This window comes from Mchenga conophoros, linkage group LG7, assembly GCF_057382185.1.
Source record: "Mchenga conophoros isolate Kocher_MC1m ecotype Shallow Benthic linkage group LG7, M_conophoros_male_GT1.1, whole genome shotgun sequence".
NCBI lineage: Eukaryota > Metazoa > Chordata > Actinopteri > Cichliformes > Cichlidae > Mchenga > Mchenga conophoros.
In genome coordinates, this window is record NC_140532.1 from 64398399 (window position 1) to 64632992 (window position 234594).

Here is a 234594-nt window from a genome sequence, read left to right on the forward strand (position 1 = left end):
GGAAAAAGTAGCTCATGCTATAAGGTGTAAACAGATTTTAGGTTTCCTGTCACAAATGTGGGCACGTCTAACATTCAGACCGATAAACACACTCAGAGAGCAACTGTGAGTTCAGCATATTTCCCGAGGAAACTTTGGCATGCAGCCTGGAGCAGCCAGGGACCTGTTTGTCTCTGAGATACAGACAGGTAAACCCAACTGTTTAATAAATGGATCAGTGGTACCAGCAGTCTGCATGCCTACATGATTTATTGTGGGCCGATCTGACAGTTCTCAATGAGATGGTTTTTCTTCGGCCCCCCCGTTTCAGCACATCCTATTCCTCCTTTACTGCCTCTTTAATACAAAAACGAATGCAGTGGTGTCCAAACCCAGGCCTGAAGGGCCGGTATCCTGCAGGTTTTAGATGTGTCCTTGATCCAAAACAGCTGATTTAAATGGGTAAATTACCTTCTCAACATGTCTTGAAGTTCTCCAGAGGCCTGCTAATGAACTAATCATTTGGTTCAGGTGCGCTGACCCAGGGTGAAATTTAAAACCTGCAGGACACTGGCCATTGAAGCCTGGAGTTGGCCAAGCCTGCACTGTTTGCCACAGTAATGTGTTATCCTCCACAGTGAAGCTGTAACTCCTCTATTAACAGAAAAATATGTGAATGAAGTCAGGATATTTATTTTATTTTTTGCACCAATTTCATTTTTTGAGTTTACAATCATAATATCAGTTTGATAACTTGGGTATAATGTTGAATGAAAAATTTCAGTAGTAATCCATCCATTCGTTCTCTTCTGTTTATCTATTCAGTGCTGGGGGGAGGGGCTGCCTTTAGTTATTATGGACAAAAGTATTGGGACATACTGGTCCTCTATGATTAATACTTCAAAAGAAATCCATACACACGATTAGAGTTCTAGCATAACTTTTTCAACTTTAATTTTAACCATGTACAGTTAGAGACAGAACACATGAGGAAACAAAGAGGAGAAGCAGAAAACTGTTTGTATATGTAAATATATATAAAGAAAATATTACAAAACATAAGAAGAAAAAAGTATCTAACATGTTGTTATTGGATGGGTGAGTCGTTCCCAAGCATTTCAAAGTAAAATTCCATCACTTTCTTGAACTTGTAGGACCAGAGAATTCAACAGAAGGGCCCTGAGAAGGCGCGCTCATTGGCAAAGATGCAAACAGTTTATATGCGATCATATAGATGTATGGAAATGTTTCTAGGGCGAGTTTTACGCTCCAAGTTCTGTTCTAAGTACAAATTGTGGTTCATTCCAGACATATATTTATATATAAAAAAGAATAACCAAATACAAACAAAGAGGAAAAAACAGCCACCGAGCAGCCTCCAGTATGTACACAATATATAAGCATTACCATCATAAACAAATCAATATGGTAATATGAAATATGCTTAAGTATAAGCTTCGTCCCTTTTGCTCTAAATGCAGTTGGAGAAACTACCATATTTTTCGGACCAAAAGGTGAACTGTCGACGAACGGTAAGGCGCACCGGATTATAAGGCGCTTCTTCTCCTGACTGAAGTTTGGTCTGTTTACAGCATCCTGCCATGCCATTGCATTTATTCCTAACCATCGGGAACCCTCAAGTTAACTTATCGAGTGGAAAAAAGTTAACGTTCATCCTCCAGCTTCACTGTTTATGTTACGCTAACATAGCTCACTAGCAATCACGTAGCACATCATTATATACCAGCTAGTCCAACTTCAGTAACCCTACAAACGTCACTGCTGTTTAGTTTTCTCTCTTTGTTTATGTTGGGAGTGTAAGCAGAGCTGTAGGTTTTAATTTCCTCAGAAATCTCTGTCAGAACATGGTTCCTGCTAACATCTAACTACGGTAAATTTAATAAATTGTTTTCATGGATGCCTGGATGCTAAACTTAATTGTTACACGTGGTAAAGCAACAACGCTGATCATTAATTTATTAAAGATGAAATAATTTAGGCTGTTTTAACTCTCAGTGATCTCGCAGTGTTCGTTTGACTTTGGGACCTGAAGTGGACGGCGTTTAGGACCCAGATTACTCCGTGAGGCTCCTGATTATGGTAGCTGTAATGCTCTGACAATCCATTAAAGGTGCGGGTTCCTAGCTTACCACAGTCGTACTAAAACATATTTTGACAGATATTTGAGCGCCGTCTACCACATAAAATCAGCTCGAGGTCAGTGAGCACAACCAGAATTCACCGGATTATAAGGTGCATTGTTGATTTTTGATCAAAATTAAACATTAAAGGATTTTAAGTGTGCCTTATAGTGCGAAAAATACGGTAATCTAAATGTAGATGACCACGGCAATACCGACGACATGAACATGCTTTGCAGCATACTTTATTTTATTACTTCTCAAACGCATGGTTGCTGTTACAAAGACACAGCTGCAGCTCTCCTGCTGCCAGATCAACATACCAACAACCCCAATCACAGGAACCAGTACAGATTTTAAGTGGACGGGGAATGACTGCGGATGCCGTGCAGGTGTCCACCCTCCCTGCACGGCACCGCAAACCACGCCTAGCCACACTAAAACATTTAAGAAAACTACAAGGGAATTAAAGAGTCTTTCTTCAACCGTATATAGAGTATTAATATAATCGTCATATGAAAATAAAACATGACAACTCTGGGAAAGCTCCTGAACATGTCATTTATATAACCTGTTTAACAGAGGGCTGGCGTTTTGTTGCGTGCACAAGCTGTTTGGAACATATACATATATAATAATCTAAAATAAAGCCAAACACAAAGTTTTGGCTGTTTTTGGCAAACGTCTTCGTAAAAGGAAGGTGAAAGGAAGATTTCAGCTTTCTGATGAGTCGTCCCTTTGGTGGTTGGACCCAAAAGGAAAAATGTCACAGAATCGTGAACATCAGGGTTTCGGGTCTAAGACAACATCCATCACTCACGTTACAATATAAAACATCTTTATTAGCACTGTAACCTGTAAAGTTTTCAGACACCGATCAGGCTTTTTGCATATTGTCGTTTATTCAAAAATAGTTAACACACACTGCAATGACGATATCTTGGCTGCTGTGACACACATGACTTCCTCCCCTCCAGACTGCAAGCTTTAGATCCGAACACGTCCTCAGACAAAACATTTAGTAAAGAAACTCCTGCAGCATGATCCAATCTGAAGGCCCGGTCCACCGACAGCCACAAATCTGGCAAATCTTTCAAAATAAATCTCTGTATTTGTACCTGGACACTAAAATTTTGAAGGTACAGAGTCCAAAATAGAGAGTAGTTTTTGCTAGGAAGCTGTTAACAGATATTTAAGTTTTCTGTCACAAAGGAGAGCGGCCTTTATGTTTGTAGATCACTGAATATATAATAACACTGCTAAATGACCTCAAAATGACTTTTTTTGGGTGACTTAAAAGAAAACAAGAAGTATTAAAAGATGCATTTGGAACAGGAGAAAAGTGTATTTACTAATAAAGCTATTCAAAGTACAGGAGGCAAATTTTAATAGATTCGTTTTAATTTGTAATTTCTATATTACTCAGATGCATTTGCTCATGTTAAAAATGTGTTTTGCTTGTTTTGTGTGTCTGACGAGATAAAGTTCTTTAACTTAAAACATGTAATTGCTAACACGTGAACGAGCTCTGGAATGTAAACCAACTCTGCATCGTTTTATTTTTACTTAAAAGCTAAAAAAACTACACTTTTATTCTAAGATTTTTTTTAATTGGACAAAGTAATTTTATTGCAGGGCTGAATTTGCTAATGAGAAAAGTCTGAGAAGCACTTTTACTAAAACATTATTTAAAACATGTATTTAGTGATGGGAGATGTGTTGTGATCACGCTCCATTTCAAACAGCTCCTAATGTTAACAGGTACCTAACAATCACAGTTCACCTTCACACTGTCTTTATTGAACGGCACACGGGAACGAGCCAGTATTTCAGTAAAATGCTGCCGGGACGTTTTCAGGCAGTCAAGCATGTTAGCTTGAACGCTATGCTAGCGCGACCAGTTTAGTTTTTGGCAGTTTGCGGTGAGACCGGGCCTCCGCTCCACCTGACCTCTCTCCTCAGACCCAGAATCATTCAGTTGCCTTCCCTCACGTACACTTTACCTTCTCCTCACAGCTTTAGTGTGCACATGCCTGTTAAATCTTTAGAACAGTAAAAGAAAGAGTTGGTATATCTGCAGATCTATGAATACTTAGCGAACATACAACTACTACTTGTGAACGATGGCTATGCATGGTCCCTGCCATGTGTTAACGCCGCACTGAAAACTCAGAGGAACTCAAACTTCTCCTTGTCAGGAAATATAGGAAAATAGAATTTCACAAACACATGCATTCCCCATGGAAACAGACAGGTTTAAAGAGATACAGTAAAACCCTGCAGAGAGACGAGCGTGTGAGCTGTTTTGTGTGTGTGTGTGTGTGTGTGTGTGTACATATATATGTGTGTGTGTAAATGGCTTCCACAGAGAGTTGTTATGCCATGTGTTATGTTCTGTTGTGTGTTCTGAGGACCACGTTACAATGTGAACTTCAGACAGGATCAAAGGAAACAAGTTTGGAGCGAGCAGTCGCGTCTCTCTTCAGAAGATCTTTCCTTTCTTCTTGTTCTTCTCCATCGTCCTGTGAGCAGAGAGCGAGAACACGAGATCAAGTCAGCGGAAACAAAAACGCAGGCTTCAGACTTTATTAGTGAAATGTGGATATGCCATATTTAATTATTATTTCTCTCCATTTTCCATTTTGTTTGATTTTTATTTTAAATGTCTGAATAATGAAGAGGCCTAAAACTAGTAAAACTAACTCCACATTTGTTCTAATGAATTTGTCTGTGTCCAGCATTAAAAAAAATTAAAAGCCTCAATACTTTTATATAACACTGAACTAAAAAACTTGAGCTTTAAAGTTCAAGTGCTGCTTTTTTCAAGTAAGAATCCATAAATTAAATAAGCAAGATTTCAAGTGTGGTTCAATAATCAAATACACAATCTGTAATGTTGCAAGACCAGAACACATGATCTGTGATCGCTGGACTAAAAAGACGTGGCTCAGAGCGTTAACCTTCGGTGACAGTGTCGGGTCAGATGTGAGTGTTACTCACTTGGATGCGTCCAGCTTCTGCTGCTCGAGGATTCTCTGCTGAGCCTCCCAGTTGGCCTTCTCCTCCTCAAACACTCGCCTCTTCTCCTCCAGCTCTTTGTACTGCGCCTCCAGGTTCCTCTTCATCTGTTCGTGGCGTCGCTCCAGCTGAAGGTCGAAACATTTGACAGAGACGGGAAAGGAAAATGAGCGACGGTAGCTTCTAAAGCTCCAGGATGGAAAGAGTCGATCACAGCTGTCACAGGAGGCTCAAGTAAAAGATCCAAGTGAGCTGCAGAGCACTGAGCTCTCAGCACTAGTGTAGTAAACACCCCGGTAATAACAATTTACAACGGTCAGCTAATCGCAATCAAGAATGCTAATTGGTCATGTTATAAATAAAAATATAAACCTACTAGAAAGTTTTAAGAATACAAGTAATAATAATATTACAATTATGTAGTTATGTGTACATGGTTTCTCAAACTAACCTCAGCCTCTGAGTCCTTCAGTTTCTGCTTCTTCTCCTTAACCTTCATCTCAAACACCTGTTCCATTTCTGCCTCCATCTTCTTCATTTTCATCACATGCTCCCTGCGCTCCTCCTCCATCTGAGCCAGGGGACTCCTGCAGAAACAGAAAGAGGTTAGAGGCTTGATGTTGTTTAATGTTGTTCCTCAGCCCTTAGAGCGGTAAACTCCTCCACTCGCAGAGAAGCTGCTGCACTTCTGTGCATGACTAATGAATTTTTATGAAACAAAGAGCAAAGACAAATGAAGCCAATTTAGTTTCTCTTGAGTTGTTAGCCTGAGACTCTTTTTATGCTGGAGTAATAATGATAAAGGTAAAGATATACTTTCTTTCTGTTCCTATCATATACAGAATTACTGTGACAACAGCTGCTTCCACATCTGTAGCAGTTTGCTCTGTGCCCTTACCAGTGTTGGGTAAGTTACTTTAAATTAGTAACTTAGTTACATTACTAGTTACTTCTATCAAAAGTAACTCAGTTAATTCAAGTTACTCGTTACTTTCAAAGTAACTAGTTACTAGGGAAAGTAACTTTGGTTTTACTCAGAATTCTCTTGTTAATGTGTTGCTTCCATAACTTTGTCAGTCTTCTAGCTTGCTTACTTGCCACAAGTGCACTGTGCCACCTACCAATAGCAAGGAAAAGATAATGTGCATATTTCCACGAGGCAAATCAGCCCGGGCATTTTGACTAGAGACCGGCCCACCATTATAGTAAAAATCATAAAGCCTTTGAATGAAAATAAACGCTGTTGTGACAGTGATGTACACTGTTCTGATGGTATATATGTATCAATCTATCAATCATTTGTTGTAAGACTCAGATAATTATTTTTTAAAAGCTAGATATTTTAAATGAGAATAAGAAAGAAAAGCATTTCTTTGTGCCCCCCTCTCCCTGTTAATGCCCTACATGCCCCCCTGGCAACACTTTGCTAGACCCGCCCCTGCACAGTTACCAGCTGTCAGCTACATAAAAAAGGATCCTGGTGTTATTTGTCTCTCAGAAACAGTTCATAACTTCCCTTCAACTCATTCATGTCACCTAAAAGGTAAACCTGTTTCTCAATCACCTGTTCAGCTCTGATGAACAGCTGTATAGAAACTCCGTCATGGTAGCTAGTACGCAGTACGAAAAAGTCAGCATAACGAAAATAAACTCCACCTATATCTGACCCATATAGACTGCAGGTCATAACTTTTTACCTGAAGTTCAGTTCACCTGACACTCGGGTCTCTCCTCCACTTGCTAATGTTACTGAATCTGTGGAAGCTCTGCGATAGCCACCAATCTAAATCCCAGTAACAACGTGTTCCTGATTTTGGCATAATAACTAGTTACCGTGCTCGTTACCACAATAATAACGTAGTTACTGTAACGCGTTACTTAATAAAGCGTTAGTCCCAACACTGGCCCTTACAGACTGATGGTCTATTTCTGGCTGGGCCTTACTTGGTGAGCTGTCCCTTGGTCTTGGAGGTGTCCACACCATTACACGTGACAGCAGCAAGTTTCTTACTGCGGTAGTTCTCGTAGTGGACATTGTTGGTGACGTCCTTCAGATCCTGCATATGGGTCCTATGGAAGGGGGAGAAAAGAAGAAGAGACGTCTTAAATATAAAGAGATCAAACTGAAAAAACTTTTTCACAGGACTATATCATCCTGTGCTTTGAACCACTATAGCATTCTGTTGTAGATTTGCTGCTGTACTTGGGATCATTTCCTGATATATGACTCAATTTAGGCCAAGCTTCAGCTGTCAGGCAGACTCTGGAACACTTTGGTATACAAATCATCGACAACTCGATGAAGCCCAAATCATCAGCCCTCCACCACCGTGCTGACGGTTGTATGAGGCGTTTGGGCCGACACACCGTTTGGTTTTTGCTAAAGGTGTCGCTGTGAATTATACAGAAGTCTAAGCCGTACTGCCACGCTCTTTCTAGAGCAAAAAGGTTGTCTCCTGACAACCCTTAGACACAAATCGTACTTGTTCGGTCTTTTCCCCAATTGTACTGTAATGAACTTTAATGTTTAACTTTCTAACTGAGGCCTGTATATTGAGATAGCACTCCTGTTTCTCTAGTTTCTCTGAGTATTGCACAGTCTGAGCTTGGGCTGAATTTGCTGGGACATCGACTCGCGAGAAGACCGTGGCATTATTCAGTACACGCGAATTCTCAAGACCAGCAACCTACCAAAACTTCTGCTTTTATAGAGGTGCTCACACTTGCTGATGACTTAATTAAGTGCATTTGAGTACCAGCACCTGGCTGTAAAAAACTTTTTATTTTTTATTTTAAATGGCTTTAAATTTGACATGTACATACTCTGGTTAAGGTGTAATGAAAAATTAGATCACCGAATAAGTTTCAAATTTACACAAACTGCAGATCTCTTCATTCACACACCAGGAGGAGCTGCAGAAAGATATTTAAACAGTTGCTACATCCACACAGCTGATCCAGTCTATATCCAGTCTAAAGTAGAGTCAGAGGATAATTCTGGCTTCTAGTGGCCACTGTGGATCTTACAAACTCTATATAACATTGCATTTGTCAAAGTGAATCTGGGGAGTAAATTGTGCACCTGATCAGCATGTTGCGCAGCACAGTGAAGTCGCAGTGTTCCCCATTCTCGACTGAAACACACAGGAAGTGAGAGGAAAACAGAGGGAGAGAGAGACAAAGATCAGAATCATTACAAATGAAGAGTTCTCACTGTAACAATCACAGTAATTATCACTATGTCTTAAGCTAGAAATGAATCTCAAGCATCATTATCTACATATTTTTACACTCCATGGCTGTCTAACTGCTGAGTAACTGAGTAATCAGCTGTCACCCTGATATGATGATACAGAAGCAGTCCCAGCAGAATGTCATCAAATTAAGTGTGTTATTATATCAAACATATTCAGTACAGTGATACAGTGAAAAAAAGATTAAAACTATTAATACAAATACACACAAACAGATGCAACATGTTGTAAAGTTCATTCACCCAGCGGTTACAGAGGGAGGGGTACACGGACAGCGAGGCATTTTTCAGGCGTACTCGGTTTAAAAGGGGGAGAAATAAAGGTGTGGTAAAGTATCAGTAGAAGTGGCAGACTGATTTAAAAAAACAAAACAAAACAAAAAACAAAGGGTGGGAAGATATCAGGCCATGATCACATAGGATGTAGATGCTCCAACTACAGATACTTCCACATCACATACTCTGTATTGCAAATTTAATGCCTGAAAATTTTGCTTTTACATTTTTTCCCACTATTAACTACCTAGCAGTGGGTAGGTGCTACCGCCTCGTACTGACTGCTACTTTGTCCCTTTCTGCTCCGTACTGAAGACGGCAAGCACGGAGGATGGAAAGTGTGGAGAAACCTCTGAACGTTATGAGCCCACCATCCTGGGACCTGTAGTGGGCTTTATCTGAGACACAGACACTCTGTTTAACCCTAAAGTCTTACATCTAAGTGATTAGCAAATCATCAGCACTCAAAGCTTCATCTCTGCTGCTGCGGCTGGAAGTGAGATGGGCTATGAGAGCGAACTGCAAGAGTAATCCTGCAAACCAAAGAAATAATCTGAAAGACGCCAAATATGCAGGATTTAGTGTTAACTCTCTGTGGGTACATCACTACGAACAGGCATCTTCACATTTAGTCTGCCTCCTATCTGACCACAGCCTTTTACAAACGGACCCAGAGACACCACGCAGCTAGAACAAACTACAGCTCCTGGTCAAAAACAGCAAACATAAGTGATGTCATTTCGACATGGTACAGTTAGATGACTGTGAGTTTCAGCTCAACAACAAAAGACAAGGTTACGAGGTCAGATGGGATTCTGGAAAAGAACTGCAGATAAACTGCTGCTGAAGATGTATATGGTAGATCTCCAAGCCTCCTCTTCATCAAACGTGCTGCTCCTTTATTGGCTCGCCTTCACCCCACTTCGCAGTCAATCATCATCAGGGGAGTGAACAAGGAGGACACCTTACCATTGATGAAACTTAAGCAGTCCCGCCTCTTGGCCTCCCAAGCCAGCCATTGACCTCCTGTCTCTTCTAGAGGAGGGAGCTCTGACGGAGGGGAGGGGTACGGTTTTTCAGTTACTGTCTGCGCCCAGCAGGGGGCTAAATCTGGGTCTGGAGCAGCTGGGTTTACGGCTCACACTTGGCCCATAACAGGCCTGCATTTTGGCCCAGATTCAGCCCAGATTTGGCCCTGATCAACACCAAAACCTGCATGTGTCCAAGCTGACTGGCTAAAGAGCGCAGGGCTTGTAGAGGGAGTGTGGCGGTTGAAAGGAGCAGGGTGTTATATGAAGTTCTCTGCATGACCAATTGGGGGCGAAAGTCTCAGAGAGGGGACAAGTAGAGGAGCTACGTGGGATCAAAGGTCATAGGAAAAAAATAAAACAATTGCAATTGATTCGTTTTATTATTGATGAATGGCAGAAAACACCTGATGCATATTGTAGATTTTTATGATAATTCGTGTGATTTTTGTTCTTTATTAGTCAATCAGAATATGATGGATGTTAACAGTGCATCAGGTATTTTGAGCCTGAGTGCTCTGTCTAATTGGAGTGTTTATTTAGGCCATGATGATGAACTGCGTTGGCTTAATGAAACAAGAGCAAACAACCTTTAATCTCCAACATGCATTAAGTGTGTGTGCAAACACGTTCACAGCCTTAGATTAAAATTCCAAGTACGCTAATGAGTGAGAGTTCATGATACCAAGCCACATGTTACCTTAATGACTTAAATAAGCTGCTACATGCCCTTCTGCAAATTTCTAACTCTCTATTATCTGCTCATGAACCTATAAGCAATGTGTTATAATGGTGGCTCCCAGTCCTTGTTCCGATGATACAATAAGGCCTGCAGACAATCCTCAGCCCACACCAGCCATTTCATCTCTTAGTGAAAGGAACCTTGTGGTGAAGACTCAGCAGTTTGTTTGACACCATCGGAGCAAAGACGGAAACCACAGTGTTAGAGTGATGTTTCGATTACAGCTGGAGCTTCAGCACCAAACAGCCTCTAGTTTTCTCCATGATTATTCACAGCATCAGACCTGGGACAAAGCTTTACATCTGCTGGTAGATTTGAAAGGAAATTGAGAGGAAATATCTTTAAATGCATCATAAAGTAGGTTGTGGTTACTTTGACCAATAGACTGGTCAATATTTAGAGTAGAGTGGGATCTGGGAACATATGAGTATCTTTAAAAAAAGGAACTTGGTGTCATAAGAAACACAAGCAGTCAGTCATATGAGCTTTAAACCTGTGGTTTCTAACATTTACTTCTAGCAGAGTGTTTTCAATATAACGTTTAGCTTGTATGAGAACTTGTCTCATACAAGGAGAAAGAAAAATGCCCTGCTTGCATTATACTGAACCTAAAAATGCTTTTCATTGACTTAATGAACAATGTCCTTAGCATGGAGCTGAAGCTGCTTTGGAATGAATCTGTGTGTTACCATTGCTGGTTACCACACGATTTACACTGACATTAATTGACGATAAGATAACCTTAACAGTTCCAAGGAAGCTGACTCCAATACTTAACCATAGTTTCGGTTTAGAATTCACACCTTTACCACAGCAGAAAGTCCTGGACTTTGTCTGCTTGGTTTCAGAATTCATTTGGAACCAGACCTTAATCATATCTTCACATTTTTTAAAGGCTCAGGGTTTGAGATTTCAGAAATCTGTAAGTTTATTGCAAACCAAACTGTACAGTATAGGTCCACCAGACCTAGGTTCACTAGAGTGTCAATTATGTAGCCTATACAATTATAATACCTAGTAAATCATAGGCTTTGATGCCATTCATCCATTTTCCACCACTTTTCCAGTTCAGGATTACACTTGGACTGGAGTCCATCTCAGATTTCATAGGGTGAGAGAGGGGGTACATATTGGAGAAGTTGCCAGTCTGTCGCAGGCTAATACACAGAGACAGACAAGCATTCATACTTAAAAGTCACACCCAAAGGTGATTTATGCTGTCTCTGGACTATGCGAGGAAGCTGAGGCACTCACACAGACCCCATTAAGGCATGAGGAGAACATGCAAACTATACAGGAAGGCCTCAGCCAGCTGGTGGATTTGAATCCAGGACATTTTTGCTGTGAAGTGACAGTGCTAAGCACTGCAGCCCCATGCTGCCAGGCCACGACGGCTGGAGGGTGCAGAAAACCGAAAACGTCTGCTAACTCAACTAAAGTTGGCATCCCAGACATTTGGTTTTGCACGTGTTGCTCCATCTGTTCTGTCTGGGTTGGTTATGTTTTCCCCACAACAGTCTTACTAATTAGCATCTCATTTAATGCTTCTTTGTTATGGATGTAAATAGGTTATGCCAGCAGCCAAACTGTGATATGGCAATCTTAAAAATTAAACACTGTCGGATTTGCTAGGCCAAGGGCCCAAGGCCATCACATCGCACAATGCAGGACTATCACTTCTGAGCCACGACCAAAGACCTTGTTGTGCAGCCTTTAAGCAGGTCATCTTTTGCCTTCATAGTGCATACCCGACTTTGGTTCAGCATATTTTAAAGTCAGGTATACTTATTTGAGCCTGATTGCAAATAAAGTGGTTTAGAGAACCTGGGTAAGCATAATCTTTTCAAAATGAGCCCAATCATCTCACCGTTTGTGTTTCTTAACTTGCTAAATGTCACACTGTTCCCAGATTTTAGTAATTATGTTGGGGCAACAACAACTGATTAATGGATACAATATATATAGTCAAAAATATCACAATGATTTAAGTAGTAATTAATTTAAATTATGTTCCATTTTTAAAGTTGGATTTCAAATTCTGAGATCAGATAACATAAATAATCAGTCATGCGACTCCCTGGTAGATCACTAGACCTCTTGCCCCATGTTAATAACTAGCATACAGCATGATTATGAACACTCAAAGTGACATAATAAGGCTTATGTAGCCTTGCTCATCTGACTTAAGTCAGTCTGGATCAAGAATTTCAAAATCATTTAAATTGTGGGCCACATGCAGCCAACTTTGGGCTTCTGTTGACCGGACCAATGAAACTCCAGTTTCTGTGTTTTGTTAGTGGCCATTGGGGAGACTGTTATCAATAGAAAAAGGTGCAAGACTTGTGAAAATGCAGATACGTCCAACATTTAAGTCTTTCTTTACATTTTCCAAAGCCATCCAATTGGTGGGAATGGAGTCTTTGCCAGGCTGATTCTGGCCCCCAAGCCTTATATTTGATGCCCCCGGTCTCAATTATTTTGTGTTTAAAGCAATCTGCTTGCTGGCCATTATTTTGCTAGTGGACATTCTAGATTGCAGGTGCTTGTATAACCCTCTTGTAGATTTCCCACTCAAAATGTTTGAGTGAAACAAGCACTGTTGGTGTCATCTTTCTCCTTCATTACACTGCCCTGAAGTTAACATTAGAAACATTCCTGATCTGTTGAATGATAAGGTGAGTGAGTGAGTGAGATATTTAGTTTTAATTCTTTCCTCGACAATGTTCTCAGATTTTTGGGGGGGTTCCAAATACCAAAAAACCCTAAAACTGTAAATGTGTTAGTTCATATAACTGGCTCACTGTAGGGTCTGATATGAATGTCTTACAGATTCTTTAAGTGGGTATCTCTAAGTTTCTATCAAGAACCAGGTTGCTTTTTCTAGAGGCTAATTCAGACTAAGTATTAACAAAGAGCGTAGGGGCGAGAGTCTACCAGGAACACATGAATGTGTTTGGTGGGTGTTTCAAAATAATTGTCAACATTTCTTTTTGTGCTTTCAAAATAAGGTGAGTGTTTGGAAGATATTAAGAAAGCCCAAGTCTGATTAGAGAATTGGTTTGACCATCAGCCTAATGATGAGAGAGCACAGCAACAGAAAAGTGGAAGGAAAGGAGGAATGGGCAGATACTGGCAGGAGGGAGGAGGGGATATACTTTAGGGAAGGAAGAGTGGGGGAGAAAAATGAGGCTGAAATAAAGTGAAAGATGGCTTTGTTTACCAAAAATGCCCTCTGTCAGTCATGGAACAGAATAGACAAAGAAAAAAAAAAAGAAAAGAAAAAAAGAGAGAAAAGAATGAAATAGTGAAAGACTGATAAACGGTCAACCACAGAGAATAAAACTGTATATTACTTTATATATAAATATATATAGTGAGAAAGATATATGTACAGCAAATTACCTTCCAGAACACAAATCAAAGTGAACAAGCCAGTAAGAGCAAGAAGAGTTCATTGCGGCTATCGGTGACACCCCAAATTACACCTATTCCTCCTTTTCCAGAATCCCTATGGGGTCTAACACTAGCAAAAGGAGTTGTGGTTTTGTGTGTGTACTGAAGGGAGGAGAGGTAGGTGTACAAGGTAAGAATGTAGAAACAACCAACCAGATAACCTTTTACTTGTCAAAATGTAATTGGGATCCCAACAGATTCAAGTACATTCACACAGTCCTGGCAGTATGTGTGACTTCATGTATATGCAGTTCTGGGGGTAGTGTACAAAGTCTTGTATTAACAATGTATTAATCAGAGTTTAAAACCCTGCAAAACCAAATTATAATTGATGTATTAAAGACAGCCCAAACCTTCACTTCTACATAAATGCTTAACAGGACCTGGACTTCATTGCCGTTCAATCTACAGGAGTTGTTTGCAATGACAGAGAATATAAAAGTCCCAGTTTTATCCCTAGGGTTTTGGAAAGTACAACTCTAAGAACAATTAGACTCTAGTGGGGAAAAAAACAACAAACTGGTTCCTCTGGTGGAAAAACAAGTAGAAAAAGTTCTTAGACTCCAGAGCAACGTGTGGTCAGAATGTGGCTATATGTGGACTTGTTGTTGTGTCTGATGAAGCAAAGCCGTGGTTTGAGCAAGGTCCAAGGGTTGGCAGTGAACACACTTTTTGCTGATCTCCCAGGCACTTCCCATTGGTAGGTTAATTGATGATATAATGTCTTCTATGAATGGTGAAAAATCTTCATTAGAGCTAGTTGATACTGCTGTTGACAAACAGGTCTCATCTTATTGGAGGCGTTTTGGCTACTCAATGGCCCCCAACTTAGTGGATGAAGTTGGTCCTAGAGGTTAAGTCTGAGTCTTGAAGATTCCAGTTGATACTCAGGTACAAAAGACCCAAACCTGACTAGGTCTCAAGTCTACTCTAACTGGGTTGGGAGGGATCTTGTTTGTGTGTCAGTTTGATCAATGCCACAGGGTTCCTTTCAGCTCACAAAAGGTACTATTCTTTTATTTATAGTTTGCAGGAGGTGGAAACAAGAGCTTTAGTGATTAGCAAAGTTCTTAGAAAGGCAAAGGCTTTTAAGAAAGACCTCTCTAAGAAATTTTCACATTACACAACGTGATATTTTGTCTTTTATGGGTTGCATTTGATCATTTATGAACAGATTTCCTTGTTTACATTTTGACAAGTCGTTGTGTTAGCTGGTAGTTAACACACTGAGTAGGTACAGGGGGTTGTTGTGGAGAACATGCACCGTGTTCCACACTCAGAAATATCATGCTTCATCCATTCCAAAAATAGAGAACACTGTTATTGCTGGACGCTCTCAAACACCATCAACCTTCAAACACCATGCTCCAGCCTTCTTTCTCACATCAGTCATTGTCTGACCAAAGTGCAGTGACATACAGCAACTCTTAAAACCAGATGAGAGATGAAAATAATCGTCATTGCTGCAAATCATAAAAGGTTTCAAGGGCCTACATTTGTTTTCTAGGTCATTTTACAGATTTCCGGTTTGGCTACGGAATGAAAACTTGCTTTCCAGCACAGGATCCGAGTCAACCTACCTTCTGCCACACCCCATGGGTACTGACGACCTCTGACCTTCTTGCCATTCACTTCAATAACGACATTGCTGCCAACCACTGCCAGCGGCATTTTTTCCTGGAGAACAAACAAGTTGAGCATTATTTTAGTTCAGGGCCCTTTCTCAATTCTAAGTAGGCAAGTACGTACTTGCGTTCTCGGCGAGACCGGACTTGCCGAGACCGCACGGGAGTACGGACTTGCCGAGAACGCGAGCACGGACTCGCGATTTGTACAATTGGAACACCAGCGTACTTGATGATGTCACAAGTCCGGAGTTTTTACTGCCGTCCCCTCTTAATTTAACTGTGATTAATATGTTATGAAGCTTAACTTTAATCACAGCCAAACCAATTTACTCAGGAACAAATAAAACACTGAAATAAACCAAACACTAACATTTAGAAGTGATCTAAGTGACTTATATATCATGTTTAACCTCAGTAGCGAAATCTCTATTAATAAAAATAGTGTACATGTATGTCTTAATACAATAGACAGCTGCTGGGGTTTGTTTAACCCGAGTAGCAAAAAGACCGTGGGGGGTTTGAAAACGATGTGCCGGGTAGGGATGGGTATTGATAAGATTTTCACGATTCAGATTCCATTTTCGATTCTTTTTAACGATTCGATTCATTATTGATTCTCTTATCGATTCTTATTTTTAAAAAGGAGAACACTAAGGTCGATTAGCTTAGAACTTTGTTTTATATCTTCTCTTTGAACATCCTCCATCCTCTAGCTTCACTGTCCTAATGTTATGCTAACATAGCTGTGTCGCTAGCAATCACGTAACACAACATTATATACACCAGGTAGTCCAACTTCAGTAACCCTACAAACGTCACTGCTGTTTAGTTTTCTGTCTTCATTTATGTTGGAAGTGGTAGCAGTTAGAATTAGTTTCAAAAATCTCTCAATCAGAACATGGCATGTCATGTTTAGGTGGAAACTAGCGAGCTAACTTCCTGTTAACTTCTAACTCCGTTAAATTGAATAACTTCTTTTCATGGATGCATGGATGTTAAACTTAATTGTTACACCTGCTAAAGCAGCAACGCTGATGATTTTATTAAAGATGAAAGAATTTAGACCGTTTTTAACTCTTAGTGTTCGTTTGACTTTGGGACCTGAAGAAGACGGAGTTTTGGACCCAGATTACTCTGCGAAGTTCCTCACTACGGCAGCCGTAATACTGTGACAATCCATCAAAACATTATTTAAACAGATTTCTGCACGCCAAAATGGTTTGAGGTCAGTAAGCACAACCAGAATTCATACATAAGGCACACTCTTGATTTTTGAGAAAATTAAAGGATTTTAAGTGTGCCTTATAGTGTGGAAAATACGTTATACAGAAGCAAAGAATATATCGCGATATATATCGTTACCGCACATGCTTCAAATTATATCGCGATATGGATTTTAGGCCATATCGCCCAGCCCTACTACAAATAAAGAGAATAAATTTGCCATAAAGGAATATAAGTGAAATTTAGCTTTAAAGCTGGTGTGACTTCACATCTAACTGTTGTAACGAGTCAGGTGCGTTTCCCGCCGAACAGCAAGCATCAACACTCACTGAAGCTTTAGTGGTCACCTTCATCACATTCATACTTCTGTCAAGTTTTCATTCTTTTTCACTGTGATCATTATATCATCTCATTTTGTCAAAGTCATCAGTCAAAAGTGGAGAAATGATCAGCAAAACCATAAGGACCTATTTTCTAACATTTACATAATTAATATGCATTTTCTGTTGACACGTTTTCCCAAAAGTCAGCTAGCGTATCTCAAAACTGTAATGAAAATCTAAAAGCCAATGCAGGAACCGGCTAGCTATCATCTGCTGATGTGTCAGAATTTGTCTGGAGGCAATGGTCAGTGTTTCCAGACTTGCTGGCAAAGGTTTATAATGCAAATATAAAGCCAAACTGTTTCCAGACAAACTGTTGGTGTCAAAATTGCATTTTAGCAAACTCTTTTGTCGATTTGCTTTCCACATGGACCATTTGACGCTTAGAAACAAAAGTCTGCTCAAACACAACAGTTTTTGGATGACAAATGGAAACCAGGAAGCATCCGGTACCAGAAATCTCACTTCTTATTTACCTTTTCTGTATATTCATATATGCATGACAACAGTGACTGCGTCAGGGAGTTATGTGCATGACAGTCACCAAAGTTCATCAGTCTGTCTTTAAATCTGATGAGCAGTTATTCAATCAGCCTTATAAGTGAGATAGCAGCAGCTATATGTGGACCTTGAACAAAGGACACACCGATCTTTGGTTGTCCCTGCGGAGATCAATCGGAAAACCCTGAGTCAAGCTTGAAAAGAACTGCATCCTTCATTACCTTGATCTTCCGGACCAGCTTATTGTCCTCATCCTCGTCTACATCTGGAAACTCGTATATTTTAATCTTGTGCTCTTGAATCTCTTTCATAATCTGAAGAGAGAAAGTGATCAGTTACCAACAGATCTGCATACACAGAGCTAAGATATCACATTAGCTTCACTTGTATTGGGTGTACGATACACAATGTTGCTTAGTTTAACATTACTGAATGGAAGGAGGCCCAAATGTGTGCATGCCACTGTATGTGCTGCTTGTAGAAAGTAAAGATGATGGCACATATGCAACAGCTCAGTTTCTCAGTATGCCTTAGTTAGCACCTTTAATGTGACACAAATGTGCAGAAATACCTGTTTTTTAAAAAGATGGCACTCCTCAGGCGTCAGTGTGTCAGCCTTTGCGATGAGAGGTATGACATTGACTTTATCATGGAGCCTTTTCATAAATTCTATATCAAGAGGTTTTAGGCTGAAGAGGAGACAGAGAAGGAAAAGCATGAGGAGGACAGATAGCTACTGGCCGAGGATGCTCATCATGTGCTGAGTGAATAAACCATTTTCCTTTGAAGACTGAGTTAGAGAAATATTTGCTTCGTCCCTTTGCATGCTGGATTTCTCTTTACTCTCAGAGGCTGAATATCTACAGACTAAGACAGGGGTAGGCAACTCCAGGCCTCGAGAGCCGGTGTCCTGCAGGTTTTATATGTGTCCTTGATCCAACACAGCTCATTTAAATGGCTAAATTAGCTCCTCAACATGTCTTGAAGTTCTCCAGAGGTCTGGTAATGAACTAATCATTTGATTCAGGTGTGGTGACCCAGGGTGAGATCTAAAACCTGCAGGACACTGGCTCTCGAGGACTAATGTTCCCTATCCCTGGACTAAGACTAGAGGATGGAAAAAAAAATGCTAAAATACAGCATCCATGAAACTGTACAGGGAGTGCAGAATTATTAGGCAAATGAGTATTTTGTCCACATCATCCTCTTCATGCATGTTGTCTTACTCCAAGCTGTATAGGCTCGAAAGCCTACTACCAATTAAGCATATTAGGTGATGTGCATCTCTGTAATGAGAAGGGGTGTGGTCTAATGACATCAACACATTATATCAGGTGTGCATAATTATTAGGCAACGTCCTTTCCTTTGGCAAAATGGGTCAAAAGAAGGACTTGACAGGCTCAGAAAAGTCAAAAATAGTGAGATATCTTGCAGAGGGATGCAGCAGTCTCAAAATTGCAAAGCTTCTGAAGCGTGATCATCGAACAATCAAGTGTTTCATTCAAAATAATCAACAGGGTCACAAGAAGCGTGTGGAAAAACCAAGGCGCAAAATAACTGCCCATGAACTGAGAAAAGTCAAGCGTGCAGCTGCCAAGATGCCACTTGCCACCAGTTTGGCCATATTTCAAAGCTGCAACATCACTGGAGTGCCCAAAAGCACAAGGTGTGCAATACTCAGAGACATGGCCAAGGTAAGAAAGGCTGAAAGACGACCACCACTGAACAAGACACATAAGCTGAAACGTCAAGACTGGGCCAAGAAATATCTCAAGACTGGTTTTTCTAAGGTTTTATGGACTGATGAAATGAGAGTGAGTCTTGATGGGCCAGATGGATGGGCCCGTGGCTGGATTGGTAAAGGGCAGAGAGCTCCAGTCCGACTCAGACGCCAGCAAGGTGGAGGTGCAGTACTGGTTTGGGCTGGTATCATCAAAGATGAGCTTGTGGGGCCTTTTCGGGTTGAGGATGGAGTCAAGCTCAACTCCCAGTCCTACTGCCAGTTTCTGGAAGACACCTTCTTCAAGCAGTGGTACAGGAAGAAGTCTGCATCCTTCAAGAAAAACATGATTTTCATGCAGGACAATGCTCCATCACACGCGTCCAAGTACTCCACAGCGTGGCTGGCAAGAAAGGGTATAAAAGAAGAAAAACTAATGACATGGCCTCCTTGTTCACCTGATCTGAACCCCATTGAGAACCTGTGGTCCATCATCAAATGTGAGATTTACAAGGAGGGAAAACAGTACACCTCTCTGAACAGTGTCTGGGAGGCTGTGGTTGCTGCTGCACGCAATGTTGATGGTGAACAGATCAGAACACTGACAGAATCCATGGATGGCAGGCTTTTGAGTGTCCTTGCAAAGAAAGGTGGCTATATTGGTCGCTGATTTGTTTTTGTTTTGTTTTTGAATGTCAGAAATGTATATTTGTGAATGTGGAGATGTTATATTGGTTTCACTGGTAAAAATAAATAATTGAAATGGGTATATATTTGTTTTAGTATTTTAGTATTTAGTATTTATTTATCTATTTATTGTCATTGTCAAGAACAATGAAATTGCGTTTGGGGCTTCCATACAACCCAAAAAAAAGAAGAAAATAATAAATACCCCTTAAAACCCAAGTGTACATATTTAACCCAGTGTGACTCCAATGCAATAAGACAATCCTTAGCAATAATGTTCGTAGAAATTCAGACAAAGACCTGAGAAACATGACAAAATACAACAATGCAACCCATTCAATATTATTGTACTGTGAGATATGATATCAGATATGATAGTTATCTATTTAAGAAAGAGGGGGGGGGGGCAGGAGGGGGAAGAGAATAAAGATATGATGCACCAATGCAGACCAGTTCATTGCTATTAAGAAGTTGGATATGGTTATTGTCCGTGAGAGGGGGGCAGAGAGTTCAGGAGCCTCACAGCCTGTGGATACAGGCTGTTGGCCAGTCTGGATGTTCTGGCCTGTATAGACCTGTACCTTCTCCCTGAGGGCAGCAGATGGAAAAGGTGGCGCGCAGGGTGATGTTGGTCCCGCAGGATACTGTGCACCCTCCTCAGACAGCGAGTGGGGAAGATATTACTGATCTCTGGCAGACTTGTTCCAATAATTCTGCCAGCTTCTTTCACCACCCGCTGGAGTGCTTGCTGATCGGCCTTGGTGCAGCTGGGGAACCACACTAGAAATCCATACGCCAGAACGCTGCTGATGGCACAGTTGTAGAAGTTCAACATCAGAGATCTGGGAATGTGTGCGCTCCGCAGTCTCCTCAGGTAGTAGAGGCGCTGTTGGGCCTTCCGTACAACTGAGGTGATATGGTTGCCCCAGGACAGGTCCTCGGTCACAGTTACCCCCAAGAATTTAAAACTGCTCACCCTCTCCACCGCCTCACTGCCAATGAAGAGAGGCAGATGGTTGTTATGACCCCTCTTCCGGAAATCTACAATGATCTCCTTGGTCTTTTTGGTGTTTAAGACCAAGTTATTGTCGTGGCACCATGACTCTAGTTGTTGCACCTCTGTCCTATAGTTTGTCTCATCATTGTTGGATATAAGTCCGAGCACTGTAGTGTCATCTGCAAACTTAACAATGAGATTGGACGCGCAGGAGGAAATACAGTCATGGGTGAAGAGAGTGTATAGCAGAGGGCTCAGAACACACCCCTGAGGGGCACCGGTGTTGACCACAAGGGTGGAAGAGGTGTTCTTACCCACTCTGACACTCTGTCTACGGTTAGTGAGGAAGTCCACAATCCAGTTGCACAGAGAGGAGTTAAGTCCCAGTTGGTGGAGTTTGGGACGGAGTTTGTATGGCCGGATGGTATTAAAAGCCAAGCTGTAGTCTACAAAGAGGAGCCGTGCATAGGTGTTCCTGTGTTCCAAGTGCTTCAGTAATGTGTGCAGCACTGTGGCGATCGCATCCTCGGTTGACCGGTTCTCCCTGTATGCAAACTGGTGCGAGTCCAGGGATGGTGGAAAAGCAGCTCTGATGTGTTTAATGACCAGTCTCTCCAGGCATTTGGCGGGAATGGGGGTGAGTGCCACAGGTCTGAAATCGTTCAGACATGTGACATTTGACTGTTTTGGGATGGGAACGATGGTTGCTGCTTTGAAACAGGATGGTACCAGTGAACAGGACAACGAGGTGTTATATATAGAGGTGAAGACGTCCGCCAGGTCCGCAGCACAGTCTTTTAGCACCCGGCCCAGCACTCCATCCGGCCCGGCCGCCTTCCTGGTGTTAATGCTCCGGAACACACGCCTCAGCTCATGAGTGCTCAGGACCGGAGCAGGGTCGGTTGAGGGGAGAGGGGACAGGACAGGGTCGGTGTTCTCCCTGTCAAAACGGGCATAAAAGAGATTTAGATCCTCAGCCAGAGTAGAACTGTCGGCTGAGGGTGATGGTGTTCTTCTTTTGTAGTCCGTGATAGCCCTGATGCCCTCCCAGACCTGCCTTGGGTTTGTGTTGTTCTCAAACCTGGCCTCGATACGCCTCCTGTGCTGCTGCTTGGCAGTCTTGATGCCTCTTCTCAGGTTGGCCCTGGCAGCACTGTATGCCTCCTGGTCCCCGGATTTGAAAGCGTTGTTCCTTGTTCGAATAAGTTGTTGAACTCCGTGTGTCATCCAGGGTGGATTATTAGGGAACACACGGAATCGTTTCCAAGTTGTTACATTGTCCACACAGAAACAGATGTAGTCCAAGACAGTGGAGGTGTAACTGTCCAATGCGACACGATTGTCAGTGTCCTGCACCTTGAATACATCCCAGTCTGTGCAGTGGAAACAGTCCTGAAGCATCGGAATAGCATCCTGCGGCCATGTTCTCACGGTTTTGGTTGTAATCCCAGTGCTCTTGATCTTTTGTGTGTATATTGGGTGTAGCAGAAGGGAGAGATGGTCTGACAGACCCAGGTGGGGATAAGCCTGGGCTCTGTACGCATTCGCCATGTTGGTGTACACCTGGTCCAACGTTCTATCTCCTCTGGTAGCACACTTCACATTACGGTGGAAATTGTGAAGTACAGATTTCAGGTCCGCGTGGTTAAAATCCCCAGCCGCAATAAAGACACTGTCCGGGTGTGCTACCAGGCTGTTATTGATGCTGCTGCTCAATTGTGCTAACGCTAGCTTAGCATTAGCATCTGGTGGAATGTAAACAGCGCAGATGTAAACGGCAGAAAATTCCCGAGGGAGATAGAATGGTTTTTTGTTAAGTTGCCTAATAATTATGCACAGTAATAGTCACCTGCACACACAGATATCCCCCTAAAATAGCTAAAACTAAAAACTACTTCCAAAAACATTCAGCTTTGATATTAATGAGTTTTTTGGGTTCATTGAGAACATGGTTGTTGTTCAATAATAAAATTATTCCTCAAAAATACAACTTGCCTAATAATTCTGCACTCCCTGTAAATTATATACAGTTCATTGGGGCTGATGTGTCAGTTCATGAAGCTGTGGTTGAATAGCATTACATTATTTTAAGTGGGTCAGCAGCTGTATTTGGCTGCGTGACTCACCACATGAATGAGGAATCAACTCACAAGACTGAATCTAAAGAAAATACCACAGTGTGCCTCTTTAGTTCAGAGCAGTTCAGTGGGTCACCAGCAGAGGGCCACACAAAACTGTACAATACATGTAGCCCACAGCAAGTGACTGTCAGGGAGCCACAGGGTCTTCACCTCTGAATGCCAAGCTGTGCGGGCACACAGTCAGTCCTAACAGAACAAACCACATTTGTATTATCAGCTGTTGGAGTGGAAGATTTTCTTGTTTTTTTGCCATTTTCTGAATGTAAATTCAAAATGGCGACCGTCCTCGACACTCTCAGTTGCCGGTGCAGTGACTTGTGTTAGAGATGTTGGACAAATTTTCAGCCAAAATCCTAAAGGATGTGCACTTGTCCTCTCTGCTGCAGCCTCTACTCTTCCTCAGTGAGCAACACCAGAAAACACTTACTTAGAAAGCAAGTCCACTACTCAGTACTGCCAACAACTGACCGGAACAACAGAGTCCAATACAATCCTCTCATGAGGACAACAAAACAAACACTGCGATGGCTTCAGAGTCTACTTTGTTGTCATTTTACATTTAAGTATACAATATAAACACTGTTGTAATAGTTCTTGTACAATGTACATGACATACAATAGAAGTCAGATTAAAATAGAGAAGCCAAATGCTTCCAGGCTACCACAGTAGAAATGCATTCAAGGTGACCATTAGAATCCACTCCTCATGCTACAGAGTCCATAACCTTGATCCTTCTGAGGCCCCCTTTCCAAAATATAGCTGGGAAATACCTTATGTGAAATTCCTAATCACATCACAAACATTGAGGGTCTGTCGTGAATGCAGTAATCATTAATTTTTCCTTTTCTCTCTCAGTTTGTTTACAATGTTAGCTGTCAGCCCACTACATCAGTGTTCCAGTGGACTGATAGTAAATTAATGGAGTATAATACTAAATAGCCCCCTGTATAATGTGCAGGTTAAAGGCTCATTATGTAGTTTAACCTTTCTGGGGAAAACTATTCAACGTAAAATAGAATCGCACACAATAAGTTTAGCATTGCATTCAAAACTATAATACAGTTATTATTCTGCCAGCTCAATGGATTACCACTGTCTACATGAAAGCACTTTATATATCTGCAAATGCTTTTTGCTGCGTGTTGAGTTGAATTAGTTGTCCCATGAAAGAGGCCAGCAAAACAGCTGCTGGGCGGCTCAGCGAGTGAGGACAGCTTTGGATATAATGCTGCTGCACCAGAGGAGAGCTGGAGTGAAGGCAGCCCCAGATAACACTGGAGTCAGAGTGTCTGGTTAGAGCAGGAGACTCGAAGGGCATTTCTGTGAAGTCAAAATCCGAAATCTCCCACACACTGACACCGATTAATCAAACCAGCATGAGCGGCACTTTGTCTACAGAAAGCTGGACTCACTGTCAGAACTCTTGTAGTTACTCCGGGGAACTAAAACATCACAGAGAGGACAGGTCTGGAAATAAGTATGCAGTTTACTTCTAAAGCAGGATTTATAGGATTTCACATTTTACAGCCACATGTGAGTGACTTTTGGAGGCAGCAGTGTGGAAACGGGCTTTCTGGAGCTTGTTGCAGATCATTTAAAAGTGGTAAAGAGTCTGCTGGAAATGTAGGCAGATTCCTCTGGGGTGATAGTAAAAGCGTAATTAAGTGATGCATCTTCTCAGTGAAGTGGACAATTTACTGACTTGTCTCTGACTTTAAACTTAGAACACTGCTCAAAGAATACAAGAAGCTGTGGTGTGGCAGAACCATTTATGTTGTAAAATTCACATGTTAAAATCTGATCTGTTATTGATGATAAACAAACTGCAGCAGTTGTTTAACAAAGAAAACCAAAATGTGCGTCTCCAGTTGCAGGATGACCTGTCGTTTGCTCAACCATGTACTAATGCTTGTTTCTCGATGGTTAGGAGAAAAGCATAAAGCATCCACCGTTTTCTTTATGTTGGAGGCAGCAGGAACAGAATACCTGAACAGACCGTTTTGTGCATGATTACACTTTAAGGGGAGAGATAAGACCGGCTTATTTAACATTTAATGAACTTTTCAACTGCTTGTGTGCTTTTCTCATAATTCAAGAAAGATTGTCATTTCTGTCGGGAGTAAATTATACCTGGAACATGTGTTGTGGGGCCTCCATATCCTTCCTTCTGTATAACTGTAAAACCAAAGGATACAGTAGCAGGAAGGCCCCAGCACAGAATAGAGCTGGCATTAATGATAATAATATGACACTGATTTAGACAGAAACCATGTGAAATGTGGTCCTGAGGTGAAGTTGGGTTCTAAATTGCTTGCTGAACAACTAAAACAACAGGTAAAGCAGCCTCAACATAAAAACCCATGTGAGACTTGCCCACCTGATGTCTAGAAGGGAATCCGCTGAGCCTTCAGCTGATGTAGGATGGCACAAATTGCAGCTGATCTGACAAGTGAGCCCGACTTTGCTGGACGATCGATTGAAGACTGTTTATTTTCATAGACAGGTTTCCTGTCTTTGTCACTGCCTCAATGCAGTTAAGGTGCATCATGGAGGCACTTAAAGCTGAGCTAAAATGATCAGAAAATGTCAGAGTGTGTTTTGACATTCACAGACAGCAACATGTTTCACACATTTTATGCTTTGGGCTGCTGAAATATTTAACAAATTAGTGTTATTTTAAACACACTGCATGCCAATCAACTCTGCAGGTTTAGATCCATCGCCAAAGCCTGAGAGGTGCGCGCGCACACACGGACGCTAACGTAAGACAGTATGGCACGTCTGAGTTGAAAGCGCTGTTCCTGGGAGCTGCTGCGAGTCTCCACTCTGAGTGATTCAGTGATGGAGATCAGGAAACTCTACTGAGCATGAGCAGAACTGGTTTGTATGTGGGTCACAAATACTGGCTGGCAGGCTCCTCTTTTATGAGACAGACAGACACTCAAGTACATCCTTTCCAGTTATATGCAGACAGCATCACTGCCACCTTTCGAACATTTCATGTCTCTTAATTACATCTGCATCTTATTATATCATCTTATGCAGCACCCACCCGTGTCCAGATGGTGCTATAAAATATAGACAGCAGTGGACTCTGTTGTCCGGCATGGACCTGCGGTTGACCCTCGACTCAGCATTCAGGAAGTCCTCGCATTTGCTGTCAATGTAATTAATGACAGGCTGCCAGCTGGGAACATGGAAAGATGATGTCAGAGAGAGTGCACTGTACAACAAAGAGCATATGATTGCTTGGTAGAATCAAATTGTGCATGTCTTCGTGGGCAATCCTCACCAGTTGCTGTTGTCGACTGCATCGCCAAACCCTGGTGTGTCCACGATGGTTAGGGTTAGTTGGACTCCTCCCTCCTTTATCAAAACTTTACTCTGTTCCACCTGAAACACAAACATTCACACCCTTCAGAACTCTTGGGATCTCAGCCTTGCCTTACAGTATTTATAAAGTGTTTCCATTAGCTGCAATAACTTCACACTTTCAAAATATAATTTGACAGCATGTATCTGCCCACACATGTTGGACTACATACACTGCACAGCAGGTCCTCCCACACAGCCGAAACCGATCTGCTGGTTGAGTGTGTGTACAATACTAGAGATGGCACGATACCACTTTTTTATGTCCGATACCGATATCATAAATTTGGATATCTGCCGATACCGATATGAATCCGATATAGTGTTTTTTTAATCAACAAAACTGTTTTTTAAATATCTTGCTGCATTTTGTATAAGTTCATACTCAAGTTTAAAACAACAACTACACTAAAGCTATTCTGTTATACCTGTATGCAAAAAAAATGTTTCATAGTTCAGCAATACTGATCAATCTAATAAACTTAAACCTACACCATCCTCCCTATTCTGGTATTTTAAAGAGTACTTAGCATAAATATTAAGCAACCTAACTAATAGGGTTCCAACTCCCAGCAACAACAAAAATAAATAAATAAAAAATAGGGAACCACCCCTCACGCTCCACCTCATGATGCTTAATCGACGTAATCAACCTTAATTTGATGCAGTGTGAAAAAAATGCACAGAAATCAATTATTTTTCAAGAAATATTAAATAGATTCAACATCTTTCTTCAACAAAATTGCAGACTGCACAGATGGTACCTTCCCAAAGGAAAAAGTACTATAGCTTACTAGGGTATATATATTAGACTTAATAGTTACTATATACAGTAATGGACTTCTATTCATTTTGCATCAAATTAAAACTTTGGGTGTCAGATAATTATTTATTAAAAGCTAGACATTTTAAATGAGAATAAGAAAGAAAAGTATGTCTTTGTGCCCCCTTTTCCCTGTTAATGCCCTATCGGCCCCCCTGGCTAAACTTTGCTAGATCCGCCCCTGCACAGTTACCAGCGTCAGCTACGTAGAAAAAGATCCTGGAGTAGAAAGTAATATTAAATAAATTCTAACAACAGCTTATCAAGCTTAAACGTGCTGCTGTTGTTCAGCCGCTGGTTTCCTCTTTCTGGTGCAAAGTGGGCCAAAAGCAAACTAGAGAGACGGACTCGCGACAGAAAAGCTGATCAGCTGATCGTTAAGCAGTTTCATGATTGAAGTAGCAGCAAGAAGAGGCAGTCGCTCCATATATCGTTTGTTAAGCTTAACGCAGGAATGCTTTACAAACATTCAGAGATGGACTTACACACTTGCTTTACTTCTCTCGGGGATAACTTTGTCGGAGATGAAATGCCGGGTTGCTAGCGAAGCTCCAAATGCTATCCAGAGCACCCACCGACAGGTCCCGCATGCCACAGCCGCTCTATCATGTGAGGCATACTGCTCAGACGTGCTAACGTTCTGAGGTGAGTTACGGCGTGTTGCAAGTTTTGTGAGGTGCTTTCGTGATATTTAATGGATCGGATTACATTTTTTATTTTTCTCCGATATCCGATCCAGTAATTTAGGTCAGTATCGGACCGATACCGATACGTAATATCGGATCGGTCCATCTCTATACAATACGAGTGAAGTTCTTTTTCTTCCTCTCAGCACTGTGTGTGTGTGTGTGTGTGTGTGTGTGTGTGTGTGTGTGTGTGTGTGTGTGTGTGTGTGTGTGTGTGTGTGTGTGTGTCAACTTAAGTCAAAACCACTGTCTTCCAAAGAAGAGTTCGATTTCCATGGAGGCAATGAGAGCAGCTGCACGACCCAGCACAGAACAAAACAGACATCAGTGACAGCAGATTATGACAGTGGTTCAGCGAGATACGGCGTGAAAGGACCTGGGTGATGATGGGTTGTAAAGAGGCTTGCACATACGCAACAACTGCGGGCATGCTGAACATGAAGAGTAGTGTCAAAAGAATGTGTAAAAATGTACCATCTGAGCCTTCAGCTTCTATGTGCTGGCATCGAGATCAGCTGATTACAGCTAAACTGGTCCTTGAAGTGTGCCTGAACTTTACTACACTCAAATTCCTTACTGTGCATGGTATCAGTTCCATTGAAAACAGCACCTCAATGAAACTGCAACTCTAAGGTTTGCGCACAGTTTAAAGGGGAGCTCAGAGTTCGGCAACTGCCCAGCACACGTTGGCATTCTAAACCAACTTAAACAGAGCACCCAATGTGCGATTTGCCAATAGGCTGTGTGTGTCACTTACGTCAGCTGATCTGCCACTGAATGTGACTTAGTGAATCCTGTCAATAAATGTAAAGTAAAACAAATACAGCAGAGTTCCCATTTGTCTTAATAGTTAAACATGGTTAAAAATAGAGCATGGGGGTATTTTTAAGCTGAGCCAAAAGGTGATTTTATGATAGAAATAATATTTATTACACATACTGGAGAGTCCAGCAGATGATAAAGGCGTTTAGACTTTTCTTCTCCCATCTTTACATCCACTCTAGCATGCCATGAGTGCATATGTCACTGTATGAAAGCCTTTTTACACAACAGCCATGTATGCACACTGAGTTTGGGTGTTCACTCAATGCAGCTGATTTTAATTTAATGTTTAATTACATATGCCAAAAAGTGAAGCCATCACTGCAAACTGTTCATCATAGTCTGCAGTCACATACGTTCCCATTCAGTCCCAGAGATCCATCCATTTCCTGAAGCTCGCCAGCTGTTCCCCCACTTCGTCGCATAGTTTCACAGGACCATGTAGTTATTTTAGGATCGCCCCTTTAAGTCAAACTACAGCCCTCTCACTGTAACACAAACATTCTTTAGCTTCCACAAACCTTCAGATAATCTGTCTGGCTTTACAGCTGACCATATATACATAAATATATATATATTTTTTACACATCTGACCTTAATTGTGCAGCCAGGCATGTGTGTTAAATCTGTGTCTGTATTGTAAGTGTTTGCGCATGACATGTCAGCCCTTCTCAAAACCAAATCTGCCATTTCCACTGTTTCTGTGAAGAAAAACAGATTGGGAGAAAACCTCAAAAATGCCGTCGGCCTCAACACCATCATTTAAAAGAAATCTGATCTGTGGGGAATGTGAGCGAGCGACAAAACATGGGAGATTGTTCTGCAATATAAATACTCTGACCCGGTCTCTCCCCCTCAGCCTCAGACCACAGCGGCTCCTTTCCAACGTATGCACACTAACTGCTGCTTGGAGGAGAGCCTGCTTGCCCACGTTGCGCTCATGGGGCTCACATGAGGTATGATGAGCGCAATAGAGTGAGAGAAAGCTTGAAGCAAAAGGTTCTTAATGTTTTCAGTCTCATCAAAACAGAGTAAATTTAGCACCGCCTTGGTGCGTCGTCTGGATCACAACAGACCTGCACAAAGATGCAGAATCACAGCTGCCTGAGCGGCTCCTGTCATTTATAATTTAGGCCAAGTGTGCAGTACAATCGAACGTCACAAAATGAACAGGACTTTCAAATTGATGCAGTGGAGAAATTTAAACCTAATGAGGAAATGAAAAGAGTCTGCAAACTTTAAAGAAAAGAAGCTGAAAATACACAGCGCTTTGACTGAACGATTGTCAGTTTGTAAAGAATACAGGACAGATTTAGAAGTGTAGATACTGAGATTTTTACTTACTTTAATTTGAAATAGCAAACCATCTCAGAGTTTGTTCAGTTTCCCAGACTATAGTATGTATTATAGATGCATTGCAAACCCAAAATAGTGTTGATACTGGAACATACAGATTTCAGATCTGAAGTCTGTATCTTACTGCGAGTCTGCCTTTGACTTCATACATAAAATGCAGAGGTTTAAATGGGTTTACTCAAGAGACTGAGAGCTGACCCAAGGACTCACAGATCTCAGGTCTGTTTTCTAATAAGTGTAAAAAGTGACTGGATCATCCTGCCATATTTTATGAATAGCACCGTCTTGACTAAATTCGGTGTGACGTATCAGTGACTTCCTACAAAAAACTACTTCCTCTATAACAGGGGTGGGCAACTCCAGGCCTCGAGGGCCGGTGTCCCTGCAGGTTTTAGATGTGTCCCCCGAACCAACACAGCTGATTTAAATGGCTAAATTAGCTCCTCAACATGTCCTGAAGTTCTCCAGAGGCCTGGTAACGAACTAATCATGTGATTCAGGTGTGTTGACCCAAGGTGAGATCTAAAACCTGCAGAACACAGGCCCCTGGGGCCTGGAATTGCCCACCCCTGCTCTATAACATAAGGCACCTCTATGCACCTCGGTCTGAATGGAACAACATTGTTATTTTAGGTTCAGAGACATAAGTTTAACTTGAGATTATATTTGGACATCTTTGGCACTCAGTCATCTCCGTTTTGCCAGATAAATTTGGTTGGTTATCTCTAGCTGCACTCCATGCTGCATTGAACTTAAAAAAAGGAATGAGTAACTTGGCATTATAAAGCATTAAAATTTGCCAAAGGCTAAAAGTCAACATCAACTTAAGTCCAGTTTAATAATTATTGTTTAATGGTAAATGCACAAAAATCTATTTTCTGGTTCAGAGATTGTCTATACCCGTCCTGATCCACAGCCTTGACTTGCGTACCTCCTTGCATTTAGACAACATTTGACATAATGTGCTCATTTGTTACGAGTTTTGGAGAGCAAAACCTTCTGTGACCAGGACGACTATCAGAGTCAAAGTCAGATATAAAGATACCTTAGCCTTCTCCATCTTGGAATATATGGCTTACGGTTAGCTTACTGTGAGTTAACAGGTCCCTATTTTCCAAAATGCTGCCGAGTCTGTGCCTTTGGCAAAGTAAAACATCTGCTATCCAACTGTGTTTGCTTTTAATCCTGACTTTTCCAACCTTTTGCTTCATTCCTTCCCATGCACTTCCTGTCTGTCTTCACTTTCATCATCCACCAAAGGCTTCACACAACTACACCAACTGCCACTTCATGGGGACTTTTTCTTCTGCAGATGGTGCTAGCTAACGTACATTGGAATGATACAATAGTGTTCACCTACACTGATTTAAAAAAAAAAGTCCAAAGACGGTAAAGCGAAAACGGCGGTTAACTTGTCTCAATTAACATTTTAACCTCTCTCACCCACTCAGCTGCCAGCCACCCATTTAGAGTTGTAAATGTTAAGTTCACATTAATCCCAGTATATGGAATTTTCCCCTATGACATACCTATATGGAAATCTTAAGACTTCATAAGTAATATGGTAGTGGGAATCGAATTATAGTGCAAAGCGGCGTGTGGAGATGAATTCTCATCTTTTAAGTAGTGGTTGAGGGTGGGGTGGGAGGGTGTTACATTTCATGGGAACATTCCTGCCCTGCTATTGACCCTCTCAGACCCAAGGGGGAAATTCAGCCCTGATCCTCTGTTTTTCTTTGTCTCTCCCCTCATCACATCTACCCCATCACCCTCCTCGAGGTTTATATGCTCTTTAGTTTTACAAAGCTCCACCTTTTCCTCACTCATCGCCATGTTGCTTCTGTCCGTCTTCTCCTGCCACCACCATCTCATCTCTTTCCGTCTTAGTTCATCACACTGTCCCACATCTCCATCTTCTGCTTTTTCCTCTTTCCCAAACTGCTTCTCCTTTGCCCCTTTTACTCCAGACACAGTCTCCCTCCTCCACTTCAATTTGCCATTACCATAAAAGGACAAAACTAGGTCCAGTGGCGTTGTTGTTTGCCTCGTAGTTCCTCCATCCTGCATTCTCATTCTCCTTTTCCATTATACTCTCTTCCTCCCCAGCAGAATCCTGCTCCCCTCTTAGCCTTCCATCCCTACTAACATGTCAATTTTAACAAACCTGGCTGATAATGCAGGAGCAAGAAAAGCCTTCAGAATGACCAGACCAGATGTTCTCAATTAATTTGTCAGAAAACATGAAACTTCATCCCTTTCAGTGCCTGTGCTTATCTGTCATGTTTTTCTTTTCTTTTTTTACTGAAGACACCAGTTAAGACTTTGAACGTGCTGGTGCAAAAAAAAAAGTCAACTCTTGGATTTAATAACTGGTCTAACGTCTACATATACGGGATGTGTTTAAGCTCAGATTAGAGATTTGAGCTTTTCAACAACTCTTGAGGAAATTTCAACATCATCCAAAACGGCACAACTTTTACTTTGTAGGTGAACATTCAACCTGCATTCCATCAAGTTTAACTGTACCTGACTTTTTTTCTTTACACTTTATAGTTCAGGTTGGCCTCACACACAGAGGTCGAGTTTGCAAACACTGAGACCTAACCACGAGCTCCACAAGGGTCTTTGAACTGCTCACCAAAACAACTACCAAATTCAAATAGTTTCCCCCTCACGCTCAAGTACACTTTTTGTTGGCCAGAATGAATGAGATTACTTTCAGGGGCTCCTAACATATGGTGTGGTCACACTGATGCTTACTTTTAACACCCAGAAATCATAATTTTTCCGAGGGAATGAGTACTACGTGAAGAATTTGTTTTTAGATATTAGGAGATATCACTGACACTGGAATGTAAATGACAAAATGCCTTGAGCAACGGCTGTGGGAGGACTTAAAATGTCTCCATTAACAAGGTTATTTTCCTTCAAACTGGCTTGAGAAACAACACTTTCTTGTAAGACATCTGTTCATTTCATGGTTTCCTAATCCTCATCCCAGTATTTGCTGTCGCTGCTGGAATTTAGAACGTAGAAGAAATCGACATCAAGCATCAAACTCTTGCAGGAAAACGGTGAATGGTGATCTCACAGTCTTAGCACATATAGTGCCTTTGTTTATATGACTATCAACTATAAGAAGACATGGGGTTGTACAGAGACCATTAACAAAAACTCAAAACATCTCTACACTGGACCCGAAGCTAAAAATGAACTGATGGCAACTGAGGTCTGACCCATATAGGGTTAGGGTGAGAATTAACACTACCATGGGTTATTAGGTTATACCTAACCCTGTGTTTAAAAGAAAGTAAAGTACATTTAGTTAAAAAGTATTGTTTTAATGTGCTTTAGTTATAAAACAAAATTCAAAACCCAGAAATCACATGTGATGTAAAGTGTAAAGGAAACAGGGGTTAAGGTTAAGGATGGACCGATCCAATATTACGTATCGGTCCGATACGAACTTAAATTACTGGATCGGATATCTGAGAGAAATAAAAAATGTAATCCGATCCATTAAATATCACAAAAGCACCTCACAAAACTTGTGACATGGCGTAACTCCGCTCATAACTTTAGCACGTCGAGCAGTATGTGTCACATGATAGAGCGGCTGTGGCGTGTGAGACCTCTCAGCGATCTGGTTGAGCATTTGGAGCCTCGCTACCAACCCGGCATTTCATCTCCGAGAAAGTGATCCCAGAGAGAAGTAAAGCAAGTGTGTAAGTTCATCTCTGAATGTTTGTAAAGCATTCCAGCGTTAAGCTTAACAACCGATATATGGAGCGACTGCCTCTCTCCCTCCCTCTCCTGCTGCTACTTCGATCATGAAACTGATCAATGATCGGTTAAGTCTAATATACCCTAGTAAGCAATAGTACTTTTTCCTTTGGGAAGGTACCATCTGTGCAGTCTGCAATTCTGTTGAAGAAAGATGTTGAATCTATTTAATTATTGTAGAAAAATAATTGATTTCTGTGCATTTTTTTTAAATAACGCGTGCATTAAATTAAGGTTGATTACGCCGATAAAGCATCACAAGGCGGAGGGTGGTTCCCTGTTTTTATTTTTTTTGCTGGGAGTTTGCAACCCTATTAGTTAGGTTGTTTAATATTTCTGCTAAGTGCTCTTTAAAATACCAGAACAGGGAGGATGGAGGATTTAAGTTTATTAGATTGATCAGTGTTGCTGAACTATGAAATATTTGGGTGCAGTATATTTTTTGCATACAGGTATAACAGAATAGGTTTAGTGTTTTTGTTTTTTTAAAACTTGAGTATGAATTTATACAAAATGCAGCAAGATATTTAAAAAACTGTTTTATTGATTAAAAATACACTATATCGGATTCATAACGGTATCGGCAGATATCCAAATTTATAATATCGGTCATAAAAAAGTGGTGTTGTGCCATCTATAGTTAAGGTTACCGATCTTGTCATCAATGGTGACCTAGACTTCATAGGATTCATTTACTGGGCAAAAAGCTGAAAAAGCTCACTTGAACAGTCTTTTTAATCCTGTGGGAGGGGCCAGGGTAGTCCTTAGAGTAGAGGTCAGTCAGGAACAGGGAGTTGATGAGAGTCGATTTCCCGAGACCAGACTCACCTGAGGACAAAAGCACAAGTTAAGCAACGTTATATAATCTTACTGTTTTCTAAGTACAACCAGCTGAACACATGACAAAAAGGACTTTACATAACGCATGTATAAAAGCATGTGCATGCACTGAACACAATATTGAGATGGCCTGAAGAGACATGGATGCAGTGCAGATAATAAAGCAGATTCACTGTCTGTAAGGGGAAAGGTCAGAGACTGATCTGCCAGCATGAAAAGCTTTCAGATGGAGGGAATAAAACATTTCCTCTCCATCTCCTGCTGACTTTCTCTCTCACCCACCCCCCGTTTATCTACTCTTCCTCTGTCCTCCTCGCTCAGTGCGTCCTTCAAGTATAAATCTCTCTATTTCGGTCCTCACAGTGCCAACTTTCCATTCCCTTCTCCCATACTGACGGCACAGAAGCTGCACAAACATTTACTTGACAAAGAGCACAGTCAGTCCAAACATACACATTGCATATGCTCGCCCTCTCCATCACACAGGCCTATGATTAATAGCTGAGCATCTGGCTTGCGTCTCATGAAAAGGCACTGGAGGAGTGTTTGGTTGGAGGGAAGGAGGGCTGCCTGTCCCAGCAAGACCTCTGACCGACTCCCACGACACAATTTCAGGCTTTGAAAACTGGAGTAATCTGTGGCCAAACATCAATCTGGGCTGGGTACACAGTAGCTTGAGGGGGTTTCCAAAAAGGACACATCAGAAACAGACCAAGATTAGAGTACTGGACAAAAAAAGGTTACCGAGCAAAAATTAAAATTCTGAATCAGATCTATCAGGTAAGAGAATTTAAAGGTGCTACGAGAAAACCATAACACATCCAGTTTACAAAGAATGGCAAAAATGTGTCGACGCGTGTTATTATTTAGCCATCTGCAGATCATTTTCCAGATGTTTTGTTCATAGAGGTCAGAGGACGCTTGTAATCTTGCAACATCTATAAAATGTCTTTTTTAAGTTGTCCAACAATCTGAAACCCTTAAATTTCAGTTAGCAGACACGTGACTCACAGAATTTCCTCAAGTTGTCCTTTAAAAACATGCCACCAAATCAATTAACTCACTGATGTTTCAGCTCCAGCATTGTTGTCTTTATGTGATTCCAAGTAGGTGGAAACATGTCTATGACTTTTCTGTTACCCGGTGTTGACATTGATGTGTGTGCTTTTTCAGTGTTTCCTGCACATATACATACCAACGTCCAAGCATCCAAGTAAAGTATTCTATAATCCATTTTCCTCTATAAAAAACTCTTTACTCGAATTTAAAATTGCTAGCGGCTGCACAAAGAGGCCTTTTCTCATGTTTAATAAGCAGATGTTTACGCAGTTTTTACTTGACAAATCACAGAGTGGTCAACAATACTGATGTAATGTTATTAGTATAGAAATAGGTATTTTTCACACCATTTACATATTTTAAAAAATGCTTTGGGTAGAACTGAGAACTGATCCAAATGTATACCACGTTTCTGTGTCATTATATAGACTGACAGGTCTGAATTTTCAACTCCATTTAAAGACAAAATCAAATATCAATACTAGTTCTAAACAGACCAAACAGAATATCAACGTCACTATCAAAGCGTGCTGAATTACTGCCTCTGACTTTAAATCTGCGTTGAAAGGAGCAGCTGAGAAAACCGTGTATAGTGCAGTACAGTCCACTGAGCTCTTACATACAGCATCTGTGTGCAGCCTGAAAGCAGGAAGCTGGAGTATTTCCATTTTAATGTGAGTCAGATGTTGCTCCAGTAATTCTTGATTGATAAGCAATTTTCCAGTAACGTCCGCTAAAAGTAAAGTCTGCTGTAAAAAGTCTCAGGCTCCTGTGTCATTCAAATACTTTCTTTTTGCAAACCGTTGACAACAAACCAAGTGTTCATTACATGTCAGAAGCTTTAAAACCACAGACCCCAATGAAGGGTTTCAGCTCAAAGTTTTCCATCATTTTTTCCCCTCGTATGACTCCTTTCATCCTCTAAACAAACCACCTGCTGGGGGTTAAATCTGCATGGGTTCATTCTTACTGCTCATAGGACAGCTGTGCATATCATCAGGCTACGCCGAGAGGGTGTAATGCTTTGCTGGATTGCATTCTTTACCCCCTCTTAACCCCACGGTCGCCCCTGTGTGTATTTGCTCAGCTATGATTGACATTCTGACAATGACGCGAGTTGGGAATCCAGTTTGTCTGCTGCAGCTTCCTCTGCTACACCACGCCCAACTCACTCATTTGAAGAAACATTTTTTTAAGCTAGCAAGCATGCCATCACCAGCTGCACTTTAAGATGACAGCGCTGGAGTCTGTGCACTCACTGCGCTAACTGCTTTAATCATTCTCTGTGTTTATAGTTTTCGGTTAATAACTAAATAAAAAAATTGGTGTCCCTTTTTGTGTGTGCATCCCACCGCCACAGAGAAAGTGTTATTATGTGGAAAAGAATGCATGTCCTTTGGGAACTCAGCGCTGCCAGTCTGCAGCTCTGAATTCAGTTGAATCTTTATTGCATCAGTTGGTTTTGTTAGTCAGGCACTAATGTTTTGGTGCAAACAGCGTATCCAGAGCCTATTGTGTGACGGATGCACTTCATACAAGGAACTAAACAGTTATTGTTATGCATGACACTGAAATGACATCTTGATACTGATAAAGCAGTATTGCCATGTGTTTTGCACAATGAGACACTCCATTCAACTCATCCTGCCAGACAATGTGAGGCAGAATCACCGTACAGTAGTTGTTATAGGTAGACAAATATTTGACCCTCCGTATCACACAATCCGACTAATTTTTCTACAATTTTATCAGGCTGTTCAGCCTGTGTGAAAGCAGTGTCCTCTGGCATTTGTGGACAGAAAAAAGTCATAGGTCAGAGGTTTCAGTTTCTCTTCCTGGCAGCCTCCGTCTGTGGTCTGTCCAGCCTGAGGGGCAGACAATGAGGTGCGTCTCAAGCAAAGATGGAACTCTTCACACAGCTCACCTAAAATTGCTGAGACTCTGTGCTAACATTTCAGTGGGTCCTCAGCAAACATCACGCTGGCTCGACAAAACCAAACAGGCCTCACAAACACTTGAACGATGAGCGCAAACACTGCAGCGAGCTGCAAGTCAGCTGGGCTCAACTCACATTCAAGTTAAGGGCAACACCCATGTGTGTGGATCGAAGCTGCAGGGAATCAATATTTAGAGCCAAGAGTGAATATTTAGAGAGAATTTGCAATATTTGCTTCTTTTTTCTATTTTATTGTAGGAAACTCATCAAATAAAGCCAACACACTCCCAAATGACATGCAGAAATGTCAGCTGTACACAGCAGAAGTGAAAGACTAGCTGAAAATGACAGCTCCATTCTTCTGATTGTTTTAGTTACTGCCACAGCCTAAACCTCCCCTAAAGGCAGGTCCGTCCCAATTAGCCTTCCTCGTGCAGCTTTAATTAAATATTGGTTCCACATGACAAGTTGAAGTGCAGTGCCAGCTCTCTGTAAATAGATTAGTGACCTAAACTTCAGTGATGGATGGCTGACCCCCACAGCTCTTCCCTGCTGTTTCTCTTCCTCTCCATCTCTCTCCAGCCCAGCCTGTTGGCCCCATTTCTCCTCTCTGTCCTTGCTGTCATCTCGACCTCCATCATCATTTAAAGGTTGCTTATTTTTCAGTGATACCAGAATCTTTAACTCTCACATCTAAATGTAAATTATGTAAAGTACCCTACAATGCCAGTTGCTCAGTACTGGACTGCTACCTTGGCACTATCCTGCTACTGATTTTGGGGCCAGTTTTTGTAATGTTGCTGACTGAGACGGTCTGTGGGTCTATTTATGCCATAGGCCATACTTTGCCAAAGTACACCACAGTCATGAATTTAATACCTCCACTAGGGCTGGGCCATATTATACCGTTCACGGTAATACCGGTATAATGTTAGGCAACGATAGGAAAATGAAATATCGCGATAGAATGGGAGTAAAACGCGCATGCGCAGTGCCTTTGTTTTCATACGCACATGGCCGATTGTTGAGTGAAACAGATGAACCAGAATTGGTTTGTAAAAATGGTGCAACTTCAGTGATGTGGAACTGATTTGGTGTTTGTCCGTCAGATACACGACAAAGCACATTTTTTTGCAGAACATGCAAGCGGCCGTCGTTATTGTCGTATTTGTCGGACTAAGATGCTCTTAAATCTGGGAGTAATCTGGGTCCTAAACTCCGTATGCTTCAGGTCAAACAACACTGCAGCATCACTGAGCGTTAAAAACTGTCTAAATTCTTTCATCTTTAATAAAACGATCAGCATTGCTGCTTTACCAGGTGTAACTATAAAGTTTAACTTCCAGGCATCCATGAAAACAAAAGTTATTACATTTAACGGAGTTAGAAGTTAGCAGGAAGCTAGCGGAAGTTAGCTCGCTAGTTTTGCTAGTTACCTAAGCATGATATAGCACGTTCTGACTGAGAGATTTCTGAAAAAAAATCAAACGTACAGCTCTGCTATCACTTCCAACATAGATGAAGACAGGAAACTAAACAGCAGTGAAGTTTGTAGGGTTACTGAAGTTGGGCTAGCTGGTATATAATGATGTGCTACGTGATCGCTAGCGACACAGCTATGTTAGCATAACATAAACAGTGAAGCTGGAGGACGAACACTAACACTTTTCCACTTGTAAAAGTTAACGTTAAGGTTCTTCATGGTTAGAGACAAATGCAATCGCATGGCAGGATACTGTAAACAGACCAAACTTCAGTCAGGAGAACAACTGAGACAATCCATCCACAATACGAGGTTAGTCATTAATATACTGCAACATGGGAATAGAGCAGCTGCCAGAGAATTCAACATTAATGAATCAATGGTACAGAAGTGGAGGAAGCAAGAAGAATGAGTTTAATCAAGTTTGATTTATCTGACTGCTTTGTTTCGCTTAATGTGCCTTATAATCCTGTGCACCTTATGGTCCGAAAAATGCGTACTGCACACTGCAGTTTAATGTTGCAAAGCACCTCTTTTTAATTTCAGTGGATATTATACATGGTTATGCTCAGGATATGTCAGCCCATTTCTACTGGAAATGCCTTTTGGTTAAACTTTCAGCAAGGAATTTGCATTTGCACTGTTACATTTTTATAAAGCTTTAATGTACATAAAAACCAGCTTCTTGTTTAAGTGAAAATAAATGGAAGGTTGTCTTTTTGCGCTAGTAATGTTGTGGAGTTGTATTTTGTCTCGCATCAATTATATCGTCGGTTATATCGTTATCGCAAATTTTCAAATATATATCGTGATAAATATTTTTGGCCATATCGTCCTGCTCTAACCTCCACCACTGGTGAGTGGCTGTGCCTGATGATGCTGAATATCCAGCAATATCTAAGACTTCAAGGGGAGGCACCGGGACTCCAAAATCCTGAACTTATTTCCAGGTTTTTGGACTCATTCACGGGGTAATTTATTGACTGATGATTTGAACATTTATTGCCCAGGTACCACTGGCATACCTGCAGAGTGCACAGTAGCACTCTACAGGATTAATGTACTTACTAAAAGGCCTGCATATTAAACATGTGTTCACTGAGTTAAGGCAGGCTGGACTGCTAGAGAGACAAAAACAAACAAACACACAAATGGTCAGAGTGGCTTTCCCATGGGATTCCTGACATTCCTCCTCCTCTTTCTCTCTTTGGATCTCAGCTTCTCTCATTCTGCCCTGAGGCTGCAGCTGGCCTCCTAACATCCTGACAGGCCTGCTAACTAACACACAGCACAAACACGCATACACCTCTAACAGACATGTGCGAGGCCTCAACCAGAAAGTGTGAAAACGGGATATCTGGGAAACATAGTGGTGTAAAGGAAAGAACAGCCAGACAGACAGGCATATGAGGAGAGTTGGAAAACTGCAGTCACTCGTGAGGCTCAGCGGGACTAACTGTAACAGGGGGACAAACAGGGGAAAAGGTCAGTGTATTGGCAAATGATAAAGATCTGCAAGTTTAGCAGACTGAGAGATCCAGAGCCCAAACTAAACCGTGTCAGCACCCAGTCTGACTGCAGCGAATGGGCGCAGCACACTTTCTTCTGATTTCATCATTTTAAATTTAGAAAAGGGCGTGTAGCGCTGCGATCCACCAAGCCCAAGACTAAATCTGACAGAATCGGCACGTGCTGGGTCACAGCAGGCATGTGCGTCTCAAAATAGAGACGGAGGGAACGGGAGCACAGCAGAGGGGAAGAATGAGCAAAACGAGGCCTGCCTGCAGTGGTTTGACTGAGCATGCATGAACACGCACATGTGCACGACCCCAGCCAGTCGCACCAACACACATGCGTACGCAGAGTAGCAAGCAGTGAATGCACTGGGTGCTGCGCCCAGAGGCGCTGAGGCAGGTTTGTAAACAGACTGCCGTCCTGCTCTAACACGGTTGGCTAAATGCATATTACACTAACCACAGATCCAGGACAGAGATCAGGCTGGAAAAAAATGAACTTGAGAGTGTGACATCATTCTGCAACTTTCAGCCTGCTCAGAGAAACAACAGCAGAGTTTCAGGGAACCATCATGTACTCTTGAAACCGCAGGACCTTTCTCACTACATGTTTCTGTGTCCTCTGTGATGACCAGTAGAAGTACTGGTAAAAATCCAAGAGAAATGTAAACTGCACCGTGATATCCAAAATATATGACACTGTGACTTTAAGAAACGAACACCTGTGAGGCTGAAAAGCCAAACAGGAAACCTTGAAGCTTGAGGAATTTGCTGTTGAAGCTGTCGCCTGATGCTCCTCGAGTATGACCTATGAGAACCCATCAGTCCAGGGTGTCTCCTTTACAACCATGAAGCACAGCTGTGTGTAGCCTTGAATGCATTTTACATGATGTGCAGGCACAATAAAAGCAACACCTGTACAATTTAATCATCTATTTCAACTCCCTGTCTGGATTTGAACTATGAATGAAAAAAAGTAGCTCATATTTTATGTCTTTTTCCGCAGCCTCCAACTACAGGAAGAGACATTTCTGGACCAGATGGAGCACAAAATCCCCTTAATGTTTGTACTGAGTTTGCCAGCACTCTCTTTGGGAAAATGCCTAAGGAGCAACGCCCAAAACGACTTAGAGAAATGATTCCAAGTGCCTAAGTGCTTTAGACACTTATGTTACCATTACATAGGTGTCTGTAATGGTATTCTATGGCCAAAATGCAAACATCAAAATCCATCTACATACAGTCTCTGGCTCCAAATATTTTCAACAGCAGGATGTTTGAATATTATATACATTACTGCAATTATATGTTTAAATTAGAGCTGGGCGATATGAGATTTTTTCATATCACGATATGTTTTTTTCATTTCAGGCGATAACGATATCTATCACGATATAAGCCAAATAACTATATTTGTAAGATTTAAATGTGCCGTTGCTCACAAGTAAAATGTGAAATAATCAGCAGCTTGTTTTGATTTAAATATTTATTTCCCATAATAAGTTCAACAGGGTAGATGTACTTAAGGAACATGAGACTTTTTCAGATAAATAAAGGCAAATATTGCAAACTACACAAAAGGCAGCCGCTAAAGCGTTTAAGTTTCAAAATAGAACAAACGAAACAGACTAAATTGTCAATTCCACTTAGAAACAAAATATTAATTCTAAAAATAAATCTTAGTTTGTTTTACAGAAGAACAGACAAAACTGACTAACTTTTGTCAATATCAAATAAACTGAGAACTAAAAGGAAATTCTCAATCTCTCCTTGTTGTATAGCTTAGCTTTTCAAACAGTTTTAACAGTTACTTTAGTCTGACAAAAGCCGAATGACGAATTAGCGCTTCCAGTCAGAGACTGAGGCTACGTCCACACGTACACGGGTATTTTTGAAAACTGAGATTTTCCGTTTTCGTTTTAAAAAATAATCCCGTCCACACATAAAGGCAGAAATGAAGGAAAACGCTGCTATGAACATGCCAAAGCAGCAGGTGGCGCTAGATTCCTAACCGTGCAGAAATGTTGGCCAATCAGAAGTCTAGAAGCCTCGGTGGGAAATAGTAAACAAAGCTGGGACATAGAAGCAGAACCGAGTCGTATGTAGGGATGGGTATCGTTTAGGTTTTATCCGATACCGGTGCCAAATCGGTACTTTTGAAACGGTGCCGGTGCTCAAACGGTGCTCAAACCGGTGCTTAAAGAATAGAGAACACAAAATTGGTCCAAAAACCTCTCATGCTCAGCTGGTTTTTTGTAAAAAGATAACAATGTTAGCCTTTTCTGCAGCTATGGGGTATATATGGTATCACTCTTGGCTGGAAGCAGTGCTTAAACAATGGAAAAAACACAAACTTTGTCCAAAAACCTCTCATGTTTAACTGTTTTCCACTTTTTCTTTGGTCATTTTAGCCTTTTTGGCCAGGGTGAAGGGAGTATCTGCCATCAAACAAGAAGACAGCCGCATGTAGCTATGATGATGTTTGCTAGTTCACCTTACATGCATTAATGTAATAACGTGGTTAGCCTACTCAACGTAAATTACACACGAACAACATTTAGCTACTCACGCAGAGAAGAACGGCTGCTGCTGCCATCATCATCCGTCATCATTTATGCTACACTGGCAGGGCTAGGGGCCAGGACTCTCCTCTTCGTGTTTTTGGGGGATGTTGCATAACAGGCAACCCACCCGCAGTAGATGTGCTCGGTGTGAGGTCTCGCAGCAAGCTATCAAATACGGCGCATTTCTGGGCTTTTAAAAAAAACGCTATGCGTCGCCAGGTGTTTCATCGGATTTGAGGTGTTACCTCCTTTGACAGTATCACAGTATCAGCTTAAAGCACTTGTTGCAGGCTGCTGAGTTTGCTCTAAAAGAACGTACGTACCTGGGCCCGCCTACTATTCTCGGAAACGTAAAATGATTGGCTAGAAGTGTATCACAGCTCAGGAAAAAAAAAGCACCGAAGTGTGCGCTGCTTTTCGGTCTGGTTACTACCGTTTATGTCAGAACCGGTGCCATCATGGCACCGGACACCGGTACCCATCCCTAGTCGTATGTGTGGACGGACAGTAACTGTGTGTATATGTAAGCATTTAAACACTGCAGAGAGTAGAATTAACAGTAACAGTATTGTAGAAATTCATTTCACCGAAACAATAACGTGGCGCACAGTGTGACGCATGCACCAGTTTATTGTATTTCCAGACTTGCTTTCGGCACAATTTACAGTGCACGCTACTCTGTTTTTTGTCAGACTTGAAATAGCCGAAATACCTTCACACTACGGAACTTCTTTGGCTCTTCCGTTCGACAATCTCTCCGGCATTGGAACCATCATCTGTTTTCTCTTCGGTCACGCTCGGTTGATTTTTCTAGTCTGCACACTCATTTCCTCCATTACGCGCTGGCTCCATTACCTGCTGGCCGCTTCCCAAACAAACACACGTGCGGCTTGGCACGCGACGTGACGCTGCGGCTGTGATTGGTTCGGCTCTGCGCTACTTAATTTGGATTGGCTGACCTTTTTTTTTTTTTTTTTTTTTTAAGAGGACAAGAGCGGCGAGGTCTATCGCGATAGCTTAATTTCTCTATCGAGCAAAAGTCATATCGCGATACATATCGTTATCGTTCTATCGCCCAGCTCTAGTTTAAATCCAAGACATTTCAGAATAAATCTTTAGGTCAAAATTAAATAAGAAATAAGCCTCAACATCATAGTTCAGTCTTGCTTCTTCGTGTGGTGCTTTACAGGGTTTCCCAGCAATCACTTTGGCTTGTCAGAGCAGGAAAAGCACAGGTGTTACCACCAACGGTTGCTCACTTCCATTCTGCTGAGCCAATAAACAGTGGTGCAGCAAACCTGCATGCACTACAGTCAGATACACTGTGTGATGCAAGCATTGCTATAGTGATTAATTGTGCCTGTAGGAACATGTCAAAGGGACAACAGCTCAATTATACTTTTCCCATGAAAACATGACAGTGTTGGAACAAGTCCCATCTTTATCTACTGACTTCATCATTTTAATTTATTTACTTCTATTTAACTAAAGTGCTTCCCACATTATTTAAACTGTTTACATTTGATACTAGTCTCTATATTCTCAGTATCTCAATGTTTGGGAGAAATCCTCAACAACGAAATGATGAGAAAGTACTTTACAACAGTGGGGAAAAAAAACCCTTTTAGCAGGAAGAGACTTCAGCAGAACCAGGCTGAGGGTGGGGCAGCCATCTGCCGTGACTGGTTAGTGGGTGAGGGGAAAGAGGAATGGAAAAACAAAGGAGGACAACATAGTGATACAGTGGGTTTCCTATCAATAAACTCATACCTTTCTACTTCGGGCCACAGCGACCGCTGTGATTTTTTTTTGCTAATATTAGAGATTAGTTTGTAAAATATATCATTCTACTCCCAGGAGACTGGTCCATATTTGTAACTGGTCATATGCTGCAAACACTGGGCCTCTCCTATAAAGGTGCTTTGAGGTAGACTGGAAAACTTGGGTTGACCTATCAAGTTAATAATTACCTGCACATAACCACTTAGCTGGACTGCTGCCGTTTGGCTAGCAAAGCCATGTAAGCATGTTCAACCTGCTTCACATTACAGGCTTTTAGCAGTGTCAATAATAATAAAATTACCTCGGCTGACAGCCACAACCAAACCAAATGTTTGATTTGACTGACGGGAGCACAAACTGAAGCATGTGACCTGAACCTGCAGGACAGTGCATCATTTCCACATGACTGTCTTTTTGGTAAATTGCATGAATAAATGGGTTCTTAATAAGAGTTAACATCATTATTGTGTGAGTGAATGTGTGCGTGTTTAGTGTCTATCAATGCATCTGGTTAAGCCAGCAGATTAACTGGCCCAAAGCTGTCTTTCAACCACTGCCTTCTGCAAGGTCAGTAGGCAAGGCGGTCAATCCAAAGCCTGCAGACGGTCTTATCTGGACACGCGTACTGCACAGCGTTACTACACACACAGGCTTAGAGGAACACAACAACAAAGGCAGAGACAGCAGGACACACAGGCAAACAGTTTTACGATGCGGATCAGTGAGGCAGATACTGCTTTTGATCCGTTAAAGAGATTCAGGCTCATCCATCTGCTTCAGTCGCTGCCACTGACCACTAGTAACAAGTGACTTAATTTCCTTCATGGATTCCTATTATAAGCAGCTGAAACCATGCGAGAAAGCTGCGACCTGAGAATGTGGAGAACTTTGTTGTGGGAAGCTTTTAAACCCATCTACGTTAGCTCATATCAAACTTCGCCACTCCTGAGTTCAGACTCTTAAAGGGCTTTTGATGTGCTCTCCTCCTGAGCAGCTCTGGGAAAGCAGAGGAGCGATGCTGGTAAGTAGTGGCCTTGTTAGGCATCAGAAGCAGCGTGAAACAGGCATCGCTTCCCCTCTCCTCTGAGCTCTCCTCAGTTCGCGTCTGACTCCTAGCTCTGTTCAGCTCTCTGCACTGGCGCTGGATCTTGCTAAGCTTTCCAGGAGTTCCTATTCAATCTGCCAGCTGGACAAAAAGGCAGGAAGCACTCCCACCACCCACCCCCTCGGTGAGCAGCAGGACTGGGAAGGGAAAGACAGAGTTTGACAGAGAGCAGAAAGAACTGAGAGGACAGAAGAATTTTAAAAAAAAAAAAAAAAGAGAGAGAGAGAGAAGAGCAGTTTCTGGTGGCGTCCCTTCTCAGGGAGTGACTGACTGACAGCAGAACAAACAGAGCTGCTTCCTGGTAGAGCAGGGCGATATGGCCAAAAATATTTATCACGATATATATTTGAAAATTTGCGATAATGATATAACTGACGATATAATTGATGCGAGACAAAATACAACTCCACAACCTTCCATTTATTTTCACTTAAACAAGAAGCTGGTTTTTATGTACATTAAAGCTTTATAAAAATGTAACAGTGCAAATGCAAATTCCTTGCTGAAAGTTTAACCAAAAGGCATTTCCAGTAGAAATGGGCTGACATATCCTGAGCATAACCATGTATAATATCCACTGAAGTTAAAAAGAGGTGCTTTGCAACATTAAACTGCAGTGTGCAGTACGCATTTTTCGGACCATAAGGTGCACGGGATTATAAGGCACATTAAAGGAAACAAAGCAGTCAGATAAATCAAACTTTATTAAACTCATTCTTCTTGCTTCCTCCACTTCTGTACCATTGATTCATTAATGTTGAATTCTCTGGCAGCTGCTCTATTCCCATGTTGTTGCAGTATATTAATGACTAACCTCGTATTGTGGATGGATTATCTCAGTTGTTCTCCTGACTGAAGTTTGGTCCGTTTACAGCATCCTGCCATGCGATTGCATTTGTCTCTAACCATGAAGAACCTTCACGTTAACTTTTACAAGTGGAAAAGTGTTAGTGTTCGTCCTCCAGCTTCACTGTTTATGTTATGCTAACATAGCTGTGTCGCTAGCCATCACGTAGCACATCATTATATACCAGCTAGCCCAACTTCAGTAACCCTACAAACGTCACTGCTGTTTAGTTTCCTGTCTTCATTTATGTTGGAAGTGATAGCAGAGCTGTACGTTTGAATTTTTTCAGAAATCTCTCCGTCAGAACGTGCTATATCATGCTTAGGTAACTAGCGAAACTAGCGAGCTAACTTCCGCTAGCTTACTGCTAACTTCTAACTCCGTTAAATGTAATAAATTTTGTTTTCATGGATGCCTGGAAGTTAAACTTCATAGTTACACCTGGTAAAGCAGCAATGCTGATCGTTTTATTAAAGATGAAAGAATTTAGACAGTTTTTAACGCTCAGTGATGCTGCAGTGTTCTTTGACCTGAAGCATACGGAGTTTAGGACCCAGATTACTCCCAGATTTAAGAGCATCTTAGTCTGACAAATACGACAATAACGACAGCCGCTTGCATGTTCTGCAAAAAATGTGCTTTGTCGTGTATCTGACGGACAAACACCAAACCAGTTCCACATCACTGAGGTTGCACCATTTTTACAAACCAATTCTGGTTCATCTGTTTCACTCAACAATCGGCCATGTGCATATGAAAACAAAGGCACTGCACATGCGCGTTTTACTCATATTCTATCGCGATATTTCATTTTCCTATCGTTGCCTAACATTATACCGGTATTACCGTGAACGGTATAATATGCCCCAGCCCTACTTCCTGGCCTGACACGCACAAGACATGTAACACACAAATTAGTTTTTCGGGTTGGGTTGGGTCATTTAAAACTTGCCCATAAAGTGCTTATCTTCTGTGTCAGTCCTCCAACCATCAAATTTCTAAAGCAAGTCCAAACTAACACTTTACAAAAACTATTTTCAAAACACTGAAATCAATAGAATAGTGCTTTACTCCACTGTGGATTTACATTGACATTGTGGAAAAAGGTGACAGTGTCTTTGCCTGGTGTGAAAACTTTAACATTACTGTTCCAGAAGGAGCTTCTAATATCTCTTCACTCTTGCACTGTCACCAGTTTATCCTGACTTTGCATAGCTGGGGGTCTGTGATTTTAGACGGCTCAACATCAGGCTTTACACTTCAGACTTCTGTTATAATTCGCACGATTGCCATCTACAGAAGTTCTCAGATGATACAGCCATCATTGGATGCGTATCAGACGGGAATGATCAGGAATACAGGGGGGTCATCAGTGACTTTGTTGGCTGGTGTGAGACCAACGTACTCCAAATCAACGCCGGCAAGACAAAGGAGATGATCATAGACTTCAGGAGGAAGTCACTATCGCTAAATCTAAGTAAAACTAAAATTATCTTATTTGGGAATTCCCTTAGAAATGCACAAGTGCAGATTCATGTAGATGGTGTGGAAATTGAAAGAGTACTTGAACATAAGTTTCTTGGTGTGATTATAGATGATAAATTAAACTGGAAGTCTCATATAAATCATATACATAACAAAATTTCAAGAAGTGTCTCAATCTTGAGTAAAGTAAAACACATTCTGGACCACAAATCACTCCACATTCTCTATTGTTCCCTGATTGCACCGTATTTGAATTACTGTGCAGAGGTTTGGGGCAATACTTACAAATGTTCGCTATCATCAATCTTTATATTACAAAAAAGGGCCATAAGGATAATCCATAAAACTGGTTACAGAGATCATACAAATCCACTATTCTTAAAATCAAAAATTCTAAAATTCACAGATCTGGTTCATTTTCTCACAGCACAAATTATATATAAAGCAATAAATAACCTGCTTCTTGACAATATTCTAAAAATGTTTTCTAAAAGGGAACGGGGATACAATTTGAGGGGGGAATTAAATTTAAAACATCCTCGTATCCGTACAACATTAAAAAGTTTTTGCATCTCTGTGTGTGGAGTGAAGCTGTGGAACAGACTAAGTAAAGATATGAAGCAATGTCCAAGCATGGCGCAGTTTAAAAAGCGTTTAAGGATATGGTTTTTACAGGGTACAGGGAAAAGGTAGAGATTTGATAGGGTGTTCTTGTCTAATATTTTCATGTGTGTGCGCATGCACGGGTTTGTTGGTATGGGTATATATATATTAGGGGTGCAACGATACACAAAATTCACGGTTCGGTTCGATACTTTGGTGTCACGGTTCGATATTTTTTCGATACAAAAAAAATGTTCACGCATTTTTAATTTGTCATTTATTAAAATTATAAATATATATTTTAACTCAAAAGTACAGTTTTTAAATTTAACCCTAACCCTTGTGCGCGTTTTTTATTTTGACAGCGAATGCGCACCTGCGGACCACTTATGTGCAGCCCTGGTTATATAGCTCGTCATATTGCAGCCACAGAAATTCTTTTGTCCATGAAACCATAAAGCTGCACTTTCTTTTTGCCTTATAGTCTGATTTGTCATAACTTCTCCGTTTTGTGGTAAGCTTTTATTTGGCTGTCACTTCTTCACCCTGACCTGTCTTATTTGGCTCAGCAGAACTGAAATGCTTTTACACACGCACTCACATAAGCTCAGCGATTCTCTGCGCGATCAACCTCTCACATGTTTAAGCTTGCTGCGGGAGATTTCACTTGTCATGTTTGCATAGTAAGCTAACGATTAATAAGACGATGTCAGAGGAATTGGTGCACAAATTATCATCACTCACAGATCAGTGCTGTCGCTCTCTATACACAGTTCGCACGATTGCAAAGTGAAAGCAAAAAACAAGCGCAAATTCAAACGCGACTTCAATATGTCACATATTGACAGTGGCTCATCGATGCCAATGACATAATTACCCAGCTACATTTCTGAAAGAATGCAAAAGCATTGACATATATTTTTCCTACAATAGCCCGACGGGCAGGGAAGAGATAGATTTTGGTAGCCCGACTGAAAAAATCGCTAGCTCCGGGACGTCGGGCTAGCGATATTGCGAGCCCTGTATCTGATTGAGGAATCACTCATCTTTGGAAAAGAGAGTTTATTACAGAGAAATGGCTCTTTCCAAAATAAAAGCTATACTATCCGCTTCTTCTGGGCTATATTCTCAGCAGCATAAGGAGAATCATGTGCTAACAGCTGTCTAAATGACTCGGCTAAAGTTAGTAGCATGCTTGTTGTTTTTGTCTTTGCACTAGGATGATGTCGGTGTAAATGTGCAGTCATATTCGTTGTGTTCCCACTAGTGCTTTCAGGTTAATCTCGTTGAAATGACCTTAACGCCACAACACGGCAAATCTCCGTTAACGAGCTACCGCCGATCGCTCCGTGCATGGGGCTAGACGGCCAACACGTTAACGAGCTAACTGCGCTAACACACTAGTTCACACCAATGTAATTGAGCATTGCATGGCACATCCAACATACTGTTTTACTTTAGTCCATGACTCGCTTACCTTCAGGGTCATACGTCACATGAAAACCAAAATAATTCCAAACGCCAGATCTGAATGAGGGTCAATTTGCCTGTTGCAAGGAGAGCTTAACTTCTGTCTCGCTAGCTTGCCTTGTGCTCTTCCTTCTGATGATGCTGTCTGTGTTGAGCGCTCAGTGGATCTGCGCTCGACAGTGCAGCCTAGGCGGAGTAGTCGAACACAGATTCACTGAGCGCTCCACACAGACAGCATCATCAGAAGGAAAATTGATAAAATAAATTACAAATGTTGTATTGTTCGATACATATGCGTACCGAACCGAAAGCACTGTATCGAACGGTTCAATATCGATACGAATATCGTTGCACCCCTAATATATATATATATATATAAAATTGTAGGTTGTGTATCCTTGAGGTGTTAATGGGGTTATTGAAAATGTGTATATGTGCGTATGTGTGTATATACGTATGTATGGATAGATAGAAACATATATGTGTATATATTAAAAAAAAAATTACACATAACATATAATGTAATTGCAAGGAGGTATTTCTGTAGTCTATTGATACTAGATAGTGGAAAAGGGGTGGGATTAAATAAGCTTATGCTTCTTCCTGCTCCTTTTTGAACATGGACGTTATTTGGAGTTGTGGTTGCTCGTTTTCCTTTTGTTTGCTTTGTTCATTTGTCTCTTTTAATTCTATTTTTTTTATACTTTTTCAACATGTTCAAAATAAAGATTCAATCAATCAATCAAACCCCCTACAACACCGGTGAACATCCAAGGGAAAGACATTGAGATAGTGGACTCTTATAAGTACCTGGGTGTTCACCTCAACAATAAACTGGACTGAACTACAAATAGGGCTGCCACAAACGATTATTTTGATAGTCGACTAGTCACCGATTATTTTTGCGATTAGTCGACTAATCAGATCATCATCCATTGGACGTACAGCGTACAGCTTATTGCACCAGCAGCATCTGGTCTTATATAACTATCATTAGCTTACAGCTTGAAGTGTTTGTGCTAACTAAAAATAAAGACAAGATGGTAGTTTATTTTTAATGAAATTTGCAGATTGTTTCGGTGAAGTTTAATAAACTCCTTGCTTTCTAAAATATAACAGGACACCGGAGTATATTCTCCAGCGTCTCACACTTCTGATAATCAGCTGTCTGCTTGACAGTTTTAGCTGTGCAAAAACTATAACTTTAATCTCAGCCAAACCTATTATTCAGGAACAAATAAAATACTAAAGAAAGCCAAACAATAACATTTTTAAGTTATCTAAGTGACTTATATATATATATATATATATATATATATATATATATATTTAACCTGACTAGCGAAAGACGGCGGTGGGTTTGAAAACGATTTGCCGGGAGTCCGGTGTTCTCACGGCTCTAGTTAGCCTTGCCCCCGCCTAGCTAACGAGCTAGTGGGTAACAGACGTCTCCGAAAACGTCGGAGCGCTTTTGAAAATATGTGGTGTCTTGATAAACTGAGCAGATATTTGAGGTTTACAAAGCTACATTCTCGCCTGAAAATATGTTAAACGTTTATTTTGTGACCCAGAAAGAATAATAAGAGTAAAGTTAAAACTAACTAGCTGCCGCCCAGTGGCGTGTCTAGAAAATTTTTGTTGGGGGGGCCAGGTAGGGGCACAGATTTGGAGAAGGGTGGCAGATGTAATTGGCAGATAATGTTTAAAAAAAAAATTCTACCAACCGTTAACCATAATTCAATAATCCTATAAACCTAATAACCAAATGCACTTTTAACTCTTATTAGAATGAGATTTTAACCACTACGGTGCAAAGTTTTTAGATACTGCGTTGATAAAGTACAAGAGATACAATCAGTGCTTTGTCAGTGTTTACTCAGCATTCAAGGACAGCAATATTTGCATAGTATTTTTACTGACATATAGTGCACATATGTTTTGGACAAAAACATTTTTGAATATTAAAATACGAACATTTGTAACATACAATTGACAAATTAGCCAGTTCCAATGTAAAACTTTATCTGCCTGTTAAAAAAAGAAGATAATCTTCTCACAAACTGGTGTTTGATTTTGAAACAGGAAAAAAGTGGGGAAACAACTGAAAAGACTAACATTTGAATAAAACCTGAAAGCAAGTAAATACTTTCTATGCTGCCTTATGGTAAACTTTGGTAATATTGATAAAGAACAGCACTGGCTGATGATGAAATACAGTCAGCTGGCATGGTGACACTGCCAGTATAACCTGCAGGGCTGGACTGGGACAAAAAAATTGGGCATTTTCACTACAGGCCGACCCACCAGGTAGTAAAGCCATAAAGACTTTGACTGAAAACAAACCCTGTTGTGACAGTGATGTACACTGTCTTGTTGGTATATGTATGATTTCTATACATTTTACGTCAGATAAAAACTTTGGTTGTAAGATTTAGATAATTATTTAATAAAAACTAGGTATTTTAAATGAGAATAAGAAAGAAAAGTATTTCTTTGTGCCTTTCCCTGTTAATGCCCTACCTGGCCCCCTGGCAAAACTTTCCTAGATCCACCCCTGCACAGTTACCAGCTGTCAGCTACATAAAAAAGGATCCTGGTGTTATTTGCCTCTCAGAAACAGTTCAAAACTTCCCTTCAACTCATTCATGTGACCTAAAAGGTAAACCTGTTTCTCCATCACCTGTTCAGCTCTGATGATTCAGTAAGGACATCTCCTGGTTTCATGTTTCCCTCTCACCAGATATCCAAACCGACATAATGACCAGCAGCTTTACAGCTGTGGCTCCAGCAAACATCAGCTGATACTAGAAATTAATATTAAATACATTCTAACAACAGCTGATCAAGCTTAAACGTGCTGCTGTTGTTTAGCGCAACATCTGCTGGTTTCCTGTTTCTGGTGCAAAGTGGGCGATAAATAAACAAGAGAGAAAAGCCGATCAGCTGATCATTGATCAGTTTCATGATTGAAGTAGCAACAGGAGAGGCAGGGGGAGAGAATGAGAGGAGAAGAGGCAGCTGTGCAGCGTAAAGACAGAATAACTCCAGCTTTGTGTCTTTTTCCATTCTAGCTAAAGTTCGGGACAAACTGCATCTCTTCTCAGCTCAATACGAAACGTGTAATATTTTCTCTGAATGAGGGACCATTCCATTTTTAAGGAGCCGTTGGCAACTCTACTAACCTTATGAATAAAATAAAGTTCACTATCAGTAACATCATAGCACCCACCCAGCTGTATAAAAACTCTGTCAAGCTGGCTAGAACGCAGTATGAGTTATTGCAACTGACAGTAAAAAGTCAGCACAATGAAAATAAACTCCACCTAAACTTAGTTTGTATCTGACCCAGATAGACTGCAGGTCATGACTTCTTACCTGAAGTTCAGTTCACCTGACACTCGGACTGGTGGCCGCCTCGGGGCTCTCCTCCTGCCTCCCCTTCCCTCATCCACCTGCTGGCCTCTGTGGAAGCCCCGCCATAGCCACCACCAAACAACGGAGTTATTTCTACACATCGACCTGCATCTGGCCAATCCACCACCTCTCATTGTTCATGCCATTACAAAAAAAATAAAAAAATAAGTCACCAGGCATATGCCCGGTATGCCCGATGGCCAGTCCAGCTATGTTAACCTGCAACCAAATCTGCAGCTCCATACAGCAATGTTACGACTTAGATTACATCTTATAACTCATAACTTGTATGTTAGCTGCCCTCAGTAGCATACTGTCTGAAATATTCCACGGCTGCAATAATTCTTTAAGTGTTATTTTTTTCCTTGGTATTCTAATTTCACCGAAGTTTACTAAACTCAACAAACTTAATATTACTTACCGGGACATTTATTCTGTCCTCATTTTCTTTCACCGAAAAATTGTTTCCTGCAGTGCCGTCTTTCGTGCTTCGCTCTCCTACCTTTGCTAACCTGATGCACATAGCGCAGAAGCCAATGCTGCATTCACTTACACTCGGATATCTGAGCGTCACCGTGAAAACATAATCGGACATTTGATATTTGATTGAATTTTATTGTTTTGCCTTTGGGGTGGCACCTGGGGTGGCCAGTCTGGTTGGGGGGGTGGCCTGTGCCCCCCCAGGCCACCCCGCTGGACACGCCATTGCTGCCGCCATTGTTGACAACTGCGCTGGGCTGCGCTATGAATTCTGGGACACAGCTTCTTCTTCTTCGGGGTTTAACGGCAGCTGGCATCCTTGTACATGCAGTGCTGCCATCTTCTGTTTCAGTCCGTTATTACACTCTTAAATCCTACTACTCATTCCTGCGTCCTTTGTGATCTTACAAAGCTTCAAACGATGCGTCGACTATTAAATTAGTCGTCGACGATTTTAATAGTCGACATAATCGTGACTAGTCGACTAATCGTGGCAGCCCTAACTACAAATACAGACATCCTGTATAAGAAGGGCCAGAGTCGACTCCACCTGCTGAGGAGACTGAGGTCCTTCGGAGTCTGCAGGACTCTGTTAAGGACATTCTATGACACTGTGGTAGCATCTGCCCTTTTCTATGCAGTGGCCTGCTGGGGTAGTGGATGCACGGACAGGGACAGGAGCAGGATTGACAAACTGGTGCGGAGGTCTAGCTCCGTGCTGGGATGTCCCCTGGAGTCTGTGGAGGTGGTTGGCGAGAGGAGGATGTTAGTAAAGCTGACATCCATCACGAACAATCCACATCACCCACTGCATGAGTATGTGAGTGGGCTGAGCAGCTCCTTTAGTCAGAGACTGAAACACCCTCGCTGCAGGAAGGAGCGCTTTCGCAGATCATTCATCCCAACAGCAGTTAGACTCTATAACTCCTCAATCACGATGTCATAAGTCACTGGACACTGAACATCCACGGTCACCACTTCATGCATAATGGACCTTCCATGTGTACGGACATGTGCAGGTATATGTGTATGTATATGTATACTAGGGGTGCAACGATATTCGTATCGATATTGAACCGTTCGATACAGTGCTTTCGGTTCAGTACGCATATGTATCGAACAATACAACATTTGTAATTTATTTTATCAACTTTCCTTCTGACGATGCTGTCTGTGTTGAGCGCTCAGTGAATCTGCGTTCGACTACTCCGCCTAGGCTGCACTGTCGAGCGCAGATCCACTGAGCGCCCAACACAGACAGCATCATCAGAAGGAAGAGCGCAGGGCAAGCTAGCGAGACAGAAGTTAAGCTCTCCTTGCAACATGGCAAATTGAACCTCCCCCACCCTCATTCAGATCTGGCGTTTAGAATTATTTTGGTTTTCATGTGACGTATGACCCTGAAGGTAAGCCTTGGACAAAAGTAAAACAGTATGTTGGATGTGCCACGCAATGCTTAATTACATGGGTGGGAACTAGTGTGTTAGCGCAGTTAGCTCGTTAACGTGTTGGCCGTCTAGCCTAAGGTCATTTCAACGAGATTAACCTGAAAGCACTAGTGGGAACACAACGAATATGACTGCACATTTACATGATCCTAGTGCAAAGACAAGCGGAAGCAGACAAAAACGACAAGCATGCATGCTACAAACTTTACCCGAGTCATTTAGACAGCCGTTAGCACATGATTCTCCTTATGGGGACCTGATATGTTTAATATGCTGCTAAGAATATAGCCCAGAAGAAGCGTATAGTATAGCTTTTATTTTGGAAAGAGCCATTTCTCTGTAATAAACTCTCTTTTCCAAAGATGAGTGATTCCTCAATCAGATACAGGGCTCGCAATATCGCTAGCCCGACGTCCCGGGGCTAGCGATTTTTTCCAGCCGGGCTACCAAAATCTATCTCTGCCCTGCCCGTCGGCCTATTGTAGGAAGGAAAAATATATGTCAATGCTTTTGCATTCTTTTGGAAATGTAGCTGGGTAATTATGTCATTGGCATCGGTGAGCCACTGTCAATATGTGACATATTGAAATCGCGTTTGAATTTGCGCTTGTTTTTTGCTTTCACTTTGTAATCGCGCGAACTGTGTATAGAGAGCGACAGCACCGATTGGCGAGTGATGATAATTTGCGCACCAATTCCTCTGACATCGTCTTATCAATCGTTAGCTTACTATGCAAACATGACGAGTGAAATCTCCCGCAGCAAGCTTAAACATGTGAGAGGTTGATCGCGCAGAGAAACGCTGAGCTTATGCGAGTGCGTGTGTAAAAGCAGCAGGATATATATTTTAGTTCTGCTGAGCCAAATAAGACAGGTCAGGGTGAAGAAGTGACAGCCAAAGAAAAGCTTACCACAAAACGGAAAAGTTATGACAAATCAGACTATGAGGCAAAAAGAAAGTGCAGCTTTATGGTTTCATGGACAAAAGAATTTCTGTGGCTGCAATATGATGAGCTAAATAACCAGGGCTGCACATAAGTGGTCCGCAGGTGCGCATTCGCTGTCAAAATAAAAAACACGCACAAGGGTTAGGGTTAAATTTAAAAACTGTACTTTTGAGTTAAAATATATATTTATAATTTTAATAAATGACAAATTAAAAGGCATGAACATTTTTTTTGTATCGAAAAAATATCGAACCGTGACACCAAAGTATCGAACCGAACCGTGAATTTTGTGTATCGTTGCACCCCTAATGTATACATATGTATATTTAGTGTGTACATGTGTGTGTACATGTCTATACATAGGAATAGTAGTGGTACAATAGTTATGTCAAGCTATATAGTTTATGTCTTCCATATTTCCAACCATATCCATAATCACATACTGTGTATGCTACCATTGTATATAGTGTATTATCTTACTTTTTTTCATCGATTGTACTTATTTGTATTTTTGTATTTCCTTCTGATGTCTGTACCTGAGCTGAGGTGACGCAAAAATTTCCCTGTTGTGGGATCAATAAAGTCTTATCTTATCAAAAATTGCAAGTAACAAATATCTGTTAACCTGGGTAAGGTTATTTTAACCCCTATCTCCTATGATCTGTGGGGGGGGGGGGGGGGGGGGGGGGGGAACAGAAAAAAAGACTCAAGGTGAAACAGAGCAGAGGAGAGATTTATTTTTCCTTTATTCCCCAAATAAATAAAATAAAAACCGAATTTCATTAAAAAAATAAAAAAATAAAAAAATCTCTGTCAGTGCGCCCCAGGCTACAATGTAGCTTGCCATCACCCGTGTGTGAATGTGTGTGTGAATGGGTGGATGACAGGTTGTGTAAAGCGCTTTGGGGTCCTTAGGGACTAGAAAAGCGCTATACAAATACAGGCCATTTACCATTTAATAGATTAAGAGTGTAATATTTACTTAAAATTCTTTTTGGGGGGGTTTCATTTTTGTTTCTAAGGTCAAGCCTTAACAATAAGCTCAAGTGTTTGCTTGCACTACTGGAATCTGAGCAAGTGAGCTGCAGGCATCAGCCCAGTCGTCTAATATTTCACCATCTGTCTTTCCAAAAGTGCGGCAGAACAATGCAGGGCCTCAGAGGCCAGCTGAGCTTTCACACTTCGTGACAATGCCAAGTACAGCAGAACTGAAGCCAACCTTCAGCTCCAGTTGGCTGCTCGTCAAGTCAAAACATAATCAGCTCTTCTGTCTCTCTTTCTAACACTGGTATTTCCTTTTTTTCCCCTCTGCAACTTCTCCATTAAAATACATTGTTCTGTGATCGTGACTTTTATGAGCCTCATATTTGGTCGAGTCCGCATTTTATGATGCAGACGCAAATGTTTAACCTACTGCTCTGGAAATCTGTTCAGGGTAACAGTAGAAGTAAACGCCTAACATGACTATGTTAACAGATATAACAACAGAAGCTGCAAAAAGTGTTGAAACTGCATGAGCCAACCTCAATTACAAGTGGCCCTGCATATTTAATTGGTACTTTTAACCCGTTAAGCTCTTTATCTGGGTAGACAGAAACACACTAGTTGCTGTTTCAGCAACACTATGGATTAATCCAGAGTCTCAGCAGGTCCTTCCTGTCACATTTTTTTTCTCCAGTGCGTGTATGCAGTACCATACCAAAAACCTCCCTGTGATAAGATTCTTCGCCTTCAGAGCCTCGTCCCCAAAACCAACAAGTATTCGTGTGTAACTGAATCCTAATTAGCCAGTATTAATAAGATGGATTTTTTTTTCTTTTTTGTGTGTTTTCTTTTTAAGATTTCAAAAATGATAATTATGATGCAATTTTTTACCAGTAACCCTGATAAATCGGGTAAAACATGATGTACTAGAATTTGTGATCAGTGTCTTTGCACTCTGTGCTGTTTAAATAAAACAAGCGTTTTCAGACAACAGTGTGATGAATACAGGAACAGACTGCAGCTGAGAAACTTTCCACTGAACTTTCTCTTTAAAACATGCTCGCTAGTTATGTGTGAAATTTATATGCTGCTGCATGCTAAGAAATCTGAGACGCGACGGAGGGGCCCGCGTGTGAGAAACCCTGAAACAGGATGGTGCTGATTGTGGATCTTTGTGGCCCTCTCCCAAACTGTCACTCGACTGCTCCTCCACAGTGGCTGTTTACTAAACAGGAAACTAAAACCCCCAGACTGAGACAATAATGAGGGGACGCCTCTTTGCGTTAATGTCTCTCTCCATTCACTGAACAGCTCGGGGTCACCACAGGCTACAGAGTTAGATTTATGACCTCTTAAAACATTTTAAAAGTTGTTCAGTTTAAGACAAAAACAAAGAATATTTCTAAAGCACAACAAGAAATATTTTTCCCCAAAAGTCAAATCAGTAGCAAAACAGAGCAACAGCGATTGGTTACCAATATTGACTTGCTTTTAGTTACTATGAGTTAGAAATGAGTCCATTCTTCAGTCTGCTAAAGACGATTCCTTTTCAGGAAGCCACTAAGAGCGTTTCCCAAAATTTTGGAATTTTTCCTTTAAGATCGACTCATATTGTAAGTTTCATTTCCCTGTTGTGGCCAAATAAGGAAGTTCGGCTACACAGAGCTAAGCACTAACGTCAGATGGTATTATTTACTTTAGGGTTAGAGATGGGGTAATAAAGCTGGAGAACGCAGAGAGACAAACTAACACTCCTGACAAAGAAGTATGCAAAACAAGAGAAACTGAAGCACACAGATAAGGCATGTGGATGTTTTTTTGAAGACTGGCAGTGATGAGAAACATGATTATTCTGCACTGTTGTTGTGCTGTTGCACGTTATTATATTCTAGTGTCCTGTTGCTGTATATACACAGTATATTGTATCTGAGAATCAGTATAAAGATAGAAAAGAATCAGCAACAAAACACCTACAGCCAGACAGATGTGTAGCTAAGTTATAGTAGCCGGCAAACTAGACACACGGCTATTACAGTAGAAACAAATCTGAATCTTTGTGTTGTGCCATTATATGCCCGAGTTAGGATTGCACTGGCTGGTGAAAAAAAACTTGGTGAAAAAGTGACCTTTTACATATTTAGCATTATGTGAAAAATACATAGCAAAATGTGTGACAGCTGAACAAACATGGAGGACATATTTACAACAACAACAAAAGTCGTATCTGTTACAATCAAAATAACTGTGGACCACCTTCTGCTTCAGATCTATATAGACAATCCAAGCCATTGTTCCACCACTCCCCTGTCCACTTCCCCTGCTCTGTAATGCAGTTAGCCACATTTTTCACCAGACATCCTGCAGCTTACTTTCCAAATGAAGTCATCCAAAACACACTGATGTGTCATTGTGCGTCCTGGCCAGAGGAACGTGAGAAAACCCTTGTGGGAAACTGTGGAAATCCATCTTTTACTAAGGTGACAGACACACTTTCTTCATCACTGAACAACACCTCGAAGCCACATCTTGCAGGAGCTTTCCTCTCCTCAGGAACTCTCTCTGCAGGAGGGGGAGATACAGGAGAGGTGGAGGAAGATCTCAGCCTGGGCGTTTACTGTCTTATGTAGTCTGGAAGATGAGTGGATGGTGGGGTGGGTGCAGTTTTCTCTGTGGTGGGGTTGGGTGGACTGTCCCGGGCTCTGTGGGGCCGGGGGGCGCTGCTGCACTGGGCCCCGGTCTGGATGGGCCTGGGCCCTTTCCCTGGCGGGTCGCGGAGTATGGGAGTGCCTACTGGGGTCAGCGGGGGAGCTGGCCCCAGGGAGGGGTTACCTGCCCCTCCCTTCCTTCCCTCCCCATCTCCAGCTGCCTCCCTCTTCCCGCTCCACCACAACCACCCACACATGCAGGGCCTTGGAGTAGGGGTATGTCACCAGGGTGCAGAGGAGGCTACCCCCCCCCTCTGTCCCCTTCTGGCTGCCTCTGCCTCAATTTTATCCCACAACTTAGACATTCACATTATTCACACTCTCATTACACATACATATAGGATCTTGGGGGTGGGCACAATCACGGAGTCCAAATTACCATCAGGGTGTACACCTCACCCCTGGCGTCGTTGCCCACCTCTCAATTTTAAATACACTTAGTCATTGAGGGCTATCAGGAGGGACTATGCGCTTACCTGCTGCTCTCTGGCAGGTAGCTCCATGCCCTCCTGGGTTTTAATTGCACCTTAGAACACACATGCATCAACACTACAATGAGCGGGTGGAGGGAGGTTTGGAGTCTTCTCCCACCCCCGTTCTCTGCGGCCTGCTGGAGCGGGAGGGCTAGGAGGAGATGGCCGTCCGACTGCGGTCTGGGGTGTGGGGCCTCCCTGCTGCTACGGAGTCGGGGTGGTCTGCCTCTCCCCACCGCAGGGAAAAGGGTAACACCACCTGGGTCTGGGTGCAGTTCCCCCCTCCAGGGGCAAGGGTACCTAGACCCGGTTTGTAGAGTACGCTTGGGGAGTGTGATCGTGTGTACAACGTCTCTTTATGTCTGTCTCCACGTTGGTTGAGTGTGGAGTAAGTGCATATGAGAGCATGAGGGGGGGAATGGATGTTTGTGTCTGTGTGTGCCTGTATGTCTGTGTCTATATGTCAGGCTGGGTATCAGACGCCACCTCTCTGGGGACACCTCAGGCCCTCCAAGGTTTGGAGGCCTATCTCCACCCACCACCACTTCCCCTGCCAGTGGCGGACTCCCTCAGGTGTCGGTGCGTTGGTGGTTCTTTGTGTCCGGGGATGGGCGTCCAGGTACACACCGGCTCACTCCTTGGCGGCCGCTTATCGGGGCCTGGAGCCTGGGGCTCGCTTGGGCCCCTTCGGAGGTGGGGTGCCCCCGGCCTCTCGGCCTGGGGCTCGGTCACTCAGGCACAGCTGGGGGCCGGCGGAGCTCATGGGCGCGTCACTGCAACTCCCCCTGGCTTCTGCTCCGCGGCTGCTGAGTGAGCCCTCATCTGGGACTCTCCTCAGCTCTTACTGGGACAGTGGCGCGGCTGCCCCTTTGTTGGTCTTCCATGGTCTCTTGTGTTCTGGGGGCCTCTGGATGTCTGGAGTTTTGATCTCCTCCATACCCGCTTCACACCCCGGAGGACGGGGCTGTGGCCCCCCACACTCCCTAGCAGATCGTTACATGGAGAAACCTTTGGAATACAAGTGCGCTGATCCACACAGGTATGCACACGGGTGTTCACTGCTCGTAGACCCAAATTACACCTTTCTTGGCTGCTACTTCGAAGCACATCTGTCCTGCGTGCTGCACAACAACATTGAATATTTAGTATTTACTGCTGTTTACACTTAGCTAGATTAATGCGATGGTGTTGTGTTTAGTATGTTGCTTTGTTTTTTTTGCTTGTTTTCTATTCTTCTCTCAACAGGTGATCCAGGAGATTTTTATTTTTTTTCTCCCCCCCTTTCTCACTGTCCCTCTCCCCTTCTGTTTTTCCTTTCCTTCCTCTTTCTTTCTCCCTTTCCTATCCCTCACTCATGTCTGTCCCGTCTGTAACATCTGAAAATAAAATATAATAAATAATAAAAACAAAGATCGACCAAATGGACCAATACGGCAATGCCACGATGATCCATTTGGCAAAGTAAATCCATTGGGTATCCTTGTTGGTCTTCAGACAACAATTCTGATGGCTAAAGAACCAAATGGGACAGGCAAAAAAAAAAACAACAAAAAAAAACAACAACAACACCTCGAAGCCTTTAACTGCCTTTTAAACTGTCAACTCTTCATCCTGAGCAGCTGAATGTGACATGTATGGGATGCCACACATGTTTTACTGTCTTTGAACCTGTGCTGATGACTCATGCATGCAGCAATGAAAAACACACAGCAGTGGCAGGTGTACACACAATAGAAGCAAACATGCACATGAGTGTCCTCACTTACAGTCAAGGTGTTGATGTTTCCAACTTACCTACAACCATTAATGTGAACTCAAACCCTCTTTTGACAGACTTCCGATACACCTGGTTGGGGAGGTTGGCAAAGCCCACGTAGCCCTCTAGGTTCCGCTGCTGAAACAAAAAACACACATTCTGTCAAAGAGATCAACAGCATGAATCAATAACACACTCAGACTCTTAAACACGCATCAGAATAAATATATGTTTAGAATAGCTGGAGCTTTATGCACTTGTTAAGACAAACAGCTGGATTTGGACACACAAGGTGACACAAATCTTGCTTTTGTAAACCTGTTACTAGAATTTTCCTGTGCTACAGTGGCAGAGCCTCTAAGAGATGAAGTACAGCTGGGTTCAATACATAAAGACTGTTATAAGGGGAACAGAAGTGAGTGGAAGAAGAGAGAAATAACAGGTTTTCTCTTCGATGGAAAGAGGAAGTCGAGTCAATTCTGTCAAAGTCCATGAAAAATGAAAGTGGAAAACACCAATACACGAGGCCAATCATTTCCTCAATAAACACAAGAACACACAAACAAAGAGAATGAAGACAAGCAAAGGAAGAAGGTCCTACGTGAATAGTGTCCATCATGTCCCGCATGAAAGACCGGTCGTACTGAAGGCAGGCCGGATCACTGATCTCCCTCTACCTCTCCGTATCTCCCAGCCTGCTGTCAAAATAAAACCCCGCCCTCCAAACACATCGATTGCTGACCTCTGAGGCTGCCAGGCGTGGCACTGATGGAAAGTGCAGCACTGAGAGGTCTGCTGGGGGTTAAAAACCACCCACAGCTAAAGTCAGCAGCCCTTTCTCCATTCCATAAACACTTTAACCATTTTTAGAAAAGTGTCAAAATTTGTGCGTTTCTCTTTCTGGAACCATTTGGAAAATTAGCCCACTGAATTTTCAAAATGGACTTCATCATTGCCAGTGTAGGAAACAGCTATTTTTATTGCAGAAATTTAACCACTCGATCAATTTCAGATGTTTTGCTCCTGAATTTCTTGTTTTTGACTTAACTAGTCAGTAACTAGTGTCAACTGTCCCAGCTGACTCTTGGTAAAAGGCAGAGAACGCCTCAGAAAGACTGAAACAGAGAGTGATAACCATTTCCTGCCACATCTACTTTTGAATCAACTGTTGACCTCAGAGTGACGCTCTTCTTTAAGCCCCTCCAACCCAGAACCAGACACCACCATTATAATTACATTTGCTAACTTTAGTATCTACAGTGATATCATGCACTCTGACATTCAAGCTGTCATATATTGAAAGAGTTGTTCCATCCAATCTACTTCTTTTCCACATTAGATGTGAAGAAGATTCAAACAACAACTTGCTGCAAATCCTGAGCTACAGGTTTTAACAGCAAGGGCGTTTGTAGTAGAATCACCTATTGTATCGATTTCAAAATCCTAGGTGAGTTCCTTCTTGAGTTATCGCAATCACAGGATTTTCCGAAATCTTGACCTCTGGCTTTGAGGTCGCTGAGATTCAAACTTGTCCGAGAATTTTAGTACATACACCTATGGTATACATTTGAAGCTCATTCCTTCTTTCTCAAGTAATCACATTCACAAACTTGGGTGTAAACATTGCCCACCCACCCAACGACAACACTCAATTAACCAGAAAGTGCCACAAACCCAGCCAGAAGATCTGTGAGCTAAAACAAAAATTTCAACTTACATCAGTCCCAAATTATTTAGAGACAAAATTTAGATATGGTACAGGAAAAAAAGCTTCTTTGTGACTGCAGTCAAATGATTCATACCATGTTGATTTCAGCTTTTTTTTAGTACATTTACTAACATTTTTAGTGCTTGTGTCCATTTATGAAAAACTCCTCTGGAGTATTAAGTTATCTGCTGCAAACCCTTAAATTTACAAACCCTTGAAAATTTACAAAAATTAATTTGATGACATATTTGAAGTGCAACAGTTTTATGTTAAACTCTTTTATGTTAAGTTTTATGTTAAGTCACTGCAAAGGCTAGATGATTTGTCACAAAATGGACGCCTCCATTCCACAAGCAAAACAATGTGCCTGGAGTTTCATGTTTTTAAAATGCTGGACAAACACTATAATAAATTGTATTAATGGTAAGTATAAATGGTCTGATTCTTACATAGTGCTCTTCTACTCTCCCGGAGTACTCAAAGCGTTCTATACAACATGCTGGCTGTAGCTATATTTTTACATTTATAACTACAAAAATGACACACATCAGGTTCCTGTTCCTCGGGGAAACTTCCTGCCACGGATCTAACCTGATATTAACACGGTACAAGCCTTAGATCTGTGATATTCAGAAAACTAAGTTACACACCACCATCAACAGTGGATATTAACAGCTCACAGACAGCAGCAAAAAAAGAAAAAGAAAAAAAAAAAAGGAAGCAATCTATGCAAATAATCAATACTAGGGATGAACACAGGTCGACAGCAGGCTTAACTACTCTGAACTTGCCTGAAGCACTTTCCAGTGTTTCCATGCCTGAGTCACACAGACGCTAGTAGAGTGTGTGTTACATACGCAGCATTGATCTTCACAGCACCAAACAGAGAAAAACACATCTGAGCCACATGGCCTGAGTAAAGCTGTGTGAAAAAGAAGCATGGAACGCTGATCTCATGCGCTATAGTCATCCACGAGTGCAAATTCATGCAAGCATGACGATATAAAGATATAGAGAAGCAAGAAAGGAATGATGAAGGACAACAGCAAAAGACACATCAGTGTGGTACTTTAATCCACTCGTTTGACTCTCTCGTTCTCCAAATATACAGTGGATATCTCTGTGCAAAGTGCTCCAGGGTATCACTCTGTGCTACAGTGACAAGAGGGCAGCCAGTAATATCCACTTCCAGTTCATAATTCAAAAGGGCTGCTTTAGAATACAAAGAAGAATAGACGTATATAAACCGTGTATACACTGTTTATGAAAGATGGATGTTATTACGAGGATGTCAGCAGCCGGTTCTGGAATACATATTCTGAAGCTAATATTAGCAAGCTACATCTATAAACTGCATGGATGAAAAGCACTTACATCCATACTTGTTAATTAGCACTAACAGACTAATTACACTAAATACTACCATTTTAACTTTGGGAGAAGTGAAGCACAAACTTCTTGGAGTGTCTGTTCCTCACAGAAAGCCATGTTTGTCACATAATTAGAAAGAAAAGCAAACTCAAAACACCAATAGCAGAAACAGTGGACAGTTTAACAGAGGTGACACCTAACAGTCATATCCGTTTTTGCAAAAACACTTCTGGTCCTATAAAAGTCTATACAGCCTCTGACCTCTGAAAAAAGAATCCACCCCTCACTCATCACATCTGGTTTCAGAACCAGGAAGCTTCATAAGGAGATTTGTGTCCATATTTTACAATCTTTCATGTTTGATCTTATATTTATCTCTTTTTAGTATGCCATGCTTAAGTGTACCTGCTGTTAGCAGGAGGGACAACGCAGCATGGAGGAACTTGAGAGTAAAAGGCCTGTAGTTTTGTGTAGCTTTTCTTATTAACTCACATGAACAACAAAGTGTAGTCAAGCAAGCTGATTGAAAGGGTCAGACTGCCTTCACTAGGGCAGGGCGATATGACCAAAAATATTTATCACGATATACATTTGAAAATTTGCGATAACGATATAACTGACGATATAATTGACACTAGACAAAATACAACTCCACAACTTTATTAGTGCAAAAAACCCCATCAATGTATTTTCACTTAAACAAGCAGCTGTTTTTTTATGTGCATTAAACTTATATAAAAATGTAACAGTGCAAATTCCTTGCTAACAGTTTAACCAAAAGGCATTTCCAGTGGAAATTGGCCGACATATCCTCAGCATAACCATGTATAATATCCACAAAACTTAAGAGGTTATACACACACAATACGGTAACATTATGTTGAAGCACAGTACGTATCACTCCGCGAGGCTCCTGCCTACGATAGCCGTAATGCTCCGACAATCCATCAAGCGGTGCGGCTTCGTAGCTTAGCAAAGTCGCAGTAAAACATTTGAGATTTTCGAGCGCCATGTACATAAAATCGTTTCGAGGTCAGTAAACACAACCAGAGTTCATACATAAGGCACACGGGATTATAAGGGCACTGTCAAGTTTCAGAAAAATCAAAGGATTGATTTTAAGTGTGCCGTACTTTCCAAACAACACGGTAAAAACGACGGCCCGCTAGCATGCGCTACGAAAAATAGTGCTTTGTTGTGTATCTGACGGACGAGAGCCAAACCAGTTCCACACCACTGAAGTTGCAGCATTTTTACAAACCAATTCTGGTTCATCAGTTTCATTTAACGATCCACTTTCGCCCTTCTCATTCTGCGTGGCCGCCATGTGCGTATGTAAACAAAGGCACTACGCATGCGCGTTTTACCCATATTCTATCGCGATATTTCATTTTCCTATCGTTGTCCAAAATTACTATTACTATTACCGCGAACGGTATGATATAGCCCAGCCCTAGCCTTCACCCTCTATTCCACTTCATCACTGTGGTTATGTTCAGTCTATGGTCTGATTTAGAATCTAGATCCTACAACGTAACCTACATAAGTGGCCAACGTCATTGCCGGCATTTATGCTGATGCATCATGTGTTAAGTACTGTGTAGTTGTGTCCCGATGTTTTATTTACGTTGCCAGCAGACAGAAACAAATAAAATGCTGGGACTTCCCCCTCCAGGGTCCCCACTCTTGTAGCCATTTTTCTTTTTCCCCTGGGGGCACTTCACAGTATGCTCCCTCACATCCATTAGGGATAGTTTCAGTAACCTACCTCCAGACATATGCGAGTACTCCTGCTGACGCTATAATTATTATTTCTTCTTCCAGGGAGGTACGTCAGGTTATGGCAACTGTTTAAGAAGGTTCCTCAGTTAAGTGGAAGATTTCACTCTGAAGTGTAAACCAGCAGAAACATTTGCTAGCAAACTTTAATCACACTTACAGTAACATAATGAGATCAACTTGATTTTTAATAATTCACATCACCTGACTCTTAGAGCTCCATTGCACACCTGATGTGTTTGTGTGTGATGGGATGCACTCACAGTGAGAATAGAGAAAGGAGAGCCTAGCATGTCCATAAGTATTAGCTGTATACAGATAAAGATTCTCACGCTGTGCTAAAATTAAACAAATGCAGGAAAAACAGGTGATTCTGATTTTAGTTTATTTATTAGTTATAATAAATCCACATTCAGTAAATTTATATTCTTGGATGTCTTCGGTTCATTTTATTTTTACAAAGATAGGAAAACAATGTTCCCTCGTGGTGAGGTATACAGCTCACTAATGTAACACTAGCTCTGAATTAGAACTCAGTATCAGCTCATACCCAAAACCAAGGCATCTCTACTGCATCAGACAAGTAAAAAAGTTGGGTAAGTGTATCTCTGTTATTACCTTGCTTGAATGAAGCATAACAGGGCTGCTGCCAAAGTGTGTGGCTGCCTGCCAGATGAGAGTAAGTTCCAGCTGCTGCCCACACCCAAATCTGCCACTGGTTACATAAGATACCACCTATGATGGTTGATCTGTTTCCATGTAGCTCACACAGCACACTGCAGTGGATCTTTAACTATATGGAAGCATGTATTAGTGAAAACCAGTCAGCATTTAGCTCACAAAAAAAGTGTGAGTGGGTGGTTAGCGGAGAGTCTGTGGATCAGATGGGACACTACATGAATAAAATAGTATGCATGCACTATCATACATCACATTTCCGCATAATATTCACATTGGTGTAACAGCTGCAGTGTGGCTATTTCTGACGAGAAAGTGACTAACTGAGCAACAGGCAAGGGACTGTAAAGAAGGAAGTAATGGGGGATGAGAGAGGAAGGCTAGTCAGTCCATACCATTCATACTACCCCATCCCCCAGTCTAACCCAGTGGTGATAGTAGCTGCTTGGTTCACTGACATCATCTGTGATGCCAAGTCCACCCCCTCATGCATGCAGCAGCTGATGCTGTGGCCCTCTCACTGCCTCCTCAGCTGTTTTCAACTTCAATATTAATGCATTGTGTGCTAAATAATGCATCGCTTAAACGTTGATTCATATGAGCACAGTGAATGTATGTTTTCTTTGATTATTTTTTAGCACCGTGCACACTTTTATGCCTGGGGAGTCACTGCCAATCACCTCGTACTGGATTACAGAAACAGATGCGGCAGAAATACAATGTGTGCTGTGTTGTGTGGTGAGCAGGGACTCATTGCTAAATCTAAGTGTCAGTTTAAAATGCCCTGAACAAAGCCAACAACATGCAAATAAAGAGGACTGAAAGGGCCACAGCCCCACTGACCCGAGGGTCAGGGCCACTGTGCCAAAGCTGTTGTTAAGAATATTAAAAAGTGATATTTCTTTAAGGGACTCTAGCATGGAAAAGCAAACCGATCTGAGTCTCACAGTCGCAGCGTTTAAAAATTAGACAAGTAACTCTGTGTAAATACTCCTAAAAGAAACCCCACTAAGCCCATCTCTTTGTGCACACAGCGATAATTGACACCAGACCACGTACCCCCCGATACGTGCTGCTCTGTTATGGGAGCTCTCAAGCCAGGCTCTGTTCAAAACAGTGACATTTTATAAGCAACACCATAATTGCGCTGTCCAAAAGGTAAATTGACACAGAATCCACCTCCACATATTAAAACAAATTAAAGTCATTGTTCGTCATTCAAACATCGCTTCATTTATAAAACGAGGCTACACAGGAGGAATGAGGCGTGATTCGCTTTAAAATGATGCCATATAGTGAAGTACTTATTATATGGTCAATCAAATTTAACGCCGGAGTGTTCACCACATTATATTCATATCGCAGGAGATGAAAATCACGTCTTAGTCAAAGGCTGGTATTTGTAAAAATCCGAACCACCCTAAAACGGAACATTTTTTTAACGGAGCCTGGTCTGCAATCCTCCAAGTCAATACCAGCGGAGCCAGAAACCCACGGTAACGGTTGAGGAGTTTATTATAATAAGTTTATTTGGCGGAAAAAGCCACAGACGTGTTGTGAAGAGTGGTGTACTTACAGCGATGCTGGGAACCGCGGTTTCTGGTCGCTCGATCATCGTGAAGCCGAACTGTTACCACCCAGCCTTCAACGGACACTCACCGAGGCATAAACCGACAAACGTCCGAGAGGGTAACGAAACAACGAGATGCTCACGGCTTTCTCACTAAATAGCCGTCTTTTGGTTCAAGAAAAAAATAGCAGTGCGTCTAAAAATGAATGAATGCGGTTACAGTAGATATGGCCGCTGACGGACACAACGGATGGGAGCACGGTGAAGCGAAAACGCTCCAACGGTCGCTTTTCCACAGGCGGAACACCAACGGGATTTATGCAAGGCCACATCCGGTTGGGAATTTCAGAATAAGACGAAGAGCGCGCCTATACCGTGTATGGCGCTCGTGTGTTTTTGGATTTTATTAAAAAAAGTATCCGCTAATCGGCTTGTTAGTTTAGATACTTTTTAACAACTATATCAACAATAAAAAGACAAGCATTATTTGAACATCACTAGCACTGTCACAGATAAAAACACAACAAATAAGCGTACATAATTATACATCTAAACACAGAGTCAAGCACAGGGTTTTTCATTTATTCTTGTATACAGACGCCTATACACACATGTAGAAAGAACAAAAGGGCATAAATAATGGGCAAAACTATGAAGAAACGCTAACCTATAGAAAATAGTTTTTAGCAGTCATTTAAAATGAACCACAGATTCTGCCTATCAGATGTGTGCTGATGAATGCTGTACCAAAGTTCGGTAATCTTATTTAATTTTATTCTTTCCCTATTTGTCTGAATCAACCTTCCTACAGCATCATTTTGACAACTGATACGGTTAGGTGCGAAACTTCCGGTATCCCGCTAGCAGTGTCTTCATAACTTGACCCTCCCGCAAGAAATCCAGATCCGCCTTCCTATTGGCCAAACACAAATATGATGGGCCTCTAATTGTGTTTGTGGGGCCTTCATGTGCTGGAGGCAAAAATTTGCTTTCTTCACAAACCCTGGACACTAACCAAGCACCAGCAAACAACAAAAAGAAGTGAGAGAAACTGTGAAACAAAGTGTACTTAGAACCACCACAGGCTTATGAGTTAGTAATTGCAAGCAGCAATCAATAAATCTTTTAAATTTTTATTCAGTAACATCATTCTTGTGGATAACTCTCATTTTGATTATACAGTGCTAATGGTCTTGTGGTGAATGTCATAACAAACAGGAATTTTTCCATGTGCTCACCCCTACTTGATTTTTAGCTGCACTCATGAATAGATTACGAAAGGGGCCAATGGCACACAAACAAAGGGGGCTGCAGGTCAGTGGGGCCCCCGTACAATAGTGTGACTGTTACATTTTGTCAAAGTCAGTAACTAATCAAATCACAAATCAAATCAAATCACTTTTTATTGTCACATCACATGTGCAGGCACACTGGCACAGCACATGCGAGTGAAATTCTTGTGTGCGAGCCCCACAAGCAACAGAGATGTGCAAACACAACAACACAAACGAGCAAAATACAAGAATGGCCAACCTGAAACTAATAAATATATGTACAATATATAATAGTGTATGCATTTCTGGATGTGTATACTAAATATTTTCCTACGTGTGTGTGTGTGTGTGTGTGTGTGTGTGTGTGTGTATACACATTTTTACAAATTAAATAGTAAAAAAATAAAATAATAATAATAATAATAATAATAATAATAATAAAATATATAAAATATACAGAGTTGAATATGTGCAAAACAAGTGGCATTTATATACAGTATGGAGTGCATAATGTTGAAGTTCCAGTAGTGAAGCTGAGGTGTCTATGACGTGTTCAGCAGTCTGATGGCCTGATGGAAAAAGCTGTCTCTCAGTCTGCTGGTACGGGACCGGATGCTGCAGAACCTCCTTCCTGATGGAAGCAGTCTGAACAGTTTATGGCTGGGGTGACTGGAGTCCTTGATGATCCTCCCCGCTTTCCTCAGGCACCGCTTCCTGTAGATATCTTGGAGGGAGGGAAGCTCACCTCCAATTATCCGTTCAGAGCACCGCACTACTCGCTGGAGAGCTTTGCAGTTGTAGGCGGTGCTGTTGCCATACCAGGTGCCATACCAACTAAAAGTACACAAAGTACACAAAACAATTGCAGTGATTTTAAAGTATCATAAAGCACTCATACTACCTGACAGATTCCTGGTTGTTTATGGGGATCTGCAGGGCTCTATGGTAGGACTGATCGAACCTCTTTACATCATGCATGCTTCTCTTTGCCAACATTATTACTATACTATACTATAGAAAAAAAAAAAAACAGATACCCAAGAGTAGAATGGGAGGCAGACCCCTCAGCTATCAGGTCCCTCTCCTGTGGAACCAGCTCCCAATTTGGCTTTAGAAGACAGAGAGCCTTTCTACTTTTATACTCAACTATTGTATTCTCATTTACTTCATAAATTTTCACTGCTGCTGCTCCCAGTATGGGTGTCTGCTTCCACACAGACGGGTGGGGCTGGGGGGGTGGGCTTTTACATAGCTGCACTCAAGAGACCAATTGTCTCTGAATGCATCCAGTAAATCAAAGTGATTAGATGTGTGGAATGAAAAACAGCAGGGCTGACCTCTCTTTGTCTCAGACACAAGCAATAAGCTGTAAGTAAGTGCAGTGTGTCTTTGAAGCTTCTTATCAGAACCTTTCTGACAGTTTAGTCAATGAAAATCAAAAGAGCTTGAGTTCAGGCGTTCGTATTGTGGTGGCTTGGATAGTTGCACACTCTAGTGGGAAACAAAGAAACTGCCATTAATTCTTTAGAAAGTAAAGGAGGCCATGGCTCTTTTTAACACATTTAAGTTTATATCTACTTGGCCCACTTTTCAATTCAATTCAGTTCAATTGCAGTTATTTATATAGCGCCAAATCACAACAACAGTCGCCTCAAACCGCTTTATATTGCTCAGTAGATCGTACAATAATACATACAGAGAAAAACCCATCAATCATATGACCCCTTATGAGCAAGCACTTTGGCGACATTGGGAAGGAAAAACTCAGCAGAACCAGGTTCAGGGAGGGGCGGGGCCATCTGCTTTGACCAGTTAGGGTGAGAGAAGGAAAACAGGATAAAGACATGCTGTGGAAGAGAGACAGAGGTTAATAACAAGTACGATTCAATGCAGAGAGGTCTATTAACACATAGTGAGTGAGAAAGGTGACTGGAAAGGAAAAACTCAATGCATCATGGGAATCCCCCGGCACCCTACGTCTATTGCAGCATAACTAAGGGAGGATTCAGGGTCACCTGGTCCAGCCCTAACTATATGCTTTAGCAAAAAGGAAAGTTTTAAGCCTAATCTTAAAAGTAGAGATAGTGTCTGTCTCCTGAATCCAAACTGGAAGCTGGTTCCACAGAAGAGGGGCCTGAAAACTGAAGGCTCTCCCTCCCATTCTACTTTTAAATACTCTAGGAACAACAAGTAGGCCTGCAGAGCGAGAGCGGAGCGCTCTAATAGGGTGATCTGGTACTACAAGGTCATTGAGATAAGATGGGGCCTGATTATTTAAGACCTTGTATGTGAGGAGCAGGATTTTGAATTCATTCTGGATTTAACAGGAAGCCAATGAAGGGAAGCCAAAACAGGAGAAATCTGCTCTCTCTTTCTAGTCCCTGTTAGCACTCTTGCTGCAGCATTTTGGATTAACTGGAGGCTTTTAAGGGAGGTTTTAGGACATCCTGATAATAATGAATTGCAGTAGTCCAGCCTGGAAGTAAAAAAAATGCATGAACTAGTTTTTCAGCATCACTCTGTTACAGGATATGTCTAATTTTAGAGATGTTGCGAAAATGGAAGAAAGCAGTCTTACATATTTGTTTAATTTGTGCATTGAAGGACATGTCCTGGTCAAAAATGACTCCAAGGTTCCTACAGTGTTACTGGAGGCCAAGGTAATGCCATCCAGAGTAAGAATCTGGTTAGATACCATATTTCTAAGATTTTCAGGGCCGAGTACAATAATTTCAGTTTTATCTGAATTAAGAAGCAGAAAGTTAGCGGCCATCCAGGTCTTTATGTCTTTAAGACATTCCTGCAGTTTAACTCATTGGTGTGTGTTATCTGGCTTCATAGACAGATCTATGTCATCTGCATAGTAGTGAAAATGTATGCTATGTCTTCTAATGATGCTGCCTAAGGGAAGCATGTATAATGTAAACATGCTTCCACAGGGTTCCTAGCACTGAACCCTGTGGAACTCCATAACTGCCCGTAGTGTGTGAAGAGGACTCTCCATTTACATGCACAAATTGGAGTCTATTAATTAGATATGATACAAACCACTGCAGCACAGTACCTGAGATACCCACAACGTGCTCTAATCGTGCTAATAGAATATTATGTTCAACAGTATTGAATGCTGCACTAAGGTCTAACAGGACAAGCACAGAGATGAGTCCACTGTCAGAGGCCATAAGAAGATCATTTGTAACCTTCACTAAAACTGTTTCTGTGCTGTGATGAGCTCTGAAACCTGACTGAAACTCTTCAAATAAGCCATTCCTCTGCAGATGATCTGTTAGCTGTTTGACAACTACTCTTTCAAGGAACACTTGCTCCTTGCAAAGAATATTGTTATTCAGGAAGTGATCGGTATTGAAGTTTTTAATTCTGTACACTGTAAATTTACAGGAGTGCTGGCATCATGACCCAGCTCTAACTAAGCAGCAAAGCACGAGCATGACCAAGAGCTTTGAACTGATGCTAACTTAATATAGCAACCAATCTGCACATCACAGGATGTGATCTGTTTAGCTGGGCTCTCTGGTGTTCCTTTGGAAAACCAGCAGTTTCTTTACCGTTTATTTAAGTGGCACAAATTGTTACTTTATGAGAAAAAAAACAAAAAAAAACTGCAAAGACAAACTTTCATTTATTCTTTAATTTTAATTTAGGACTCAACTTAGTAGTAGCATGCAAAAAACAAAGTGTTTACAAACACTAACCAAACTGCCCATAGGGATACTGGAGATGTATACAGTTCCAGTCTGGAAGAAGACACACAATGACAAAGTTTCACTGATCCTTTATCCTTTATTTTGAAGTGAAGTTATCAGCACAATCATAAAAACACAAATACTTAAGTTTTACATCAAAACCAAGCGAACTGTCCACAGTGCAGGAACAGTGCTGCAGCCCATAGCTTATACTCTGCTGTTTACTGATGACACCATGTGGAGGTGGGAGGCACTGCTCTTTCACAAAGAACAGCTTCTCAAGTCATTTCAGATTACACTCCAAAGTATCACAGTGCTTACGGTCAGACTTTCAGTGTTGTATTAAGCAAAAACACTCGTTATTCAGTATAATAAGATAAATAATCAAAGTCAGAAATGTAAAAATATTAAATATCAGTATTAAAAGAACGACGGAGTAAACAAACAAAGAAATGTTTGGATTGCAGGAAATTATTCCTATTTGCAAATGAATCTCATAATTATGTCTTTAAGTATAAGAATATCTGATACAGATTCAGCATGTAGACAGAAGAGCTGCTGTTTGGTTATACAAACTGCCAGCATTTAAACATATAAACTGTCCAGCTTTTGTCCATGAAGGCTCTTCCACAGTAGTTTCCATGGTTACAGGTTGGATGTCTGTCCTGGGACGGCTTTGGCATCCAGGTAGCTGATGAGCTGCTTCACCCAGGGGGCCGAAGGTCTGACACACAGCTGTCGGCCTGCCACTGTGTTCAGCCTGAAGGTTCACAGAAAGAGGAGAGTCAGAGGATGGAGGGGCAGGTTTGGTGATGGTGGTGATGTGTGTTTGTGAGGTTGTGTACTTACAGGATGGCGGACTTGGAGCAGCGCTGGCTGGTCTTGACGTAGCTGACCACTCTTCCTTTAGGCACTTCCTGGTCATTGAAGCGGAAGCAGCACTTTTTTGGGCCAGCACCGCGCATACCTGCAAACAAACAGGAACAAGTTAACAACTGAGCCACTGACACAGCACCACATCATCTGCTTCCTGGTTTTTGTTCCGATTCAGTTTCCTGCTGGCTGGTGTGAGGTCACATCTGATACTGTATGTTTAGTTGATGACACTGTGCAACTGCTCATTTGTTCCCCTGAGTTATGAAGTGGTCAGATTTGTCATGTGACCTGTCCTCTGTTTACTGTATCTATGAAGTAATATGTTAATATTAAGTTTAATGCTGCATTAACATTAATTATTTTACTTTCAGATTTGTTCAGCTCTGCTGTTTTCATTAGAAATTATTGTCTAGTCATTGCCGACATTTAGATATATAATCATCACTTTGAGTTATTATTTTCACATTGCACATTTGAATGTCCTGAGACTTGTGTGTGCTTTATTTTGTTTTTTGTTTGTTTTATATATACGTTGAATATGAATTAATATTACATTTAAAGGAGAAAGAAATTGTTATTCATCACACAGTGTAAAGGTCAGATCATTAAAACGAGCCTTACCCTCAGTCAGAGCGATGACAGTCAGCATGAGCACAACCACAGACAGAGCGAGACGAGGAGCGGCCATCCTGAAGTTTGTTTGTTGGCTTCGTGTTGCAACAGTGGATTAAAGTCTCAGCTGAGCTCTGTCGGCTTGTTCTCTGTGCTGTGTCACTGCTGTCCACCTGCTTCACATTTATACAGTTGGAAGAAGAAGCGGGGCAGACCCTGTTGGGCACCTTGGAAAAATTTGTGACGTGTCGAGTTTCACTAAAACAGGGAACTGTTCAGTTTCCCTTTTCACTACGCCTCTCTCAAATGGGACCAAAGTAGATCTCTCTGGTCTGTCCAACTTCCTATGTGCTTTCTATTCTGACACCACAGACCTTTCATTGCTGATGCAGTGTGAAACAGTTAAGTGTCTATATAGGACATATCAGTATTCAGACATGTATTTGTTCAACCCCGTGGAGTTTCCCCTATATATGGATCAATATGGACTTAGCTGCCTGCTGCGTCCTCTTTATGCTAAGAGCAGTCCCACCTTTCAGCCACTCTGCACATTTCGAGCTTTCTTAGGGTAAACTTTTATTCTGAGTCGATTCCCGTGTCTGAGTCCAGCTGTTGTGAAACTGTAACAGCAACATAAGTGATACTTGTTTTACAGTATTGGAGCGCTCTCATAGGGCAACTTTATATGAAGAAGAGCAGAAACAAATGTTCCTCAGATTTCAACCTTTTTCTCTCGATGTGGCTGAAACACAGTCTGGTGAACATCCAGACAATCAGTTAATAGAAGAAGATGAAATGGGTTGAAGATGGACTTCAGGAGATTTCAGGAGTGAAAAGTCCTGAAATCACCAAAGCATTTGCTCATAGCAGGTCATGTGACTGTGGGGGTTTCTGTGTTTACCTTGTATTATTGTAGAGTCTTTATCTTATAAAATAAAGCGCTTCAAAGCAACTGTTGTTGTGATTTGGCGCTATATAAATAAAGTTGAATTTAACTGCTTTAAACCTGCATTTCTTCTAATGACCAACAGGTGGAGCCACTCCTGTGGTTTCAGAAAGAAGTCTGCTATAAACGTCACTGTAGCTGCTTTGTTGTGTGACCTCAGTAAAAAGTTTCCTGGTGGTTTGATGGTCTCAGCTGATATTTTCAAGTCCTCCGAAATATCACATAATGTTCATTTTGTACGTTGTGGTTCCCACTAGTGTAACAAGGATCATAAAGTCAGGTGTGTTTTAGGGTGGGCTTAGCTTGTGTGGTTGATAAATGCTGAAAACTGACAAAAGTCTCAGCTTCATGCTTCACACATGCAGAACTATCACTGGGTGATGTCTGGGTGGCTGTGCCCACCTGGTGTATTTGTTTAATATACAGTCTGTGGATAAACTAGTACTAAAAACTGTCTGTGCTGAATTTTTAACATGTACAGAAAAGCAGCAGGGACAATGTGCATCACCCTCACAATGTTGTGTAACAGGTGACATTTGTCATGCACATCTGCACGCAGGCTAACTCCATCCATCACCTCTCTCTCTCTCTCTCTTCTTTTCACCGTCACCACTGAAAACAAGAAGAGGCTCAGAGTTGATCCATGATGTAATCCCGCCTCCACCCTCAACCGGTCCGTCCCTCCTACCACACACCTCACCACTCTCTTGCTTTCGTCATACATGTCCTGCTCCACCCTCACATACTTCTCTGCCACTGCAGACTTCCTCACACAGCACCACAGTTCATCTCTTGGCATTCAGTCATATGGTTTGTCTAGATTCACAAAGACACAGTGCAACTCCTTCTCTGTCCTTCTCATCTCCTGTACTACTGACTACTTTCTTCATGTCTCTACCTCATCACTTACTGGTGATTCTATTATTCTATTATTAGAAACCTTAAGTTAGAGACTTTGTGAGCTCAATCGATTGTATTCCACATGAGTATCCAGCGTTTGGACAGGAAGCAGAGATGCAGTTGTAGATGGCTCTGCAACTTCTCTCATTCTGTCATCCTCCAACAACCCATCCCCATAAAGTCTGTTTCTGCTCCCAGTCCACCTAATTATAGACCCAGTTTTAACTTTCCTCTTATTTCACAAAATCTGAAGAAATCCATCAAAATGAGATCTAATCAGATGATGTCTTAGAGCACAGCAAAATCATGTTAATAATTTGGTTCATTTCCTCCACATTACAAAGCTAAGTTAAAGGATAAATGTCCTACAGGCCTTTCTGGATGGCATAGGGACAGTGAATGAGTCCAGGCTAGGCTGGACCTCTGATGGTGTTCTTGGCTTTTAAGGCTCCACCTGAGATTGATTGCACACAGTTTGGCCACCAGCTGTTTTTATGATGTGCTGGAGAGCTCTCCTGTTCAGAGACATGCAACTAATGTACCATGCTGTGATGCAGTATGATGACAGATGCTGTGGTGGACCTCTGAAAACTGACCAGCACACAGACCTGTGGTGATTAGTAGAAACGTAGCTTTTCAATTTTAATTTCATTTATTTATACAGCGCCAATTAACAACAACAGTCCCCTCAAGGTGCTTTATATTGTAAGGTAGACTCTACAATAATAGATACAGAGAAAAAATTAACAAACGTATGACCCCCTATGAGCAAGCACTTTGGCGACAGTGGGAAGGAAAAACCCCCTTTCAAACCTAATCTTAAAAGTAGAGATAGTGTCTGTCTCCTGAATCCAAACTGGAAGCTGGTTCCACAGAAGAGGGGCCTGAAAACTGAAGGCTCTGCCTCCCATTCTACTTTTAAATACTCTAGGAACAACAAGTAGGCCTGCCGTGTGAGAGTGAAGTGCTCTAATAGGGTGATATGGTACTACAAGGTCATTAAGATAAGATGGGGCCTGATTATTTAAGACCTTGTATGTGAGGAGCAGGATTTTGAATTCTGGTTGTAACAGGAAGCCAAAACAGGAGAAATCTGCTCTCTCTTTCTAGTCCCTGTCAGGACTCTTGCTGCAGCATTTTGGATTAACTGAAGTTTTTTCAGGGAGTTTTTAGGACTTCCTGATAATAATGAATTACACTAGTCCAGCCTGGAAGTAATAAATGCATGAAGTAGTTTTTCAGCATCACTCTGAGACAGGATATTTCTAATTTTAGAGATGTTTCAAAAATGGAAGAAAGCAGTCTTACATATTTGTTTAATATGTGCGTTGAAGGACATGTCCTGGTCAAAAATGACTTCAAGGTTCTTGGCTTTGCTTTGTGTCATTTAACAAACTCAGCAACATGTTTAAAACTGAGTTTAAAATTCTAAGCGTGTGTAATGGGCAGAAAAAATACATTCTCGTCCACTAGAGGGCAGTACAGCCACGTGCTCTAATTAAATTGGTAGCAAAGTAAAACTTTTTCCAGTAAAACTGAAGAAGACGAAAAAGAAATTACATAATAGTCAGGCTGCGAGAGAGACAGCGCAATGCCTCATAGCAATAGATAAATATTTGAAAAGAAAAAAAGTAGTCAGTCTGACCTGGGTTCTGGAGAAATTCCGGCCCAGATGAAGACCCTAGCACGAGTAGTGGTGAGAAGAAAGCAAAAAAGTTATACTGATGATCAAAATGCTTTTTGTGACATTTTTGTTTGGTGGTGTGCTGTGTGATTTTTCTAATGTGAAATATCTGCTGTGGCTCCAAAAGGTTCGGAAACACTGCTATAAGGTGTTGTATCACATCAAAATGATTATTGCTGTGCTTCTGTTTTACACTGAATGATGGGGAAATATTGTTTGTTTTCTGCAAAATTACAATGAAAATGCACACTATTTAAAATGACTTACAGTGTAATGATTTCCTTGAATTACTTTTGGAGAATTACGTCCTTAGGCATGGGACGTATTATAAACTATTACCAAATCTGTCTAGCCGGGGTCAGCATAGCACAAATATATACATATTCGTTTTTCAGCATCATTCTGAGACAAGATGTTTCTAATATACAGACATCTAGTGTAATGCAATTGATTGTACACTGCTGTGTAGTCCATTGTTTTTAAATTATGTGTTATCAAAAATGATTTCAGGAAACACTGTTAAATGTGCAGTTTCTATGCCATATGTGAGGACATGATCCAGAGTGTGGGATCATTTCCAGTTTAAGAAAAGCCAATTGAGTCTAATAAAAAGTTAAATGAGGTTTTGAAATTGTCGTTTTCAACATCTACACAGATATTAAAATAACCTGCACTATTTATTTGATCATAACTGAGTAGTAACACGGGTAAAATGCGGAGAAATCAGAGAGTAACTCTGAGTAAGAGCTAGAGGGATGGTAGATTATTACAACAAAAAATGTTTTTTTGAGTTTTTCAGGAAGGGTGGACAAAGGTCAGAGTCAGGCTTTCAAATGAATTAAAACTGTCTGTCTGTCTTTGGTTGATTAATAGGCTAAAATGAAAGATTACTGCCTCTCCTCCTCCTCTGCCTGTGCGTTGAGGACTGACAGTTAGCTGGGATTTTTTGGTGGATTCTGAGCAGACAGTCTATATGTGGATGGGGTGTTGGGGGAATAACAGGAGGTGGGACACTGCAGAGAGGCGTGTAAGATTCCAGCTCTGCTTCCTGGTTGCATCTCTGGATAGTCACGTTTTGGGGTGCTTAATAAAAGCACTCATTTTTCTCAAAATAAGAGCTGCTCCATCTACAGTGAGATGGATGACGTCTCTCCTAATAATAGCAGAGGTTCCCTAGAAAGTTTCACAATTTTCTGTGAAGCCAAAGTCGCTTTCTGGACAGACAGCCAGCAATTTATGGAGAATACGCACTCCTTGTCTGACTGTGCGGGGGGCCGGAAAAAAATTACAAGCTCCAGTACTGTTTTATGAAAGATACAAACTGACTCATTAATAAAAACTGATTTTTATTTCCCTTTTTATAACTAGAGAAGGAAAGAAGGACTATCGACTGGCTAGGCAGAGAGGCCAATCTGGAAAGGATGTGCAGCAGATTAGGGTGATGAAGGAAAGAGATGGAAATGTACTGATAGGTGAAGAGGGGTGCTGAGAAGAAGGAAGGAGTACTTTGAGGCTGAAAAAAGAAGAAAATGAGGTAGAGCGAAGTAGAAAGATGAATAACCGTTAGTTATTCAGAAGGTAAAGAGGATCAGTAAGAAGGAAATGCCGGCAGCTGTGAAGAGAATGAAGAGTGGAAAGGAGGTTGGTGCAGATGACATTACTGTGGAGATATGGAGACTGATTAAAGAGAGGGCAGTGGACTATTTAACCAGATTGTTTAACACAATCTTGGAGATTGAGAGGATTCATGAGAAGCTGCAGTAAGTACAACTTATTAAACTGACCTTTGGCACCTTTGTTTTGTCTGAAAACTCATATGTCTGATATAAAGACACTTAACTGTTTCACACTGTATCAACAATGAAAGGTCTGTGGTGTCAGAATAGAAAGCACATAGGAAGTTGGACAGACCAGAGGTCCCATTTGAGAGAGGCGTAGTGAAAAGGGAAACTGAACAGTTCCCTGTTTTAGTGAAACTCGACACGTCACAAACTTTCCAAGGTGCCCAACAGGGTCTGCCCCGCTTCTTCTTCCAACTGTATAAATGTGAAGCAGGTGGACAGCAGTGACACAGCACAGAGAACAAGCCGACAGAGCTCAGCTGAGACTTTAATCCACTGCTGCAACACGAAGCCAACAAACAAACTTCAGGATGGCCGCTCCTCGTCTCGCTCTGTCTGTGGTTGTGCTCATGCTGGCTGTCATCGCTCTGACTGAGGGTAAGGCTCGTTTTAATGATCTGACCTTTACACTGTGTGATGAATAACAATTTGAAATTAATATTAATATGATATTCAGCGTTTATACGTAACAATAAAAAATGTTTTTTTAATTTTTAATTGAGAAAACCAAAAACAAATCACTCAAATCATTAATTTTATTACAAAGCAACAATAATTCTTGGCTGTTTTATTTACAAACTAATAGACCATTAATAGCAAGCTATTGATTTTATTTTTGATAAACAATGTATGAAACTTTTCTTCAATCTTTTTCATTCATAGGAGTTACTAGAAAGAAATTCTATTTCTGAAGCTAAAGTCATGAACCATTAAAGCTGTAGCATTCAGTAGTTTGTCTAAGATAAAGAGTCCATTCTAATGTGCAATATGAAAATAATTAATGTTAATGCAGCATTAAACTTAATATTAACATATTACTTCATAGATACAGTAAACAGAGGACAGGTCACATGACAAATCTGACCACTTCATAACTCAGGGGAACAAATGAGCAGTTGCACAGTGTCATCAACTAAACATACAGTATCAGATGTGACCTCACACCAGCCAGCAGGAAACTGAATCGGAACAAAAACCAGGAAGCAGATGATGTGGTGCTGTGTCAGTGGCTCAGTTGTTAACTTGTTCCTGTTTGTTTGCAGGTATGCGCGGTGCTGGCCCAAAAAAGTGCTGCTTCCGCTTCAATGACCAGGAAGTGCCTAAAGGAAGAGTGGTCAGCTACGTCAAGACCAGCCAGCGCTGCTCCAAGTCCGCCATCCTGTAAGTACACAACCTCACAAACACACATCACCACCATCACCAAACCTGCCCCTCCATCCTCTGACTCTCCTCTTTCTGTGAACCTTCAGGCTGAACACAGTGGCAGGCCGACAGCTGTGTGTCAGACCTTCAGCCCCCTGGGTGAAGCAGCTCATCAGCTACCTGGATGCCAAAGCCGTCCCAGGACAGACATCCAACCTGTAACCATGGAAACTACTTTGGAAGAGCCTTCATGGACAAAAGCTGGACAGTTTATATGTTTAAATGCTGGCAGTTTGTATAACCAAACAGCAGCTCTTCTGTCTACATGCTGAATCTGTATCAGATATTCTTATACTTAAAGACATAATTATGAGATTCATTTGCAAATAGGAATAATTTCCTGCAATCCAAACATTTCTTTGTTTGTTTACTCTGTCGTTCTTTTAATACTGATATTTAATATTTTTACATTTCTGACTTTGATTATTTATCTTATTATACTGAATAACGAGTGTTTTTGCTTAATACAACACTGAAAGTCTGACCGTAAGCACTGTGATACTTTGGAGTGTAATCTGAAATGACTTGAGAAGCTGTTCTTTGTGAAAGAGCAGTGCCTCCCACCTCCACATGGTGTCATCAGTAAACAGCAGAGTATAAGCTATGGGCTGCAGCACTGTTCCTGCACTGTGGACAGTTTGTTTGGTTTTGATGTAAAACTTAAGTATTTGTGTTTTTATGATTGTGCTGAAAACTTCACTTTAAAATAAAGGATAAAGGATCAGTGAAACTTTGTCATTGTGTGTCTTCTTACAGAGTGTAACAGCTCGTGTCACATAAACAGACAATGAAACAACTACTGATGTCCTTTGCAGGTGTAGAGTTCAACCTTCACTTTAAAAAAAAACAAACAGGAAATGACACTTAAGCAAATCCTTGCTTGCCTGTGATTCAGAAAACTTTTAAACTCCGTTTTAAACATGTTGCTGTTTGTTAGATTACACAAAGCAAAGCCAAGAACCTTGGAGTCATTTTTGACCAGGACATGTCCTTCAATGCACAAATTAAACAAATATGTAAGACTGCTTTCTTCCATTTTTGAAACATCTCTAAAATTAGAAATATCCTGTCTCAGAGTGACGCTGAAAAACTACTTCATGCATTTATTACGTCCAGGCTGGACTACTGCAATTCATTATCATCAGGAAGTCCTAAAAACTCCCTGAAAAACCTTCAGTTAATCCAAAATGCTGCAGCAAGAGTCCTGACAGGGACTAGAAAGAGAGAGCAGATTTCTCCTGTTTTGGCTTCCCTTTATTGGCTCCCTGTTACAACCAGAATTCAAAATCCTGCTCCTCACATACAAGGTCTTAAATAATCAGGCCCCATCTTATCTTAATGACCTTGTAGTACCATATCACCCTATTAGAGCACTTCGCTCTCGCACTGCAGGCTTACTTGTTGTTCCTAGAGTATTTAAAAGTAGAATGGGAGGCAGAGCCTTCAGTTTTCAGGCCCCTCTTCTGTGGAACCAGCTTCCAGTTTGGATTCGGGAGACAGACACTATCTCTACTTTTAAGATTAGGCTTAAAACTTTCCTTTTTTCTAAATCATATAGTCAGGTCTGGACCAGGTGACCCTGAATCTGTCACGGCTGGGGCAGCAGTTGTGTGATGGAGTGAATGAGGACCCATGTTGCAGACAGTGGCGGAGGTGCGAGTGGGTTTATTTACAGTGCACAATAAGAAAGGTGAGGGCAGAACTGAACATAAACCTAAACTGGGGAAAACTCATAATAACAAAACACAAAACCATAACTGACAAAGTCACACGCAGGGAAAGACACAAGGCAGTAGGCAGGGGATGGAGAGCTGGAAATGGAGAGAAGAATGTGGAGCAGAGAGACGCAGAATAACACAGACGAACCGACGAGGAACACAAGCAGGCATACACTATAAATACAAACAAGGTAATCAGGTAATGACACACAGGAGTGGAGCACAGCTGATCCTAATTCACAGGATGACAGGAAGACACAAACTGACACAGTGATAAGAGACCCAGACCTTCAAAGTAAAACAGAAATTCACAAAGACAAACTCAGGGACACGAACAAAGCACAGAAGGGAGAACACTAAAGCACTAAACACAAGAACCAAACCCTAAGCCCAAATACAAAATAAGAATTACCACAAAACATAAGATGATACCAAAAGGAAACACAAAACGCTGGGTCACCAAACCAGGAGCATGACAGAATCCTCCCTTAGTTATGCTGCAACAGGTGTAGGTTGCTGGGAGATTCCCATGATGCACTGAGTATTTCTTCTTCAGTCACCTTGCTCAGTCATTATGTGTTAATAGACCTCTCTGCATTGAATCGTACTTGTTATTAACCTCTGTCTCTCTTCCACAGCATGTCTTTATCCTGTCTTCCTTCTCTCACCCCAACCGGTCGCAGCAGATGGCCCCGCCCCTCCCTGAGCCTGGTTCTGCCGGAGGTTTCTTCCTGTTAAAAGGGAGTTTTTCCTTCCCACTGTCGCCAAAGTGCTTGCTCATAGGGGATCACATGATTGTTACATTTTTCTCTGTATCTATTATTGTAGAGTCTGCCTTACAATATAAAGCACCTTGAGGGGACTGTTGTTGTTAATTGGCGCTGTATAAATAAATGAAATTGAAATTGAAAAGCTACGTTTCTACTAATCACCACAGGTCTGTGTGCTGGTCAGTTTTCAGAGGTCCACCACAGCATCTGTCATCATACTGCATCACAGCATGGTACATTAGTTGCATGTCTCTGAACAGGAGAGCTCTCCAGCACATCGTAAAAACAGCTGGTGGCCAAACTGTGTGCAATCAATCTCAGGTGGAGCCTTAAAAGCCAAGAACACCATCAGAGGTCCAGCCTAGCCTGGACTCATTCACTGTCCTTATGCCATCCAGAAAGGCCTGTAGGACATTTATCCTTTAACTTACCTTTGTAATGTGGAGGAAATGAACCAAATTATTAACATGATTTTGCTGTGCTCTAAGACATCATCTGATTAGATCTCATTTTGATGGATTTCTTCAGATTTTGTGAAATAAGAGGAAAGTTAAAACTGGGTCTATAATTAGGTGGACTGGGAGCAGAAACAGACTTTATGGCGATGGGTTGGTTTTTTTTTTTTGTTTTTGTTTTTTTTTGTGTCCCGTTTGGATCTATAGCATCAGAATTGTTGTCTTAAGGCCAAGAAAGATGCCAAGCGGATTTATTTTACCAAGTGGATCATCATGGCCTTGCCATATTGGTCCATTTGATTGACCTTTATTATAATTATGAATTTATTTTATTTTCAGTTCCTACAAACGGGACAGACATGACTGGGGGATAGGACAGGGAGAAAGAATGAAAGAAAGAGAGGGAGAGAAAGAAAACCAAAGGGGAGAAGAGACGGTGAGAAGGGGGGGAAGAAAGAAAAAAAAAAAAACCAAACAACAAAAAAAAACAAAACACCTGGGTCACCTGTATGGAGAAAAAAAACAGAAGAGAAAGCAAACAACAAAGAGCAACATAATAAAAAAAACGGCACCATCACAATAAACTAGCTAGCAGTAGATATCAGTAGATACTAAGTAATAAACGATATTGTGCAGCACGCAAGATAGACAGCGCACAATGTGCTTTGAGGCAGCAGCCAAGAAAGCTGTAGTCCGCGTCTGTGAATACCCGTGTGTACACCTGTGTGCATACCTGTGTGGATCAGCATGCTTGCATTCCAAAGGTTTCTCCATGTAACGATCTGCTAGGGAGTGTGGGGAGCCACAGCCCCGTCCTCCAGGGTATGAAGCAGGTATGGAGGAGATCAAAACTCCAGACATCCAGAGGCCCCCAGAACACAAGAGACCAAGGAAGACCAACAAAGGGGCAGCCGCGCCACTGTCTCAGTAAGAGCTGAGGAGAGTCCCAGATGAGGGCTCACTCAGCAGCTGCGGAGCAGAAGCCAGGGGGGGTTGCAGTGACGCGCCCGTGAGCTCCGCCGGTGTTCCAGATCTACTGGCGTTTAGATCAACTGGCGTTGGTCGAACAGATGTGTGGCAGTCTTGCGTTTCAGGAGCTGCTACCGACAAACCAGCAAAAAAAAGCCAAATGTGTCATCTGTGACATTTGTGAGGTTATCTCAAACACACTCCGTCAGTCTTGATGCTGTTGAACAACAAAATGTTTAAAAATGTGGCGAGTTTACCTGGTGATATCCTCATGCGCGACGCGATCGCGAAAACAGCAAACAAGTAACACCACGCCGATGTTGTCCACAGGACAGCAAGAGTAAACGATCGGGAGACTCTTGTCGTCGTCATCGTTCCCCTCGCACGGTTTATTTCTCCGAATTCAGCGTTTTTGCTTCACAACTACAGCGTGCTGTTTACTTTGTGCACTAACATGGAGTCGAGTCAACCAGCGCCACCTCTGGCCAAGTGCCACAGCCTACAGCCAGATCAACCTGTGACACATCTGCACCACGTTTGAATTCGTGTCATGCACATTTGTACCTTTCAATTGTGTCTGTTTGTGCGTCATGCAAATAAACCTTTGGAAAGAATGAAATGATGTCATGTATTTATTATCAGCCTACATTTGTACAAAATTCCAAATTATATACACAAAGTCATAGAAATCACCACTCCAATTGGTCATCATGATTTTAATATTCTCTTTTTCCATAACAATGAAATACACCTTGGACAAATATGACACATCAATATTTCATTAGTGTTGTCACATCACATCCTGTAAGCATCGTCTGTCTGTGTCTTTTCCCTGAAAATGAATATTTCCAGCCAATATAGGCAATTCATCAACATGGCTGGAGTTATATACAGTCTGTATAAGTGTGGTTAATCTAATGAACATTTGTAAGGAGACGGCAGTTACTGTGAATTCACAGCAGTTACACAGTGATTAGTAATAAACAGCCAGTGAGAGTGAGTGGATATGACTGTTCCCACCACTAACACATGACCATAGGCCACTACTAGATTAACTTGTGACACATCTGCACCTGCTGCTATGATCACAATGAGTAGAGGCTGAGTGGCTGCACTTACCCCTGGTACATCCAAATCTACCCACAAACATGTTGAAAGATGCAATGCCAGCAATGTGGATTGTCAACACTGAAAACAATCAGTAAGCAAAGACAACAGGGATCATTTGTTTCTGTTTATTTAGCACCCACAACATTTGTAGTCGCCTTCTGCACAGGGGAAGTCCACACACACCGTGTGGTACCACTTTCCACAGAAGGTGCAATCTGCAAGATTGAATGAGGTTGTCAGGGTCATTGTCTGACTGTTTATTACTAATCACTGTGTAACTGCTGTACATTCACAGTAACTGCCATCTCCTTATAAATGTTTATTAGATTGACCACACTTAAGCAGACTGTATATCACAACCAACTCTAACATGTTTGTTTGCAGAGGGAAGACACAGACAGACTACGCTAACGACATGTGATGTTACAACACTGGTGAAATATTAGTGTGTTCACGACATTTTTCGTATGGGCAAAAGTATTGATATCAGGATGGTGATTCTTATGTGTATGTCATTTGGCATTTTGTACAAATGTAGGCTGATAATAAATATATGATATCATTTCATTCTTTTCAAAGGTTTATTTGCATGACGCACAAACAGACACAATTGAAAGGTACAAATGTGCATGACACGAATTCAAACGTGGTGCAGATGTGTGTCACAGGTTGATCTGGCTGTAGGCTGTGGCACTTGGCCAGAGGTGGCGCTGGTTGACTCGACTCCATGTTAGTGCACAAAGTAAACAGCACGCTGTAGTTGTGAAGCAAAAACGCTGAATTCGGTGAAATAAACCGTGCGAGGGGAACGATGACGACGACAAGAGTCTCCCGATCGTTTACTCTTGCTGTCCTGTGAACAACAACGGCGTGGTGTTACTTGTTTGCTGTTTTCGCGATTGCGTCGCGCATGAGGATATCACCAGGTAAACTCGCCACATTTTTAAACATTTTGTTGTTCAACAGCATCAAGACTGACGGAGTGTGTTTGAGACAACCTCACAAGTGTCACAGATGACACATTTGGCGTTTTTTTTGCTGGTTTGTCGGTAGCAGCTCCTGAAACGCAAGACTGCCACACATCTGTTCGACCAACGCCAGTTGATCTAAACGCCAGTAGATCTGGAACACCGGCAGCCAGCCGTGCCTGAGTGACCGAGCCCCAGGCCGAGAGGCTGGGGGCACCCCACCTCCGAAGTGGCCCGAGCGAGCCCCAGGCTCCAGGCCCCGATAAGCGGCCGCCAAGGAGTGAGCCGGTGTGTACCTGGACGCCCATCCCCGGACACAAAGAACCACCAACGCACCGATGTCTGAGGGAGTCCGCCACTGGCAGGGGAAGTGGTGGTAAGGGGAGATAGGCCTCCAAACCTTGGAGGGCCTGAGATGTCCCCAGAGAGGTGGCGTCTGATACCCAACCTGACATATAGACACAGACATACAGGCACACACAGACACAAACATCCATTCCCACACTCATGCTCTCATATGCACTCACTCCACACTCGACCAACGTGGAGACAGACATAAAGAGACGCTGTACACACGATCACACTCCCCAAGCGTACTCTACAAACCGGGTCTAGGTACCCTTGCCCCTGGAGGGGGGAACTGCACCCAGACCCAGGTGGTGTTACCCTTTTCCCTGCGGTGGGGAGAGGCAGACCACCCCGACTCTGCAGCAGCAGGGAGGCCCCACACCCCAGACCGCAGTCGGACGGGCCAACTCCTCCTAGCCCCCCTGCTCCAGCAGGCCGCAGAGAATGGGGGTGAGAGAAGACTCCAAACCTCCCTCCACCCGCTCATTGTAGTGTTGATGCATGTGTGTTCTAAGGTGCAATTAAAACCCAGGAGGGCTTGGAGCTACCTGCCAGAGAGCAGCAGGTAAGCGCATAGTCCCTCCTGCTAGCCCTCAATGTCTACGTGTATTCAAAATTGAGAGGTGGGCAACGACGCCAGGGGTGAGGTGTACACCCTGATGGTACTTTGGACTCCGTGTATCGTGCCCACCCCCAAGATCCTATATGTATGTGTAATGAGAGTGTGAGTAATGTGAATGTCTAAGTTGTGGGATAAAATTGAGGCAGAGGCAGCCAGAAGGGGACAGAGGGGGGGGGGGGGGGGTAGCCTCCTCTGCACCCTGGTGACATACCCCTACTCCAAGGCCCTGCATGTGTGGGTGGTTGTGGTGGAGCGGGAGGGTTGTTGGAGGATGACAGAATGAGAGAAGTTGCAGAGCCATCTACAACTGCATCTCTGCTTCCTGTCCACACGCTGGATACTCATGTGGAATACAATCGATTGAGCTCACAACGTCTCTAACTTAAGGTTTCTAATAATAGACTCACCAGTAAGTGATGAGGTAGAGACATGAAGAAAGTAGTCAGTAGTACAGGAGATGACAGAGAAGGAGTTGCACTGTGTCTTTGTGAATCTAGACAAACCATATGACTGAATGCCAAGAGATGAACTGTGGTGCTGTGTGAGGAAGTCTGCAGTGGCAGAGAAGTATGTGAGGGTGGAGCAGGACACGTATGGCGAAAGCGAGACAGCGGTGAGGTGTGTGGTAGGAGGGACGGACCGGTTGAGGGTGGGGGCAGGATTACATCATGGATCAACTCTCAGTCTCTTCTTGTTTTCAGTGGTGACGGTGAAAAGAAGAGAGAGAGAGAGAGGTGATGGATGGAGTTAGCCTGCGTGCAGATGTGCATGACAAATGTCACCTGTTACACAACATTGTGAGGGTGATGCACATTGTCCCTGCTGCTTTTCTACACATCTTAAAAATTCAGCACAGACAGTTTTTAGTACTAGTTTATCCACAGACTGTATATTAAACAAATACACCAGGTGGGCACAGCCACCCAGACATCACCCAGTGATAGTTCTGCATGTGTGAAGCATGAAGCTGAGACTTTTGTCAGTTTTCAGCATTTATCAACCACACAAGCTAAGCCCACCCTAAAACACACCTGGCTTTATGATCCTTGTTACACTAGTGGGAACCACAACGTACAAAATGAACATTATGTGATATTTCGGAGGACTTGAAAATATCAGCTGAGACCATCAAACCACCAGGAAACTTTTTACTGAGGTCACACAACAAAGCAGCTACAGTGACGTTTATAGCAGACTTCTTTCTGAAACCACAGGAGTGGCTCCACCTGTTGGTCATTAGAAGAAATGCAGGTTTAAAGCAGTTAAATTCAACTTTATTTAAATAGCGCCAAATCACAACAACAGTTGTTTCGAAGCGCTTTATTTTATAAGATAAAGACCCTACAATAATACAAGGTAAACATAGAAACCCCCACAGTCACATGACCTGCTATGAGCAAATGCTTTGGTGATTTCAGGACTTTTCACTCCTGAAATCTCCTGAAGTCCATCTTCAACCCATTTCATCTTCTTCTATTAACTGATTGTCTGGATGTTCACCAGACTGTGTTTCAGCCACATCGAGAGAAAAAGGTTGAAATCTGAGGAACATTTGTTTCTGCTCTTCTTCATATAAAGTTGCCCTATGAGAGCGCTCCAATACTGTAAAACAAGTATCACTTATGTTGCTGTTACAGTTTCACAACAGCTGGACTCAGACACGGGAATCGACTCAGAATAAAAGTTTACCCTAAGAAAGCTCGAAATGTGCAGAGTGGCTGAAAGGTGGGACTGCTCTTAGCATAAAGAGGACGCAGCAGGCAGCTAAGTCCATATTAATCCATATATAGGGGAAACTCCACGGGGTTGAACAAATACATGTCTGAATACTGATATGTGTCCTTTTTATAAACATTGAACTGTTTCACACTGCATCAACAATGAAAGGTCTGCAGTGTCAGTGTGATAGAGAGGCATACTAAAAAGAGAAATTAAACAGTTCCTCATTTTAGTGAAACTCGACTCGTCACAAACTTTCCAAGATGCACAACAGGGTCTGCCCCGCTTCTTCTTCCAACTGTATAAATGTGAAGCAGGTGGACAGCAGTGACACAGCACAGAGAACAAGCCGACAGAGCTCAGCTGAGACTTTAATCCACTGTTGCAACACGAAGCCAACAAACAAACTTCAGGATGGCCGCTCCTCGTCTCGCTCTGTCTGTGGTTGTGCTCATGCTGGCTGTAATCGCTCTGACTGAGGGTAAGGCTCGTTTTAATGATCTGACCTTTACACTGTGTGATGAATAACAATTTGAAATTAATATTAATATGATATTCAGCGTTTATACGTAACAATAAAAAATGTTTTTTTAATTTTTAATTGAGAAAACCAAAAACAAATCACTCAAATCATTAATTTTATTACAAAGCAACAATAATTTGGCTGTTTTATTTACAAACTAATAGACCATTAATAGCAAGCTATTGATTTTATTTTTGATAAACAATGTATGAAACTTTTCTTCAATCTTTTTCATTCATAGGAGTTACTAGAAAGAAATTCTATTTCTGAAGCTAAAGTCATGAACCATTAAAGCTGTAGCATTCAGTAGTTTGTCTAAGATAAAGAGTCCATTCTAATGTGCAATATGAAAATAATTAATGTTAATGCAGCATTAAACTTAATATTAACATATTACTTCATAGATACAGTAAACAGAGGACAGGTCACATGACAAATCTGACCACTTCATAACTCAGGGGAACAAATGAGCAGTTGCACAGTGTCATCAACTAAACATACAGTATCAGATGTGACCTCACACCAGCCAGCAGGAAACTGAATCGGAACAAAAACCAGGAAGCAGATGATGTGGTGCTGTGTCAGTGGCTCAGTTGTTAACTTGTTCCTGTTTGTTTGCAGGTATGCGCGGTGCTGGCCCAAAAAAGTGCTGCTTCCGCTTCAATGACCAGGAAGTGCCTAAAGGAAGAGTGGTCAGCTACGTCAAGACCAGCCAGCGCTGCTCCAAGCCCGCCATCCTGTAAGTACACAGCCTCACAAACACACATCACCACCATCACCAAACCTGCCCCTCCATCCTCTGACTCTCCTCTTTCTGTGAACCTTCAGGCTGAACACAGTGGCAGGCCGACAGCTGTGTGTCAGACCTTCGGCCCCCTGGGTGAAGCAGCTCATCAGCTACCTGGATGCCAAAGCCGTCTCAGGACAGACATCCAACCTGTAACCATGGAAACTACTTTGGAAGAGCCTTCATGGACAAAAGCTGGACAGTTTATATGTTTAAATGCTGGAAGTTTGTATAACCAAACAGCAGCTCTTCTGTCTACATGCTGAATCTGTATCAGATATTCTTATACTTAAAGACATAATTATGAGATTCATTTGCAAATAGGAATAATTTCCTGCAATCCAAACATTTCTTTGTTTGTTTACTCTGTCGTTCTTTTAATACTGATATTTAATATTTTTACATTTCTGACTTTGAATATTTATCTTATTATACTGAATAACGAGTGTTTTTGCTTAATACAACACTGAAAGTCTGACCGTAAGCACTGTGATACTTTGGAGTGTAATCTGAAATGACTTGAGAAGCTGTTCTTTGTGAAAGAGCAGTGCCTCCCACCTCCACATGGTGTCATCAGTAAACAGCAGAGTATAAGCTATGGGCTGCAGCACTGTTCCTGCACTGTGGACAGTTCGCTTGGTTTTGATGTAAAACTTAAGTATTTGTGTTTTTATGATTGTGCTGAAAACTTCACTTTAAAATAAAGGATAAAGGATCAGTGAAACTTTGTCATTGTGTGTCTTCTTACAGAGTGTAACAGCTTGTGTCACATAAACAGACAATGAAACAACTACTGATGTCCTTTGCAGGTGTAGAGTTCAACCTTCACTTGTTCAAAATAAAGAGAAATAACATTTAACCAAATCCTTGTTTGCTTGTGATTCCGATGCCCTTTTTCAATTCTCAATTACACAAGTCCGTTCTTGCGTTCTTGCTAAGTCCGGACTTTATGATAACGTGAGTACGGACTGGAGATTTGTACCATTGGAACACCAGCGTACTTGATGATGTCACATTTCCGGAATTTTTACTGCCTTCCCCTCTTAATTTAACTGTGATTAATATGTTATGAAGCTTAACTTTAATCTCAGCTAAACCGATTTCCTCAGGAACAAATACAATACTGAAATAAACCAAACATTAACATTTTAAGTTATATAAGACACTTATATATTATGTTTAACCGGAGTAGCGAAAGACAGCGGGGGGTGGAGTCCGCTGTTTTCGCTGGGCTCTAATGAGCCTTGACCTCCCGGTCTGCTATCGAGCTGGCGGGTAACAGATTTCTCCGAAACGTCAGAGCACTTTTGCAAATATGTGATGTCTTGATAAACTGAGCTGTGCTTATCTGTGCTCAGTGTTGGGAAGGTTACTTTTAAAATGTATTCCATTACAGAATACAGAATACATGCCCCAAAATGTATTCTGTAACGTATTCCGTTACGTTACTCAATGACAGTAACGTATTCTGAATACTTTGGATTACTTAATATATTATCATGCTTTTTACAACTACGTGAATGTACTATTGCTGTGTGATTTATTACTATTACTGAAGGTCCGCGACTCCGAGCTGTAGTAAAGGGACCCCTGACTAATACGGCGGGGTCCCTGTCGGCTCGTAGCCGAAAAATAGCTTTACTTTGTTGTGTGGGTCAACTTTTCTTGCGAGGGACAGAGAGAGGCGTTGAAAGGCTGCTTCAACGGAACTTATTGTTTTCGGAGGAAAACACGAACACGGTGTACAGTCGAGCCTTAATAGCTTACTTACAACTGGGCTCGTCAGGCACTCTTCTTGGCTGAAGTGGTTATTATTATATTTACATGCTTCCAGCTCCCGTTTTTGCTCGATGACAACTCGTACTTTGCCTTTTTCTCCCTCCCTCGCTCACAGACACATTAACGTGTATGGCAGTCCATTCTCCCTGCAGCACGGACTACACTGCCCATGATGCTACATTCTTTAGAGCTATGCTTGTAGCATTCTGCCTGTTAGCTTAGCACAACAACAACAACAACAACAAAAGGCGCTCTCTCACCCAGGAATCACACAGTCGCAGAGAGAGAGAGAGAGAGCTTCGCCCTGTAACCATGGCAACCGTAACGCTGCCGCCTGGAACAACAGAACGTAGCTGTCAAACAAAACCCAAACAGACCCGCGACAAATTGAAACAGGAAAGTACCGCAGTGTAATCCATTTATTTCAACAAAGTAACTGTATTCTGAATACCACCTTTTTAAACGGTAACTGTAACGGAATACAGTTACTCATATTTTGTATTTTAAATACGTAACGGCGGTACATGTATTCCGTTACTCCCCAACACTGTATATATATATATATATATATATATATATGTATATGTAGTCGGATGGTAACAAAGAGAGGGAAGGTAGTCAGAACTGAGGGGATTGAACTACCAGAAGGCAACATTGCAGACATAGAGGACAGTTACAAGTACTTGGGGATCCCACAGGCGAATGGGAACCATGAAGAGGCCGCTAGAAAAGCTGCAACCACCAAGTACCTGCAGAGGGTCAGGCAAGTCCTGAGGAGTCAGCTGAATGGTAAGAACAAGATCCGGGCCATCAACACGTACGCCCTGCCCGTGATCAGGTACCCTGCTGGGGTAATAGGCTGGCCAAAGGAGGAGATAGAAGCCACTGACATAAAGACAAGAAAGCTCCTTACCATGCATGGAGGGTTTCACCCCAAATCCAGCACCCTGAGGCTGTACGCTAAGCGGAAGGAAGGGGGCCGGGGACTGGTGAGTGTCAGCACCACAGTCCAGGATGAGACAACGAACATCCAAGAATACATTGGGAAGATGGCCCCAACTGACCGAGTGCTCAATGAATACCTCAGGCAGCAGAAACCCAAGAAAGAGGAGGGAGACGAGGAACCATCATGGAAGGACAGGCCCCTGCACGGTATGTACCACCGGCAGATAGAGGAGGTGGCTGATATCCAGAAATCCTACCAGTGGCTGGACAAAGCTGGACTGAAAGACAGCACAGAGGCACTAATCATGGCAGCACAAGAACAAGCTCTGAGTACAAGATCCATAGAGGCTGGGGTCTATCACACCAGGCAAGACCCCAGGTGCAGGCTGTGTAAAGATGCCCCAGAGACAATCCAGCACATAACAGCAGGGTGCAAGATGCTAGCAGGCAAGGCATACATGGAACGCCATAACCAAGTGGCCGGCATAGTGTACAGGAACATCTGTGCCGAGTATAACCTGGAAGTCCCGAGGTCAAAATGGGAGATGCCCCCAAGGGTGGTGGAGAATGACCGAGCTAAGATCCTGTGGGACTTCCAGATACAGACGGACAAAATGGTGGTGGCTAACCAACCGGACATAGTGGTGGTAGACAAACAGAAGAAGACGGCCGTAGTGATCGATGTAGCGGTTCCGAATGACAGCAATATCAGGAAGAAGGAACACGAGAAGCTGGAGAAATACCAAGGGCTCAGAGAAGAGCTCGAGAGGATGTGGAGGGTGAAGGTAACGGTGGTCCCCGTGGTAATCGGAGCACTAGGTGCGGTGACTCCCAAGCTAGGCGAGTGGCTCCAGCAGATCCCGGGAACAACATCGGAGATCTCTGTCCAGAAGAGCGCAGTCCTGGGAACAGCTAAGATACTGCGCAGGACCCTCAAGCTCCCAGGCCTCTGGTAGAGGACCCGAGCTTGAAGGATAAACCGCCCGCAGGGGCGTGCTGGGTGTTTTTTTTTTTTTTGTAAAAGTCACTTAGGTAACTTAAAAATGTTCTTGATTGGCTGTTTTCAGTGTTTAATTTCTTTGTGAGTAAATCGGTTTGGCTGAGATTACAGCTGAATAAACAGAAAAGTGATTAAAGAGAAGTGTGAGATGATCGAGGATTTACGCCAGTGTCCTGTTATATTTTAGACATCGAGGAGGAGACGGCTGAGTTTATTAAACTCCAGCTGGTGACGCAAATCTGAAGGCTAGACCGTCCAGTTTCACAGCCTCTCACTTCCGGCCCGGCCTTCGGAGGACACGGCCACCGCGGTCTATTTGGGCCGGGTCCTCCGAAGGCCGGGTAGGCCGGAAGGATGCAGGAGGATGCAGCCTATAAATTTGGACACCCCCTTTGAATTGGAACACTACTTGGTCTGATGACGTATCACGAGGCCACGAGACCGCAAATACGCACAAGTACGCATATTGAGACAGGCCCTTATAGTACGAATCAGGTGGAACTAGATAATCTGCCACAGCGCACCGGATCATTTCTCACAGCACACCTATGTGCCACGGCAAAGTGTGTGGGAAACAGTGCCTTATAGGACCCACTGGAGGGCTGCAAGAACACTTAACACAAATCCCTCAACGTGATCTTCAGCGAGAGGATATCATATTATCAGTACTATCATAAGTTGCTCTGGTGTCTATTTAAGTGACATGAGTTGTTGCAGTATGCAACAAAACACAGGATGACAAAGACAAACTTTAGCTGATCCTGTAACTTTAATTTAAGGAGTACACTTAGTAGCATAAGCATGCAAAACAAAAAATGTTTACTCAGACTTTACATATAAACCAAACAAACTGTCCACAGTGCAGGAACAGTGCTGCAGCCTATAGCTTATACTCTGCTGTTTACTGATGACACCATGTGGAGGTGGGAGGCACTGCTCTTTCACAAAGAACAGCTTCTCAAGTCATTTCAGATTACACTTCAAAGTATCACAGTGCTTACGGTCAGACTTTCAGTGTTGTATTAAGCAAAAACACACTTGTTTTGTAAAATATCATAAAACATTCATAGTCAGAAATGTTAAATATCAGTATTAAAAGAATGGCAGTGTAAACAAGCACACACACAAAATCGTTGGACTGCAGAAAGATCATTCGTAAATTTTTTGACCCAGTGGAAACCTGTACTCAGGATGTAGCTATAACATTATGAGGTACAGATTCAGCATGTAGACAGAAGAGCTGCTGTTTGGTTATACAAACTTCCAGCATTTAAACATATAAACTGTCCAGGTTTTGTCCATGAAGGCTCTTCCAAAGTAGTTTCCATGGTTACAGGTTGGATGTCTCTCCTGGGACGGCTTTGGCATCCAGGTAGCTGATGAGCTGCTTCACCCAGGGGGCCGAAGGTCTGACACACAGCTGTCGGCCTGCCACTGTGTTCAGCCTGAAGGTTCACAGAAAGAGGAGAGTCAGAGGATGGAGGGGCAGGTTTGGTGATGGTGGTGATGTGTGTTTGTGAGGTTGTGTACTTACAGGATGGCGGGCTTGGAGCAGCGCTGGCTGGTCTTGACGTAGCTGACCACTTTTCCTTTAGGCACTTCCTGGTCATTGAAGCGGAAGCAGCACTTTTTTGGGCCAGTACCGCGCATACCTGCAAACAAACAGGAACAAGTTAACAACTGAGCCACTGACACAGCACCACATCATCTGCTTCCTGGTTTTTGTTCCGATTCAGTTTCCTGCTGGCTGGTGTGAGGTCACATCTGATACTGTATGTTTAGTTGACGACACTGTGCAACTGCTCATTTGTTCCCCTGAGTTATGAAGTGGTCAGATTTGTCATGTGACCTGTCCTCTCTTAACTATCTCTATGAAGTGATATGTTAATATTATTTGCTGCATTAATTCTGTGTGTGTGTTTTAATATTTTTGGAAAAATAGCGACTACTCATCACCAGTAATACAGGAAATCACACTAATGATTTACTATATGTCTTTGCATTTTTAATACATGTATATTCAGGACTAGATCTCAATATTTACTATTTGTTTTGGCTTCCATACCCAAAAATGTAAAAGTCTCTTAATTAAAACGAGCCTTACCCTCAGTCAGAGCGATGACAGCCAGCATGAGCACAACCACAGACAGAGCAAGACGAGGAGCGGCCATCCTGAAGTTTGTTTGTTGGCTTCGTGTTGCAACAGTGGATTAAAGTCTCAGCTGAGCTCTGTCGGCTTGTTCTCTGTGCTGTGTCACTGCTGTCCACCTGCTTCACATTTATACAGTTGGAAGAAGAAGCGGGGAGACCCCACTTTGCATCTTGGGAATATCCATGACGTGGCTGTGACTTTTGCCATTTTACTATAGAGGGTATTTTTTTTTGGGCTTTTTTTTCCTCTGTGCTTTCGGTTCTCTATATAAACTGTTTCACTGTTAAACTAAAATGAGGAACCGGTTTTTACACATCGAGTTTCCCTATTAATTACGTCTCACTTGAGCGAGGGTGTGACTAAAACTACAAAAATCTGATCTCTCTCTCATCTGCATAATCTGCTCTTTATTATTACACTTTTTATCATTGGTGCGGTGTGAAACACAGGAGAGCAACCACAGTTTAATGATGATACAGGTCATATGAGTATCCAGACAATATAAGGAGTCCAATGGGCAGCTCAATAAACAGACTGAGCACAGATACAACAGGAATCTCCAACTGAGCAACAAACTTCCAGCCAGTAATTATGTAAATAAACAAGGACACAACAAAAGGCAGCAGGAGAATGACTTGAATGAATGGAATGTAGTAAAACACGTTTGGATTTTTTGACTCCTATGACTGCTGGGATGAAAGTTTTATTGTGGGCTTGGAATCTATCAAAGGTTCCCATGAGAGTCATGACCTGTGGTGAGTGTCTTAGTGCTGGCTGTCTGACAGACAAGCTGTGGAATCACACAGGAGACTTTTCTCAGTAATAACCGTTGAAAGTACAAGAGACACCACATGGATGTTATGCATGCATGTGGTGTCACACTGATTCAGCATTCAGCCAGCAACATTCACATGAACTTGGAAAGTTTGAGCTAAATTTGGCACTCATGTCTCACTCACTTGTGTGTTTCTTAAACAATAAAATGTAAATCAGATGAGGACAACAAATTCATGGGAAGCATCAGGAATCATTTCTGTTCATTTCGAAATAGCCCTATGGTTTTTAAAATAATTAAAGTCATTATTATTACAGTAAGTAACGTTTTTCTCCCCTCACTCCGAACCAGTTGCAGCAGATGGGGGGCCCTCCCTGAGCCTGGTTCTGCCTCAGGTTTCTTCCTATTAAAAGGGAGTTTTTCCTTCCCACTGTCACCAAGTGCTTGCTCATAGTTTTGACTGCTGGGGTTTTCTTCATTATTTTAAGTTCTTTACTGTACAATGTAAAGTGACTTGAGCCGACTGTTGGTGCTATATAAATCTAACTGATATGAACTGAATGGAACTGTCAGATATACGGCGCTAAGTATTATACAGTTTTTAGGATGTAATTCATTCAACATACAGTGAGATGGAATCCGAGCCAACCCTGTTAATACGGGTTTACATGTTGGTTATGTTTAGAATCAACACGTCAGGCAGTTTGAATGTGGTTTGATGCATACAGCTGCAATATTCTTCCAGCTGCAGACATGGTGGTATTTTTAAATAAGTTGCACTCAGACTTAAAAAGAGAATTTAAACCAGTAAGCTAGCTTAATCTAATGTAATATATAGGGTGGGCCATTTATATGGATACACCGTAATAACATGGGAATGGTTGGTGATATTAAAGTCCTGTTTGTGGCACATTAGTATATGTGAGGGAGCAAACTCCTCAAGATGGGTGGTGACCATGGTGGCCATTTAGAATTCGGCCATCTTGGATACAACTTTTGTTTTTTCAATAGGAAGAGGGCCATGTGACACATCAAACGTATTGGTAATGTCACAAGAAAAACAATGGTGTGCTTGGTTTCAATGTAACGTTATTCTTTCATGAGTTATTTACAAGTTTCTGACCACTTATAAAATGTGTTCAGTGTGCTGCCCATTGTGTTGGATTGTCAATGCAACCCTCTTTTCCCACTCTTCACACACTGATAGCAACACCGCAGGAGAAATGCCAGCACAGGCATCCAGTATCCGTAGTTTCAAGTGCTGCACATCTCGCATCGTCCCACGATAGACTATTGCCTGCAGATGACCCCAAAGATAAAAGTCTAAGGGGGTCAGATCGGGAGACCTTGGGGCCCATTCAACTGGCCCACGACGACCAATCCACTTTCCAGGAAACTGTTCATCTAGGAATGCTCGGACCTGGCACCCATAATGTGGTGGTGCACCATCTTGCTGGAAAAACTCAGGGAACGTGCCAGCTTCAGTGCATAAAGAGGGAAACACATCATCATGTAGATGAAGAATGGACCCACTATCGTTGTACCCCATATACCACACCAAACCATCACTTTTGTTGGTCCAACAGTCTTGGAGGGATCCATCCAGTGTGGGTTAGTGTCAGACCAATAGCGGTGGTTTTGTTTGTTAACTTCACCGTTCACATAAAAGTTTGCCTCATCACTGAACAAAATCATCTGCATGAACTGAGGGTCCTGTTCCAGTTTTTGTTTTGCCCATTCTGCAAATTCTGTGTGCTGATCTGGGTCATCCTCGTTGAGATGCTGCAGTAGCTGGAGTTTGTAAGGGTGCCATTTGTGAGTAGCTAATATCCGCCGAAGGGATGTTCGACTAGTGCCACTCTCCAGTGACATGCGGCGAGTGCTACGCTGTAGGCTCTTGCTGAATGAAGCTAGGACAGGCACTGATGTTTCTTCATTAGTGACAGTTTTCTTGCATCCACATTTTGGCAAATCCAACACTGAACCAGTTTCACGAAACTCAGCAAGCAGTTTGCTAACTGTAGCATGGGAGATGGGTGGTCTCGTAGGCTGTCTTGCATTGAAATCTGCTGCAATGACCCGGTTACTGCGTTCACCAGATATCAACACAGTTTCGATCCGCTCCTCACGTGTTAACCTCTTCGACATGTCAATAGCTGTCAACAAAGAGAAACTTGTAAATAACTCATGAAAGAATAAAGTTACGTTGAAACCAAGCACACCACTGTTTTTCTTGTGACATTACCAATAAGTTTGATGTGTCACATGACCCTCTTCCTATTGAAAAATCAAAAGTTGTATCCAAGATGGCCGACTTCTAAATGGCCACCATGGTGGTGACCATCACCACCCATCTTGAGGAGTTTGCTCCCTCACATATACTAATGTGCCACAAACAGGACTTTAATATCACCAACCACTCCCATGTTATTACGGTGTATCCATATAAATGGCCCACCCTGTACTTTTATTATGAGTCACAGCCTGTGTCTGAGTCTGAGTAAACTCCTACACCAACAGAAGGTGGTGTTTTTAGAGTATTGGTGTACTTTAGTAGGGCCACAACAAAACACATTTTCCTCAAATTCTAGCTTTTTTCTTGTGATGTGGCTCAAACACAGTCTTGTGAACATGTGAAGGTTAAATGGGTTGAAGATGGATGTAGCTTTCAGGGCTGAAAAGTGCCTTAAACCTGCATTTCTTCTAATGACCAATGGGGGGGTTGACTCCTGTGGTTTCAGAACCAAGTCTGGCTGTGTAGAAGTCTATGGGAAAACAGCACTGTAGCTTCTTTGTTCTGTGACCTCAATGAAAACTTTCCTGCTGGTTTTATGGTCTCAGCTGTTACAGTTTCACATCCACCTGAACACCACACAATATTCATATTGTAACTTTTGTTTCCCACTAGTGTAACAAGGATCATAAAGCTGCGTGTGTTTTAGGGTGGGCCTACATTGTGATTACCATGTGACGACTGACAAAAATGTTCAGCTTCATCCTTTGTACTGATGTTTGGGTTGCTATTTTTTTGTATAAAATCTATGGATAAAATGCTCAAACGTTAGACAATAATTTGGCATGCAGATTCATTTGAAGTCAAGATTACTGTCTAGATTGAATTTATAGCATGTAGAAACCTAGCACGGACAATATGTAACACCTTTTCAATATTCTGTAACCAGTGACATTTCCTGCACATCTGTTTGCAGGCTTACTGCATGTTTCATATCATGGTTTATTTTCTGTAGTAGTCATGTAATCATAGCAGGCCCAGGTATGAGTCAGGTATGTGAAGTGACCTTGCATAATGTCATAAAATCATTCTGGATATATAAGATGATAAGACACCATAAGGATCACTTCCTTTCACTTCAATATTTTAGGTGTTTATATTTGCTGTATTCAGTTAAAATATTATTATAAAATATGTTTTTTCAAATGTAACAGCACATGCAAATCTGTAATTGATCAAGATATTTATATTACTTTATCCAGCAGACAAAGAGCAACATTATGTTGTCCCCTGGCCTTATACAGGACAGGTGTGGCACACCCAGATATTGAATGAGAGTACAATGGGGGTCTCTGAAAAAGGCCCAAATTCACGAGACAGCCAGTAGTTACGAGCAGACCAAGCAGAGCATGGCTCTGGCAGTGGCAAAAACTCAGGTGTGGGAGTTCAAAGAGGCGAGTTTAGCAAACCATCAATTATATGGTTAGGTTTTGTCCTGAGTTCCTTAAAGCGCTGCTCATTCTGGGTCAGGAACTTGTTGCCTCACATGAAGGCATTTAAGTATCACTGGGTTTTATTCATGAGTAAGGGAAAAATGGTGCTGACTGACAGATTGATATGAAGTCTGCAGTGATGCTGATGCTATACCGACGTGTTGTGGTGGAAAAAGAGCTGTGCGGAAGCAAAGCAGTTGGTTATGGTCCTAACCTCAGTTGTGGTCCAGTTCTTGCCACTGAAGGAATGAGGCTGTGGATACAAGCAGCGGAACTGCAAGGATTCATTCACTCAATGAATTTCTGGAATAATCAAAATGAATTAACACGCAGGACAATTCAGAAATAAAAAACAATGATTAAAACTTATTTTTAATATAATATTCGGCATGCTAAATAACATAGGGTGATATGGTGTAATAGATTGAGCCACACATGTTCTATATTTGACTAAATGTAACAATAAAGTTACCCATTGTCTGTACTTTAAAGTCTAAATAATGTAATCTGTTCTTTGTTATAGGGATGAAATTGATGACCTCTAGTTTACAACCTTTTGGTAAATGTGTGATGCACAAATGATGCACATAGTTAAATAAAAAACCAAATGGTTTTTGGAATGAACTTTATTACTGAAGCACAACAGACGCACTAGCAAACATCTACTTTCACAGTCATGATTTTGTGAGTTGTATGATCTTGTCTCAGTAATGTTTGTAGATGCTAGCATCCAAACACCATGAGGTCTCTCTGATATCAGCGTGTTGGTGTTCCTGGATCAAAATAATAAAGTTTGTACTGGATCAGCATAGCATTTAGCCAATCAAGTTGCTATGATGCGATAGCTTTGTGACTTGCTGATGTCCACCCAGGAAAAAATCTAAAAAAGGGTCATTTACGGTAAGTGTTAGGGGCGGGGGTTAGGATGTGTTCATGGTTAGGCTTACAGTTTGGTGTGTGCTGTGTTTCCATGTTTCCATGTTATAAAAGTATGTTGAACATGGACCAACATTAGTTTTGTTGATCCAGAAACAACACCGACACAACGCTGACACATCAACCCGCATCGTGAGGTGCGGCAGAAAGTCTCATTTCTGTCCATTTGATGAAGTACAGAACTCTTCCTCATCATTCTCCAGGTGTTTTTGTCTCATGCAGTCCCTTCTGAATGCTTCTGATTGTGCAAAACATTCGGGGAATTTGTCAGAGGTTTTTTTTCACTGTGTGAATCAGAGACTGAAACTAATGTTAAAAAACAAAAACAAGCTTCAGTGATTAAAGTTGATAAGAGATAACCTGTGGAGTTTTAATACTTTGTTGGTTAATCACAAAATATTAATGTTTCAAGTATATGATTGATAAAAACATTGCACGTTAAAATGACAACAGGAGTCACCTGAAGGCAAATCTGAGCTGATTCTTCTTTAAATCTTTGACCTTTTGTTTAATCTTTAGGAAGCCAATTTTTTTGTTTTCTTTGTTCATTTTGAATTTAATTTAAGAACTTTGCAGTGCAGTAAAAAATAAGTTCAGGCTTTTGTTATTTTCCCTGTGGAGACGTTTGCACATTGCCATGTGAGGTCAAAGGTCAATGTGACATGACATTTAAATACAAACTATAATGTGATCTGTGATGTTTAAAATCCACCCCAAAATCCATCCATTTTTAAAACATTTTGCCAACACACAAAGGCAGCAGAATTTTAAACATAGATTTAAATATAAGACATTTTATGTACATTCAACCATACTTGACCTTGAAGAAGAAGTCAGAGGTCTAAAGTTCTTTGACTTTTAGAATCCCCATCATTTCTATATTCCAACATCTTGTCAGTACAAACAATGGCAGTAAGAAACATAGTTTTAAGTAGCATTATGTAGCATTATTATTACTTTGACCTTCAAACAAATCTACTGGCCTTGAAGGAGAGGTCAGATGTCAAATGTGACACGATCTTTTAAATAGTTTGGTATCTTTCTGTATGTTGACAATACAAACCAAACCTGCCCGAATCGTAGTTTCTAATCATAGGTTCTATGGCTTTTTGTCAATTTCTGACCAATAAATCATTAAGTTGACTTTGAAGGTGGATGTAAGGCAAATTTTAATGGACTGTTAACATGTCATGAACTGAAGGAATGGATTCAAATGCAGACACCAAGATGCGTAGTATAGCTATTTACTGAAGTGTTTATTTGAAAACAGAAAATGTATAGAAGAGTGTGATTCAAGTTAATAATGGCAACGGGGAAATGGCGACAGAAGCTGGGAAGGATTGAAGGAGGTCACGGCAGGAGACGGAGAAACGAGAGAAGGAGTTATTGATGGGTAAGGAGCAGGAGCTACGAGCAGTTAGCTGGTGAGTTAATTTTTCTTAATTTGCAGGTTTTGGGCTTTGTAAGCTCTGAGGAGGGAGGTGGGAGTTACCAGTGTCCGAGGAGTAATGGGAGGCTGGAGGGCAGGCAGGCAGGCATGGATATGAAGCAGATGTGCAGGTGAGAACAAACTGTGGAAACCGCCGTGGAGAGCATAACGCACTGACGAGGGGAAGCTGTGGTCGTTGTGTTCTTGGGCAAGACACTTTACCCTACCGCCTACTGGTGTTGGCCAGAGGGGCCGATGGCGCGATACGGCAGCCTCGCTTCTGTCAGTCTGCCCCAGGGCAGCTGTGGCTACAACTGTAGCTGCCTCCACCAGTGTGTGAATGTGAGAGTGACTGAAGAGTGGCATTGTAAAGCGCTTTGGGTGCCTTGAAAAGCGCTATATAAATCCAATCCATTATTATTATTATTATTATTATTATTATTATTGTTATTATTATTATTATTAATTCAAAACTTTTCCAGTTATCATGTTTAAATAATGAATGACACACATGCAAACCCTACCAAAAACTCCTTGGTGGAGTCTAAGGAGCTTGGAAAGAAAAGCGTCTGGACTTCTTTAAGTTGCTTGAAGATGTTTCACGTCTCATCCGAGAAGCTTCTTCAGTTCTAAGGTCAAATGGTGGAGAGTCCCAGATTTAAACCCAGTGGGAGTTTCCCCCCAAAGAGGGATAAAGAACCCCCTGATGATCCTCCACCTAATCACATGAGCCATGGTGTGAAAACGGGTGTGCGTCACAATCAGCCAGGGTTTCGGGTGAGCTCATTGTGAAACCTGGCCCCACCCTATCATGTGATTTCCTGAGGTCAGATGGCCCAGGATGTGAGTGGGTGTTATTGTTACATTCGTATGTGTGGAGGACTGCATCGGCAGCATAGATTGGATAGGTCAGGTGGTCATAGTTGGATATTCTTAAAGGTTACTGGCAGGTTTCCTTGACTCCAAGAGCCTCTGACATTTCTGCATTCGTCACTCCTGATCATTTTATGCAGTACACTTTCGTGGCATTTGGACTGAAAAACACCTGTGCTACATTTCAGCATTTGATGCATGTGGTGTGGGGGGATGTGCCCCAATATAATGTGTATCTGGATGACGTGGTAATATGCACACATTCATAGTGCACATAGATCGCCTCTTCATTCCTCCTTCAAACCATCTGTCTTCTCTGTCCAAAATGTGAACATTGGCATTCTCGAAAGAGTGACCTTTGACCTTTAGGTGCAGATGCACAGCTGAGTCTTGTTCTGTCGAGGTGGCTCTTCTATGTTGTGCCCATGCCTTTATGAAGTGGCTGTTTGCTTTCTCCAATGAAGATGTCTGAGCACTCCTCACTGCACTGCACAACATACACTAAGTTGCTAAGTTTGTGTTTAGGAGTTTTGTCTTTGGGATGAACCAGTTTCTGTCCGAATGTGTGGCTGGGTCTGAAGTACACTGGGATGTTGTGCCTCGAGAAGACTTTCCTGAGTTTTTCTGACAGACCTGCTACATAAAGGATGACAATGTTGTTCCATTTGTCCTTCTGATTCTCCCTAGTTGGTGTCTGATCTTCTTTACTGTGATGAAAGCCCAGTTGGAATAACCACATGTGTTCCTTCTTTTTCCCTTCTGGCTTGGAGGGAATGTTTTCTGCCCGGTGTTGCAGGATCCTGATCACTCCAAGTTTGTGTTCCAGAGGGTCGTGGGTGTCAAAGAGTAGGTACTGGTCTGTGTTTGTGGGCTTCCAATAAACTTGAATATGTCAGTGGAGTTTTTGACATGACTGGGTGTGTTCCCCACAAGGAGAGCTAGGATGGTGGTTTTTCTGTGTTTTATCCTCAGTTACTTTGACACAAAGGAATCTGCTGTGATGCTTACACCTTTGATAAAGTCCGGCAAGTGTCAGAAGCTTCTTGGATGAGAGGTGAAACGTGTTAAAGAAACTCAAGAAGTCCAGTTGCTTTTCTTTTCAAGGTCCTTAGATTACCATGACCTGAATGACTGAGAACCTACACAGACGTAAAGCGACAGTTACACACTTAGGCAAGCAGGTTGGTTTTGGACAGGTTCATCTAGTGAAGGCCAAAGTCGCTGTAATGCTAAACTATCCGGTTCCAACAACTTGGCGGGAACTAAAACGGTTTCTAGGGATGACTGGATATAACAGGTGTTTCTGTAGAAGCTTTTCTGTAGCTCCTTTGACCAAGTTGTGTAGTCCATCCATGCCTCTTATCTGAAGAGTGCCAATGTGCATTTGAGTCGGCAAAGTCCCTCCTCTGTAGGGCCCCTGTTCTGGCTGCTCCTGACTTCTCTCACCCTTTCAAACTAGATGTTGATGTCAGCACCACAAGAGCTGGCGCCATGTTACTCCAGGATGGAGGTGTGCCACCCTGTCTGCTATTTCTCAGTGAAGTTTAAACCCCATCAATGAAACTTCACCACTGTAGAAAAGGAGACACTGGCCTCGCTTCTTGAGTGACAGTATTTTGTAGTCTCTGTTGCCTCTAGCTCTCCCTCAGGAACAGCGTTCACAGACCACAACACTCTTGTTTTTATTACTGGATGTTCAATCTGAACCAGCAACTGATGCGCTGGGCATTGTTGGCACAGGATTACAACCCTGTGAACAAACATAATACAGGTGCTGACAATGTTGTAGCAGATGAGCTGCCGATGACTACCTGATAGTGCTCCCTCATTACCTGTACCTCCTGGGTCATGTATGTCTTCCTTCCAAAACATAAATTATGTATAAGAGAGGGAGCTGGGTAGGTCTACATGTGTGGCTCTCCCTTCTGCTCTCTCTTTCCCCCTTGAGATTGCCGCTCGTTATCCCCGGTCGGCACCTAGGCTCCCTCAACAGGTAACTCTGACACTGTAAAGGCTAGTGCAGGGTGAGGACGTGGGAGCGGTGTGGATTTTGTTTTGTCAGTGAGTAGTGTGAGCATGTAGGTTGTTGCTTGTGGTTTCCATCCCTTTAGATAGGTGAATTTGTGTTGTAGGCTTTTTTTTTGTTTATTGACATAGCAGGGTTGCCGTGTCTTTGTAATTTGATAAGAATAAAGTTAATAACTGAACTAATTCTGCATTTTTTTTGCTTTGACACACAGTATTGTAATATCTATATAAAGCCCTTTTAAAGAGGCTGCTTTAGATATGTGATGTTTGTCTCTATAAATAAAGATGCTTGACTTGTTGTTCTAATGACAAAAGTGTCACTTTAAGATGGCTTAAGTTTTTTTCTGGCAACATGACATGTTAACATATCAAAAAAAGAAAAATGTCAAAGCATTTAGAAAGCACACTTATCTCAGTGCTTCTGACTACAAAAAGTTCAGCGGTTAGTGAATATTTTTTTAACTTCTGCTTTTTGGTGAACCCAGAGAATTCTTAAAAGAAGTGGCTAACTGCTACTGCAAAACAATGGGAATGATGAAAGGTCATATGGAGGCAGTAAACACCAGTGACAAATTAACACACTGTATGGGGTTATGTTAAAATGCCACATTAGCACTCATTGGAGTCATGCTTCCAACCAGCTACTGTGAAATTCTGGCACAAAAACCACCTAGTAAACCACCGCTAAGTTGCTTTTTTTTTTTTTTTTTTTTTTTTGCAGAGCAGCAAGTGTAAAGTATATCAAAAAAAGAGGCGAAATAATGTTTTTTAAAAATAGCTCTGTAGAACTCAGCAATAAAAGGCCCTGCATAGGTGGATGATAATCTGTTTGCTACTATGAAAAACTTCTTTGTTCGTTCACATTTTTCATCTAATCATCAGTATAAAAACAGTGACCAGTGCGATGCTTAAAAGATTGATAGAAGGATTCACATGGAGGCTAGAAAATCTCAGAAAGCATGAATCAGAATTAATAGGAAGATGAGCTGCTCTTTGACATGTTTACAGTCCAGTGCTTTTCTGTTGTATGACTAATCTGACTTTTTAGCGGGTTTTTTTCTACACTTGACAGAGCATTGTATGTAAATTTTAAGTGTTAGACTTCTTCCCCTGTTCATCAAAAGCAGAAGGACTCTTTAAAGGCTTCTTTCACTTCTTTAAACTTTGTCCTTTAAGAGCCAGAGGGCAGTCTCTATCAGACTTAACCTCAGTGCTAAGCAGTCGTACTGTGATACACTGGAAAAAGAGGAAATGAGCTGAAGCACAAACAACCAATAGCAGCTTTTCACTTACAAAAACTTTGAGGGTAGTTAGCGTTACCGCTTGCCACAAGCTTGTCATGGCACTTTTGGTTGTTATATCCACTAGTTATTTTCACGAACATTACAATTGCAGTTCATTGAATGACCTCAAGTGAATAATGACACAAAGACACGTGTAGAGGGGAAAGTTCCTTTGATTTTTTTCTTTAGAAAAGCAGAGGAAAATAAGCAGTTTTGTTGAAGAAGCTTAGAAAGAGAAAAGCAGTTGATCCCCCGAGCCAAGTTACAGAGACCCAGCCAGACAAACCCATCGATAAGCCCCTCCCCCCCAAAAGACAAGAATCAATAAAAAACATGGAGACACATGATAGAAAAAAAAAACAAATGAGAAAAGGATTGCAAAAGTGAAGCATCACTCCTATGAAGTCTACACGCCTAAAGCAATATTACACTACATGCAGCTACAAAAGGTTAGAGCTCAAATCCCCAACTAACTGCTGAATAACTCTGTCCTGAACTCGACATGGACACAAGGCAGGCAGTGATTTGTGATCAGAAATGTAGCAAAATTATATCAGACATACAGACATCAACTGGCCTGCTGGTTAGCTCCCCTAAGAATACAGACACCAAAAGATGCAGGAAGGAGTAAATTATTTTTCATGTGTTCACCAAAGTACGGTGCACATCTTCATCTTTAGTCTTTATAATGATAACTTTGGTCATCTCCCTGCAGCAGGATAATGGAGGCTAAAGTGTCGGGAGCACTACGTTATCTAGGTGTCTACATTCCTGTCACTTACAAGCCAATCAGCTGACCGTTGTGAGAATCTAATTTTGTCCTAATGTTTGTTTTTAAAGGGCTGAAGTGATGGAAGTGGCCCTGGGTGTCATTACAGTTAAGGTTTGTGTGGCTGTGGTTGAAGCTCCTAACGAGCCTTTGACCAAACAATTCCAGTTGTTTGATTGTCAGGAGCAGCAGTGCAGTGAGGCAGATTTGAAACAATATGTTGTTCTCCTATTTACAACAAAAGGTGCTAGACTGCATAATTATAATTATTCAAGAGAAATAATTTCAGCTCTATAAATGTTCATAGTCTAGATTGCACTGTTTTTAGGTTGTGAGTAGCAACATTCGCAGTCAGCTGGGAGGTGGTGGCATCATTAATGGCAGAGTGTTTTCCTTAATATAGTGCTGACATGGTCAGTACATATTAATCAGAATTAATCAGGAATTAAAAAGCTACAGCCCGATTATTTGTTAAAATGGTTACAATCATCAAAAGGACTCAACTCACCAATGTGTACGTCAACAACAGTGGTGTCCTTTTTGCTTTCCTCCTTAGGTTTAGGGTTTAGAGCTGATAATGACTTAGACTTCAGAGGGCTAAAGCAAATACTTTTTAAAAATTCAAAGTGTTTGGTTTTTATAAACTAGATAATTAATATAGTCTGATAGCACAGCAAAGGCATCGAGGTTATAAGACCTCCGAGCACTGAATATTGCACAAATACAATATTTATCAGGACTAAAATTCCAAATTTGCAATAATAATTTTTCTCCTCTACAAACATGTAAATAGTCTTTTGGTGAATAAACCAAAACCTTTACTTGAGACAAGTTGATGCATTAAAATTTTAAGACTTTGAATTGATTCTGAATTTTATTTTTTACCTATATGTCCGTCTCAGAACACCGTACCATTTATCCTTTTCATCCAGAGCTAATGAAAAGTAAATGGTCTCAGTTTTAATCTCCTATCAAAGTCAAACCATATTCATCCTTAGTTTAGAATATCTGTCGGTTTATTTTCTGCACATCACTGTTTCATATTAACACTTAACTCTGGGAGACATTAACATTGTTTTTACAGGCTGTTCTAATATCAAATGAAAATAGGCGCATGAAGTGACTTTAGAAAGTACTATACTTGTTCAATTTGGTTTATAAAGGACTTGATCTTTGGTTGTTTCAATTCCCTATTGTAATTATTACTACTCATTTATTTATTTGATGTCTGCTAATTTCCACATTTTTGGAGTTTCGAGATCATGGGTTTTATCTTCCAGTTAAATTTGAAAATGTGTTTTTAATGTTCAGGAAATTTGATCTGGAAGTAGGACGTGGAGTTGGGGGAGAGGAATTTATTGACTTGTAATAATAATTTTGTGTGATGTTAGAAGAACCACTCATACTAGGATCTACTTCTAATCACTACAACAGAGATATTGTCACCAGCATATATCTTCCATCAGTTTTGGAAGATAAAGTGGACATGTGCTATTTGTCCATCTTTATATACAGTCAGCGGTTGCATCTGTAGTCAGTGTGCCTGCCCAGCACCAAACAGCAGACCAGTTTAAGAGCATTAAAGTGGCCCAGAAATTGAATTTAATGCCACTTAAATGGAACTACACTTGAGCATTTTTCTCTTCACCAGCCTAACACACTGCTTAGAAAGAGTTCACAGGAATACACAACAGGATGAGTTCATATTTGCCTCCAACTGCTAAGTTTACGCATGACTGACTGAAAAGTCACCCAACTGCAAACCTAAGGCTTGGTATAAACCCTCAACACCCACACAAGCCAACACTCTCCTTTGAACTTTAAATCGGAAATATTAAAAATAACACAGAAGAATTAGCAAAACAAAATGAAATCCAAATATAAAATCAAAAACCTTCACAGTCCAGCTTTAAAATAAGACGTGTCACACTGTTTGTCTGTCCATTCTTACAAATGAACTGTTCGGCAGTATTCAGATTTGATGCAATAAATACAACAGTTGAAAAATAAAGGTTTATAAATAAATGTTTACATTGGCTAACACAGTACTTCTCCAAACCTTTGATTTATTATACCTCATAGCAGATGCTCACCGTGGCACCTTTCCTTTACTCATATAGTGTATTTACATGACTATTTACCAAGTGCTCTTGGGTGTGTGATGTTACCCTAAGCAAAGCAGTGATTATTCTCAAATTCACCTGACTTTGTCTCAGAAAAATCAAATAAAAAAGGAACATGGTGAAGCACAGACTTGGTAAAAACAAGAACGTGTCAGTCATAATAATACCATGAGTAATATAGAGAGTCACATGACAGATGGACTCATACTGTATGCAAAACTGTAAGCTGAACATACATAACAGGATGACTGACAAGTCCTGTGCACACACACGCACACATGCACACACACTCACAACAGCAGGATGTAGACTGCTGATACCATGCCTGTAAACATACTATAGTGCACTGGCCACCCTGGGTTATCATTCAGCACAGTTTTTATTCAGAGAAATGCCAGCTAGCACTTTAACTGGGGGGAAAATACCACATGAAGTTGCCCCAACATATTCATATTTGCACTGATGCTGAAAGTGATGCTTGAAGTGAAACGTTTCCCCTGAAGTGATTACGAGACAGGTAGAAAGGTCACAAAACTGTTGTAAACATTGTTTACCCTGCAGATCATGGTATATAGACAGTATCTGCAAACTTAACTATCACCGTAAAGCATGTTTTATTCAGAGAGAGAGGTGTTACGGCCCATATTGACCGATGGCAGTATGGGTGTAGTTCCTGGATTAAACAGAATGGTAGAAGAGTAATCTGGAGTTTACTGCATTTACTGTTTACAGGTTAGCATATGTGGTGCTAAACAACAGGTACTGTGGAGAAAATACGAATCTAGCATTTGGATGCAAACTTGACTTGGCTTGATATGACCATTAGCTTGTGATGGCTAATGTTTGCCTGTTTTATATTCAAGGTATTTGCTGTATGAATGACAGTTGTAGTTTTTCCAAGCAGAACTGTTTAATTTGGCAGCATCTCACTTAAGAATACTGATAGTTTAAAAACTGCTTCCTCGTTTCTTAAAGTTCAAGGTAACAAGGTCACTCGCCCACAGCACTCTGAGTTCACAGCACCACAGCTGCATGTCTGGGGGTATTTAAGGACAGTTTGAGTAAGCACATGTCTCTAAACACTTCTCAAAGTTCCAGCTCCTGTTTGATACCATGGTCTGTTTGGCTCTGTTACACACAGAGAGTCGGTGTAATGGCTTTATAATGATTTAGTATTTCAAAATTGTCCAGCCAGTTTCTCCACATTGTAACACAGTACAGCAGAAATCTGAAGGTGCATTTAGGCTGAAGGCAAAGCAGTTGGTGGGAATTTGACTGAATTTGCACAAACAGCTAAAATACTTGGGATTTTTTGTTTTTTCATTAAAGAGAAAGAGTCTCACATGTGCTTTCAGTCTGAACACACCTTCAGTTACGTTTTGTTTTTTCACTTCGACACTTCTCCATTTAAAAAGAAAAATGAAATCCAGGTAATTATAGAACATTTACTGGCAAATCATTCCCAGGAATTTGTGCCGCAATAAAAACAAACAAACAACAACAACAAACCAGAACATGTCCTGCTTTTTGAAAATATTGGATACATTGTAAAAAAAAAACCAGGATAGTTTCTGTTATTTAAAGGTATTTGTGAAAAAAGTGAAAAAAGAAGCGTTTGATGCAATAAAATCTGAATTCTGTGTCTTCTTGGTCGGTCTGTGCTAATCTTTGGGACTGTTTTGAACTTTATATTGAGTTTACGTGGCATATTGCACAGCCTGTAGGTGTTTAAAATGTTACAGAACAATGAGGTTTTGCAGTTGCGTCGCAATATGGCTGTCAACGTAATAATCCACTGGACAACTTGCTGTGCTAATAACTGGGCTTCATGCTGGAATTTACCAAGTGAACCAAACAGATGCGCTCACAATAAAGTGATGGTTTGCCAACCAGCTACTACGGTTTGTTTGCTAACAAGTTGACAATATCTAGTCTCTCAAAAAGATCGCCATGTTTCGTGTCGGACTCGTGAAGAGGTCCAATTTGGCTGCCAGGGGTTTTTTGTTACATCCACTGAAAGCCCTCCTTATGTCATGTGTGTAGCTGTGTGCCTGCATTAGCTAAATCCTCTGTATGTGTGTTATTAGCATTAGCATGCACAAATGCCACACAGACACGCAGGTATGTGTTTGAGAGCCAAAATGCCCCTTGAGGCATTCAGACACGTATAAGTATGTGTCAAGCCTTTATATGAATGTTGTAAACTAACACCATTTCCCATCATGCATCAGCAAAGCTTCACCAATGGTTTCACCAAATATGGCTGAGGAAACATGCTGTAGCGTCGCATCGCATTCAACCGACAACGTTTTGTCTCCAGTTTCATGTCCCTTTAAACAATACCTCTTTATAGAAACATACCATATAATATTAAACAGGCATTTCAACTCCTTATAAAAATTGGTGCGGCCACAATAGAAATTGTACATTGATTTCATCCTTTTAGAAAGACTTGTTTTTTTTTTTTAGAAAAGAAAAGACACTTGTTGAGGTTCCTGGGACTGACTGTGAGAGCAGTAAGGTGAATAACTGACCAAGAGCCTTTCAGCAAGGAACACGACACAAAGACACAGACGGTCAGTGTAAAGGCCAGTCTGTAGCTGTACGCTTCTCTCCAATAATGTGTTTGTCCCTTCTGTCCCTGAAGGTAGAATAATAATAACAATAATTATAATTAAAAAAAGAAATCATACTAACACTACGACTAAAACAGATCTGATAAAAGGAGTGTGTGTATTGGCTACATGAAACCATTCACTGAAAATAAAACCCTTTGGACTCAGTTCCAGAGGGAGCGTTGGAGGAGAGGCCAGGCGATACTCAACAGTCGAGAAGTCGATCTCTTGTGGGTGGTGCTGTATTTAATGTGTGTGACTGAGTGGGTGATTTACCCAGGAAGATGAAAATCTTTCTGGTTTCCTAAACTGAATTCCCCTGCTTATCTCTCCTGCTCAGAGTCTCTCAGAGTCTCTCTCCCCTCAGGTGGTCCTCTTCTCTACCTTCATTAATCCTCCTTCGTTCATTCATCCATCTATTTGCTGCCCCATCAATCTTTCCTTGAGCACCTCCTTATCTATAACATCTTCTTCTCATCCTGGCTGTCTGCTCTTCTCCATGGCAGTATTTAAATAAAAAGCTCAGGTGATGAGTCTAAGGCTCCTCTTCCCCAGTGGAAACAGCCAAGCGCATGGCCACAGACAGGTGGTCGGTGAGGCCGGCCAGCTGGGTGACGAAGCTGAACTCCTCGATTTCCTGCAGGATGAAGAGTAGAAGAGAGCATCGTCAGATCACGAAGGCGTCACAAAGCTCGCAGTTAATTCTGCAGCAACTTTCAACGTTAGGGCGGGTTTGGTTTTTGTTTTCAGAAAGTAAAAGACGTTTCAAATAAAGTCACGTGCATTAATTTTGGCATTGCTGGTTTTCTGTTAAAAACTTTTCAGTTTAGGAGTGATAGTTAGGAGTGTTGGGAATCAGTGTCTTACAGCCTTGTTTTAGATAAGAGGAAGCACCACTGCACATGACATCTTCGGGCAGCCTACAATATTACCAAAACCAACATCCTCCAGTATAAAGCAAGCATTAGTGTAATCACTGAAATGCTGAAATCTTTAGTTAGATGTTAAAAGAGAAATTACTTTAACACAAGCTAATGAGGCAGCTCTCTGCTGCTGCTTTTCAATTTGCTATCGGAACATTTGCTCCCCTCTGAAGCGGTTTATTCATTAACCATAATCTCAATAACTGAGAGTCCAAAATAGCCCACATTTTTATGTATACATTTTACAGAAAGAGGCCATCTAGATTCATCATAGCTGCTTGGTGCTTTTTGAATATGAGGTGCTCCCTCTCCTGAAAAAAAAAAATCAGCTTTATGAATGGTGACATTGTCATGTTGGAGCAGGAAGGGCCTTCCTGCCTCATGCTGTCACTAAATGTCACTGGAACTCTGGGGACTTGTCCAAAACCATGATAAACAACCCTGACCAAAAGTATGTGGACTGTAATGTCAACAGAAGGTACTTTCCACAGACAACGACTGCTAACGTAGCTGCAAGTACTACTAAAACCTTTGTCATGACAATCAATGAGAGTTCATTTAATAATGTTGATATGTTTTATCAATAGTGCCGTTTTAAGAGAGATGTGACAATTTATGAATTTTTTTTTAATAGTACTTCGAACAATCTAATTGACAGGAAACTTACATTTCAAAATGAAACATTCTTTTAGTATGGATTTGTATGTTAGTTTACATTTTTATGGCAAAAAACCCAAAACATTTTACAAAATATATCAAATTCTTTTTTCTTTTTTTGGTGTAAGAGATAAACAGAGAGAATTTTGAGGTGGTCCATATTCCTAATATTACTTCTAGTATTTTCCCCAATTAAATAAAAATGCTTGGACTTTTGCAACACATTCCTCTGAAGGCTACTTCTTCAAAATGACCTTTTGATCATGCTCTAAAGGCACATTACTCATATACAATGGAGAAGCTGATTTCTGGAAGATTTCATTAATAACAACACATGAAAGGGGAAAAAAGTATTTTTCTTGGCTGCTGACTATGTTTCCTGATTTAAGAAGTGGTTAAAAATATATATCAACATCTCCACAAATAAACCCTCCCTCTATACAAAATCCATTCACTGAAACTAGTTATAAGCAATATTTAATATGTAAATTGGGTCATACTTTGATATATCGACTCATTTAAAACTTAATTGTGTTCATTAAGGTAATCCACTAATCTCCTTCTGCTAGTTGTGTCTCCACTAAATAATTATTGCAGGACAATTTAAACCTAAGAGCGGAAACATTTTTATCCAAGTATGTTCTTCAAAAAATAACTTAAAGTAACATGAAGAGATAAAGAGAAACAACACAAGATTAAGGTAAACATGTAAATAAATGAGACCCTTCAAGTGACGGGAGGTTAGCGACATGCTTGATCAGCTCCACTTAAGGGAAATGATGCTACAGTAACTGTACTTTGACAGAAGGTGGCGTCAGGCGGCTGCCTTCAGAGAGCCAATAGAAAGAGTCAGACAGAGAGATGGGAAGAAAGGAGAGAGGTGTAAATAGTATGATTTGGTTTTCCAATCCTCTCCAGTCCCTCACACAGACAGTCCTGCCCTCATTCCTTTTCTTCCCTACTTTTTTGTTGTTGTTTTTGCTGTGTTTCATTGTTCACCTCTCCAGATTTTAGTCAAACATTCTCCCGTGGTGTGACATAATTTCAGCCTGCTTCACACGGCTCTGGAAAATTAGGTTTTTAGCTTTGTTGCTAGGAAATTAATCAGAGGAGAATTAAACATATCACCTCCCCGCTGACAAGAAAATGCCACAATTCTGTGCCCCCTGTTAGCAAACTCTTTTGTGTTGGTGTTTTAAGCATGTAATATTTAGAGATGCGTTCACACATCCAACACAGTAGGAACACCGATTTAAAACACGTGCTGCCTTTTTTCATAATAAACCCTTTTGACATGCCAGTGAAACTGAATGAACGCTGCATTACCTAAGGAAGGTTTCGCTTTTGTCCACTTAATGGAAGGGTTGCTCTTAGTGTTATTAATCACACGTCCTTCTCGTGCTGTGATAAATCTGAATGTCTGCTGTGAAAAACGTGCACTGTGTACTGAGTCTGTGTACCGTGTAAGACGTCACATTGTTATTCTCAGCTCCTTGTATAATCAAAACTTTATTGATTCCTGCAGGGAAAAAGTGTTGCTCAAGATTATGGAAGTTGTAAAATTATATTAGAAATACAATACTTTGAGGATACAAAAAGCACCAGGGGTACACAGTCCCTACGATATCTGCATGTTCAAATGGTGATCTGTGAAGGGTACCATTTCTTTTCCCTTTATTTCTTTTCCATGTAACGCTCAATGTGACGACACTGAAATCTGGGAACACCTTTGTAGTTCTGTATTGGTAAATTGAGTAAAAGTGAAAGACTGGCCTGTGTGTGTGTGTGTGTGTGTGTGTGTGCAGAAAGCTAACATGTTTGCAAGCTAAAGAACACAATCAGAAAGGACTTCCACTGGCGACCTCTCCAGGAGACCCCACCTCTTGTCTCATGACTGCTGCGATACACCCCCACCTCCTGTGACTCCACCTTGGATAAGCTTAAGAAAATCGTAGAATGAATGGAATTGGTTTCCCTAGCGCAGCGTTCCCAAACCTTTTCTGCGCCACAGACCAATTTAATGTCAGACAATATTTTCACGGACCAGCATTTAAGGTGTTGCTGATCAATACAACAAACTAAAATGATACGACCAAGACAGAAACTGTGGTGTTTTGTAAATATGATAATAAACGCGAATTCACTGTATAATTGTGTAACTTTATTAGCAGCGTCCTCCTGAAATGCGCCAACAACACTGAGAGTAACATCGTCCTCTCTGTCCCTTAATGCTCTCTGGTCGCTATGGTAATGCGTAAATATTTCTTTCAAAATAAGACACAACTACAACACGGGAAAAGGCCCAGGGAAACCGAGTTAATTATAAAAACCCTGAAAACCATAAATGTCAAACTCAAGCCTCAACTCTGGCAGCCCGGTACCAAACAACTCACGGAGCGGTACCAGTCCATGGCCTGGGGTTGGGGACCGCTGCCCTAGACAGCAGCGTGAAAGGTTTTGGGTAGCTGGTTAACATTAGCATGTAGCTGATTAGCTTAAAACAAAGTATTGGCTACAGTAGGTTAGCACTGCTTAGATAGCTAACATCAGTTAGCTCAAAGCAGTGCTGAATGGTAGAGCACCCAAATGAGCTGTTGGATTTTGAATATAGGAAAGGATGACGTCACTTCATGTCAGTGTTAGCTGCGGGGTTTACGTCTGTGAGCCCGAACTGTCTGAAAGCGCTTGTACACACGTGATTCAAAGGAATTTCTTGTAGTCTTATCCATATGACATAAATAAATGGGCAGTTGTGAGCGCAAAAGTTCACATTTCAGAAACTCACTAATTGACAACACTTTGCGTTGACACCATCGCTGAACAATGATTTGCCGTCTCTAGTCTGCAGTTATGGAAGTCTGGACTTCCATAAAGACTCATAAAACAAATGAAAGGCAGAAAATTAAAATCATATATTTATCTGCTTGTAATATGTTGTTATTACTGTGAATTTGTGGTTGAAGTAATCCCTTCAGAATACAATAAAAATGGCATGTTTTTAATAACGTTTCAATTATGACTTGACCGCTAGCACGACCTCATTTAAATAATGCTTTCAATATAGCCACTTACTCTATGACTGCATTCAAACAACGTAATTAAAATTTAAACTGATTATGGTCAATGGAGCGAATTAGAGGACCTCTTAAAAGCACTTAGATGTCCGGTCAAAAGTTTACACTCATCATGGGAATACACTTCTTAGTATAATATTGGACTTAATTCTATGAACTGTTGTTTTTCTGAGGCTGACTGAGTAAACAGCATATATCTTTAAGATTAAAAATAAAGAAATACTTTGAGGCTTTGTAAATTACTAAGCATATTGCAAGCTAATTAGTTCAAACACAAATAAAAGGACAGGTGATTAAGAGGTGTTGCCAGTTTTCTAAGGTCTAAAAAAGTCTCAAATTGACAATAAAAATATGAGACTGAGTCTTGAGAGCGTCATCCAGCAAGACAACAAAACCGTACCAGTTTCCAGTCCTGTTGGAGGCCCTCGTCGCTGTAAAGGATGTAGTCAATACGGCGTCCGTTGCCCTTCAGCGGGATTTTCCTTCCCTTCTGACTGCTGGCGGGACACTGGCTCTTACTGGGAGGAAACACCAGGTACTCCTTCCTTCCCTCTTCGTTCTCCATAAGTCTGAAAACAACACACAACATACTGAAGTTTAGATGCTGTGTTGTATCCAAATGCATATAGTTAATTGGAATTCTGTCAGGACCACTATAACCAAAAAGATTATTATTTCAGTCATTTATATTTTGGGATATTGGCTCTGTTCTCCAACCTCTATAGACTTCTGTGTGCATACGTGGAAAGTGAAGAGAGTATTAACAAGACTCCAGAGCAGGCACTGAAGATAAATATGTCAGACACTGAATGATAACGAGCAGTTGGGGTGGAGATGGTTTGCAGTGTATCAGCTGAGCAACGGTCAAGTGTGGGTTTGCACTCCCATCATCTAAATTTGCTGAGATTAGGGCTTATCTTGACTTCGTGGCCTGCCTGGTGATGTCATGACGATGCTTCATTGAAAATTTCCGAAGAAATTATAGTAATTACAGCAAATTGCAAACATGAGCACTGGGTCAATGGTAATTTCAGAGCTTTAAATCTCAGATATGTTTTGGTACACATATATTATGGGTACACTCGTAAGATTTGGGAGCAGAAGTTAGACCGCTGTGATTTATGATCGTCATGCGAATAAAAGGAGAGGTAATTTGATTTTTCAGGGGATGAGACTCACTTTTGTAAACTTTCCGGTGAACTGACATCTTCATCATAAAGGCCACTGGGATCCAGCAGAGTACCTGTTTAAAGACACATTACAATGCATTAAAGTGGAGACGTGCACAAGTAAATTCAGCCTGCATTTCTCTCCTTCCCTCCCCCTCGTTCTCCCTCAGCCTTGTAGTATCAGTCCATGGCTCAGTCTTTTAGCTAGCATCATCACATATTTTTATAATGGACTACTTAGCACATCCATTCATTCACACTGATGTGTTTACATTAGCAAATAGGATGCAGAAAATGACTTCTCTTGTAACTGTTTACAATTTGACTATGGGACAGCTGAGCAGTCTGTCCAGTCGTCCAGTTTAGCTGCAGAGTTTTTAAAGAATATAGAATAAAGAATATAAATATTATATAATATAATATGTAATATATAATATATAATATAATATTAAAGAATATAGCTCGTGTGGATGAAAATGCTGTGTAAGCGTCCCTTGATGGAGGTGCCTAATAGAGAAAAAAGGTAATTCTCACAGCCAGAATTACAAACATTTTCATGTTTGATTTTTACACACACACACACACACACACACACACACACACACACACACACACACACACACACACACACACACACACACACACACACACACACACACACACACCACTTAGAACAAAAGTCCTCATATGACCGCCAAGAGATTGAATGCTGCTTATTTTTGACTGCGAGGCCTTTCTGTCTTTTTGGTTAGTTTGAGGCATTAAATAATGTGGCTTAGACACGGAGGCTACTTAGATACTTAGATTTAGGGAAAAATAAAATACAAACTTCCACAAGATTAAAACATTTTAAAAGGCAAACATCTAATATCTCCACTATTCTTGGTTTCCATGATAAAGTCCTTGACTACAGTTAACACACCAGCAGAGTGCTTCTGCTTGTGCTTATGGTCCAGGTCAGGTGTTAAATCCTATCAGACTAACCTGGTGAAAACTGTCAGTAAAAGAGTGCCCAGTGCATTGTAATAGAACACCTACATGTCCTGATTAAGCATCATTATGTAAGCAGGGAGTGAGAAAAGGTTCAGGTGGTTCATTTCCATGTTTACTTTAGGCGAGAATGAAAAATGATTTATGCAAAAATATTTTTTTGGAAGGCAGCGCAGAACTTGCACTTTCTACCCTGATACTGAAGGTATGCAGGTATGGAGTGATACAAGTTAGCATGACCCACAGGTACATACACTGATGGAGGTCAGGTTTAGAAGAAAAAAAGAGGAAAAATAGGATTACCTTTTACTTGCTGGCTGAGCTTTTTTTTCCTTCTCTGAATTCATGAAGCGTCTCTTTCATGAAATGTGTCAGCAGGAGATTATCAGTGTGCATGATGCTTTTATAAAGTGCACAATGCTCATATGACTCTGCAGGGTTTGCAGAGTCCAAGTTGGAGGGCAACAAAAGCTCTTAATGGAAGGTTAAAATGACACAATGAATTTAGATGTTTGTCTCAAATCATTAGACTAGAAAAAGTTGTCTATCTCTCAGCGTTTGGAGTGGTACTTAAATACTTTTTTCTACTCTGAGAACTCAAAGTGCTTTCTTACTACATTTTTCTATGACTAAGCAGGTTTAACCTAACAACCACACACTCATACTCTGATGGATGAGTTAAAGCACCAATCTTAAAACGACTAGACAGTCTGCTCTTGCTCCTGAGCTGCAGCCTTTGTTCATCTAATTTACCAATTTCAAATGTTATCAGATAATGGGAACCAGCTCAGAAGGTACCTGATAGGCAATTTGGTGGTTTGACCCCTGACTGCTACAGTCTGCGTGCCTAAATATCCTTGGACAAGATACTGAACCCCAAGTTGCTCTTCTAGATAGAAAAGATCCAGGTTTAGAAAAAAGTACTGGTATGACTGGGTGTGAATAAAGCTGAAGAAAGTGCTTTGAGTGTTTAAGTAAAGAGGAAATGTGCTATCTAAGAACCAGTCCATTTACCATTCACTGAACAAAAGTTATCACTTCTGTATACATCATCAGCTGGCGCCAATTTCATGTTCATAAAATAATATCCTATTGTAGCTTTAGAAGAAGAATAGTCTCCCTTTATAATCATATCTTTGGTGGAGGGCACTGTGGTTTGTCCCAGTCTTAAACTTTTAATGACAATTTTGTACTTTAATACACAGGACCAAAAATGTACGAGCTACAGGAGTGTCCATTAATAGATTTTATATAAATTTATTTTTGTTCACCAAGTCATTAAAACCATTGGTGATGACCCTAACCCAAGAACAAAATATATTATAGTATATATAGTATATATACTAGTATAGTATATATATTAGTATATATATTATATATAGTTAGGGATGTGTACCGATTACAATGACTGAACAATTTTCAAAACACTTTAATGGCATAAAATTCAGGTGAGGCTCATCGCTCATGATTTGTTAGTGGATTAATGTACTTCTGCTTGTGCTTCTCTTGTGCTTTTCTAGTCTTACTGACCTCTTAAAGGTTTATCTACCTGTGACCAATGAATTGACGTTCATCCACCTGACAGGCGTGTCTCTGGGCACTGGGAGGACATTGGCGCAGCTGAAAATAAACAACCAGACTTCTTGCTGTTTGGTAAATCTCTGTTTTTCATTGTTTTGCCTTTGTAGACTGAAACTTGTGAGCATGAATCGAATTATTTCAATTAGCTTAAATAAAGATGAAAACAGCAAAACACCAGTATCTGATTAAAATCTGGCTCGTGAAAAATATTCATATACAACTGCACCAATGATTCATCTCCACTCTGTGTATTTCATTTGCAGTGACATACTGCAGAAACCATTTCTGCTCACGCTTTATTGATGTAGTTTACACTGCACAGTCCTCCCCCTCACTATGTCAAATAACATCTAGCTTCCAGTATAGCTATTCTAAAGGGTCAGAAACCCTCTCCGCCTTTATAATCCTCAGACTACAATCTACTGTCATAAACCAGTGGAATAAAACAGCAAGAGAGAGAGAAGCACTCAGAGATGCTTTTGAGAATGAGGACTCAAGGCCGTGGGCTGGATAATGCGTTTAAAATGCTCCGCATGACGAGCGCAGCACTCTGAAGTTACTCCAGTCAATTCATGAGTGTTGGGAGCTCTTATGAAGAGTAGGCGTCTGATGCGCGGACAGTGTTTTTCACAATTCTAAGAGCAGGTTTTAGATCAGTGAAAATAAAGATGGCGGGGTGTCCGGTGGGCATACTCCGCTACACTGCTGCCGTTTTTAGCCAACCCATTCTCACTCGGTCAGAACCAGTAGGTGTCGCCCACTGGGTACGCTGTTAGCAGCTCGACAGAGTCGGTGGGAGTCCCTCAAGGTCAGAAATAACTAGAGATGGTACGATACCACTTTTTTATGTCCGATACCGATACCGATATCATAAATTTGGATATCTGCCGATACCGATATGAATCCGATATAGTGTTTTAATCAACAAAACTGTTTTTTTAAATATCTTGCTGCATTTTGTATAAGTTCATACTCAAGTTTAAAACAACAACTACACTAAAGCTATTCTGTTATACCTGTATGCAAAAAAAAAATATTTCATAGTTCAGCAATACTGATCAATCTAATAAACTCAAACCTACACCATCCTCCCTATTCTGGTATTTTAAAGAGTACTTAGCGTAAATATTAAGCAACCTAACTAATAGGGTTCCAACTCCCAGCAACAACAAAAATAAATAAATAAAAAATAGGGAACCACCCCTCACGCTCCACCTCATGATGCTTAATCGATGTAATCAACCTTAATTTGATGCAGTGTGAAAAAAAATGCACAGAAATCAATTATTTTTCAAGAAATATTAAATAGATTCAACATCTTTCTTCAACAAAATTGCAGACTGCACAGATGGTACCTTCCCAAAGGAAAAAGTACTATAGCTTACTAGGGTATATATATTAGACTTAATAGTTACTATATACAGTAATGGACTTCTATTCATTTTACATCAAATTAAAACTTTGGGTGTAAGATTTGGATAATTATTTATTAAAAGCTAGACATTTTAAAACTATGTCTTTGTACCCCCTTTTCAATGTTCATGCCCTATCGGCCCCCCTGGCTAAACTTTGCTAGATCCGCCCCTGCACAGTTACCAGCCGTCAGCTACGTAGAAAAAGATCCTGGAGTAGAAAGTAATATTAAATAAATTCTAACAACAGCTGATCAAGCTTAAACGTGCTGCTGTTGTTCAGCCGCTGGTTTCCTCTTTCTGGTGCAAAGTGGGCCAAAAACAAACAAGAGAGACGGACTCGCGACAGAAAAGCCGATCAGCTGATCATTAAGCTGTTTCATGATTGAAGTAGCAGCAAGAAGAGGCAGTCGCTTAACGCAGGAATGCTTTACAAACATTCAGAGATGGACTTACACACTTGCTTTACTTCTCTCGGGATAACTTTGTCGGAGATGAAATGCCGGGTTGCTAGCGAAGCTCCAAATGCTATCCAGACCACAGGTCCGCATGCCACAGCCGCTCTATCACGTGATGCATACTGCTCCGACTGCTAACGTTCTGAGGCGAGTTACGGCGTGTTGCAAGTTTTGTGAGGTGCTTTCGTGATATTTAATGGATCGGATTACATTTTTTATTTTTCTCCGATATCCGATCCAGTAATTTAGGTCAGTATCGGACCGATACCGATACGTAATATCGGATTGGTCCATCTCTAGAAATAACCACAGAGAGACTTCAAGAAAAAAAGTGCTGCTGATGTCATCAGTACCATGGGACACCATGGTAACCAAGGATGCTGAGCACGGCCACTGTGTGGAGTCGGGTTGTTCGCCCTGTACTGGTGCAGAATTTGTCCAGGAGCTCCAACTCCCCATAAGAAATGCCAAAGCTAATGCAACCAAACCTGGCCAAGTCAAACAAAACTTCCACATCTTTTGCTAATCAACTTAACTCAGACAGCTGAAGGAAAGACATGAAGGAGAAGTCAGAAAGAGAGGACTGTGGTACTATATATGTATATCTGACAACACTTACACAACGAGGCTGTTGATGTGGATCCTTGAGATAGACAAGAAAACACATCGTATGTACTAAGGCTACTCCGGGCTGTATAAACATTGACTAAAAAATAATTTCACTGCCAAGGCTGGAGTTAAAAACGGGAGGGTGCAGGCAGTCTCAACAGTAAAATGAAACATAATCTTGCTAACCCTTCTGTCAACTCACATTTTCTTTTCCTGCTACAGAGATGATCCGCTTTAACTCTTGCTTTTATTATCATCATTCAAGTCAAATAAATTCATGAGACTATACTATACAGTGGTTTGGCAATACAGTCAACATCAAACTGAGCACATAGCCAATGCAAACAGAGTTAGATTACAGCCTTCGCTTCACTTTGGTTACTTTAATATAGCTCATAGCAGATTTTAACAAAACAGCATGAGATTGTTTGCCTGAGGCATTAAAAAGTCGCTGAAAGTTCAAAACAAATCAGTGTATTAGTGAGTTGTGACATTAGAGGCAAGCAGAACTGATAACTGAACAACTCTAAATCTTAAGACTTTCACTGCGTAGTAAGATTAAGGTTAAGGAAACAAGGAAAGGAGACCTTTCCTGCCTTTCTACTGGGTGTTTGACATAATGAAAGTCTGCATTTAAGCTAACCGTATGGCAACACCAATGGTAAGGTCAAAAACATGAGTTAAATGAATCTGCTTTTGTCTTTTGCGTTAGGCTCACCCCCACCTGGTGACCCAGATAGACTTAGATTTCATGGTATTTTTGACCATTTGGCACATCCAAATGGAAATGCTTCTAAATACTACAGGGCCAAATTCCATGCATGTGGCTAAAACACCAACAAACCTTAACCCTAACCTTAAATTAGTTTCCAGACACCTGTCAAATGTAGGATTTTGTTACTCCTCCTCTTGGAAATCAACAGTAAATGGCACCCCTGAAAGGGAAAAACACACTAATGTGTTAAAATATAAAAGGAAGGAGTTCCTGAGCAGGAGCACGTGTTGGGTTGGGAGTGAGAACGTGTTGCTTCAGCTTGCTTGGGAAAGTACAGATATGCACCAGCTTCCCTGTTTTGAGTGGTTAACATGACCTCAGTTTTCTGGTCTCATAAATCCTGAAAACACCAACAAGCTGTGAAGGGAACAAAATAAATATTCTTTCACACCAGCTCTGGCCACAGCTCCAAAAATACATCGAAGACCACAGTGAGTGTACTTGCTGGCTTTGGCGGTTGTTTAATCTGCCCTCTAACATGAACTAAAACGCATCATGAAAAGAGACGTGACATTTATGAGTGGGGGAGATTTTTCTTTTTTTGCTGAAACTTCAGTCATGTGAACATATTGCCATGGCTTTTTATGCCAAGTTGGTCTCATGCTTTTCCTTCTTTTCCACAAGATTTAAAAGAAGTATGAAATCCCGCCATTTGCCACCAGAAGAGTCAGGAAATTACTGCACACTCTGTCAGTACAACATCTGACAATATCTGGCAGCTTCAGCTCTCTAGCTGTGATTTTTGGCTCACTATTGTATCCATTCAGGTCTAATCTTCTTTGGATAAGCTTTATGAAATGGGATAATCTTCCTTCCCTTTCTTTCACTGATTCATTGATCAGTTTTTTCTTTCCCCTCCAACCTCCCTATGTCTGATAACAGCGAAACAGGCAGTGCCAATCTGTTTCCCCGGCTTGCAATGGAAAATATGCCTGTCCAAATAAATAAGCCCTTCTCTAAACAAGCCCTTTCACTCGGTCCTGCCCACACTGTCCCTGAAATACCGCTGGCCTAAAAAAACGCTCCATATCCAGACCAAAACCCTCCAGTCTTCTGCGTCACTAATGCCCATGTATCAGCCTGCTGTACTGGGTGCATTCTGGCTTAGCCAGCCTGAGCCAGATTAATGCCTGCTGCACTCTGCAGGCACCGCATGGATCCTCGGTGCACGCAGCAACACCTGCATTTTACAGTCAGACTGTAACCGAAGCCGGTGGTGTACATATTACTACAGTGCGTATGGAGCGACCGTAGAGGAAGATGTGCGTGGGCAGGTGTTGGGTTGTGTGTTGTTACCCAGAGCCCATGGTTTGTCCTCCCCTGGCCCCAGGCGACATGGGTCCTTGTATTGAGTAAAAAGTGCGTGCTGCTGCTCCAGCTTGTCCTCTGGAAAAATACAAGTGTGCACACATACACAGTGGAAGGTTATACACACAGTCAGGAAAGTCAGTTTTACTCCAAACACGGCAGAAAAGTCACACATTACTGATTCTTCTTTAGGAGGTCATAGTTGCTAAGCTGCTAGCATGCTGTGCAGGGCAAAACACGAGTTAAGTATAATAAAATAAATCAGTTTCATTATTATTTATTCATTCATTTCATTTCACTTAAGTCCCCTTTTAACCTCCACAGCTCTACACTTTTCTTTTTCCTTCTTCATTCTCTTTACAGACCTTTTCCCCTCCCTGAGCCTGCTTGTGTGGACTCTTTCAGTTAAAAAGGGAGTTCTTCCTCCCCACCGTTGCCAAGGACTTGACCTTTAGTGCTTTCTATTTCTGATACCAACTGCAGCTGGTTTAATTATCATGGTAAATGGTAAATGGCCTGCATTTGTATAGCGCTTTTACTCAGTCCCTAAAGACCCCAAAGCGCTTTACACTACATTCACTAATTCAGTCATTCACACACACATTCACACACTGGCAATGGCAAGTTACATCATGCTTGTGTTTGTGAGATAGCTCTTTTGTATGAATGCTTTTTATTATTGTCGTCTTGCATTTATCTAATTTAATGCAAAAATTAAATGTGGTGAATAGTTAGTCTTATATAGTTATTAATTAGCTACTAAAAATCTTTTATTTTTCATACCTTTTCTCCCACTCTATCCGTCTTTTTAATCCACTGCGTTGCTTTTTATTGCTAAGTCTGCTTTACAACACAAACACTTTTTCGCACTGGGATTTAAGGGATAAAGAGACAGCAATGCTTCTTTCTGTCTTTTATGTTGGTGCTGTTGATGGTGGTTATATAAATAACACCAGTGCAGAGCTCTGGTTAAAGCTGTGGGTATACAGGAGGCCTTCAGGTACAGTACTGAGCTGCTATTCAGTCTTACTTAGAAGCATTCAGAGCTTAATTCACATTTTAGTTTTGCATGTACAATTGCAGTGTGAAGTACAAAGATCTGTGAGCTGAGCCATGAGCTTTACTGACACACTGTCATAGAGGTTCACTGTTTCAAGGCTGTTTTGATTAATTATAACAAGCATCGTGGTCACATTCAATGCCTCATTATGGAAAGCTTTCAAAGAAGAATTTAACAATATGACTAATAAGAACAATCAACTTATTAAAATGTTCATTGTCTATTTGACAGCAGGAGCCTATCGTGTTAGTACATTAGTCAGTTAAACAATGGTTTTCTTTTGGAATTAAAAATTGCAGCTTTGTTCTTTACACACTATTATTACAAAGCAAAGAACAAAGCTGCAGTTTTGGGTAATTAGTCGAACCTCAGATTGTTTATAACTGAATCATAAGATCAAATGCATTTTAAAACACAAAGTGAATGATTTTCAGAATTTTCCAAGTGCTAAATGGGAGACTCGATGTTAACAGCAAGTTAGAGAACACGTTGACATTTTGAGAAATGACCTATTTCCAGATCTACATCAGTGCATATCCAAAATTCAACCCCACTGTACAGCTTTTCTCCAGTTCAGCATGCAATGAAATTTTGAGGTGGGTGGAGAACATCCCAACTACCCCTGTGTTGATCCTGGCACTATCAATTTAGACATACCTGAAGAGCAGTTGTCAAAGTTGAGGTCTCCCAGGATGACGTCGAAGGCCACCAGGTCTTCCAGCACCTTCTCTCCTTCCAGTGGTATGGATGATGACTGGCGAAACTCAGCCCCCCACTGAAGCAACCGGTCCAGCTGCTCACACCGTACTGATGCATCACCTGAGATAATGCAGTGAAATGAGTAGCAGATTATTACTGAAAATCACTAAAATATACAGAAATGGGTGTAATCACAGCATAATCTCACAGATTAATTCAGCATTAGTACTGTGGGTTAGAACCTGAATGTGAACATTTGCATCGTGTAGATTACAACGTAATATGACACCAAAGAATGAGCTACAAATTGGTAAGCTAATGAAGTTGTAAAAGGTTATCTTAAACCTATAAGTTAATTTGGGGGCTGGCCCCTCTGGTGATTGCCTTCCACTATTTACATTGCTTCAGCCTGCCTGCAGTTTCTTCTGCCTCTGCAAGCCGCTCTGTAACCCACCGCCACCCCAGCTCTTTCATTTCATGTTGTTTCTGACTTGATCTGTGCTCTGTGAGAAGGTCTTGCTTTTGCCATCTGTCACCCACTGTCTAATACTGTAACTACGGAGCGATTATTACAATCCTGCTTTAAAAAAGGCAGCCTAACCCTTTAAGTAACTTCTGGTGCTGTTTTGCTTTGGCAGCATTTGTGTCTGTCCGCTGCTGCCAGTACATCTGATAAATTGGCGTTAGTTATGGATCGGAGGGAGGAGGTGAATAGAAGGAGGCGGTGGGTGAAAGCATGCGATAGAAATATCAGCTGAATAGTGGAGAGTGCGAGAAACAAAGAGGTGTCAAGATATTGGTGGGTGAGTAGGTGGCTTTGGCTTTGATTACTCTCAGCTCAAGTACATGTGAAATGCTATTTCTTTTCTTTTTGTGTGACTGCATCTCTTAGAGATGGATGGATCTGGGAGGGGGGACGTGGGGGAGCGTTTGCCTGTGTATGTGCATGAAAACGAAATGTTTCTTCAGATCAAAATAATATAATGATTTGTATGCTTTTATCAGAAAAAAAGGAACAATCAGGTAAACAGTCTCACTCTGAATACATACACAGAGAAATTAGCAGGAACTAGTGGATGTCCACCTGCAAACAATCATCAGGTTTAAGGTGATGCAACAAACAAATCCTTTGATGTGTAGACAAAGTTTAACCTTTTAAAATCCACCAGGCGACTCAAAAAGAGTAATGTTTGAGTTTGGCTAATGTTAAGAAATGTGCTTATTTAGCATGTGTCTAAAACCAAACCAAACTTATCCCTCTCATAACAAGATGGGTCAGTGCAGACCTGGTGCATATAGAGATGTTTCACCCAGGTGAGTAATGCAGCCATTTATGCTGGATGCACCACCCTCCTTAGTTTCCAGGCACCGTCAGAGCTTTAAACTGTGGTCTTTGTGAAGTTTACAAGCAGGAAGTAATGATGTTAAATACCAGCGGGGAATTTGGAACTTCAACTGAGCTGTACCTCAGGATAGTTCAGAGTAATTGAATCTCTGTTAATTTGCAAAGAGATTAGTTTTGTTCTGAGTTAGGAAACTAACAACACAACTATATTTGAGCCTCTCAAAGGGGTTTTATCTTAGGCAGGTGGTCCAGGTCTCTGTAGCCACCTCAGTTCCAGCTACTCATTTCATACATTTTTATTGATTCTTTACAGAAATATGGTTGAAATAGATATTTTTGTTTAAAGGTTAAAAATATAAATGTTAGGGGTAAATGAAAAAGATATCATTATTATCAGTTTTACACAATCCATATGCTCTATGGTGCTGTGCACTGTGCAAAGATATATTCTTTGTCCAGTACAATCAGTGTTTTACCAAAAATATTAATGCTGAGATCAAATTACCTTTATCCTTGAAATGGAAACACAGGACTAAAACAGGACAGAGATGTCCAAGTAAAAATTGAGTACATGTATATGCATCTCGACCGCTTGTGACACCGGCTGTGATGCAGCAATATTAGAGCAGACAACAAATCAGTGAATTGAGGTCTCAACAGTTTGGCTGCTGGCTGCAATTCTTCTTTCAACAACAGCCTAAATGAGGCTCTATACAACATTAAATCTTATTTTTTCTGGGTGTGAGTGAAGTAGCAACAGCAATAGAAAACTGGTGCCTTTTGTGGTAGTCACTTTAGTTCATAAAGTTCATAAAGTGATTATATATATGTCCCTCACAGCAAGAAGGTTTGGGTTACTTAGTACTTTGGGTATTCTGGTTTCATCTCATAGTCCAAGCACATGCATGTTGAGGTAACCGTGTTTGTTCGCTCTGTAACAGATTGGTAACGTGTCCATTGGCTTTTGGCCTAGGACCTCCATCCTCACCACGCTGGCAACAAGTCAAAGAGGAACAAAAATAAGAGCACATTGAACTGAACTGCACCGAAATGGAAGAAAGCCAAGAGATGAGGTAGCCACTGCATTACTGAGTTCAGTATATACTGTATATCTATATGCTGATAGTCCCGCTGCATCATGAATTGAGCACTCAGCCTGGAAAGATTTCTCATATAGTTCTCAGAGAATCAGGTCTCTGCACTCCTCCCCTGTTTCTTCCTCTCTGTTCTCCCTGACTTACCCCACCAGCCCAGCCCCCTTAACCTCCAAAGGCTTTGTGTTTGATGTATCTTTAGAAACAGCCCTGCCACTGCTATATTTAGGTCTGAGAGAAGCGTAGGAGAAGCCCAGAATAGCAGGCGAAAAGAGGTGGGGAGGGTATGTCTTTGGTAAAAAATGAGGGTGACATCGACCAGGGGCTTTAAATAGGGCTGTGACGCCTTAAACAGCTTGAGGCAGTCACCATGGGAACAGCAGGAGGAGGCATGCTCGGGTTGTGATGTGCTCATTTATCTAAGTATCTGGACAGAGAAGCGTGCACACACACACACACATGCACACACGCACACGCACACACGCACACACACACACACACGCACACACACAAAACTGTCTTTGCAGGTCTTCTAGAGAAAGACAATCACATTGGGACCTGACATGTTTTCCATCCTGCTTAAGAAACAACCCTTCAAAAAAGGCATCTTGGGATCCTTACTAATACACTCATGTGTGCATGTGCAGAGACAGAAAGGAGAGAGTTGTAGAACATATAACCCTACCTTCTATGGCGTGGAGATGCGTACATGTGACGTATCCCACCACCCTCTGCTCTTGGTGTGAGGTGCCCACGTGAACCTGTTGGGGAGGGGGAGACAAACATGTCACTCCACCGTGTTCAAACAGGCAGCATCAAAGCCCATTTAACGAGTGTGTTTGTATATGAGAAACAAGCCAGGTAACAACCCCAGCAATTAGATCATACAAGGCAAGGTGCAACTTTATTGATCCCTGTGGGAAAACGGAGTCATTACGCTGTAATTCAATCACTGCACTTAGGGTGTGCAACATGACGGCAGTGGGGCAGAGAGCCCATGAAAACCTAAAGAAGGCATCATTGTGTAATGTCATCATGAAATATTGGTGCATTTCATGGATATAACAGAAATGTGAGATAATAATTCATGATTATAAGATCTGCAAGCCTAATAAAACAGTATGTAACAGTTGCATAATGGAATAATGATGAAAGAACCGCAGTTATGATCATATCTCTCTTATTTGGCATGTAGTGCACCACTGCCGTTTCAATCATTCAGAAAAGAAGAAGAACGACTGCCTCTTGCCAGCGAGGCAGTCACCTAATCTAACGTCAAGGCAATTTTTCAGAAACTATATGATGTGACATTTCTCAAAAAATGTTGGCATTATAATGTTTTTAATACAGCTTCTCCACTTGGATGATTAAAAACAAGAATAAAAATAAACATCTGGTAGCCAGTGACCCACAGAGTTAGGGTTAGAGTTGGGTGATACATAATAACCTCAAGAGTATATATATATATATATATATATACTCCTATATATATGGATCTACTTTTGATACTTTTGAAACACATTTTGTAGTTTCTGAAAATGCATATTTAGCAAACCCAGCCCTAACCTTACTAACCCTAAACACATGTCTGGTTCCCTAGTGGATGTTAAAAGGTTAGCTGATAATCAATGGTGCTAATGATTAGTGCTTGAGCACACCCTTCTGGTTATTCATGGTCATATCAGACAGTTTATAAGAGAAAGACATGACGCTCACATAAACCTCAGCAGAGGTCTATGGACCAGTTCTGTAATGGAAAAGATTGTTGCTGTTCCATCTGGACTCAAAGAGCCAAAGATGCTGTTGCTCTGATATCTGACACAGTTTCCCCTGTGTGGTGTTTGAAGCAAGTAGATGTTATTCATTTTATTTCCAGTTATGTAGGCGATCCATTACATTACATAACCCAAAATGGCTTTTTCATAGTTGTTTTTCAGATGAGCCAGAAGCTGCATTGAGGTTGGCACGCCACACTGAGTCATTAATGAAGCTGTACAAATTGTTACATAAAAGAAACAAATTTGTATGTTCAATAAGAAGCTCTGCAATCACTCATCTGCCTGCTTTGCTGTGTGTTTAGTCTTCTAGTCTGTTCTTTACATCACTTCCTCTTTTCCACGCTGTCAAACTCAATACTGACATCATTACTCAAGTCCAATCATTTTCTTGCCTGTGTTCTGTGAGCCAATCAGCTTCTGCTCAGTATGCTTTAATGTGAGCGCTCTCTTCTCATTCTGCCTTTCAGACTCTAATTCTCTCCCCATCTCTGCCTCATCCTGGTCACTGGAGTCCCATTCAAGCCTCCACCTTCATCATCATCACCAACATCAGCACCTAGACTCGGGGGGTCCTGTCCTTATTCCTCTCACTGCTGGGATAGGAATTAGACTCCATTGTGCTATGATGGTTCTTTAAAGTTTTACCTCCTAACAGCTTATCAGCTGAATTCTGCATCCCAATAAATCATTTTCCAAATTACCTCTCCTTATTCAATAACGAACATCTGTAGTAATATGTAACCAGCAGTTTAACTAATAAGCTAACTTTGCTTTACTTGACAACCATCCCGATGTTTGTAAAAGGATTTCATTTGAAAAAAAATCATCATTCCTTTCATAAAGCTTAGCGAGTAATTTTATTGCCTAAACTTACACAAAGAGTGAATGAAAATTAAATTTAAAAGTGGTCCCACACCTGTGGACTTCATGATGGATGAGCAGAGGATGGAGGATATAACAGTTTAGAGCCAGGACTTGTTGCTTATGAGTGCGAAGAAAATTATACGTATATGTAGCATATAAAAACTCATATTATAATTGTGTACGTGACTAAAAACTAACTGGACTGCAAAGTGAGCCTGTTTTAAAGCGCTCCTCTTTCCGTGCAGAGGTTATGCTCTGATAGCTGATCTAATTGCAGGCTTCTGCAGTTGGAGCTTTACCATGTATTTCTCTGCAGTTGACTGATGTAGCTAAAAAAAAGCTGAGACTCGATGAGCATTGCTTGAAACCCGCTGTCTACTGTGAGTCTTGTTGGCTCGACTACATCCGGATCCACTATTTATCTCTTGTGTTCAGTTTCAGACTTAGAGTGGTGCAAACATGAGTGGGTTGGATAATAAATATACTGTAGGTTCAACTGACGCAGCGTTTTGTCTCAGTATACGTCAGAAAAACCTACGAAAAGAAATATGCTTTTAAGGAACCGTGGAGCCTTACGTCCTAAATTGAATCTAAAGTTTTGATTCATTTAGCAGCCAAACAACATGTGGCATTCGGTCTACAATGGAAATGAATCATTGTTTGGAAAGTTCTTTACAACACTATTGCAGATGCTGCCACAAATGTGTTGCACTTGTTGGATGCTTTGTTTTCACCCTTCTGTTCAGTTCATCTTAGAATACAATTTAAGCCTGAAGACTGTGTGGCTATCTACCATAACCTTCTCCAGTCATTTGCTCCCTTTTTGTTAACGTTTTGATATCCCTATAGACTGCTACATCCCACAGTACAGTGTTTCCTAGTAGTGGACCATAGTTGCAGTTAGTGTAGTTACTGTCTTTAACTTCCATTGCTGCAGGAAGACTGTAAGTTCAACTCTTGCATATTCCCTGAAAAAGGCCTGTTTTCTATTACATCTTAATGTCTTTTCACTTATTGGTGACCTTTGGTTTATAATTGCACTTCCATTTTCTGCAGTAAGTGCACACTCCTGTGGTTTTTCTATCTTCCACAGATATTTTAAGAGGTTTTGCTTAAACACTCCTGTCTAGACGCACTGTTATGATCAACCACTAATACCCAATTCTTCTTGTGCGTGCGGATGAAATACAAGCTCATCATTTGGAGGGTTGGCAATGTTCCACTGTAAGCTTTTCATGTAAGCTTCTAAGACTAATATGAATATGTCTTGAAGTGTGGTGTGGTATAAGATATGGCATGGCATACATGTTACAGATTTAGCATGATAACCATTGGCATCCTTATTTTTGGAGGCAGAAGTGAACATGTCAGAACAAATGGAGTCAGCTAATGTTAGAAATGGCCTGTATTTGTATAGCGCTTTACTAGTCCCTAAGGACCCCAAAGCGCTTTACACATCCAGTCACCCACCCATTCACACACACATTCACACACTGGTGATGGCAAGCTACATTGAAAGAAAAGCTGGATCCATAAAGTGCATGGGTGCACACACTGCTAATCACTGAAGTATATACTTATTTGCCACTCTGTACCACAAAGCTGGCAGATTATTCATTTTAAAATGTTTTACTGACAGGAAAAAGTGTCATGGTCCTGGGCCATGGTGGCCCAGTATTCTTAGTTTTCATGTATTTGTGTATTGTTCCTTATTTAGGCCATGCTTCCTGGGTTTCTGTTACGTTGTTCCTTATGTGTTTTCCCCTTGTGACTCTTACCCCCTGTGTGCCCCTCTGTGTATCTGTGAGCCCTCGTCTCTCCTTGTGTTTTATTCCATGTTTTCCCCAGCCTGTTATGTCTGTGTTCTCCCTGTGCTCTCTCTCCTCCTGTCTGAACCTCTGTGTACTTCCTGTTTTACTTTGACAGTCTCCCGTCAGTGTTGCATTTACTCCTGCCGTGTCTTGTTATGATTATCAGTGTCACCTGTGTTCCCCGTGTGTTCCCACTTCCCTCGTTAACCCTCTGTGTATTTATGTCTGCGTCTCCCTCAGTTCGGTGTCGCGTTCTCCCTCATCCATGGCCGTGCGTTTCTCTGTGTGTTACGTTATAGTTTCCTGGTTTAATTTGCATGGTTCTGCTCTCCAGCAATAAAGCTGTGAATTTTGAGTTCATTCCTGCCTCTGTGAGTTTGCGATTGGGTCCTCATCCAGCCTGCACACAGCCGAATCATGACAAAAAGTGGCTCAAATTAGCAAACATACGTTATTGGCTCCACCATTTTATCCAGTAAGTCTTAAAACAATTCTGAGAGGCATTTTAAATTCTGAATGCTCTATAAAACTCAACAACTACAGCAGTTCAGACCCCAACTCTAATTATGATCCTAATGGTAACCTTAGGCAATTAGAAAATGCAACGTCTACCTTTGAGGAACACCTGTTGATCAAAAGAGGAAGGAGAGAACCGAGGCTATAAATACACAACGGCTAATTGAGGGAATGTGGAACAGGTGGGTAAACAAACAGATGCAAGCATTTAAAAGACAACAAGATAAAGGAAGCAAAACTAAATGGAAGGCACTGATAGCTGGAAGGATATAGGGAACACTGCAGGGTCAAATGAAACTTAAGAACTGAGACAACCGGAAAGTAACCGACCCACAATAATTCAACAACAACTCAAAACACCATGAATACAATTGAACTAAAAATAAATGCAAAATTCAAAACCCAGGGCCCCAACAGGAGAATCTGCAAACTCCACCTGGAATGTCCTCAGGCTAGGCTAACCCCTAACCCAGGACCTTCTTGCTGTCAGGCGATAGTAACCTCGGCAACACTGTATCACAAACTTTATCTTGATGCATTATCTAAATATTAGGAAATTAGGAAATAAGCAACAAACTTGGTGCTATTCTATATTTGAAAAGGTTTTTGCCCTCCCCCACCGCAGCAACAGCAGTCCTGACATTGTGCAGTATTATGAATGGTCTGTCATGTCCCAGGAGGGTAAAAGATTTATTATCAGAAGGAAAAACACATCAGCTATTGATCACTGTAAACAAATGAGAAGATGGAGACACCAGACGTCTTCACTTTTACAGAAAATAATATTTTTTGTCACTATTACAAGTTTCCGTACGGTGTTACAGGCACAGAGTCTAACATTTTCCACTTGGGTTGGGGTTACGTTAGAGCATTTTCATCAAAATAATCAAGCACAACTACGAGTGAGCGATGTTCTGTTCAAGAGGTAGGCTTATTCGATCAATGTGAAGCCTAAAACAGTGCTGAGGATATTATTTTTTCAGCATGTGCTTCATACATATTTTACTACTTCTTACATCAATTTCTCCATTCCTGAAGCATGAGACAGGGAGCAGAGCAGCAATAACAAAAGCCCACTTGAGATTTAATAAGACACCTTTAACATCAGTGTTGAAGGAGTCCTCCAGCAGCACAGAAACGAGGCACGGAGCGAGGTGGACGCTGGCAGCTCTGAAGAGTTGGTGGGTGGATGCAGACTGATGAGGAGGAGGATGAATAAAGGGTTGCAGAGAAGGAGGATGGTGATTGTGAGGTGGTTAGTTTGGAGTGGGAATGAATATGGGTGGAGTAGATCTATAACAAGGCAAACACCCCTGCTAGAGACCAGATAAGAGGTAGTCCAAGGCTGGAGTGGAACATAAATCGTTCTCCAGCCTCAGAATTATATTTATAGCACTGCTTGTTAGTATACAACTTAGATTAAACAGCCATACACAATGTAGTTATTTTTATTACTATTTATAGATATAAACTAACATGACAGTTGTCACATAACAGTGAATCAGCATGCTGTTAATAACAGCTTCTACTTTGGCCCTTCTAAAAGCTCACCGTCTGGCTCAGTTTTCATTGGAATAATCCAGAGAAATGATACTTTCACCACTCAGTTATTTATGTACTTATTTCCTTTTGAACTTGGTATCCTGTCACTGCGCCTGCATTGGACGTCTGTTTTGCTTCCAAGCAGTCCAGCAGGGTTTGGGAGTGTGCTGGGTTCCTTCAGGTGACCCAGTCCATGTGACCTTAAATAAGGTTGTATGATCTGGTAAATGCAGGTTATCAAAACTACAAAGAAGTGATGACTGTCAAGCTTCCAGCTTGTTGCTAATGAACCTTTTCTGCCTTTTTGATCACATGTTGTGTTCGTGTATTTTGAGCTATTCTAATGTTGACCCTTCACCTTTTGAGTTCGATGTCGTCGTCGGTGACGACCCCAGCACTAACTGTAATCGGCTGGGCCACAGTTATCAATAGGCTATCAGAAAATGTCATTTCTGCTGTTAGTAAAATTTCACTGTGTGACTGCAACAATTTTAGCAACTTTCAGTTTTTATACAATGAATGCCTGTCCACAGTATAATCATTAAAACATAAATACAGTGTTTATACATCAGAACTCATCATAAAAGGTTGTACAGATAAAAACAGGAACTATAAAGGAACAAAGTAAGATAAATGTCTCTCTCTAGTATGACTTAAACACCCCGTTAGATGCTTCTGATATTTTTACTCCTGGACTCAAAAACAAAACTGCTACATGACCTTTCCTTCAACTAAGATGTGTGTTGTTTATATGAAATCATCCTGTAATCCGGAAAGAAAAAAAGATTTTCCCCTGTGCCAAATAAACAGCGTTAGAGCACCCAACCAAGGAGCGACAGACTAGAATGGATATGAACAGCCAATAAAGTGATGGCTGTTTTGGCTCGGTATCCGTGCAGAGCCAATAATAAGACATTCTAAAAGCCACAATAAAGCATTAGGCTGATTAGCCCGACTTTAATACCAAACTCAAAGCTCACGTTGTAGGCTGAAATACAGTAAATACACTTCACAGCAAGGGCCATAGATTTCCCTGTGAATATTCGAGGGACTAATTGAATTACTCTTAATGGAATGAGTGTTTTGAGGGAGAGTTAGAGAAACAGAAAAGACTGGTCCAAGTTTACAAAATGCACTATCTGATGGTACATTAACTTTTCTAATAATGTTGCATAAGCTGTGCATCAGTGAACATTTGGGAGGTTGTATTGGTTTTCTAAGGACTACCAGCTGATCCAGGAATGCACCTGAAATCCAATTTGCAAATTTTTCCTCTTTTTGCTAATTTAGTGATCTTCAGTTAAAGGCGATAGTTCAACAGCTTTAGGTTTTTCTTGACATTTAATTTGGATGATTGATATCCCTCATATTAGTCTGCTAACATAACTCGCTTTAGTCCAGCTGAGGTTAATGTAAACTTAACGTACAGTCATGTGACAAATTAAGCAAGCTCCTACTACTTTCATAACAATTAAATCAGTAATTAGCAGCCAGATGCTGCTAATTACTCGCGCAAGTGTGCAAGTATGAGCACCTCAATCAATCAATCTTTATTTATAAAGCACTTTTCATACAAAAAACAATGTAGCACAAAGTGCTTTACATAGTTAAAAACAGCCCACCCCACCCTCCAACTCACTCCCCACACTCTGTATGAGAGCAGATGTTTTGGCAGTTTGCTGATTGAGTGCGTTCAGGTGTTTGTTAATGCCAAGAAGGAAAGACAGCCACAATCTTAATGAAGACACTGCTAGAAAGGAAAGGTTGCCAGGAGAAAGCCTGTTCTCTCTACAAAGGACATGGCAGTGCGGTTTAGGTTTTCAAAGTTGCGTCTGAACAAATCACAGAACTTCTGGAATAAAGTTTTTCGGACCGATGAAACCAACTGGGTCACATCAGCATATCTACTACAGAATGTGTGAAAAAGAAAAGAATCAAAGTGTTGCAAAGGCCCGCTCAAAGCCAAGATCGCAGTCTGATGACTGAGTATTAAATACTGTGGTAGGACCTTAAGAGAGCTGTGCATAAACCCTTGCACACAAACCTCAATGGAGTGAAGAAATGCTGCAAAGGAGAGTGGGTCCAAATTCCTCCACAACAATGTGAGAGACTGATAGAGTCATACAGGAAGCCATTACTTCAAGTTATTATTGTTAAAAGTGCTTCTACAAGCTACTGATTAATGGGATGGACGGGATATACCACATCCGGGCTTGTAATACACATCTGCCACTGACATTTTACTCAGTGTGCCCTAACAGGTTGCTATAAAAATAACAGTTCTGTTGTTACTAATGTGTTACTAATGCAATTACATGATTAAAAAAAACCTCCTTTTTATTAATTAACACAATTACTTGCTTTGCAGGTTTTACCTCTCCTCACATCTGTCAGAAATTCAAAAAAACCTTCTTTTTTTTTAAATAGAAAAAAGATTTAATATCTGATTTCTGATATCTTAATACCACATTATTGCTCTCAAAACTGCCTTAAAAGTAAGTGTGTGTATGTGAGGGGAGGTCTTATTATTGCCCATGAAATCAAGCTTTCATGTCAGTAGAAGCTCATTTGGGATCTTGTTAATTTGTAAAAACTGGGCAGTTTCATTAATGGAACATTTCTCAATCTTCCAAAATAAATTACCTTTAAATTTAGAAAATGAGAAAAGGATTCTAGATACTCAGAAAAACGTTTTAGCAATCACCAAGCCACCAGCGACCTCAGAGTATTCTTCTGCTGAAAGCTTTTTTAGATGCTTCTAAGCAGGAGAACAGTCTATAAACAGGAGGTGTAAATAAACTGAACCCAAAGCACACAGTCATAAGTCTGCTATGAACCTGAATTATAGCTCCAAAAATCACACAACAGAGATACAGAGCATCAACTTGTTCTGTATGTAAATTCTCCAAAAGATGAAATTGGAGCAGACGTAATGACCACAGCACATCTGTAATGTTCAACTCAGACAGTAGCTTAAATATGTTAATATGCTATATAATCCTGCCAGCTTTGACATTTTAAACTCAGTTTTTAATGCAGAATATCTCCAAAAAGCAGTCAATGAATTGTGATATTTATTTTAATATTATATTATAACAACCAGTGCAGCAACTGCATGTATATAGTGGTTCTATAAACGAAAGGCAAAAATCCGCAAATGACCACTTCTAAATGGTAAATGGCCTGTATTTGTATAGCGCTTTACTAGTCCCAAAGGACCCCAAAGCGCTTTACACATCCAGTCATCCACACATTCACACACACATTCACACACTGGTGATGGCAAGCTACTTCTAAGGTTCATTAATCATGTTTCTAATCTGCACACATACTTCAAGTTCTTTTAATGGAGCCCATAACTTCTTAAGAAGCACATAAAAGCAGAACTTACTATATTTGCACTTTTTTTTTGCCATAGCAGGGTTGTTCACAAATGAGAACTTCATTAGCAACTGAACAACAATATATTTTTAGCAGTTATTTCACATTTTGAATCACTTGAGTTTCCTATTATGACATTATTGCCTTCATTAACAAATGAAAATAAAAGCAATTTAGTGAAAAAAGGACCTGTGATTTTCCATGCAAATAAAAAAAAAGAAATGATCTTGTTCTGCTGTAGCATACATCCACGTCTTACCACAGACCCAAAGGTACCTGCTATAATAAACAAATAAATGTTAATAACTGCAATCTAATCAGCTTAATCCACCGTATTAACATTTGTAAAAGTGAGACTAATTATTTTGCTACTATTACATTTTTGTTGCTCGAATGAATTTTACCACCGGGATCAATAAACTTTTAATCCAGACAGCTCTTTCTTTCTTTTGTGTCACCTGCCTCACTCTGTCCTCCTTTCTTTTATTTGTGTCTCCTTCTGTCTTCCACTCTGCTCTATCTCAGTGCCACACTGTGTATTAATATTTCAGGGGCTTATGTATGCTTGAATAGGTGTGTGCACACCCTGAAACTGACAGGAGACCTTAGGGGAGTCTAGTGTATGTGTGCACACTCGTGCATATAAGAAAGAGTGGACTTTTAACATGTTTCCACAGACCTCAGATGATGCCAGCACAAACTGGAGTCTCTGCAGAGATGCAGGAAAACCTTGAGTAGAAGCAATTTTTTTTGCCCCCCCCCCCCCCGGTGCGCTGTGTGAATAAAAATAACATGTAATGAAATTAACTGCGTTTCTTTTAAAATTAAAAAACAAATGAGTCAGAACATGCAGGATATGAGATGCTAAAACTTCCCAGGACTTCCCCTCATTACAGAGCATTGAGACGAAACAGAGCGGAAATTGAAACGAGCTGCGAGAGACGATTTCACACTGGGAGCCAACCGAACCAGGCTCGTCTCATTATGAAGGCTCTGAGGCTGCTGTATCTAATTGTCCTAACTTTAAAATCAGATGAGGAGCCCACATTTCATCTTGCATTACTCGCATGAGTTTGATCGCTTCACTCAAAGACAACAACAAAGAAAGCAGAAAGCTGTGGTCTTCTTCCATTTGCCTTACCAGATGAACCAAAACATGCACATTGTTTCATATCAGGGTCTTTTAATTACAAGTCTGGATGCTTGATGCTCTTTTTAGGAAATATTGTGTGTTTTGTTACTGTTTCGATTTGTGCAACATATTAAAACCAATCAGTCATACATAAACCTTGAAATCAAACAATATAAAAAAATATGTGATCCATTTGGACTTTGCTATGTCATGCACTACCTGGGTGTACAACCTTTCCACAATGCAATAATGCCTACAGTGCAGTGTTGCCTTTACTCATGCATGATAGTATCAAGTGACAAGTTGACCGTTAGACACAACAGACCCTTTGATCTGAGGTATTTTATAGCTATAGAAGAATTATAAAAAAAGAAAGTCTAATAACATATAACAACTTTTATAACACAATACTTTTTTTTCCCTTTAGCTGGTATCTGGGAATTTATAGTCAGTATATTCCTTTGTAGTTAAATGTGCATATGATTAAGAACATCATGCTTCATGCTTGAAGTTCCAGTTAAACTCCCCCACTGTCTCTTGTGTGTTTTCACATGTACCCATTTCTGAATCAAGCAAAAAAGACAAGGTTTTAGGCAGCTGAGATAAGACCAGGTGAAGACTAAAGTCATCCTGAATGTCTTACTCATATCTCAAAGGAGAAGAGTCACAAATCAATTGAGAGTCAAGCTGTGAGTTTATCAATATCAGCTTAAGCTAATTCAGCAGTCAGATTAGTCTTTACAAGTCTACATCACGTCTTGAATTGAGATGTGATGTTGAGGAGTTCAGACAGAGAGAAGTCAGGTAATGATAGCTATCTGGAGTTAAGATCAAACCAATTCTTGATTGAAACTGCTAATCAAGAGACTTGGGTGTGTTATTTCTTAAATGGCTAATAAATAAAACACCCACAGGTAAAGTGATGTCTTGAGACAGTTAAAGTCAAGTCTCAAACATTTAAGTCAAGTTCAAGCCAACTTTCAATTCAGCTATGACAAATAAGAGTCAAACCAGGGCCCTATTTCAGGAAGCCGGTTTAGTGCAAACTCTGAGTAAGTATACCCTGAGTTAACGAAAACTCTGGGTTTTCGGTTTCACAAAGCGAGTTCAGCTGAAGCCTGAGTGAGTCACTATGACGACACACTCCGTGAAGCTAACCTGCCCCCTAGCAGGTTTACTTCAACTAGCCTCTTTGTCGGAAACCTGACAGTAGGAAGTGTCAGACATGGCGTGTCCCTTCCTTGAAGAGCCAGTAGATGTTGAAGCCCAAATTCTCCGCAGAGCTCTCCGCCGGGAGAGAGTGATCAGAGCGCGTATGGACATTTTATCATTACCTGATGATTTCCTGTGCGAACGTTACCGTTTCTCAGCACAATCAATAAGTTATTTGGATAACATCCTCAGGCCATATATTACGCATGTGACACATCGCGGACATTCTCTCAGTTCTGTACATATTATTTGTATTGCACTTCGGTTTTTTGCAAACGGGAGCTTTCTGTATAATATTGGTGACGCTGAGCACGTTTCCAAGGCTACCGTCTGTCGGGCAGTCAGGAATGTTACAGTTGCACTGAAACGTCTCCTGTACTCGTTTGTGGTGTTCCCCGGTCATAGACCCACAAGATTTATCAAAGAGGGATGCCACAAAATTGCAGGTAGCAGGATGAACAAAACTTAATACATGATGTGGTGATACTTGAACTACTACTTAAATTTTACATTTATTTTCACGGTTCCCAGGCGTGATTGGCTGTATAGATGGCACTCACATTCCAATCATTGCTCCTTCAGTAAATGAAGGAGACTATGTGAACAGGAAGTCTTTCCACAGCATTAATGTACAGGTACATAGCTCCCTGTAGCATTTCAAACTAACAAATTATTTCATTATAGTAATGGATGCTAATTTGTGTTCTCTGCACTGTGAAGATCATATGTGATGCTGCCAACATTATCACAAATGTGGAAGCCAAGTGGCCAGGCTCTGTGAGTGGTGGTGGTGGAGGACCCCCACCTGTTTTTCGGGCCTCCGCTTTTTTTCTAGTGGCCATAATGGGTCACATTTGAGCATACAGAGTAAGCAAATATGTACTTATAATGTGCTCAGATAATTTCAATAAGTGCTTACAGAGGGGAAATTAATGTAGCCTCTAACTGCAATTGATTTACATAGGACAAACAGACCAAGCACTATGGCTCATAATACAATTACACCTTACCTGTTTGGACTATATTTTTATATTTCATTTTTACTTGCTGCCAGGAACGTTGGGGGCCTGTTGGGTTGCACCTGCGCTCAAATCACATCACAAAATAAAAGGTATAAAATACAAAATAAAATATAATAAAATAACGTGTTAAATGGGTGGAAATCCCTAGATCAATGTTTAAATTAACACTCACGCATTGACTCTGTCGGCTATGTTTTGCCATGCATGCTCCCTTTCTTTTGCAGCTGAGGCTGTGTTACTTTTTTTCTGCAAAATTTGCATGTTATCGGCATATGCTGCCATCAGAATTTCGGCCTCAAGCGCTGTAAAATACATTGACCGCGCCTTCTTTCCCTCCTTCTCCATGGTAATTCGCTTAATCTGTGCTCCACTAATCAGGGCTTTATGTATCCTCGTGCGCGCGCTTAACTTGGGGTTAAAGCAACTCCGCGTTGATTGAACTAATTGTTATCAGCCTTTCTGAAACCGAATATTCCGAGTTGGACAGTTCGGGGTTACTCAACCCTGAGTATCGTTTTTCACTCTGAGTTTTCTAAACCGGCTTCCTGAAATAGGGCCCAGACGTTAAGAGAGTTTAGGTCAAGTTACAAACAAATTTCTATCACATAACATCTTGTCTGAAGTCAGGTGACTTCACTGTGCTGCTAAGTACAAGGTTTTATTGAATCTGGGCAGGTTTCAGTCCTGCTTCCAGTTAATTGTCATAGTTCCTGTAGACTGGACTGCCATTTATACAAAACACAAAACCCTTTATTACATGCACTTTGTGTGTCTCATATTCATACCTATTCATATTTATTTATCACTGATTAATCAAACATCAAATTTTAGATTGTGGAAGTAAGCTGGAGTACCCAAACAACCTCTCGCAGTCACAGGAAGAACATGGAGACTGCATGTAGAAAGGCCCCAGCTGAGCTAAGATTACAACCAAGCTTCGAGGTGCTAAGACATTAGCACCTGCATAAATCAAGATATACCGACTTCAGTTCTTACAAACTAGAACATTCAGGTCAAGTTTAAAAACACTGAGCGAGTCCATTTTGGGCTCTGAGTTCATCAAAACAGATCCATTCTTGCTCTCATGGAGAAATCTACATTCAGATTCTTGGAAACTGAAATCACGGGTCTTAAAAGTGGAACACTTGCAGCTGAGCACTGCATTTAAATGATCTCCCATCAATTATGTTAATCTCAAAAATCATCAGCAAGTTTGTCAAATTGGCTCAAGTCTAAGGCTGTGCAATCTAACTAATCTGCTAACTATTGGACAAGTCTATCAATTACAAGCCCACCGTTAAAGAAATGTGTGAATAAAATAAATACAAGCTATATTTTGTGAATCTCGGTCAATTAACACAGGGGCATTGATTGAAATACGAATAATACAAATGTCTGGCAAAAATGAGATGAGCTGAGACCTCTGTCACCTTCTGTTTGGCATGTAGAGATGGGATGAAATCCCTTTGACCTGGATAGGAAATCAGTTTATGTCAGTGAATTGGTTGACCTTCATAGTGACGAGGTTTCCTTTTGGTCATTACAGATCAGGGATGGATTTGAGGAATTCTCCCATTGATCTTCATTCTATTCAATCCAGATTTGAGCAGGTTCCTATTTTAAAGCCTAATCCGTAGTAATGCATTCAGACTGCGTATCTGCACACTCACAAACACACACACACTCACAAACACACACGCAGACACATGACTTTTCAACCATGCACTTAGCAGCTTGAAATAATTGTAAGAGGGGATAAATGTTGAGACTGAAAAGCTTTAATTATGGAGCCAGCCCTGGCTCTCTCTTTAGGGAAACATTTTTAATTAATATTCTGTCTCTTCCTCTCTTCCTCTCTCCCTGCCTTTCTCTTCCGAGTGCGTCACTTCTCCACAAGGGATAATTCAGATTTATGTTGCTGACCTGCCGCGGTTTTCCAGGTAAGTATCCATTGGGAAATAACGAGAATAAGTGTGTTCTTCGAGGTACATTTGTCTGAGTCTAAATTTATACAAGAAATAATTGATAATTAATAATCGATGTAATTGAAATAAACGCGTCTGGAAACAATAGCAGATGATGGCTGGGGATAGATTACTGATATAATGGCCTCATTTTGTACGGTGCAAAAAACCCCTCATAAATCACGGGCTTGACAGTTTCACCCAAAGTCAATGGAATTGAAATGATAATATGACCCAGTCACTGTAATATGTTGGCAGAAAAATGAGACCAACCTGATTGCCAGACCAAAATGCCAAAACTAATTATGCAAAATCATGAATAATGTTAACTCCGAATTAAAAATTTCCACCTCCTCCACATCTATGAATGTTATGAAAATGCTAGGCTATGGTAGGCATTAGTGGTAATGTCGCCTACCTTTAACATCTCTACACGTTTAAATGTAGGTATGCCTGTTACCTGTTACCTACAACGCGAGTCTCGCCACTGGCGATATGAGCGCCTACAAAGCGGCCTCATGCGGCGCGCGGTGAGAGATGCCAAACGCCGGTACCGGGAACGTGTGGAGTCCCGCTTCCACCAGGGCGACACACGGAGTATGTGGCACGGACTACGCACCATTACGGACTACAAAGCCAGGGACACTGCGCCGATCAACGCCGACTCTGCATTCACCAACGAGCTGAATCGGTTCTACGCCCGTTTCGAGGTTAGCCAGGCGGCTAATGCTATCTACCGCCTGACTACCGAGGACAGTGACGTCATCAGCGAGAGACCAGTGACCAGCATCGTGGAGCATGACGTCCGAGCGGCACTGAGGAGAGTGAACACAAGGAAAGCGGCGGGGCCAGACGGCATCACCGGCCGTCTGCTGCGCTGCTGTGCTGACCAGCTAGCAGGTGTGTTCACTTACATCTTCAACGAGTCCCTGGCGAAGTCTGTGGTCCCCACATAAAAAGATCCACCATCATCCCTGTGCCCAAGAACAGCAAACCCTCATCCCTGAACGATTACCGGCCAGTTGCACTGACCTCGGTAGTAATGAAGGTGTTTGAGAGGCTGCTGAAGAACATCATCTCCTCCTCCATCCCAGACACCACAGATCCGCTGCAGTTCGCCTACAGATCCAACAGATCCACAGAGGATGCCATCGCCCACGTCCTACACACCACTCTCAGCCACGTGGACAAGAAACAGAGTAACTATGTGCGAATGCTGCTTGTTGATTACAGTTCAGCGTTTAACACAATAGTGCCCTGCAGACTGTTCACAAAGCTGAGGGATCTGGGACTTAACAGCCGTCTGTGTGCATGGGTGTTGGACTTCCTCACTGGCAGAACTCAGGTGGTGAGGGTGGGCAGGTGCTTCTCCAACAGCATCACCATCAACACAGGAGCACCTCAGGGATGTGTCCTCTCGCCACTGCTCTACTCCCTCTACACTTCAGACTGTGTGGTCACCCTTGGCTCCAACACCATTGTGAAGTTTGCTGACGACACAGTGGTGTTGGGTGCCATCTCCAACAACGATGAGGGGGCCTACATGGATGAAGTGAAGAATCTGGCATCGTGGTGCCAGGACAACCACCTCCAGCTGAACGTCAGCAAGACCAAGGAGCTGGTGGTGGACTTCAGAAGGAGTCAGCACAGACACTACAAGCCCATTATCATCAATGGAGCTCCAGTGGAGAGGGTGCAGTCCTTCAAGTATCTTGGTGTCCACATCTCCTCAGACCTGACATGGGCTGCCCACATTCAGGTCCAGACCAAAAAGGCTAGGCAGCGCCTGTATCACCTACGACAACTGAGGAAGTTCAGGGTCTCTCCAAAGATCCTCAGGATTTTCTATACAGGCGCTGTGGAGAGCATCCTCACACAGAACGTGACATCGTGGTTTGGGAACAGCTGTGTGAAGGACCAAAAAGCTCTCCAGAGAGTGATCCGTACAGCAGAACGCTGCTGCAGGATTGCTCTCCCCCCGCTTCAGGACACCTACACCAGGAGATGCCGGACTAGAGCAGCGCAGATACTGAAGGACCCGTCCCATCCTGGCAACAAACTGTTCCAACTTCTGCAATCTGGTAGAAGGTTCCGCATCTTCCGGGCAAGGACAGAGAGACTCAAGAGGAGCTTCTATCCCCAAGCCATCCGTGCCCTAAACACACACACCCGCCCTCTCACATCATCTATAATTGACTGAGACAGGACTCTTCCAGACACTAAACCAAGGCACAATGTACATTTCAATTCCTTTAATTTTAAATATGTTTATATTGTCTATCCTGTAAAATAGTCAGATGTCTATTCATATTAATGTACAGAATTCACCTGCTTGCTGCTACTACTGCACATTCACCCAGTGTATATACTATATATATATATATATATATAAGGTTCTTCCTCTACACCCCCCCCCCCAATTTTTGCACATGTCGAGGAGCGTGTCAGGCTACATTTCACTGTGTGTTATACTTGTATAACTATGCATGTGACAAATAATAAAGAACCTTGAACCTTGAAATCTAAGTTAAGAGAATTTAGATTTAGTAATTAGTCTGAAGTGTGATGGCATGCTTTGTAAATATATTATTGAATTAAGCTTACTGACGCTGAGAAATTACATTAATTCCACTTTTGATTCTAAAATAATTTGAATAAACTGTTTAATCAGCTACTGCTTTTAAAATTTTTATGCAAAGAGTTGGTGTTTTTACAGTATTTTCACAAACATAGTATGAGAAAGCTCCTGCAAACCAATTATTCGCAATACTTTCTTATTTATCAGCTTTACTAAAAATAAAACCATTAAAAATATTTAAAACATATTATTTAACCTGTAACAACTTGCATGCAGAACAAAAACGATATCAGGTTGCTTAAAAGTCAATGTTTGAAACAATCAAAAGGACTTTAACCTCCTAAGACCCAAACTCTTTCATGCATTTTTAATTTCTCTTTGCTATTTGAGCTGATTGGGACCTGATGAATGTAAAAACAAAGAATTACAATTAAGATTAAGATTAAGATTTTTTTTAATTTTTAATTGATTTGATTTGATACTGTACTTTTGTTTCTGAGAAAAATTAGATCCACATATGAGGACATTTGTTTTAAATTTGGTAGGACAGTGGCAGAATAACATCCCCTTAAGTGGATATCAAGCATTTGTAGAGCAAAATTTAGTATTTTGGTCTAGGCAACCCAAAATGTGATGTCCACATAGGTCCTAGGAGGTTAAAGTAAACACAGTATTTAGCAGCTGAATGTCTTATATTGAGGGTTATTTATATAGTCTTTCTATTGCACTGTCTTGTGTCTGTATCGTTCTGTTCTGTCTGGTGTTGCGTTGTCTTTGTTTTGTTTTGTTGCAGTTTTTGCACATTACACTTTCGTTGATAGTCTGTTATGTGTAGCACCATGGTCTTGGAGGAAGATTGTCTCATTTCACTGTGTACTGTACGACTGCACATGGTAGAATAACAATAAAACCATTTGACTTGGCAAGGATGAGCTGACTGGAAGGTTTCACATATAGAAGACAGAAAAACTGATGTGCTTATCTGGCAGCCAGTGACATGATGAAAAATAAAGACCGCCTGGCTGCAAGCAAAGTAGCTCTAGGAAATGCAACACCTATAAATGAAAAATAGGGAAACCCGAGCTCTGGATATTAGTGATGGGATTTCCGGCTACTTTTAGAGAACCGGCTCTTTCGGCTCTGAACCGGCTCTTCAGGTTGTTTTGTTGCTTTAATTAATTTATTATTAACAATAATATAAAATTAAGCACAAAAGGAATTACTAATGTAAAAAAAGTGGTTTTATTTATATATGTTTATATATAAATATATGCGGTGGCCCCTAGAGACAAAGCACGTCCAAACTCCAAAACACATCTAGCATGAACTGAACTTCCAAAACAGAGCTACCTAGATCACTTAAATTACACAATTGAAAGCATATGTGTATTGTTTGTGTATTTATACACAATCACTCATATATATTCAAATAATTTACAAAAAACATTCATTTACCTGTTACTACCACACACCAAATCCGGTCGTTGGTGCTTCCTGGCTTGTGTAGCCACTAGGTAACAAAAGCTCAACACTGCGCCTGCATCCTGGAGCACTTCTGTTGTGTTTTGTACGTGTTTTGGAGTTTTTACGTGTTTTGGAGTTTTTACGTGCTTTGTCTCTAGGGGTCACCGTAAATATACTTTTATTTATTCACTCCACATAAAATGTAATAAATAAATCATATAATACAAACACCAACTATTAACATTTCAACTTTTAACTATTTAAATTTTCAGCTTTTTCCTTTTACAAATTTAAAGTGAAACAACACAAAACACTGCAAACCACAACACAATTAAATATAAATTAAAATATGAAAACAAAAAGAAGATGCACATTCTCTGTCATATGGACCTGCATGAATAAACTTTCTGAATCCTTTATCATTTGCAACTGAAAATAGTTGTGGATGATTACTATACCTTTCTAATGTGGCGTTGTTGTCCCTGCCTCTCTTTCTCTCTCTCTCCCGCTTTGTTCCTGTGCTACTGCGACTGCAACTACCGCCCCTCCCCCCTCTTCCCAGCGCAAAGGACAAGGCTCACGTGCGGAGTGAAGCGGGAAAAAGTGCGAGAGAGAGGCTGAGAGAAGGAAAAAAAACCCATGGCTCCCAATAAGGATTCGGCTCGCGTCGTTCACGTCAAAGAGCCGGCTCTAAGAGCCGTTTCGTTCGCAACCGACACATCACTACTGGATATTTATGGTAGATGGTGTTACTGCACTGCCCACAATGTTTTGACTGACAGAAAATGTGAGGAAAATAAAGTGTAGAAGCCCAAGAATAACAAGAGTTTAGTATCAAGCCTCACAAAATGCAAAAAGCAGAGATGCTAAGAATCACCTGTTTAAGAAAGACTTCAGACTTAGCATCCTGCTTTTTGTTGGATATGAAAGAAACACGATAATGTGTTTGGAGAAACGCAGTGTGAACATCAGGTAGATCAAATGATGTGCGCCTAATGAGATGCGTCCCAGCTGGCGGCGAAATGAGCTGCAGTGTTGAGTAGTAATGAATGAGAATGGCCAAAGGTTCGTGGAGGGGAAGCGAAGGTTGCCAACAAGATTCTGCCTTGGAAAGCTGCCAAGATGTCTGGAGGAAGGAGAAGCGCGAGGATTAAACAGCAGGCATATCAAAGCCTGCAGCAGCCTGAGAGACAGACAGGCTGCGAGGATGGGAAACAGCAAAATGTGATTTGGTTACCCAAACTGATCGTAATAACAAGTCCTAATTAGTATGTATTCTGATATAGCTGATGATAGGAGAGGTTTTAACTGGCAACATATTCTTTATCTTAATATCTACATTTTACAGTTGGAGAGGAAACAAGAAGCATCTGACTGATGGCGCTAACAACAATTACCAGGTGTAAAAAACATCTGTGAAACAGAAATGAACGAGCCTTTAAAAATGGAAAGCATCAGCAGTCCACAAGGAAGTGAGTGGACGGCCAAAGAAAGATCAAGGCGGGCGTTCACCTGTGACACACCCACTAATTATGACCATGAAATCCAGAAAAAGAAATAGGTGGACTTTGATTTGAGGTTATTCAACCCAGTGTTAGAGAAAAATGTTGATCCACTGCACAAATATGATCGCGTTTCCCAACAGAGGCTCTGAAATGGTGACGGTCAGTTTGTTTTTGTCCTGTTTTTTACTGATTAAAAAAGTATGGAAGAATACGTTTTTTGTTATATTTTAATAATTTTTTCATGCTTTTCATTTCATTCTTTGGTTGCAGTAGTTTAAATAGCCTATGTTTTGGTTTATTTTATAATTCAGTGAAAATGGTTTCCATCCATTACTCATACATCTGGGGACATATGCTTTCTAGATGCAAAAATACTGCATGCATCTATGGTCATGAATTTTAAAAATCCCACGTGACCTCGTGAAAGTTAGAGCATTCACAACATTTTCAGACACTTGACCTTTGACCTTGAGATCAAGATAACTAAGATTCAAACTCATCTGAGACTTTTAGTAGATGCACCAATTTGAAACTCCTACGTTGCTTCGTTCTCAAGTTCTCACATTTACAAACTTGGATGTTCCCAAACCCCGAGCAAAAAATGAGCAAGAATATTTCTCATAGATTCAACTGTCCAAAGTTAAAGCCTGAATTCACTGGGTAAATAAAACAATAAAAAGGGTTCTCAGGTAAGGGATGTTTCCTGGTGTCTTGGGCCAATTATGAATTCACCAGGTACTCAGCAAATGTCTTTACTTTTATTCTTTTTTATTCAATATAGAAAGAGGTTACTACAAACTGTGATTGCTGTTTAAAAGTCGCATTTTGCTATTGGAGGGTGAAGCAGGGGGTGTATCACAACAATATCCATAAAACTAATCAATAATAATTAAAAAAACAAAATCCAAGGTAATTTCCCTCCATCGATGGGCTGCTTTTAGTGCAGCAGATATTTTTAGATTGTCTATTTTTTGGTACTTCAGACACGGCACAGTTCCTTAAGTGAATCCATGGGATTTACTTAAAGGGAACATTGTTGTTTATTACTGTTTGTTTTTTGTCAGCTGGGAGCGTTAGCAGCTTGCTGCCAGTACAACGCCTGCCAGCTGGCTAACAGCCAGCTTGTCATGAGACCTGGAGTGACCTCCTGTGCACTGAGGTGGTGAGACAGGAATGTGAAGGCAGCTTGTAAGCTGCAGCGACAGTCAGCAGGCAGCAGGACTAACAGGATGCGACTGTCAGTATGCAAGCTGTGACAGCATGTGTCTTTATTAGATTTTGTGGATGTAAGTGCATAGGTGGACATAAACAAATACATCCAGGTAGCATCGGGCCACATAAAGCAGACCCGGGAACTGGATCAGATCCAGATTCCTGATAGTTACAGTATGAGGCTGATTAATGAATTCACATACTCACAACACACATCATCACAAACATGCACACAAAAAATGGCACATATGCACCTGACTGTTGTACTGCATTATCTCTCCCAACATTCTGTGTGTTTGGTTATGATACAGAATAAAAAAAGACTACAGTCCAAGAAAAATTCATAACGCCAAAACAAAGGAAGAAGGACATCAGCAGCTACTATAGCAACCCGATCGCTCATCATGTGCTCGCATTAGTGCATTAGTAACCATGTCATAAACCCATACAACTTCCTGCTCTTGCATGTCTACATTAAGAGAACACATAGTCATGTAATGTCTTATTACCTGCTGCCTAATGGACTCTCCAACTTTGCACTTATGGAGTAGATGAAAGGAGTCGACAGAATCATGGGCGCTCTGTTGGGAGGTGAAACAACTCCCCATAAATAATGTGCAATGCAATAAAGTGCACTAGAGAAACAAATATTAGCAAAGGCAATGTCCCACTGCAATACAGCCCATTCAGCGCAGTGCTGACCTGTATCCCGAGCCACCGAGCAGACACCCCAACAGGCAGCTGAGCAAACCAATCAACTGCACTCGTTCTGATCATAAACAGCTGTGCCAGATATGAAGGCATTTTGCAGGCTTCCATTTGCAGCAGTGTGTTTTTTTTTCAGCTTTTTTATAAATGACTTGAGTAAAGATATTAAAGCAAAACTATGCCTTTATGCTGATGATGAAGTCATTCTAACACATACATCCTCTATAGTAATGGAGGGAAAGAACTTTGAATCCTAAATGCTCCGCTGAGTTTAAACCACAGGGCAAGCTACAGAGCTGAAAAATGAATCTTTGCAGAAGTGGCAAAAATCCCATCTGAGGGTGGCTCCAAAAGACCTTCAAGTGAGTACCAAACATGTCCAGATTTACAGCATCAGGAAGCTTGTTTGCAGCCTGGGAAAGATACAAGTTTGGCCTCTCTTGCATAGTTTTGCCCCTCATAAAAACTCTGAGTGGGGTGATTTTTTTTTAAACTGAGTTGGAGATGTGGCAGTTTGATTGACAGGTGTGCCATCACAGGAGTTGATCTCAGTGGAACTTTCTGGTAAAATAAAGTAATGGAATAAATTTCTTTTTGATGTGAGATTATTATTATTATTATTTTTTTTTATCACAAGTCATCCTCAAAAACTTGTCCTTGTGTTTTGACATATAGATTTTTCACAGTGGAAAATTAAAACAGCCATTTTCTATATGTTATACATTCAAATGCAGGTTAATTGGAAACACATTATGCATGTTAACTGAAAATGAGCATAATAATTGCAGTCCGAACGGAATATATAATTGTAGAGTGTATTGTTGTTCTTTCTCACATTTTGGCAATAAGTAATCTCAGCAGATGAGACTTACAGGCTTTGCTGATAGCAAATCCATTATCAGGTCAAAACTAATGATATCAGCCAATAAAACAAAAAAAAAAAAAATAGAAGAACAAAGGTTGTATGTTTTCTTTGCTTGCTAGGATGCGGGTTTTAGCATTTGGCCAATTTTCTATTTAGAATTTTTTATATTATCCATATCTGTTTGTTACATTTTATAATTGTTTGCAATCAATACATTTTTGCTCTTTATGTTCTTGATTTCCTACTGAGTCAACTGTTTTTGATTTCATATTAAATGCCCCTTAAAAACCTATGTAAAACTATGTAAAACTATGCAAAACTATGTAAAACTATGCAAAATCAGAATCTGGAAAGACTCAGTAATTGCAAAATAATTCATACAATTATACAAGTGCAGCCCACAGTGATTGGTAATTGTATTAAATTACCAACACGTGAAAAGTGTGATTTGGCGGTGTTTAAAAAAATCGAGTTACATTTGTAAACAATGCTTTCTCTCGTTAATTACCAAAGCCATATCATTATGCTTATCGTTATCATATCTTCACTGAAAAACAAACATTATGATAATTCTTCAACAAACATTAATAAAAAAGAAAAAATCTCGAAAGCATTTTTTTGTCGACACTACAGTGATCGTTGAGGAAAGGCTGTGAGTGATCACTAATTACTGCGGTGCATTCACTCATCACCGTGACAGATGTGTGATGTGTGAATGAGTGTGGGTGTAAGCAAATGCATTTAGCAAGTGCTTTAATTTGTGTTTTCTACCTCAGTGCAGCATTGTTGCAAATTTGTAGAAAATGTGTGTGAGTTGCATCACACATGGGTTATGCAAAGTTTGTTACACCTGGAAGAATAACAGAAGCATTTAAAAAATGTTCCCCATACAATCGCTACGATTCCACAATACTGAGATCTATAATTAATGTACGCAGCTGACAGGTCATTTTAGATCAGATTCTCTGGCCTTCTTTCACACTCTCTTTCACAAATGTATAATAAGTTAATTTAGTTTAAATGGACTTAATGGGCAGATTCAATTACTGCCATGCCAAAGTCCCAGAGCAGCATCAGTGATGACAGGATTACAGCTGAAGTAGCGCCAAGCAGTTGTCAGAGCGGAGACACGTCTTTGCTGCGAGAAATATTAGGTCCGCAAGTGAATTTCAGTTCAGATGCAAAAGAAATGCTATGTGGGTGGGAAAATGATTCCAGGAAAAGAGGTGGAGAGATTCTAAGACTCCCAATCAGAGAAAAAGAGGATTGCTGCGGCACCGTTCAGGATAAAAATATGTATGAAGTTTATTCTTGGAGGAGTTCAGCAAGCAAAATAGACCCTGATGGAGACTTGGAGTTGATTCACTTTGGCCTATTTTGCTTGCCGAATTGCTCCAAGAATAAACATGTTACATGATTTTATCCTCAGCAATCCTCTTTTTTTTAAAATATTGAGCTTGTGTTTGCTATACTGATGGTGGATAAGCCAGTTCTGATGAACTCCCAATAATACCTTATTAGAATCAAAGACTAATTTGTAAGATAGTGACAACAAAATGGTCAGCTGGTAGGTTCTGCTTTTATCCTGATGCATTTAGCCAACTAAAAGAACTCTAAAATGCTGCTGATAATAACACCTAAAACCAAATGCTCTGCCTCCTGGAAGGAGTCTAAATGTCCTCAAAGGGAAGTGAAAAGCATTTCAAGAAAGGTCAAATACATGAAATATTAGAGGATCTCTTGAAGAGTAGACCATCCTCTCAGAAACCAAACCAGTGGTCACGACTCTGAAGCTGAAAGTCTGCTACTTCACACAGCTCAGCAGACCGACTAAAGAGAAACCTGTGCCTCATAACAGTAACAACAAAGCAGAAAAAGAGAGAGATAATGAAGTCAAACCTTGGCAAACAGCGCCCCCTTGGCCGCCAGTGCATCTTCCCCTCTGCCATTGGGGTAGCACTCGTATCGTGCATCCAGGATTGGGTAGCGGCTTGCCAGCATGAGCCCACTGTTCAGGAATTTGAACCTGGAGCAGCAGCCTTTCCAGCCATACCGCCCAACATCGCTCAGGATGTAGGGAAAATAGCGATGCAGCTGGCGCCGTAGTCTAGTAGTCGATCCATGGTCAAATACCTCCTGTAGAGCCAGGAAATCCAAGTTGGCAGGGAAAAAGGCAGAGATGTCATGGTCGAATGTTTCATCTCCGTGGCGGCGTTTTCGACCTGGGCGCTTGAATATTGATGTGCGTGGGACATGAGAGAGAGTGTTGTTGGAGGATATCCCTATCCCGCCATCACTTCCATGGTAACGAGCAAGGGACTCACGAGAAGCAGTCATGCTGCCCGTGTCTGCCCCTCCGTGCTCTCCAGGCCGGTGGTTCCCTGTCTCCGCCTCCTCTTCCTGGGGGTCCGGCTCTGGAGCACTGATGCTAATTTGAACCCCTGAGGTGTGAAGCGGACAGTCTGTTGCGGGTTTTGGCTGGGTCCCATCCCCATGCATGGGACAGTCATGATGACCAGGAGCACTCTGAGCTACTGTGGAATGCACGGGGCAGTCTGGAGCCTCCCCTGAGGTGTGAATGGGACAGTCTGAGCTGCTTTTAGTCTCCCCTTGGTGGAGAGGGCATTCTGCTGTAGTGTCTGCCCCATCAGGGTGCACAGGGCATTCAGCAGAGCCCTGGTCATTCACAGAAGGGTGAACGGGGCAGTCAGTGGCACCTGAGGGGTGAATCGGGCACTCGGTGGCAGGTTCAGTTTCGGTGTCGGCTGGGCCATTGGTTGTGTGTGTTTGGTCTGGACGTTGGTCCAACGATGAGGTACGGCGGAAACCTGTGGCAAGGCTGCTGAAGGACGCCGCACTGATAAACATAACAGAAACAATATGAACATAGAGGCATTTACTGCAGATAAGTGCAGAGGGAAGTTTGGATTGATCTCTCCATACCTGATAGAAGTGTTGGTAGGTGAGTCAATGTAGATTTTAATCTGAGGTCGGCTGGCACCATTGCGGATCCTCTTCCCTACCTCCCGTGCTCTCCGGTGGGTGTCTGACAGGTTGTTAAACCTTGCTAGGGAGTCAGGCAGAAGGCAAACATTGGCACTGCAGAAACAGAAGCTTCTGCCCTGTGGCCTCCATTCCCCAATTCCAGCACCTGCTTGACCTTGTTCAGCCTGGTGTTTGTCTGGCCTAGACAAGACAGAAAAAAAACAACCTTTAAATGCAAATATAATACCAGAAGAAAAATAGGGCAATAGTAGCAAAAGCATTTTTTTAAAAGAAGCAAGGAAATTTTTCCCAGATTTCTTTTTTTCAAAAGATATACTTAGAGAACCATTTTATTCTACCTTCATCTTGAGCCTACACTCATTGAGAGAAATATCATACTGGTCATCTAACTCTGAGCAATATTAAAGAAATCCAGATACTTCAAACACAGGGTCTTATAGCCATAAGGAAGCTAATCAAATGCAAATACTTTTTAAAGTAGAATCTCTCAAAGCAATTAGCTGCTGAGCAGTTTTGAGGTTTCTGCTTATTAACCTTATTATATCAGTAATGTAGTCTAAAGAAATGGATTACATTTCTGTCACTTAAAGAGATGTGTCTACATAGACATATGCAGTTAGGACCATTTGTATTTGGGTATTAAAACAGTTTTTTAAATTTTGTATCTGTGCACAAGGACAGTGAATTTAATAAATAAATAATAAAATAAATAATTTCAGAACCTGAACCATTTACTTTAGTTTTTTCTTCAGTTACTGTAAAGCTTCTCTGTTGAGTTCTGATCAGTTGGCTGACTTGTCATTCAAGAATATCCAATTTATTTGCCTTGAGAAACTCTTGGGTTTGTTTTGCTGTGAGGCAACATCTGATGAGTTTTGCAGCAGATAGCTGAACCTGCGCAAAGTATAGAGCTGTCTACACTTCAGACTTTGCTAAAATAAACAGTAGTGATTCTGTTCCACTTGTAGGCAGAGGCAAAGCTACAAAAATCGTCTACTGTCTAAAAACCTATGGTGTATGCCACTTAAACACCGCCTGAAGTTTTGAAATCATACACCATCTGAACTGAGCTGTAGTAGTTGACTCCATGATACTAAGTTTTATTCTAACATGATCAACATTTTAAAAGTGATCTATTCAACCCAGACCAGGTAGTTTTGGTGCCTAAAGCACAGCTGGAGTCATTAGTTTGTGAAGACCTGAACACAGATGCTAAAAGCAAACTAACTGAGCTGCAAACACAACTTTTATTAGGTTGATGTGATGTCCAGACATGTAAAGATCCACAAGGAAAGAAACAGCAGGAAAGGAGCAGACAAGAACAGAGAAGCAACAGAGACACTAAGAGAAAGACTGAGTGGAAACAGTAAGGGTAACTGGGAGGGTGGAAACCAAAGGGTAATGAGACACAGCTGAAGGAAGTCTAGACAATGGAACAAAGCGAGACAGTGTACCACACAGAGACAATTAACTGCCAAATTAAAGCAATGAAACTGAAACAAGGACACAAATGAACCTTAACTCTAATCTTGAATGTTCATGTAAGACAAAAGTGCCACAGTGCACATACAGTGGGGCAAAAAAGTATTTAGTCAGCCACCGATTGTGCAAGTTCCCCCACCTAAAATGATGACAGAGGTCAGTAATTTGCACCAGAGGTACACTTCAACTGTGAGAGACAGAATGTGAAAAAAAAATCCATGAATCCACATGGTAGGATTTGTAAAGAATTTATTCGTAAATCAGGGTGGAAAATAAGTATTTGGTCAATAACAAAAATACAACTCAATACTTTGTAACATAACCTTTGTTGGCAATAACAGAGGTCAAACGTTTACTATAGGTCTTTACCAGGTTTGCACACACAGTAGCTGGTATTTTGGCCCATTCCTCCATGCAGATCTTCTCGAGAGCAGTGATGTTTTGGGGCTGTCGCCGAGCAACACGGACTTTCAACTCCCGCCACAGATTTTCTATGGGGTTGAGGTCTGGAGACTGGCTAGGCCACTCCAGGACTTTCAAATGCTTCTTACGGAGCCACTCCTTTGTTGCCCGGGCGGTGTGTTTTGGATCATTGTCATGTTGGAAGACCCAGCCTCGTTTCATCTTCAAAGTTCTCACTGATGGAAGGAGGTTTTGGCTCAAAATCTCACGATACATGGCCCCATTCATTCTGTCCTTAACACGGATCAGTCGTCCTGTCCCCTTGGCAGAAAAACAGCCCCATAGCATGATGTTTCCACCCCCATGCTTCACAGTAGGTATGGTGTTCTTGGGATGCAACTCAGTATTCTTCTTCCTCCAAACACGACGAGTTGAGTTTATACCAAAAAGTTCTACTTTGGTTTCATCTGACCACATGACATTCTCCCAATCCTCTGCTGTATCATCCATGTGCTCTCTGGCAAACTTCAGACGGGCCTGGACATGCACTGGCTTCAGCAGCGGAACACGTCTGGCACTGCGGGATTTGATTCCCTGCCGTTGTAGTGTGTTACTGATGGTGACCTTTGTTACTTTGGTCCCAGCTCTCTGCAGGTCATTCACCAGGTCCCCCCGTGTGGTTCTGGGATCTTTGCTCACCGTTCTCATGATCATTGTGACCCCACGGGATGAGATCTTGCGTGGAGCCCCAGATCGAGGGAGATTATCAGTGGTCTTGTATGTCTTCCATTTTCTGATGATTGCTCCCACAGTTGATTTTTTCACACCAAGCTGCTTGCCTATTGTAGATTCACTCTTCCCAGTCTGGTGCAGGTCTACAATACTTTTCCTGGTGTCCTTCGAAAGCTCTTTGGTCTTGGCCATGGCGGAGTTTGGAGTCTGACTGTTTGAGGCTGTGGACAGGTGTCTTTTATACAGATGATGAGTTCCAACAGGTGCCATTCATACAGGTAACGAGTGGGGGACAGAAACGCTTCTTACAGAAGACGTTACAGGTCTGTGAGAGCCAGAGATTTTCCATGTTTGAGGTGACCAAATACTTATTTTCCACCCTAATTTACGGATAAATTCTTTACAAATCCTACCATGTGGATTCATGGATTTTTTTTTCACATTCTGTCTCTCACAGTTGAAGTGTACCTCTGGTGCAAATTACTGACCTCTGTCATCATTTTAAGTGGGGGAACTTGCACAATCGGTGGCTGACTAAATACTTTTTTGCCCCACTGTAAGCTCCATAAACACAATCAGTAACTTAAAATAACAAGAACTGAAGGCTCATAATCAACAATGTTGGCTACGAGTAAAACTAAGAAAACCTAAAACAACCAAACAGACCAGAAACAGATAAAAAAAAATTGGATTCACATCTTCTTCTTAAACGGTCCTTTGTTGTCAGTTTTTCAGCAGGTGTTTGTGGGGGTGTGATGAGTAGAATTATACTCATGTGCTTTTCAGCTTTTAAAAATCTTTTCTATTTGGAATTTATTTTTCCCCAATTCTCCAAAGGTCTCACCAACATCAGAGTGTGAAAGATGTTAACTTAAAATTAACATCTGCCCTTCCTGGGGGGAAAACTCATCAAATAATAGGAAATTAAGACAAAAAGTTTAGTTACTGTACATATTTCCTCACATTGTGCCAAACTGTTTATTTGTTAATTGGTAGAATAAACTTTTAGTATTCTTGATCATATCTAACTCTGTTAAGGTAGAAAAATAGTGCATCTAAGTTGGATTTAAGTAGATTCTTTTTTGTTGTTGTATTTTGAAACCCTTTGCTGGTGAGATGGGGTTATAATAATACTACTACACTACCAGTCCAAAGTTTGGACACATCTGGCCACCCAAACTTGGTGCTGTATACTTTGATGCAATGAAATGTTGAATTGTAGAGCCTTGTCTTTGATGAGTGTTATGAAAATACTGTTGAGACAAACTTGTTTTCATGCAGAAATCTTTCAGGAGTTGTCAGTAGCATGAAATACAAATACATTTATTATGTGAGATGTTTTTGCAGCATATCAAGAATAACAAAGCTATACGTAAATTCAGTAAGTTCTTAGGATGTCGTGTTATCCAATTTTCTTTTTACCATCTTTCAGATAAGAACACAGTTAATTCTGTACTATCACCAAGCAGCTAGGCTGTCCTTGAGACTCTGTGGAGAAAAATAAACTGGATCAAACAGTTATGTCAGTGTACCCCACAAGGTGCAACCGGGCCTTACAACTTTTAGCCCTTCTCATAATAATAGTGCGATTTTAATTATAGAGGGTTTAGGAATAAAAACAGACATGCACACATCATAGCAGCCTGTCTGTTTTTTGTTTTTGTTTTTATCTGTTTTACTCTCAAATGATTATTATGTGATGTACACATACTATGTATTACATTTTCTATTTTCACTCTACCATTTCTACTCTACCCCCTCTTTATGCTTCTGGCCCTGAACTCTACTGCCATCGGTGCTTTTTACCTTTTTAAAGACGTTATCCATGAATATACAATAAACTGTTACTAGGTGACTGTTGAAACAATACTTAAAATACTAGAAACTCACATTTTACATTTGCCATCTCTAAACTGCTAATTATAGGAAGATCGTGCTGCTGTCCCACAGCAAACAGAGCTAAATACTGTATTTCCCATTTTGTGGTTATGGCGGGTTGCCACTTGGGTGGGTGTTTGGATAACGAAACACCCACTGAGAGCTGATGGAGTCTTGCAGCTGGAAAGCAGACCCACGAGCAAACTATTTACACAAGATAATGACTTCATTTTCTCCTTCTTGAAATAGCCAACCCCTGTGAACAACTGGCTCCATAGATGAAAAATGAAGCATGACTCTACAACTGCTCGGCCCATTTTTCACGTTACATTGATCCAGGGCCTCATTTTCATTCACAGTTTAGTTGAAAGCCAGTCTAAAATGTGTAAACCGGTATAAAGTGCGTTCATCCGGTCATCTTTAAACTGAACCACTGCAAGGACAAAGAAAGGCCTACATGGTTGGCTGTAGGTCTGCCCTCCTCACCTGTAGAAACCTTAAGCAGGAAAAGATTGTGTTACCTTAAAACAGTTAGGTCACTCTACATAATACTGTCTAAAGTAAAAGACACTACATCCTTACAAAATCAGATATTATGTACAGTGCTGTGAAAAAGCATTTTTGCAGTTTTGTCACACTTACATGTTTCAGATTAAACAAATAAAATATAAAACAGAAGTAAATAAAAAAGGCGTTTTTTAAATGATGCTATGATTTATTAATGGAAAAAAACTACCCAGCCTACCTGGACCTTGGCAGCGAGAACTAGTATTAAGCATTTGTAATAAGTTCAAACAAGTCTTTCATATCTCTGTGGACCTGTTTAAGGTCATGCCAAAGCATCTCAATTTGGCCAGGCCACTATGAAACCTTCACTCTTGGAGTAGTTTTGCTAGGCCGGCCACTCCGTCACCACTATTCCAATTATTTTTTTTACATAGGGCTAGGAAAGGTTGGATAGCGTTTTTTTAATAAATGAAATCATCTAAAAACTGTACTATGTACTTGTTTGGGTAACTTTGTCTATTAGGATGTGATTAATGATCTGAAACCTTTAAATGTTTAAATCAAGTTTGGTAAAAATACTTTTTCAGAGCCCTGTAAATTCACAGAAACAGCAGCAGTGATAAATAATATAGCCATGTTGGCACTAACCTGCAGTAGGTGTACAGGTAGGGCTGGCGGATTGCCTGCAGGGGAGCCCAGATGATGAAGCCCAGCAGAGCAAAGGGCAAGGAGGCGAGGAGGAGGAGCAGGTAAAGGGGTGCGGAGATCAGCACACATAACGTGAGGAAGGAGCAGGGGTCCTGGGAGCGCTGTCGCTTCTCCAGCGAGGTGGCCACACAGGACGCCAGGAGCCGGTCCAGGAACCAGTAGCAGGGAAACACCAGGCTCCACGACAAGCCATCCAAGAAGTGCAGACAGGCACTGGAATACGGGGTGATGTGGAGGACCATCTCTTTCCTTCTTTCTCTCTCTTTCTGTCTGTCACTTTCTCCTCACCTTGCACGTCCACGCCCACATACACTATAATCAATCACAAAATCTCTTCCACTAATTACATAAGCAGAAATAAATGAAAAAAGATCAGACTCAAATGTAGACCCTCCCCCATTCCTTGGAGAAAGGAACACTACATGGTTTGGATGATTTCTATCTTCACAGGAAAGCTTATCTCAGTCTTGCTGCCCCTCCCTCAGTAATTACACCCTCCACAGGAGGGGTCAAGGAGCGCAGTCTCGAGGTAGGCAGTTGTCATGATGAAAGCTATTCCCTTGATGACGGATCTATGATTGCGAGGACTCAAACCACCTCTGCAGGGGGTATCCACTCAACATCAGCATTTCCTCCAAACCTGAAGAAAGAAGCACATCGACAGAGGAAAGGCGGGAGAGAAGGAAAAAGAAGCAGGGGATCAGTAATTGACTTTATTCCACTGGGAGTGAAACTCATACATGTCAGAATGACTGTAATTGCATAATAACAGCACATCCCCACAGAGGCTTGTAAGCTACAGGCAAAATTATTTACTGTAGTTTGTCTCGTCTTACAAGAAGAAAGAATAATGTATGACAGCGAGTACGACATACTCCTGACAACAACACATTATGGGATGTATTTTTTTTAAGCTATTTCAGAAGACAAGCAGTTGATCAGACTGTGGTCATACTACTGGGGTGTGGGTGGGTTGGAGATGAATAGTGGGCAGGCTAAAACAGGTTAAATGGCGGCAGCTGCACGAGATAGTCAGTTGGATGTGCAGAAGGAGCAATCGGCTGATGTGGGTTGGCACTAAAATCAGCTGATTTGCATGGATGGCAGCTAAACTTGACTTTGTAGCCTGCTTACACTTATGTTGCATCTACACTGGAAGTGATTTGTTTATCGGACATCACTTTGAAGCTACCGGCAGGTCGCTTACAGACATTCCAGTAACCTAGAAAACAACTTTATGTATTTACTACCACGCCATGAGCCAATCAATGGCATTTGTCATTCTCACTGGTAGCTGTTTCAGTCACTCGCCTGCAAGTTTAATAAAGTCTGGCCCACTTTCATTGTCAGCAGTGCTGCAGTAACAGGTCCACTTAAAAGTGTTGTGTTTGATTCTGAAAAGATAACACATTTATATTCCTCATGGAAAAGTAAGTATATACAAAAAAAGGAGAAAAGGTGACTTGCATTTGAATATTTCTCAGAACATAAATATTATATAAACTAAAGAGTTGAAAGATACGATGATATTAACGACTACAAAGCTCCTGAAGCTGAAACAAAGAGATTTCTTAGTGCACGAGCACACACAAATCCACTACCACAGAAATTTTTGGCCCGCAGTGTTTAAATAATTTAAAGTCTATGTTTAAATAGGAGAAGGGCTGTGGAAACAGCTCATCGTGGAATCAGTAATTGTTGTTACAAAAGGGTATCACAAAGGAAAGGACATTAACCACGTCGTTCTTCCAGCCCGCAGATGACTTAACCAGAAATTCCAACCCTAAATGCTTTTTAACCAACTTTAATATCAGCATAGGCAACAGAGGGAAGAGAATTGATCCCACCGACATGAATAAGTAATGACTAGATTAATTCATTCATGTCAACAGGCGAGTTTAGGAAGACAAAGAGAGTGCTGACCTTGGCGTAACATCATATGCCCAGCAGAGAAGGGCAGTGGAACAACCCATGCTTTTGAATGAACCTTGTCTCATTTGCTGTGCAACAAGACAACTATAAACTTGCTGTAACCGTGGAGAAATGCTGCGTGCATATTATACTCACAATCCATATTAAAGCAGAAAGTAGGTAAAGCAATTCTGATAAAGCTCACCAAATGAATGAAACTTTTCATTCTGTATTTGGACTGTATAATCACACCTCCACAGGTCCAAAGACAGCACAGGCTGTCACGTATTCATCTTTCTTTTTGTCAAGGGTCTGCTTTTTTAAATCTATTTAGGATAGAAGACTTTCCAGCAAAACATGTCTGTGGGAGCTGTTTGTCACCACTGTCTACTATTTTCTCCCCAAATGAAGCTCTTTTGTCAGACAGGCTCATTCTCTGAATAGGACATCTCTCCCAGAATTACCACCTCTTCCATCCTTGTAATCTTCTTGTGTAGGGTCGAAACCTTTGTATACTGTAATGATTCGTATTATGACAGAGGAGCTGCCTGTGCTACTACTTGCTGACTTCCTGCTGCGATGGTTGACCTGAAAAGATATAAAGAGATGACCTGCTGACTCACCAGTGGGCATAAGGGGCATATGACGGCAGTGTTTTACTGACTGTCTTTAAGTCTAACATGTGGAAGTCCACACTTCAATTCTCACTGGACATATGGAGAAAAGAGGTAGCACTTTTTGGGATTAAACTTTGCAGCACTTTAAAAAAAAAAAACTTTGGTCGGCCTTAAAACTGTGAGCTAACCTGTCCATAGGCTGAATGGCACCGGTGAGGCAGACAGGTGTACTGAGAAAGGCGACTTTAGCCATTATTTGCTAGGCCTCACCAAGTCACTGAACAGGACCCATCTTCCTTGGTTTTGTTTTTGATGAAATTATGTGATAAATAATGTGACCTTCAGTGCTATAGAGCATATTTTTAGTATTTTTGTATTGTGCACTCAAAAACCAGTGGGTGACATCCCTGTGGCATCTTGTATGTCTGGTTAAGTATGGTTTAAAGGGAGTTTATATGATTATATTTTGAAATAACAAGCATAATAAAAAACATTTATTATGCTCCAAATACTATATTTCCATATCTATTTTTAGTTCACTTTCTCAAAAAAGCAAGCAGACAGAAGATAGTACCCTCACCCCTTTTCATCCATCCATCTACCCATTTATTATTTATCCATCTATCATCCACTGACCCATCCTTCATTTATCCATTTTCTAGCCATTGATCCAACCATCCATGGACTGGTAAATGGTAAATGTTTCTTATAATGAGAAATGATTCTTATATAGAGCTTTTCTACTCTCGTGGAGTACTCAAAGCCCTCTATACAACACGCCGCATTCACCCATACACACAAGCACTGTTGTCTATACTTTGCAGTGCTTTCTAACTAACATTCATACACATTTATACTCCGATGGATGCATCAGAGAGCAAGTGGGGGTTAGTATCTTGCCCAAGGATATTTGGCATGCAGACTGGAGAGCCAGGGATTGAACCACCAACCTTCTGATCAGCAGCTGAGCTCCTCTACCTGAGCTACAACCACCTAATCTCATCCATCATTCATCCATTGATCCATCCATCATGTATCCATCTCCATCCATCCTTTCATCCATCCATCCATCCATCCATCCATCCATCCATCCATCCATCCATCCATCCATCCATCCATCCATCCATCCATCATGTATCCATCTCCATCCATCCATCATCATCCATCCATTGATCCATCCATCCTTCATTTATCATTCTCTAGCCATTGATCCATTCATCATCCATCCATGTCTCTGTCCATTTATCCATACACCCATTCATCCATCCATCCATCCATCCATCCATCCATCCATCCATCCATGACCTCATCGACTCATTGAAGAGGTATGATTTTAGTCAACCAAACTTTTTAAACCTTGCAGTGTTACAGCACACATTACAACACTGTTTATTGTATTTTTAAGATATACGACAGAAGGTAATTATTTCATTGTTCTCAAATATCGATGAAACTCTGATATGCATTTAGAATAAGCAAAAGGAAGAGCAAGCAGAGAGTGAATAAACAAAAAGGAAGCAAACAGAGAGCTTACCCCCTGCACAAAAACTCTAATCCAGACAAATTCACTCATTGCACTGACTCCATGCCGCCTGGCATTTAAGCCGCAATTTGCAGCCACTGCTCATTAAAATGTGCTATTTCTGGCTGCTCGTTTTAGGTTTCAGGAAGAAAAAAAATACATGGATAATTCAAAACTCACTCATGCAAGAAAATCCTCTCACTACTTTCTGCTAGACTTGCTCGTGTTCAAATTCAGATTCATCAGCCTCTCACTGGCATAAGCAAGTCAATATTAGCAGGTTTAAGTATCATAACTCAACTCCAAACAATTCAATATTAACAGTTGCATAATAAAACTCAAGCAGCACAGCTAGGACGAGAGGTGCAAGTACGACAATCACACAGAGAAAGTTACAGTCTACAGCAGTTTATATGGAGAGATGCTGGTGTGCCAATACAACGAACACAGAAATCATAACATTCAAAAACTCCATCAGTAAATTATGATGATAGTGCTGTGTAATGATGATTAGAACAGGTATTTTCTGGCTTTAAGTTTGTATCATAATTATACCTCACACAGATAAAGACAATGTGATTTTATGTAAAAATGGTGTTATTATCACCTGTGGGGAGATTAATGCTCTTTCGATTGGATCCAACAGAGCACAGGATCTTAAAAAAAAAGGAAGAGAAAATTAGCAAATGCCAGCTAAAAACGCTCATTCATTTCAAAGAAGGACGTTTTTGTACCGCATGTTTTCATTTGTTTGTTTCTAATTTTCACATTTTCTTTTCCTGCTGCAAATTGACCTTGATGGTTGCTTGATGGTGATTAAAGCTCACAGAGTAGAAAATGATATATTATAGGCACATCTTCTTAGTGTATGCGTGTCTATACGTCTGCATGTACCCTCTCTCCTCAAACACTGTCACACATACAGCGATTATCAACATTTACTTTTTTTTTCTCAAAAACATTTATTATAAATCTCAGTCATTTTGATTTCCCTTCATATTATACTTATTTCATTCCCTGTAAATGCAATTTTAAATTCTCTGGTTGCAATTTTTTTCCTACGTCACTTAATGAGCACCCAAAATTTGAACCGGCAACACAACTTTATTCAATGAATTATATAATGACTTGAAAAAGCGCTGGAAGTCTGGCAAAAGCTCCCATAAGGTGGGCTTGGGATTGATAAGTAAAGACTTAACTGAACACCATAAGAATTAGTTTTTGTCCATAACTAAAGTATCCACACTGGCCCGATTACATGATCCTATCATCAACCTTTAACTCTGCTGAAGTCTTTACCCATTGTATTCATCTTTTTTGCCGCTTTAAGCGTTAAAATCCTCGATCCCACGGCCTTTAAAAGCTTCCACTTTCCTCAGCTTCTGTGGGGAGTTCACCTTTTGAAAGCTGCATCAACGACCACACCCAGAAAAACCTCAGTCAGAGCTGATAGATCAACGAGCACAAACCGTCACATTTGGCCTTATCAGGGGAAGCTCAGCGGTGCATAATTTATAGCCAAATACGTCGCCTTGCAGGAAGAGACAGAAATACAGCGACGGAAAAAGAACAGTGACAACGTCAGCAGACACACACATGTTGGAACACACGTTAAGGTACAGGCACACAATATTTTTAAAAAAGGTATACAAGTCAGCTTGTACTGCAGATAATTCCTTTGTTAGGGGAGCTGATGTCTGCTAATTAGCACTTCTGTTTGTTTCTAAAATCCTACTGCCGCCGAGATTTCACCAGAGGATCAATGTCGACTAATGAGGACAAATATCATATCTGTATTTTTATCTCTCGCACAGGAAAGCTTGAATTTACACAACCCCCCTTGTGTTTAATGACACTGCTCAACTATCACTTAAATAAAATCTAGAAAATCGTTTTTTGCTCCATAACAGGCTGCAGAGGCAGGTGGCACAGGTCAGGTGGCCAAGCAGCTGAATCATTTTAACTGATCAGCGTTGCACGGATGGTTTAGTGCTGTGGGCCAGAACAACATGAAATAAACCAGGGATCAGTAATAAAGCCTTCAGTTCAGCTTTGTTTTAGAGGTGCTTCAAGTAAGAAGCTGTCTGTGAGGTGCAAACCAGGGAGAGCAGAAAGAGATACAAGCCGGTGATGGCAGATCATTTCCTGTTCCTCTTCAGACTCTGAATTTTAAACTGTGCTTGAAGGAACAGAAACAGCACTCAAATCATAACTTGTGTTTATATTTTCACCATACGGCTGCCTTTCACAGACCTGTACATGAGTTTCATGATACAGGCTCTGAAATTATGAGCTTGTGGCTTTTTTCTTCTGAGTCGCTCGATGGTCAGGTTTTTTTCTATATGTATTTGAATAAAGCCACATTAGTAGGTGAACTGGTAAAATTGCATTTTCAACCACTATTTGGTTGGTTTCAGTAACTGTCTGGTACCATTATCTCCACAGATTATTATTTTTGCAACGTTAACTAAGTGGAGATTATTAGCGTCAGCCTGCATTCACTAAAATGCGTTTAAATTAAGATTTCTTGTTTCTCTTTAAGTATTTGGCAGTTTCAATCAGTGAGGCGAAAGTCTAGCATTATAAACTGATGGAGACTGGGAGATGTGGAAAATCTAACATGACAGGGAGTGCAGGAGTTTTCTATAGAAGAGCTGCTTCGTTATCAAATAAAATCTATTTATAAAAAGTACAAAAACCAATAAATACTGTTAAAAGTCGAGCAATCTGCATGTTAATAAACACCACTTTGTTTGTGCTGCTATTTTTTGTGCTTATTCTGTTTGCAGCGTGAGTCAAACTCAGGAATTTGATCCACAGCCAGGTGTAACCAGCAAACAAACAGCTTCTGCACAGTTGTTTTTTTTTTTTTAGACGTTATAATAGACACGTTAACATCAATAAACATGCTGCACTTTAAAAAGCTGATTCCCCATTTGGCTAGGTTACCAAAATATTTTAGTTTGATGATGTTGTTTGTAAAAATCAATCAATCATCAGTTTTGCGCTGTGGAGTTGCTCCGCTATTAAACATGTCACTGTGGCAGCGATTTGCTTTCTGTCATTCACTGTGGGGTTTATATGAGGTACACATACGCTGTTATGATGGCAGCTGAATTTGTGGGTCAGAGAACCAAAACAAGCACTAAAAAAGTCTAACAAACAGATGTTCATTACTGTTGACGTATTTTGTGTTAAATTAACCTGCGTTTTAATATAAAAATGTGCCTTAATGCACCTTTAAAATCTGCCTGTAAAAAAAAAAGGGAAGGTACATCTTGACTCTGACCGCAATATCCAGCTGAAAACTGTCGTAGCAAACACACAACAGTTATGGTTATTTTCATAACCATAACCATTTAAAATGACTTTATTAATTTCTGTGCCAAAGGATAAACTATGTGACCTCCATTATTTTTTTTTAGTAAAGTGGCTTTTTAAACTATTTAGCGCCTCCTGCCATTAATGAATCATCGGCAATGCCCTGTTTTACATTAGAGAGATGAAAACTTGCAGCAAGAGTGCAATTTCAACACAAACGCGCTGAGTGGTGCTTTAATCAGAGAGCAGTGTGGGAGTTTATCCCTTAATGAGACAAAAACAATGACACTTCAAAATTACCTTCACTCGTTTACATACTTAATCATCAGTGCCATTAAAATAAGGCAAAATACCATTTATGACGCAATGTGGGGGATACTTGGAACAATATCAGGACTAAATTTTGATATTTTCTTTGTTGTTTTCATCTCCCTGGCTTCACGAAGCCAATATGATGCAGGAAAAGCGACACTGTATAATAATGTAGCTTTGGAGTACAGCTCAAGCTAACAATTTCTCCAGTAACACGCTCAAACAATCACCTAATAGGATGCGCACCTCGCTGTACTGTGAGCTCATTAGGACGCTCTGATTGACAGCCAGGATGTCAGTGATAAATGAATATGTCAGCTTGGGACCTGCAGTTTGCTAAAGTTCACTCAGAGAGCTTCATTTCAGAGAATTCCCCCCTCAGCCCCGATCAATATCGTCTGTCTGGATAAACAGGAGAAAAACTGTGTGCGAACGCCAGCAGTCTGCGTGGACAATATGGAAGGTCAATAATGTCGTGTTCACTCGTGATTGTTCGAACTCATCAGCAGTATGTGCGCGTGACGTGTCGGTGAGGCACAGAACACATGCATTGTTTGAGTGAATACTGATGTGTCGGATGATTACGAACTGGAGTACTGAATCACAGGTTCGGGGATTCAAGGAAATATGAGCAACCAAACAACCAAAATGAGACCCATAAGAGACACAACTGTTGAAAATCAACAGGAACATTGGCAACAGGGATTCAAATCGCCAAAATAAGCCAGCAGTTCCAACACAGAATAAATAAATAAATAAAGCAAGTAAATATTTGTAAAGGAGGTAAATAACAGATGAAAACATGTAAAACCCCAATTAAATGACTTAAAAATCTACATGATCACAAGAAAGTGACAATAACAATTATTTGTAGTCATTTCTGCAGTGTTCGGACTGGAATACCAAATATAGTCCCACCTTAGTTTGGAGATTATATCCTTTGAAATTTAGGAACAATTCAAGATTCACTTCCCAATCCACTTTTATATACTGTAGCACCAATTCATTACAAAAGTCTTGTCATTTATCTTTATATTACAAGGTGATGAGAGAAAATCTTCAGCAATAAGATGACCCACAAAGCAACCACATTACCCGCCTTCACAACATTAACTCTGGGTGATGAAAAGTGATGCTTGCATTTCCAGGTGACCCTCCGTGATGAGTTGAGAGTAAAATGCACCTCGCTTTATCCTGTGCATGCCGGAGACATGACCAACCTTGATAGAACCTTGTCAGCATTTGACATCCAGGGTGAAGAAGATGCCACTTACTGCTATGGACAGTATAGATGAATGGGGCTGCTGTTTAGACTAAAGACTTTGATCCCAGGTTGTAAGACCAGTCTACCCTGTAGCTATAATTCTCCCTTGTGAAACATAGTATGACCAAGATTTAAATGAAACTTGGTATGAACCAAAATGAGTGACTGAGACCACTAGCTCAGCAGCAAAGTGTTTACATATTTAAAGTCAGAGAGCCACTTTCTCAAACTTCTATAGGAAATCATTTTGGAACCATAGCTGTTGCCCTTGGTGGCCATTAAATTGGATTAATTAGGTTTAACAGACTTTTCAGACCCAGAAACTACGTGCAACTTTTATTCTATCTATGATTACTGCAAAGACACAAAAAGGAGACACAAAATATTGACAAATGGGTACAATATGACCTATATTTTACCCAAAGTGACCTAAATTGACACATGAAGCATCAAAAACAGATGTAAAACACACAATCTGAACAATATGGAACGTGAGCAGCAAAAAGAAAGAAGACAAATGATAACAAACGAATAAAATGAGAAAAAAATGTGATGAAAAGATGTAAAACAGTCCAAAGTTTTGTCCTCAAACCCACTGTAATGACCTAAAATATTAAATCAAACCAAAATCTGAACGAACTGAAGCAAAACCTCTGAAAAACAAACCGTTTATGACACACACAGGTACAAACAGACATCATTGGTCTGTGTGCTGTGCTGATCTTACAATCAGGACTGTTGTTTTACACGTCTGTGCTCATTTGAGACGGTTATTTTCTAATCCACCCGTGATTGTTGGGCAGCACGGTGTGGTGCAGCAGCTGAATGGAGCCTATCAGTGATAAATGCCCTTTTGATATTTAGGAGAAAGAACAGAGCTCTGAGTGACACACAAGGACAACACACACACACACACATCCACTACACAAACAGCTCAGGGGCCTGTGGTGAAGAAATAGTGATAGGAGCAATAAAGCCATCTGGCAGAAACTAAAATAGTGTTGGAGTGCACATCAGAGCGATTACACCCTTCGTGCATCTACGCATCTTTAAATTTTCCTCGCTGTCACTCGTTTGTCTCATCTTTGTCTTCTGTGCTCATTTCCTGCTTCTGGTTCTCACACACAGCAGCTTGTGCAGGACCAGCTCTCGATCCAGCGAGTGCCACACGAACGCAGACACACAGGAGCATGCAAAGGCCAGTGACGTCGCTCTGCTCACAGCATGCTCCAGGGAGTGCTGTTGTCATGGTGACCTAGTCACATGCACTTAGTAACTGTACTACTGTGGCTGCCTGTCACTGTACAGGGAGCACAGATATGACACAGCTTCCACTCTCACATACATGCTGAAGCCTCTTATATAATGCAGGGGGGTTGGTGTGTCAGTTTATTTGCTCATGTTTCATGGCCCATCAGGCGCTATAATAGATGCAAGTAATACCCAAGTCACACGTTTTGCCCTGGATGATTGTTTTCCAATCAATTAAGAACTGCGTCTTCATGTTTCCATCAACAGCAAAGCAATCTAGGCTGAAATCGGGCCTTTGGGAAGAGTTGGGCAGAACAACAACTCCCACGAGCGCCCTGACTTTTCTTCTGGACTCGATAAACCGTCAAATTATTTATAATCAGTGGGAGGAGAGCCTGCAGCTGATAACCTCAATAATTCAGAGTATAGCTGATCTCAGGAACTTCACATGTGTGCCTTTGTGTGACACATATATGTACAGAACAGTGAGAAAAGCTTTTACTTCTTGAAGTTAAGTGTTTTCAAAATAAGGGTCTGAATATAAGATTGCAATACTATGAATGTGGGACTGGTGTTGGACTTATGTTTGGACATAGTTTGGGGAAGGATTTTACAGTACTTTAAAGCTAACTTTTACCTTCTTTCTGGCAAATTTAGAACCATTTTAAAGTAGTTTGGGGTGATTTACACTGTTTTTGCCAAGTTTGGTTTTTTAAATTTGCACAGTTTGGGATTTTGCTTTCAGACAGGCTTTCAGAATGGACTTAAGTGGTTTCCAGAGTGTAGAATCAATTGGCAAAATTTCAGAATGCTTTCAGGCTGATTTTGAACGGGTGTTAATGTGGTTTGGGACTTGATTTCAGACTGGATTTCAACTGTTTTGATTGGGTTTGGGACTTGATTTGCACCACTTTTAGGCTGGATTTGGAGGTGGTTTCAGAACGGATTTAATTGATTGTCCCATCACTATTAGACTGGCTTTGGACATAAAATGTGGGCATTTCAGAAAGTTTGACTTGTTTAAGAATTACTGCACTTGATTTTGGAGAACATTTTGCACTTTTAGACTTTAGATAAAATTAAAACTGATATTAGATCAGTGGATTGATCTGAGACCTGTATTGAACCTGAACTTGCAGACTTGCCACAGTATTTTCATGGCTTTTGACTTCCTTGTTGTTTAATGTAAATCTCAGCCTGATTTCATGATCTTCAGATCAGGTCACTGTGGGAACCAGACCACCCTTGTTCGCTAGTGGCTGATGACAGTTTTTGATGACTGTGGTTTGGACCACTGGATTTTTCGCTACCCCAGAATGAAGTCAGACGTCTCGTTGGTACTGCATGATTAAGCAGTTTCATTTTTAAACAGCGTCCCATCACTGTTTTTCATAGTTTCACTCTTTTTCTAAAAATGTTTTCAACAATGCTTTGAGACACAGAAAAGGTGAAAAGAAAAGATCACAGAGAGAAAGAAAAAGAACAAGAAAAGGAACCAAAAATCTGTGAAGACAAAATGCCAAGATTCCTCAGTTTATCTTGTAGCCTAACTGCCAGGTACTATCACTATCACTATCAATAACTTAATGAATAAATAAAACAGAGGCATTCTGGTCCATCTGTGTCAGTTCCATGCCATCCATTTCACATCAGAAAATTCACAGTGACACTAAAGCTCGCGTCCACCCACTGATGCTGCGTAAGGATCACATGTACGTCTGGTCCGGTATTGCACTTTGTCCCTTGACTGCCTGTTACACAGATATTAGTGATGAGTGTTAAAGGTTTCATTTTCCCACTTTCTGTCTTGTCAAATTGAAAACAAATCCTGCACTTCAGAAATCTATGATTATCTTAAGCTATCAAGAGATCACTCCCTCCTCTTCTCATTCCGTTGTTGCGTCTCTTTTTTCAGTGCGATTGTGCTGCTGTAACATGGTTAGTTGGAGACATATAATACCATCACTGTGAGGTACACTAGAATCAGCAGGGTAATTTGATCAGGGCCCGCTGCCACCTGCTCTTGAGCAACATTTCAGCTCTCATGATAGCAAATGAACTGGGCAAGGCTGGCTCAGATCAGGAGGTTTGTTTTTTGATTTGTAATTCTGAACATTCAGCTTCTGGCATTGGAAACGCTGCAAACATGAGATATGAGGAGGACAGAAACTGTTCAGATTCATACAAAAGCTTCTGAAAGCACCACTGCAGGCTGCCAACGGTCCACGCTTTCAACAACAGCTTGGACCAAAAATGAAAGCAAACAGAATATTCATTGTGATGGATGACAATTGCATAAAAAAGTCTGCTTTTGGAAACACTCAGCAGTAACATAAACATATATCATTTGGAGTAAATGGGTTGGAACATCACCACGATGGTCCTTCAGCAGAGTGACACTATAGCTTTTATTTTAACCCGTGACCTTTTGTTTCATGTCGCCCTCTCCTTCATGTCTGGCTCTCCCACATTTACCGTCTCTCTTTGCAGTAGATGATCTCATAAATCGCTGTGCAGAGCAGCGCACACTCACCTCTGGACTTTTACATAACACAAAGCCGGCTGCTATTAGAGCCTCTCTGCCATTAACCTGCTTTTGATTTAGGGCCCACGTCAGTGTGTCACCAACTGTGTATGATGGCAACTGTGATTTGTAAGCACAGCATAGTACTATGCAGTGAAGTGCAGTGATATTTTTACTTGCTACAAACTGCATCCACATTGTAAAATTTGTTTTCAATGCTAAAGTTTAAAAATGCATTTTTATGAGGATTATAGAAATGGCAAAAATGTTTAATGTTAATCCCATGTTAACATTTTATGACTGTCACACTCATCGAAACTCTTTTAATGTCTTAAGCGCTGCCAAAACGAATCAGCAAACAACAAAAATGTACAGAAGGATGAAAGTTTGTAGAGCGATCATCATTCTGACTGACATCTAACACATACAGTGTAGGTAAGGTCAAATCCAGTCAGCCACAACAATGATTAACACAAACGTTTTGCTATAACTTCACTGATCAGTTTCTGTGGTTTTGCAGGAATTTCCATTCCTCACAGCTCGTGTACTGACAGAGTTGTTGGTCTGCCCTTTATTGAGGCATTCAGAGAATTATTGGCCCACTTTTTAATGTCCCAGCTGCCAGTGTCCATCTCTGTGCATGGCGAAAAGTTTATTTTCATTTCAGCCTCTTTTAAATTAGTTCTACTACGTCATACGCTTGACCTGATCAGGCTGCAGGGTTCCTGAACTGCAGCATCATAAACTAGCAGGTTTATTATATAAAGGTGTGCTCACATGTCATGCATTTCCATTCACACCTTTTGTATGTGGGCTTTGTTATGTAGATCACAAATCTGACTGGGGTTTGTCTTTGTTTCACCAGCTAAATGTAAAACAGGGCTGCTATCCACCAAAAAGCAGGTAAAGTGCACCTGAAACAGTTTTAACTGACATTACCAAGAACAGGAGAATCATATAGTTATAAAATCACAATTAAATACATACAATAAATAAAATACTGACTACAATTTACTCTTCTGAACCATAATCAATTTGCCAATGATGTAATGTGCTGAAAAAATATAACCAAGTAGTCATTGGTGTCTGGCTAACTGCAGCTATCTCAGGCCTTAGCTTAAGCTAGTTTCTCTGCATATTTCCAGATTTATTATCTTTAAAGTTTTCATGACTGAAAAACTAGAAACAACTTTGTTGACGTTTTGTAAACAAATAAAAGGAGAATTAATTTGCATGAGAGATAAAAATAGTGCTAAAAGATCGCTAGCTAAGCTTAGCAGCAAATCTTCTGGAAATATATGTGTTCATCCTTATTTAAGTTAAAATCCTTAACCCTCATAATGTCCTCCCGATTTCCATACACCTGTTGTCCTCAGGGGTCAAAAATGACCCGAGGACAACACAAGGGTTAATTTAAATTGATTAAAACAATTATTTACACTGATACTTGACACATTACCTTTAATAAATATTAATAATATAAGTTAAAAAGAAACTAATATATATTTGTTATATATATATATATATATATATATATATATATATATATACGAGGTCAAATACTGTAGACAATGTTCTTGGGAGCTATTTTGAACAGTTCATTTTAGAGCATCTTTTAGATGCTCCTGAAATGTAATAATCATGCATGCATGTAAATATAAACACACGGTGTTTGACCAGTTTGCAGCAAGTGAAGTAAGCTAATGTTTGGTTAGGCGAAAGGAAGAAGTAAGCTAGTACTATCAGCCTTCTTTCCTTGCAGGTTAACATCCACTTGCCTGTGCACAATGTATTGTTTAAATGCCAGACACAGTCAATATACAGTCATTCACTTTCTAAATCAGTTTTAAGAAGCACTGCATCATCTATTTCTACCTAGCTTTTTACGTCTTCCATCAGAGAGAGAAGGTGCGGTGGAGCGCCACCGTCTGCATAACTAGCTGGTATTTCTGGTGCTGACCAATGTTCCCTCTAATTTTTCATGTGTCTGCGCGAACACACAAACTCTCTGAGCGGACACTTGGACCACTGTGAGCGACAGCAGACGTGTGCACTGTGGTCACGCCAGCATCGAATCCATCCAAGTTATATGGTTTATTAAAATAATCAAATTACAGCATTTATGTTAGACTACTTTTAATTAAGTGCTTTAGCTTTACAATTAAAATTTTAAAAAGTCTTGTTCATGACCTGTGTAGTACGTTAACACTATTGGAAGTAAAAATAACTTGAACTCCAATTTTGAAAACACAACTTTCTTATTTTTATATATATATAAAGCTGTGACTTGTATTATGAGTATGAGTCTGTGGTCTGGGAGAGACTCCTGTAACTCTCTGTCTGTAAAATACAGTATATAATGACCAATGTTGGGTAATTAATTATATAGTTACTTCTTCAAAAAAGTAACTGAGTTATGCAAACAACAAAATTTTTTGCAGCTGTTTACCTAAAAATACAGCCAAGGCGTTTTTTAAAATAAACATTTCAAACTATTTACAGAACAATCAGCTGTTCTGCATCAAATTTGATGCCACACAAATTATTTGTGCCGCTCCAAAAAGTAATTACAAACTACACAAGACAACACACTAACTTTAGACTCCAAACACGCTAAACGTCGCATCTCAAAACACCGGCGTCACTACTAAAACCTCCCCCCTATTCTAAACAACTAAATGGCATGTTGCCATATCATTGGCCGACATGGTACATTTTTCCACCAATAGGAAAGGGTTTTTTGGTTTTGTCTTTTCTCACAGACGGAGAGTGCTTTCCTTATAAAATGCCATGTTTACCGTTTCTTCCCGCAGTAAATATAAACAACGATAGTATTCAGGAAGAAAACGAACAAACATATATTTTTATCATAACTCTGGTTTTACGTGGTCTATCAACGCAATTTAAAAACTGGTATAAAGTCCCCACTTTTTCCGTCAATTGTTCCATCTGTCCTGCTCACATCTCCAATGGTTGTACGCGTTGTCATTAACGTGGCTTCACTCCACATGAGCCACGCCGCTTTGCTAGCTAAAACACCGGTGTCGGCACATAAGGACCCTGTCATAGCCTGTCAACGACGTTGATTAGCTCGGTATATACAAAAGTGAATTGCATCCTTGGCTGGAGCAGCCAGTCACCGGTCACTTACTGACTCACACTGTAAAACAGAATCAATTGTTAACGTATTTATTTTAATTTCAATTCACGTTAGATTTTATTTTTGTGCGCAACGCAGATTTTCTGTGCGCAGAGAGCATGCCAGCAGTGCGCGATTGAGCATGCAAGCAGCTTAGAGGGAACATTGGTGCTGACTACAGAGGGCAGCAATGTTAATGTGTTTAGTAGTTATGTACATCCCCAAATATAACCTTAACACATGAATGAATAAATCAAAAGCTTTATGGTCCTCACACGCTGCTCACTCATTATAAAACAGAATTTTGCACTTCAGACTTCAGTTCATGTGAGATCTTAGATACGATCCATGTAAAAGAGGCTCCAGTTCTCACACAGATAATTTTCATGCGCTTTTTTGTTTTTATTTCCCCCAACTGTATCTTTTAGAAACAAAGTTTTTCATAAAGATATACGTGCTTGTGAGGACGAGGAGAAAAGCTCAGACAATGATTTTCTTTGCACTCTGTTCTGTTCTTTACTGACTGTTTAACACTAATTGGTGATGCAGTTGGACAAGAAGGTTTAAAAAGTAGCCTAAGTACAGTAAGATGCACAGTTAAGTCACTCAGCTGCTCTAATGACTTACTAATGTCGTCCTTTCTGCAAATCATCTCTCACCTCAGTCACAGCTGCACTTTTATCTGACAGCCATTGTAAGGCAGTTCATTCAGACCAATACACTGCGAAGGTCTATTAGCTACATTCAGATTCAGTGGATTACAGTCATGACTCGCAATTACCCAGCAGCCCTCTGGGCACTCATCCATGTGGGTTCAGGGTAGGGTTTGTAGTGGATCAATACCTCAGTCTGATGGAGGTCAGTGTAGCAGTCTACTCAGTATAACAGGAGATAAGGCAGCAATCCACACTGCAAAAACTCCCTTACTAAAAACATCCGAAAATACTATGTTAATAATATGTATATGTGTTACCTTCAAATAAAAAAACAAACAAAACAATGCTATGCTAGTAAATAAAAAACCATCCATAATCACAGCTGAACCAGGGCCAAAAACTGCAGTTCCTCTAATGGCCAATTGAGGCTGGTTCCACAAGCGTGTCATTCCCCATAGACTCCATGGTAAAATAAGTTTTGTAGCATTAAAAAGCATGTTTGATGCCTGCTGCAAAAAAAAAAATCTTTACAGGTAATTTTTAAATTCAGAACTATCATACAGTGATAGAGCCAGAGCCATCACCTCTGCTAAATGAAGTCACTGAAATGGACCTCTCGACTATGTTTGCTTTATTGTTGCTTTTTAGAGCATTTTAATGGAATTATGTGACAAACAGGCGAGCGGTTCATGCTTTACTTCTGAACCAGTGACTTGCTTATATTTTATAAGCAGGTCTGTTTTTGATGCAGATTCTTAGCCAGGCTTTCTATTATTAGCTAATTACTCTCATCCCACAATCTCATCCTAACAAAGTAATTTTTACCTCAAAAAAACTAACCAAAATACTCACACTGAAGTCCACTGAGCCCAGAAACCAATGGGTGATGTCACCATCTTTCAGGAAAAAGAAAAAATATGTATAGAAATGAATGATACCAGCAGACGAACAGCTCCAGCCACACTCATATTTTTTAAATCTTACTCACCCTTTCTCTGCATTCACTCATCTCCTCCCTTCTCTGTTTCCTTCCACCCACATCACAGCAAACAGCATAGACTCTTTCACATAATGCTATCGCAGACATGGAGGCAGACACACAAGAGCTTTCATGTTCGGTACATTAAGTCATCAATACATAACCGGGACACTGAGAAGCATATTAAACACTCACATGTGCATCCAAAACAAACACACACTGTGCTTTCCCCTTTGGCCCTGCTGCAGATAAAGCAGCACAGCTTACTCAGCTGTGTGCTGATCCACCATCAACACACAATCATGTAAAAAGAGTTTCACTCCCTTTAAACCACCAAAGTACATCTAATGTTAGGACTGCTGCACTCTCTCCCGAACACGTTGTGGTGTTTCTGATGATCTAAGACTTTAATTATGTTTGGGTTCCTGCCCAAAGCAGCCTGTGGTCATCTCCCCACCTCGCTCCCAGTAGCAAGGTCATATTTTCTGATTCCTCTCAAAAACCCAGTAGAGAAGATCAGCTTTGCCACGCTTTAGAAACACTGTGGGAAATTCACACAGAAAAGCACGGTCCTAACTTTTACGACAGGTTGCTGAAAACATTCACACGGACACTCAAAGCTGAAAATAAGTTTCAGCCTGGCCTTGGCTGCGCTTTGAGGGGAAATGTATGTTTGCTTAAGCTGAGCAGCTAGAAAAATGACTGTCTTTGAACTCAAATTAGAACGGCAGACAGCTTCGAATGGAACAAAAAGAGAAGAAGGGGAAATGTGCTAGCAGCCCAAAGGAGCTGATGTGTATTAGCAGGAATTCACAGTCAGTTTCCACAAGCAGATCAGATTACTGGCTCCGAAAACAGTTTAGTGTCTGTGCTTTAGTCAGTCGGTCAGTCACACTACATCCATTGTAATTTGGCGGACTCTCCTCCTAATGGACATGTGTGAAGGACATGAAAGCAAGCCAGTCACTTATAACGAGTGAAAATGAAACTGTGTGCTCTCGCACACACTGAACGCACAACATTTTTAGCGAGACAAAACCTGCCAGAAGACAAAGGGTGTGTGTACACAGACACGTTTTTTCCCCCAGCTGAAAACACTGGACGCTCTTTTGTAAATGCCCAGCTGGGAGTGTTTGAGAGTGCTTCGAAAGCACAGCATTTTTTTTTCTTCAGCTGTGATGCTTTGGTTGCTATGATACAGAATATTCATGGTAAAAATGTATTGCAAGCTCAGTGGTTTTCAAACTGTGGGGTGCGCTCTACTGGTGGGACACAGACAACCAGTGGAAAAGTATGACGTGAAATCAGTGGGAATGATTGTGATTTTTATCATTAGTTGTTATTCTTAACTTAACTGGTACATCAACAGTAAACAAAATGTTTTTTCAAGCAATAAATTTCATATCGGTTTTGGTTGTTTGGGCGATTTCATTTGGTAAAGACACAAATGCTTGGATAGCAGCCGAATTAAACTCAGCTCTGTTGTTTTTCAGCACTTGGTTGGTCTTCCATTTGGTATCCTCTTACACTGTAATTGGATGGCTGGGTAAACAGCAGCCACACTGTTGGCATTCGTGGTAAAATTGTGGCGCTGCTACTGAAAATGACTAAAAAAATAACAGCGATGCTTTGGTCTACAAACCCACAACCTCTTTTGAAGGTGCCGGCTATACATGAGGCTAACATGCAATGGTGTGCCTGCAGTGATATACCACCAAAACCCTGGTTGGTGTGGGGTTTTTATACATGTGAACATCTGCTTACAGAATAATAGATGATCTATTTTTGCAAAAGAGAAATAAAACAAAAGTTAAGCTGTCTTTTTGTAACCGCAGGGCCACATGTGCATACACAGTAAAGGCAACGACATTGGTCGTCTTCCGATTCTCATCTATATATGTTCTCCCAGCTCTGCAAGCTGTTCTCGTTTACGTGTCCCTCCCTCCCCTTTCTAATTCTTTAACTTCTTCACTTCTATTTAGTACATGGGGATCCGCCAGGCCGGGAACCGCCACCAGTCCCCTTCGAGGCCTTCCCCAAACCGCAGCTCAATTCATGTCCCAGCTATTCACCTATCTACTAAAATGCTGTCAAACATAAAATGAGGACGTGGGCCCAGCGAGTAAACAGTCTATTAAACCCTCTTCGCCACTAAGAAACAAAAGAGCGCAGAGCAAGATTTAGACAAATCTGAAGAAAAGTAACATGAAAATTATTGGTTTGCTGAGATAAAAAGCAAGTAGCATGAATTCTGATTGAAATGAAACCATTAGAGAGAAGATAAGAAAGGAATCAGAATAATAAAAACTCTGTTAAAAAGCCTCAGCAGACATTTAAGTAACAGCAGCATATAATGACCTTTTTTCCATTTTACTTTGTTGCTTTTTTTACTTTTATTGATATGCCAACTTTTCTATCTGGATACAAAGGCTGCTCTTCGTTACTTCTCATTTGTGTTAATTATGTTTCTCTTTTCAAGCCATCCCACGCCTTTGTGGTTTTTCTGAATCTCCATGTGTGGCCTTTTCCTGACAGTTTGTGATCTTCTGCAGTTACTTGACTCGATTCACTTTTCGACAAAAGCACAGTTAGCACAGCTGCCTCAGAAAATGGGTTTGAATTCCCTCCAGGCGTATGGGGGATGTGCGGTGTGGGGTTCTCTGCATGTCTTTGTGGGTTTTATTCATATCCCAAAAAACATGCATGTATTAAGAAATAGAATAGAATAGAATAGAATTCAACTTTATTGTCATTGCACATGCACAGGTACAGGGCAACGAAATGCAGTTTGCATCCATCCAGAAGTGCTTTAGTGATATAGATATATTACAATATATATTAGCAATAATATAGATATGTGAGTATATTACAGAAATGGGTCTATTATGGTATGTTATAATGTACACGGTATGAAGTATGTTGTGAATATTCTATAACTATAAGTATGTACAGGCTGTAGTGAGTACAAGCTATGTACAGGATATGAACAGGATATAAATATGAAAAACTATACAGAATATGAAATAAATAACTTTACAGAATCTGGGATATACAGCTATACAGAAATGGGAACTATGCAAGTTGTAAACAGTTGTAGGATTAAAGATTATCGAATGTACAGAATGATTATTTACACAGAGCTATACAGTAGTGCAGTTAAGATAAGTGAGATATAATTCCTACAGAGGCTATATAAAGTGCTAGTGGTTGTGAGTGGTGGTTCAGTCCATGTTATTATTGTGTTTGAGGGTACAGTTGTCCATTGTGTGTGTGTGTGTGTATGTTCAGTCCATGAGTTTAACGTGGGTCAGATGTCAGGAGGCAGAGTTCAGGAGTCTGACAGCTGTGGGGAAGAAGCTGTTCCGGTACCTGGTGGTCTTAGTCCGGAGGCTCCTGTGGCGCCTCCCAGAGGGCAGGAGGGTGAAGAGTCCATGTGATGGGTGACTGGGGTCTTTGATGATTTTCCCAGCCCTTTTCAGACACCGCTTCCTGTAGATGTCTTTTATGGCAGGAAGTGGTGCTCCGGCGATGCGCTGGGCAGTTTTCACGACCCTCTGCAACGCCTTCCGGTCCGAGGCAGAGCAGTTCCCGTACCAGACTGTTATACAGTTGGTCAGGATGCTCTCGATGGTGCAGCGATAGAAGTTCACCAGGATGTCTGAGGACAGGTGGTTCTTCCTCAGAGTCCTCAAGAAGAAGAGGCGCTGGTGAGCCTTCTTGACCAGCTTGGAGCAGTTGGTCGTCCAGGTGAGATCCTCGGAGATGTGGACTCCCAGGAACTTGAAGCTGCTCACACGCTCCACAGCCGTCCCCTTAATGTGGATGGGTGGATGTGGGTCAGCATTCCTCCTGTAGTCCACGATGAGCTCCTTGGTCTTCTCGGTGTTAAGCAGCAGGTTGTTTCTGTCGCACCACTCAGCCAGACGATCCACCTCCTCCCTGTAGGCGGCCTCATCGTTGTCACTGATGAGGCCAATCACCGTGGTGTCATCTGCAAACTTAATGATGGTGTTGGAACCATCAGCAGGTCTGCAGTCGTGGGTGAAGAGGGAGTAGAGGAAAGGGCTCATCACACAGCCTTGTGGTACACCGGTGTTCATTGTGATGGTAGATGAGCAGCGGTTATCCAGCCGGACATGTTGGGGGCGATTGGTCAGGAAGTCCAGTAACCATTTGCAGATGAGGGAACTGATGCCCAGGTCTGTCAGTTTCCTGATGAGTTGTGAGGGGTGGATTGTATTGAATGCTGAACTGAAGTCTATAAACAGCATTCTGGTGTAGGTGTTGTTGTTGTCCAGGTGTGAGAGGACAGAGTGCATTGCGATGGAGACTGCATCCTCTGTGCTCCTGTTCCGGCGGTATGCGAATTGGTGGGGGTCCAGGGTGGGGGGGAGACAGGATTTGAAGTGTGCTAGGACCAGTCGCTCTAAGCACTTAGTGATGATGGGGGTGAGTGCTACTGGGCGGTAATCATTGAGGCAAGATGGGTTGGAGTTTTTGGGTATCGGGACGATGGAGGTGGATTTGAAGCAGGCCGGTAAATATTCCTGCCTTTGCCACTGAGCTAGAACTTGAGGACGGGAACCATGTTGTAGCCTCCCTGCATGCTGATACTGCCTGTACTGGGCTTGTGCATAACTTCTGCCTAAGTCATGTCACATCATATTCTGTTTTTGTGTTTGCATCCTCGTGGAGAGCAGTGCAAAGGCATCGGCTGCAACTCTGGGTCTGAATAATCTCCCTGGTGATTTTTTCTTCTTCTCCTCAACTTTCAGGGTGAGCTTGGTGAGAACCACTAACCCGTTACAAATAAACCTGAGGTGGGTAGATGCTCTCATCCAGTCTAACTGTATAGATGCTCAGGGGGAGGACGTTGGAAAGGAAGAAGAGGCGGCGAATGCTGAAAAATGACACAAGGAAATGACCGCAGCTGGCTGTCACCATCATTAAGTGCGATGAATGTTGCTATGGAAACAGCCCAAAGTTCAGGCCCGGGCAAACACAGGTGAGTGTCTGTGTGAGGGAGAAAGAGTAAGTGACTCCAAATGAGATGACCTTTTGAATTTTCATCTTGTGCTGAACATTTGAAGAAGCTTTTTTCTTAATGAACAAAAACTGAGACTCCAATACTTTTTCTTTGAAAGCCGAGTAGATGCACTATGCTAATAACATGAAGGGTGGATCCTGTGGTGGCACGCTTATGAAGAAGGCAACCCAAATTAAGGTTTTACTTTAATGAATGAAAACATGATTTTTTATTCACTTGGGTTTTTTGTCAAGTATTAAAATTTGTTTCAAGATCTCAAACGTGACAAATATGCAAAAAAAAACCAAACAAAAAAAAACAAAAACTAGGAAATCTGGAAGGTGATGAATATTTGTTCACAGCACTAAACATAAAGTACTTTGAATACATGATAAGCATAATAGAAAGATGACATTCATTGCACTTTGTGTTCCACTGGCATTGTTTTTACCATCCACATGTTCAGTATTCTGTCAGCTTTATTTACACAGCACACATTCATAACAATTGTAATCTCAATGTACTTTCTAATGCACTTTAAGGGACTATATGATAGACAGAAACTTAGCAATCCAATAATCCGGTTCCCTGTGCTTGCATGGATGCTCTGGCTTCCTCCCACAGTCCAAAGGCAAGCATGTGAGGTTAAGAGGTGCTTCTAAATTAGCTGTAGGTGTGAATGTGAGTGTAAACGGTTCCCTGTCTCTACGTGTTAACGCTGTGATGGACCTGTGACCTGGATAAGTACATACTACACAAAGAAAGCACAGTTATTTTACAAATGTTAAAATAAGTTACTCTTCTAACACAGACACAGTAAAAAATGCAGTTTTGATTTCGAGTGTGTGACTCCACATTGTACCAATGCTGCTCAGGCACTAAAGCTGTTTAATTTTTTGTGCTTACTTTATTTCCAATACAAATTTCCCTGTTGCTCTCATAAAGTGATCTTAAGTTATGAATCTTGTGGTGCTTTGTGGTGCTTGCTTTCAAAGGAAATGTTAAAGGGGACCTATTGCTGATATTTTCTGTCATGTATGTGTGGCAGCACTGTGATCCCCGGTCAGTATTCTGTGTTTCACAGCTGGAACTCTGGGTGAGAGTTTCTTAGTAATTCAAAGCTTTATTGCTTTTTTTTATTTGTAGAGGTGATATCAGATGTAGGCTATGAGAGCACTGCACCATGGGAATAATCTGTGAGTCAGTTTTTAACAGAAAGCTGTGATTCATTAAATCATCAGTACATTTAATATTCATCGTATCCTAAAGCACACACGTAGTACTATTACTTGTTCTGCCTGGGTCATTGTTTAATGATTGAAAGCTTGATTTAATTATGAGTGACAGATTACTATTTGGCTTCAGGTCAGGATGGAGCTCTCACTATAAATCACTGGAGGCTTTGCAATATGATCCTCTTTATGTTCGGAGGCGAAGGTAGAAAATGTAAAATGTCAACTAGAGAAAATAAAATCATTTAAATATCGTGTGTTTCTGTGTGAGTGTATGAAATGACCATTTTTGAGATCCCAGCACTTAACAGCATTTAGTTTTTGAACTGTGGCTCTTTCAGGCTTGTGCTTTAGAGAAGATGGATGTGTTACTGTGGCCTAACATGTGTTTTGGTTTTGCTGACTTGAGTTCAATGGTTTGGATAGAAGGCTGAAATTGTCAGAGTTTATGTAACATATAATCCTCTTGGTTCTGCTGGTGATTTACTGGTAGGTGCCCTGTATTTTTCCTGGTCCCGCATGATTGTTTACATATGTGTGATATTAGGTACTGTCTTAGAGCAAGGCTGGGAGATGGAGCTCAGTAGCTCTAGCAGCTTCTGCTGGTTTGTAACATAAATATTTTGAGTTTTCATGGTCTTCTGCCCCAAATTTGCCCTTGACTATTTAACCAGTAAAACCAATCCAGCAGCTATATTTTTATTTTAAATCCTAGTGAGGTTCAGTATTGGCCTGATGTTTTATAGCACCACAGTGTTGGACAAATATAGTTTAATTTGGAAGCAATTAATCAGTGGAAAAAGCTATTTAAGGGACACATTCAGTTCATTTCTAGTTCATTATTTTTATTTTATACCCTGCTAGAGTAGCTTTGCATGATATATAGTTAAACAAAATGATATATTTCTCTTGCTGAAGCTTGTTGCAGCCCCTCAGTTCATAAACTGTTTGAAACAAGCTCCCTTCCCTCTCCCTTTAAGAAAGCTGTTTCTCCATTGGAAGCCCGTCGTAAACAAACCAACCGTTTGAAGCTTGAGCTTATGACTCATAACTCTGTACTTACACAAAGAACTTCTGGTTACATTCAGCCCTTATTATCTGCCAACTCCAGACAAAATAATTGGGAATTTAATTTGATTCCACTGTTTGTTGATGACAATAACCTCTATCTTTCAGCAGACAACATAAACCTCTCCTTTCTTACAAACCGTTTAAAAAAGTGACCGTCTGCTAATTTGCACCCAGTCCTCCTTTGGTCCTTTGTCATGCTATTCAACACTAACCTTTCTTTTGAGAAATATACAAACAATGCTGCACACTCCCGCTACAACCATGCAAGGATATTTGAAAGGACATCATCAATGTTGAGTTTCAGCAACATTCAGACAATCGATCATGGTTTAATTTCCTCTTGGTTATATTATTGAAAAGTCTTTTAAACAGGTATCAGTTAGTCAACTAATATACTTTGGATGATTAAAAATCCAACAGAAAGGCTTTTTATGGGACTAGTATAATAACGTTTTTTTTAAGGCTGGAGCTGCTAACGCCAGACGGTGTGCTGGGACAGCCCCAACAACCTGCAGCTTCTTTGTCAACATCTTCACCCCCATCTAACATAAATAAATATTTAAAAGTAGCTTTAAAAGACTTATTTACCCTTACAGAGCTTATTTTTCTTATAACTTCCTTGTAATTATTATTATGAAATGCTAAAACTCCCATCCAAGTTTTACAACCATCTGGCATGAACTTTCTATTGAACCCTGGTTCCTTTAAGTTCTTAATGCCTGAGGAAAGTGTAAAGTTTAAGTTCACAGCGACCTCTCCAGCATCAGCCACTTGCAGGTTGAGGACAGCAGGTCTAGCTCCCGTCCGTCTCTGCTCCTTCCGCTACAGAATCTGCTTGCAGCAACTAAATTGGTGCTGCCAGATGCACTGGATGGTCTTTAATGCTGGATTTAGAATCTACTCAGCCAAACTAACTCTTAGAATTTACCACATGGAAAGCTGAAAATAGAAGGAGAATTAGGAGGAAGTTGAAAATCAGGTTACCATGCAGCACAGAGCCACAGCCCACCCAACCTCAGTGTCATCTTTAACCTCAGGTCCTTGCTAATTACCGTACATGGCTGCCTCTCTTCCTCTCCCCACCCCACCCCTTCTGACATCACACTCACACACACACTCATCGAGGTCAGAATGTGGCCTGTAGTCCCTGCAGGTAATGAGAGGCTGTTGTGCGTAGCTGCCTCACATGCACTTGTTTGGTTGAGCTGGTTCCCTCTGTTATCAGCATGTGGTCGCTTTTTCATGAATCGCTAAAGCCACATGCTTTGACTCCACCCAAAGCACCTCTTTCCAACCTCACACAAGAAGTAGATTAAGGCCTTTAGGCACAGTGGGGCACCTCTTGGGCAGACAGAGCGGCAGCACAGCCACAGCTGCAGCTAACATGATTGCTTGTGTTTAAGAATACATAAAGCACTATCAACACAGCTAAACGTCTGAATGATGTGGGTGTGATTTTATCAGTTAACCGCTTGGATGACTGACAGCACACACTCACGTGGTTTCCAAATATAAACCTCAGACTAAAAGATTAACTGAACCAAACCCAAATCCGGCTCTGTGCTACCTCTCAGCAGAGGTAACCAGCAGTGGAAACATAATCTCTCCATGTTCACCCAGTCTGTTCACAGTGACCTGCCAACAGCAGCAGGCAGGCAACCAACCCCCTCCTCAGCGCAAAACACACACTCACTAGTCACTGCACAGCTGTCCACTCTAAATGTTGCTTTAGAGAGATGCAAATATTCCAACCAAATGAGTGTAATCCAGAGTAAATGCTGTCCAGCCAATCTCATTCAGATGGATTACAAAGAGGAACCATTCCCTTTCCTCAATCTTTCACCTAAAAAACTCCGCTTGACCACGCTGATGCTATTTATAACCTTTTGGGAAGTTCAGTTCAGAGTGCCAAATGTCACTTACCAAAGCCTGGGTAAAGGCTGACTATAATTAAACATAAAAATTAATATAATGCAAGAAGCTCTTTATAACCATCTGTGTGACTTTCAAATAATAGTTCTGTTTTTTTGTTTCCCTGCTGAGTCAACAGACACGCAGGCTTTTCTGCATTAGCTTTGAGTTTTTGTTGTTATGATGCTCAGCGCTTTCAGATTGTGATCTGCATTCATACAGAAAACATCCACATCACATGTTTCTGGACCTGGACCTGCAAACCACGACCTCCTCCTGACCCAAAAGTACCCTCACATGGTCTCTGGTGTCAGCGTAAAAGGTTTATGCATTTGTATTTGTAGCCCAGTTCCCTAAATACTGGCTCATTGGTACAGATCTCTGTGTGGAAGAACAGGTGGTAGCTGTCAGAGGCAGGCAGCATGCATATTTAAACATTTTAAAACAGATAAAGGAAACAGTATGAGTTGGCAACCCGGTGGCAACCTCTGGTCACTATAGGGAAAAGTATGCTACTAGAGTTGTTGGCTGCTGCTCAGAGAATTCAGGTGCAAATAGGATACTGCAACAAACCCTCAATGCTGCAGCACTGAATAATAGTTCAGAATCAACTGCCAGCAACCACCAGGTAAGGGTCCCTGTAGCTCAGGAAGTAGAGCAAGCCATCTACTAATTGGACAGCTGGGGGTTTGCTCCCTGGCTGCTCAAGTCTGCAGGCAAGTTACTGAGCCCCAACTTGCTCTCTGATGCATCCATCAACATGTAAATGTTAGATAGAAAGCACTTAGGTAGAAAAAGCATAGCATCGGTGATCGAGGCATGTTGCATAAAGCTTTGTGTGCTAAGTTGGAATAGAAAAGTGCAATATAAGAACCAGCTCATTTACTTATCAACTATTGGTGAAATACCCATTTTCCCTGGTGAACCATGGTTACTCTGGGGTCACTCAACACCCTACATGAACTTGTGACCTGGGGCTTAATAAAATAGCTCAACCACTCTAGGGTTAAAGTATGGACAAATATCAGGACTGGTCCCTGATTGGTCATTTTTTATTTGTAATATATGTTGTATTCAGCTTAATTTTTTTAAATAGCATTGTCTTGTAAGCCTGTTCACAACAACAAGATAATTTCAAATCTATCTCGTTTGAAACTGATGTGTCCCCGGAGGACATCTGGACTAAGTAGCAGACAATAGATGAATGTTTCCATTCATGTAAATAGGAAACTATAGTAATTTATAGGGACCGATGTTCAACAAAAAGTAATCCATGCACATCCTCCTCATGTTGTGAGGAAGAAACCATGGGAGATGCCCAGATTCCAGATTCCCATCCTGATGTGACACCAAAGAAGAGTTATGTCTGTGGGTGAAATTGAACCAATGTCTATTTCAAATTCAAATTTTATTTGTCACACACACAACCATACACAGTATGACACGAGGTGAAATGCTTGTAGCTGTCCAATGTCCAACCATTAAATGTCAGTGGTTTTACAGTATTTACAATTTACAGGTTATTACAAAATTTACAGATTTAACTTAGAAATTTACAGTAAAAATGTGCAAATAGCAGAAAGAGATTATAAATTATAGGAAGTGTGCATGAAGAAAAACCAGAGTGCGTGTGGTGATGTGATGTGTGTGGGAGAGTCCAGTCCTACACCTGGTTCAGGGCCCAAATAGCCTGGGGGAAGAAGCTCCTCCTCATTCTCTCTGTTTTGGCCTTAAGGGAGCGGAAGCGCTTCCCAGACCTCAACAGTGAGAAGAGTCGATTGTTGGGATGGGAGAGGTCCATCATAATCTTCCTAGCTTTGGACTTGCACCGCTTGGTGTAGATGGACAGCAGGTCAGGGAGCGCTGATTGAATGATGCGTTCTCCTGAGCGCACCACTCTTTGCAGATCTCGTCTGTCCTGCTTGGTGCTGTTCCCAAACCAGGTGCAGATGTTTTATGTATTTGCATGCTAAACAAATGTGTGAACCACTACACTACTACATTACATCTTTTAATTTGTCAATAAAGACAAATCAAATCCCCTTCTTTAAGTAATACGTGAATAAAATATGAAATATAAATGGTAACACGACGAGTAATAATGTTTTTACAGTCCCTAAAATGTGCAACAACCTGTGAGACACTCAGTCACTGCTGTGGTGGATTTTACTTCTGTACAGTCAGCCCCACTGATCTGTCTTGTATTTTAATCCTGCCTCTGTTTTTTTATCAGCAAATGTTGGAAATCTTTCATAACCAGTGAACGAGAATGACGGTTGATTTACGGCTCAAACATTTTCTGTGACAATATGATCAAACCTTTTGGATATCTTCCAAAGAGCTTTCCATTCTCAGCAATCCATCAAAGAGTCGTCATGTTTCAATCAAAACATTCAGAGAAGTGTGGTGTAAAATAATGCTGAAGATACACAGGAGCAACAGGAAGAAAATTAAAAGGTAACAAGGTAACAAGGAAGGAGGGATGTTACTACAACCAGTAGTTGTAGTAACATCCCTCCTTTCCTCTCTGCTCCTCAATTACATTTCAGCTTAGGACAACAGAACGATTTATAATACAGGCTGAGGAGAAGCGAGAGCCGTGTGTGTGTGTGCTACTATTTATGACGCACAAGATGATTTATATAATCTCCTTTGTGTGTCACAGAGCACAAGTGAGGTTAATGTGTATCTGAGCTCCGAGTGTGTGCTAAGTCATCGTCCCTGCAGCCCATCTTGGGTCTGTTCTTTCTCTTTCGCTCTTCTGCGACCCTTCATGTTACCCCAAATTCTCACTGACAGTATTTCCACCTGACCTCCAAATCTGCTGTGATGATGGCCTTTTAAAATGCTTGGTAGTGTAATGCAAGTAATGCGAATATTCACATGACCTGTTTAGTGTGATGAGCTGTGTTGCAGCTACCGCCCACCGTCAAGCTGGACGTCTGTTGACCTCTGTCATGTTTATTTTCTCAAACAAGAGGGAAAGATAAGAGAGCCACAAACCAGCGATGACCTGAGCGAGATGATTCGGGTATGATGGTTCTGTGCCAGCAGCTTGAGTCACTGAAAGTATGATTTTTATACTGCAGCATGCGAAGCACCCACCGGTGATATGCATTCTAGAGTAATCAGAGCTTTTCAGTGGATATTTAAAAAATCTAGTATGTCTTTGATTTTGGGATGCTTAAAAATATTTGATTTGTCTTGGCCTGCCTGATGTACTTTAGAGTGGCTAAATCCCAGAAAACACCACAAAATGAATGTTTCTAAAAAATCTGGTTGGTGTTAAAGCTTGGAGTCTCTTTCCAGTCATTTTAATGTCTTAACCTTCTGAGGTCTAAGTAAAGGTCATCAAAATTTAACTCTTTTGGGGAAAAAAAAGTAAGTTTGGGGTTGTTGCCTGTGATGACTCAGTCAGGCCTGAGGCAAACCATGAAGGAGCAAGGTTAGGGTTCAATTCTGATTTGGCCTCATGCTAAATAGCCAAGCTTTAAAAAGCTAACGATGTTACATTTTATATGCAGTCCCATCATTTTGTCAGTAAGGGTTTTCTAAACATGTTAACCACACACGTTACATGATCACCAATGGTGTGGTGTTTCTTTAAGAGGCTAAATCCCTGCAATTGCAAGAAGTGAGGGGAGTCTCCTGATTCTCCACGATCTGCCACCATCCTGAATTCCATCCATCCATGCATCCATGCATCCATGCATCCATGCATCCATGCATCCATGCATCCATCCGTCCATCCATCCATCCATCCATCTTCTTCTGCTTGTCCAATACAGAGATGTCACTAGGTAAGAGGCAGGGTGCAACCTGGTCAGGATGCCAGTCTTGATAGGCAATCATTCATATTCACATTCACACATAAGGTCAATTTAGAATCACCAGTTAACCTAACATGCATGTATTTGGACTGTTGGAGGATGCTAGAGTGCCTGGAGTGAACCCACGCAGGCACACAGAACCTGCAAATTCTGCACAAAAAGGCACAGCCGGCTGATGCACTGACACCCAGGACCTTCCTGCAGTCAGGCAACACTGCTGTTCGCCACGCTCTGTGCCACTCAACATCTGTATAGATCACAGTGTTTTTAAAAAACAACACTGAGCAATTACAGAAGATGAAAGTAGCAAAGGAGTGTGCTGAACAAGTGCCACCTGACAGACTCAATTCGTTTTTCTTGAATCTCCAAGCTCTCTAACAGTGACATTTTAATTTCTTAACCGCCCACTATCCAGATGGATATTGTAAAGCCAAAGCTTATTATCATATATTATTGCATAAACAGTAGATCCTGAAATAAAGTAACTTGCTGAGTGGGGATTTTCTACGAAGAGAATGTCGTGTCTTTGTAATAGAGATGCTTTCCTGTTTCAGATTCCTGCTACAATGGACTGAAGGCTTTGCTTCAAAGCTTGCATGCGACCATGAATTTTCTGAGACACCAAATTTAAACTATCACGAGAACAGGGCTTCAAGCCGGGTTCCTTTTAGCATTATCCTTTTCCTTTTTGGACAGTGCATAACCAAAAGCAGTAGAGTTTAGCAGACATCCCACCCGTGCTGGCATGCTGGCATACAAACCTGCCAGCATGGATGTAGGGAAGGAGATAGACAGATGGAGGATACAGAGAAGACGGGAGGATGGCAGACATACAAGAGGCCACATGAAGGCAGGATGAAAACATGGAGCCCGATCAGTCTGGGCAGAAATGAAAGAGAAGAGAGTTGAGAGGGTGGAGGAAAGATTGGTGAGTGAACGTTCATACATGGTCTGGCCTCTAATCAGCTTTGCAGGGTCTAATTACTGCAGTAATCATACAGTTTACCTATACTATAAAATAGTGCCTGTTAAACACAGCCTACATCTTCTGGTTCAGGCTCCCTGACCCTCAAATCTATCTAAGTAAAGCCTTAAGGTTTAGGCTGAATTTTGAAGCTTTCACCTGAAAAAAAAACCCCACAAACTGTAACAAATATTTGGTAGAACTTTGAAATACCGCAAACCTCCTCGTTGCATTCAACAGGTCAGAGTGAGTTTTGACAAACTCCAGCAAAAGTTGTATTTTTCTTCTGTATAAGGATTAAAGAGTAAATATTTGCCTCATAAAGCTTTGGAACAGTTTCAATAACACTGACTAACATCACCAAATATAGCTTTACAAAATTGGATACAAGAAATATGAAGCACAACAAATTCCCACATCAATTTTAATTATAGTACCATGGGTCAGGGGCACATGTTTTTTGATCCATTACAATACAAAGATAAGACATAATCCAGTATCACTAATGCATTTTCCAGTGTTTCCCATCCATTTAGATTTAGATCACTGGCTGCTGCAGATTCTGCTTGGAGTCACTAAAACAGCGAATCTGCAGAGCAGGAGACAGAGTACCATCGCTAGCTGCAGTCCTGGACCATCAGGTATGGATGTGTCCAACTGTGGACGAGGCTGAGGAAGCAGCTAATTGATATGGAGGACCACTACAACAGCAACCCGGCCTGCAAGCCAGCTGGTAGGGAAAATAGGAGAGGGACATAAGCAACTGAACTTTCACAAGAAGAGCGAGAAGATTGTCACTAGTAAATAAATGTCAGAGGGTGTCGTTCTAACACATGAAGAAGAAGAAGGTGCCGCAGATAAATACAAATAAGATGATTCGACAAAGACAAAAACATGAATTCACTGTGTAATTGTGTAACTTTATTAGCAGCGTCCAAATGAAATGCGCCAACAATATTGAGAGTAACATCCTCCTCCCTGCCCCTTAATGCCCTCTTGTCGCTATGGTAACGGAGAAATATTTCTTTCAAAATAAGACACAAAACTACAACACGGGAAAAGACCCAGGGAAACCGAGTTAACGATAAAAACCCTGAAAATCATAAATTTCACACCCGAGCCTCAAATCTCACGGTCCGGTACCAAACAACTCACGGACCGGTACCAGACCGTGGCCCTGGGGTCGGGGACCGCTGAAATAAGACATCATTGTTGGGGGAATATCATTGTGAAAACCCTTCAGAGAAGTTTAATATGCCAAGACTTGAACTCAGTATTCTGAATTGTTCACTCAGTTGCACACTAACAAAGGTCGGTGCCAATCTCTTCATCTAACTTTCAGACAGAAAACAAAAAGGGGAAAACGTTCCTCAAGCTTGACACAGTTTCGCAATCACATTTACCCAGCAGAATTACTATTTATGTCCTGCTATGAATAATGAATTATTTTAACTGCATTATCTGGATGTTGTGCAGGTTCAAAAAGATTCAAGTAAAATTCAGCTGCTTTGTTGCTGTGAAGAAAAAAACAGGCCATAGGACTAACGGAAGTAAACAGTGGCTGTAGAGTAGCTTTGTTTGGAACTTGTCCTGACCACATAGACCTCATGTTATATAGGTTAAACAGCTTTTTTAGCACTCCTGCATAGCATCACACTGACCAGATGTGGTCTTTAAGTAGGCCAAGCTAACAAAACATTAGAGGATCAGGGTGACAATCCTGTGAAATAGCTAATCCCACAGGCTTTCAATGAGGGGCTTCCCGTCTGATCTGCTGCAGCGCACAGGCACCACATCACCAATCCATGTGTGCGGTATATTGGCAGGCGGTGAAAAATGGTCCTCTGAGAGTCTGCAACCTGAAAACCTGGCAGGGGTTTTTTAATCGTGCTCACCATAAGGTGCAAGTCTGCTGAAAAATATGTGGTACCCAGTCACACCTGCCTTCAGACACTCACACACTCTAAACTTCTGCGCCTATATATAAATAAGAGGCTCTCAGCTTGGATGTTCAAGCTAAAAGACTGCCAGTAAAACATATCTCCATTCTCCTCTGTCCCGTTCAGAAATAAAAGCGCTCGCAGTCCTTTTGTCAGAGTCATGTGTGTCTTTGTGCATCTGTGTGTGTGTTCGATTGCTGTGCTAAAGGCGCAACAATAGATAATGCTTTTAGCGCAACCTAGAATACCATAGGTTAGCTGAACAGAGCAGTGGAAAAGCTACAACGAAAGTGGCAAAAATATGTTGATTCTAAACTTATTCCAAAAAACAAAAATATCCTGAATCCTAATTAAGAATGTCTTTCTTAATTATGTGCTGCAGCCCACTCAGGCACAGGGAGAGCATGCAAGCACCACACATAAAGGCCCAGTGGATCTGAACCCAGCCACTTCCTACTGTGCAGCAACGCTAACCACTGCATCCAAAACGCTCTCTCTTATTTAGACAAATTATGATTCATTGCTGTGTTTAATAAACACACAAAAGCTAAATGAAGAAACCTGCTATACTGCAAAAACAGCAGTCTCCAATGGAGCTGCTAATGTAAAGACGTTGATCCTCTCACCTTATTTTTGCACCTTATGATCAAATCATCAACATATATTGTATTTTAAAATACAATATACTGTGCTACCAGTGCCAGTAAGGTCTGCTGTAATAAAGAGTGAGCCATGGCAGCCACGTTTCACACCACGATTCCATCCTCATGGTTTGAAATTAAGAGCATAAGCCCACAGGTATCACACGTCCTACAAGGATCTCAGTGGCTAATTCAAAAGACAGCAGGCCTCCACTTGACTGTCAACAACAAGCCTCTAATCTCTGCTGCAGACCACTCACTGCTGCACACGGACAGATAAAGATTCCAGTTTTAAAATGAGATTTGGAAAGCGAAGGAAAGTGTACAAGCTACAGTCGAGGCTTCCTTTGTGTGTTTACTTTGGCTGCTTGCTGGATCTGCCACCAGTGGCTGTGGGGATACGCTGTATTCAGGCTCATATGAGAGTAGCAGGTAGAGGCAGGGGAACCGACAGACGTATGAGAACTGTGAAGTCTCAGCCCAACACATTAAAAACAAAAAGGAAGGACGTCTAAAAATCACGTTTACATCTCAATTTTGATTATAATTGTGCAGGGCACATTCAGCTCATGGAGACGTAATGTGCAGCATCTTTTGACCTGGCAAGATGAAAAAATTGGACTTGCGTGGAAAAAAAAGCAATTGCATCATCGCTAAAAATAAAGCAGCAAATCTGGCAGCCCAAAATGACCTGAATGAAAAACTCTAAAGCAAAAGCTAGTCGGGATAAATCTAGTATGGGAACAGATTAATGAGCAATGGAAGGAGGATGGAGATGTTCGACTTTTACCTCTTGTGCCACTGCAAGGTTTAATTTTAGTACATTTTTACTCTGAGCAAGAGAGAAACACTTGGCAGCACTTTATAAAATGTTGCACGTTTTAAATAAATAGAATTTCAATGTGTTCTATTTGAAATTACAATGTAATTATTTTTACATTAAAAATAGTTAAAGGTAGATAAAGTAGAATAAGGAGGTAACAAGTCAGGTTATTACAGTACGTACAATGTGTACTTGTGTAGTGTTTAAATTCTGAAAGGTTGCTGCTTCAAAACTTTTTGCACGTTTGGGCTCAAGTGAAGCTTTCGAACGTGTAACAAGCTGCTGCTGGTTCAGAGATACACTCACAAGGCATCTCTTCTTGATTCCCCCATAAAGATGACATTTGATACCCTTAATGATGAGTTTATATATTAATAAAAACGTGGTTTGGCGAGCACTAGAGCAGTTTCTGGATCGGCAGAGACCCCCTCTCTAACTTCTGATGCAAAGCCAGTGATTTTGCTCTATAAGCAGACCTGAAGCCATCCAGTTTAGAAAAGAGCTTCATGGGTTACTTCACAGAGTAAAGAGTGAACAGAGCCTGACAACCAGCTGCAGCAGATGATCAGCTCAAGTCTTAGCTTCTGTAATGACAAACATCCAACTTAGTCATGTTTTTCACCGAGATGACCTCTGACCTCCTTGAGGCAATTTAGAGCAGGTGGATTGTTCCATTCACTGTGAGAAACAAATATTATGCCACCATCTATTAACGAGTATTTATGATCTCTCTGTACCTGCCTGCAGGGAGAGAAACTGGATCCTGCACTATCAGGTATCTCTGAACTCCCATGACAGACCCCCGCACCTCCCTCTGCTATTGACCAGCCGGGTCCGCTCAATCACCTGCTTTGCCTGTCAGGAACAGATAGCCCAGACTGATGGACACCCAGGGCCATGACTAGTTGAACTACTTCCCTTCACATTTTCTGCCAGTAACAGAAAGGCCACTGGAAGAGGGGGGAGTCCTAGTTAGCTTTTTCGGGGGATTTTTGAACACGCAGCAAATTGGGCCATCAAACTGAGCGCAGATCACGCCTCCGGCCTCGTTCTGAGATGTTAATCATCAAAGCTCTCAGCATCCACTGAATTTAATAAAGACATCAGGACATTTGTTTGAAAGATTACACATCTAAAACCACAATTAGAAAAGAATAACAATAACAGGCACTCACCAAAGAGGGTTATGACTCACAGTTTTCATTTCTAAATATCAAACAGAAGGTGATGATTTAAGCAATCAAACTGGCAAACGCGGAGATGTTGTGCAAGCCAGACTGAAGATGTTAGTCTCGAGATTGTGTTTAAAGATGCAGGCATATTGTGAAGACTTCTGCTGCGCTGGCAACCACGGGCCCCATTAAATGTGTGACAGAACTGAAAGCAGACATGGTGTTTTGACTAAAGGCACAGGATTACTCTAATTCTGAGATAACCGGGGAACTACAAAAAGAGGCGGGCTATGAGAACAGATCTAAATGCAAAGAGATGCAAAGAGAGGGCTTAAACTGCTTTCTGTGTACCTATATTTACATCCACATGAATGCAGAAGCATACATTATACAGCACTCTCATATTGTCAGAAAATTCAAAGAACATTTTCCAGACTTACCTGGCTATGTAGGTCATTTCCCCCCCTAACCCTAATAACTGCTTGTGCTCCGCTTGGCAGCAAGAACTGTAATCAAGTGTTTGCAATAATTGGAAATGAATCTTTCATGTGCTGTGGAGGATTTTTGTCCTAGTCTTCTTTGCACGAAAAGCCACATTGGAGAGTTTTCTACCATGGATGGTGCCTTTAAGGTCATGCCAAAGCATCTCAATCTGATTTGAGTCCAGACTTTGACTTGGCCACTCCAAATGTAAAACATATACTTAAAAAAATGACAAAAAAAGGGCAAAAAAAAGCAGGAAGGCGGAAAAAATGCTTTTTCACAGCACTGCATGTAGAACCTCAAACATGTGCAGGTCTACAGGAAGAAGAGCAAAAACAACAATCTGTACAGTTAGAAGAAACTGTACAGATTAAACACAGAGTGCGCAATATAAAGCATCACTGCTGGAGTCAGTGTAGAAATGTGTATGTGTGTGTGCATCTAGCTATAGCACAACATCATGCTGTGTCAATGTTTGAATGTGACTTCCGGCAAAGTACTTTGAATAAGACTAAAAAAACGAATCCTAAAGTCTGGACGCAAAGAGAAAAGGCATCTGTTTCAGTTAACAGACCTATAAGTATCACCACGCCATCATCACGATACAGGAGGATCTAACCACATCCATCCTTAACGTAGACCTCGACAGGTCTCCACTTAAAATCAGCAGTTTACCTGAACATGCCACAGCCAGCCAGGACATTCATACCTGGGATCTGCTCCCTGTCAGCACAGCTAGCTGTTAAGAAGCTTTACTTGTTGCATTGATATAAAGTTAACAAATGCAACATTTAGGCGCCCTGTTTTACGACTATATATTCCTATTTTAAGCCTTTAAGAACAATGAAGTGGCTTTAAAATTGCCTGAGGCCAACAAATGTTAGAAAAGAACAAGAGATAAAATTGTTCCCAAGAATCTATACTTCTTGTGGGTATTCCTAAAGGAAAGACAAGGCTGTAGATGTCTGAGAGGGATCGTTGAAGATCATTGATGCTTTTTTTCCCAGGAAATTGATTGCTTCTCTTTTTCTGAAGCAGGTTAGGTCTGCAGCATAAGTTACCATGGTGATGTGCCCTGGTAAGAAGTGAACAACATTTGTAAGCATGAAAACCCAGGGTTAAACCTGCCTCATAGCACAGGCAGTACAGTAGAGTGACAGAAAAACAGATGGATGAATAAACAGCTACTGTAACCAAATGATTTTCTCACACAGCATCTGTTTCTTTACATTTCATTTTTCCAGCAGCTGCAAAGCACAAGTCCTGATACCCAGCAGTCATAAAGATTTGGGACACAGCACATCCTCACATCTGTGATGCAAGCAGTGTTTAAAATACATTTTAATGGGCTATATTTCTGTAAACATGAGGTCTTGGTGATTCCTGTGACACCACATGTGTTTATTGAAAGGGAGTGATGCAGTGTGGCAAGTCCTTAAAGGGATCTTTCCAAATTTGGATAAAAAGATGATGTCACAGTGGCGTGATCAGGGTCATTATCTTGATTTAGGAAGTAAAAATAAGCACCCCTCAGCTTCTGAACTTTCAAATTGGGCCCTTTTTAAAAATGATCTTAAAGCTTTAATGAGGAGATACAGAAAACGGGCAAATTAGATGGAAAATGAGTCCTAATGGGGAAAAAAAGGTTTCAGACTTTGATGTCTTCTACAGGGCTGCTGTCACATTGGATGGTGTTTATGCTGCAAGGAGAGCAAAATCAAAAAGACAGTAGAGCTGACTGCCGGTTGCTTTACTTTGGATGTGCATATGTGTGGAGGCTCCACTCCCTTTCACCACATCAGCAATGCCAATAAAAAACTGAGAGGAGAGGAGAAGAGTGGAAAGACCAAGCTATAGAAAAAAGATGCGAGAGACGAGGATGAAAGGAAATATGATGAGATAAGGCAAGACTAGAATAAATGTCGAGCGGGAGAAAAAGAGAAGAGGTGGCAAGAAAAGTTGCAGGACAGCAAAGGAAGAGAAGAAATGGAGAGAAAAAGAAACAATGTGGGGGTAAGCTAAGAAAAGAGGAGAAGGAAAGAAGGGCAGGGAGGAAAGTAAAATAACAGGAGAGAACCAAAAGGGGGAGATTAGAGCCAAATGGGGGTACAAGAGGGCATGATATTGATTTAACAAAAAGAAGGAAACAAAAGATAAAAGTAGGCGATAAAGCAATACTGCAGAGGAAGTGAAAGATTAAGAAAAAAGAAGGAAGGTGGGAAAGAGAAGAGGAAAGGAAACAACATGAGATAAATGAAAGAAACACATGTGAGACAAAAAAAGGAGAGGAGAAAGTGAAGGAAGGAAAGGAGAGAACAAAAAGGGTGTAGGCAAGGACAAGTAAGGCAAAAGAAGTAAATGAAGGAGGAAACAAAAGACACTAAGAGATGATAAAACAGTGAGAGATGAAAGGAAGAAATGAATAGGAAAGGATGTAGTGGAAAAGAGTGGGAAGAAAAAAGAAAGACCAGATTACAAGAAAGAGGGAGAAGGGGAGGCGCAAAAAGGGGAGGACAGAGGACGTACAAGAAAAGGATAAGATGGATGAGGAAGGAGGAAAGGAGAGGTAAAAAAGAAATAAAAAGAAGATAAGAGAGACCTGATGAGGAAGAGGAAATTAAATGTCTGACAACTTAAGACATCACAGATGGAAAAGACAAGACGAAGAAATATTAAAAGAGGGAGGGAAAAAATCCATGATGAGAAGAGTGTTGGAGAAAAGAAGAGGAAAGGAGGACGAAACAAAAGACTGAAGATAAAACAAGCTATCAGACTGATGAGGGCATAAAGAGGAAAAAAGAAAGAAGGAGAAGGAAGAAGCAGGGGCAGGAAACTGAGGGAAGGAGGTGAAAAAGAAGAACCCATAAAAGGAAATGAGGAGAGGAGAGGAGACCGGTCAGGCCACACCTAAACATATACTCTGGAATGAAAAGACACACACACACACACACACACACACACACACACACACACACACACACACACACACACACACACACACCTCACTAACAGAGAGTCTGGTGCACTTTCTGCCACACTGTGATGCTGTGATGCTATCAGAAGACACAGCAGCAGGCCTGCCCACTAAAATACCAGTCCTCCCAGTAAGATGCCTGCTGGTGTAAACCACTCAAACCACAAAGCCACTGCATCAGGCGGCAGCTTTATGAAAAAGCACAGTCAGCCAGTAAAGTGAACACCACGTTTAAGTCCAGCTGAAAACATCAGAGTTACCGTTCCTGTCGTGTAGCTCACTGAAACAGCGAGTACGAGGGGGAGACTTTCCATTCACTTGCACCGCATCTCATCCCAGACATCCAGGCAAGGAAAACAATGTGCATGTGTGAGAGAGCCACACATGCACACACACACACGCACAAACGCACACGGAGAGAGTGAGACAGAGAACGAGAGCATGTCTGACCATTGGTTCATGCAAATGTGAGTCAAATGTTTTACCCCGGGCAGGCACACAGACTAAGATTTAGGCGCGGCTGGAACACACACACACACACACACACACACACACACACACACACACACACACACACACACACACACACACACGTGCTGCTGTTACAAAAGGATCACTCGCGATTTACCAACATCTCTACCCCGGTATAAAAGTATTAGTCCCTGCTACTACTGCTGCTGCTGCTGAGGAAAGAGCCGACTTACTTGTTGGAAATCGCTCCCACATGGGCTTCTCCTCCTTCTCTGTCTTCCTGCACTGAGCGCTAATGAACGCTCTTCAAGGCGGTGAAATCCAGCGTCCCCGGACCAGCTGCTGGCCGCGGAACAACCGACCTAGAGCCGAGCGAGCGAACGAGCGAGCGGGCGGGCGGGCGTCTGGCTGCCTGACTGAGCGGCCGGGAGAGTTGTCTTTTCAGCACCACACCACTTTGAACAGCTCCCGCTGACGTCACTGCCTGGTTACGACGCCACGCCCACTTCCCTAGCGACTGAAAGACAGAGAGAGAGAGAGAGAGAGAGAGAGAGAGAGAGAGTGGGTATAGGTGTTTGATTTATTGATCAATTAACATCTATTAAAGTACAGTGAAGTTGGGTTTTGGGTTACTCCAAAAAATGTATTTTTAAAATAGAGACTTTACCTTATAAAGTAAGGTAAAGTTGTTTTATTGTTTGTTTTATTACAGGAGCAAATCACAGTCAAGGTGACGTTGGACAGTTTCTGAAGTAAAATCTATGTGAGAATTCTGCAATAGCAAAGATGGGGTACAACCGCAATATTCAGATATGTTTATATCATATTTTGGCATAAAGTCAGCAATTTTTGAAAGATTTCATTTGTTGAATTTATGCATGTGTATTTTTGCATATGTAGTCTGCACTGGTAAAAGGACTTTGTGCCTCAAACCTGATTACTGCCAGACACGCTGAGTACAAGAAATCACTTAAATACAACCTGTCGACTAAGTGAAGCAAAAAAAATCTCAAAAAGCAACAGCTCATGCCACGATCTAAGGAAATACCTGAAAAGTCAATGACATCTATCTGGAAAGGGGTACAACACTATTTCTAAGGCTTTAGGAGTTCAAAAGCCTTAAATAGGAGCCGTTATCCACAAATGGAGAAAGCTTGGAACAGTGGTGAATCTTTCCAGTCTACCAACATTCCTCAAAAAGCACACAGACGACTAATCCAGGAGGTCTCAAAAGAAGCCAGTGTCATATTTAGGAATGTAACAAAAATGAGAACCCAAATGCAGAACAACACTGGAGAGCAGACGGGCTTAAAAACTGTATGACACAACAAGGAGCACAAAGGTAAACTAAGGCCACTTATACACACAATAATGAGTGAGTGAGAAGGACAACTAAAAGAAAGAATGCATCACTAAACAGAAACTAGGTGGCAAAACTAATAAACTCAAATACAGGATTACTAAAAATAATAACCCCAAGATAAAAATAAACCCTGGAAACTTTGAGTTCATGATTCAACAATTAGTCAGAGACGGGGCTAAAATAGCTTTAAATGGAGAGTTCAGGGAGAAAACCATTGCTGACAAAAATAACTCCGTGTCTCGTCTCACGTTTTCACAAAACATCTTCGTAATCCACAACTCTTTTGAGAAGATATTTTTTTGGGATGTCAAGACAAAGGTTGCACTTTGTGGAAGGTCTGATTCCTTCCACCGTAAAACTAACACAACATTTCATTACGAGAACATCAGACCAGCAGTCAAATATGATGGTGGTAGTGTGATGGTCTGGGGCTGCGTTGCTGCTTCAGGACTGGGATGATTGGCCTCAATTGGTGGAACCATTAATTTTGTTTAGGAGAATGTATGGACATCAGCTCAAGCCCTGGTGCTTAAACACACTTGGGTTATGCATCAAGAAAATGACCAGAGACACACCAGTAAGTCCATCTCTGAGTCTAAACCGATTGTCGTTCTTGCAAGTAGAGTATAGCTCGACCAGTTATTAGGATCAGGGAGCGCACAGGTAGGTGTGGATAATTTTTTTCCCCTAATAAATGAAATATCAATTTGAAATGCATTATTGTATCTTTGTGTAATATTAAAAGACTGTTACTCTGAGTAAAGATGCCTTTCTTAGCATGAAATCATGGCTGGAGGCAGTACATGCACGTCTACAGCTCTGGATTGGTTGTATCCAAAGCACAAACCTGTGCTTCAGAGACATGATTTGGACATGCAGCCTTAAAATTATATATTTATAACACAAGTCAAAAAGACTGCTTGACATCTCTCACATTTATGCATTTGGCCCTCTGTAAGTACACCGCATAGACACTTTGCATCGCCACAGGGTTTCAACTTCACTGGCACTTTAAAACATCAAGAAAGTTTGTGCAAAAGACAAAAATTGATCCAAAATCTGATGCAAATACATGCTCGAGCAAGCTGAAAACACACTTTTCCACAGTTTTTGGAAAACACTGGCATTTGTGCAAGAAATGCAGAGCTGAACATTCCCAAATTTTTGGTCTTCTAACGCAGCACACCACAGGCTTCATACACCTGCAGTAATTTATTATCACTCTAAGTCTATCAGCACTGACAGTTGGCACATTAAAGTTTCTCCAGATGTTCCAGATGAGGTTCAAATGTAGCCGACCGAGTGAACACCAGTGAGCAACACAACTGTTTGCATTTGGTCACAGGAAACCTTCATCCCAGTCTCAAGACAGTCTTTGTTCACTGACCTCTGTATTCTTCCTTTCTTTGGTTTTACTAAAAACCAAGCAATTACTTTTAAACACAGACATAAATTTTTTATTCTTGATTAACAGGGTCATATATACAGGGAGTGCAGAACTATTAGGCCAGTTGTATTTTTGAGGAATAATTTTATTATTGAACATCAACCATGTTCTCAATGAACCCAAAAAAACTCATTAATATCAAAGCTGAATGTTTTTGGAAGTAGTTTTTAGTTTGTTTTTAGTTTTAGCTATTTTAGGGGGATATCTGTGTGTGCAGGTGACTATTACTGTGCATAATTATTAGGCAACTTAACAAAAAACAAATATATACCCATTTCAATTATTTATTTTTACCAGTGAAACCAATATAACATCTCCACATTCACAAATATACATTTCTGACATTCAAAAACAAAAGAAAAACAAATCAGCGACCAATATAGCCACCTTTCTTTGCAAGGACACTCAAAAGCCTGCCATCCATGGATTCTGTCAGTGTTTTGATCTGTTCACCATCAACATTGCGTGCAGCAGCAACCACAGCCTCCCAGACACTGTTCAGAGAGGTGTACTGTTTTCCCTCCTTGTAAATCTCACATTTGATGATGGACCACAGGTTCTCAATGGGGTTCAGATCAGGTGAACAAGGAGGCCATGTCATTAGTTTTTCTTCTTTTATACCCTTTCTTGCCAGCCATGCTGTGGAGTACTTGGACGCGTGTGATGGAGCATTGTCCTGCATGAAAATCATGTTTTTCTTGAAGGATGCAGACTTCTTCCTGTACCACTGCTTGAAGAAGGTGTCTTCCAGAAACTGGCAGTAGGACTGGGAGTTGAGCTTGACTCCATCCTCAACCCGAAAAGGCCCCACAAGTTCATCTTTGATGATACCAGCCCAAACCAGTACTCCACCTCCACCTTGCTGGCGTCTGAGTGGGACTGGAGCTCTCAGCCCTTTACCAATCCAGCCACGGGCCCATCCATCTGGCCCATCAAGACTCACTCTCATTTCATCAGTCCATAAAACCTTAGAAAAACCAGTCTTGAGATATTTCTTGGCCCAGTCTTGACGTTTCAGCTTGTGTGTCTTGTTCAGTGGTGGTCGTCTTTCAGCCTTTCTTACCTTGGCCATGTCTCTGAGTATTGCACACCTTGTGCTTTTGGGCACTCCAGTGATGTTGCAGCTCTGAAATATGGCCAAACTGGTGGCAAGTGGCATCTTGGCAGCTGCACGCTTGACTTTTCTCAGTTCATGGGCAGTTATTTTGCACCTTGGTTTTTCCACACGCTTCTTGCGACCCTGTTGACTATTTTGAATGAAACGCTTGATTGTTCGATGATCACGCTTCAGAAGCTTTGCAATTTTGAGACTGCTGCATCCCTCTGCAAGATATCTCACGATTTTCGACTTTTCTGAGCCTGTCAAGTCCTTCTTTTGACCCATTTTGCCAAAGGAAAGGACGTTGCCTAATAATTATGCACACCTGATATAGGGTGTTGATGTCATTAGACCACACCCCTTCTCATTACAGAGATGCACATCACCTAATATGTTTAATTGGTAGTAGGCTTTCGAGCCTATACAGCTTGGAGTAAGACAACATGCATGAAGAGGATGATGTGGACAAAATACTCATTTGCCTAATAATTCTGCACTCCCTGTATGTGAGTAGTGTTACCACATTTATACTTCATTAATGACAAATTCACTGTTTATAAATACACTATTTCACCAAGAACAAGCAAGTTATTTAGGAACTGTTCATCATCATCATCCAAGAGCTACTTACAGAAGCATATTACATGAGATATTTCACATCAAAATGCAAAACTTTATCAAATATTCTGGGTTTTTTTTTTTTTATATTAAATGGTATTTTCCTATTTTAGTCAGATACATGTACAGAAACAAAATCCTCACCATGAGCTTATACATTAAATAAAAACACAGATATCAAAAATGGAGAAGCATTTCTCAGACAGAATCGTGCACTTCTGTAAAAATATCTTTGTGGAGATAGTTCACGTTTATCTGTTAGAAAAACAGCAGCAATGAGAACTGACTAATCAAAAAAAAAAAACACTCAAAACTTTCATAGAAAGTGCCTGATGGTGGGGTTTTTGTACTACAACATCAATTATGTGTTGTCTTTCATTTTGTTGTTGTTCTTCTTTGATTCACTGAACTGAATTCTGTTTTTCTCATCTCGTTCATTTTATGCCAAAAAAAGAAACCTACGAAACAAGCTGTGAGATGCAGGTCTAAGGAGGGAAAAGCCCAAAAACAGATCTTTGTGTTGTGTTGTTTTCCACTCCAGTGGCTGTAGGAATGAGTGTGTGAGCCTCCTACACACTGTCAGGTTTATCCCCAAATGAGATGCAGTTGCCGCCAGTAAAATCACTGGCCATCAGACAGCGTTAGATACTCCCACAGGTGCCTTCATTTCCCCTTACTGAAAGTTGTCACATGTTTAAAATGTCATGAATGACATTTTTTAAGGACAGAAAGACAGCATCAGGGGAAAACAAAACAAAACAAAGACATTAGTTGTTTAAAACCCTCTAGATTTCTGGACTTCCTTTTCTCAAGGACAGACTAACTGCTATAGATAACAAATGTTAGCTTCCAGGTTTAAGACATAAAAATACAACAAAAAAAAATTCAGCAGTTTTATTGTGTGCCAGGGAAAGGCTGAGTGTAGAGTCGCTGCTACTCCAATGAAAAGAGCCAGCTGAGGTGGTTCGGCATTTATTAAGGAAGCGTCCTGCAAGCTACTGAGGTAATGTGTTTCTGGTACGTCCACCTCAGAGCAGACATCCTTGGAGAGATTGAGGCTCTTGGCTGCCTTCAGCATTCCCACAGAAGAGCTGGGGAGAAGGAGGTATAGTAACGGTTGGACTGATACCTCACAGCCTTTGCTCAGATGAGGAGCCGGGGTGGATGGATAAATGGAATTTTATTGTGCTGATATGTTTTATATGAATCTTAAAAAAACAGTTTGACCCCTCTTTGTGGAAAAGTGCATTATGAATAAAGATTTGAACAAAGAGCTGACCCAAATTCTTTTGACACATTTGTTGACACCATGATCAGGACAGATCAGTTTTGAAAGAAGGCCACTGACTCCTTTCATTCACTTTGATTTTATATACTGTAGCTTACCACTTACTGTACTGGAAACATGATAAAAATGACCATATCTACTTTGTTTTCATGCTTACATCATTGCAAATTGGCACTGGAGCCAGTGACAGGTGAAGTCACTGAGTCATTTAACCTGGGAATGAACAATGACTGTACCCTTTCCCACTACTGAGGCAAAAGCCTAGCGATGTTAGCATGTGCTGGTGGCCTTTTTTTGTTGAGTATCAAAGGGGCTTAAGAGACCCTCCACAACAGCAAGCGTACCTGCACAGGGAGTAAAGCGCCATATTGGAATTGGGCCTGAGTGTGTTGTGGTACTCGGCTCTTTGAGTGTCCTCAGTCCACCACCAGGCTCATCTTATTTGCACATTCATATATAACCAGGATCCACCACAAGCATGCTAACTAGATTAGCATGCACTTGTGGGTCATGAGTGGTGTGCTTAATTTAGGTTACTCAACGTGCTCATTGTGATGAGAGGATGACACCTTTTTTTCAATTAGTACTTTAGTAATGCTCAACATAACTACTGGCGCCATGCCATCCTTTCTTTTTGGTCCTTTGTACTGAACACAGACTTTGCAGGGCTGTTTGTGGGGAGTCTCCTCTCTGCCAATAATGTTACTGAAAATATCGAAGTAAGTTTAATAATAATAATCTTTCATACATTATATATAATCATTCTGTCACTGTCAGTGTTAAAAGCTTTATTATAATTATTTTAAAGGCTACATTCTCTTATTAATGTATCACAATTGCCTGTGGTTACAAGTTATGTGGTAACAAAGTAATTAAACTGAAATTCTTGACTTAAATTTTTTATTTAATGCACCAAATCTGTGCATCGGTTCATGGTTGGGAGGTCAGAGGTCACATCTTGTAACTGGAAGGTTGCCGGTTCGATCCCCAGCTCTATCTGTTGTCCTGGTTGTTGTGTCCTTGGGCAAGACGCTTCACCTACCGCCTACTGGTGTTGGCCAGAGGGGCCGATGGCGCGATATGGCAGCCTCGCTTCTGTCAGTCTGCCCCAGGGCAGCTGTGGCTACAACTGTAGCTGCCTCCACCAGTGTGTGAATGTGAGAGTGAATGAATAGTGGCATTGTAAAAAGCCCTTTGGGTTCCTTGAAAAGCGCCACATAAATGCAATCCAATATTATTATTATTAATGCTAGAAAGGAAAAAAGAAAAAAAGAGCTTACTTTTTTTGTGCTTCACATAAAATACTCTTTTTGTATGATTCACAATTTATCAACTTTGATAACATGCATATTTAAAATGCACAGTTAGTCATTGTTTATAATAATACATTCAATAATCCTGATGTGGTTTTCTTTATGCTTCAGATCCAATAGATGAAAAAAGGATAGTTAATCATGAATAAGTGTTTGATAACATGGATTTCTTAAACTCAATAAGAAATTGCGCTTGTTTTAGTGTATCTGCATCTGCAAAAGTATAACAAACTGTTAACTTGCCTACAGTTGAATCCTAATAGTAGTTAAAAGTGAAAGTATTAATAGATTTATTAACTTTAGTGAAGCATAATTAACTGTTGATAAATGAATAGATGGCTTCTAATAAAGCGTTCACCTCAATAAAGAAACAACAGAAATCTCAGTGAAGGTTTAACAACTTTAAATGTGCCACTTCTTACTTCTTATAATGGCTCACTTGCTGAATCTGCATTTCTATCAGATGAAGCACAGATGTTATTGCTCAGCTTTTTCAAGTAAGGCTCATTAATGTGAGTTCACCGTTAATGTGTAGTCAATGATATATTTAAAACTCTTTTCAGTGAATCTAATGTGGCATGAATGGGACATAATTACTTCCACATGCGATCTGGCAATGAAAATGAACACATGTTAATCAAAATGTTCTGACTGGTTGGCTTTGCTGTACATCTCACATTTATTTCAAACCCAAACGATCTGTCTTAACTTGGGAGGAAGCGTGTTCGCTTGAGAGGTTAGACGGGCCCGGCTCTGACGTCTGAATGAAGTGAGGATTTATTGGTTACATACAGAGAGGAGAAGACAGAAGCCTTAAGACTTTGTTGCTACGTGATATTTGAGCTGTGAGCTCAGAGCGTGACCTCTCGAGTCCTCAGCAGGCCTGCAGAGACAGAAGCAAGGGAGATTAGAGAAGGCTGAGGAAGAGAGCTGTAACAATGAATTTGGGACATGGGGGATTGTGGGAGCTTACATCAGGGTGGTTGGGCGATCTGTGAGTCAGATAGCATCTAAAGTGATTTGCCATGCGGTATGCGAGCCGCACCTGGCTTCAGTCAATGGCGGAGGGCACAATAATCCTTTGCAACAGAATTCATTTTGCTAGTGAAAATCATTTTGATAGAAATTACTGAGCAAGGAAAAGATGTTACACATGATCAAACATTCAGTTTTTAGGACACCACAGTATTTTATTTCTTGACAGATGGAAGCACATGAAAATCATTTACCTCCCTTTGTTATGCTGCAATAGATGTAGGCTGCCGGGGGATTCCCATGATGCATTGAGTTTTTCCTTTCCAGTCACCTTTCTCACTCACTATGTATTAATAGACCTCTCTGCATTGAATCATATCTGTTATTAACCTCTGTCTCTCTTCCACAGCATGTCTTTATCCTGTCTTCCTTCTCTCACCCCAACCGGTCGCAGCAGATGGCCGCCCCTCCCTGAGCCTGGTTCTGCCGGAGGTTTCTTCCTGTTAAAAGGGAGTTTTTCCTTCCCACTGTCGCCAAAGTGCTTGCTCATAGGGGGTCATATGATTGTTGGGTTTTTCTCTGTATCTATGAAGCGCCTTGAGGCGACTTTTGTTGTGATTTGGCGCTATATAAATAAAATTGAATTGAATTGAATTGAACATTTGTTCCAACGAAGAATTACATTTATTTTCCTCCAAAACACGAGGTTACCATTACTTCTTGTTTGAGTACTGGTCAAAACTCTTTAAGAATAGTGTTGAGGGGTCACCAGAATGTTTTGGCCTCTAAGTGGATATAACTTGATCATTAGTCAGGATTATTAGTCAGTTTTTGGTTATATATAGGTTCCTGAACAGGAATAATAAAATATGACATTTTTAAGAGTGATTCTGAAATTTCTTAGTCTCTATCTTCATGATAGAGAGGAGACAGATTTGGTTTAATGACACACGCAGTGGAACAGGTGCAGTTATCACTTTTTAGTGTCACGTGGCTGTGTGCAGGCAGGCAGTATGGAGGACCCAAAGTTGCAGACACTCTGAGGCAAAATGTGAACTCAAAAGTAAAACTGAAAATCCAAAATCAATTTAGGCAGGCAGGCAGGCAGAACACACAGCGTAAGATGAGGGAGATCACAACACAGACCGAAGAAAACCCAGGGCTTAAATGCACAGAGGGAGTGATCAGGGAATGGGAGACAGGAGGGAAACACAGCTGGAACAAATCAGGGCTAACAAGACGAGGGAAGCAAAACCAGATACATTAACAAGAGACAGAGACTTTCAAAGTAAAAAAAGAAACATAACACAGGCATGCGGACTTGACAAGGGGATACAGCTGACAGGGGAGACAGAGCAACCATGGAACACAGAGACAAAATCAACGTTCAATAATAATGTAAAACTGAAAACTATGGGTCGACGACCCAGACACCCTAACATTTAGATTAGCATCTGCGAGAAATCATGTCTGCAAAGTTCAAACAGCTGTTCTGACAGGTATTGTTTTAAAACGTCTCCCACCACTCTCTGTTTCCATTTAACAGTAAATAAAAAGAAGAAGCCAAACGATAATACAGTACAAAGAAGAAGAACCAGATATTTTTCTTGATCCTGCCTATTGTTTTAAAAAGTCCTGGACCCGAGTCGCTAACATGCTGCATTTCACAAATGCATTAAAACTAAATAGATTCTTTCAGTCTGTCACAGTTTCAACCAAACAGATTACTTTCTCCGATATCAGATACTTACATACTTTTGCAGAATCAATCGTGTCAATGAGTCTAATCAGAATCTTTTTTTCAGGCTAACAGTGTAACAGCATCTTCATCGCTCTGTGTCAGCCTGCTGCTGTCTTTGGCATGAGACACAACCTGCTGTGCGCAGCTTTCTGTACAGGAACATTTGCAGCAGCCAGAGATTAAAGTCTGAAAATAAACCCACTGCTAAAACAAGAAACACTATTAGATGTGACGACAAAACAAAGCTGGGGAGTCACCTGAGTGACCTGACAATGATGCATGCTGGGTACTTCATTCAGCATGCGTAGTGCAAAGTTCAAAATTATTTGTGGGGGCGGGAGGATTTGTAAATGTCAGACTATGTGCAACATGATGATGACTGGGAGCTCTTTTCTTTTATGTGTTGGGAGGTTACAGTTCAACATCAGTCACCTGCCCACTCCTGCACAGCTCTGGCCAGTGAGAGTGTAGGTATTGTCTGATGGGAAGCTCTTTACTGTTTAAAGCATCCATCTGGCTCAGAATCAAACTGACACTTCCAGTTAATTTACAAATCCTCCACCCAGCATGACGTCTAGCTCAAAACAGTATTTTGCAGCTGTGTTCATGTGGCGTTCCAACTGGGGGAGCACCACAGAGTGCTTTTAGATGACTTTATCATTGTTTTTTAAATGCAAATACTCTTTGAAGAGACCGGACAGAGGCGCAGGTGCGAGCTGAATGATGATGAACTCCAGTTACAGGCGTTCAGATGAATTACGTAAAGTAGTCCAAAAGCAGCCTCTTGTCCCGTGAGCCCATTATCCATGACAGTAATTCCTACTGCTGCCAAGACCAGCTCCTTGGTGTGTCTGAGTGGGGATAAAGTTGGCAAGCCCATATTTGCTGAGTAGGTCATATTCAGGACACCAGAAGGAGGCCTGTTACTCTCTGATTGATGATCAGAAGAAGAGCAGCGCAGAATCAAAATGAGGGATTTAAATTTAACTGCTTGGAGACTCTGCTTTGTTTTGTACGTGTGCGCGTGCACAGTCTTGTATAGCTGGCATTGTAAGAACCAGCTTGACTTTTAAAGAATGAGGAGTGCAGCTTGTCAGACTATCAACAAGGGCAAAATGGTAGAATTAGAAGTGAGGTGCTGCAGAGGCAGAAATAAAACTGGACATCAACACTGGCTGCAGCAGATGCTGTACAGAGAAGTACTGTGAATCACTCTAAATCACAGGGTTGAGCCAATGCCTCAAGTACAGCACATTTTTTACTACACCTCCAAACCACAAGAACTTTAGATACTCTTTTTAATCTATTGTTGATAGATAATAACTTTTTTGTCCAACAAAATCATCAGAGCATGTAAATGTACTCCAATGCTTACTTTTGCAGCAAGCAATGCTTGACAAGGTTTGAAAGGTTTCTGATTTGAAACAAACAAATGGATCATTTGGAAAAGACAAACCACTCGTTGCTGCAACAACTGTCATTTTTTGCAATAGAATCAGATGTTAATGTATTCAGATGAAAGGGCAGAGTGTTAAGTTACTTTCTAACGTTAGCAAACTCGGTTGTCAAACTGCAGCCGTTAAACTGTACAGGTGCAGTGCACATATACAATTACAGTGCTTCACAAATTTATTTACCATGATCCAAGGCAAGTTTTATTCCAAAGCTGCCCTAAATTAAAAGTAATAAAATTACTGGTAATGATGAAAATAACAGTTTCATGTTTCTGGTTAATCCACCAGCATGTACAAGGTCATTAACTGAAATTACAGGGAGTGCAGAATTATTAGGCAAGTTGTATTTTTGAGGAATAATTTTATTATTGAACAACAACCATGTTCTCAATGAACCCAAAAAACTCATTAATATCAAAGCTGAATGTTTTTGGAAGTAGTTTTTAGTTTGTTTTTAGTTTTAGCTATTTTAGGGGGATATCTGTGTGTGCAGGTGACTATTACTGTGCATAACTATTAGGCAACTTAACAAAAAACAAATATATACCCATTTCAATTATTTATTTTTACCAGTGAAACCAATATAACATCTCCACATTCACAAATATACATTTCTGACATTCAAAAACAAAACAAAAACAAATCAGCGACCAATATAGCCACCTTTCTTTGCAAGGACACTCAAAAGCCTGCCATCCATGGATTCTGTCAGTGTTTTGATCTGTTCACCATCAACATTGCGTGCAGCAGCAACCACAGCCTCCCAGACACTGTTCAGAGAGGTGTACTGTTTTCCCTCCTTGTAAATCTCACATTTGATAATGGACCACAGGTTCTCAATGGGGTTCAGATCAGGTGAACAAGGAGGCCATGTCATTAGTTTTTCTTCTTTTATACCCTTTCTTGCCAGCCACGCTGTGGAGTACTTGGACGCGTGTGATGGAGCATTGTCCTGCATGGAAATCATGTTTTTCTTGAAGGATGCAGACTTCTTCCTGTACCACTGCTTGAAGAAGGTGTCTTGCAGAAACTGGCAGTAGGACTGGGAGTTGAGCTTGACTCCATCCTCAACCCGAAAAGGCCCCACAAGCTCATCTTTGATGATACCAGCCCAAACCAGTACTGCACCTCCACCTTGCTGGCGTCTGAGTGGGACTGGAGCTCTCTGCCCTTTACCAATCCAGCCACGGGCCCATCCATCTGGCCCATCAAGACTCACTCTCATTTCATCAGTCCATAAAACCTTAGAAAAACCAGTCTTGAGATATTTCTTGGCCCAGTCTTGACGTTTCAGCTTGTGTGTCTTGTTCAGTGGTGGTCGTCTTTCAGCCTTTCTTACCTTGGCCATGTCTCTGAGTATTGCACACCTTGTGCTTTTGGGCACTCCAGTGATGTTGCAGCTCTGAAATATGGCCAAACTGGTGGCAAGTGGCATCTTGGCAGCTGCACGCTTGACTTTTCTCAGTTCATGGGCAGTTATTTTGCACCTTGGTTTTTCCACACGCTTCTTGCGACCCTGTTGACTATTTTGAATGAAACGCTTGATTGTTCGATGATCACGCTTCAGAAGCTTTGCAATTTTGAGTCTGCTGCATCCCTCTGCAAGATATCTCACTATTTTTGACTTTTCTGAGCCTGTCAAGTCCTTCTTTTGACCCATTTTGCCAAAGGAAAGGACGTTGCCTAATAATTATGCACACCTGATATAGGGTGTTGATGTCATTAGACCACACCCCTTCTCATTACAGAGATGCACATCACCTAATATGCTTAATTGGTAGTAGGCTTTCGAGCCTATACAGCTTGGAGTAAGACAACATGCATGAAGAGGATGATGTGGACAAAATACTCATTTGCCTAATAATTCTGCACTCCCTGTATATGTTTAATGCAAAAATATAATTATTGTTGTTATCCACGAATTTCCAAATGTATGGTTTTTCAAATAAGGTACATAAATATAATAAAGCACATTATAATGTTTTAAGATGACAAATTATAATTATTTACTTTTTCTGCTTATTTTCTCATTTGAATGGTATGCTTTATTAATTTGTGATTAGTCAAGGAACGGCAGTGTGCCGATCAAATACATATGAATTACTTATGAAAATGTGAATTATTTCAAACACGTTTTTTTGTTTTTAACAGATTTTTAAAACAAGAAAAGGATCAAAACTGTGTTACTATCTTTTTTTTAAAAGACAGGAGATTTAATAAATTTAATATGCAGTGTATATGGTAACCAGATATGAACATATTCAGATGAGAGAGCAAAGTGCTAAGTTATTTACTACTGTTAGCAGCTTGGTAGTCAAGCTGCAGCCATATTGAGATGCAGTGCAAAGATACAAATATCTGTTATATAAAGGTAAATAAGAGGAATTTTACTCATTAAAATGTTTTGTACTGCCATGTTCATATTCATCAAGACATATATGAGCTGTTACATAATTCTGTAAAAATGTTTCAAAGGTTACCAAACATAAAGGTTCGGTTCAGCTGCTTAGCAGGAGGTTCAATATAATGAACTAAAATAGCAGGTGAAATGTTTGGCTAAGAAATGGATAGCTACAATTAAAAGGCTCCTTATACAACAGCTATACCAGCCAGATAATTTGATTATATAACAGTGTTCCAGGAGTGCTTGTATTGGGTATGACCTAATTTTGCCTTCCAAATGTGCAGGTATTAATCTGCCTAACGTGTTTTCCCCAGTTGGTTGAGGAATACTCATTGTATCAACTCCAGCATTTTGTGTCTTGATGCATGCTCAATCATCCAGGTGAGAAAATCTGAAAAAGTTGAATGTTTGGGATTTCGGAAAAGTGTGCATGACATCACATGAGAAATCTCAATAAAGTATTTATTTACTAAAAGAGAAACAATGAATGACGTTAGTGGTTCTTCATAACTTTGATGTTCTCCTAAGAACATGACATGAGTCTGCGATACATGGTGATCGGTGTATGGTTCATCCAATCACCAGCCAGGTGTACTTCTTTTGAAATTTCTTGCCTTTTTCCAAACAGTTTCCAGGGCGATTTACACATGGTTCTTATGACAAACCATCTGTCATGGTAATAACCATCAGGTTATGACTAATGAGCTCTTTCACTTGGTCTTAGACTGTCATTAGTCCTTCATTGTTCATTACTGCTATGACTTTCCTGAGAGATGCAAACATGAAGACATGCTTGTGAAGAACAGATACACACAAGCTTGCACAAACAGTATCACCTTGTCTTGTCTCATGATCTATGTGAGCTGACTGGAGCCAAAACTACACTTACTGTATTGTCTATCTCACGTCACTTCTCATTACTGGCAATAGCAGTGCCTCTGGTTTCCTTTGTCTGTATCTATTTCTCTTCTTCCCCTAAACACTCAGCTTTACTTTGCTTCACTCCATCATTTGTTCTGCACTTCTTTCCATTTCCCCTTCTTCTATTGAGAAAGTTTGTCCTAACTCTTTGGGAGCTTTCATATTCTCCTCCAGTTAAGACCTAAAGCAGAAACCATGAGTCCTCACTAGCTCCTGTTCAAATGCCTTCTGTAAGCCAATGTAATATTTCATCATCTCAAGATCTCTTTCATTACAAGTATTCAAATGTTTTAGAGTGTTTAGAAACCTGCAGTCGAAATACAGTTTGATGGCAAGACCGATAATAAACTCCGATGTCACGTTTTCCCACCGTTACAATGCTTCAGCTTAAGCTAAAAGTCAATTGGGCTGGCATGAAATTCTGACTCTGTGTCGAGAGTAAGAGGATTTGATGAATGATTTCAGAATTTTTGAGCAACAGGTCAATAAAAATGTGATGCTCCTTTGCACCTCTCAGCATACTAAGCTCCAACTCAGCAGGAATGAAAGGCAGTTATCCCCTCAGCACCATTTCAGCAGTTCAGACTTACATCAGCTCTCAGCTGTTAAGAACAGAAGTGTGTTTGTCGGCAGAAAAGACTGAGCTGCAGTTACGCAGGAGTTTGTCTCTGTGAAGTCTGTCTACCTGATGTGCTCTTATCTCTCCAGGCAGTCATTTGGTCCACAAAGCTGCTGTCAGTGCCCGGCTGCTGGCTGCTCTCCTTAATGAGGCCCGTTGATCCTCTTATACACAAACTTGACTACACATACAAGCAGCTGTTTTTCCTTCACTTCAGAGGACACTACAAAGGTTTACATACATACATACAGAGACGTTTAAAATTTGAGGTGCTCAAACACACACTTTCATTAGGAAATTTTATATTTAGGCTGTGGCCTGCACTACAAAGCAAGTTCAACATACTCAGGTAATCGTTTCCAGATCTGGCTTCTCTGAACCTAACATCAGCAATCAGACTGAGCGATCGCACAAAGGTGGTTATCAACTCAGTAAGTCAACAAAGACTTTCCCAATGGCCAGTTCACATGAAAGCGGCAGAGTCTGCGGCATAAAAACAATCCACAAGCACGTCTGCTAGCAGAAAAGTGGTATAATTTATATCAGATTAAACTATATTATTAGAAAAATATGAAAAGATTTACACGTAACAAGGTTCAGTAATACAGGTTTTTCATTCCTTGCACCAGGGAGGAGACGGGTGAATGAAGCTACTGTAATGTTTTTTAAATGATGCATAAAAGTGAACTTTATGCACTTTGACTGGACATGCATTGTATTTATTTACATAGTGCTTTTCTAGTCTTAATGATCAGTCAAAGGACTTCAATGACTTGTGATATTTTAACTGCACATTCATGCACCACTGCAATCTAAACAGTGCAAAGTGCTACACTAAGCTGTGCAAGATAATAGAGTTGTCAGTTCTATGAGGACAGTTCGTGAGTACTCAGTCCAATTAACTTACATGTGTTCATGGTGTGTAAGACAGTTTCAGCCACTTTGTTTTAGGTCCAGTCCTGTTGGTTCTCTTTCGGTCTGAGATTAAGAGAGACAATAATATATAAAATAAGATATATAGTGTTTCAGACCAGTAAATAGGCATACTGGCAAATGTCATAAAAAGTCAACAAACACAAGGCTTTGGTTTAACTTTAAAAGTTTTTAAGTTGCTCAAACCCATAATGGAGAAAAAAAAGGAAGAAGTACAATTGTTGGGTTTCTCTAAAAACTACAGGAATGCTTTAACCAGAAACTAAGTAAGTGGTGGTTTTGTTAATACCTTATCTAGAACATCACCTGCTCTGGAACAGGTTACTTCTGTAGTACAGGTTACCATGGTGATGTATTTAGTTAAGAATCGAACCACCTTTGTAATTGTGAAAACCCACAGGCTGACCTGAAGTTACTTCTCTCAGTAGCTCTAATCTTTACACATTGCCCAGCCCTACACCATTGCGCTTCCTGCTTACTTTAATTCAATCAGGTCTTCACTTCACATATTGTCTTATCATATGTATAAACTGGGGGTTCAAACAGTTAGAAAAGTGCAGTTAAAGACTGCAAAAGCTTGTCTAAGATTATGTAATTTGAGAATGAATGGAATAAAAAACTAAAATTGAATTGATTTAAAGATTTAGTGCTACACATAGGAAAACAAAAGAAAGTGGCATGTGCTCTTCATCCATAATAATACTGTTGCTATTACCATGAATAATAATAATAATAATAATAATAATAATAATAATAATAATAATGAACATACAGTCTGTCTCACTCAGACACATCTTCACCGATTACCACAGACTAGCTATTGGCTGATAGATGTCCTCATCAATGAGAGCAATGATATGCCGCTGACCTTGGGGGTGCTGCAGACTTCTAATAGGACCAAATGGTGACTGTAATTTGATTGGATAGGATTGGATTGTGTTTAACTGTTTTCTTATTAGAAAGCAGAGCCGGGGATTGACGGTCATGAGACACGACAGAAACAAGAGAAACATGTTCTCTGCGTTAGTCGCCTAAATGGTTTAATTAAGTCCAACACAATTCATTTTTGATGAGGAATCCAGCTGGAGGTTGTTGGCTGATATTTGGCTTTTTCTGTCAGCCTAGCGCATCATTTTGTGTAAAGTGCACATGTGTGATCACTGCTGTCAACTAACTGTCGATGCATGTTGGAGTGATTGTAATAGGCAGAAAGGAGCAGGGGCAGCGTGGCGTTTTCCTCTAGGGCTAAAACCAGCTAACAAGAGCTACTCTATTAAAGATTATAAGATTAAAGAGGCTTTGAGCTGATCCACTCCCTAAGTGCTTTCACTCTTCTGCCTGCTTTAGCTTATCATGCATAACTGACCCTCGCTGGTTTGAAAAGCCTTTGGCAATGGATGCTGACAGTATTTTGAATGCTGATTATACTGCATATTTACTACATTGTTAATGGTTTCTCATCTGCCTAATTATCTATGCTTTATACACTGCTTTTTGCATCACACAGTGCTATCAAACTGTCTGTCAGCCATTCCCAGTTTTGGAAATGGTGTGACCTTTAAATGCCCACTTCCAGCCCACCAGACAACCACAAATTACTGCAATATGGTTTTGTTATAATAAGATACTAAATGATTACATACCATGACATAATACTGTATATTACTGTATATTATCTAATACCAATAATATGGTGATTAATATGTTTCCTGGAGCCACTCTTCCAGCTTCAGGGTTTTAGCTCCTCTGTTGTTTACCACTGTGGACTTTACATTCTGCTCCAGTTGTCCTTCAGCCTCTGGTATGTCTCGATTGTCTTGTGCTTCTGATGTTTCTTTTTTCTGGGATTGCTACATCTATAAAACTGCCCTCTTCTGCATTTTGTCAACCACCAAAAAGCTTGTGTGGTTTCTTCAGCAGGTGCTTGTCTGTTTTAACCTTGGAGTGCTGCAGGAACTTAGCCTGTAGCCTTTGTTGGTGTCTCCCATCAGGACTTGGGGACTTCTAGTCTGTGTGTGGCAGAGATGTTCCTGTACACTGTGCCAGGCACTTGGATGAGCTTTTCAGTATACAGTATGTGGTCCCAACTTTATTCTTATATCCTGTTACTATGTGCTGGACTTCTTTCACCTTTACACAGATTTACTGATCTGGTCTTGTGATCTTATGCTGCCATGATCAGCTCCTCCAGCTGGCCTTTTCTAGCCACTGGTCGGATTCAGTATTTGATATCTTACATTAATTCATATAAACACTCACGCTCCAATGGATACATTGGGGGCAGCTGGTTTGGTATCTTTCCCAAGCATACAGGGACAGGAGATCAGTCCACTGACCTGCTGATGAGTAACACATGATACAGCCCATGCAGGGGCTTGGTCCTCCATGACAGTTCCTCCTTCTTTCTCCTGCTGGAGCGCCGCAGTTAATGAGTCAGCAGAGCGTTCACAACTCTTGTGCACTGTGTGCCTCAGCACCTCGGTCTGTAACTTTGCGTGGCCTGCCACTTAGTGTTTGAATGGCTGTGGTTTCTAAACATTTTCATTTTGAAATATCACTACTTACATATGATCATGGAATATTTCACAAACTAACATTGTACCAGTGACATCCTATTACCAAACTCGACTTCAGTGAGCTCTCTATAATGATCTATTCTTTCACAATTTTTTGTAAAAGCAGACTGAATGGAGAGGAGCTTAAGTTTATATATAACTGTCACAGTGGGACTGAAAATACCTGAATACAACGATTAAGAGGATTTTAATTACTAGCACAGGTGCTACATGTATTACCCTCAAGCAGTCTGTGCCAGGAACTCTAATAACATTAATAATAATACTTAATTTTGATATCTCAAAATTAGATATCAAAAGGCTGGTGTAGGCTTTTCTAGGTATCAAAATAACTGCCCAAATAATCACCCAGCATGGCTGGTCTCCTCGCGGGCTATTTGGATTCGCTAGTGCTAGGAATGTTACTAGCTAGCTAACCACTTTGAGTTAATCATCACAAGGAACAGTCTCAGGGACATCTGTGAAATAGTTCCCAACTTTTCTCTGCTCATTCATGTTCCTGGTCCTTTTTATTTATTTATTTTTTGAACGACCTGGGTGATCCAAACAAATCACAAGACATCTGGAAGAATGTAAAACTGGACAGACAAGAACGATCCATAGCACCACATTTACAGAGTGTAGAGAACCTTCGGTGAAGCAAAATCAGAAGTACCTTAAACTCACCAAATATGGTCACATCTGGTTAAAACAAACAGATGTCAAAGCGATGCCACTGTTGGTTTAATCAACAGTCTGTGAACAGTATTCTAGCTTTGATTCATTTAAACCTTACTTAAGAGTTTAATAATTTGTATTTTAGTTGCCTTTTGTATAAGACATCTTTATAAATGATGATCATCCTGAATTCCTGAATAACGCGTGTAGATTTCTGTTACTTTTTAAACCTCGAACAGCTGAAATAGCTATTCATGCTGCAGAAATCCTCTGGAGTAGGAGAAGGCCACTAGCAATGATGCAAATGGTAAATGACCTGTACTTGTATAGCGCTTTACTCAGTCCCTATGGACCCCAAAGCGTTTTACACTACATTCAGTCATCCACACATTCACACACTGGTTATGGCAAGCTATATTGTAGCCACAGCTGCCCTGGCGCACTGACAGAGGCGAGGCTGCCGGACACTGGCGCCACCGGGCCCTCTGACCACCACCAGTAGGCAACGGGTGAAGTGTCTTTCCCAAGGACACAACGACCAAGACTGTTGGAACCGGGGCTCGAACCGGCAACCTTCCGATTACAAGATGAACTGTCAACTCTTGAGCCACGATCGTCCCCTCACTGTAATTGGTAGAAATTGTGTCATTGTGGATAACAAATGTCAAAACTACAAATGTTAAAACTACAAATAGAAATGCTAATGTGAATCTGCTAAATGTCATCATTGCAGTACGATGCTTACCTTCAGCATCACTGAGACAGTTTCAAGATAATGTAAGTCTGAAGTCTAGAGGAAAATCAAGAGAAGCAGACCGAAAGCAGGGGTGAATGTGACCATACAAAATGAACAGAAATATTTGTGCCAACAGGCAAATAGTTTCTGGTAAAGAGTGAAAAAGACTGCACATTTATGAATCTGCAAAATTCAAGAATATAAACACAAAAAAAGATGTTTGCTGAAGGAAGTTCTGTCACACCAAGGTAAATAAATAAATAAATGGGAAGTCTTGTGACTCAGTAAAACGGCTCCTCTGTCTAAATGTGGTGTATGTTATTTTACTAATTTACTGCGAGCCCTGCCCAGTCTTGTGTCAACATAAGACCAACATCAGGGGCCAACATTTGGTCAGCAGAAATGCTGGCTTTGACTTATGGGCTAAACTCAGTGTTTGAGACTACTGTAGCTCCTTACAAGACATGTAAGACAACACATTCTGAACATAAATCAAGTGCAATTATACAGTATGGGATCGTGTGTGTGTTTAATGGGTGTTCAACATGAGAAACATCTGTGACACAGTAGTACAATGTGGAGCAAAGAACAAGTTCAACAGTAAAACTGTCCACCGAGTGTGTGAATTAACTGGCTCTGAAACACACAAACACACACTCCCACTCACACTCCCTTTCCATCCACCCTGTCATTTCAGGACAGGGTGGTGGACTGAACAGCTCTTTAAGAAACGTATTTATATCTTCAAACTCTCGGATGCCTTGTCATTAGACCGCTTTATATAGCTGCGAGGATGGTTCCACCCATCGCAGCTCTACTCCCACACCACTTTTTTATATCTCCATTTCTCATCAAGGCCGGCACCTTTGTGGTTTTAGTTTAACAGGACGAGCACAAAAGTCTCAGAACATTTTTAGCAGGAGCAAACATCTGGCTGTGCCACTGTAAGATAATAGGTGGCCAACTTTTCCACTGAGTTCCTGCTTTCTCCTTTTTGATTCCCCTCAGGGAGTCTTAGCTTCTGAACATGCACCATGTAACTGGTTAACCGGTTTAAGATTAGGGTTGTTTGTTGTTTTTTCACAATAGTCTAAATTTAAGCTTCGAAGTAATGTCAAAATTGACATAAGCGATATAATAACGTGATTTAAAACAACAACAACAACAAAAAACACCCTAAACTTGGAGTTTGAGTCTTTATATTTAATATTTCTTTATATTTAATTTTGCTATCTCAAAGCCTAGATATCTAGGCTTTTCTAGGTACCAAAATAACAAATAATTGCCCAGCATGGTTGGTCTCTTTGTGGGCTATTTTGATTCACTAGTGCTAGGAATGTTACTAGCTGGCTACCCACTTTGAGGTAATCATTAGAAAGAACTCAGTGTTACAAGAAGCAGTCTCAGGAACATTTGAATGGTAAATGGTCTGCATTTGTATAGCGCTTTACTCAGTCCCTAAGGACCCCAAAGCGCTTTACACTACATTCAGTCATTCACCCATTCACACACTGGTGATGGCAAGCTACATTGTAGCCACAGACTGATGAACTCGGATTCTTTTACCTCATTTGAACTTCAGATGATCAAGGTCGGCTCTTTGCACACCTTTTATTGTATTTTAATCTACCGACCTCCTGGCCCTGCCGGAGTCTTCTTAACTGAATTTAACGACCTCCTATCATCCATTATTAAATTAGAGAAGGTGGTAATGTTGGGAGATTTTAACTTTCATATTTATGATGCATCCTGTAATATGGCTGCTGACTTCATGACTATCACAGAGTCTTTTAATTTTATGCAGCATGTTTCTGGCCCTACACATGTAAAGGGTCACACATTGGACCTTGTTTTCTCCTTGGGTTTAAATATAAATGACATTCGTGTGGAAAATGTCCATGTGAGTGACCATAGCTGCATATATTTTAACTTGTCGTTTTATTTGGATCCCCCGGCTCCCAAAATAACGATTGAAAGGCGAATCATAAACCTGAACGCCGGCAAAAGGTTCTCTGCCATGTTTGACGCTGAAATGACTTACAATGACTTGGACTCTCTTGTCTCATCCTTTAATAACCAGTGTACTTCTATTTTAGACATAGTGGCACCTCTGAAAAAAAGTACTGTCCTACGTTTGAAATCTCATCCTTGGTTAAATGAAAACATTCGTAATTTCAGGAGATATTGTCGCAAGCTAGAACGTTTGTGGAAGGCTTCCAAACTTGAGGTTTATAAGTTACACCTTAAAGAATCTATCCTCTTGCTAAATGACATGTGGAAAAATGCCAGAACAGAGTATTTTTCACACCTCATAGCTTCAAAAAAGAAAGATCCTAAATTCTTGTTTAAAACAATTAAGAGTATTGTTTCTCCTGATGCTCCTTGTGCACCAGTTCACTCAACGTCCGACTGCAATGAGTTTATGAACTATTTCAGAAATAAGGTCATTGCAACCAGGTCTAATATCTCTCCATCATCTTCTCAATATCAAACTTTTAACTTGCTCTCCTCTGATACTTGGTCGTCTTTTACTCCTGTTACATTACAAGACATCAGAGGCCTGCTTTGTCATATAAAACAGACTTCAAGCCCCCTTGATGTCCTTCCATCTTCATTTTTCACTAGTGTGTTTGATTCAATTGGCCCCTGTATTGTGGAAATGATAAATACTTCTCTTCATATTGGCTCAGTCCCCAGCTTCTTTAAACAAGCTATCGTCGAGCCAATATTAAAGAAACCCCAGCTGGATCCATCTCTTCCTAACAGTTATAGGCCAATATCCAAATTGCCTTTTATATCGAAAATTTTAGAAAAAGTAGTACTAGAACAACTTAACTATTTCCTGGATAAAAATGCTGTTATGGACACTTTCCAGTCTGGTTTTCGTAAATTGCATTCCACTGAAACGGCCTTACTTAGAGTATCTAGTGATATCTTGATGGCAGCAGACTCTGGAGAATACACAGTGCTGGTCCTGCTGGACCTCAGCTCTGCTTTTGACACTGTAGATCACAGTATCATGATAAACAGACTCGAGAACTTGTTTGGGATTACTGGTGTTGTTTTAAAATGGTTTATATCATATCTGTCTGAGAGATCTTTTACTGTTTGCATGAATCATGTCACATCAGAATCAACAGTTTTGCCGTGTGGGGTACCTCAGGGATCTGTCCTGGGTCCAATTCTCTTTTTACTTTATGTATTTCCCCTAGGCCAAATTATTAAGCGCTATAAATATATCTCCTATCATCTCTATGCTGACGACATCCAACTATACTGTTCCTTCAAAATGTCTGAGTTTTATAAATTGTCTAATTTAAGTAATTGTCTGACAGAAATCAACAAATGGTTATATGACAATTTTCTCCAACTAAACTCTGATAAAACAGAAACTCTAATTATTGCTCCAGACCACATGGTCCCAGAAATTAGACAGCATATCAGCTTCTTAGACCCTTACGTAAAATCAAGCCTTAGAAATCTCGGTGTCTTATTTGACAGCTCGATGTCGCTCGAGCAGCATTCTAAGCAGCTGGTCCGAAACTGTTTTTATCATTTACGGAATATTTCTAAACTCAGACTAATGGTATCAAAGCTTGAACTTGAGATGATTATTCATGCTTTTATTTCTTCTCGTTTAGACTATTGTAATGGCCTTTTTACTTGTTTTAACAAATCAGCCTTAAATCGTCTTCAGACTGTGCAGAATGCTGCAGCACGTCTCTTAACAGGCACCAAGAGAAGATCGCATATCACTCCAGTCTTGGCCTCCCTTCACTGGTTGCCTGTAAATTTTAGGTTTCAGTTTAAAATTTTAGTTCTAACCTTTAGGGCCCTGCATGGTCAGGCTCCTCAATATTTATCTGACCTGCTGAAATCACATACATCTTCTCGGGCTTTAAGGTCATTAGATCAGAGACTGCTGGTGGTACCACGCACTCGTTTTAAAACTCGTGGTGATCGGGCCTTTCAGACTGTGGCACCACAGTTGTGGAATTCTCTCCCACTGTCTCTTCGCTGCACGGACTCCATTGATTCTTTTAAGAAACAGCTGAAGACATTTTTATTTAGAAAAGCATTTGATTAATTTCTTCTTATGCTGTTTTTATAGTTTTATTGTTTTACATTGTTTTATTTACTGTTATATTGTTTTTATATTCCCATTTTCTGTGTTGTAAAGCACTTTGTGATTTTTATCTGTGAAAAGCGCTATATAAATAAATTTTACTTACTTACTTACAGCTGCCCTGGGGCACACTGACAGAGGCGAGGCTGCCGGACACTGGCCACCACCAGTAGGCAAACATGGGGTTAGTATCTTGCCCAAGGACATGAACCACCGACCTTCTGATTAGTGGCTGACCTGCTCTGCCACCTGAGCTACAGCCACAGCGAAATAGTCACAAAATTTTCTCCACTCATTCATGTTCCTGGTCTTGTTTTTGTTTGACCACCCGGGTGATCTGAACATATCACAAGACTTCTGGAACAATGCCAAATTGGACCAACAAGACCGATGCATAGCACCACATGTAGTGAAAGCTAAACATAACATATCAGTTCATACACTTCATGCTAACTGTCAGCAGGCTAATATAGACCTACTGGTTTGGTCCTGTTTTGCAGCCACAGGACCTGGGCAGCTTGCAGTCAGTGACGCGACCATGAATTCCTCTATATCTGGAAGTATTCAAGAATCAAATGTGAGGCCATTTGTACAACAGCTAAAGAATCAAGGTGTTGAAATTTCAGAGCCGTAGTCCAGATTTCCATCATACTGAAGTGCTGTGGTTGAAAGCTATTCATAAACAATGCCCACAAATCTCAATGAACTGAAGCAATGTTGTAAGGAATAGTGGGACACAATTCCCCCACTATGATGTGAAGAACTGAAAAAGTCAAACAGAAAACATTTACTTCAGGTTATTGCTGCTAAAGGTGCTAGCATGCACTTAGGTTTTCACAGGACTGTACAGGGTCCTGTGAAAACTTTATTTTCACATGACTGTATCTATCTTTGATATACAGGAAGGTACAGTGTGGGTAAGGAGGCAATATGAGAAGGATAGGGATGGGCTGGGGTGAAGGGAAGAAGGCAGAAGAGGGAGGCTGGGAGGAGTTGAATGCATTGAGGGAGGAGGTAGAGGTAAAATTGGTGTGTAATTACTCTCCTACCCTCTGAAATTAGAGGGGAGGACATTTCTACTGACCTTCTACTGGTGCCTGATGTCTGCACTGGCGCTGCTTCTCCGCTTCTTTCATTTTTATTCCTCAGTTCCACCCATCTGGAGAATCAGAAGGAGTTTGCTCTCAGCATATCATATTACTATGGGAATGAATCCATAAACTGCCAGTCATTATGCACAAACGGGTTATGTACTCAAGTGATTCACAACTGTATCTCAAAGAAAATAAAGTCTCTGATACCAACAGGATGAGGGAATAAAGTGGAATTGATTTTTATGAATGTATTTTATTAGTAAACTTTCGGGCAGAGATTTAAAATTTAAATTTCTTTACAGGTTCACAAACTCCTACATGACAAAACACTGGGCTAAACTCAGGGGTTATAATGGAATTTGGCGAAACCTCAAGAACTGGGTTGTTCTAGTGCAGCAGATTGTAATTATTATTTTATAAATGGAGCGACAAAATTTGGGGTAATGCAGTAAGATATAAACATTATTTTGATGTATTTATCACCTAACCTGGCAGCTATGGGTGCCCAATGGCCAGTGTTGGGGAGTAACAGAATACATGTACCGCCGTTACATATTTAAAATACAAAATATGAGTAACTGTATTCCGTTACAGTTACCGTTTAAAAAGGTGGTATTCAGAATACAGTTACTTTGTTGAAATAAATGGATTACACTGCGGTACTTTCCTGTTTCATTTTGTCGCGGGTCCTGGGTGAGAGAGCGCCTTTTCGTTGTTGTTGTTGTTGTTGTGCTAAGCTAACAGGCAGAATGCTACAAGCATAGCTCTAAAGAATGTAGCATCATGGGTAGTGTAGTCCGTGCTGCAGGGAGAATGGACTGCCATACGCGTTATGGGTCTGTGAGCGCGAGGAGGGAGAAAAAGGGGAGTGGAAAGGTACGAGTTGTCATCGAGGAAAAACGGGAGCTGGAAGCATGTAAATATAATAATAACCACTTCAGCCAAGAAGAGTGCCTGACGAGCCCAGTTGTAAGTAAGCTATTAGGACTCGACTGTACACCGTGTTCGTGTTTTCCTCCGAAAACAATAAGTTCCGTTGGAGCAGCCTTTCAACGCCTCTCTCTGTCTCCCGCAAGAAAAGTTGACCCACACAACAAAGTAAAGCTAGTTTTCGGCTACGAGCCGACAGGGACCCCGCCGTATTAGTCAGAGGTCCCTTTACTACAGCTCGGAGTTGCGGACCTTCAGTAATAGTAATAAATCACACAGCAATAGTACATTCACGTTGTTGTAAAAAGCATGATAATATATTAAGTAATCCAAAGTATTCAGTATACGTTACTGTCATTGAGTAACGTAACGGAATACATTACAGAATACATTTTGGGGCATGTATTCTGTAATCTGTAATGGAATACATTTTAAAAGTAACCTTCCCAACACTGCCAATGGCAGCTGTGATAGCCTCCAGCCCCCTGAATTGGATAAGCAGAAGAAAATGGATGGATGACCTTATGCACAAGCAAAAACAAATGTGGAACAGCATTTTCTTGTGTTTTTGGCTAACAATTTAAATCAAGACCAGTTCACTGTTTTGAGCTCCGCTTTGGTTCTTAACAGCTTTAGATAAATCTACCTGCTCTGTCACCTTTAATCTTTTAGCTATTCGTGTTATTCACTACCATTCTAAGTTATGGACTACTAAGTTTTTCTTTCTGGGATTCAAGTCCAAAGGACCAAGTCTAAAGCAAAAAAAAGTAAAAGGGGCGGTTAGTGGTCACATGCACCACCAACAGCCCCTTTTACACATCACATCATTATCTTATTAATATAATATATAATATGGAGCAATGCAGCTCTAGATGCTTCCATCATTGGTGTTGGAACAAACCAGTGTTACTCTGTCTGCAAATAAGCTTGACAAATAGTGCAGAACAGCACAAATCTGAAGTGATTCATTGTGATTTGTCCAACACATGGAAGCAATACATTTCTCTTTCCTCCCTCATGTATTGTCCACTGCTTCTTCACACATCACGCACTCCTCACGTTGGAGTGTCTAGTGTTTCTCACATTTCAATCACATCCACAGTTATTACTACAGATGACTGCCTCCACGTTATATAGTATATGTAAGCATATAAAAGCTTGCAAAGCTAACATCTAGTCTTGGTCAGTTTGTTTCTTGCGGGGAAATTTGTTAAGATTACACATTTCTTTCAGAATATTTTACTGTGCAAACACAGCAACAATGGCAAAGGCAGGATGTTGAGCTAGTGAAGAGGAAAACTCATTTTCGTGATCCTCTTTTGGTACAGTGTGTGCAGCTCTGTTTTCACTCCCCAGCTTCTGGCAGACTGGATATTTTTGCTTCACAAATAATACTTGAAGGCAGAGTCTCTTTTGAGGCAGAAGAAATATCTTTTTGGTTAATTAAAGTTTCACACAGCAGAAGGGCCCCATCTTACATTTGGCTGACAAAACCACTGGATGGGAAGAAACTGTCACTGATGAAATATGTGTATTTGAAGAACTACTAGATAAGATTTTGCACTATAAAGTTTGCTATCAGTGCAACCTGAACAAGTCAGAGCAGAGCTCAGATTTAAGTTGGGTTTGTTTGTTTTTTTACTGGTATTGGAGAAGCAACAAACTGCTTTGCTGTGAGTAGCCATTAAAATGATCAAACAAATGATGCCTTCACAACTAGATTGGACTGCTTGATACTGAAGTTTGCTATTCATGCTTGTTTGCCCATTAAGAGCAAATTTGCTTATAAGGGGGGGAAGTAGCTATATAGTGCACATCCTCTCAGATCACAAAATATTGTGATTCTGAAAACCGTCTTTTGTACCAGGCTCAAAAAAATACTTGAAGTTGAACATTTGGAACTTCCCTTTTCCTTTACCATCAACCACTTGTAGCAGATGGCCTCCCCTCCCTGAGCTTCCTTCTCCTGCGCGTCTCTCCCTGTTAAAAAAAAACAGTTCTTCCTTCCTACCATTGCCAAGTGTTAAAGGTATGATAAAGGATCCTCTGCTCTTTGGGGTTCTGTCTCTAATATTGCAGAGTCTTTATCATACAAAAGGCCCTGTTGTTGTCGTTGTTGTTGTGAATTGAACTGGAATGCACTCACAGTTGTGGGCATACACACTACAGCAGTCTTCATTCACACAATAATCCAGTGCAGTGCTACCATAATCTGATTAACTTCTCATAGTCTTACTGTACTCCACCTGTCTATTCTGAAGCTCCATACTCTTCATTAATAACATTTCACCATTGTTACTTATTCAACTTTTTAAAGTTTAGTATTAGGACTAGAGTATCATCTAGTCCTACTACAGTCCCTATTAACAACAATAATGGAGACAGCGTTTGCTGATCACAGGATGGAAGCAGAACCTTGGTACTAATGCTGATGGGGGGGGGGGGGGGGGGGGGGGGTGCTGGAGGGATTAATACTCCTGAGACATCATGTATGTGCTGTAATACAGACCTGCCTGTGGAAAACTCTGCTCAGCATTCTTTCAAAAGCTACTCCATAAGTGATGGCATTTCCTTACACTTAAGCTAAGACATGGAAACTTCCAGGGACAGGAACGGTCAGATTTTATGCCAAGTGTTTGCATTTCTAAACCTTGTAAGATAAAAAAAAATGTAATAATTAGTGAAAAATATTACTACTTTTTAATTTATGTGAACAATGCATGTTGTTTCATAAATCATAAAGTGCTTCGCACAATGTAGAAAATATTTATATATTTGTCATTCTTTGTAATATCAGTAGTAGTAGCAGCAGTAGATAAGAGGCCATAAGTTTGTTAAAATTCAAATACGTATTACGCTCAAGTCTTTGCTTTACAATATAAAGCACCTTGGGGAAACTGGTTTTGTGTTTTGGTGTCATATAAATTAATTAACTAATGACAAGACAAAAAAATAACATAACTGGCCCAAAAAAATTAAAAGTCAAACAGTTCAAGGGTGAAAACAGGAGCCATAAATTCACAGCAAACACACCGAAAGGGCAATAACTCTTTGGCACTTATTTCATTGTCCTGTTGAAAGACCAATTTGGGCTTTGGTTGTCAGACAGATGGCTTCACATTTGACTCTAGAATTTACTGGTATACAAAAGATTTCATGGTCAACTCGGTAACTGAAAGACGGCTGGGTCGTGTGGCTGCAAAAGAAACTCAATTCATCAGCCCTCCACTGCCATGCTGTCAGTTACTAAGTTAGTAGGTTGTTTTTGTGTTTTTTGCTGATATGCTGTGTTTGGGTTTCTCTAAATGCGGGGCCATTGATTATAGTCAAACATCTCCACTTTGGTCTCGTCTGTCAAAAAAAGC

The 234594-nt window shown here is 41.0% G+C and overlaps 6 protein-coding genes across 10 annotated transcripts; 2 read left to right on the forward strand and 4 right to left on the reverse strand.

Annotated features, from left to right (window-relative positions):
- Positions 1–902: 902 nt before the first annotated feature.
- LOC146571526 (septin-7-like) lies at positions 903–70344 on the reverse strand. 3 transcript variants are annotated; one of them, XM_085280776.1, is made up of 13 exons: positions 70023–70344; positions 62949–63045; positions 34737–34843; positions 26466–26566; positions 26226–26360; positions 18198–18315; positions 17848–17940; positions 15471–15567; positions 8221–8272; positions 7083–7208; positions 5590–5725; positions 5121–5266; positions 903–4642 (listed from the first exon to the last, which is right to left on the reverse strand). In XM_085280776.1, the coding sequence occupies exons 1-13, from the start codon at positions 70059–70061 to the stop codon at positions 4603–4605; spliced, it is 1287 nt and encodes a 428-aa protein (XP_085136902.1). In that variant the 5' UTR covers positions 70062–70344; the 3' UTR covers positions 903–4602. The 3 variants fall into 3 exon arrangements, with proteins under 3 accessions (XP_085136902.1, XP_085136901.1, XP_085136903.1); XM_085280775.1 differs by having other exon boundaries at positions 62949–63048; XM_085280777.1 differs by lacking the exon at positions 70023–70344 and adding an exon at positions 63512–63553.
- Positions 70345–75016: 4672 nt separating this feature from the next.
- LOC146571527 (monocyte chemotactic protein 1B-like) lies at positions 75017–76710 on the reverse strand. Its single transcript, XM_085280782.1, has 3 exons — positions 76492–76710; positions 75844–75961; positions 75017–75754 (listed from the first exon to the last, which is right to left on the reverse strand). Exons 1-3 carry the CDS (start codon positions 76556–76558, stop codon positions 75640–75642), a joined length of 300 nt encoding a protein of 99 aa, XP_085136908.1. The 5' UTR covers positions 76559–76710; the 3' UTR covers positions 75017–75639.
- A 5384-nt stretch (positions 76711–82094) lies between these two features.
- Positions 82095–83524, forward strand: LOC146571528 (monocyte chemotactic protein 1B-like). Its single transcript, XM_085280778.1, has 3 exons — positions 82095–82231; positions 82897–83014; positions 83104–83524. Exons 1-3 carry the CDS (start codon positions 82165–82167, stop codon positions 83216–83218), a joined length of 300 nt encoding a protein of 99 aa, XP_085136904.1. The 5' UTR covers positions 82095–82164; the 3' UTR covers positions 83219–83524.
- An 8610-nt stretch (positions 83525–92134) lies between these two features.
- LOC146571529 (monocyte chemotactic protein 1B-like) lies at positions 92135–93798 on the forward strand. The gene is made up of 3 exons (XM_085280779.1): positions 92135–92216; positions 92880–92997; positions 93087–93798. The coding sequence occupies exons 1-3, from the start codon at positions 92150–92152 to the stop codon at positions 93199–93201; spliced, it is 300 nt and encodes a 99-aa protein (XP_085136905.1). The 5' UTR covers positions 92135–92149; the 3' UTR covers positions 93202–93798.
- A 3730-nt stretch (positions 93799–97528) lies between these two features.
- On the reverse strand, positions 97529–99036 carry LOC146571530 (monocyte chemotactic protein 1B-like). The gene is made up of 3 exons (XM_085280781.1): positions 98874–99036; positions 98304–98421; positions 97529–98214 (listed from the first exon to the last, which is right to left on the reverse strand). Exons 1-3 carry the CDS (start codon positions 98938–98940, stop codon positions 98100–98102), a joined length of 300 nt encoding a protein of 99 aa, XP_085136907.1. The 5' UTR covers positions 98941–99036; the 3' UTR covers positions 97529–98099.
- Positions 99037–110128: 11092 nt separating this feature from the next.
- Positions 110129–205370, reverse strand: smpd3 (sphingomyelin phosphodiesterase 3). 3 transcript variants are annotated; one of them, XM_085280785.1, is made up of 12 exons: positions 182407–182529; positions 182271–182314; positions 169559–169607; positions 164842–165541; positions 159130–159372; positions 158086–159043; positions 133318–133393; positions 130152–130313; positions 128423–128512; positions 121312–121375; positions 120533–120701; positions 110129–116115 (listed from the first exon to the last, which is right to left on the reverse strand). In XM_085280785.1, the coding sequence occupies exons 4-12, from the start codon at positions 165141–165143 to the stop codon at positions 116014–116016; spliced, it is 2166 nt and encodes a 721-aa protein (XP_085136911.1). In that variant the 5' UTR covers positions 165144–165541; positions 169559–169607; positions 182271–182314; positions 182407–182529; the 3' UTR covers positions 110129–116013. The 3 variants fall into 3 exon arrangements, with proteins under 3 accessions (XP_085136911.1, XP_085136910.1, XP_085136909.1); XM_085280784.1 differs by lacking the exon at positions 169559–169607; XM_085280783.1 differs by lacking the exons at positions 169559–169607; positions 182271–182314; positions 182407–182529 and adding an exon at positions 205169–205370.
- Between the last annotated feature and the right edge of the window lie 29224 nt (positions 205371–234594).

Excerpts from the sequence above, each read along its gene's own strand:
- smpd3 (XM_085280783.1), bottom strand. The coding sequence starts at position 165,143 with ATGGTCCTCCACATCACCCCGTATTCCAGTGCCTGTCTGCACTTCTTG. Across the intron at positions 159,373-164,841 it reads TACCTGTACACCTACTGCAG|GCCAGACAAACACCAGGCTG; the intron begins GTTAGTGCCAAC and ends TGTCTTGTCTAG. Across the intron at positions 159,044-159,129 it reads CCTACCAACACTTCTATCAG|TGCGGCGTCCTTCAGCAGCC; the intron begins GTATGGAGAGAT and ends TATGTTTATCAG.
- LOC146571527 (XM_085280782.1), bottom strand. The coding sequence starts at position 76,558 with ATGGCCGCTCCTCGTCTCGCTCTGTCTGTGGTTGTGCTCATGCTGACT. Across the intron at positions 75,962-76,491 it reads TGTCATCGCTCTGACTGAGG|GTATGCGCGGTGCTGGCCCA; the intron begins GTAAGGCTCGTT and ends GTTTGTTTGCAG. Across the intron at positions 75,755-75,843 it reads TGCTCCAAGTCCGCCATCCT|GCTGAACACAGTGGCAGGCC; the intron begins GTAAGTACACAA and ends GTGAACCTTCAG.
- LOC146571530 (XM_085280781.1), bottom strand. The coding sequence starts at position 98,940 with ATGGCCGCTCCTCGTCTTGCTCTGTCTGTGGTTGTGCTCATGCTGGCT. Across the intron at positions 98,422-98,873 it reads TGTCATCGCTCTGACTGAGG|GTATGCGCGGTACTGGCCCA; the intron begins GTAAGGCTCGTT and ends GTTTGTTTGCAG. Across the intron at positions 98,215-98,303 it reads TGCTCCAAGCCCGCCATCCT|GCTGAACACAGTGGCAGGCC; the intron begins GTAAGTACACAA and ends GTGAACCTTCAG.
- LOC146571526 (XM_085280775.1), bottom strand. The coding sequence starts at position 70,061 with ATGATCGAGCGACCAGAAACCGCGGTTCCCAGCATCGCT. Across the intron at positions 26,361-26,465 it reads GCAGTCGACAACAGCAACTG|CTGGCAGCCTGTCATTAATT; the intron begins GTGAGGATTGCC and ends CCATGTTCCCAG. Across the intron at positions 5,267-5,589 it reads TGAAGGACTCAGAGGCTGAG|CTGGAGCGACGCCACGAACA; the intron begins GTTAGTTTGAGA and ends TTCGACCTTCAG.
- LOC146571529 (XM_085280779.1), top strand. The coding sequence starts at position 92,150 with ATGGCCGCTCCTCGTCTCGCTCTGTCTGTGGTTGTGCTCATGCTGGCT. Across the intron at positions 92,217-92,879 it reads TGTAATCGCTCTGACTGAGG|GTATGCGCGGTGCTGGCCCA; the intron begins GTAAGGCTCGTT and ends GTTTGTTTGCAG. Across the intron at positions 92,998-93,086 it reads TGCTCCAAGCCCGCCATCCT|GCTGAACACAGTGGCAGGCC; the intron begins GTAAGTACACAG and ends GTGAACCTTCAG.
- LOC146571528 (XM_085280778.1), top strand. The coding sequence starts at position 82,165 with ATGGCCGCTCCTCGTCTCGCTCTGTCTGTGGTTGTGCTCATGCTGGCT. Across the intron at positions 82,232-82,896 it reads TGTCATCGCTCTGACTGAGG|GTATGCGCGGTGCTGGCCCA; the intron begins GTAAGGCTCGTT and ends GTTTGTTTGCAG. Across the intron at positions 83,015-83,103 it reads TGCTCCAAGTCCGCCATCCT|GCTGAACACAGTGGCAGGCC; the intron begins GTAAGTACACAA and ends GTGAACCTTCAG.